General features: G+C 40.9%; 3 protein-coding genes across 21 annotated transcripts; 2 read left to right on the top strand and 1 right to left on the bottom strand.

Annotated features, from left to right (window-relative positions):
• Positions 1 to 29,628: 29,628 nt before the first annotated feature.
• Positions 29,629 to 178,825, top strand: ERG (ETS transcription factor ERG). Of its 6 annotated transcripts, none has more exons than XM_083826801.1 (11): positions 29,629 to 30,288; positions 68,045 to 68,132; positions 142,992 to 143,209; positions 156,708 to 156,859; positions 160,135 to 160,338; positions 161,358 to 161,438; positions 163,465 to 163,536; positions 170,510 to 170,578; positions 170,944 to 171,000; positions 172,874 to 172,921; positions 175,721 to 178,221. In XM_083826801.1, exons 2-11 carry the CDS (start codon positions 68,094 to 68,096, stop codon positions 176,239 to 176,241), a joined length of 1,461 nt encoding a protein of 486 aa, XP_083682927.1. In that variant the 5' UTR covers positions 29,629 to 30,288; positions 68,045 to 68,093; the 3' UTR covers positions 176,242 to 178,221. The 6 variants fall into 6 exon arrangements, with proteins under 6 accessions (XP_083682927.1, XP_083682928.1, XP_083682929.1 ...); XM_083826802.1 differs by lacking the exon at positions 29,629 to 30,288 and adding an exon at positions 30,323 to 31,299; XM_083826803.1 differs by lacking the exons at positions 29,629 to 30,288; positions 68,045 to 68,132 and adding an exon at positions 111,338 to 111,502.
• Positions 178,826 to 219,840: 41,015 nt separating this feature from the next.
• KCNJ15 (potassium inwardly rectifying channel subfamily J member 15) lies at positions 219,841 to 257,153 on the bottom strand. Of its 14 annotated transcripts, XM_083801234.1 has the most exons (3): positions 243,648 to 243,944; positions 243,391 to 243,541; positions 219,841 to 221,957 (listed from the first exon to the last, which is right to left on the bottom strand). In XM_083801234.1, the coding sequence occupies exons 2-3, from the start codon at positions 243,444 to 243,446 to the stop codon at positions 220,814 to 220,816; spliced, it is 1,200 nt and encodes a 399-aa protein (XP_083657360.1). In that variant the 5' UTR covers positions 243,447 to 243,541; positions 243,648 to 243,944; the 3' UTR covers positions 219,841 to 220,813. The 14 variants fall into 14 exon arrangements, with proteins under 14 accessions (XP_083657360.1, XP_083657354.1, XP_083657366.1 ...); XM_083801228.1 differs by lacking the exons at positions 243,391 to 243,541; positions 243,648 to 243,944 and adding an exon at positions 256,740 to 257,153; XM_083801240.1 differs by lacking the exons at positions 243,391 to 243,541; positions 243,648 to 243,944 and adding an exon at positions 256,824 to 257,153.
• Positions 227,434 to 261,244, top strand: LOC310897100 (uncharacterized protein; the record flags this gene model as incomplete). The annotated part of the gene is made up of 2 exons (XM_083830290.1): positions 227,434 to 227,579; positions 260,494 to 261,244. Exon 2 carries the CDS (start codon positions 260,552 to 260,554, stop codon positions 261,242 to 261,244), a length of 693 nt encoding a protein of 230 aa, XP_083686416.1. The 5' UTR covers positions 227,434 to 227,579; positions 260,494 to 260,551.
• Between the last annotated feature and the right edge of the window lie 8,663 nt (positions 261,245 to 269,907).

Here is a 269,907-nt window from a genome sequence, read left to right as displayed (position 1 = left end):
CAACTGCTCCTCGCCAAAGAAACCTTCACCCCTCCAAAACTTGTATATTAGCTCTTGGTCTTGAATGGAAGAACATAATTCCCATGGAAACATTGATAAACATCAAAAAAAAAAAAGGGCACAAGGGAGAGAGAAATTAAATGGATGAATTTGTCTTGTGACCATCTCATCAAATTGCATCTCGCTTTCAGGCTCTTTGAGTTACAAGGTATATGTTGTGTGGACACCACAGTGCAGACCAAGAGGAGGCAAAGGCAGGATGTGGAGCAGGAAGGGCTCTGACAACCTGAGTGCTGTAGGGCTGAAGGGTGAAGAAGTCAGGTGGTAAATGCTGCCAAGCACACCAGAAAATAAGCAGAGAAGCAGATGAGATGTGAGACATTGATATCTCATTCCACACTTAAGGTCTGTAAGCCCAGGGATCATGTGCATGATCTTCCTCACACAGAGCATGTGAGGAAGAGCAAACTTACTATGGGGGAAAGGAATATTACCACAAGAAGCACTTATAGCAGAAGACACGATTACTGGGTGGTCAATACAAACTCTGTAGCCTGCTCTCTGTAGAGCAAGTCAGCCCAGAAATACAAGAGAAGGTGCCTGTATTTAGCTGGAAAACTTTCTTCCGTGCTGTCATCTGGAACTGCTTGAAAGCAAAATACATAAAGATGAAGAAAGGATGAGAGACTTTGCTTCTGTTGGGTAATTAAAAGGGAAAAAATCTCAGTACCATAAAAAAGAATGAGATAAATCATGTCACAAAGAAATTTGTTGCTGTGGTAAAGTCTTCCCCTTTCATAAAAAAAAAAAGAAGCTAATATGGCTAGGATCAACTACGATTAGAGCTTAACTCCACAGAGAAAACACAAATACAAAAACTACAGCAATCATAGAGGAAGAGTGGAGGAAGAGATAAAGGAGAACACAGGAACAAGATGTGGGTAATTTGTAACTTAGACTCACATTCAAAAAGATTTAGAGAGCCTGTATCCTCCCAAAGGAGCATTGGCATGTCATTAAAACCTTTAATATTGTCTTGACAACTCTTCTGTTCTTTGCATGTAGCTGACTGATAAGGCAATATTCTTAACTTTAGCATGGCTGTCTTTTATTCCTCAGAAGTACAGCAGTTGATCTGACTCTGAGAAAAGAAATGGGAGGAATAAAAAATTCCAGGATCCCTTGAGATTTTTTTTTTTTTAAGAGTGGAGCCAGGAAGGCTAACAAAGCATTAAAGGAGCCTACAGCCTCTCTCCCTGCCCCTCCACCCCCTCCCCACTTGGCCGCTGGAAAACATTTCAGATTTGCTGTGTACCTTTGCTGCAAAACCTGACTGCACGTCTGTGGGTTCGTAGATTATCTGCACCGTGACAGCCAGACTGTGAAACCTTTGCTTGTGACTGCAGGTCTGGCAGTCTGCTGGCTTCAGTGGGGCTGCTGCCGCGGGATGCTGTTTTTCAGCATGAGTAATGGTGTCATGATCTGGCCCATAAATTCTGGGTAATTTGTAAAGTGCCTGTCACAAAGTTATCTAAATAGCAATGGCACATTGAAAACTGTTCTGAGCTGTTGCAGAGAGGAGTCTTCTCAATTTGCCTCTCCAATACATCTTTGTTCTTACATAGTTCGGTATGTTCCTTTCCAACCTCATTTAAGAGCATCTGAACTCTGTTCATATCGTGGTAAACCATGTACCAGCAAAACACAATTCCTGAAGGCGTTTTGATCCCTAATATAGTCAATAAACATACTTGAATGGAATAGTAGACATTGGAATATGTATTAGAGAGGGCAGCAATTGCCTCCTGTCTTCTTTTGTGGTTTCTGAATGAATTAATTTGGCTCTCTTTGGGCCTTTGTATTTTTTTCCTAGAGTTTCAAGAGACTGATTCTCACTGGCACAATTCCATGGAAGTCAGATTTCTAAGCTGCAAGTGTCGTTGTTTTTTCTGGTTGTGCCTATGGTGTCTGTGGTTGTACAGACTTAATAGAAAATGCTTCATTCCTCACTTCCCAGTATTCCATCCACACGAGAGCACTGAAGACAGAAATCTTCTTATGCTCCCCCAGGCTGGCGAGTACATGTGGGGAATTACCCACATCAAGTAAGTGATGGCACTCATGTGAACGGTGCACATGGAATATTCTTTGAAAATATTTTGTGATCAAAGCAGAGAGAGGAAATAAAAATGAATGTATTTGCTGAATACTGAATAAATTAAATGTGAGTGTACTGCAAATAAAAGGCAGAATGTTCTTTGAAAGAGGCTGTGTTCACTTCATATTCATAACAAAATATCTTCTGTTGTTCTGTTAACATTCCTTCCTGGTGTTCCTGGTAGAGGAACTAGAGGGTAAAAGAGTCTGATACATGGATTTCTTTTAAATTATTATTATTATTATTTTTTGGTAAACATCTCTTTATAAATAATTGTGCAATGTTTCAACACCTGGGTCAATGCCAAATTTCTTTTAGCTGCAGAGGAAGAAATACAACTTAGAGGGCTGCCAGAACATGAAGCTCTACAGTAGACTGCTGATGTAGGCACCAATGGCACCCCTGGGTGTTCAAATCAGCAAAATACTGGCAGGGCATGTGATGAAGTGGTCTGCAAGTTGCTTTTTTGACTGTTCCAAACGCTAAGTGAGAAGCCGGAACAGCACTGGGAAGTAGGACCTTGCTGGACAGTAAATCTTCTCCTTGGCTTTTGTCATGATACAATTACTTTCATAAATTCATCAAGCTTCAGTTTAAGAGCACACAAACTGTCATCTCACCACTGCAGCCAAAACAAAACAAAACAAAACAAAAAATGAACAAAACAAACCAAAACCAAAACAAACAAACAAACAAAAAAAAACGGCAGGCACAACTTAGTTTTCTGCAAAATCTCAGCTATGATAAATAACTCAACAACAAGACATTCCTTTGGGGGATGTTCTGCTGTCTTCTCAGGTGCCATTGCTCTGCATAGCTCATAAGAACCATTCAGCATGTACCACTTCTCTTTAAGATACCAGTGTAGTAGCAGAAGGGAGAAGTAAAAATCAAGCCAGGCCTGAAACTTTTGAAGGTTTAGTCTTTCACCCACAGAGTCACCACCAGTTTGCAACTCTCTGTAATTCACTTAATAAGTTTTCAGTGGACTGGAGATTGAGCTTTCATCTTTATACATCAGCTACAGAATTAGCAATAGTTCAGTTATTACTATTCAGTAGGTATTTATTGTGGAATAAAATACACAGTGGAATAATAATGCATAGACCTTCGGTCACAATTTCCATCTCTTGTGAAAAAAAAAAAGTCTCTTTTAGATGTGGGAAGATGATTTTGCCAGATTATAACTGGAAATACAGGGGACACAAAAAATAGTGAACTTCAGATCATACTTTCATCATCAGAAAGGGAAATAAAACTTGTGTCCCTTGATTCACTCTAGCATTCTGCCTAAGCATGATAAGGTGGTAGTCTTGTTTTAAGTACAACTGGGCAGGCAGCTATTCTTCACAGAAGTACAGTATTATTTGACATTTCTTAAAATATCCAATGGCAAGTTAGGTGAAGAATGTGATGCTTGACTGTGCATGGATATGAAATTATGTGCTCGCTCAATGATATGAGTAAAATATAGCAAAAGAAAAAAAAATCGTTTCTCTTTTTTCATAAAGTACTTTCTGAATTGGTGGGGATTCCCACCTTTTAATGTGACCCTGTTCAGTTCTCAATAAACTAGAGAATCCCCACAGTGCCAACACCACATGCTAAGAATTTTTCTGAACACGCATTTCAGTCACTTGCTCTGACTAATCAGGGAGTTTTCAGATTTTCTAGTGATTTCCCATTTACTTTGCTCCTTTGATTTCAATTAAGTTTCTCTTGAAGGTATACACTTGTAAATCCTTAATACTCGAAAACAGCTGCTTCTGCTCTTTATATGCTATATGGATAAAATAAAATACTTTGCATGGAGTTGTGCTCTACCTTTCATGGAACATAATATAGTACTGTGGGACCATCAACCAGGGTTGTCAGATCTGATGATTTGTGCACAGGTACTTGTTTGGCAGCAAAATACTCTTGAGGTAGAAATTCAACTTGATTTAAAACTGACTGATGTACTTGCCTCAAACCACCATGTGGGGCTGCTTTAGTGTGGCAGTAAACTGGAACAAGTAGGATAAGGGAGAGGAACAAGGTCAGATGGGATGTTTTCATAGAAGATCACACATCAGAAGGAAATTTGTAATCTTTCACAATAATGCTGCTGATCTTATTATGAATCTGAAAGTCAGGGTCCTCTATGCTAGTTCTCCCAAGCTCCCAGAATCTCCATGAGGCCTACCGGTGGCATGGAAACTAGCTGCCCACAATGGGACAGAGCTGGTAGGGAACTGCTGCAGGATATCTTCCAATTCCTTCCCACCATGCCTGCCAACTCTTTTTTTTTTTTTTTTTTTTAACCCTCCAAAATCAAATCCGTGCTGTGACTCACAAGGAGAGTTTCTTATGATCTGATCAATTTAAAGTAGGTTCTTGGTTTCTATGACTCAATTTTTTATTCTGGAGTGCTCAGATCTGGAATTCTAACCTATGGGAGACTGTGAGGGACTTGAGAGAAGTCTTGATCAAGTCTTCACTTCCACTTCTGCTACCCCAGTAGTACTGACTCTAACCGTGTCAATTAAATTTAGAGTTGTTATGCTGCAGTCTCACTAAATACAGGCTGATGTTTCAAATTATGCTATCTAAGGCTCATTATCCAAAACTAATATAATTTACAACCCACCTTTTACTTTTAAACTAACTTGCCTTTAATTGCTGTGGTCAGACTATACAAGTATCAGCTGTTCTCAGTGGTTATTTAGTATGTCTCAAAATCTGGTCATTTTGCTTTCTCAAAAACATTGCACTTCATAGTGTACAAATTTCCTTATACATTTGCAAAACCATACAGGAAATATGACAAGAGCAATCTTTGTCTCTTTTAATGTGCATTTCCACAGATGGCAGAAATCATAATGTATTCTATTCACAAATACATGAGTATATTTCTTTCTAAAAATATTGCATATTATCTGCAAACCCTGTGATGTCTGCACACTTGTTTTTAATGTTGTTCAAGTGACTTCAAAGAATGAGAGCAATTTTTCAGGATAGACTACATTTAGAAGAGATTTATTAACAACTTAATTGTAGACCCTGTTTTTCTTAGGAAAAAATGTCAATTGCACTAGATCGTGGAGGGACAACTTGCTCTGGAAAATAAGAGTATGAATATAGTAAACCTTTTTGGTTTGAATCATTCAAATGTCTATAAGAACATGTGTTTCTTCAGTGCTAATACTCAGAAAGTGTTAAATTATAAATATATGCTGCCTCTTCAAAACACAAAACCTGTTTGTAATCTCTAACAATAATCACAATGGAAAATGGATAAGAAGACATACCATTTGCCCTTTTAAATTAAAAATGGCAAATAGCATATATTATCCCATTTACAAAACTGCACTAAAGAGGTGAACAAATCTGTTCTCTAAGGACACTGAGATGGTTAAAGGCTTGGAGCATCTGGCATACAAGGAGAGGCTAAGACAGCTGGGTTTGTTCAGCCTTCAAAAGGGAAAGTTCAGGGGGATCTTTTCACCTGTATAAACACCTGATGGAGGGCAAGTAAAGAGGATGAAGTCTGACTCCTCGCAGTGGTGCCCAATGAGAGAGGGGACAAGAGTCAATGGGCACAATCTGACATGCAGGAAATTCAACTTAAACCTAAGAAAAGCTTTTTTTTGCTGTTAGGGTGATCTAACACTGGGAACACGTTGCACAGAGAGACTGTGGGGTCTCCATGCTTGGAGGTGCTCAAAACCAAATTGGACATAATCCTGAGCAAACTGCTCTGACTGACCCTGATTTGACCAGAGCTTTGGACTAGACAGTCTTCACAAGTGGTTCCCAGAATCACCCATCTAGCGGCTCTGTGCTTCACATTTTTAAGAGTACTGTGCCTGGAAGTCACAGAGGTTCTTCCAAGCAATTTCTGGAAGCACCACTGCTTCCTTCACTCAGGTACTAGGATTACTTCATCCACTTTTGCAAGGGACTCCTCTTCCTCCACGGTGTCCTCTTAAGAGAGGGGAAGGACTTTTTGGTTTTGACTCCTGTTTTTCTTATGCTGTTCCTGCAAGTAGATTCCCAGCACACAGCTGGGATCTTGTGCACTGTACCAGGACATGTTCTACACTTCAAGTGCTTTGGTCAGACATCAAGTAAATATTCACTAGTAAAACTTCACCAATCCTTACTACCTGTCACAGTGAACATACCTGCAGGAAACCATGGCTAACAGGGATCATCAGTCTTCGTGCATACACAGAAGTAGTCTGTTTCTTAATGCCCTTTCCCTCAGGATCCAGTTCATGCGATACATTGGATTCTATGTATTAGGGGTTCAGTGACCTTGCCTCCTCCCCTTCCCCTGCAGTCTAGTCTTCAGCCACTTGAGATCCAGTCTTTGCTAGAATGCTAAATGACGGGACAGTTATGTGTGCTTGGTATTTTCTGGCCCAGAATTTCCAGTCTCAGAGCAGCTACATTAAGCAGCTAATTCCCTTTTTCTTATTACCACCATCTATTAGTAATTGCGGTCTTCAAGAATGGGAACATTCAGTATTTTCCCTAATGCAACACTCTCATTCAATTCCGATTAGATCCCACCCCCACCTATTTATTTTAAGGTGCAGTAGAGAAGAAAAACATGCAGAAAATAAGAGTCTGTTTGTTTAACTGTGTGGCATATTTTGTGCAGAAATCTTAATTCATGTGGGAGAATTCTTAAAGACTTCTTTGTTATTAAGGTAGAACCTGAACAGTTACCAGACTCTAATCAATCTTGCTACTTTAGCCTGCTTCCTTTCCACAGTTAGGTACTGGGGAAACAAGATCTCACTGCAGAAAATAGAAACCTTTCTACTCATCCCACTTGTCAGTAGCATCCTTAGAATGCTTTACAGTGTTTTCTTTCTTTTTTTTTTTTTTTTAAATGTTTTGTTTTGACTTCAGTAAAATATCAAATCAAAATGTTTTGGGGTATCTAGTCTGCCCTGCAATATTTTTCTCCTTCTATTTACCTAGTTTAGGGGTGTATGAAATAGGTCTATATGGACTGCTTGAATGATGAAGTTTTGCCTGATGTTGCAGACAGTTGTTTCGTAGACATATTATGTGCCTAGAAGCTAAGTTTCTAGCCCACCTACCCACTTTGCTTCTGTTTGAAAGCTATTCAAGAACTCCATTCTTCTGATGGTTAGCAATCTCATTCCCTGTTTAAATTTACTCCTGACCAGTTTATATTTATTTGCTCTTTTGACAACTCTTTTCTTTGCTTCAGCAGCTCCAATACATCCCTAATTTGTTTGTAGAATGCACTTATGTCTTTCCCTCCCAGATTTAACTTTGTTTGACTAAACAAACCAAACTCTTAGGTTCCTTGTGTGAAAAGTCTCTCTGTTTGCCATCTTAGTAGCCATTCTTCACATCTGCTCTCATTTGAGTGTAAGAAGCCACAGTTGTACTGTAATATTTGCAATACAGAAGATGAAATCTTAATGCAAATATTGGAGCATTAATACTCCACTCTTTCTACTGGCAGGGCCTTCTGCTTGAATCCATCTTTTTCTGAGATGGATCACAATGTTGGCTTTTGTGAACTTAATACACGTGGGTCTTTGTACTTTCTCCTCTGTCATTTCCAGCTTTGAGCTGCTCAGAGTGAATGCTGTTTCTGTGGGTATTTCTTGGATATTTGAGAGGACTGGGGAAAAATGGGACTTCTGTTTTCCTCTGTTGTGATACTTCCTTGTAGTCAAGCTGAGTTAGGGGACATCTAACACTGAGAAAGCCAAGTGGCATGCAGTTTGAAGCCAACTTGTGAATCCTTTGCTCTTCATAGTCCTTTGGAGATATGGATTAGGTTAGATACTTCAAAACATCTCAGCAAATTATGTGCATATTTTGTATGAAGTACATTAGCATTCAAACAGTCATTCCAGTGACACTGCTCAAAACTGTTATTTTAAAAGTCCTCTTACATATTCTTGGCCACTTTATTTATCATGACTTTTTTTTTGGAATGCTTATTCTTAACAATCCAGTGCTTTGGCCGTTAAGTAATGCCTAAAAGTTCATGGTTCTTCCCAGAAGGAGCTGCTCTGATCTCAGCACAGTCCTATGTTGACTCCATAGCCCAAACAGGTCCTGTTATTTCTGAAGGCTGACATAAATCATATGGAGTCTGGATTGGGTGTGACATAGGACTGGAGAGTGCAGGAGCAATGGTGGAAAAAGAAAAGCTTACCTATCCCATCATAAACTGAGAAGAAAGGTTATCAGTAAGAAATGTAAGCAAAATAAATCATAGCCTCAGCATAAAAATGGATAAATAAATTGTTTAATCTCTTCACAAATGTGACAGAGGAGCACTTCAGACACAGAATCAGTATTCTGTGAGCTGTAGCACAGGCTCAGTAAATAATGCCATATAAAATAATCTGATTAACAAGGAATTTCTTAGCAGTTTAATGGTGTAAGAAGTAAAGAAAAAGAATGAACTGAAACAAGAAACAGCATGAGATAGATGTCTAACCTTGGAAGTGCTAGAAGTCTTCTACAGTTGCCAAATCTTCTAGTTAGCCAAGACAAGATGTAAACTAGATGTCACACGACTCAATTGAGTGTGGCTGTATAAATGACTGTGTAATGACCATGTAAAGTAGCACACAAAGGGCACATGCTGCGTAGCTACAACGCTGCATGGTGGATGGTGTCCATGCTGTACAGTAGAGCTAGTTTTCATGATTTCCACCTCAACCAACTGGCTGCTTCTTCTCTGTAGCAGCTCTGGAAGAATCATTCAGGGATTCCCAAGACGTGCAGAATGGCAGTTTTTCTGAGAAGTGGAGTTGTAGCAGCGATGAGTCATGTAACACTTCTCTAACAGCCAGAAATGGGGAAAAATACCTTCTGAAGGGCAGATAGGGGGAAGGGGTAGTTTGTGCATGTTCTTCCAGGTTTCGTTCTGTCCTCAATCCAGCAGAATGTAGTCTGAAAGATCTGCAGAACAGGAACTGGAGATTTGCCTTTTTTATTTGTACGTTGTGTTGGATATTTTCCAAAATAGAGTACTGTTATGGCAGTAAAGTCATCAGCACTGACTGGAGAAGATAATCATACATATGTTGTTTGCGTAGGATTTATTTTCAATCATGGACACATTAAAACAGTTATTCTCAGTTCAGCTTCAAGAATTTGAACACTGTAACTTAAAGAAATTAGAAAACACCTTCTGTTTATGCAAATCTTGACTGTCCATACAGCTGATAGGTTTGTTTTTAATTTATTCATTCAGAAGTATCATTGTAGTATTATGTGTTTAAAATACAGAAAATGCAGTTAAGAAATGAAAAATGAAAAGAGTATTTGCTGGTTTTGACAGGCAGACTCAGCCCAAACTGTTGTCAGTTTGGTAAGCATGTTGTGCTTATAATGGAACTGAAGCATAATTCAGGCCTTGCCAAACCAATAGCAGGAGGCCTCTTACGGGTCCGAGACAAAGAGAAAAAGTGGAGTCAAAGCTCAGCTTTCATTTTATCAATATGTTTCTTGCTCTGGTCTTAAGAACATGCCCCGGTATAAATCTATGTGATTTATGATCAAATAAGCCAGAGAAAATGGACATAGGAGTTAGACTCAATGATCCTTGTGGGTCTCTTCCAACTCAGGATATTTTGTGATTCTATATCTTGGCAGGGCAGGGTAGAGGTTGAAGTAGTTCTCATCATCCTTTATCTCATAAGTACTTCTCATGTAAATGGTCTCAGTTTGATCAAAACATGGCCTGGAAACTTCTCTGAGACCTGCTCCATTACACGTATTGTCCCTGTGGCAGCATAGTGTAAGTGTGACAGCAGATACGCTGGTATTTGGTAAATAAGGTGGATGAGTGCTGCAGCAGAGATTTAATAAAGCTCCTGGAATGGTGCTAAAGCTGAATCTGCCCATTTTTTTAGTCAGGGTGTTATCCGCTTAAGACTAGAAGGGAGCTAAAAAATGGCACAAATTCCTCAAGGAATGACAACAAAGTTTGATTCGGTTTGTCATTAAAATGACTACTCCAACCAGTACCTGTCTTGCAGACACATGGGAAGGGTCTTTCCAAGCCAACAATATTCTTGTGTTAAAGAAAAAAAAAGGGAAAAAAAAAAAGAAAAATACACCACACAACCACACAAGTAACTTGACTGTATTTGACTTGTCTTTCTGTTTCTCAAGACTCTCACTCATCAAAGCCCTTCAGTACATGTTAAATCCATCCCCGTTGACTTACAGCATGTGCTCAAAGGCTGTCCTTAATTCAAGCCAGGGACTGCTGCTGTCTGCACTTTCGGCATGATCACATCCATGAGCCATGAAGCCAAAGGAGAGAGGAGTGCAGTCAGAGGGACAGGGATTGTTTTCTGGAGGGCTTACTGCAGTCACCTCCATGTCAGTTGTGCGTGTTGTTTTTATCCTTCGAATCAACAAACACCGGGAGCCAAAGAAGAAGAAAGAAGCCGAACAGTGAAACACAGTGTGTGGCTCTTGCCCTTCCCTGAGAGGGGAGCAGCAGCCGTCCGAAGCCACGCGAACAAACGAGCTATTTGTGGGGCCGTGCGATCCTGAATGGGAGACGTGTCACACTGCAGATCTGTGGGACTTGGCAGGCACGCGTGAGACAGGAGCTGTGGGGCCTCCTGGGCTTTCCACCACCCTTCAGATCCCTGGCTGTCACATTAATCCTGGTTTAAATCCAACCTCCCCTTTTCCAGTGATTGACTCCTACATCTTTTTTTCATCTCCCGGAGCAGCCAAGCAGCATCCTGTGCAGCTGAAAGCTATTCAGCTCCAGGATCAGCCTACCAAGCACACACTGCAAGAGAAGCTCGTGGCCTTTGGTGGTGGTGATGGCCAAATATGTGTGTAATGTGCTTAGTCTTCACAAGCCCACACAGCAAGAGTCCCTGCGCCTCTCCTGAACTTGGGTGTAACGCTTTCCCTCTGCCATCAGGCAGGCCAGCTCTAGACTAATATTTTCTATAGAGTTAATTATGACAGGACAAGTGCTGTACCCCGGTGGAAATTTGCCATTTGAAAAATTGCCTAAAAATATATCCTACAGTAAATGTTTCTCTGCGTGATTAAGTGTGCATGTGGACTGTGCTGCGCAGAGGGTTTCCCAAAAACAAATGTCTCAACTAAGTCTTTTGGCAAGGCCTCCTTGTTTTTTTAGCAGTTTATCAGCTTTTACGTTATTTACTAATGGCAGGAATTACTCTGTAATTCCTTTTCTAACTGAAAATCCCCAAAGTCTGCAAGAACGGGAACTGCAAAGGTGAAAAGGGAAGGATGGTGAGAAGTACAGAGTTTCATTCTTGGGAATATAAATGCCCTCAGGGTTCAGATATGTTCTTCAGACTATGAAACTTGTGGTCAGCTCCTTGTTTTGCCTCAGCCTTCACACACTCTGTTGGTACATCATTTACCAGATCATGGGGCCTGGTGCACAAAGGACTGCGAATGAGCAAATTCCAGAGCAAAGGCAATGTGGCCACTGCGGCTGCCACCACTGAGTAGCAGGTCAAGTTATCGCGTATGTGCTGCCTTAGGGGTCTATGTGCCCTGCTTTTAAGACCAAGGAAGCTGCCCAGCCCTTCACTGTGCCATGTCAGCACGCCAGATGTTTGGGGTTAGCTGGGGAATCTTCACTGTCATCTTCAGATGGATGGCACAGACAAGGGCTTCCTTCTTCTCAGTGGGTCTGAATTCCCCCCGTTTCAAAAGCAAACCCTTCACCACTTTGTGGGGGAGCACACAGCGTCACCTGTGTTGTGATTGCAGTCTATTTAAGGCAATGTAAGCTTAGGCTACTACAGAACTAAGAAGCCCTGCCCTCTGCCTTCAGCAGTGTGCTCTCACTCCTCCCTTCTGCCCGCTTTGTATGTCTGTGCATGCCTCCGTGGTGAGCTGGCTGGAGAACTGAAGCCAAAAACTGACCTGACCAGAAGGAAAAGAAAAAAAAAAAAAAAAAGAGAGATGAAAAAAGTAGCACCCTTTCTCTCCTTCCCAGAGCCAAGGGGAATGGGTTGGAACAAATGGCTGGGGGTGACAGGGAGCAAGACCACCTGTGTAGCTGACAGCTCCTGCTCCTGCTGGCTTGAAGGGCCTGCAGACCTGCAGCCTCTGGAGATCTTTCACAAGGTGTCTGAGCTGATCTAGTGTCTCCCTGCTCTTGGAAGGAAAAGTCCTGTCCCAGTCCCTTCCCTGCTCCCCAGCCCGTGCCACCCTGCTGCTTGTCTGACCCCTGGGCGGGGTGGGCCAGATTGCTGCGCCCTAAAAAAAATAATAATTAAATCACTATTTGCTGAGGAAGAGGCAAGTATCAGAGTTCCCTGGAGAGGGTGTTGAGGCCCCAGTCCAAAGCAGGACTGAGATCAGGATCACCCCTTTTGACAGTCCTGAGCTGCAGGATTTGTCCAAGCTAACCTGCACTGGGAGGCAGAAGAGGAGCAGGAGGTTTCTGCATGTGCTGCTGTGAAATGGGGCCACACTCCAAGCTGGGAGGTGGGCTCCTGCTGAATATTTGGTTCAGTTTCTAGCAAACGCAGCCTGTGCTCAGATGTACTCGATGGCTTGCAGATTTCTCTGGGAATATATTTTGTAGCTGGCAAAAGGAAACACAAGAAAGGAAGGAAGAGTGCTGACTGTGTTTCAGACCTTTTCTGTTTGCCTCATCCCTTCCCAAAAAGTGCAAAGACATTGTGCCAAAGATCCAATGCAACATAGGGACAGAAATATCATTTGGAGCCATAGAGCAAATTTCAACATAGACCTTTGCCTTTCCTCTTCAGATGGACTGGTGGGATTTGATGGGCATAAGACAAGCTGTGTGAATGAGAGAGCACCTCCCTGCAGAAGCCTGTTCCCATAAAAGCTCTCCTGGTGTGCTCTGCCTCGGTGCTTCGAGCAGGATTTCTCTGAAGATGAGAAAGGACTATTGCAATTACATCCTCGGAGACAAATTAACACAATTCCACTCTGTGCTCATACAAGACTTGCAGTTCTGTGATCTGCCAGGGTTGCAGCACAGTTAATCTTAGAAGCGGAGTTTTATAAAGGTGCTAACTGGTGTTTCATGGAGCCCCTGTGGTGTTTCACTTTCATACAAGGCCTTATTTGGAGAAATGCTGCGTGAGCATTTAGAGCGGTTCCAGGGGCTGTTTGATCAGCCAGAATGGTTCCTTTGGGCAGTATTTTGGAAAAATAATATTTTAAAATTGCACTTTATAAAAATTCCGAGGACATACGCTCTGAATTGTTGAATGTCAGCATAATGCCGTTCTGAGAAACGTTCTTTTCCTGACTTTAAATTGTGACAAAAGAACACAGAAGTTAGACGGAAACCAAGCTGCACAACTTAATACAGTGACACTTTTTAACAGGGTTTCCACAGTTTTCTGTCTATGTTTTGAGGTGGAATTTTATTTTTCATTGAACCCAGGGACACCACCTTCCAGAAATAAATGTATTAGGCTTTCATAAGTAGCTACTACCAGGGGGAAATTGCATGTTCCTTCAGGTTATATTCACTTGGAGCTTTTGGAAAGGATTCATGAGAAAGACCCTGTTTGTGGTCAGTCCCCAGCCTGCCTCATACTTCAGTCCTGTCACCTCTCACAGTGGATGCACAAGTGTAATCCTGCAGGCGCCTATGTGTTTTAGGAAGCGTGCCACGGCGGTGCAGAGGACCGCAATCTTTCTTTTCCCTGGCTGTGGAGGTGCTATAGGTCCTGCAGAGAGGTACCCAGGAGAACAGGGAGAAAAGAGAAGGAGGGGGGCAGATGTGGGGGTATAGGAAGGGGAAACGACAGGGAGACTAAGTGTGTCTATAGCTCCTGACTGTCTGTATTCAGTAAAGCTCCAATAGCATTTTTTCTCAAGTTTTAAAGGTCTACCTTTGGTGTCCTGGCTGTACTCCAACTTGTGTGATCTTTCCTCCTGACCTACAGTCCCTCTTCAGTTTCAGCTAAATAAGCTATTTCTCATTTTCTGTCTGTTTACCTTTGCTGTATCCTGTTAGGACTCCATCTGTGAGGTGTGGAGCCCTCCTGCGATATCCCAAATAGAAAAAAGGTAGCAAAAGCCTTTCAGTTCCAGTAAATGTTTTCAAAAGGATATTCCCCATTCCACTGCTGGAAGAATAGCAAGACCAGAGTTTGCACAAGGGTCTCCCATGCCCACCTGAGCAACCAGACACGGTGCAATGGATGCTCCTCTGTGTGGGACTGGGAATTTCATCCCAAATTGTAGAGCACTTACTAAGGTGGTATTAATGAAACGAGATTTTTTCTTATGAGAAATTTTGGTGTCAACAGCTTGAAAAGATTTAAACAGGGTTTCCTGTCATCCAAAAATGCTGGTCACCTCAAGCACTGAACTTTCTTTTGACTTTGCTAGCAGCAAGCAGCTTTCTCAGCCAAATGGATTTGGGTCCTTAAACTGCTGCTGCTCTTCTTTTGACTGATGGTCTGCACACTTGGTTCAGTCGGCTGTGTGCCATGAGCAGTACAGCTCTCTGGTCTGGGCTGTCCATACACATGTATGTTGTTACTCCTTGTGCTTTGCAAAGGGTAATGTTTGCTTCTTAACCCTCAGTTCCCCTGAACTTGCACTTAGTTGGAGATGAATCTGGTTCTTCTGTTGAAACCTTCACCACCTTTCCCTTTTGCTTTGTTCTTGAAGGTCTGAATAGTGATATTTTTCTCTTTTTCTTTTTCTTTCTTTCTTTCTTTCTTTCTTTCTTTCTTTCTTTCTTTCTTTCTTTCTTTCTTTCTTTCTTTTTCTTTCTTTCTTTCTTTCTTTCTCTCTTTCTTTCTTTCTTTCTTTTTCTTTCTTCTTTCTTTCTTTCTTTCTTTCTTTCTTCTTTCTTTCTTTCTTTCTTTCTTTCTTTCTTTCTTTCTTTCTTTCTTTCTTTCTTTCTTTCTTTCTTTTTCTTTCTTTCTTTCTTTCTTTCTTTTTCTTTCTTTCTTTCTTTCTTTCTTTCTTTCTTTCTTTCTTTCTTTCTCTCTCTCTCTCTCTTTCTCTCTTTCTCTCTTTCTCTTTCTCTCTTTCTCTCTTTCTCTCTTTCTCTCCCTCTCCCCCCTCCCCCTCCCCCTCCCCCTCCCCCTCCCCCTCCCCCTCTTTCTCTTTCTCTTTCTCTTTCTCTTGCTCTTGCTCTTGCTCTTGCTCTTGCTCTTGCTCTTGCTCTTGCTCTTGCTCTTGCTCTTTCTCTCTCTCTCTCTCTCTCTTTCTCTTTCTCTTTCTCTTTCTCTTTCTCTTTCTCTTTCTCTTTCTCTTTCTCTTTCTCTTTCTCTTTCTCTTTCTCTTTCTTTCCTTTTCTTTTTTTTCCTTTCCTTTCTCTTCCTTTCTTCTTTTCCTTTCGATTTTATTTTAAATCTGCAGTTAGGTGAGCATCAGCACCGTATCCCAAGAAGTCTCAATTGCCCAAACCAGCCCCACCTGGGATCCCCACTCTCTGCTCACTGGCCAGGAGCTCCCACTGACATGTGCTCCTTTCCCGAGCTACTGTGTAGGTACAGCCTGGTATCCAGCCTTGTCTCTGGCCCCATCTCCTCCTGCTCCTGTCTGGGCTTCTTGGATGAGCCCTGAGCCCAGTTCATCACTTGCATTCTCAGGGACTGTTGATGGACCCAGTTATGAGGCTCTGCTTACCATGTTCTGATGCCATGGGATGGTGCCCTGTTGGTGAGGACACAGCCTCTACTGGGGGCAGCCTTGGCTTCTGGGCCATTCCCTCTTCCCATGGAGCATCTCCACTTTTTCTTGTCCCTGATGGTCAGTAGTGTGTCATTTCTCCTCACTACCTACTGATCTTTCACAAGACAGTGCTACTGTTATTATTAAGCTAGAAAGAGAAAACTGGAATAAAACTCTGAACCTAATATGACGTTGAGATTATCTGGATTCAAATATTTCCGTATTCTTCAGCTGGGTCTCTCCCTGCAGATGTTGGGCCCCTTACCATTAGAGCCTAAATGAATCTCAGATTGTAGGAAGTCTTCTTACAGGATCATTTTATTTCAAGACTTACTGGATTTCCTTCAGGATTAATCCATGGTGCTAGCCTGTGACCCAGGATCTTACAGTTTGCAGCACCTTCTCAGGGAATCACTGGACAACAATGCAGGATCCCTGCCTTACGGATCCTCCAAATCAAAGAGAGCACTGGGAAGTGAAGTGACATTTTGATGGCCAGAGCCTTTACCAAGAGATGCCTACAGAGAGATTGGCCTCTTTATACTACCCTCAGGACTACAAATGGTTTGTTGATGAAGTTGGAGCACGCCAGTGCACCTAGATAATAGCACAAGCCAGCAGTTCTTTTCTAAAGCTTGATAGCTACAGCTCAGTCTTACTTACAAGGGAAGCATCTTTGTTACATGGTCACTGGGAACACAGAAACGTGTCACTGATACCTGAGGTGCCAGGTACAGGGCTGCTCAGCTGCTTTCACAAATGTCAGATTGTCCATAGCTTGGTTCGTGGAAGAGGTAACCCTCTGAGAACCTGACCTGAAAGCTACAAGGACAATAATTTTCCAATAAACCATGCCTCTTCGTCTCTTCAAGTTACTGTAAATTGCAGACAGCTCTAAAGGAGAAAGAAACAGTTTCACCTTCAAATACAAATCTCCTGGAGTGATCTATGGCAGTCTGAAGGAAAGAAAAGCAGTGAAAAAGCATCCTGGAAAACTATATCATTGAATATCTAAGCTGTCTCCATCCTCTGATCACTAACAGAAAAAGAAATGAGCCCTACCAGTAAAAGTCATGAGACACATGATTCTCCTGGGGAGAGAAATATGGGATCAGTTGTACCTGACATTTGTTATGCATGGCTGAAAGATGTTCAGATATCATACTGAAGTTTCTGGGGTACATCTTCAGAGACGTGAGAGTATGTTCTAAATGTTTTATTTATCAGGAGATACAATGTACTTTAAGTTTCTTATAAGTGATAGTTGTCTAAAATCTTGAAAAATCTTAAAACATCTGTCTTAAGGCATTTGTATCAATGTGGGTCATAGAGTTAGCAAAATGAAGGTCAGACACCAGACAGGATTTGACCATTTTAGAGTCTTTATTGCTGTTTTTTTTCCCACTTGTTTTACTTCAGTCACAGAATTAGTCACCAATTGCAATGCACAGACCAAGAGCCAGGTTTCAGACTCTGTTCCCAGCCAAGCACTTGCAAGTCTTCAGAGAATATTTGACCATGATTGGCATCTTCTATAATAATTATTGCAATGACTTTAACAAATATCATTGATGATAAACTAATGTTTTTACACAAAAACACGTATATATACAATACAGGAGGAATACTGTGGCACATCAAGACCTATATTGGTGGATCTCAAGGACTGATAAATGAGCATAGAGTCCTTTATTTCTAACATTTTATCTGATCCAAATCAATAATAGATTAGATTGTTGACAAACTACTCTATTTTTTTAAGCCTAAACAAAATGAATGGGATCTTCAGTAGATTAGCTATCATTACAATGAACAATGCCTTTCTTATTGGTAGTAGTATCACATAAGAAGTGACATATATGCTAAATTCCCTGCTCCCCTCCCCTGCCAACTCTACAATGAGATTCCTCCAACCTAAGCTCACCTATTTAAACTCGCCTTGCTATTCTGTGAAGCTGGATTTGGGGCAATTCTCCAGAGATATTTTCCTTGAACATCTCGTAAGATGTAGGTTCATTCAAGTGTGATTTTGCAAATGGATACAAAATGTTTGTGGACAGGGAGAGCGACAATCCAAAGCACATCCTCTTTCGTGTGGCAAGGATATCTGTTCCTGGGAAATACTTGTTCTTTTCCAGTCTTGATACTACCTTGAAGTTTTACTTCAGATGCAGAGGAAGAGCTCCATCAAGGTCTTTAGGCACTCAATCCCCACTGAAATAATTTGGATGTAGGCACTTAAATCTTCAGGTTAGGGCCCAAATTTATGTTTTTATGTCTTTATTTGCAGCTCAGATGTGCTGTCCATTTGTACATAATCTCTCAGTATAAAATTCAGTCTTTGTATGTGTAGAGTCATACCTTGGCTCTAATCAAGTCAGCAGTAGCTGATAAAGAATAACGCTAATGTAATGATGGTGAAAGATACCTCAATGAACAGAAAGCTTACAGTCATATCAGACCATGTTCACCAGCCTTAACTCTTGACACCTAAATGGAAACAGCTTCAAGCAGAGATTTTTCAGATTTGGTCATAAGATTTCCAAATGTATAATTATGGATAGTAAATAAAGTGGTAATAGCAATTACAAAATTTGGGACCTTGACAAATATTTGTGTAAAGAGTCCATCAGTCCAATTCTTGTCCCAGCAGATCCCACCAGCAAGGGATCTACCATACCCAGATCTCTCAGGTCAGATTTAGCCCCTTCTGTAGAACACACACCCATGGATTTGACAACATTTTGAAAAGACACTGTTTAAAGCTGGCTGCAGCAAGAAATTAAACAAATAGCACTGATAATGGGAATAACCTCAGTGAGAGCATGCTTTTTGGTGACTAGAACACTTAGAATAATTTACTATTGTATGAAGTGAAACAGCTGGTTAACTTAAAATATTCCTCTCTTCCATGCAGAGAAAGGGATGACCGCAGGAAGCAGTTCTAGAAAGCCATTCTCATTCCTCTGTGACTTGTTTTGCTAAATTGGTTGCAGCAAAAGAGCTGCTCCAAATGGTGCATTTTTCCTGTCTTGGTTTATTTTGTACTTGTTCAGTAAAACAGATTCCAGAAAAGACAGCATTGTATAATTTTTAATCAGATTTGTTAAAAATAGCTTGGCTGTGGTTAAAGGGATGACCAAAGGAAGCGTTTTGTTTCCTGTGATCACTCCTCCTCCTTCACCAGCGGCTTTGCAGAAGGCGAGCAGAAGTGAAAACATTAACTTTACTTAAAATTCATGGCAAACACTGAGTGAGTAGCCGGCCTACCACAACTCTCATAAATTACATGCAAGCCTGACCCTACCAGAGGATGAGCCTGTAGCTTGCTGAAGGGCTTTCAGGGTTTGGTGCCGCCACCCCTGACCACAGCGGCATGCAAAATACACAGTGCAAAGATGCCCAGGGGAGGCAAGGGCTGAGCTCCTTGCTCAGTGACGAGGCCTGTCCATCTGCCCCAAACCCCTGCAGAGGCCAGCCTGGGGAGGAAGCCCTTGCCCGCAATGGTTCCTGCCTGCTTCAGAGGGGAACAGCGTGGGCCTTCATGTGGTTGTGGCTCCTGCTCTTCCCGGGAGAAGAAGAAGGTCTGGCCTGGCTGTGGTGCGATCCCCATTAGTGCAGGCTGTGTGAGCAGCAAAGCACCTTTTTATTATTTTTTTTTCAACTGTGCCATAAAAGGGAAAAAATGAGGAAGGTGCTGCGGAAAACTGTGGTAAAATAATCAGTGCAGTAAACCACACTGGGGGTGAAAGCAGCCATTTCAGTGCAATTCATCTCCCTGAACTGGGAAGCTTCCTCCTATATCCAGAACTTATCGTTTTTGTCCTGAAGGAGTTTTCTGCAGGTCAGTTTTGCCAGATAGCTTGGAGAGCTACTTCATGCTCTGTCCGATTTAATAATAACAACAGCAGTGAAACTTTACAAGATGTTCTTTCCTCTGTGTCTGGCAGGATCAGCAGTTCAGCCAAGGTCTGGCTGTCCACCCACTCCAGAGATGGAGCTGGGGAAGGCACATGGAGGGTGCAGGCAAGGGGAGAGCCTGGTGGCCACAGTGGGGCTTACTCGGGGCAGAGGTTAATTGGAGGTTCTGGCTGAGCACAAAGGGGTAGAAAACTGCCCCAGGCTGGGGGCATGTATCGACAGTGTCTCCATGCCCACTGGCATTTCTTTTTGAAAGTACTGAATTGACTGAAACATTCAAAATAGATACAGAGGCCACCACATTGGACAAAGCTCAGTATGTAAACACCCTTGGAAAAGTCAAAGTCTGACATTCATGTTTTCATATGGGAGAGGAGGAGAGAAGTGCCATCCTGTGCCTAGATTGCAGGATTTTTTGTTGTTGGTTGTTGTAGCTGTTGTTTTGATTTTTGACTTTCGAGGAACTTTCTCCTATGAAAAGCAAAGTCTTGGTGACAGAAAGACACACCAACATCTCCTCCAAGTCCACTCCTATATGTCTCATTAGCACCGAAAAACTGAAATAGCAAATCATTGGAAATAGCTTGGAAAACTTTTTTCTGCCTAGGAGTGGTTTTCTTCGAACATTTGTGTTTAAGCTAAAAAGAAGAGCATATGTAATTTGAGCTGACTGAAGCAAAATAACGACTCCATCAAACTTCTCTTGAACTATTTCAGCACACCACTGAAAGGGGCAAGTGCATAGCAGGAGTGGTGTAAAAACAGGACCCATTAATAGGGCCTGGGGAGAGGAAGTTGGGAGGAGGTGATGATGATGACAGAAGACTTTCATGCTCAAATGAGATTTTTTTCCTCTTTGTCCATTCTAAGTAAGAAACTTCTAAACATTTCATAGGCACAAGAATATAAACACATAATCTCTGGGCCACAGGTACTGCAAACACTCGGGCCTCTGCTTATCTTTACTCACGTGAGCAGCGCCAACTGAAGATATAAACCATAGGATTTGCTTACAGCAACAGAGGAAATGTTTGGGGCCATTTAAGTCAAGTTAAGCAGACGAGCAGGAGTTCGCTGGACCAAGGCCTGTGGGCCAAAGTACTTTCAAGCAAGTTGGGTCACATTTCCTTTTTGGCTGGCAAGGAAGCAGGATCAGGCCCTCACTCTTTCTACTTACATGTTGGGTTTTCACCTTTTCATATTCCCTCTCCGGGGCAAGTATCTGCTAAATTTAGAATACCTTTTTTAGAATTTGTTTCATGAACACACACACAAAAAAATAATTACATTGTAAAAAAAAAAAACAAAACCGCAGGCTTTTGAAATGCCATTTGTGAAGCGTTCCAACTATGCGCAACTGGCTCTGTTACTACGGCTCACAATTGCCATCTGAACATCTATTTTTCCAAGCATTTAAGAAAAGTGATGTGTACATTTTTCATGTGTAATTAGGCAGCGTAATGTGATCTCTTGCTGCAGTCAAGCTGCCATGTGCCGTAGCCTCACTGAATAGCTTCCAGATTTCAACCCAATCTCTTCTGTCTAGACTCTACGTTGCTATTTTTTTTTCTCCGAGCTTAAAGCAGACTCCAATATAGAATGCCAAAAACAGAAGGTTTTGTCCCTCTTTCTCATAAAGATGTGGGACAGATCTCGGAGGCCCAGACGAGAGCTGGGTCCCAGACTTTCATAAGACACGTGTCGTCTGAAGCTGACATTAAAGATTGTGCAGGCATTTCAACAGGTCATGCACACGCAGGGAAAAAAATGCTGAAAAATATGGTTTTCATTAAGAAAGTGAGTATTTTTAGAGAGGTGTGGTTCAGCGCAGATGAAAAGGAAAGAAAGAAAAATGAAAGCAGCACAAGAGATCCCAAACTGCAACATTATTTATATTGCTGTTGAAATGCAGTGTGTTCTCTTTATGAAGCTGCTTTTGGGAGTGAAATAATATAGACCCTGCCAGAACCAGGTGCATATCATGTAGATTGTTTATAATCCAAGTTAAAGGATAGCAGATTTATACCAGAAAGAACTCTCCAAGGAGACTTTGGAGTTTAAGTGTACTGTCTTAATCTATACATTACATCCTCAACAAAGCAGTTGCCTTTAACAAAAAATAAAATAGAGTTTCAGTGAATTCACAGATAATTCCAGGGAATTTTATCTAGTGTGATATAGCTTTAGACTGCTTATTGTGTTCCCAGCTTTTTATTTGACTCTAAGTTGTTTTCTTTCTATATCAAGAAAATGAAAAAGATCAAAAGGGAATCATTTCCACAGAAAGGAGTTTTTGCACAATTTAAGCAAAAGGCTAGGTTTTCTCTAACTTGCATTTCTGGTGACTTGTCCTGGGAATGTTGCTGCAGTTTGCATGCACTGCAGTGGCTATTTCTACCCAAAACAGAAAAGGCTCTTGCTTTAGCAAAGAAACACATTTGTAAAAAAAATCCCACTTTTTTTGTTTTGTTTCATGCTCTTCTTTTCTTAAAAAAAAAAAAGTTTATTTTCTTACCTGGACTCTTGTAACACCTAATTTCAAGTTTTCTGTTTGCTATCAGAAAAATGACTGTTGCCATTGAAAAGTGCCCTTCTGCCCACTTTTTGTATAAATGGCAGATCAGTTGGAAAAACAGAAGCATTTTCACTCATTTCTGAGGGAAAGCATGCAATGCCTGCTAAAAATTCCCATGCTTCTGGAGAACCAACTGTTCTTTTCATTAAAAGATCATCCACCTACTTTAGCAAACTTTTCAATATTTTCACCCATTTTTCCATCACGGTAAAATGTGAAATGCTTGAAATGTTTGAAATGATAGTGCGAATAGTTTCTCATCCATGCAATGGGAAACTAATGCCAAAATCTACTTGTTCAAAATGAAGATCCCTGTGAAATTGCTAATGATGACAGCAGTCTGCAAAATAACTCAATGTTTGTGAAACCTTTTCAATTACATTTAAAGTCAAGTGAAATATAACTGTGTTTTCTTCTCATATGTCTGATATCTAAAGTGATCACAGGAAGTGGTTTTCATCCTTTTGTTTCAAAGAGCTTTGCAGAAATAAGGCTAAGTTATAATACCACATTTGGCAAAAAGGGGAAAAAAAAAAAAAAAAAAAAGGCTTAGCACTGGGCAGCCCTTCCTTACAGATGCTGAAGGGGCCAGTAAGTATCTCCTGGGTTCCATGACATGGCTGCACAGTGACAGGGAGTGAAATACAAAGCAATTGCTAAGGCAGAGCCCTGTGCTGGTGTGTATGTATGGTATACACACTATAGATAGATATATGCTGCTGCTGAATCTGAATGCTGGGTTCCCTGTCAGCAACCATCTCTCAGCGTTTCCTTTTAATTTCAACATGGTACTGGCCTCGGGCTCGCCACAGTTCATAAAGTAAGGCCTCATTTCACTAAAACAGGGATTTTCTGAGCTGTAAATCAGGATAGAATATTGACACGTGGACTGAGGTGAGTCTCTGCAACATTTTTTTTTTCTTACAGAGCCTCTATCCTAGACTGTATCAATTTCATAAATCTTAAGGCCAGATGGGACCCATTATGATAATCTGATGAATGATAGTGAAAACCATAGGATTTCTTACAGTTGTTTTGTGTCCCTCTCTTGTTATCATCTATTGCATATTTCTGGACATTCCTCCTAATATTTTCAAGAGCATGGAGGGCCTTGTTCTGATCTTCATTCTGCTCATGAATGTCATCAAATACATACAGGTGAGAAGCAAAGCCTTTCTTCAGACTTCATGCAAAATCATAGCTGCCCTGGGAAATTGTCATCTCTCATGAGCCCCATTCTGACAGATCATTATGTCTAGCACACCTATGCTACGTGTGTCGTTTGACAAAATAAATCAGTTCTTGGTCTGAAGAGCCTATTCTCATACTTTGCTTTAAAACCAGTGTCAGAAGGATATTTCAGAAGTGAGATACACTTTTGAATAGTTTGCGTTTTGTAATAAGCAGCGCATGTGAGTCTGGTTCCCTCTTGACCCATAAGCATCTTTCAGTGTTCTCCATTTAATTTAAGGGCTCAGATACAAAACCAAGGAAAGTGTGTCCCTTTGCGGGATAATCCAAAGTTTTCTGAGACTGTAAGTCAAAAAGAAATGGGTCTTCAGCATGCCATTTTTTTCACCTGTGACAAGACAAATAGACTTCCCTTAATCCAGTCCACATGGCTAACCTGAATTAAACGTGTTCTTTGTGTTTCATTGCTTCAGAAGATCATGTAAGATAGAAATGTGGAACAAAAATTGTTCATACTGAAAAAACTTGGGGGCTGTGGGATACACAGGGCAAGTTCCACCAACCAGCCAGGCACAGAGACCTCCATGAAGGTGCTGCCTGAGAAGCATCTGTGACAGCATGCCCATCCCCACACACGGATGTACCACCCACATCTCCATGTACTGGACTTCAACCTGAAAATAAAGTGGCCCTGTCACCATCATCTACTTCAGACACATAATTCAGCATTGAAAGCAGGGGGTGGTTCTCTCCCTTCACTGCGGTCACCCAGAGAGTGATTCAGCGTCATGTCCAGAGCTGAGTCACTTTCTGCAGAGGCCTCTCCCTTCCTCTCCAGCGAGGCACCTGCACCGGCAGGGCAGCAGAGATGGACACTTAGATTGTCCTGCTGCAGTTTAGGTGTCCATCAGTTCTAGGGTGTATGGAACTTGTTTGCATTGATGCTACAAGGTAGGTGTGAAAATAAATGTGTGTATGCATATGTAGGCATACGTAATTGTAGCTGTGGAAAATCACAGATCTCCTATTTTCATATCCCTGAGATTTTTTTTTCCAGGGGAGGTTGTTTTCTGCCTCTGACTATAATTTCAGGTGTTAGTCTGTTTTATGGCACATCCAATGAAGAAACGGTGTCGAAACTTGTGCTAAATGCCTAAATAAAAGAATTGCATAGTAAAATGAGGGATATGGGGATGGCTGCACGGAGATAGGTGTAGAGGAAGAACTAAATCTGTATGCTAGAGCCACATTTCCTAGAGCTGTGTATGCAAGTCTACTAGCCAAAGCCATATGTCCAGCTGTATGGGCACATGTACATCAACACAGGATGGATTTTACACATCTGAAGGCAAAATTAAAGTTTTGCTGGGACCATGACAAATGCAGAAAACAGAAGAGCAGACTAATGTAAAGAAGAGAGACAATTCAATCAGTTCACAGATTTAGATCCTACAAACACGTGACTTATTTGGATATTGAATCTATGTTGAGTTACATGTGTAGCATGCTGTGGCCTCCTCAGAGACTGCTACATGCCAAATAATCAAAGGGAATGTAAAAATGTAAGGATGTGTAAATAATAAGCAAGTAACTTCATGGTATTCAAACTTATTAATCAATCTCTACTGAACAGTTCAAGTATTTTATTTTGGGTCAGGCTTTTCTTCATGCATTATTTATCTAGAGCCTTTTATATTTAAACAGACATTCTAACCAGAGGCTTTTCTGCATGCTGGCTGAATTCTACCCTGGTAAATAAATGCATACTTTGGAAATTATGGCATTTTGTCACCTACCCTAGATTTGTATTTCTGGCCTTTGAAAATGCTCCAACTTTTTGCTTTCTTATTTTTAATTTTCACCATGTGGTTGAAGAAGTTTGCAGTTCTTGCAGAGATGCACTGCTCAGCATTTCTGTGTTGATTCATCATATGAGTTATTCCTTCGATCCAGGCAGTGATGCAGAGAAATGCCCCTTTAGAGAGGGAAGGGGAAATGCTTTGGCTAAAATATTAAAAGGCACAAATTCTGCCCCTCACATTCCCACCCCAAACTGGGAATGAATCTGAAGTTCAGCTCTAGGTGCTGAAATGTGCACCAGAGAATTTATTTGATCATTTTTTTTTCTTTTCAGATTTTCTTGTTCTGATCTTCTGTTTTATCTAGGCTGGGACTTACCTGCCAAAAATACATGGAAGAGAGGTGACAGTTTCCTTTCATACTGGAGAGTTAAGGAGGGATTCAGGCAAACATCCAAGTTTTCCCATGGGCCAGATCAGACCTTTGACATTTTTGAATTTCTTCCACTATTACTTGTGGACTCATAAAAACTCCACTGAACTTCATGGGAGTCTCAAGTCTGGACCTTTCCTGCTAACACATTGCTTGTGTTTTAATCTCAGCTATCAGTTTAAACAGAAAAAAAAAAATAACAAAAATGAAAAATGCAAACAAAGAAGGAGTTTCCCATTCCTTTTAGCCAATTGTTTAGAAAATAGTGTGAATTGTTTTAAATTGATAGAGCAGTTCTGAATATGCTATTGGTGTTGAATATCCTGCTGACCAATATCCTATTAGTCTGAATACCTTATCTAACCACATACTTAATCAGGTAAGTTCCAGTTTCTCTCCTAACAAAGTAGTCTCTTTTGCCTCCTTAGAGCTTTTTACATGAAATGCTCTTTCTTTCCCTAATTAAAAGTGATTCTCACACTAGTGGGCTTTTCACAGACTGCCAAAATACTGTCAGGGTTCAGTTTGTGACTCAAAGAAATCCATGGCTTTTAGATCTAAAAGTCATCCTTTCTAATACTTGAAAAAAAGTTGCCTAGGCAATAGGATTTATCAATATAAATGTCTATCTCTCTTGATTTAAATGTCATTTTTGCATGAGAGAACCTTTATTAGTGAATGTCATCCACACCTGTGAGAGGTAATAGTTATAAATGTGTCCTCTTTATTTAATTTTTTTTTTTTTGCCAGACTAGTTCATCTTAATGGTATATCCATAGATAAAATGTTAATTCTCCTGGATTTTACTGAGCAAATCAGGTGCCAGAACTCCATTTTGTGAGGCAGGAATGTTACACAGTGCAAAAAAATAAAATAATCTGCCCTGCACTCATCTTGTTTCATATAAATAGAAAAAAAGTCATGTATTCTCTTTTATTGTTAATATCTATGATAATTATCGTTACTAGCTTTTCACTAATATCCTTCTTTCACGAGTTCTGTTTAACGATTTGGAGATGAAATGCCTATGAGATAGATAGGGCTTAGACACTTTCACGAGTGCTGGAGCAGCAGCAAACAGCGGGTGTGTGATTTGTCCAAACCCACATAATTTCATTACAAGCCCAGCCCCAGTTTCTCATGCTTTTTTTTTAACAGCCTGTCCTGCTGGCTTTTAAGCAGAGCAAATCTAGAAGCCTCTTCAGCTATTGGCATGGAGGTAACCCAGAAATTATGGGCTGGACAAAGAACTTTATTTATTTATTTATTTATTTATTTATTGTAATGCAGGAGAGCAGTGATAATTCCTCTTTTTCTGTTCTGAAACAAACAAACAAACAAACAAAAAACCCAGAAGCTTGAAACTTCTATGGAATTCCAAGCACTGCACAGTATTTGCCCATTGCTAAAAGAAATGGAGGCATGCTGATGAATGAGATGTAAGTGGGTCCCTGCTCCAGTTTTTAACTACTGTGAAACTTTTTCCTTCCCCACGGGGTGGGGCTCACCCTGGTAAGTTGTGCACCACTGAAGTGATCCAGTCCCAAGCGAGAAGGCACATGTGCTGACATTAGGGGACTGTGAGTTATCGTAGGCTGTTACGAGAGAAATGCATTTTTATAGGTCCGCTGCTTTGAAAGAAATAGAGGAAAAGAGCTGGCTATGTTTTTTCCATTTTCCAAATGTGAAAATTTGGTCTTTTTGATTGTTCATTTCAGATCTGCATTTTGAAAACTGTGTTTGAGGAGATGGAGAATGACATGAACACTTTTTCCTTTCCACAGGCCACTTCTTAACAAGAGGCTGTGCTGCAAGGCCTGGTCTTCATCTGCAAAAAACGCCTGGAAGCTTTCTTCTTCCTCGTGAGCGAAAGCTGCAGGGGGGAGGCTGCAGGGCAGGTCCTGTCCCCACACAGGGGACAGTCTTGGAGCCAGCTGCCATGGCAGAGCAAGCAGCTGAGTGGGCAGCTGCTGGGCCATGTGAGCTGGGGCTGGTGGCAGGGGGGGACATCCAGTGTCACCATGAGGGTTGGTGGCACAGATGGAGAGGCTCCAGTTGCCACCTGGCTGCCCCATCCTCTGCTCTTTTCCTAGGCTGTACCGAAGACTTTAGGTTGCACAAGTGAGGTGCTCCCAGGCAGGGGGCTGAGCACAGCATCACCCCACAACCCCACAAACCTGGTGCCACCAGCACAACGTGGGGACAAAACCACTGCCAGCCATAGTTTGTTCTGGGGACCGACTTGTTTCAGGGCTGTCTTCCTGCGAGATTTATGTTCTCTGAAGGGTTAAGTACATTAGTGCAGGTAATCTCACTCCATTACCTTCTATAAAACAGAATCTGTGATTTCCTCCCTGGTGAGCATTTACCATAGCAAAATAGGCTACTATTTTCATATTTAACTCATTGGTAAGTCATAAAAACAGCTCAAGTTGTCTGCCCCAAAGAGCAGGACCTGCTGGACGGGACGGTGGCTCCGAGCTTTTACCAGGCTTGGTGGTGTCAGCATGGCACGGGGCACTCGGCATCACCTCTCACAACCCTCACATCCCCATCGCATCCCCCTCCTCTGCTTTGAAATCGACAAAATTCAGAAATTTACAAGGCTTTTTAAAATCTGAGATGAAGCAATTAAATCTCCAGACTGAAGGATGTGAACCTTTAAAGGCCCTTTGCAGAATATCAAAAGAAAGAGAGGATTATATTTAGCAGGTGTGACAGCCCACGCAGGACATTTCATTGCAAAAGGGCCTGACATGAACCAGGAACCAATACTTAAATTAATACAAAACATCTTGGGGGAAAGGTGTTTTCTTTCTTTTTTTTTTTCTTTTTCTTTTTTCTTTTTTTTAAGCATTAGGAAATCATAACGCTTTCTGGCTTCTTCAAAAGCGAAAGGTCCAAATATGCAGGAGTCATCTGGCATGTAAAATAAAATGGGGGGGGGGGAAGAGAGGGGGGTACCTAAAAATGCTTGGGACAAGCTTGAGAGGCAAGTGTTGGGGGCGGGGGGGGGCATGGCTTCATGGCTGGCTGAGAAGCCTGGCTCTGTTTTTTCTGGCCCCACTGGAGGCTCTGTCTTGCTCCAGGGCAGGATGCTCAGGGCAGGGATGTGTGAGGCCTCCCCGGGGCCACAGCAGCCAGGTCCTTGCTGCTCCTGCAGCAGCATCCTCTGTCCTGCCACCTCTCCGTGTTTTTTCCCCGACTGGCTGAAGGCACAGCCCTTCATTACAGGGATGCTTTATTCTGATCGTTCTGTTTCTATTTATATAATAACCTAGCAAGCCTCTAAGTGGAAACCTCGACTTGGTAGTTTTGTGGGGAGGTGTCCGCGAGCTTCTTGCTTCATTCACCAGCTCATGTTCCTAATTTTAACCAAACTGCTCCGTTTTGATTTTCCTAAGCTGTGGACTTAATGCCTGAGAGCTCGGGATGTTTTCACACCCACTCTCTCAGGCCACAGGAGCGACGCCATCTATCTATAGCAGGGGCAGGTAAGGAGGGAAGCGAGATGTTCCCCATCCCTGCACCCTGACCCGCAGGGAAGGGACTGCGCGGGCTCTCTGGGAGATTGCCATAGGTGGGTGCTGCTCCAGCAGGTCCCACTTGTGGAGTGTTTTGGCTCTTTACTCTGCTTACCTTAGCTGAACGTGGACCAGGTTGTTGCTCAGGACCTTCACGTCATATTCTTAGACCCGAAGGCAGTGTGGTCCAAAGCCACTGTGCTCCCAGGGCAGTTCTCGGAAGTAAGGGAGCGTGTGGTCTGCTGTGATCGGCGCACTACCTGGTACCCTTTGGCATCGAGAGAGTTAAAGGTCCTCGGCACCCACCAGCCCTGGTCTAGGCAGTGTCTAAAATCAGTCCTAGACCCGCTTTATTTTTTCCTTAAAAACAGGAAATGGAGCCCTGAAGGCTTTTCGACTGGAGAGAGAGTGAGGAGGGGGTATGCTCACTCTGCCCATATCCAGCCCTGAGCCTGACCCAGACTTGGGGGTCTCTGTGTGTGTTTTTTTTTTTTTATTTCTTCTCTCTTTTTTTTTTTTTCTATTATTTTGGCAGACTTTTTGGAATGTCTGGGAGCTAAGGGCTTTGCTTCATGGAGCAGAATTCTGAAGCAAGAAAAAGAGAAAGTTATAGACTAAACCACAGAAATGTAAACATGTCTGCAGCTAAAATAACTCCACTTTCATTGAAAACACTCCTCGCTCACAATCAGACTTCTGTGTGCTATGCTCAATAAAACTGCATGCTAATAGCAACCAATTAATACATTATGTAGTTCTGCTTTAAAAACTGAGACGCTTTTAATTTTTTTTTATTTATTTTTATATCTTTTTTTTTTTTTTTTTTAATTAAGGGAGTACTCGGGTTCTCTGCATTGTACGCCGGCTCTCGGCGCTGACCGCTGGCTGAGAAGCGCCGGGGTGACCGGGCGGAGGGCGATGCCCGGAGGCCCGGCGGGGGTCGAGGCGTGCCCGAGGGAGGCCGGGGCAGCGCGGCGGCGGGCAGGAGCGGCGCCCCGGTAAGGAGCCCCGGGGCGGCGAGCGGGCGGGACGGGACGAGACGGGATGGGATGGGATGGGATGGGATGGGATGGGATGGGACGGGACGGGACGGGACGGGACGGGACGGGACGGGGCGCACCGCCGCGGTCCTGCCTCCTCCCGCCGGGCTTCCCGCTGGCGTGTGCGCTGCTTGTGTTGCGTGAGTGTGCGCTGTGTGTGTTGTGCGTGTGCCAGGTGAGCGCCCTGCCAGGGCCCAAGGCTGCTCCCCGCTCCGGGTGCGGCCCCTCTCCATCCATCCCCTCTCCAGAGCCCGGCTTGAGGCGCTGCCCGCACCCTGCGCTTGTCCTTCAATTTCCCTGCTCCCTCTTTATTTCTCTGCACCCCGGACCCATTTGGGCAGAGGCCAGGCGTAGGCTTCACGTCGGGTCCCCCCAGGACCCGCACTCTTGCTCTGCCCCGTCCAAACGGCCCCGGGAGGAGCAAGCCGCCGCGCCGAGCCCCTCTCGCCCCGTTCCCTCCCCTCGCCGGTCCCGCTCACCTCCAGCTCCGCCCGGCCCCTGCCGCCCCCCCCCTCCCCCCCCCCGTGAGGAGCGGGGGGCGCCCGGGGGAGGGCTCCGGAGGGCTGCGGAGGGAGGGTCAGGGGGGTCCCCGCCGCCTCCTCCCGCAGCCCGGGAGGTGCCGGTGCCCGGCGGGCAGCTCGGGGCCGCCCCGACGGCGGCGGGGGAGCCGGGGAGCGGCGGGGAGCGGCGGGGAGCAGCAGCTGCCCCGCTCGGCGATTGGAGAAACGAAGAGGCGCACCGAGCCCGGGGCCAGCGCTATGGGCTGAGCCCGGCCCGACTCCAGTGACTCACTGCTCTCCGCAGCTCCGCCAGCCCTAAGCTCGCTCACTCCCTCCTCGCTCACGCTGCCGCCGGCCGCTGCCTTCCTCCCCCCTCCCCTCCTCCTCCTCTTCACCCCCTGGCCGCCCCGTCCGGGCCCCGTCCCCTCCCGCCCCATCCCCGCCCGTCCCCCGACCCCTGCCCGGCCCGGTAAGTCCTTGCCCCCGGCCGCTCGGACGTGTCCCGGCGGTGGGGGGCCGCGACGGGGCGGGAATGGGGTCGGGGGATGAGGGGTGGCTGGGGGCAGATGGGTACGGGGGGCAGCGAGGGGCGGAGGGGGGCGAGGGGCTGCGGCACCCCGAGGCCGGGGGTCGGGGCGGCAGCGGGAGCCGAGCATCCTCCTGCGGGCGCCGGTTGCGCAAACTTGCCCTTCCCTTCCCCGCCGGCTTTATTTTAGTGCGGTGACACTTTCGTTTTAAGGCGTTTGCCTGCTGTCTCGTCGGGCGTCAGGCTCCGAAATACCCCTCCACACTTTTTTTTTTTTTTTTTTTCTTTTCCTGGTTTGTTATAGCGGCGTTGGTGCCTTTCTAATTCTTTCAGCAGTTCGTCATTCAATTAACTAACACCTAGACTGCCTTTTCTAAAAGCTGGCTGGTTCTTGGATGTAGGAGAACCTTCGGTTACCTGAGTTGGTCCGATGAGGGTCGGAGGTGGTTGTGGCACTTTTTAGAGCAAGCGCCTCGATACAATAAGCAGAGCTCTATTTTGGTGACCAGATGACTTTCCTGTAGACTTTGGAGTGTGCATAATCTTATTTGCAAAAGCTGAAGTTGCAAGTTCTGGCTAACATAAACTTCCATTCATTGTTGCCTTTACAGGGAACCCGCAGTATAAATAAACACTTTTTTTTTTTTTTAATTATTTGTATTCAAAGTGTCATTCTCCAAATTAACACTCTCCGCTTCAGCTCTAAAGTAATAGTTTGGAAATCACATTCTACTCGTGTAATTTTGAGTCCATTAGGAAAACCAGGACAGGTCTCTGAACTGCACATGGAGAAATGTCACATTCCTTTGGTTTAACCCTTTAACCGCTTCCCTGGTTTCATTGAAACAAGTGAGGTAGACAAAGACAGCTTCTCAATAGGGCATGAAATGTAACCTTTCATCAGGATATATGCATCAGGTGTGTGATTTCAAACACACCTGAGTGATATGGAAAGCAAGCAAGAAAAGGGTCTTTAGACATTGTCTGACAACTTCCTAATTAAATGGAAATAAATAAAGGCTAAACAAACTAAGCCATACTTATGTAGGACAAATATATTTTGATATTGATTATCTCACCTATTTTTAAAGGACGTTAAAAAAAGTGTGTATTGAAAGGGTAAAGTCGGCTCTTATTTTCTTTCGTGCATGTATGTAGGCAAACAATGGCTAACATGCTGTACAGTTCTTTGAAAAAAATTTGCAAGAAAAAAATCACTACCTCCAAAAGCATTTCAGGATTTAGAGCTTTGAATAGCATCTGTCCCCACCTCCCACAATTGAGTCCCCAAAGTTAAACAAATCCTATAGTGCTGGATAGAGTTACATGTTGCAGGAATTTTATAAATGATCTGTCAGTAAGAGTCCTAGATGTGATTAGTTGGACTTTTTGCTCCTGAGGTGTTACTCTGTTTGGCTTATAATTTATGTAGATTTGATTCCTGAAGATATGTTCTAATAGACATCTATTAGACTTATTTTTCTTCCAATGGTTTATAAGCAGCATGAACCACGGGGCTTTTCTCTCTATTTTAAACTAAGTTTGAGCTCTTTGTCAAACGCCAATGCAATTGGGGCGTATGAGTCCATTGAGCAGTTGTAGTGATACGAGCCATAAGCTTAAAATACAGATTGTTACAAATTCAGAAGTAGTGTCTCTGATCGCAAGTACAATCATTTGTACATTAACAGGCTAGCCCTTTTCTATCTGAAATTGCAGTTTGAATGCTAACACAACTGCTAGTGTTCGTTTTATGATTACACCCCCCAAAGAACAGTATTTTCGCCTTTGCAATGTGGATGTGTCTGTCCTACCTGCTCTTCTGGGGGAAGTTTGTTTTCTGTGCACGCATGGAGCTGTGTAAACAAACACAAAATCCCCTGATGGTTGTTTGTAGTCCAGTTGGTTTGAACAACATCACATGGGCAAAATACCTAGCTACCGATGAGGCAAATCCTCTCCCCTTGCACCCTCTACAGAGCACCAGTGCTTTTCTAGCCAAGTTTGAGGCTAATTGCATTGGTTCTCCTTCTGCAGAGCAGTTCATTTTGACTGCTTAATTGAGGTCCGTGTATGCAACGGTTTCTCCTCTTCATTATATGCCCTCCACAGAGGTTCAAAAACACATGAAAAGCTTTTGCAGTGCTATTGGCATCTGGTAGCTCTGAAATGTTACATTACATTTCCTTCCTTTCCTTGCCTCTGCATTACTAAACACTTGAGTTATTAGCAGGTAACAACAAAATCATTTAAAACTCTTGGGCAGAAGTGAACCCTTTCCCTTGAAATACCTATTGGCTTTCTTTCTTTCCTTCTTTCCTTCTTTCCTTCTTTCCTTCTTTCCTTCTTTCCTTCTTTCCTTCTTTCCTTCTTTCCTTCTTTCTTTCTTTCTTTCTTTCTTTCTTTTCTTTCTTTCTTTCTTTCTTTCTTTCTTTCTTTCTTTCTTTCTTTCTTTCTTTCTTTCTTTCTTTCTTTCTTTCCTCTTTTTCATTATCATGAGCCTTGTTATTTTCTTTTAAGTGAATATGTTATTTCTGGGGGAAAAGACAGCTGTAGGGTCAACAATATTTCTTTTAATCATGCAAACAGTTTTGTAAAAGTCTCTGGCCTGAACTCTAGGTGGAAGTTGCTGACATGGGGGTATGGTCAGAGAGGGCTCTTTGGGCCTGATCCTTACCAGCTATGGGCTCTGGTGCAGGCTTAGGCTTGAGCATCCAGTGCTGCATACTGTGTTGTCCTGCTGCACAGCAAAGGTAGGCCAGGGATTAGTTTATGCAGCTTTCCCATACAGTTGATTTTAAATGCGTTTGTTAAAAAAGTAAAAAAAAGGTTTTGTTGGTGATATTTTCAGCCTGTATTGCAATGATGTTTGCCTTGGGTTGCAAGAATTACCTTGTGTGCAATAATACCACACTGGTTTTCACTGTGCCCACAACAGGCCACTTTCACAGCCACTAGAATATTTTTGATTTCCCAGTGTGGCTCTGGTCATGCACTTTTAGTCAAGCAAGTTTCCCTGTAAAGTTGAGCATCACTTTGTCTTTCGCCCGGGCTGAAGGCTTGAGCCACAAGAATTTGTGTTACTTTAGCATTTTGAATGTAATGAAGTAAATGGAGAAGATCTAATGTATTTCCTTCACAGTGTTGTTAACTAGTTTAGGTAGAAAACTGGCAGTCTCAAATTACTTTGCTAAATTTAAATGTCACTAAAAAGCAGGCAAAAGAAAAAAAAATTGAAGGGTATATCTAAATATGGAGTTGCGGACATATCTGTTATATTTAAACTCCATTTTAACCTCTTCTATTTATATGTAGTGGTATGTGTATAATCTGGAGGGCTTGATTGAATATGAGAAACAGCAATTTCACAATGAAATGCAAAGAGTTTATTATGCTGTAGATGTAGTGCATGTCCATGTTAATTGGTGTATATACAAAAACTAAAATGTATGCAGTGAGAGGTTTTTATGTTGTTTAAGAGCTAAAATGATATTTGATCTAGAGAAAACATGCCGTTTGCACAGTCTGCTTCCCGCACTTCTGTTGTAAGTGTATCTCCTGTTAACCTCAGTGGCACTTTTTCTTTGACAGAGTGTGAGACTATGGTGTAGCATTTGTTTTCATGAGCTTACCTTTTCTGTGGCACATTCTGAAACACCGCTTTTTAATTTGGAAAGCTCTCATGGGAAGTGGATTGTTCTTGCATGCTGCTTGCATCAGATGAAATCCCTCCTTGGCACAACTTCATTCCAATGAGAAAAACTTATTCCAGGAACAAAATAGATAGTTATTTTTTTGTTTGATAAAGCATCATATAAATATTAATTGTCTGCCCAAAGAGAAAACAATAAACATGTGTTTTCATTTTAGCTGGAGATACAACACACTTTGATAGACAGGGGTTCGAGAGGAAGGGCCTCAGCTTGCAGCCACACAAGCTGTTCAGCTGAACTCCGTGTGACCACTCATGTCTGGGAGCTTGCTTTTGTGCACAACGGGTTGGAAAGCCAGGGCTTGCTGTTGAATTGTGATCTTTTGTTTTGATTTGTTTTAATGTGCACACTAAGTGATACGATATCCAGGTGCTTATTAAAATGTCTTGACAGTAGCATTGCTTTCAGCCTTCTTACTATCTGCTAAGCGATGCTGTGCTGCTGCTGATCCTTCCAGCAGAGAGAAGCCCTCAGACTGCCTGTTCGCTCAGACGCTGTGTAATATTGGTAGAGCATTAAAAAGCAGCTGCCCCTTTCAAAACGCTGCTCATGCAAATGAATCTCGACTTCTGTTGTGTTTCAGATCTTCTGAATTTGTCAGATAGTCTGTGGCTTTGAACTACACATACCTAATTAGCTGCTGACTTAAAAAAAGGGTTGGTTTGTAGGAAATGATCAGCACCGGCAGACTTTGCAGTACTGCATCGGGCAAGTTAAGCAAATACAAGCTCAAATGTGGTTTCAATCAATGTAGTTTAGACACCCAAGTTTTCGAGTTTCTGCAGGAGGTCTGTAATGAAACAGGCTTGTTTTCTTTTCACCTCACGAAGAAACAGGAACAGGAGAAAAAGTCTGTTGGACTTTGCCCTGGCTGAAGGGCCAGCCACTGCTTGAGAGCAACTCTTGGAACCAGACTGGATGGGGCAGCACGAAGGTCTTGGGGTGCATCGCTACCAAGTCAGGGAATGCTGTCAGTGGCTAACACACACACCTTCAACTCCAGTGAGGAGGTCAGGGCTGTTCCTGCAACACTTGGGCTGCTAGCTGGGATGCAGCCGGGTGGTAACAACAGTCCTGAACTAAGGCTGTGCAGGTGCAAGAGGGTCAGAAGAAGATACTCTTCTCCATTAACCTCCCCTCATCCCAAATATGCTGCCTGCTGAGCAAGCTTCTTATACTTCTGCATTATACCATGCTACAAGTGGTCTGTAAGGGTCTATTTTTCCTAACACTGGGCTGTTAGTAAATATGCATCGGAATGTTTCTTTTTCATTTTTCTACTGCTGAGTGTGGTGGGCTAGGACTAGCAAGAGGTTTGCAATATTCAGCAAAATATTTTGCAAAATCTGATCGATTTCTTCTAATTTGTAAGTCATGTAGGTTTACCAGTTTGCACTTTTCATAATGTCTTCTGACTTTGCATTGAGTTTATTACTTAGTTTTCAGCTTATTAAGCATGGATGTATGCAATATCTTTGATGTGATTTGTCAGAAGCACACTTTTCCAAGAAGTCACATACATTTTTTGACATTTAATAGTTGTACTGTATGCAGTTAGAGTGTGATTTGTTTTAGTATATTTGACTGTATGTGTAAAAATAATACAGATTTACTGAGCTGCACAAAGTACCTTTGCAAATTGCTGTTATGTAATGAGAGCACAAAAACCAAACAAACATGTCAATTGAAGAAAATATACTTTAGACAAATCATTTCTATCATTGATTATATTTTTATTTTCTGTGTAATTAAAACAATTAAAAGGTCTTTAAAAAGAAAAAAAGCTTAATAGCTATACAGAAGGGAAGTCTGAAGCAAAATTCAGTTTTCTAAGAAGTCTTTGTCAGTTCTGAATGAACTCTGTAATAAATTTTAAACCTGGTGTTTTAAAGTTCTGTTTATAAAATGGACTGTTCTCTATAGAGTTCACAAATTATACAGAAAAGATTTATAGTATAACTACAAAAGTAACATTAATACATTGCATAACAACTTGTGCTGAGACTAAACTGCAAACGTTACTTGAAAAAGAAGCTGATTTGCAGGACCCATGTGAAGCAGGTATGGGAAAAGTTACCAATCATTTCTCCAAAGAACTACTGTCGCACTGATTTTTCTGACTGTAGTTGGCTCTTCAAAGCTTTACAGAGTTTTAGACACAGGTCTGTGCCTGTGGCATTAAAAGCAGGTTTGAAAAAGAAAAAAAAAAAAGAGAATTTGAAATCAAATGAAGACTGGTAGGCATTTTTTGCCTTTTCCCCAGTTTCGTTATATTTGCTTAGAATGTGAAACTGGGAACTCGGATCAGTACTTTTCATTCCTTTGCAGTGTTTATAAGTTCTCTGGTATTTTTATGAATTTATAGCAAACAGTCTGTAACATGCTTGGTATCTCTAGCAATCAGGACAAGCCAAATCATCTGTCACCAATATGTATGTCAACATCCTGAAACCACAAAGAGCACCTCTTAGTAGGCACAACCAACGTTTCATGTCACTGAAGCAATTTATCATGCTCTTGAAATGAAGAGTGCAGAGAAATCTGAGATTTGGGTTCGTCCACCTTCTATGCAGAGAAGTCAAATTTGCTGTAGTGAACAAGAAAAACTGCTTTGTGAGTATAGGATTCACCTCACCTAGCTGTAGCCATCTAAAAACCTAGCAACTAGTGGACGGTAATTGTGTCAGCTCCCTCCCTAGCCGGAGGACAGGTTAATCTTGCCAATCTGAGACAATCATGTCAGTCTGGGAAAGTCCCTGGGAAGGCAGCCTCTGTCCATCAGCTGAGGTGGGACTGCTGCTGGTGTCACTAGGTGTCTTGGCCATCAGCTGTCTGCAGTTAACTGCACTGAGTTCTGCGTCCAGGGATTGAGCCAGGCTCCAGCAGCTGATCTTAGGGAGACAGAATGAAAAACATAAATAAAAGTACAGCAGAGAGACCAAATGAATGTTTTACAGTCTGACTGGGAATTAATCTTATTGCTATTTATTATTTTCATTTTAAAGTTGACCCGGTACATAACAGTTTCATTTTTACTGTCACACACTTTTTACTGTCCATTTTTATCACCAGTGATAGAAGCATTAGAAATAGCATTGGAAAGCCTTTTCATGCTTTCTGCATGGCTGTCTCTTTTTAACTCCATTTGAAAAAAATAGAAAAATAAACCCACCAAAACACAAAAACATTAACTGTATTTTTTTATCATTAGAATAAGTTAGGAATGAATACACCCTGCTTTCTATCAAGTGACCATTATGCTCATGAAGGAAAGTGAAGGAAAGGTGATACACCCATACAGGTGATACACCAGGGATACAAGGATGAAATCTCCAAGAGTCCAACTTTGGCCTTAGCTGCAGGAGCACAGAGCGGAGATGCTGCAGGGTCAGGTTTGCTGCTGGGCGTGGGGACAGAGGGAAGGGGAGTTCTCCTCCTCTCCCATCCCGTTTGGTTATCAACACCCTCTGTGATGAGCCGTGTGTGGCACAGGGCAGGAAAAATGATGGACCGCGGTGCTGCCCCTGCAGCCACCCTCGGAGGCACATCCAGCCCTCGCTCCTGCACCTCATGTGCTGCTCACAAGTTCCCGTGGGTTTTGGTCCAGTGTAGGATTTATATAACTCCCCACTTGCTGTGTTGGTTCTGCAGGGCTAAAGAGGAGTGAGAAGTAGTAAAAATCTATTTTGGTCACTAAAGTAAGCAGACATGAGTCAGAATACTCACTGGGAACAGATCTGCTGGATGAAAAGGTGCCATTTTTACATAGTCACTTCTCTGACCATGCCCTTTAAACTCTTACAAAAATAGAGTACTTTCTCTGGCACTTCTCTTGGAAAGCAGAAATGTGTGTTTGCTGCACTTCAGTCCTTGCTTCAAAACCGGACAAATTCTGTGCAAGTTTTGTAATGCATATGTAACATATGTTTAACACCAGGGAAAATAGAAAGAAGGCATTTGGATTTTGTGGGGAGGGGATTTGGGTTTGGATAGTTTTAACATTTGTAGTGGAAAAGTGTGATTCCCAGTTCCTGTCTGTGAACGGTTGGATGAATTCTGTTGAGCTTTCTGCCCTGATTTCTGGCATCCTCACTTCTCTGCAGAAGTACACTTCTGATCAGTAAACTTGTGCAGAGCACAGTGAGACTCCTTTTGACCATCGACTCTGGGTTCCTCTTGGACCATGCAAAGTGAGTGGTCTGAGCTAAAAATGAGCCTGAAACCACATTGACGTAAGCCGTCAATGTTTATGGACCTGCGAGGAAACAAATCATCACTGGCAACCAAGATCCTGAAGTGGTACTGTTGATGTGCATGTGAGATGATGATAATATCCTTGTGCCAGCAGGCTCACGGTGAAGTTAGTTGAGCTTGGCTCTTCTGTGCCGGCTGTGGACTTTGACTCCTCCTTATTTATTGCATTGTTCAGTGGGTAGTCAGGGGAAGGACTAGTGAGGCAAAAATCTTCACAAAAAGTCACTCACAGCTAAGTAGGTGATGCTGAATTTTTAAACTCCTGTCTCATAGCCTGGCCGGTCCAACAAAACTGAGAACGAGTGGTGTACTTCATCACATCTGCATGTTTGTCAGTCCTGTTGTTCTCTTTTGGACTAGTTAATCTCTTGAAAAAAAAATCAACAAGCATGTTTAAAATATTTACCATTTTCATTGTTTTTACATGGGGAAAAAAGAACAACAAAACAACACAACACCAACCCATACATGCCTCTTCCTCCTCCATTCCAGAATAACCCATGAAAGAATTTGAAAACTCTGAAATGGTGTTCAGTAGATGAAAGCTCGACCTTGCCAAAGTGGCTAAAGCTTCTTTGTTGGCTTCTGGGGGAAGTGCAGAACCGTTCAGCTCAACAGTTTCTCCCTGATGTTTCCACTGGGCCTGGGAGACAGTAGAAGTATTTTCCCTGTGGCGAGCTCCTAAAGCCTTAGTGTGTCATCATGTCCCCCCAGCTACTACAGAATTTAAAGGCACTGTCTTTTTTACCACAGGAAACAAGCACTGCTTTTCCTATTGGTAGAATTTCCCTTGAATGAACTCAGAGTGTTTCCACTTTCCCTGTGTGGATTCATCTTTCCTGAATGAGGAGACTTGGGTCATACACCTGCTTACCTCCTGCTCAGTCTCTGGCCTCCTTCCAGTCCCTTGGCAGCAAGGATTCAGGGAAGATTTGCTGTCAAGGTCTCCTAATTTAATTCCTCACAGGACCCTGTAGCTTCCTATCACAGGGGAATCTTATTTTTTCTGTTCTAAATTTGAAAGGTGTTTTCGATATGATGACATTTACAGCCAAAGCGCATCACCTTTCATGCATCAGCTCCTTTTCTTAGTGAGACAGACCATGTCAGCAGGCAAGAAGAGGGAGGAAAACCACCACAGGCCTGGGACATGCAAGACTGTCACTAGTCTGATACGGTAAATAGACATGAAGACAGACCTTCCTTCTCAGCCCTGCTCACATCGTGTGGTATGGAGCTGAAGGTGCCATGGGGAAACTTTAATCTGCAATTTTTGACTGGAGCTGGTACTGGCTAGAAGTTTTCCATGATCAGACAGCCAGTGTGCTGGCTCTCAGCAGCACGGTAACAGTTTCAAAAGATGAACTCACACAGGGAAGAAGCAGCACCTCAGTGCCCAGGATCCCTCTGTTTTTAGCATAGGGTAGAGCAGAGGGGTTCAGCTGGTGATGTGCCAGGTTTAGCTATGCCGCACCTGAGTGTTTTTCCACTGCTGTAAACTGAAGGTCTACCTAAAGTTTTTAAAACTTTACCCCCATCTTTTTGTGTGTATGTGCCTGGCTGTAATTTGCCTGGGGGAAGGAGGAATGAATGAAGAACTTGGCTTTTAGGTAAACAAAATGTTACTGTTGTAGTGTTATAATTACAAGCATTTTAAATTAGGTATTGACAGCCGTTGAGAGCCAGTTCTTGACTATGCCTGCTGGCAGGCAATGCAATGTCTACCAGCTCCTAAGGGGAGCCTTATTGCAGGCTGTGAGAGTAACTCATTAACCAGTTAGTCTATGGCAGTGTTACTCAACATATGGTCTGCGGGCTGCTGGTGGTCTGGAAGACATTAGAAAGTGGTCTGAGAAATGATTGCACGAGAAAGGCAGAAATAGCCCCACACAGACAGATTGACGTTCTCACACTGCTGGCAGGTACATGCCTGTGCCAGCCATCCGCCCTGTGCCAGCGGGCTGTGCTGCCCCTGGTGTGAGCTCAAACGCATGGACCTTCGGTAATTGCATAAGAGGGGAGGGACCCTTAGCTTGATCAAATCAGTGTGGAGCAAGTCTTCCTCCATTAAAGTGGATGAATGCTTTGCCTCTTCTTTCTTGTGTTTTCAAAGCACGGGATGGGCTAAGGGATGCTGCCTCTACGTCCATGTTGCTAGTGGTAATGAATGCTACAGGGAAATGGACGGCGGCAAGCCCATTTCCTTCACAGTGGGAGGAAAGTAGTAATTCAGGAGACCATTAAACTTTAGAAATACCTCTACAAGGTCCCTACAAAGATACACACCATTTGGATTAAAGTCCCATAGGGCCAATTACCTTGGAAGAACATAAGAACTTAAACAAAAGCTGAGTTAGGTATGCTGCCCACCAATGGGTTTGAACAAAAATGGATGCAGTGAGAAAACACTCGTGTGTATTATGAAAGTGAGAACATTTAGAGTAGCTCTGTGCAATAACCAACTTTTACTGTTCCCCCAGGATCAGTGTGTGCAGGAAATATCTGTGGCATGCTTGCTTTTCCTGGAGATGACAGCAACCCTTTGGCAACCACTTTATAATACATGCTCCATACTTTTCAAAATGTTGGGCTGTTGTTTTACGAATATGCTTTGATTTTCTGGTGCCGGAGTCTTTATGCTTTGTTTTCTACTCCTCCTAACTTGCCCATTTCCATTTCAACCTTGGACACTTCTCCCTGAGTGCCATTTGTTAGGTGCAACGGTGTCTCCATCTTTCTCAGCACTAGCATTGGGATGGGGTTTGAGGAAAAAGGGCAGTGAACAAAAGTCCCTTATGCTCCCGGCTTAAAAAAAAGCCAAACATCTATGGCCTGTTCTGGTCTATGCCTGGGTGGCTGTGGGCTGCTGGAAGTGGAGAGATGACTTAACACCATGTTGTGGCTGGAGGGTTAGGGCAAACAAATTTGAAACCCTTTGTTTCAGTTACTGTTTTCTAAGAGCAGGTTGAGTAATTTGCACAAGACAGCAAAGCAGAGCTCAGTACTAGCACTGGGGTTAAAGTCTGTCCTTTCTTCAGCTGATAGACCACAGTTTTAATTGATTATTTAGCTATTTTCAATCAGACCTGGGCACTGGAGTGTACTGAACTTTTGGGTAAAGAATCTGGAAAATAAGCCAGCCCTAAGACACTGTAGCAACAAGTTCCTGAAGGTGTTTACTGATGCAAATTACTGCATAGTTTTGAAAGTGCCTCTTCCATTTAACATAATGAAAGAACTTTCTTAAGAGGAGGCACAATAAACAGCCTGAGGTCTAACAACTGAACATGTAAGCCTAAATTGTTTTAAAATACTGCTTGCTTAAATAAGAATCATTAACATTGTAACTGATAATGAGAAAAATGCTCATGCCATTAGTGGTTTACCACTTAGGTTCCAAAAGGATAAAAACAATTTCATAAAAGAGACCACAGGCTGTCCATTTTCAGCCTCAGTGCAGGGCAAATGCTTCAGAGAATATGAAACCCATCATTTAAAATAATAATTTAGTATTTGTGTTTGGAAAGCATGGCCAAAATGCCCTTTGAACACACCAGAGCACAGTGATGTGGAGCTGGGTGGATACAGTCGCAGGGACAGCATTTTGGCTCACCCTGGTGTGATGCTGGGAGCCCTGGCCCTGTGTTGCCTTGTCTGGGTGCTGCAGTGGGTGCTCCCAGCTCATCCTCCAACCAGGAGCAGTGCAGGTCTTCCAGCGTGTCTCAGGGACCCTCACCTGGGTGAGGAAGTCCATCTGGCTCTCCTTCCCCTGCTGATGGTGCAGGGCTGGGCAGGTTCATGAGGACAGCCTGTGATCCTTTCTGTCTTGTCCCCAGAATTGCCTTCTGCAAGAGAAGTAGTTTTGTTTTCTGAAAGTTTGAATCTCAGACAGACTTCAGTGAGCTAGTGAGGGAAAGAAAAGTTTTTGTCTGTCCTAAGGCCTCAGTGAATTTGTTCACCTGGTCCATCTGCTTGCTCCTTTGAGGATGGCCTCTTCCCCTTCCTCTATGACCCTTCTTCCCCCCTGGGCAAACCAGGCTGGATCTTCACTCCTCCGCTCATGTTTGTGGAAGGATTTGCACTGGCTTCAGCCAGGACTGAATCAAACCCTGGAGAAGACCTGGTGTCTCCTCTCCTGAAAGCTAAATTTAGGACTCAATGTGCTGTGTTATAGCCTTGCCTTTAGCAAGGGAAGCTGGAGGTGGAAGTGTCCTCTCAGACTGTCTCTGACTGTGACTACAACTACATGAGTTTTTAGTGATGCTTCGTGCAGCCATATTATATTGAGCACGATGTTTGCTCTTTTGTAAGAAAGAAAATTTCCCCCTGCTCCCTTCATTAAAATGAGTGTTGTGCCTTATTCAAAACAAGAACCAATCAAAGAAGGAACACAGTTGGGCAAATGACAAGAGAAACAGAACTGTGCCATGGTGAATTTTTATGGAAATACTGTCTGAATAGTATTTCCATGAAAAGGCAACTTACAGATGTAGGCTGCACTTGTGTGAAGGAGAGTGTAATGCACCACACCCTGAATCTGACAAGATCTATAAACTTCTCATGTATTTTACGTTTAGGCAACAAAGAGGCCGTATTTAACACAGAAAAGTTTTCTTCTTCACTGCAATGTAATCGTGTTAGCCCCAGTGGTGAAAAAAATAATCCAAGGGGAAAAAATATGGAAGAAACAACATTTCAAATATAAAGTCAATTAACTAATCTACTGAAAAGGAAATTTTCAGTATCTTAAGAAATCTGACTTGACCTATCAACAGCATCCTAGTTAAGACAATGACTTGGAAGTCTGTGTAAATCTATCTGGTGGTCCTCTTCCTGAAGGAACATGAATGGCTTAATAACTGCAGAAGGTTGTTCCTGTTGATGGCTGTGGGGTTTTTCTCATTCACTTTAGTAGAAAAGGGATTAGGGGAGCAATATAAAAAGCAAGCAATGAAGGATGATTGATGTTAGTGTTCAAAAAATGGGAGAGGGGAAAAAGGTAAAAACATCAGCCTACACTTGAAATTGCCATACTTAGATCTACTTAGACATATTTTCTGGAGGTGTCGTAGCCTTTTCAATGGGCTGGTTTCCAAATGGCCTGACCAATTTTAGTGTAGACTTGCTGGCTATCAGCAGAGCTCTTGCAAAGGTTGGTTTTTGGAATCTGTTAGTTTTCCCTTGTTCCCTTGTTTCTGTGATTTTTCATTTCATACCAATCAAGTTTGGAATGTCCTGAGAGAAATTCTTGAGACAGCCTTGGAATTTTTCAGCTTATTCCTGCATGTCACTTTCTGAAATAAATGTGAATTTTTTTTTTTAAATCTACTATAGCTTATAACTTGATGTCATTGCTATTCTAAGAATAATAACCCATGGCTGTTTAACTGACTTGATTGTTTACATTTCCTTTTGACATTTCCAGAGATAAATTAGAAGTAATAGTAGTAAGCACATTCTCCTATCGTCCTTTCAAAACTTGTCACTGTCAAATAGAATATGACTGTGTAAGGGTTTTAAAGATAAAGGCAGTTTTCAAATGACATAGTGTATTCATAAGGGTCTGCAATGGAGCAGATCGTATTACAGAAAAACTTTGTTTCAGTTAGGTAGCCCTTGGCTCTGGAGTTGGGAGTAGAGGTGAGTGACTGTTATTTTTAAACAATATTAGGTTTGCCAAGAAAAGAAAAAGAAAAAAAAAAAAAGGAATCTCAGCAGGACTGAAATTATGAGCAGATTTGAAGATTTGGTCAAGGCATTAAAAAGAGTTAGAATATGTGCTTGACAAGGCGCTGTAGCTCTGGTGCTCCCCAATACAGGTTGTAACCCATGCAGGTTAGCTCCATGCTCTCAGTCAGTTTTGGAGCTGGGGATCCATGCTGATTGGGTGTCTCAAGACTGTGGGCAGCACCTTAATATGACAAGCCCTGGCAAAGTAACAGGGGATCACCTGCCAGCAGAGCACCCAGGAGCACATCCCTGCTCGCTGGGTGACAGTGGGCAATATCTCTGTGCTCCTCTCACCAAACCTCCCAAGCTGGCATGAAGCCCATATAAAAAATGTAATAAGCCATGGAAAATGCATCAGTAGCACGTGCTGACATCAGTGGAACCCACATGGGGATGGAGAAGGGATCCTGTTACCCCCTGCTCAGCTGCACAACCCTTTAATCCAGCCAGGAACTAAATGTTAACCCTTTCAAAGCTCTCCCGGCGAGGAGGGAGAGGGCAAGAAAATGTTTCTTATTTTATTAAGGTTTAACCTCAGGTCTGTATAAGCACAGATGTGCCAACAAAAGTGCAAATGGCTCAGCAAATATTGCAGATGGCAATGGCTGTTCTGGGGTGAGTGAATGCAAAGTTGAGTTCAATCTGCTGTAGTCAATAAACTGTTGTTCTGTGCTCTCATCCTCTGCAATGTCAGAAGAGCATTGGAGTGAATTAGAGCCTTCTGTTTACACTGGAACTGATTATTGTCCCGTGTGCAGTTGGAGACATGTTTCACTAAAGGGCAATTCATGGCACATTCTCCTGAAAAGAAGAAAAATCAGTTTATGCCATTGCAGGACTTGCTGCTACCTCTGCTTACCACACCCCCACTCCACACCCCCACCTGAGCATGCTCAGGCATCTCCTGCATAGCCCTAGAAAAGGGATATTACATCTCTGGATTATTACCCCAGTGCTTTTATTTTTCAGCCCACTACAGGAAGGGTTCATAGAGTATATCCAGAAAGATGTTTTTGTTCCCCACCTTGAGTTTCAGTCCCAAGACTGCCAATTAAATTATCCCATAAATCCTCCATTATAGGTAGTAAAACCTAATTTTAGATTTCCTGCCCACTCTAGTGTCCTGCCTGATTGCTACCAGTTGGATAAAGGCTCAACCTGTTAAGCAGACAATTGTACTGAACTGACTGTTTCTTTCTGTGCCACATGTGGAGAACTTTTTAATATGTGGCATTTGGTCATAATTCTCTCTGGCTATTTTCTACCTCTTAGTTGCTCATTTTTTTTTTTTTTTAAAGGCTGAAAAGTAGACATCTGTAATTTATTCTTTTGTCAAAAGGTTTTGTGAGAGAAAAGGTTGGTGCCGTGTAGATTGGGAAGAATGTTAACCTACCTGCCACCACTGAAACAATAATAGTTTAAAATTAGTTCTTGTATAATTCCCATTTAAAAGAAAATTCCTGCATTAATAGAGCTAACACATTTCTGTTTAAGTTGAAAATATGTCAGGTCATCTGAATATAAATACATTCTTTCCCTTCTTGTTCAAATGCAAACATATTATTTAGCTGCAAACAGAGCTAATTTTCTTGAGGGTAGATTCTGCCAACCACATTCTCACTGTGAATTTTATTTCACATGCAGCCTCACTAAAGATTCCAATTTTATTATGCCTTTAAACACCCCTAGACTGGTATTTTTCTTCATAAGCTGTACTGAGAACAAATAATAAATAAGGCTGCCACAAAAAGTGGTTTTGTCATGTGAACAAGGTGTCAGCATCTGTGCATTGCCCTGATCTTTGGGCAAAAGGGTACTTGCATTCAATGTGGAGCATTTCTCCCACTGAAACTTAGGTAGAAATCAAGAATCTGTCTGTGAGGAATACTTAAACCTAAAGTTCTCCAGGAAATTAACACTTTTCTTTGGCTGCCTGCTAGATTTTATTGTTAACCTGGTAAAATTTGTGACTCACCCAAATCAGGTATTTTAATATTGTGGTGATACCTGAGTACATCTTGCACCTCGATAAAGCACTGTCTTTTTGGATGTGACTGTATTTCCTGCCTGAATAAATTGGTGATGTTTTAACAACTCTGTGTCAAATCAGGAATGTCCGTGGCAGTCAACAAGGGGCTTTTTCACCTCCAGAATACCGTGCCAGGAAGTTACAGGGTTTAATTCAGATACCAAGTTCCTATAATCTTACGGGCATCTACAAAAGGGAAAAATGCTGCTGAGAGATGTCATGCTGAGGAGGGAAACTGCTTCTGAGATTAACGTTACACACATGCTGGACCAGGACTTTCCTCTGGGATCCAGATTTGGTGATCTATCAACCTACTGGTGATACGTCAACTCTATCTACTGGGGTAGGTAGAGTTCAGGTGAGCCTGCGGGTGACAACCCCAGCACATGCAGGTAGTGCTCGTGTGGCTGCACAATGTCGTGGCTTAGAAAGCGTACGTCCTAGCTGGCAGGAGGACTGTGAGTGCAGAAAGGGGTTGTCCTACTTAGAGGGACAAACTTTTTTTTTAGCCATCCGGATCAGCCACACCAGCAGCTGCCTCTGAGTGCAAAGCCAAGCAGCCCCCTTCGGCAGTGCTGCCCAGGGTGGGCTCTCTGGTGTCCAATGAAGGGTGCTCTTTTTTAGCTTTCCCTCACCTTTTAAGAAAGGCAGTATTTTCAAGTCTATTAAACCTTTGCAGAATTTGGGAAAAACTAGGAAATGATTCCTAAGCAGATGGAAGAAAAGGTCAGGAGACACTCACATATGCACACAAGTCTCTTTGCTTAAAGAAGTGGGCTAAAAATGGATCTGCAGCATTTTCCTTGCTAAACGAATCTTCTCCACCTAGCTGTGTTTATTGTACTGTGACTGTATGTGGGGAGATTATCATTTGTTAAGTGATGCCTGAAGCACTGTATAAAAAGTAAAACATACATAAAGACTAACAAAGAAAAGAAGAAAGGAATTTAGGCCTGCCGGTCACAGCGCTGTTCCTTTAATGATTGCCGAAATATAATGTGCATTTTCCATGACATATTATTTGTCCAGTGTAGAAACCTGTAAATATGAGAGTCTGTCCAGGCAAGAATGAATGGTCCCATCAGTGCTCAGGAATGGAGAATGGACAGACAGTTTGATGGAGAACGTGGAACATAGAAAACAATCACAGATTTTCTGTGCTAAAGTGCAAGGGTGACTGACTGTACTGTTCAGAGTGCATATCTCTGTGAGCTGCTGGATTTCTTGGCTGTGTAGTTTGCTCCAGAAATCAAACCTTGTATCAGAATTGTGCTGCTCGATCACAACTTTCCTAGACACAGCGCCTATAAAGAAAACTTTGAAATGTAATCCAAGTGACTGTAACCACTCAGCAACATCTCTATCTCTGTAGGCAGCATGGGAAAAAAAAATCTTTGAAGCAGGAAGTATTTGATTTATCTGTGGGGTATAATTATGAAACCTAATCATGGTGTCTAAAATGTCAATACTGTAAAATATTTCCTAGTTGAATGTTTGGTATCAAACTAGCAGCAACACCTTCACCTATGCCAGAGTTTCAGCTTTCATATCTAGTACCTTACGCACTTTGATACCTGTTTGTAGTTCTCCGAATTTTTAATTGGGAAGCAGCAAGAAATGAAGACAATTTAATACCAAGTCCAGTAACAGTAGGAATTCTACATTGACTGATTTTACTAGGCACTTTCAGACTTTCTTCATTTGCAAATACTGGCTTTTTCCGTTGAGCTTAGAGTTTTGCTGAATATCCAGCATCATGCAGGGGAATGCTCTTAATTCTAGGTATCTGGCTGCAGAATTTGAGCTAGGCATGTGTCAAGTCTATGCTGTCTTGAATATGCTACTGTTACTAGAGAAAAAAAAAGTCTCTCCGGTATGCTAAGAAGAAGGGACGTGCTGGGGTTTGCAATTTTAGCATTACAGATTCTTTATTATTAATAGATTAGTGGGGATTTTTCCAAAGACTCCTATGAGTCACAAGAGCTCCTGTTACTAAATTTCATATACTCATTTATTTATACAACTATACACGAGGTCTTACGGTCTTTTCAGCCCAGAAAGAGACAAGTAGTATAAGTGTAAATGCAGTTTATTGAGTTCTGGAGGTCATAAATATCTCCTTTAACATCTGATTTATCTTGAACTATGTGCATTGAAAGAGGTGTCTCAAAATGAGGAAAGAAGGGGCATATGCTGCTCCTTTGGACAACCTGTGTATTCATACCCAAAATGAAACTTTGGCAGAGAGTAGTTAGAATTAAACTGTCACCACCAAAGTAGTTTTACTTTATGTACTGAAAGGTTATATGAGTTTTATAGGTTCATTTATTTTGCTGATTAACAGTCCAGTCCTGCTCTTGACTGTCTCCTGTTTTCTTCATCCCTGTGGCTTTCTCAAGATGAGGAGAAGAGATAAAGTCTCAGGCAGATGGAAATGTGAGAACAGGAATGTAAAATGAGGAAATTAAGTATTCTTCATTTTCCCCTCCCAACATATATTTAGCTGGACTTCATGACAACATTTTGTTTTCATACCATGAAGAAACCATCCAGGCACATCACAGTAATGCAAGACCTCAGTATACCAGTGAGACTGCTATGTATCAAGGTGTTAGCTAGAAGAAATGTGTAGCAAAGAAATTGGGACCAGATAATGGTCTATATTCTGTCAATCTTTCAACTTCTTCGGGTTGTATACTATATTAGTAGGAAGCCTGCATCTTTAAGGTTGTATGTGTTAATCTCAATTTGTATATGTTGCTGCTGATTTTATTTCATGATCTGTTCCATGCCAAATACCAGAAAAATAACAGCTACATTCAAACTAAAGTTTATGTAAAGTAAGTGGGTAAGTGTTATGTATATCATAATAATGTAGGTTAGAGTAATTTTTCTTTAATGAAGTGTAAATAAGCTATTTAAAGTAACTAATGAGTTTGGGTGTTCCTTGTTGTCCATTCTGAGTCTTTTAGCAGATGGGTACTGAGCAGATGTTGAAAATCAGGCCTTATTCTTGCCTTGACTGGATGAACAAAACTACTCAGCCTCCTTAGAAAATGTTTACCTGTACTTCTTGCTGCCAAGAACGTTCTGAGAAAAAAAAAAAAAAAAGTTATCTTTGTCTCCTCTTGATATCTCACCACTACTGAAGTGTAATGACAAGTATACATTATTTTCTTGAAAACTAAAGATGAGTAGGGAATGTCCCTATCTCATTTCTTTTAGCTATATTAATAACAATAAGCAAGAATTAAGAGCATTCTGAATAGTTGACTGATAGTAACATGAGTGTTTTCAACAAAAGAAAACACTACTGTTTTATTTCCAACATGCAAACAAAGTTGATGCATCACAACATCAAGGCCATGGTGATAGATAAGGGGAATATTGGACAATATAAAAAATTCTGAAAAAAAATAAATTGTTTTGGGTTAAAATGATGAAACAACCTGACCATATACTATCTGTTGGCAAACATGAGGCAAGTTTGTCTTTTCTTTCAAAAGGTCTGCATGGGCACAGCTGGCTGTGCCTCCTCTTTTTAATGAGACAGAAAATGTCCTATGTGCAGGTAGTGCAGAGCTGCCTTTCTACTGTGCTGAGCTATATGGTAACTTCTGTCATGCCCTCTGCCGTGCTCCCTTCCTATATCCCTGCCATAACGTAAAAGCTGTTTTCCAAGATGAGAGAATTTAAAAGGTCATACTGGTTTTAATAACCTGTGCACACACTGGACAAATGAGACTGTATGCTAGTGTTATGCTATTCTAAAGGGTATAGTAAAGAGGAGACTGGCAGAAAGTAGGGTATTTGGTTATCTCCCTTTATTTTCTGACATGACAGCTCGCCAATGTGTTATTCTCCTTTTGCTTTGCCATTCTCTCTTCTTCTTCTCTCTGGTAAGGAACACCTTTTAAGAAACAAATTGTCTCCTTACTTGTCTCTACAGTGCCTCATACATGTTATGCTTTTGCCCCTTATTTGCGTTCTGCATGATGACTGCAAAGACAGGATGTATCCTGAGGGTGTGTTAGCTGAGGAGGGAATCTGCCTACGAAAATACTCTTAGGATGATTTTTCCTGTGATTATGGAAATTAATAGCTATGAGATGGGTGCACTATTTGCCTGTTAATTCACATGAGTGCATGCGGGAAGAGCATGCTGGATGGGAGGGTGTCATTTGTGTTAATTTGCAACAAGCTTGTAAATGGTATCCAAAGTGATTGTTTAAATCTGCAGTCCTATATAAGTGAAGGTTCAGTTAGCAGAAGAATCAAATTTTTCCACAGTTGAGATGAGAAAAGGGCACATTTATAGGGATAGGTAATTCTCTGTAAGGAGTTCTTTTTCTTAAACCCAAATTATTGCTTTTAATTATTTTAACAACCTCCTTTTCTTTATGGTAAAGAATTTGGGTAAATATATTTATGGGCAGTCCTTTTAGTTATGTTTATTTAGTGACCTTTCATTTGTTTCAGACGTCCAGAAAAATGAGTGGGTGTCCACAATTCTGTTTTAGAATATTTAGGATATGAAGTTTTTCTTCTGTATAGATCTTAAGCATTGTTGTGAATTTGACCATTAGAAGTGTTGTCCCTGAGCTCTTTCTGTGCTGTCCTCAAAAATTCATGAATTTGACTCCCTCACTGGTCCATGGAAACATATTTTCAAGGAACTCTAAACATCCAGACCTCAGTTCAAATTCTTGCCATCGTTTAAGTAGAGTGCAGATGTAAAATGGGATCTCTCTCCCCTGTTTAGGATATCCTTGGTATAACATTTAAAGATGCTGTCAGATGGGTCTCCCTGAATCCTTCTGTATGAGTGGGTCTTTTTGAGTAAAAAAATTTGGTCCTGGAGTGAAAAAGACTCTAGCCTATGTGGTTGAAACATGTGGAAAGCAGGACACATGCATACTGGTCTCTGCTATGCTGACTCTCTAATTATTTATGTATGACATAACATTGTCAAAAGGAGCAGTTAAAATACGCATTGTGCCTTTGCATATCCCATCAGATCTCAGAACGTGCTCCTAGGAGTCAGAAGCTGTGACTCCATCACAGGTTGGAGCAAAACGTGCCCCTGCCCTGTACCAAGTGAGAGCAGCATTTGACGAACCGCTGGGGCATGGAGAGGTTCACAAAACTGGGGAGAGGAGCTGTGATAGTGCTGCTTTTCTTTTTCTCTTGGTTCTCACAATGTCTTTCATAACCAAACTGTTGTGCAAAATTGGTTCAAATGTTGTGATGGTTAGGGATGGATGAAAGCTGCATTTTTTTCCCCCTGAAAAAAAAAATCCAAGAAGTCATCATCCCTAAATTTGAAAAAGAAGTGTCTTGCTTGGAGCAGTTCCCACCAAGAAATAAAAGTATTGGCAATATTCCTGTCATCAATACCACATTGTTCTGTATTCTGCTCTGCAGGGTTTCAACATGCTCTACTTGATTTTGACTTCAGAGGATGGAAATAGACTTGTATTTTTAGGTAAATATCTGTCATTGGATTGTCCTGCTTCAGAGCCAGTTCTTTGGACTCTACAGGAATACTTCCACTGTTCTCAGTGAAAGACTTGCTCTTTATTCCTGTGGAAGGATTTTTAAGCGAAGTCAATGAAAACTAAAGCTGCAGAACAGTTTCAGCTCCCAAGAAACTTCTGTGTTGAGACCAGTGCCCATTTTAAGCCCCAGAGTGAGTAACAGAAGGCATCAATTAAATTCAATTGACTTATTTTAATACAAGTTCGTATGCAGACCAGTCCTCTAGTTAATAGCTAAACAAAAGTATGACTGAGATGAAAGAGTATACTTTGTAGCTAGACATGAAGCATTTATCTCCTTACATGGCACTTCATGTTTCCTTTATATTCTGTGGTAAGAACTTCACAGTTAAAAAAAAGTTTCTAGATTAGGGCTAGAAGCTGCCCAAATATAGCGATGAAGACGCTTGAGCCAAGCTGAGGATTTGGTGGCTGTTTTAAAATTCTTTTTTTCCCCCTTTTTAGTAACTCTGATCCTAGCAGAGACATGGGGTTTTGTTGCAGATGGTTGTTATACATACTGAAAGGACTGTATACTCACAATATGCTCCATAAGCTATTAAATGCTGTAAAAGCCTGGCAGGCTTTATAGTTTGCATCCTGCCATTAGAGTTTCCTCTGAAGTCTGTCAAAGGGACATAATTCCACTCTAATTAAAGCTATTCCCCCTTTCCAAATGTGAAACTGGCCTAATTATGACTAATTGTTTCACAAATATAAAATAGGCCTAATTGTTCCTTACCCCTTGACCACTTTGCCCTGCTTACTCTGAGCTTAGCTGAACCCCTGTGGAGGGCTTTTTGTCTCCATTATACTCCGTCAGGACTATGATATGTAGCCAGAGGAAAAGAGAAGGTATCTGGAGCATGTTGTTATTTTTTCATTGAAGGTAAAAACAGGATCTGTGACATCACAGTATGTGGGTCCCTTACTGCCCCACAGATCTCAGAATTGGGGAGAAGACTCTCAAATCATTGCACTTTGTACCCTTCTGAAAATACAAGCTCTTTTCTTCTCCTGCCTTTCGGCAAGGAGAGTAAAAAAGATGTTGGCACCAGTTACTTGAGGAAAGATAGATTTATTTTTGTAGGATGTTTGGTGTTGTGATACTGTCTGGAGAAAATCCTGAGTCATTTTGAAGTCATTTGGCACTCAAAACACCAATTCTAATTACAGCTAATTCATATGTACCACTGAGTCCTTAGGAAATACATACAACTTCTGTATGCTATAAAGAATATCATACCAATGACTAACACCATCTTAGTTAGCTTTGCCTGTCACATGTCTTTCTAAGGTGATGGAATTTTATTTTATTTTTTATTTTTTCCCCTCCTTTTGGTGTATTGATCAATCTCAGAGTGCTATGTCTTCCAGACATACTAGTTTGAGGCAGATTTGAAACCCACTGATATGAATAGGATCTGAGCAGGATCTGAGGTTTTGATCTTTTGTAGTTCCTGCTAGAGATCGAGTCCATTAGCTACTCAGGGGTTTCCTTTGTTAGGTCTGAGGTACACGAATATGAAGCACACAAATATTATACAACCAGTCTTGCAAATATTCTAAAAGTAAAATTCCAAGTTCAAAAATTATGGCATACTACAACACCAAGCATCAAAGAACGTGGAAGTGACAATACAGCTTTGTTTCTTTTTCATCCTAACTATATTCATTAGCAGGTTGAACAACGATGAGTCAAAGCTTGGGGTGGAAAGAACAGTAATTTAATTTTTCAATTCTACTGAAAAAACAAAGTCATGGCTGTTCTAGACCTGGTATTTGACATTTATACACACCTGGCATATAAAAAAGTGGAAGGAATGGGATCTAGATTTAAAGGAAATATTTTGCATCACTCAGTTAAATTCTTTGAACTTCCAGATTTTTATTTTTTTTAATTATTTTTTTTTCTCTTAGGAGTACATTAATTTAAAGAAATGAAAGACTGACGTTTCAGAAAAAAAAAATAAATCTGAATCTACATGCTACCATGTTCAGAAAAAAAAAAGTTAATTCTGAAATATACAGCTTTTTCTAATGGCTAATGATTTCATAGAATACAAATTGGAAAAAAAAAAGAACATTTTTGGTACAAATTTTCAAGCTGTTATGGGGTTTAGAATTCTTACTAAAGCTATGATAATACATTTGTAGTGACACAGCAAGTCAGTGGCTATGCAGCACTGAGCAAAAGATAAAAAGATTGAATGAAAAAGGTCCAAAGTTTGCAGAATAGAAAAAAATATCATGGTGGTCTTCAGCTACCCAGTGGCGAAATGCCAAGAAGACACATACATACTCTTCTCAGAGGTATATAGCAAAGGCCAAGAGACAACAGTTGTAAGCTGCAATAGTGGAAATTGTGACCAGAAAAATGGAAAAAAATCACCCTGAGAGTTGCCACACACTGAAACAGATGGCTAGAGCAGTAGTGTAATTCGGGTTTGGGAGATATTCAGAGCTTGACAGGACAAGACCCTGAGCAACCTGCTGTAATTGGCTTTGAGCATGAATTTAGGCGAAATGTGTCACCTCCATCCAGCCTCATTTGTTCTGTGATTCTCCTGCCTCAGAGCTCATGCATGGTCCACCACATAAACATGGAGATGCTGCAGAAAGTATATGGTAGAGTCAGGAGGCATTGCTATGTACAGCATCTTGTCCCAACATGAGGTGGGATTACCTTGTGTGCTCTAGAGTTGGGAGATTAACTCTGTGTGGCAGCAACACAGATGTGATATCTTGTAGGGGTGCTTCCATGGGAAAGGAGAAGAAAGGATTTTTTTGAGGGGCAAATGAAGATCCAGAGGTAAAAGTTGGCCTACACTGTAACTAAGTTCCTGTCAACCAGGAAGCGGTTTAAGGGTCACAGTTCAACACCACAGCTGTTTTGCCATCTGGATTAGTTCTCCTTTGCTAGATCTCCGTGCTGGATCTGGAGTTCACCATGTGGGAGACCCCAGGACAATGCTGTGTTTGGTGTCCCAACAGATGGGCCAGTTAGATTGACAGCATCTTAGTAGCTGACACAAAAGCCATATGCTCAAATTGCCATCAGCACTGTTGATTGTTACTGGAATTGGTCAGAATCAGCACAGAATAGTCAGCAGCGTTTCGTAAGAAAAACTGCTGCTTTTCTTCCGAAAGTTTGAATAATTTCTAGACAAAACATTTGTCAATTCTTGTTGAGCATAGGAATGGGAATGAGACTTTGAAATGAGGAATATTTTGGACATAAACACTGCAAAAAAAAATGTAAGCAGTTGTTAGGCATAATGGGAGCTGAGGAAATTTGCAGCGCAGGAAAAAATGAAAGGGAATTATTTGTTGCATTAAAAAATGCTAATGGGTCTTGCTTAAGGCTGCACCCCTGAGGAAAAAAATGTGAAGAGGTACGTAAAAAGTGTATTCTAAACTTGGACTCTACAATTAGATTTGAATAATCAAAATCTCACTTTTTTTATGTGTCTATTTCTCATCATTATTTAGCAGGAGATTCTGAGATGGGATCAGTTGCTTTGAAAGGAGAGAACAAAGAAAAATTTTAGATTATAAAAATATTGAAGGAACGTTTTCTTGTGAGCTAAACAGTTTCGAGTTAGGTCTTTTGTTACAACAGGTCCTAACATATGTCTGAACCAAAAGAAAGAGTGGATGGCCAACGTGGGGTACACGCAGTCTGCGTTAAATTCCTGTGATGAAAGTCCTGTGAGACTTAGTAGGTCACCTGAGTTGTGTCTACAAGCAATTTGGTGTTGTGTGTTGACTACTAGTTTTAAAGAAATGAATTCAGGTAGCAGAAGCAGTTTGGCTACATCAATTTACTACACTTACATGAATTTACCTCTTAATTGCTTTCACCTAGCATTGAATTTCTACAGATCTCCATATTAACAAGGTAATCTGAATGCACAGCTTCCATGTCAGCTGCCAGTCCAGTGAGCCTGATCCCTGCAGGCTCAAGTACAACAGACACCATCCTCAACAGGTTTTTCACCAATGTAGAGCAGCCCAAGTACTTATTAATGCATTGGGACTATTTTATGTTAGACATATATCTCCCTACGTATATTTCCATTTTCTCCTTCAAGGACCATGAGCTGTTGAAATGCTAGAAGCACAAGAACCATATGACTACTTCAGCTGTACTGAGGATACCGGTATTGTCTGGGGGATTGTGAATGGGCCAGCTCTTAAATACCTGAGTATTACAGGTCCTGAACTTACCATTTACATAGGGGGAAGATATTATTCAGGCTTCCTGAGACAATCTGAATTTCTCCTTTATAATTGCAATGTGTTTCTGCCAGTTCTGGGAACAAACTACTTCTGCAGCCGTGTTCTCTATTCAAAGTTGGTACTTCCTTCAGGCACAAACCCCTTCAGAAGTGGGTGAAACGTGTGTGCCCACATAGCAGTTGGATTCTGATTCTACATGGCTGAAATCTGTGGTAGTTTTGCTGTTTACTTGAACATAAATGGGATTGGGTCCTGTGCTAGTTAAGTGCTTTTGTGAACCGTCTTGATGGAAGGCACAGCAATAAATGTAATAAGATAATAAACTTTGGCCGTATTTCTATAGCAATGTATAGGCCCATCTGTATGCCTTATGTCAATAAAAAACAACTAATTACAGAATAACTAAATATAAAGGGCCCCTCTGCTTAAGAAAACCCTCCTGTATTCCATTCCCAAACTTCCTATTACATCTACCGAAAGTCTGGACTGTAAGCCACATTTCTTCTATTAAGTTCTGATTTTGAATCAATCCTAAGCGAGAAGATAACTGTAGCCTTATCCTTCCAAAGGCATATTAATGTCTTTATACATTGAGAGCAGTCCCATTTGCTCTGGAAGAACTGCTTCCAAAGTGCAGAGGTGGTTGGTTGCATCTGTAACTCTTTGCCATGCTGGGGCCTTCCGAAGTTCTGCTGGAAAAGCACGCAGGAGTGAGCTAAACCTGCCTTAACCCTGTGATCACTTTTCTTCTCCAGCTGTAAGTAAAACATATTGTGATTTTTAACTTAGCCAAATGCAAAACCCCATGCACTGCTTCTGCTGTGCTTTTTGCCTGCTATGAAATCAGACTCAGTGAGCTAAATATATTCATCTTCACTCTGTTTTAAAATAGTGTATGAGGTGGGATATAAACATTTCCTGTGCAGTGTAGAGAAATAAACATACTAGGAGTTTTCAGCTGAGGTTAATGAATGTCTTTTCCATGTGAAATATCTTTCTTCACATTTCTGAGTCAAGCTTGTATCTTTGCTTGGTACAGGTTCCACATTGTGTTGTAAATTTCATGCTATAGCTTTACACGCACTATTAGGAAATACATTTAAATCCACAAAACATTATTTTTCTAAGCACTTAACTTTAGACATTACAGTTTTACAAGTGCCAAGTTGATGTTTCATCTAACAAAATACTTCAAAATCCAGATGCTGAAAAAATGAGACTAAATTTATACATTCAGTCAATATTAGCCATTTATAGACATTCTTCAAATAAATTTGAAATAAAAATAAAAACAAAGCTGTGAAGGCCATAAATCAAAGCATTATTAAAGATGACATACCCTTTGAAAGTACTTTCTTACTAAGGATATATAATATTTCCATTTTTATAGTGCATTAATATTTTTATTGATAAAGCAAGATTCAAATTCGAGCAGGAGTGCCAGTCTTTCTGATACATACTTTTGAAGCACTTCTTGCAAAGCAGGTCAACACTCATTGAAAGTCACTTTCTTTCTTAAATACTTCATGTTTATACAGCTGTTCCAATTTTTATTTTTACTTTCCAACATCTGAAATAAAAGTGCCACAAGTAAAAAGAGAAATTAAACCAATAGAAAAAAAAAAAGAAGAAAAAAAGAAAAAAAAAAGATTTTATGGCAAGGACGTATAAGAGGAGTAAAAAGCATTTAGAAACATAAAGAAAAATTGGTCTGAAGAATTTCAAACATTCTGCATAGTTTTGTTCTCTAGTCTAACGACCATTTCTTCTGGAAGCTGGCATAATTTACTAATATGCTAAAGAATCATCATGGCATGTATTTGCACTTTGTCTTCTTAAGAATAGTTTAAGAAAAAAATGGTGTTGCCAGTCATGTTATTTGGGTTAATGTTGTTCCCAGTGAAGCCACTTTTCCATTCTCAGGGTGGGGATTCAAAAATGTAGAAATCTTGCAGGGGATTATCAAGAGTCATCCACGCTTCTCCATCACCCTCTCTGTCATGTTTTGCTTATCCCTTCGCTGAGGATTTATCCATTCCCTCTGCTGCTGATATCCCATAAATTGATCCCCCTATTTTGCTTTTGCTGAGTATGTCTGTACATGGCTGTAGAAGTGAAACAGGCATGAATGTCTCTGAAAATAAAGCTGTGCTGGAGAAACATGCTTCAGACACCTCATCCTACTGCTTGGTCCAGTGTTGTTTCCCTTTCAGTCCATGGCTAGGTCTGAACTTCTTCTGGAAAATTTCCACATAGAGGGCCATTTTTCATTCTCCCTGGAACACCTTAAATCCATAAAACAATAAATTGCTTGCATGTGCCCAAATCTGTAACATTCCATGTTTCTATGATTCTATGTGAATGTTCTCCGTGATGGGGATTGACAATACTTCAGTGAGTGGCCTGCTCTTGGTTTGATTTGTCTCAGAAAAGTTCTGTCGAGCTTGATTTAGGGCTTGATACAATCTTTGCTGTCCCTCAAGGCCCATCACTCCTCTGAGGGAATCTGTCCGGGATTTATGGCTCCCACCCATGAATGGCACAAATTCAGCACAGAGAGCATTGCAGGGAGGTGCCACAGCAGGAGTGGGTAGTTAGGTCATGATTGGGATGTACAGGTAGGGACTGGGCAGCTACAGAAATTTCTTCCCACTGATGCTCTGTGAGAGCTTCAAAGAAGGTGTCCAGGGTAAATTCCCCAGCACACAAAAGTGCCTCTCCTGTTTGCATAACCCTGGACCAACAAAAGCGAGTGCATACACATAGGAAAGAACAGCAAAACAATACTGTTTATTAAAACAGTGGTACTACTCATTAGAACAAGAAGTATCCCCCAGAAATCTAAGGGAAGAAAAGGGAGGACAACTTTCCAGTGCAGATTACTGAAACATTTCTTGCATCCCCAAAGTGAATACTTTCATGCAAAGGATTCTGTGCCAGTACATTCTGTTCCTGAACAGCATATACATTTCTTGAATATGACAACCGAGGAAATTTATGGAAAACAGAGAAAGCATTAACTATTTTTTATTTCTCGCTCATATATTTCCAAGCTAAGTGGCATTACACTTTATTTCTCCCATATATCTTATTTTATATTCTTCAGATTTTAGATATTGTTTTTAACTGTAGCAATTCAGGGTGATTGTAGGTTTGGCAGAACTGTGTGAATAATGTGCAGCAAATAATGCACACCTTTAATATACTCTGTAATTATTGAAAGTGCATGGTGTATGTCATTTCTCATTATGCAAATTTAATCAAATAGCTATCCTCAAAAGGTCTGTGAGGTGTTCACAAAATTCCCTATGACTTTGAGAAATACTGTTGTTTTCTGCTTATTATGTATATGCCATCAGTTTGTACCAAATACCTAAGTATGGTTAAAAAATTAATGTCATCTGAACGCTGTGTGCAGTGCCAAACAGATTGATTCTTACCTAGCACTTTCCATGGGCTTATTAGAAATAGATCTGTGAACAAAAGGAAAATAGAGGCATAGGTATCTGACAACTAGAAGGCAGCTAGAGCATCCAGGCTAATCTCATGTACATCATCTGCCCTTCAGTTTCACACAGCCACTTCTGACCTGGAAAATCAAGGTACCAGAACTGTATGCGGAATGCCATCATGCTCAAATCTTTCCCAAACAAATACCCTTGAAATGCAAGAGGCAGAAGCCAAGGAAAGCTTTAAGGAACTGGTAACATGCACCACAGGGGATTGCTCTGTAATTTGTTCTTATTGAGCTGGATCTTGTCATTTCACTTTCTAAAGCACACTCATTTTGTTTTATCTTTTCACAGAAGATATTAGTTTTACTTAGCTTGTGACTCAGCCTCAAAATAATTTCTCATTAATTCATTTGATAACAGTGTGTATATCTTTCCACAGCTGTAATTTTAAGTGGAGCGTTGGTTGAGATGTTTGAAACAGACCTGGGTCCTAACAGTGGAATGAATGTAAATTAGAAGTTACTGTTTGTCACTATATATCTCTTCTGATGTCATCTGGCTTTTGTACAGTGCTCTATTTTTCGTTTGAAAGTCGTATTTCTGTAGAGCACTAAGGTCCATAATTATAACCTGCAGACAGAAATTGTGTGGTGGTTACTTTGTGGCTGTGGGTCTTGTTCTTGTGGAGGTGACTTGTGGACATCTTCAGCTAAGCATGGAGTTGTGTTGAGATTGAGTAGTTAAACACAGAAATCTGACAGGACAGCTCTAGCATGAAACTGAAAGGCAACAAAGTGTATCAAACAGGAATTTGACTTGATCTGGCAACTTTTCTGGTGAACTCTGTGGTTTTCCACTTGGAGAGTATAAAGTCTTGAATTCATTTGCTGCTGTCCCCATGGTATCCTGTGCATGTGTGTAAGTATCCTGTAACAGGATAAGCATCAGGGAGAAATCATTATCAAACACCCCTGCATGGTATTATGATAGACAGTCAAAACCTTGAGCTATGGAAAGTGGTTTATGCAGTTAAATGTGTCAGACGTGACTCAAAAGTCTCCTTCCTTTCTGAAGATATTACTTCATTCATGTTAACCACATTTGTAAGTGGCCTGGACTGAAGAGATAGTGTTTGGGGAATTCCAGACTCTTATACGCAGTTGGGAGTTTCAGGAATAGCTACTCTGCATTCCACTTTGATATATAATCCTCATTATGGCTTTGAATAAGAACATGGTAATTCGCCAAAAAATAAATAAAACAAGTTATTGGTCAGAGGCGTACTATATAGGGAGTGCTAATAAAAACAAATATTTTTGGCTGTAGTCTAAAGTTCCTACTGTAAATGAGCTAATTTAGGGCTGTATCCTCCCCTGAGATCATGCATTAAACTTAAGATAAGCAGTAGCAGTACAGATATATTTGGGTGGTAGTGTAGAAATGTGCCTTCTCCATAGGCTCCACATTCACAGCGAAGGAGTGGGGGACCATTCTCTGCCTTTTCCCCATAGGTGGACTGACCTCTCCAAGAAAAAGAGCACTGTTCATTCATTACGAGAAACTTAACTCCTTGTACTACCAATTCATGGTTTAACTCCTCAGGAATGTGTGCAGAAGAGCTTTGTATCCCAGAACAAAATCCATCTTCAGTTTCGATGAACTCCAGGAGAGGCAGACGTAGATATAGATGGCAAAGATATGCCTTCAGATAACGCATCCATTTCCACCCACAGATGCAAAGGACCTGGACTACAGCTATTAGTGCAGAGCTAACTGTAAACCCTGGCCATCTGGGCCCTCACAAACAGGTGGTGACACGTGGTTCATTCTTCAGTTACTGACTCGCTTACGGTAATATTCAGCTTGTGGTTTCATGGTCAGCTTAACTCACTCAGAGCCCACAGCTGCTGATGACAGGCGTGGGTCTCCCCTCCCTGCCACTTGCAACCCTGGGGTCTCTGGAGGTGCCATGATTCGCTGGACCAGGGAGCTGGTGATGTTGAAAGGAATCCCATTTGCTTTCAGGTCAACCAGTACCCTGACCTGTCTGAGGGAAATAACATTAGTACCGTGTGAGGGAGAGAACTTATCGGCATGAGCTAGTTGTAAACACAACTCTTAGGTGGCTTTTCAGGAGGAGAGCTGGGTGGAGGAGTTGTGTTTATTTTGAGGGGAAATAAAAAGTAGCATTTATTTATTTATTTATTAATATTTTAAGGTGTTTTTTAAACATGAAAAATTTTTTGGCTTTTAGCTGCCAGAATTGAAACCCAACAACCAACCAACCCCTTTGCCCCCTGCTTTTTTTTCCCTACTGACTTTTTAAACAAAGAATGCCATTTTATCTAAAAATCTAAAAAAAAAAATTAAGAAGATACAATTGGAAAATTATCTCTCAGAGAGATTACTATTTATTTAATGTACTCATAAGTACAGATATGCATTAGATTCACAGGTTAGGATCTATTAATCCTAACTTACTAATGGAACAGTAAATTCCAGGTAGCATCAGTTCACACTTGCAGCTAAGCACATCAGTGCACAAACACATCCATTGTGTGCAATCCTGCAAAGGCAGGATGAGTACAAAAAGTTTTAGTTAAGTATGGAAATTTGTAGAAATGCTGGCTGACGGGCTCATCTTTTCCTATTTTCATATTTTAGTTTTCTTGTCCTTTACTGCCCATATTTTTTTTTTTAATTTTTTTTTTTGGTTCATGGTATCCACCTGCAGTCATGAAGTCATATCCTAACAGAGAATATGTACTGTCTGCAGATGAATTGACTTGACAGTAGCGTTTCTTGAATGTGGCAGGATCTTTCCACGGGGTTTTATTGTTGAGGTTGTTAGAATGCAGAGAGATCGCAACAAACGAAGCAACAAAAATAAATTGAAGTGGTTATACTCAACCACAAGCTAAACACAAAAGCTTTAAGCCCATGTTATACAGCTCTGCTATGTAATAGAATAGTGTCAATATTGTCCCTGGGTTGGAAGAGTTGTATTTCACAGATTCTGCTCATCATAGCCCTGGTTTACAACTGCTGAATTGTAAACATCCTGTGATTTCAGTTCTGGGCTTTTCTTCAGTAGATATGACTGGGTTTTGCTCCTCATGCCATTTCCCTCCCCGCATGCTTGTATTAATCTTCTGCTCCTGAGTTTTGCATATATGAACTGAACTGGGTAAACTTCTGGCCTGTCTCAGACAGTCACAAAAGTACAGTTTATTTCAGTGGATGAGGATTTCACCTCTTCTCTTCATACTACTATTAAGAGTGACTTCACACTGGTTTTCAGTTTCTGGTCCTTGGAGCTCCTTGGATCTGTTCACTGTTCCTAAAGTGTAACAAGCCTAAATTTGCCTCAGATTTGCTCTACAAGAGTTCACAATATAACTGTGACAATTTTAGGTGTCCACAAAAGCTGAAAAGCACACGTATGTCAGTCACCTAACTAAGTAGGGAAGCTTTAACGTAAGGCAGTAGTAACTTGCACTATTTCTAAACACTATGAGGAGATATGCAAATTTACATGCCTTTTGGATATCCCAGTCTTTCTCTCTTTTACGCGCTATCTCACCAGTGCTGGTAGGACCCAGATGCCCAGAGAGAGATTTCCTGAAAAAACAATCCAGAAATGGATAGAGTTGCACATTGCAAAAATTCTCAAACAGCTGAAAAACATCAGTTCTTATAAAATATGTGACAAGCACAGCTTGCATGACAGTGGGAGGGAGGGTATGAAAGTCCTGCTGGCACTCACTCAGGACAGTCTGCATAGCTGTTGACGGATTCACCTCCTGTGAGTAATGGTAAACATCCTAAAGTCATGCCGGTAGAAATTCTCTGCAATGCCACTCAGTATTATTCATCATGCCGGCACGTGTGTGTGTGTGCGTGCAAATTTCCAGTGCTGTGCGCTGTGCATAGCCTTTCCCTCTGTCTTTTACTCACACAAGTGTGAATTGTAAAGTGCAGGTCCTTGCCACCTCAGAGACATGGGTACAGGGGTCTTGTCAGACAGACGTTGTCCTCCAAGCGGAGCTTTGCCTCTGCTCTCTCTTGTGCAGCCTGTGCCAGGGTAACCATTTAATATCATCCTTGCTTTCATGGCACCACAAATCTTGCTCAGCATTCTGGTTGTGCTGCTTGTTGTGGATGAAATGGTCCTTTGTTACCTGGTGCTGTACACAATCTGTGGCTTTACTTTTGAGCATTAAATCTTTTGCAGATAAATATTTTGGGCCAGGTTAACCTAACCTGCTCTTTTTTTTTTTTTTTTTTTTGAATATCATAAGGAAAAGGACCTATGTTCCCATCTGCAAGCAGGGAAGTACCTGGCAGGAGGTGGGGTAACCCCAACATGGAGAGCCAAGAGAGAAGGGTGTATGCCACTCCCCAGACAGAGAGGACATTCAGCCTCCCAGTACTTTGGCAGTATATTGTACATTAAAAAGTCTAATCCTTTCGATATGACTATAAAAAGGAAAAACAATGTAATCGCATCTGGCGAACTCTAGAGCCGTACGTAATTCTGCGCCCCTTTGATGTGTTAGCATCACTCCTAAACTACAAGTTGCATGCGCAGAAAGGCAACAGACCTGAGAGCCTCACTGTCCCCTCTTGCTTGGGGTGCAGTGCGAACACCAGCACACCGATCTCTGGTTCTTTCCTACCATACCATGGCTGATGCTGTGGGGCCTTCCTCCATTTCAGTCATGGGATGTACACGTCCAGAGGAGAGTAAATGACAGTGATTCGTGACGCCAGAGTCTTCAGGAAAACCTGCTCTTTGGCTATGAATATCCTTCCTAGGCTAAGCCCTAATGCAAGAAAGCACTCAAGCAAGTGCTTAGCTTTCAGTTTATGTTATGATTTCCCTGTTTCAGTCCGCTGGACAGAGGTGTCTCCCTAAAACTGGGTTTGGTGTCATTTGGACTCTTAAAATTAGAGCCATGCTAGTCAGGGGACGCAGAGCAAAATCTGCCGCCACGTGCAAGCCCTGTGACGGACGGTCAAGCACAAACATGACCAGCATGAAATTTGGGGTGGGGGTGGAGGAGGTTCTGGCAATAAATACCATCTGGTTCAGAAAGTTAGTACCAGATGTCTGGAAGCGTCCAATTCCAGCCAGTAAAGGTGGAGCTGAAGTAATTAAAACGATATTTCTGTTTGGAAAAAGGAAGAAATACTGTCACGGCTTTTTAAACAACGATTTGCAAAAGTAAGAAGGCAGAAGTCACGCCTTTTGCAAAATATGTCCCCCTATAGGGTAGGCATGAATGAATGTCCAGGAGAGAAACAAGAATACACTGCCAAAGATTGAGCTTAAAGCAGAATTCCCCCTTTTGGGATCGCTGCTGTGCAGCAGGATGGGGAAAAAAGTCGAATGGCCAGAGCAGTTGCATATGCATCTTTCCAACTCATGGTGGCTAACTTTTGCTTCTCTTTGATTCCCATACTGTGTGGTGCAGAGTTGGCGACTGTCTTGCAAATGCTCTCCATCATCTCCTCTCCTATAAAGAAGCCATCTTTTTGGGGGAAAGATGGGATATGCATAAACCTGGCATCATAGAAGCGACTTCTCCTAAACCCCAGGTCCTTCTAATAACTCCAAGCAAATCTGAGCTCTGAAAGAAAAGCTTGTTTCCCTCCCCAGAGTGCCACGGGGCATTTCTGGAAGAGAGTCCACACCTCTAAGCTCAGCACGTGCTAAGTGCAAAACACTGCTCTTGTCGGGCGAACCACCCAGGCAGCCAGAGCTGGGGAGAGGCAGAACTCCCTGTGGTATCTTCAGGTGTTTCCAGCCCAGCTGTGCTGGGAGCTGCAAGTGGGCTGGGAGAGGTGTGGTCTGGCATGTCCTGTCCTTGCCACCATGCTAGATGGCACCCAGTGGAGCAGGGGACAAGCCCAAGGGCAGGTGGTGCAGCGCTGCTGGGAGGTGGCACGCAGCCCACCATTCTTCAGAAACCTAGGTCAGCCAAGACATGGGGTAGGGGCAAGTGGCACAGTGCATCCTTGTAGGCTGAACAAAGTCACGAGGGACAGAAATAAACTGTGGCACAGTTCCTCAGAAGGCTTTGTCTTTATTCTTTGCTGGTGGTGAGGCACCTTTATGGCAATGCCACGGTGAAAGTACAGGAACTGTGAAAACATGATCAAGTGCTGGGTGCAAAATATTTTTCTGTTCAGTTTAAATGAAATGTAGGAGTTTCCACATTCCATGTATGATGTTTTGAAAGCTTAAAATATGAATCCCATAAATCCAATGAATAACATGACAGGCATGGATTTACTAGGGAAGGGAAAAAGGGACCTGAAAGGCATGTCACTGCTGATGTATATGACTTCAGTCTGAACAACATTGCTGGTGAAAGTTAGCTTTTACTAAAACAAGTGTCTATTGCTTTTGAAGACATTTAAGCTCTGTGGAAAGATATATCTCCGCTGAAAGTCGTGACATCAGTATCCCATTTGATCACCCATAAATAGCCGAAAAAAGTGTATGAAAGGTCAATCGAAATGGGAATTTGGCATGTGTTGGGGTTTCCCTAGTAGGCTGTAGAATTAAGTACTTGATTTTCATTGATTTGAAGGGGAAAAAACCTGGATCCTTTAAGCAGCGAGGGGGAAATTCATTAAGATCTAAATGGAGGTATCTCTAATTGCTATGTGTAATTCCATAGTTTATACATGGTTTCCTTAAATCATGAGGACACTTTCTGGAGCAAACTGCAACTCGGTGTCAGTCACTCTATCAACTTTTTGCCTGAAAAAATAGATAAAGCTTATCTGCAGTTTGATCTGCAAATTCGTGTAGATCTGAGAACAGATAATGAAATAAAAAAGATGATACTGATGAAGCAGAAGATTTTTTTTTCTGATCATGCCTTACCGCTTTAAAAGATGAAAGAAGTTCAAAGTCATGGGCAAAAAGAAGCCTCTTGCACGAGAAATGGGAATTTCCAGGCTTCTAGGGGAAACAGAGAAAAAGATTACTTTAAATGACATTCATGTTCCTACATTTTTCCATATTTTTTCTAGTTTCCTGACTTATTGATCCCAATTTATTAGCACTTAATTGGTGTTCTAGCTACCGAACAGTACTTTAGATTACTCAAACTATATATATTTATTATTTTAAATTGTTTTAGTGGTTCCTCACCCCCTGCACAAGTAGAGAAATGCCTCATGCCTGCCGTAATCCCTTTGTGCTTTATTACTGGACATGGATAAGGGATCCCAGAAGATCCATGCTCTGAAGTGCTGTTAATTGAGTGGCTGGACCAGATTTGCAGCTATTGTAAATGGGCACAACTTCAGTGAAACGATACTTGCTTATATCAGCCCCAGATCTGTCCCAGTCCTGCTGTATATGTTTCTAAATTGGGAAGAAGAGATTGTGAAAATCCCTGATATCTCTGATGATTAATAGGGCTGTGCAGTGCAGAGCACATCCCAGAGCTCTTATTTCAGGAAAATCCTCCGTTACAGATAAAGACCAATTTTCCATGAGTTTTTCAGGGCTGACTGTTTTCTCCTATCTGAAATACATCCTTGCAGACTACACAGAAATAGAACTGTCTTAGAGCTTCAGCTGTACTGATTTTCAAGGAAGTCTGGGGAAGGAAAGGTGCTTATATGTCTATAAAAAGATAAGAGATTTCTATTGAAAATAAACCTTTAAAATATAATCATATGACTTTTGTTTCTTTGGTTATGCAGCTGCCTTGGAATCTGAGCTTCTGGTAAACACGTTGGCCTGTTAAAGGACATGATTCAGACTGTCCCAGATCCAGCAGCTCACATCAAGGTTAGTTTCCTGTTTACTGTGAGTCCTCAGATGTTATGAGAGTGATAAAATTTAAGAATATGTATACGTAATGCAGGTCTTCTTGTATATTTATAAATTGTACTACTGTACAGCACTGGCTCTTTTATTTCCTGATATTTGTATGTTATTTGTATGAGTCAGTCATGCATTCTTTGTTGCTGACACCTGTTCTGATGTGTTCTGAAGTATGTGGATATTTTGAGGGTAAATCTTTCTATGACTAAAAGCCCTTGATCATCCTATAATATTTGTTATGCTTGATAAAAAACACCTACTTGCAAAATACTGAATTTGTGTCCCCAGTTCTGCTCCATGAAAACCAGTGGCAAACATTTGCTGAAGAAGAAAAATAAACATAATGCAAAAAGTCAAAGCCACACAAACAACCCTTTGAAAAGACTCAGTGCCTGGTTTTGTGTAAATCAAAGGACAAGGGATTGTGCTATAGTCTTAAAAACAGCATTGTTTTGCTACATTTCAGAAGGCATTGCATTGTTTTTCACTCCTTCATTAATATTATTAGTATTACTATTGTTCTATGTTCTTTTTATCCTTCTGTCATGGAAGAATAGGAACCTGCTAGACATAGCTGTCGATGTACTGCTATGAATAAGACATATCTGGGTATTGCCTGTAAACAGCACCTGAGCCTCACAAACTGGCTGGTTAGGGAGATGCTCTAGCTCTGCTTTACTATTTTATTGTCTAGAGGTTTTGTTTGGAAATGGTTGCCTGACTGCTTCTAGAGTTGAACAGCAATTCTTTTCCAGAAGGAAAAAGACACTCATATAGCGGTGTCTTAGGTGGGAAAATCCAGCTGACCCATATTTTTATACATATAAAATACATATAAATACATATACATACAAAAATATGATGAAACTGCACGTTTATCATTCACATGGCTCTGCTGCATCAAAGTACTGCTGGTGTAATGAGATTGCTGTAATCAAAGGGATAGATCAGACATTCTAAGCAAGCTGAGAATGAAAAGATTTCTTTTATTCTTTCTGTCTATCTGCCTTTCTGTTTCTCTGTCTGTCTTTCCTTGAAGCTACTTTTTCTGCAGCTTCTTTTATGGAGTTTCTTCTCATTTAGCCACTATCCACCAGTCAACAACTCTCTATAGAAAAGCTTCATTTTTTTCAACTTATTTTTAACTGAATAAAAATGAAATATTATTTTAAATAGCTCACTTTTCCTGTAGAAAGGTACTGAATGAAAGAGCCTCTCTATATAACTCCCTACAGCATTTTTGGATTGTGTTTAGATACTAGGGTGAAAGGCAGTGGTAGGAGAGCTCGTCTCTTCCCTCTCTCCAAATTTTCCAAAACCCAGCACATTCAGAGTCTTCTGGCACTCGACTGTCTTTATCGAAAGAGCAGGAAAACACCCCCACCACAAGCAGTCTCTCCCCTTAGCATGTCTTGTCACCTGGATTTCAGATTTTGACCGGTAAGAATTCAGAAATTTTATGGGGATTTAGTACCTCTTCATGCTTTCTAAGTTTCCACAATGCCAGAAATAACATTAAGAATAACTCAGTTTCTTGCTTTCTGCCAAAATCGGTATCTGAAGCATTTTTATTTTATTTTATTTTTTACCATGGGAGTTAGAATTTGAGAGAACAAGGCTGGATATGTATGCGTCTTTTTATGGCAAGTAAAAGAAAGCTGCACAGAAATCTCTGTAATAATTCTGTGTTCAAGGGAACCTGTAGGAGTCTATTTTCAGCAGAACAGCACACACAAGTTGTTGCTACACTAAGAAGGGGTGCAAGGAAGGCAGTTACTTTAATACAGTGTTTGGGAGAGGACATCTAGCCAAATAAATCTCAAATCCTTCACATTTCTGTTTATGTAATTAGGGTCTGCTTTGGTCTAAACACATTCTTCAGAAAGCTGCCATGGATGCTGTTCATTTAGACTTTAAAAGTGGATGTAAATACGTTGTTAAAAGTAAGCCATGAGAAAGTAATGTGCATGAGACATGGGAAAGACTATTTGCTGTGATGGTCTTTTCTACCATTAATTGCTGTAGTGTTGTAGAAGGGACACATTGGGTTCATTACAGTCATCCTTGATATGGTTTTGTTTAACTATACTCCATCAGGTAAGTCATATGGTATTCTTTTTTTTTTTTTTTTTTCTTCCTTGAATAAGCAGACGCAGCCTCAGTCATGCACATTTAGAGCTGTAACTTTAAAGATCGCTTTTTAGGAAATGTCAGAATTATTAAGATTTGACAGATTTTAATTTTTAATTTTTCTGCCTGAACATGTGCAGAAAATGAATGTGCAATATAAATGAATATGGCAATATGAATATTCAGACTTTTTTTTTTTTTTTCCAGCAAGGATGATTTCATTTGCATTATCTGAGTTCTCATGTGTGCTATTTTGAAAACAGCCTTTTGCTCTACCAGAAGGAAATGCAACCAGTCTCACAGCTCTTGTGCTCCGTTTCAGAATGAGAAATTATATGAACCTGATTCGAATGCCTAGGCAGAGCCTGTCCAATTTTGGGAATGTTTTGAAAATCTTAATGTGTGTCCTCATTTTGTTTGGGCAGCTTCATTCCATAGCTGCTAAAGATTAAGCTTTACATTTTTCAGCTTGAATGAATCATTCATAATTGATATGGTGAATCCGTGTTCCTGCTGCTTCCTAACATGTAGTATTGCCTGGGTCACAGGCTTGCGTTTACCCAGGCATAAGAGACAGAAACATTTAATGTGGACAGGAAAAAGGATGTATATGTTCAGACCCTTAGTTCTAGTTCAGCAAAATATGAGGAATTTTGACCCTGGTCTTCAATCACATGTCTATTGCTTCTGAGTGAGCTGAAATCAGTAATACTACTTGCATCAGTAAGTTGAGTATGTGTTCAGTGGTTTGTGGTACCAGCACCTTAGTTCAATAAGGTTTGCTACTCCTATTGCTAAAGGCTTAAAGTAGTACCCTTAGTATGGATTAATGGCAAACTGTTAAGAAAATAAGGTTTTATTTTATTTAAAGCAAGACAAATTCTTTCTGGTATCTGTAATCAGAATGAACAAATTGCTTTTGGAAAGTCATTTGTGCAGTTTTTCATAGTTGAGGGGGCTTGGCTACAAGGTGTGCAGGTTTACACCAAGGTTTGTGTATCATCTCACTCTTCCAGAATGGTTTTTCTCTAATGAGTCTGGAAATTGGAGAGGAGTCTGCAGAGAGGACTGTTTGCAACTAGCTCTGTCCTCACCTCTGAAAGGGGCTGTCATTTTAATTGGGAGTTATAAAATGTTTGATGTTAAGCATAATCTTAAGGAAGATTTTTGTCTGTGCTGTCAGGGGATCAAGGTCCTTCCATCACCAACAGAAATTTTCAAACACAGCAAAAATAGGTCTCCTATGTATGCTAAGTGTCACTTCTAGAAAACATGCAATTTTTGCTGTCTTTCTAAATGGGGTGCTGCATGGAAGTGCTGAATACAATTTTCACCAGGAAGTTGAGCCTTTGCTTGTCAGTCTGAACTATGTTGCTTTGGGTAGTCCCATGTTAGTCATTTGGAAGCTACATAAAGATCTAGCTGCTTACACTGGCATTAAATAAAACATCTTAACAAGAGTTATATCTCATCAAACTCAAAAGAAAGGTTAGATATGTTTTCAAGAAGTTAGCGGCTAGACTGTCTCTTTGAATGGGCAAGACTAATAGTCCTTTACACACACTTTTCAATGTGATTTTTTTTTCCTGCTATTCATTAAATTGTAATTCTTAGAACAGTAACCATAGAAACACTGTGCGAGTGCTACCTCGGATTTCATGTTTTGTTTTTAATGATGTAAGCTTTGTGAATGCTGACTGTTCGATAAAACTTTTATTTTTTTAAGGGTTAAGTTCTGCTTTCAGCAGCCTCATCTGCAAAGACCAAATGCTTATTTGGCTTTAGTTAGCTTCTGACATCACTGCTAGAGATTTTATTGAACTGGTCCTCACTGGGAGAGGAAGAGTCCAAGGTACTGCTAGGTAGGCAAGTAAAGTACTACATTTATCAGGAATGGAGTCAACATTGGGGCAAATGAGTGTAATTCACTGAAGCAGTGATGATTTATGCCAACAGAAGATATGGTCCGCCTATATTCATGTGATCCACTTTTTCCATTTCTTGCTTAACTGGGATTTTGATATTTGGGATAAAGGCAGAGACAGGTGAATGGCAACCTGAACAGAAGTGCTTGTGGATTGTATAGCCTGAATTTGCTTTGTAAAACTTGAGAAAAGGGGACTGTTTATGTCCTATATAGCTTAATCAAAGACAACATCAAACACTTGGAGCCAAATTCATCTAGACTGTATCTGCACAATCTCTCTCTTTTTTTTTTTTATGTATGTAATTAGAGGTTGTTGCCTCTGAATCTTTCAAATTGTGCTTACCAAGTCTGAAAGTTGTATGTAATACTACAATGAAAAAAAAATCTGATTTCTCGGAAGAAATAAAACAATTATTTCATAACTGTTTCTGAAAATTACTCCCGAGTTTAGCACTTATATGCCTGGGCTACAGATTAGGTGGCACATGCATATTTCCATGTACAGCATCCCATATTGTCATTGGAAGTATTACAAAACCTAGTCCCAGAACTCCTTTATTGGCCAAAGAACATGTTGGATTTCAACTTGTGGCAGTGTATAGATGCTACATGATGTGCCTAATTAGCTGTGTTATGGTTAAATCAAATTTGTTTCACAGGTATTATTAATTAAGGAGCATATTCTGGGTCTGATAAATTCTGTTATTTTTCCTGGAATTGTGGAGTCTTTAAATAGGATCCAAGATGTTGTTATGCTGGGAGTTTTTTATGCACAATACAATTGCTGACCAAATAGGCAATGGGGACAAGAATGGAAGGAGGATAGAATTACTATTATCCTTATTTACTGACTCGTAAAGGCCAGGCTTTTTCCTCCCACCTCTCTTTGACTAAGCTAAGAGTCTAGTCTTTGTGGATTCATTGCATTGCTCAAGAAAGTCTTTCTTTGATTATAAAATGATATCTGGGCAACTCAACTAAGAGTGAGAGCATGGAAGGCTGAGCCAAAGATACAAAAACATTTGCCCAAAGTCATGTGTAGTAAGCTAATGGCAGACATATTGCAACATAGTTGAGTAGCCAATGCATGTGGAATACGTCATACTACGGTATCATGGCATGTCACAAGTGGAGTCAATTTGATAACATACTCCCACTCTTTCCAAAAAAATATGGACTGATGGCTCTTGGCTAATAAGCCAGACCTCGTATAGGTATGGATCAGTGATGATCCCATGGACGAATTGCCTGCCATGGCCTCTAGCTGTAAGAAGGTTTGTTTAGCCCTAGTGTACAGAGGTGAATAGGCTACCGTGGCTTATCTGGGCTGCAAACTTGCTGCCTGACAGCTGCTTCAGGATAACTGCTGCATGCAGGCTCTCATTTTGTGGGTTACAAATGTCCCTCAGTGACAGATGTGAAAAAGCATCCCTATCAGCTGTCCATGAAGTTGCCATTGCTGAGTAGCTGTAAGTCCCACCCTCTTTGCTTATCCCTCACTGTGTACTTCATTCATTATTCTTGCAAAACTTTAAAAGCTCTTCCTATTTTTTTTTAATTATTATTATTTTTATATTTTATTGGCAGGATAACAACACTTTCTATTTCACTATGCTTCTTAATAATTATGCTAGCTGTATCATTCATAGTTGTTAAATCTTGCTTGAATGATAGCTATGGTTTAATCTGGGTTCTCATAAAATAAAGCAACTGAGTTTATCATGAATGTGGGTAACACTCCTCTGCACCAGCACTCATTCACTAAGTCCCCAAACTGCCAGGCTTAAAGTCTTGTATGTTGTTTCCATCCTCTGTCTGTGTACATCAGTTTCATGTAAGAATGCCAGAATCACTACTGTATTTGAACACTAAAATCTCCTTGTATGCAGAAATTGTGATTTAGTTCCCAGAAATTTTGTATTCTGAACTGTAAATGAATGATTGCCGTAAAGCTTGCATTGGTAAATTCTTTTTTCTTTTTCTCTTGAACTCTACCTCCTTCTTTCTGCCTGAGCAAATACCTCCTTGCTAAAGGAAAAGAGAGATAATGGCTTCTGTGTACTGTAATTGATGAACTTTCAGCAATTCAGAGCAAATCCAAAACTGCTGCCAACAGCCAGATGGAAAACCGTGTTAATGACATGTTCAAAGAAAAGTATGTTATTTTGATAGGGGATGGTCTAGAGACTTTAATCTCTATTGTTCTGGGGACTAATGGCATGGATAATTCCTTAAGTGAGGCCATTTTTAAACAAAATTTATCTTTTTCATAAGCAGGAAAGAGCAAACTAAAGAGTACCAAATGCATTTTCAATGCAGTGTTTTACACTAACCCTTTGGTATGTGGAATCAGATGTATTCAAATCTCACTTCTACAGTCTGCCAGCCAGTTAAAAGTTTGGACATTTCTACTGCAGATGGGTAGAAATAATAAAATGGATGGTCTTAGAAACTAGGGCTAGGATGACAAGCTGAGAGTGGGGAGAAGATATGAGAAGTGGGGAAGGATGGACCAGACAGTCTGAGGTAGGGACAAATAGGGATGGACTTGGGGGAAAATAAGAGGGAAGACTGAGGTCCTTTCTCCTCCTCTCCTCTAAAGCCTGAAGCAGGACTGAGGGCTCCCAAATCACAGGCTTGTTTTGCTGCCTGTAAATCTCTTTCAAGCCCACTGTGAAAGGAGGTGTCTCTTCCTCTCCTGGCCATCCCAGCAGATGGGGCCATCAGCTCCATTAGCTCAAGTGACTGTGCTGTGTTTCATAACTCTGCAGCTAGAGAACTGAAGGGAAGGGATGTGGGAAGGTCAGCCCTGGTGGGCTCTGCCAGCATCCTGCTTGGGCAGCCTGGGACTCCAAAAGGCTGCCACGACAGTCTTCTTCCTTGACAAGTGGTTACAGGAACCACCTGCCCAGGGCTATCCTTGCACAAATATACAGTGCAAATGCTGCATATGATTAGAGATTATCTCCCAGCGAGTCAGAAGTTACTATTTAATGTACATTGGATTTGTGTTTTGCCTTGACCTGGCCATAAATATCGCAAGCAATGGATCATCTTTAACTTTTCTTGAGATTATTCCACAAAGCTCATTATCATGAAGTATTTCCTCATATTTAGCCATGCTGCTCCCTTCTTCAAACAGCCTTTGTGTATCTGCTCTGTTCAGATCCCTACTCCTTTAATTTCACATTGCTTTGACTCCTCCTCACCTTCTTGAAGGGGGAGATTTAAAGGGGTGCTCAGGGGAGGTTACCAAGCATCACACAGCCTGTCCACATTAGTTCTGGTCACAGTCTGTTTTGGGTGACAGGGGCCAGGCAGCCTTCGCCCATCACCACTGCAGCTGCATCCAGCCCTGCTTCCAGCCCTACTTGTTGCTTGGTCATGAATCACCACGTTGTTATCCTTTTGGTAACACTTCCTAGAACTGATAGGCATCCCCCAAGGGCTGTTGCTCCAGCAGCCCATGGACAGGGAGAGCTGCTTCTGAGCTCAGAGATGTGCTTCCTCTGCACACACTACTCAGAAATGAACCTCTCTTCTCTCTCTTTTTCTCTCCCCCTCTTCTCTCTTTCTCTTTTTGTTTGTCTTTTTGGGGATCTTGTTTCAGACTTATACTGAAAAACATCCTCCTTATATCTGAAATCTCATTTCTTTATTTCCTATCCTCATTCTGATCTCAAGACCCTTTTGGATTATTTCATTAGTCTCGATGCTATCCCAGAGTTGACTTTAGTGTGCAATATCTTTCACTGATGTGTTGTTTAATCTCTTTCTTTAGATTATTAATACAGACATTACCTCATAAACAGTTATGGGTATTTGATTAGATACATTCCACCAACTTGCTATTTTATCGTTTGCCTTAATTCTTTGCCCATTATTCTGTATGACATTTTCAGACTCTCAGTGTTCTTTCCAAAGCCTGTTCAAAGTCTCATTGTGAAAAATATTTCTTCTCTGGCTCAAACCAGTAGCCAGTATTTGGGTACTTCCAGGCGTGTTTCCTTAGAAAGGGAAATTGATTCTCTACCTTTGCTGTATTCTTGGGGCAATTTTGTTTATTTATCAAAAATGTGAGTGCTGTCCTTGTTGCCCTAGAAGAACAGAAAGGTTGATAGGTCCAGTGCTGTCCCCCTAAATTCCCACATCCATCTTGCCAGTGAGCTCTGTACTCAAGAGGATCTACAGAGTGCTTCCTCTGCTACCAGATCCTACTGAGAAATACAGCCGTAACCTTTGTGCTGCCTCGTAGCCTGTAAAACCCAAATGTTGCCCTGCATATGTACAATACAGTAAACTGTACTGAGTACTACGTTACTCAGGTAATGTAGGTGAGTTTTACCTTACTACATCCCTTATATCCCTAGGCCAGTGCTTCTGTTATTTACAGTGTCTTTTTATTTATTTTTATTTATTTATTTATTTATTTTGACATAAAAGGGATCAACTTCTTCTGTTGCTGAGCCTTGGAAAGAGAGTTTGGCATGTGCATTGTACATTTCATATTGCCACTGGTTACCTTGGATCAAAGTTAAATTTGCTGGCAGTTGTTATCACCTCCTTGCATAGCAGTAATGTTTGGTAAGACACTATAATCTGATATTTCAAATAGAACGAAATAGTGCTCAAAAGAAGGCAGATAAATCAGCAGTGTGCTGAGAGCCTTCTCAGATGAGCTTACATAATTATTTGTCCATACTGCCTTGTTCACATATATAGATTTTCCAGGAACCCAGAAACCTGGCAGATGTCACAGTTGTGAATAACGTGTGAGGAATCCTGCAAACGTGAGAATTCTTGTGTCCAGCACAGCCACCTCTTGTGCTGAGCACTGCGTACACTTCTCTGATAGAAGTTATAAAGAGCAAACTGGGGTGCGCTGGCTTAAATCAGTGGTAACCTGACTGCAGGAGAAATCTGAACATGCACTAGGCTTTGTTGCTACAGCCCCTAGGGAAACAGCTGGGAATGGGAGAGGGTGCTTAGTTCCCAAACCTGTAACCCTCTTCACCCCTGTGTGTTGTGTTTACTGCTTAGTCAGAGAGCCTGGCCTTGCAAATGGTAACACTTGCCTCATGCCCTGTGGGGAGGAAAAATAGAATAAGATGGGAGAACTTTGAAATGGCAAATGAGCAGGGAGAACCCGGGGATGTGATGGACAAGATGCCAGCCTAACTTAACTGATTTTGCTTCGTGTTTAGTTTAAGCAGGTCCCCTCTTTAGAGAACAGGGACACACCTTTGTTAGGAAGGGGTGGATTGTCCTTGGGAAGTGCCTCTGTCTTTCCACTGTTTACACAGGGAGTAGTTACCTTAAGTGCAGGAGGTCTTTTAGGCAACTCATCATTAGAGGAATTGAATCTCACCTTAAGTGGCATATCCTTAATATATAACACAGAACTAGGGGTATGCTCAAACCTTTCTTAAACAGGCTAGCTCCAAATCCCAAAGCAATATAATGACATCCAGATGATATTTTACATAAATGTAGTAGCTTTTTGGAAAGCAGGGAGCAGATGACTGGCTGTGCAGGAGCAGCCACGTCCCAAACATCAATATCTTTGCACATCAGTGCAGGGCTGAGATTTGCATGGCAGGACTATGGGTGATGCCTGAAGACACTTGGGGTGTGGTCCTTGCTGCTTTGTCAGGAGGAGACAGGTTAAGCCTCCTTCCTCCCAGCCTCCAAGCTTCCTCTCAAAGGAACCTGTTCACCTGAGCACTCACTGAACCCTCCATAGAGAAAATCTGGGTTCAAGGGCTACAGAGCACAGCGTGCTGCACAGCTGGCACCTAGCAGGCACATGTGCCTTGGTCTGGGACAGCAGAGCTTTCCTGCCCAATGTTTAGACTTAGAGGCCCTCAAAATGACCTCACAACGAATAAAAAAAATAAAATTAAACTTGAAGTAGAGGCCAACTGAGAGTTCAAATTCATTCAATTACAGAAACTAAGGGAAGCCGCCTACTCCTTAGTTACAGCTTCAGAAAATCTTTCCAATTCCCTCTGAATTGTCCCAGAACTGCAGCCAGTCGGCTAACAGCATGTGAGCCATCGCAGCAGACATCATTAACTCAGACAGAGGAAAATATACTTTCAGTTATTACATGCTAATAAAGCACACACTAAACAAATTTAGGTAACAGAAGCAATTATATCATTAAACATTTAACTCCAAGAATGATTTTTAAATTGCTAATAATTCAAACCAAAGCACACACACAAAGAGGAAGGGGGAGTAAGGTAATTTGAACAATTGCATCTAATCAGTGCCTCAGTTTAAAATACATAGCTATAAATGTCAAGATATATAAGATCTGATGCAAGAACAGAAGTGGAACCAGAATGAATAAGCATTCCTCACTTGACCAGATTCCCCTAATTGGGAGGAAGTTAAACACATGGAGTGGGGAACTTTGTGAACAGGGTTATCTCCAGAGCTCTCTTTAGATACCAGGCTATGTGTCTGAACACCTTTTTGAAATTGTCGGGAAGCAGTGGACTGAGGCACAAGTATCAGGCTCAGCCTCATGCTTGTGTGAGCCCTTCCCCATTCTGCTGCCATCACCTGTAAAGCAATATAATCTGGATCATTACTGATTCAATGCAGGAATACTTCTCCATGAGAGGAATGGAGAATTTTCCCTCCTCAGCTGATAAAAAAATGTTTTCTCTTGCTCTTTGAATTCCACTGGAAGGAAGGAAGAGACTTTTGTGGGCTGCAGCAGAAGGTGGGTTTGATGAAGATCAGTTCTTTTGGGATGAAGCTGGGTGGGACGGTCTTTTGGAGGCAGAATTGTATTTGTTTTCATAGTTTATGGCAGGGTTGCTCCCTTTGAAAAAGTATAAATCTTAATCAAATAAAACTGATGTGCTGCCATATTTACCCATATCACTGGTTGTCCTACATCATGTTTTAGCATATAGGTTACATGACAGAGTTATCCGGGGGTTACCAGCTGACACAGAAGCAAACCCTCATGTTAAATTGCCTGCAGATGTCCTCTTCCAACTCCTGTAAGGAACTTTTACCATTTCTCTCTCTCCTTTTTTTTTTTTTTTTTTGTTAAATAAAAGCAGCAGAAGAGAGGGGGAAAAACAATCTCAGTCGAATCTCTGTGCTAGTGCCTCTGTTTGCAGGACAGGAAGCCTTAAGAAGACAACACAATTAATAAGCAAGCACAACGAAAATCCCTTTAAGGATTTCTATGAACTTTAGTGGAATAAATGAATCGTGGTTATTTTTAAAACTGGAGCTGACTGAATAATGCCAAATCTATTGCTGCCAAGGTGGGCTTTTCAGAAGATTCAGACCTGAGGAGGTGAGAAGATCTTTATATTCTGTTGGTTTTGATTTATATGATATTAGAATCTGTGGCATAGAGTTCTGACTAGGCATCCCTTTTGTTTTGATATTGATCTAAAGAAATCAGGATTTTATCTGAGGGACTGAGGATTTTATCTTCTTGTTCTGTTTGGCAGAAATCTCCAAGTAGATTGTGACATTCTTGAAAACATTCACTGTTTTCATCTACATAATTAGGAATTTTTGTTTTGTTTTCATTGTATGAATTTACTGAAGTTTGTGAACTTTTTGCCTGGCTGTCCCCCTTGGTTGGGGAAATCACAGAACGTTGTTTCTTTTTCCTGGCTAGAGGAGTACGGGCTATTTATGCACAGTTTTAAAATATGCTTTCTGTGAGTGTTACATGTTCCTCTTGCAATACGATATTTCTGGATGGTCAGTCTAGCCAAAAGCAATTGCAAAAGGTTAATGGAGAGCAGAGCTCCCATTTAGACACCTACATGAAGTACCAGCCCTTCAAAAGCTGTAAGTGCCAAACAACTCCCACTTGGAACAATGGAAGATGGTGACTGCTGACAGCTTCCAAAAATCTGGCCTCAAATAGCTTCGAAAGAAATTGATTAACAGTTCCAGCATTTTTTTTTTCCCGGTGCTTGCTTAGCTCTTTGTGGAGAATATTTTCTGCACTGGAAGTGTGCACACCAATTCCAGGTAACTTGCTAAAAGGGAAGCTTCTTCTGGAAATGTGGACTTCAGGGAAGCTTGGTAGGTAGGTAGGTAGGCAGGCAGCTTTTTCTCAGGTTTGCTTCAGGAGAGCTTTGGCTAGCAGTATTGGACTTTACTAGGCAGGTAGTAGGAAAGTGCTGGAGATCTACCTCTGTAACTCCCCCATGTGGATGCTTTTTTCAGTAAGAAGACAAAAGTAGTTTTTCCAGTTGCTTTAAACTGCTTCGGAAGTGACATAAACAAAACCAGAAAAGGCCACATTTACATTACTGAAATAGGGATGTCCAGATGGGAAATTATAGTAGTAGTATAACGCTTGCATTCTAGCTTCACGTCCTGTGTAACTTCCATGTGTGGGCAAAGTAGATAAATTTGCTCTTCGCAGCTACATACGCACTTCTTTCTTTTGATTAAACATGAAATACTTTTGTATTCCCTCTTGTGATGATGGACTGGGGTCCATGAGAAAAGTAGGATTAGACATTAATATTCCGGGAGCTGTAAGTTATCTTTGTGGCTTAGTGATTTTTATTTTTAATTCTATCTATTGCAACTTACCAGCCTTTTTTTTTTTTTTTTTTTTTTTCAGTCAGGCAGACCTTTCAAATACAAGAACAATAGGATTGTCCTAAAATGAAGGAAGATTAACTCTGAAAATCAAATAATGAGTTTTGGTTGCTGCTGCTTTTTAAACATGTTAAGCAGGTAGGGGACCAGTATGCTTGCAAATGACCAAAGTCTTCCTTTCCAGTGGTAATCCGTATTCTTTTGAAAAGCTAATAAAAATGGTGTATGAAAGAAATTCCTGGGGCACTGCAGAACTCACCCTCCTAGGGAGAGAGCCAGATGTGCTGGTTAATAACCTAGCAAGCATTCACAGCCAGGGCAGTAACCACTTGGTATCACCTAAGCCAGACATTCTGCTTAGATGCAATGGAATATCACATACTGGTCACATTCACAGCAAAGAGCTGGAAGACATGTGTAGTCTTATTAAAGGGAAAAAAAAAAAAAAAGGAAAAGAAAAGGAGGGGACACAGAGAAGGAAAAAGAGACTGTGTCTGTCCTGAGAGGCAGCGAAGTAGCAGACACACTCCTCCACATGTGCATTAGTCTGTCAGCGTGTATTCTGTTCTCCAGATGTTGGTGTGGATCCTATGGCAGGGACCATGAGGGGAAAGCTTTTAAAAGAAATCATATTTCAGTGGTGAAATTAACGTTACCAGATTTTTAAAATGCAATCACCAGTGTAATTTTTCAGAATGTTTTAGTAAAATAAGTACTTTTAGATTTAAAGCTTTTCACAGACTTCTTTGCCAGTGCCTCTTCTGAGCACAGGCGTACACGTCTGAAGCTCATCACTTGGAGCACCACTATGATTCCTTACAGTAAATAGCACATTCAAACTGTTCTCAAATTAGTCCTACTGGACTGAAAATCATTTGGGGAGTGGGTCTCTGAAGTCAGATGAGCCTTTTTCAAGGCCCCACCCCTCAGCATCAAACCCTTTGAGAGCTTTGGCCATCTCATCAAAATAATGCTTATGCATAGTAAAAGCACATATATTTGGAGGAACAATCAGAATACATCAGCATCAAATAAGATATATATTTTTTTTAATTCTCAAATTTACTCTCCAAGGCATGGCAGAAAAATAAATTACTTATGGCATTTATGGTATATTTGTAACTTGAAACTGATGGCTTCATGTTACTGGGCGCAACGTGCGCAGTGTATAAACAAACGCTGCACAAAAAGACGAGTCCCAGCTTTGTCTCTCTGACACTTTGCCTCCGTGACCGGGGTCCCACACCAAACGCCACACGTGTGTTTATGCTGAGCTGGTGTTTATATTGAGCTCAGCTCAGCCCAGCGCTGCGGCATTGGGCCCGCTCATGGTGTGAGCAGGGCGGCCGAGGGGAGAGCGGTGTGCTGGGATAGGAGACAGAGTGCGTGCCTGTCCAGCCATGGCCATCACACAGGAAAAAGGAGGGCATCTGCGAATAAACATTTATTCAGATGCATTAAACAGTGTGGTTGTTGTTCTGGTCTGTAAATTTTTCATGAGGCCTCAGGAATGCAACATTTACGTAAAAAAGACTGTGATGTTCAAATGTGACTAAACCTTAGGCTCATGACTGATAGATAAGGAATCACTGCTCTTCCAGCTATCGCAGAAAGCAGAAGATGTGGATATGTGAAAATGTGAAGAGTGGATTTATAATTCTGTTGCAAATAGAAACAAGGCAATTTTTATATCAATATTAGTACAGTGCACTTGGGAAGCAGTCTGGATGTTTTCATACATAATCACGACTTTGGTAAAATTGTAAATTTATAGAGACAGCTGGTGTATCTTTTCCCATGTTGGAATATTATCAATGGAGCAGGTCTTGTGAGAACTCTTAATTTGTAGTTTCACCAAAATCCAGACTTTCAGGTGTAGATTTCTTTGTGGCATTTCACCATTGCATCTGATCTCAGTTCTGTAATGAATCTCAAAAGTCAATGGATCTCTGCAGTTTGTTCTTGGTTCTGCTGCACAGAGCACATGAGAAGGTGCAGCAGCAACTAACAGAGCTGAAAAACAAAATGTACTCCTTTCTGATACAGCCAGGCTGTAGCTCTGAGTGCCCAGCAGAGATAACCAAGCTAGCAAATGTCCTGCACACAGCAGAGACACACTAGTGTGACATTAATGGCTCGGTACCCTGCTTGGTAGCCATGCAGTGACACTCCACAGGCAAGGAAGATGTCCTCCTGAAGAAGAAAAAGGGACCAAGCAAACATTCAGCTTCACTGAATGACTAGAGAGCGTCTGACCAAGTTGCTAGAAGACATTCCTCTGTGGCCAACAGCAAGGCTAGCATTTTGGATAACATTTCTGTTGCAGCAGCAGACCTGCTGGGCCCAGATTTGGGTTCAGCAGTCGAGGAGCTGAATGTTATCTCAGACACCCATTAACCTCGCAGTCTCCCCTTGGCGCTGCACGCACACGTTGGAGGGGGTTAGGCTGAGAGCTGTCAGGACGCTGTGGGCGAAAGCTTTCAAGGCAAAGCAGCCCATCATCACACACTGCAGTTTGTCAGAGTAAGAGCCTTGGAGCCGGCCGGGTGTGATTCATTCATCCCAGCAAGGTCTCTGAGGCAATTTGACATTATTCGGGCTGATATCATTAATTAATGAGGGCTGAATGTTATTCTTAGACACTGGGTTGAGTATTGGGTAGAGGAGCCTATGAAAGGGCTCTTTGATTTTGGAAAATTCCTATGACACTGTCAAATTTGCTAACAAAATTAAATCATCTGCCAACTTTCCAACTTAAGGAGCACATCCCTTCTGGAGGCCTGACTGAGTCTCGTCAGTGCCTTCTCTGGATCAAGGGATTATTTGATTCATAATAGTGCCAAATGAAAATGATAGATGGCCTCCAAAACCAGGTCATATTAAATCTTTCAGGCAGGCTTTGGAGAAAGTGTTTCTGTTTGTTTGCTTCAGCCCAGACTTGATCCACCCCCACCTTTGTTTTGCTGTTTTAGCTTAACGCGCCCAGGGTGGAAACGAGCCAAAAACACAGTTTTGCACAGCCTAGGTGTGGGTGGCTGGGTTTTGCCTGGCCTCTGTCCCTCCACCAGGGTCCTTTTCATGCACCCGTTGCTAGCTCAGAGCCTGGGCATGAAGCCAACCCAAATGTAGTGAGGTTTGGGTGCTGAGAAACGTCAGCGTTTGCTCCAAGGCAGGGGAGAAGAGCAGCTCCTCCTGTCCCGTCGCTGCCATCCTGAGGGCTGTGCCGCTCCGTTCCCTCCACCGCCCACCTCACAGCCCCCTCTGTGAGCTATAGTGGTAGATACATAAATACAACGCTGTCATGCCTTTACAGACCCATCCCTGGCAAGGCCGAGGGTTCAGAAAGCGCAGCACACATGGATCCTATTGTGGTGCTAATAGTGCTGTGAGAGGAGGAGGGCAAGGGGTCTGTCAGGAGGTCACCCCCCATCCATCTGCCTCCGGGATGCTCTTTGGGTAAAGCAGAAGATTCCCAAGTGCAGCTGGGTCCTGAGGCCATTTGCTCTTGTTGCCTTGGTTTTCAGGTGAGGAGGTGGTACATGTGCCCAGTTGGTCAGCCTGGGCCGCCAGACCTTGTTGGGTAGCTGCTGCACCAAGCCCAAGGCTTTGTGGTTGAACCAGCGTGCATGGTACTTGAGGTAGGAGCTTTTGGGAAGATACCTGGATGGTGATGGTAGCTATGCAACCAAGTGCTCATCTGAGGTGCAGGGCAGGTTCATCTTCCAGCTACATCACACTGTGCTCAGGGCAGCAGCTGCACACATGCATGTGCACAGGTAAAAGCAGACCACCACTCACCTTGCCCAAATACAACACATATAGGCTTACCACAGTGAAAAAAAAAAAAAAGTTATATTTTGTGGATCATTTTGATGATCCTTACGGGTCCCTTCCAACTCGGGATATTCTATGATTCTATGATTCTATGTGGTGATTACAAGAGGTTTGACGGGGTGCCATACATGGTGCTATACGTTCAACAACAGAAAGACCTCAGTTACTTGAATCCCCAGTTTGGTTTCATATGGCTTGTGTCCATGATCCTGTCTGTATCTGTAATTCTGGCTGAAGGAATGGGGATTTTTTTTTTCAGGGATATGCGTGTGACTTGTTTTAGATATCTATTCTAGAGGCGCCCTTAAAGCATTTTGTTTCCATTGCCAGAATCAACAGGCGAGGTGCTGGAACAAACTGATAAATTAAATAACAACCAGTTACCCAGACCTGATGGTATTAACCCAGGAGCTGTGGAAGGCCTGAAGAATGAACTGCCTAAGCTGCTAGCAACAAAAAAATGTAGGCACTCAAGGAAAGCAGAGAACTTGGGAGTGGCCGTCTTTGTATGCTCTTTTTAAAACAAACAATGAGGCAACTCTGGGAAGCACCTCTGAGCCTTATTGCAGGGCAAAAATAACACCTAAGCAGTTGCTATAATAAACAATGGTGAAGTTATAAATAGACCTCCTACATCAATGATAAGAAAGAACCCAAACTGGATGTATTTTCTAAAGGAAAATTGGAAGTCTTTGTTGTACCAGAATTTTTAGAATGCACACACACACACACACAATTGGACGAACAGTGGTTTTTTTTGTTTTGTTTGTTTTTGTTGTTGTTGTTTTTTAAGCTCAAGGTTCCTTGTCATAGAAAAAAAAAAGAGACATTCAGCCACCCATTCAAAATGGATAGGAAAAAGAAAATAACAAGATAATGGTAAACATTCAGTTTTCAGCTTGGCACCCAGGATCAGCAGCAGGATGTCTCAGATTTCATCCTAAATCTGGCATTGTTTAATACATATATTTATTAATGAGCTGGAAAACAGGAAGCAAGGCCCCCATAAGATTGAGGCTAATATACATGTTTATGTATTTTTTGGGATATTCAAAACAAGCTGAAGGAAACGCAATGTTTCACCAAGACAAGTAGAAAGCACTGTTCTATGACAAATGAGTATGAAAATGTTTATGAAAATATAATGTAGGTAGGAAAAAATGTGCCATTGAATAACTATCACTGGGATTAAATATACTGAATACTTTTGAGGCATGCTGCATTAATGCTGAAAACTGGTCTCCTATTCTTATCTTATCAGTTTCTAATTTATGACATAATGTAAACTTGCATCCCATGACAACTAATCTTCTTTAATAACTTAAAGTTATTCTGCAGAAAGTATTGAGCTTCAGGTCCACTTGTATTCCGTCTGGACCAACCAGTGATCTTCTTGGTGCAGTTGCTGACAAATGACAGTAATGGTAATTTCTACCACAATCTGCCGTTGTTGCTACTGTGATGGGACTCTGTGCTTGTGACTGAGCTTGGTGACTGAGACACATGTGTCTTCTCCAAAGAACCATTATTTAGTACTGCTACTTCTGTTGGTTTTGATACAGAGTTTAGTATCAGTGTATTTTTTGAGATACCTTTATAAAATATTTTTAGTTGGCTTACATTTACTATCTCTCACATTATAAAAATCATATAAAAATCATAGAATCCTAGAATCATTCAGATTGGAGAAGACCAATATCATCAAGTCCAACCATCAACGTAATTTACTGAGTCCCATAACTAAATCATGTGCCTTGGGGCTACAAATGTTCATCTCTTATGTAAAGAATTGAGGGAAGTTCAGTGTTTTCAGGAGTAGGGAAACAGAACATGAAAAAAGATTTGTTGCTCAGTGACATACAGAAATCCACTCTAAAACTGATCTAGTCAAGGAAATCTCAGTTTTTCCGAAACTATCGCACATAAGGTATCTGACCGCATTGTCAAGAGGTGTGAAAAATGATTTTAGTGAACTTTAGGGTTATCTCTAGCCCCTGCAATGTGCTGTATTATCCCGCAAAGTTTCTACTTGGGCTTCACATCTGTATTCACATATGGATTGGGAAGGGGAAGAAACTGCAGGCCCTGAGGACTGTCAATACCTTTTGCCGAGGACAATGATACTAAACAGGAGGAAGTTGGGTGAACATCCTTCTTGACAGACCAGCACCATCAGGCGTGGCCTTGAAAACTCACTTGCAAGATGAGAGAATAGCTTGGTCACTGTCCCTCTAGGAAGCCATCTCCTTCCAGAGGAGACTGCCAACATCTTGTGTGGGTGTTACCTGAGGTGTGGTCAATGTGTTTTTTTTGGGACATGAACTAAAACCATCACTAAATAACCACCTGTCTGCTGGGCACAGATTCTAGTTGTTCCCCAGCTGAGCTGGATTTAAAATGGTAATGTGGATGAGCCAATTCCTATTTACAGTTTCCTCAGCTCTTCCATGCTCCCAGATATATCTTTAATTGGAAAACTACAGAAGGCAGTTGCCACACATTTCTTTCAGTTTCCATTAGTATCAGTTCATGCAGATGGTGCCAAGTCCAGTTCTCACTTATGTCAGTGAAATCCCTGTGCTCTTTGAATTCACTCAAATCAGGGAGCTCGTGTGGCCAGCACTCACTGCCCAGCAGCATTCATTTTGTAGGAAGCGTTTTATGCCTTACCATCTCCCATGACATCTGACTGCCTGATGTCCCGTAGATAAGGTCAATGAAACCCTCTCCAACTTAAATGCCATTTCTTCATTACTTTATGTCACTGAGGTTTAAATTCATCTCACCCAACTTTAGTTGTCTGAAAGCTAAGCCTATCTTTAGACTTTATGGAAAGAGAGGCATACCCAGAAGGTTTTTAATCCCACTTTAAAGTAGATTTCAAATGAACCTAGGAGAGAATTTTAGCCTAGATATCTAACTTTCAGGCAGCTAAATTAAGGTAAGGATAATCTCACGAAAGGATTTACATACATTGCTGCTTCTTGATTGTGTAGTAAAAAGATGCACTCAGGGGCTTGAAAAGTCTCTTTAAAAAAGAAAAATTGCATGCCAACTTCATAACACTGGGTCAGATGGAAAACAAAAACAAAAACAAAAACAAAAACAAATATGTTTCAAACTGCTGTGTTGGGTAGTTTTAGCACCCAGCTAAAGGTATGAGAGATCCAGGGATTGTATCCCTGTAATCCACAGCAATGTGGATTTACAAATTAGCAAATTAATTTTTTATGGTTTATGGAAGTGTGGGAGGGAAAAAAACAGTTTATGGCCTCATGGGACTGTGAGTTTTTAAAGTTTCATGACTCAGTTTTGTATGCTACTTTTCTTTCATCAACACTTGTAGGACTACAGGTAATTTAAAAAGTATTTTTAAACCCATATGTTTGGGGATTTGTTGTAATATTTTGCTTTAATGCTTGGTCTCTCTTTGGCTTTGTCTAAAAATTAAATACACACTAATCTTTATTCTTTCTCTGCCCCAGAATGAGGTCCTTGTAAATGTGTTCAAATTTACAGCCCTATTACCTAAGTTGATGGTATCATTCCTAGCTAGGATTCATGTGCCCCTTGCAGATTTTGCTTTTTGCTGACAAAGAGGCATAACAGTCTTGGCTATTTGCACCATATGGTGAATAACTTAAACTTATACTGCAGCTTTTATCATGAAGGAATCCCTGAGTGCTTTTCAAACTATTTTTATAGGAGTCACTTCACTCATCACTGAAATGGAGCCAGTTCTAGGGTAAATCATGGCAACCATTCAGTGGTAACTGGAGCCTGCAGCACTTCTGAAAAACTGGGACAGTTTTGAAAAATGACAATATTTTTGATGACATTGGTCATGGGAGGCAAGGTCCTCAGTATGAATAAATTAACATTTTGGCTTTGCTGGTGTCTATAGAGTTGCTTTTTTCTCTGCCCATAGTAAAATGTGCCCTGTCTGGGTATTTTTCACTCTCTGAAGCTTTACTGATATGCAAAAGCCTCTTTCATCTGATTTCCCACTTGTAAATCTTGAAGCAGCTGTCAGAGGAAGTGTCTGACGTTGTCTGGAGGGAACACCAGCGCTGTCCCTCCATGGTCCTTGTCCCAGCTGCTCACTGATCTCCCCAAACCTTCTGCAAAGCAACAAGCCGTACTTGGTGCAGGTCCTGCACCCTTCTCTCTTCAAGATGACAGGAAGAAAAACAGTCTTGTCCTTGGCTTATCCTTATATTCAAGACTGGGCAGAGGTAACAACCCAGGTGGTCTCTGTTTATTTATCTTCAAATAGGTGCAGCAGCTTATGCTAGGTGCCAGGACATAGGATATTGCCTTAGAGAGCAGGCAGCCTGCACGTAGCTGCCTGCCTCGTGACCAAGTGCTTGTGCCTGTGGGCATGGCATCAAGTTCCCAGCTGTGAAGTGGGGAAATAGCATCTCGCTGGCAACAAGAGGAGCAACACTATTTTCCTACTTCATGTGAATGTGATGAGGGTAAACTCATGAAGTAATACAGACAAAGAGCTGCAAGGTAGATGAATAAATTAAACATATGCTGGGTAAAAATTGAGGGGTGAAGAATCCAAGGCCATCTTGGATGCCTAAAGCTAGAAATCACAGCTTTCTTCCATTGCTTAAAGACAGATAAAATTAGAGATTACTCCTGTGTTTTTTAAAGGAAACACCCTTCTCATGCAATCAAATGTCCCTCTAAAAATCTTGGAGTGTTTGCTTAAGTCAGAACGATAGGATCTGGCCCACTGTGCATCACTGTTGCAAACACAGCTCTCTTTGTCAGAGGGAAATCTCACACTGAAGAAATGGAGCAGCAGCTCCAAAGTAACAATTTTTGTCTTTAAGACATGCAAATTTTCATTATCTTGTAAGTACATGGTTTAACTAGAAGATTTCTAAGACAGGTTTAATGTGAACTCTGGGACCTGCTAATGCAGAACTTCTCACAGCATCAACTGGGCTTTTCTGAGAATGTGTGCTGAAAAATACACTAAAAATGAGGACCATGACATAATGGGTGGAGTTGTGTGGAAGAGAGTGTGTGTCTGACAGCATTTTTTCCAGGAAACTGGACAGTGAGCTTGTGATTTTAGTTGCTTTATTAGATATTTCTGGTGATTTTGATGAGCAAAGCAGGCTGCCTTTCTGGTGGGTGAGGTTCAGATAATGTCTAGCCCCTCTGTTACGTAATTTCATGTGGTTTATATATATAATATTCATATTGTTTTGAATGAGATTGATTTTAATGAGAAGTCAATTCTGAAAGTGCTGGCTGTAACAGCAGCACAGTTAAAATTACTGGTTTTGGCATGGTAGACACAGGAAAAGTCTATCTAGAGCCAGAAATCTGTCAGACTTGACTGGGGGTAGCATCTCTTCTCTGTCTCACTCTGTATGTGACTTTTAACTTCAAACCATTATTTCCTCTCTGACAGACAAACGATTTTGGCTCACAGTTTACTTGGATTTGGAGACAAAGATCAGCTTCACACACGTGCATGTTTAAACCTATTGCATATCTTCCTCCTCCCGCCTATAGAGAAAAGTTCTGAGAGGGTTTCCTGGAATATTTCACTGATATGAGCATGAGGGAAAAAAAATGTGAAGAGTGAGGCTTAAAAAGAGGAAGAGAGTCTGTAATTATATAACTTTCATTTATGCCAGCATCCATTTTTATTGATTTTCATTTTCAGGTAGCAAACGAGCAATCCATTTTCAAATATTCTGTTGGCTGCAGTACTCTGACTTTCAGCAGTGTGAAAAGCATGACATTGCTTCTGTAAGCAATCTATATATTTACATTTGAAAACAAAACTCCATAACAGGTATTTGTGGTCATTTTCAACTTCACAATTATTAATATCCACTTGGTTATGCATCACAGGAAAAGATGGTCAAATGCAATCTGCTTAAATACTTCCAGTCTGCTTTTTCATGCACTAGCTAATCTTCATGCTTTTTGGATGCAACCACAAAATGGCAAAAAGACAGAGTAGGCAGTCTACCGGAGAGGTTGTCAAGCCTCTGCCTGTCCTAAATGAGAAGCAGCAGAGATCAGGTATGTCCCAAATCATCCATGCACCAGCAAAGGATCTCAGCACCAGTGCAGCACAGGGCCCAGTGTATAAGCAGTCTTGGGGGAAAATCCCAAGGCTGCCTCTGACTGACACTTTTAACTCTAACAGTCACGTTCCTGAATGCAAACACCTGATGTGAGGATGTGGGGTTGGGCAGGTAATGGTCCCTTTGCAGGGGAGTAGGGGAACACTGAGCAGTGCTGGGGTAGCCCCACACCAGAGCATAGGCTCCATGGCCCAGGCTGGTGACAAGCAAAAATGTTTCTTCTGGGAGAAATGGCCTAACTTCAAACAACTCCTCATCTCTCATATCATGTAAGGGTGAGAAAAACACTCTCCCAGCAAATCTGGATTGCTCGCCCTTCTTTTACGTCAGGGTATTTAAACATATATCTGACTCTTCCCAGGAAATTGTTCAAATGACAGGGTCACAGAAAATCTTAGGATATGGTGGAGAGCAAGGCGGGGTGGAAGGAAAGACTTTCCCTCCTGTTGAGATTGATCTACTATCTCATACAAGGTTTATGGAGCCAGAAGGCTGGATTTAATGACTCTTAGTATATCTTTCAGAAATCATCAGCATCAATAGGTACTGAGTCCCAAAGATGAAATTTTGCAGCCATTTCTACACAAACAGATCATTGCGGATGTAACTGCAATACCAGAATTTTGCAATAAAGTTTCAGCCACTAAGAAATGAGGAAAAAGTTTGTATTTCATTGTGTAAATTTTTCTTCAGTGTAATGTAAGACTTTTGGTCTTTTTTTTTTTTTTTTCTATGTGAAACTATATCTTAAGCCCATATATAGTCATATAAATGGAAATAACCATTTTCAGAGTGAAAGTCGGTGAGGTAGGCTGGTGGCTTCTGTCCTTTTTTGAAATTAGGCAGCCTGAATTTTGCATCTTAGCAGATGACTCCAGAGGGAGAAGAGGGTAGCAGAGGGAGCATTGTCTTCAGGGGGAGCCAATGTGATTAGCTTACTTTCAGATGGCTAACATAAACAGAGATGTATCCCCTGCTTAAAGTCAGATTTAACCTTGTAGGCCAAAAATTTCAAAACTGCCAAAATAAGTTTGCTTTCAACATTCAGGATGCTTTTCAAATCTTTCCCCCTCACACACACTTGCATTTGCCATAATTTTATGTCAGTGACTTCAAAATGTGTCAAATGGAAACCTAAAAATATGCACATTTTTTTTTAAAAAAAAAAAAAAACAAAACATAAAATGTGTTGATTAACAGTAATTATTTCTGAAGGGTGATGTAACACACAGCTTTTACTGGTAATTCCTTTTCTGTACTGAGTTGCAATTACAGTAACTAATGGTGCAACTTTTTAAGGCAGTTTGTGGAACATCCTACTGAATTTTAACTAGCAGTGGGTATTGAAAATAATGACCTTCATAAGTGATTAAAAATGAGTTTGTGGAGTGTCAGAATGCTGAGCAGTTAACATTATTTAAAGTATGCAAATATTTGCATCAATGCCTGCATTAATCTAGGTATTTTGACACATAATGAAACAGCCTTAACTTGAGGCATACATTATACAACTGCAATAGTCACTGAGATTCTATAACATCTTGATGACCTTCCAAAATCCAGCCGATGTAAACTTTGTTAAGCTTGTAGTAGCAATGATGTAATTTGCCTTGTAAACAGCTTGAGAGATTTGGATGAAAAACTTCAACCTTGGCACTTGAGGTTTTTTAAACAAGACACCAAAAAATGTATACACAGAAAAGTCACATATCTCAGCTTTTTTTTTTTTTTTTTTTTTTGGTAGGATTGATTTCACCTAACTTCAGACATCTGTAATGTCTGCATTCAAGCTACTTATCTGAAGCTCCCTTTGTATGAGCATTCCTCTCTAATGGGAGTGAAATGGTTATTTCAAAAAGCAAAAAAAAATCTGAGCTGGGAATAGTCATTGGAAATTAACCAGAAAAATGCTTCATACAGAATGCAGTCCTTCTAATTTCCCCCAGAAGCTGCTTTGGAAATAGTGGCCCACTGAAAAGGAGACATCTGGAAAAGGCGCGGAGGCTTTTGGGAAGAGACGGAGGGGAGGGAAGGTTTCTCCTCCTTCTCTGTTGCTGTAGAAGCGGAGCTGTCCAGCAGCCCAGGCACAGGAAACCGAATTGTCTTTGGGGTATGGAAGCAGCACTGCCTGGCTGAGAGTAGAAACGCAGATGTTGGGAAACTCTTACCTTTTCCATCCACCAGCAAGGAAACACTGTGCTTGCATGCTCTGCAGCTGCAGCTAATATCACTTTTGAAGCCTCCTTGTTTGTAGGAGCTAAGAAAGTACTGAATGTGTCTGACATCATCCACAAATGTTAAACACAAGGGGAGCTGGGTCGACCGAAGTTCTTCTTTGAAACATGTTTTTTAAACACGGCAGTCTTCAAAGCTGGCTTGCACACCCTGTGCTGTGATACACAGCCTTTTGTTTTGCATAAGTGTTTGTTTTAATGAGGTAGTGCAATGCAGCTCATCAGAATCAAAAACATATGATGCACCCTAGGCAAGAGAAAGGCAATAACTACACAGATTTTTGAAGAGGGCTAGTCATACCACAGGCTACCATTATAGCAGAAAAAACAACAAGAATTTTAATATAGCTGTCTGGCCAAATATATTAATTTAAATTGAATGGCTTTTTCTGATATTATAGCTGTGAGGCACAATGTTCTACTGGCAAGCATCTTCAAAACCTCTTTTAGAAGATTTGCTTCAAATTATTTCTGTGCACCAGATCTTGATGGTATGTACATTTGGGAGTCTAACCAAAGGAAAAGCTTTTGATTAAATCAATGACCTTTCTTAGAGGTTGAATGAAATGAAGACTGTAATACGAAAAGCTACCTCCTCCAAATAGTGTTTTATTCAAAATATTTACTCTAAGCTCTCTCCCATTAAGTTTGCTGTAACTTTTTCACAAATGTTCATATCCTTGTGTCAGCACAGAAATACACTGTCTCATTAGCCAATCCATTTAAATAAATTCTAGTTGTTTCCATGATCACTTCCCCAAATATCTTGCTAACCACCAATTTCCATTCTTTGCCAGAGAAGACTGCTGGGTGCTGTTTATTCTTGGAAACTTGGTCTTTAAAGTGCTCATACTTTGTTGTGCTTCTTCAAAACTTGGGAATGCTTGTTTCCCTCAACTAATTGCATCTCTTCCCACTTGGCAAATTTGGGAAATTTTCCTGCTGATGTGGGAGAAGAATGAGTGTGATCATTTCTTACAAAATATTTTCTGTACTGATTTCATTTGATAAAAAATGATGTCATCTTATCCTGGCAAATAGATTTACACTTTTTTTTTTTTATTATTATTATTATTATTCCCATGAAGCAGAGGTCTGGGAAGCCACCAAAGCTGAGAACAATGTGTAACATCCTCCCTAGCAGTCAATGTTGGTGAAAGTCAAGTCCCACAGGGAGATCAACAGCTCCTGTGATATTAGGCTGCATATTATTAGATTAGGCCTGCTACATATCCATCAGAAATTTCACCAAAAGGCACAGGCTCAATAACAATTACTATGCAAAGCTAGTAGAGGAAAAAGATCACTTTTCTACTTACCTGGACTGCCTCATCTTCAGGTGAATGTGGGGCAACCTACAGGACAGCCTTTACACAGCTTGAACTGGTCTCTTTGAAATTCTTCTGGTTCTGTCTGGGGTGAACATTGTTTCCTTGCAACCCAAATTGTCTTCTAAATCAAAATAAATAAAGAAATAAAATATTCAATGACCTGTTTAGGGAGAGATTTTTTTTTGGACTGTGCATGTCTCATGCACCATGAATGACTTGACCAGGATTTGACAGTCTGGCTCTATGACACTAACACAAAATGTATTTTAGAACAGAAAACAGGACTTTGCTATGCACTTTTTAGAAATGCATTCTGATGTTTTTAGTTCCCAGAAGACCACTGCTTTTCCCAATGTGCTTTCCATAATTCTGGAACCATAAAAGTTATTTAAAACAATTCTGATAAAACCATAAAAACATGATCAGTCCTCCTGATAAATGTGCCCTTCTCCCACCAATAACCTGTAATACCTTATCTGAAATATCTCTGTGCTACCATTCTATGCAGCTGACAGTGCGTGAGTTACAGGGAAATAATTTGGGCCAGAGAGCTTAGTAGTTACATCTTGGTTTCCAGGTTGCATCAGTTGTCTCACCAGGAGGGTCAGGGTGGAAATGTTGCTTGTGAAGGACCACTCCTGACAGCAGCATGTCACCACCAGGTGTGGAGGTAGGCTAGGGATAGTGCTACTGGACTGATAAGTGTGTACTGTAGATCCCAGCGTGTAGTTGGACTTGAGGAACACTTGTACTGTTGCAGCAGACAGGACACTGCCCACACCCCCTAAAATGGACAATGTAATTGTTTTTTCAGTTAAGTCCATGCTGGTTTTTGAGAGAACATAGTTTCACATTGCTTAATAATAGTGCAAATTCAGTTTGCTGGGTTTGTTTGTTTGTTTTGGAGGGGAGGGGTGCGTTATTTACTTCCTTTGCTTTGAGCTTTCTCCTGGACACAGGTTGCTGTTCATATTTATTTGTTCTGCACTCAGACCAAATTTCAAGATCTGTAAAGTACAAATAGGCTTTGTAACCCGTGGGATAGACTACAGAATTGTGGTCAGTCCCCACAAAGACATAACTGCCCACTCCAATTTAATGGACTAAAAAGTCTTAATCTAGAACTAAATTATAATGTTCAGGACTAGTGCTGTTAGCTGCTCTTGCACATGGGTAGCACAGGGCCCTAATCACTTACATTCAATCATGCTTAGCTAAAAGTGTTTCAAACAGGAGCTTTTCTTCTCAAGAAGTAGAGCTGTGCTTTAGCATGATCAGTATTGTTTCTTTAGCACAACTAGCTAAACAGTGATTTCCTAAAATGAAAAGTTTATTTCTTTATGATGCCAAAGTAACTTGCTGCAGGTCTAAAGACTGCTTCCACACCCAGACAAATTTTGGTGAATTTGTTCACTTATCTGAATGTTTCTCTGAGTTTATGACTCTGTTGTTGGTCACCAGATCTGGTATGGTTGGAGTTTGGCAAAGATATTTTTCTCTTACATGTGTTTGTTTACCTGATTTGCTGTTACGTAAGTACTGGACAATGTCCAAGCCTGTGTCAGATTTTGCTGTTTTCCAGCAAAACATTCTCATTTATAAGCCACACTGTTATGAAGTAGAGATGTATTTTTATTTTTCTTTTACCAAGGCCTCCAGTTGTAACTCTCCCAGGGCCAGATCTGGAGAGGGGCTGGTGCCTCAGAGCAGCCATTCTCAGCACAGCCTGGGACTGAGCCCACAGCGTGATAGCCCTTTTATCTCTGCTTAGAGGTGAAGGAGGCAATAAACTAAGCTGATTGATGGGTGTGATCTGAAATCTCCCGCAAATCACCTACTGGTAGCACAGTGCATCTGTTTTGTTCAGCTGATCCTTTAATGTACACATGATGTTTATGACTTTGGAGAGGAGGATAGTTTCCTTCTAGTCCTATTCCCTCAGGTTTTTATCCTTATTTTCTAGAAACTTCCTTAATCACATTTAACATTCCACTAGCTCCCAGTTGTCTTTTCTTCTAGTTTTTGCATTTACCAGTAGCAACTTATGTTTCTACCTGCACTTGGCTACTGACCTTGGATTCAGGAAATTAAGTACATGCTTAACTTTGAGGATATGTTTAAATTTTACTAATTTTAAAGGGATTTCAGCATGTGCTTAAGGTGAAATCTAAAATTAACTGTCCTTCCTGAATAAGGATGTTCTCTTGAGTCAGACCCTGCATGCAGTGCCTTAGAATAGATCTTGGCTGTCCCTTGACTATGTTAGACATGCCGGATGCTTTCAGAAGTGGTTAATCTGATGAAAGAATTCATCTCAGAGTCATAAAGAAACCACAAGTTTCCTCCACTTTCAGCCTCTTTGGTCTGCTTCTTTGATATCCTTGGTCAGCTTCTTGTGCTGCAAGAGCATTTGCCTGGCAAGTTTTGTAGTCTTACAGTCGTACAGGCAAGATGCTCACTTGTAAGAATCTGCTGTGACTTTAATTTCTTAACTCTGTGCAGATAACCCCCTTTGTGAATACAGATTCAGCTTGTGTACTAACATTTCGAAAGTGGAAGTTGTCAGATGAAGACCAAAACCTCCAAGACTCAGGAAACAGACACATGATAGTAAAACACAAATACTGAAAATATAAAGAAGGCAAAAACTGCAGGGGCACCTAGACTCCCATGACTTTCTTCTTCCTTGGACAGACAACACATTGAAAACTCTGAAAAAGGAAAAAATATAGTATCAATGCACAGCACACTACCATGTACATGTAATATAAGAGATACTATGCTTATGGCACATTGTTGTAAATGCTACACAGCTCTCTGAATATATAGAAATATTTTGGTTTTAAAATGTTGCTGTAGAATGTTTCGAAATTTCCTAATTTTCTTACTTTTTATTTTTTATTTTTTTTTAATAATCCAAAACAGTTCATGGAATTCAAATCAAATTTACAAATAACTCAGAGGTATCCAAATTGTATTTTATAAGGAATGTTCTATTCACTTCTCCCCAAAATGGGGAAACAGTATTCCCATGATGATATGTTTACAATTTTCCTCAAAAAAAGTTATTTCAATAAAGTCTTGGAAATCTGGAGAGGTCCCAGTTGACTGGAACCTGGCAAATGTTGTCCCAGTTTTCAAGAAAAGCAAGAAAACAGACCCTGGTATTTACAGACTTGTAAGTTTCACTTCACTGCCTGATAAAAATTATGAAGAAGATTTTTCTGGGAGTTATTGGAAAGCACTTGAAAGTACAATGAAGTCATTGGTCATAACCAACACAGTTTCACAAGGTGAAAGTCCTGCTTAAGGAACTTAATTTCTCTTTACAACAAGGTTAGCCATCTAGTTGGTCAAGGGAAGCCAGTAGATGTGATTTTTTATTTTTTATTTTTTTGATTTTTGCAAAGCTTTCGGTACTGTCTCTCACAATATCATAGTGGACAAAATGTCCAGCATACAGCTAGATGAGTACATAATGTGATGGATAAGCAATTGGCTGATGGGTCAGGCTTCAATGGTTATAGTAGATAGGTTTATGTCAAGCTGGTGAGTAGTCACTAGTGCTCCCCAGAGCTCCATTTTAGGGCCAGCTCTCTTCAATGTTTTCACTAATGATGTGGATGCAGGATTTGAATGCAAACTAAGTAAGTTTGCAGATGATACTAAATTAGGAAGAACTGTTGACTCCCTCAAGGATGGAGAAGCCTTGCAGACACATCCTGATAGTTTAGACTGTTGGGCAATCACTAACCTTATGAAGTTTAACAAGAGCAAGTGACAGATTCTGCACCTGTAGAAGGGCAACCCTGGGTAAATGTACAGACACAGGGACAGGAGGCTGGAGAGCAGTCCTGCAGTAAGGGATCTGGGGTTCTGGTTGATGGCAAGTTGAATATGCGTCCACAGTGTGCCCTAAGAGGCAACAGTGCCAACTGTATGTTGGGGTGCATCAGGCGCGGCATTTCTAGCCAGTCAAGGGAAGTGATTGTCTCACCCTGCTCTGCACTGGTGCAGCCTCACCTCGAGTACTGTGTGCAGTTCTGTGTGCCACCATATTAGAGAGCATCCAAAGCAAGGCTATGAAGATGGCGAAGGGTCTAAAGGGCAAGATGTGTGAGGAGTGGCTGAGGTCCCTTGGTTTGCTCAGCCCAGAGCAGAGCAGGCTGAGGGGAGGCCTCATGGCGGCCTGCAGCTCCCTCACGAGGGGAGCGGAGGGGCAGGCGCTGAGCTCTGCTCTCTGGGGACAGCGACAGGACCCGAGGGGATGGCATGGAGCTGGGACAGGGGCGGGTCAGGCTGGGTGTTAGGTAAAGGTTGTGCACCCAGAGGGTGGTCGGGCACTGGGACAGGCTCCCCAGGGCAGTGGTCACGGCACCGAGCTGCTGGAGTTCAAGAAGCTTTTGGACAATGCTCTCAGACATAGGGGTTGAGTTTTGGGTGGTCCTGTGTGAAGCCAGGAGTTGAACTTGATGATTCTTGTGGGTCCCTTCCCATAATGTATGTTAATGTGGGAGATCTATTTTAATCTGTAGGTGTTCAGGCTTGAAAATGGCAGGGCAACTTAAACTAATAAATAAATAAAATAGAATAAAATTAGCCCAAAGGAGAAAATCCTTCAAAAGAAAATTCCCCTGCAGCAGCTGAATATTTTGTTAAGAGCTGAAAACACTAAAATCTTCATCCAAATTGAAGAGTCAATAGTTTTGACTTCTTTTGTACAGTCTTTGAAATTAACAACATGAATTACCATGTATGAATCTGGCTATTCATAGTGCACAAAGTTATGCTGTTTGGTACAGGAAGACTGCAAAGGTAAATCATTTGTTTTCCAACCTTGCTTGAACTAACACATATAGTTTTATGTTATCCTCTTCAATTTTATTTCAAAGGACAACTTCTAGAATGGCAGCTTAGTAACATCAGACTTGCTGTAACTTTTACATTTTCTATTTTTCTAATAGACGCTCAAGCCAGAAAAATATCCCACGTCTTGGCAGTTGATTAGAATCATTTACTATAATTTTTGACACAGCAATTGTATGGTTTTGTGTCAAATAATTCATTCCAAAGCATTCCAAATTCTTTCCTCATGGAGAGAACTATGGGGCTGGCAATATCTATCTGGACTTGTTTGGATCATACTTGTGATATTGGCAGATAAATAGCTTTAGTTCTGCATATGCTTGGCTTGAACAAAGCCTACACAAACATAACTTACAGAGAAATGCATTCTTTTACAACATTATTCTTGTGTTTTATTTGTCCTCCAGTGGCAAACAAAGCTTTCCCAACCCCCAGATCTGGGGCCACGATTGTCCGGGTATGCAGCAAACATATCAGACCCTGGAGGAACTTATGGTTGAAGGTATTAGTCTAGAAAAACATCTGATTGGATATTATATTACAGTTCAGTTGCTTTTAATTCTTTCTGTGGCACTTAATAAGGACACAAATAGCAAATGAGAGGCTGAGCTGAGGATCAATTGACTTAATGATGAAGCTACTGTCTGGCAGGTGGCAAGTCCTGCTGGTGGTGGAGAGATGTGAACTGAAGTGCTGTGCCTGAGCACATGCTGGGCTACTGTGTAAAAAGGGGGGCCTTTTCCCTCCTTGCGAAACTTCAAGAATCTTACTTTTTCCTTCACTTTCATGACAAGTGTCCTGAAAACAAAGTGTTGAAACCGCTTTAAATATCTGCTTGAGGGAACGTTCAGTGTTTACAAAACCTGCTGTCATTTTTTTTCCAGCCAAAGCTATTTGCCAAGTTTGACCTGAACAACCACATGGCTTCAGCTGTCCCAAAACCACATTCTTTGGCAAATGACTGCATTGCCAATAAATAAACACAGTTTCACTGAACTGTAATGGGAACATTCCATATGGTAAGACGTCTTTGCAAGACTGAAACTTCAGTTTGGCCTTGGAAGGGAACAAATACTGTGCTTGAGTGCTACAATATTAAACCACATGGTTATCTTAAATACCTGTGGCTAATTGGTGAAGCTGATATACAGCTTAACTCCTTATGAAGTACTGGCACTAATAGTAGTGTCAGCAGCTCAGTGTAGGAAGATCAATCAATCTAAACAAGACAGTTTTTAAAATGGCTTTCTTTTTTTCTTTTTTTTTTTTTTTTTGGTTATCCCTTAATCAAAATTGTCTCTAAAAAGAAGTATTATTAACACAGAAATGAATAGTCCACTTAATAAAATCAATTATTTCTACTCTGATTGCATCACTTCTATGCACAAGAGAGCTAATAATTAAGTCTGTTGAAGACTCTTTTCCATGTCAGACAGGAAAGTCTAGTTTTTCTGGAAATTACCTACAATTTTTCATCTGCAACTTAGATCTCCTAATATTCTGAATATCTGTTTATCATAGTAAATCACTCAGTTGGCTGCCCTACATTGGTCATGTAAACTGGTGGCTTCAAGCATTTGTGCTTGAACTATGTGAAGGCATGAAAGGCTTAGTTCCAGCCAGAATGACAATTTTCAAAGAAAGTAGAAATTAAAAAAAAAACAACATTTCCAAGCCTGCAAAACTACATCCATTATTTTTATTTTATTTTTTATTTTTTTAATTTTTATTTTTATTTTCTGTAGTCTTCACTGAATTCAGTGAGAATATAGTATTCAATTGTAGATCAATGGGACCACTCTTTGAAGGACTTAAGTTAGTGTCTGTTTTTGCCAAAGAAAAAAACAGACCATTAAAAAGAAACCCAACAGTTACAGTTGCTAAGGGGCAACAATTCAGGTACCAGTAGTATCCTTTATTTAACCTAATTACTAAAAAGCTATGAAATATTAACAAAGAAAACATAAATCTTTGTTAATTTACAGTCTAAGGTGAATTTGTTACTTTACCTCTTCCTTTTCCCTCCTTTTCTCCTTCCCCTTTCCCTTTTGCCTTTTCTTCTTTCCTTTTCCTTAATGCCAGATTATTAAGAAAGTGACACTGGTACAAATAACATTTCTTAACCCCTCTCCTAATAACACATTTTGCCAATCAGAAGCCAAACAAAATTTTCAGCTTGACTCTTGAGCCTCAGTTAATAAAATAGAACTGTGTTTGGGACATTGTTTACAACTGCATGGGTGAATAGAAGGTTATCCCTCCATCAAGACAACCATTCAGCGTAGGGACAGATTTGACTGGAGGAATAGTCTGGGACAGGTTTGCCTCAAGCAGATCCTGTCCAGATTTTATAAGGAAACAGAGCTCTCTGCCTATCTAGAGAAAGGGTAGAGAGCTCACAGATAAATGAGCTTTATATGAGATTGTGTAGCTCAGCAGAGAGGTGAGGAAGAGAGTGCTGAAGTCCTGTGGCCACCAAGGAAGAGTCAAGAGGATCATTTTGTGTTGCATTGGGTGGATTTTGCATTGCGTCTGGTTGCAGCTGCCTGGCACATGGGTGCCTGCATGGACCCAGACTGGCTGTAACATCCTGACTACTGCACAGCATCCATGGGTGATGGAAGGGAGTGGAGTCCTTTGCAGTAGGGAAGAAGGGCAAGGGGGCAAAGATGCAAAGGAAACCAAACTGCCTTAATGTCACAACTCCTTTCTGAGAAATGCAATATGGTAATTTATATGGCCTTATTTTAACAAGGAACTAATTCTATAAATCAGTCATGGTATGTTTTGGGAAATACTGGCCTAATTCTAGCTTAAACTTTAATCTTTCAGTTGATACAATTTTCTGATAAGATGGAGATAAAGAAGTAGGCAAACCATGGATTTGAATGCCATAAATTGGAAAAGTTTGGTGTCTTCTAGGGCTGGGCCCAAAATACAGATCCTTTTAGACTAAGTGGCCCATTCTGTTGGACTAATGCTACATACAAAATTTCATTTCAGTTTTACTGGATCCCAGATAATTGGGAATGGTTGTTGGGAAAGTCACAGGCCACCAAGGTAATGTAACACACATGTTTTTAGCAAGTTTTTCACACATGTCTGGCAAGCCTTTCAGAGTAGAAGAAGGCTTTAGGGATTCTTTTGTGGGCCTTAAATTGTGCATTAAATCCTATCAGCTATTGATTCCTTCCCCGTTATGACTTCTGCTCAGTTTGGTTTATTGGACAGTACTTTTTGTGTTTTGTAATAAGACCTAATTAGAGCCCTTTGACACTCAGAATTTCTAGTTTGCAGGGAACTGTAATAATGTGTAATTTTGTTTAATCCTCAGTGGGTTGAAACCTTTGTGCTACTGAGGGAAAGGGAGTTTTGCCATACATGTCAGTGGAAGCAGGACGTTTTCTTTATTTTTCATAAAACACTGGGTAACCAACAAAGTGCTTTAGACATGGGGAGTAAGATTGTGATGATGATTACAAATCCCAGATCTGTAAAAACTCTGAGTTAAAATTATCTTGGGAATTAACTATATACATTGTTTTTTTTTTTTTTAGTGTTGTTGGTTTTTCTTTCAAAGTGGCAAGCATTTTATGCTCACGGTTTTTATCCATTGAAATAATTGAGAACACTTTTTCACTCTTTCTTGTCAATGTATTTAGTCCCCAAGAGAAAACACGTTGTTTTATCATTACCAAGTCCTTCAATTTCACTGTAGTACTTTTAAGATAATCATCTACTTTTCTTGTGGGTTGCTGTAAATGTCTTTTTCTTAATGCACTGAGCTTTAGAAATGTGGTCATACAGAAATCAGATCAAGTAGGACTTTATCAGCATGGTATTTCTCGGCTATTAGAAATACTTGGTGTTTGTCATCAAGCTTTACAGACCCAAGGTACACTGCTACTCTGTAAAAGAGGCACATTTCCTTCTGGTAGTAAAAAGTTTTTTTTTTTTTTTGTAAACTGCTTGAATAATGCCAAAGGTAGAGAGTTGCCAATAGGCCATTCCTGGAATCACCCAGTTTCCAAACAAAAGTCTTTTCTACCACCCAAGCAATCTTGCAGGATCATCACCACAGACACAGGGTAAAACTCCAACACATGGGGTCTAACAGAAGAGAGGAGTGAGGGTTTTCAATGCTAGAGAAATGAGTGAGCTGTTTGTAGCATATAATCATAACGTGCTCTGAGGCCTATCTTCTGCTCCTAAGAAAACCACATGAAACTAGTTTCCACAGGCAATTTTGATTGTTATTTCCTCTCAACATATTTGCTCTGCTCTTCAAAAAGGTGATAAATATTTTTAGTATAATTGTATAGTTGAGATTCAAAATAGACAGTGACTTTTTTTTTTTTTTCTCATGAGGCATATGGTATTACTGAGAGATAGAGAGAGGCAGAAATATCAGGCAATTATAGAAATGTGTGCATTTTATCTTTTTTGGACCACACATCCTAGCCTTGGGAGTATTCCTGGAAGATGTGCTGTCAGATTTACCAAGTGCTTAATTTCTATTTATTTTTTTAAATCTAATTGCAAAATAATTGCTCAATGATTATTGTGTTAATGCTCCCAATATTTAAAAGGGCCAGCTAATGTATCTTGCTGTTCTGGACAGCAAGGGGGAAAAAATAAAAAAAACAAGTTACCAATGCAGTGGAAGTAGTTTCCTTTTACTGTACATGTATGCAGCATACGTCTAGTGTTTGGAAACAGTAACAGGAATGATATCTCCTGCTACTTCAATTTCAAATTTGTCCTTCATGATTTTAACAAAAGAAGAGTGCTCTTGGAGAACTGTAATTAGTGCATTCCTTCATCAGCCCCAACCCCATTGCTCTTCAATCTGTGGAACCAGGCTAGGGATTCTTTCTTCAGACAGGGCAGTTCTTTCTTTCTTAGCATGAGATATTATTGTGAGATGCCTGGTATGGGCAAGATTAGCATGAAGATCTATAAAAGGCCTGAGGTTTCTATTTGTATCTGTCTGTCTGTTGGGGATGGGGAATATTTCTGGGTGCATGCATGTATCTCAAGGTGGTCAAAGGGTGGCAGTTTTCAGTTATTAAGAATGATCTGGATTAGCCCCAGTCTTTCTGGGTCACTAAGTTTCAAATGCAGATATTTCACATCTGTTTCTTGTTCACAGCCACTAACAAAGAAGTACAATACCGAAAGAGTCCCAGTTTCAGAAGTGTGTCCGGTCCTTAAAGGAATTTGACTGGTTACATAGAGAGAGGGAAAAAAAAATAAAAAAATGCACAGCTATACCTCTTATTCAAATCTGCAGATTAGGCAAAAACCCAGAGGTGAAAGGTCAAATAAAACAGTTGAAAGCATTTTCTATAGACTTCCTGGTTGAGGAGGGAAAAAAGAGCACACAGTCCTCCAAAGCACGCTATAAACGCCAGAACAGTGTGAGAGACACTTTAATAGGTTCCATTCTTGATGAAAATCTCAAAACAGCCTCACTAATACGGTGTAGAAATCCAATATGCCAGACATATTTGCTGCGTGCAACGCCCATCAATCTGGGGATAGTAAGACCTTGAAGGACAGTGTTCAGTAATAACCAGCTCAAACTATTGTGTAGTTCAGTTAAAATTATCTAAAACAGTTGGAAAAAAGTAATGAAAAATGTTGCACTTTGCCCTAACATTTATTTCTTTTTTTCCTAGCAGAGACTTTTGTTGTTGTTGTTGTTGTTGTTGTTGTTTTGTTTTGTTTTGTTTTGAAGTGTTTTCTTTGTCCTGTGGTAACATTGCCACTTAACCAGCTTTAAATTAACATCCGATATAAAACAAATAGCCTTCATATTGGTGGAAGCTTTCAGACAAAAGTTTCAGCACACTTTGATTGTTAATCCATACAGCACACCTTTGGCATTCAGTGGTATGATTCCTAACATTTCAGAGATGGGAAAATGAAGGGAGAATCAAAGGAAAGCTGGGATGAGGTTCATCTCCCGTAAGCAGAATTTTCCAAAAGCTGGGTGTCTTATGCAGGTTCCCATTGTAGGCAATGGGTTCTTTAGGGGTGTGATTCATCTCACTTTTTTAAGTAGCTGTTGTAGGTGAGACTGAATGACTTGATGAATAAAATTGTATCGGGGGCTGCAGAAGATGTCTTGGAGAACTAGTCTGGACACCTACATTTAAGATGGCTGAAGCCTGCTGAAAGGAATCCCACTGCAGCAGACAGTGGTTCAATTCTCTGCCTGCAAATGAGTATGTCAGCACTTCCCTCTCCCACTAGGCTGTTATGAACTACATATGTTGAATATTACAGATAACTCCAGTGTTTTAATAATAGTGACCGTGCCAATGTAATTCAGGCAAACAGAGCTCCCATTTCTTTCATCTCCCACTCCCGTGGTATTTGTTATGTAGAGAGTAGAGCTGGTCTCCAAAGATAATCAGAATGGACAAGGTGGTCAAAAAGTGGTGAAGTTATCAAAAATATTTAGGGTACTGCAAGATTAAATAGCTTGAGTCAGAGTTGCAGACTCAGAATCGGTAAGTGTACTACTTTGACTTGAAAACTTCCAGCATTTGATTTCTGTAAAAATGTGTCAATTGGAAGACTTTGCTACTATCGTTCCATGAAGTACAGTTAAAAAAATAAAAATAAAGACTCTCCAAATCAGGCTTTCTCCCAGCTTTTCACCTCAGACAGCAAACGAGGACAATTCATTGCTCTGGCAGTGGTGGAGGTGTCATAGTAGGGAGGGTGAGGAGGGGGTTAAAATGTGAAGAGACTACTTGGCTGAGTGGGTTGGAGCAGCTGGAGATAACACATGGGGTGACTGAAAGGACGTAAAAATGGGAGAGTGCGAAGAAATTCAGTAGTGACCAGTCCTGAGGGCAAACCCTGTGATGGGTGCCACGGCAGCAGGAAGGGACCTGTTTTACCTGCCTCCGTTAAAGCATTCCTGCTGTAACAAGAAGTCAGTTCAGAGCCTGGCAAGAGCTGTTCGTGCATCCTGTCGCTTTGGAGGAGCCGCTGCTCTCCTTTGCGGGGCACGGAGCACCCTCTAGTGACCGCAGCGGCAGGAGCCGGCCCGGGCTGGGATGCCCGGGGCTCGCTGCCCAAGGGCACGGTCGGGTGCTAAAACTGGCGAGGAGCTGTCTCTCCTCCTCCACCGTGGTGCCGAGGCTGATCGGAAGGCAAACAAGAGGCATGAAAGCTTGGAAATGATGCTGAAGGAAAGGATGCTTTTTCTGTAGGACTCGTGCCTCGTGACCCCAGTGGCCAGGTAGTGATAGTATTAATAATGCAGCTTTACGTGGGCTGCTTGCTTTGACATATAGTGACTGGAGTTTGGCAGAAGTGCTCAGAGTAGCATCATCCTCCTGGAGTTACCCTCACAGCCGTGGGTCACCCTGGAATCAGACCCCATTTTTTTCCAGGAAGGAGCTTGTCCTGCACCCTCAGTCCTGGGTGCCGCATCAAACCCCCTCAGATGTGGAAGGAAGAAGTCCCCATAGCATCCCTGGAGCTCCAGCAGCCCTGAGGATGGGGGATGACAGTCAGTAACCCCCCAGAGCATTGCCCAGGCTTCTGGTCCTCAGCACCTGGGGGCAGGTTGTGAAACTCTGTTCTTCTCCTGGGCACCCCTGTGTGTTCCCCTGCTGGAAGACCATTTATGAGAGCTTTCTTTGTGGGGAGGGGAGAGTTTCCCCCTCTGTGAACAGATTTGCTGACATTTTCTTCAGAACCAGCTGAAAGCCATGAATTAAAGGGAGGAAGTCCCGTTGAAGCGTGTGGTGAAAACTTGATAAGAGCTTATTTGGCCCTCACACACCAAGCGGAGCATGGCCAAGCTGAACAAAACATTCAGAGCTACATTTAAGCAAAATGCTACGTCTTTTTAGAGGATTAAGACCTTTACAGTACCATGAAGTAGCACTAATTTCCCTAAGTTTCTTAAAATCTACTTAAAAAAATAAAAGCAATGCAAAGTCCTTTATTGAAGTCAATTTTTTTGACTTGTAACCAGGTTCTGCCTAAAGTGGAACATCTTTTTTTTTTTACCTGGAATACTGATAAAAGGAACAGAGTTGGCTTTTATCCTTTCCTTTCCTTTCCTTTCCTTGCCTTGCCTTGCCTTGCCTTGCTTACCCACAAATGCTGTATATACACACACTAAGTGTAACAGATGAGACAAATGTGTCCTCAGATCACCCAGATGAATTTAAAGAGAGGTATTTATAATGTAAAGAAGTATGTACAGTTAAAGGGACAAAGGCCATGTTATTAGCAGTGCTATAGCAGTTGAGAGACTGAAAAGGAAAGAAGCTCTCTGGGCAGACTGCTGAACTAGGGTTGTGAAAGTAAAAGACCTAGTGGCTTCAGTGAGGATATTAGAAGTTGCCTCTAACCTCTTGGTCAGCCAGGGCTGGGAGCAACATTCTTGGTTTACCTCCCAGACAGCAAGATGGATTGCAGAGCTGTTTACATAGGGAATACTGTAATATATTTCCCACATCCTAACACTCCAGCACATATGATATAAAAAATATGAGAATTGATTGTTTTGTAAAGTTGTAGGATCATTTCTAATAGCATGAAGAATGGTTGCTTCAGAAATATTTTACTTGTCGTTAGGTGAGTACACACATACAGGACATACCTCTGCTACATTCCATAAAGGCTTCAACGAGCACAATTTTTTTCTTTGGATATTCATCTTCTTATTTTAGGACCCAATCTAATCGCCTCTTTTGCATGGTCAGACTAAATCTGTCTTTGGTCTTCAGTGCAGAAAAACTCTTCTTTAAAGAGGGAACTCTTTAGTCCTAAAGATGGAAGGCACACAAAGCAATGTTTTACCCTGTCTGTATCCAGGAAAGAACAAGTGCACAGCTGTAACTTTAAAGCATGTGTAAAAATCTTGTTTTGATCAAGAAACTTAAGCACATATGTAGTGTTAAGCAGATAAGGCAGTGTTTTGTTGCTGTGGTTTCTAGATGCAGGCTTGAATGTAAAAAAAAAATAAAAAATTCAACAAAAAGTAGCCCAGACAAATTGAGATGACAAGCTTGAGGGAGAAATTATGGAGAAAAGCAGTGTTGGGTTGCTTGTATGCCTTTCTAATGCTCTTTAATACTTTTTTATGTTTTCATTCTGTTTGTTGACAAAGACACATTTTTTCAAACTCATACACCATTATTACAGACAATAGCGCATAGTTGCCTAACATAACAAAAACATATTTTCTTTCTATTTAATCTTAACAAAATGCAGAAAAGAGAATAATAGTAGAAGTGTTTGTACTATTTTTCTTTTGCAACTGGATGATGGTGATTTGATAACCCAATATTTTCCTTTCTTTACTATGCCAAAGCTCTGCCTCACAATTGGATCAACATAAGCGTAAGCACTCAGAAATCTGCCTGTGGGTATTGGCTTGAAAGTCAAATAAACTTCATTGAATTCTTTGGCACAGAATGTGTGCCAGTTTAAAATGGCAAAATCCTTACCAGGCTGTGGGCTCTGTAAAATTCATGTAATAATAATAATAGAGCTCAGCAGAGTCTGATATTGCCTGATTTATGCTTCCAAAAGCCCTACAGAAATCAACAAGAGATTTGTATATATGGAGACAGGCTGGAGAAGAATCGTTACTAAATCCTGCTTGTGAATGAATTTGTTAGATCCCACCCACTGGAGAGCTGGATACTTCAAGCGTCTCAATATATTTAAGAAAAAAAAAGTAAAGTATTATGGGCTTAACTAGAGTGGAAGTCACCCAACTGAAACATTGTACAACACTGAAATTTCAAGAAAAAGGTTCTAATCTTTTGGCTGACTTATTCATTGTTTGGAGATGAAAAGGGAGGAAATCAACATCCCCATGAAATACAATTACTGTAAATTGCTTTCTTTTCTTACTGCTCATAATGAGAATAGGAAAGTTACCAGAAGTTACCTACTCTGCAGAAGCACAGTAAGTTGATGAATGTAGGCCTCAAGAAGACATTCAGCAGTGTAACTCTGAATTTATATATGAATAAATGAATATATATGAATAAACTCATAGAGGACATAAATTATTGCACAGCAGTGCTGACACTGGATTGCTCTGAAGGGACCAGAAATCATCTTTGCAATGGAAGAAACCAGAGCTCCTTGAAGTGAGCTATAAAATCAAGCTAAACTTGTACAGGGGGATAGATCCTGTGACATCTCAGAGCCCAGTTGAGGGTGTAAAAGCAGGGCACCTGCTGCCCTCAGTCTCTCCATTAGCATCTGAAGGGTGCTGAGGCTTTCCTCAGCCCTGTGGGCTGGCTGAGGAGGCCCCAAGGCTTCAAGGCAGCTGGAGATGAGCAGGGAGAGAGGCCCAGCTAGGTGACACACTATAACTCTGCCAGCTCCCTATTGCACTGGTCCTGTGCTTTTTGTGCAAGCACAAACGCTGTGTCCTGGGATTTCCCAATACGTGGTCCTCAGGGGACCATTTCCATCAGCGGGGGTGGATGGAGCTTTTTCTCTGCCCTGCCTCGTGTGAGGTGGACCAGTGCCTGAAGGACAAATGCCTTCGGGCCAGGCAGGTAGTACTTCATGTCCTCCAGATGCTGCTCCGGAGGAGTACATGGCCACCTCTCACCTCCTTTGGGTCAGGATAGGAGGAAAAGAGTGAACTGGGACTTATGGTACTGCCACCTCTGTCAGCGTGTACTGTTTGGAAAAAGTGCATACCAATTGCTAGCAGTCAAAAGCAGGTTTCCTTTTCTTTTCATAAAGAGCAAGAAAGGAAGGCACTGGGAAAAGATGAGGTCATCTACCTCTACTAAATACTGCTACTACAAGCCATCACTATTTCTTACACTTTTTTTTTTTACCCCATCAGAGTTCCTGGTCAGAGGGCAGGACCCTGCTACAGTGGGAATTGTTTACCCAGTGCTGCAGTGCTTTCAAATAAAATGTCCAATGGTTTGATGTTGCTATAGCAGGTACTGAAAAATCAAAAGCTGGTTACAGTCAGAGCAGCTTTTAAAAATTACAAGACTAGTTAAGAAGTAATACATTCTGACCTTTTTTTTCTTTACATTTTTGAGAGTCCTCTTCTCGAGCTTTGTCCCTCAGCTGAAAGCTTGCAATCTTTACATTCTCTTGTCTTTGACAAAAACAGAAAATATTGCAAGACTTAAAAGAGCAAGAGGGTTGTGCCAGTACTGGATCTTTGTGTGTGTGTTTTTGCACTGCCTGACACTGCCAAAACACTTTGCCTTTCTCATTCCCAAACTCTTTCTTCTTCTTTCTTTCTTCTTTTCCTTTATTTTTTTTCTTTATTTTTTTTCCTCTTTTTTTTTGGAGTTCAGCACTCCTAAGCAAGGGCCTAGGGTAGGGACAGTATTTTTTTTTGCACAGCTTGGAGTTTTGGGGTGCCCTGTAATGGCCAACTGTTACAAAAGGACAAATAAATATATAACAGTATAAAAAACGGCTATCGTGTTCAAACCAGGAAGGGAATCGCCAGTGAAACCATCTGATTTTCATGCATGGATAGAGCAAGAAAAGCTGTGAACTAACTAATCTAAGAGCATGGACAATGTAAGACTGTTTAAGGTATTCAGACATTTGTTTAAGAAATGCATGTCTTTCTGTGGCTTCCTTTCCTCAGTGAGAAAGAGGTATCGAGAAGAAATTACTGTCACCAATCTACTCACGTCTTGTCTAAGAACAAACGTGCTAGATCTGGTAGGCTAGAAAGTGTCAATAGGCTAAGGATCCAGTTATGAGTGTAATGGACAAATATAGATGCAGTGTAAGCCGGCTAGACTGCATTAACATATTTGGAGATACACCCGCTTATACCCAGTCTGGCTGTGGCCCTGAATCAGCAATTCCCCAGTGAGCAGACTGCTTGAAACCCGTGCCGAATGTGGCCCATTTCAGCTGACATCTGCATCCTGCCTCAGAGTGGCATGTAACACTTACTGCACATCAGATCACACCTGCCTAGGCAGTCACAGGCAGTAGACTTTTTTTGTTAGGAAAAAAAAAAAAAAGATTTTAGTCACATATCATCAAGAAAAACAACATTGTTTTAGGACTCTTATCTCTTCACTCCCAAATATCCTGTTTCTTCGAGATGCAGTGGCCAGGACCAATAGAAACCTCTTCCTGCCATTGGCTGACTTCATTTCCCAGAGTTAGCACAATCTCATCCGCTCTAAACAACCTCATCAAAACTTCTTTCTGGTCAGAGCGAAGCAATAATTATTATTAGCAATTATTAGCAATCAATAATCTTGATCACATTATGGCAAGCACTATTAAGGTAAGAAAGGCGTACCTTTTTGTTGGAATTTTTTTCAGTAGCGTGTTCTTTGGTTTCCTTTATCAACCTAGATAAGTTAGAATTGGGCAACACCCCCACTGCCACAATAGAGGACAACAAGATTTCCTTTGTACTGCCTAGTAAATTTCCTTTTTCCTACTCCAACCATCCGCAAGGCTTAAAAACTTCAAACTCGGAAAAAAAATTGGTTTTTTTAAATTCACTGTTCAGTGCTGTGGATTGCATATGCGAAGCCCTTTTATGAGAGCTTCTGAAATTTCTTGTAGGTATCATTCTGACAACTTGGATGTGTTTGCGGACTGCCAGAAGGGGAGAGGGTGTGCACCGAAAGGAAAAAAAGGGTTCCTAAGAGTACTAGCCTTTTGGATACTTTTAAATGTTTCTCGTGTTGATGGGGACACAAATACTAGCAAGCGGGAATGAGAGGCACCAGCTCTTCTTTCCATGTCCTGCAGAAGTTAATGATGTGCTTTTCTAGAAACTCTAGACTGATACTCAAGACTTTTCGTAAGGTCATTTTAATAGTGGTGGCAAGATCTTGTGTGTGTGTTCTTTTTCTTTTAATTTTTTGGACAATAAAATTCTCTTGTAGGCTTATAAATTTATCTCGGTGCATGTTTTGTGGCTTTTTTGTTGGTTTTTGTTTGTTTGTTTGTTTGTTTTGTTTTAAGAATGGCTTTGCTGAGTTTTTCAGGTTGTGTCACTTAGAAACTGGAGTAAATCTAAATGTCTATCTATTGAGCTTTTGCTTCTTTCTGTTTTGCAACAGATAGCAGTTATAGATATAACAATAGCTGTGATTAATTGCAGAAGTGTAACTTCAACTAAATGTTTTGCGATAGTGAAACTAATTTTGCGTAAAGAGCAAAACAGCATGTGAGGTACAGTGAGGACTCAGCAGCACTGTATTATCAGATTTGGGATCAAGGTATTTGTTCTCTTCATGGTATTGTGTATTTTTATACTTTTCTGATTATGCCAGAGATTTAGTAAGAGATATGGAATGGCAGCGGTGCTGGCCATTAGCTAAGTGGAGCTGAAGTTTGATTTCTCAGTAACTTCTGCGTAGTTGTTGACATTTTAAAGATCATAGGATGCTATTTGTTATAGTTTTTAAATTCTGAAAGTCTTGCCTGAAGACAATGTGGTTAAGAAGAATAATGAACCTTCTATTTTTGTAATCGCTGATGCTTCTGAGAGGCTATCTATAGAAACACAGATCTGAATCTACTCTGCATTGCTGTCCAGTATCTGTTTTGCTAAATAGCTCCTGAAACAGCTGAATTCCCTTTGGTTTCACTGTGTATTTCAGAGCACACAAGACAGGACAGGATCAGGCTCTATATGAAAATTTCAAGGCTCAGGGAGGCAAGTATTACATTGCTGAAAAAAAGCTATGTACTGAGAGAGTAATGTGGATTTTGGTGTCTATTAAACAGAATGCACTCTCAATGCTGATGGGAATTTTTTCTTCAAAATAAAGGCACAATGAGATTTGATACTACGTATACTTTGAGGAGCATATATATATATATGACATTTTCTATTTGTTTAATTGTAATAGGTAAGTGATTATAAACAATATCTCATCATTGCTATTTCACCTCCACCTAACAGTGTGATGAGAAGATATTGTGTGCAGTTGTGTATTGTGCAACCTGTTAATGCAATGCAGGCAGCAAAGCCTCCTGAGTGGAAAAATGTACATTTTTGTCTCCTCATCTGGGAGTGTGAACCCTGCGGAGTGAAATCTGCACCCCAAATTGTTGTGGATTTCAGCACCCAAAGGGTTGGGAAGGCCTAGTATTCTGAAGCAAGTATTTTATTTATGCGAGTGTAAAGTGTAAAATGACTGGAAAGAAATGACAGGTGCTTTGCACTCTAGGTGCAGGAAATGTACTTTGACATGAGGCTAAGCCAGTCCAAAGAGATTCAATTCCTCTTCTATACTGAGTACATAAAGAAGTAATTTAACTGAGAGGTTTCTGAAATAAAGAATTTCCATCTGAAGGCCAAGAGGGTGCTTGTGCTTTTGCTAAACAGTTATGTAGTATGATTTCGCTGACGTTTCTGAAATTTCAAAATAATGGCCTGTGCTGCTTGCCAGCAAGGGGCAGCCCAGCCACCAGGCTGTGGCCAGGGGAGGTGGGAAGCCGTCTGTGGGAGCTCTGCACCAGGAACCCACTCTTGCCTTTAGGGAAGCCATGGAGTCATTACTTGTGAAAATTGGGTTGTGGTTGTTCATAACCAGGTAGAAATTGTGCCAGATTTATACACATGCAAAGGTGGCCTCCAGTAATGCTGCTTAGTTCTTTCTTCTCCTATCACAAACCTGCATTCAGACCCACAGGACCAATGAGAAACTGGACTGGCTTAACTGGGGCTGGTTGCTGAAGCCAAACATCCCTGTAAATTTTGGGGCCCCTCCTGCTCTCCCATGATGTGAGCCGGCAGGTGAGCAGATCACCTCCCAGATAGCTTGCCACAAGTCGGGAGGCCACCTCACTCAGCCAGGGACCCCACTGTGTCACTGGAGCACAGTTGGCTCCCCAGGGAACAGCTTAAGAAATTGCAGAGAGAAAACGGGGGGTTGCGCCTCTGCAGGCAGTGTTTGAGTTTCTGCACACAGTTAGGAGGCTTGTATTTCTAATGTATTCACTTCCGTCTACCTGATGTAGTAGAGTTAATCTCACTGTGACATTTTTCTGGCATTCGAAGGCTTAAAAAAGGGCTTTTTCAAAAGGGGGAAGCCTAGCAGTCAGGATTTCAGTGCTAAGGTGACGTGTTTTCTTCTGGCACAAGCAGCACCTGGCAGATGTGTGCGGTAACACAAAGGTGCAGAGCCCTGAAGCTGAAGACTATTGAATCAATACAGCACTGCTAATTATAAGCATCCCACTAGTTATAGTAAACAGAATTTTAGAAAACATCAAGAGCTTCTGAATAAGGCATCTGTCTTTGTTTCTCTGTTTTGTTTTGTTTTGTTTGTTGTTGTTGTTGTTGTTTTATAATGAAGCAAAAATTACTTAAGCTTTACCTTGGAATGAAGTAAAAATACTTATCCTGAAGGTCGTTTTGGTTTTTGCCATTATCCAATAGTGAAGGAAAAAACATGAAATAGAAAAATACAACTGGAATTATATTTCCTTGCCATGTAGCAGACCTTGTTATATTTCTTTTCCCTGCTTGCCAGTACAATTACACTTATTTTTAGAAAAGCTATTTAGTACATTATCTTGACTTTACAAAGACTAATTGATTACACATGGAAATATTTCTTTAATTTACTACTAAATATGTGCATGTTACCCTTTCATTATTGATTTCTAATGTAATGTTTGTGTGGAAGCTGTGCTTTCTGGGAGAAAAAGTCTGTGTCCTTGATAAAGGGCAGGAGAATCATTGTGGTTTCTAAAGCTTGAAAGTGTATGGAAATACTGATTAAAGGAATATATATGTATAGTGGCAAATTTTTTTTGTGAGAAATCTTAGTCTGTGTTTCTCTCTATACCATTACTTTTCTCTCACTTTCTTTTTAAAGGTTAAGTACTCATTCAAATATTTCCAAATCAAGGGAAGCTGAAAGCACTTAAAAAACCCTGTTCTTGGCATATGGAAATGTTCAAGTCTTTGTTTAGAGGACTGCATCTGCACTGAGGTTAATAGAACTAATACAGCAATTTGTACTTATGTTCCTTGCATTAAAAATAATAAAAATAAAAAATTGAAGATTTTTCTGTTTTGTTCTCATCTCAGTTAGGAAATGATTCAATGGTGTACTTTAAGACTGTAAATACTTCAATTGGCTTTGGTGTTATAGCACTACCTTCTTAAAGCCAAGCACACATCTAAGAGCTCCGATGAATCAAAAACAAGAGTAGAAAGAGTGCCTTAAACCACTTAGCCTGATCTTCTTAATTCAAAGTTTCCACCAATTTCAGGAAGATTTTGTTCCAATAAAGGCGGTAGAGTCAGACTGTAGTTATTTCCAGGTAAAACATTATTTCTGACTTAAACATAAATGTAAAATTTTGAGTAAAAAATAGTCATACAAGAACAGACGATATTTGGGGGATTTTTGTTTTCTTTTGCTTTTAATCATCAGTCATTTAACTCAAGCTGGTTTGTGGCTATATATGCCAAAACTAACTCCAATATAAGGATCTTGCTTTCCAGAAGTAAGTCCCCAGGCAAGGAACAACAGCTGGAATATGTGTATGTTTGACTGTCTGGATTGGTTGGCTTGTTTGTTTGTTTCTGAACAAGAACTATATTATCTCTTAACAAAATGTTTTTCAGTAAGGTCCGTGAGTTAAAAAAGGTTTTCAGAAATAACATTTAAAGAATCTAGTGCTCTTGGAGAATGAGTTGCTGAAAGATAAATAAAAAAGTATTTCTAACAAATGTTAATGCCAAAAGAAGATATTTATTTTCCATGTGACTGTTTATAATCCAGTAAAAATATATAATGCTGTTCACTCACAAGAAAGTAGGCTTCATAACGTAAGCTTCTACATCAAGCCAGCAGAATTATTTTGAAAATCAATAAAGTGGAGAAAAGAAATAGAACAATCAGGTTTGTATTACTTGTATTACCAATTTAAGCAAAGTAAAAGTGATACAGTAGGGAGTATCACATGCTGTTCCAAACCTTGTCAAATTAACAAAAATAAATAAATAAATCCATTGACTGCAACATGAATTCTATCAGATTCATTATTAACTAGTTAAAAATTAATTTCCTTTGTTAGATAATTCTACAGTAGAGAAATGCCAACATTTTTTCGCATTGCCAGTCATAAAGCGCCAAGAGTCTGACAAAATATGCATGTGTTCTGCTTGTCATCCTGCTGTCCTGTTTGTGTACTATAGAATAAATTTTCCTGTGTTCAAAACAGACAATACAGAAACTCCAAAGCACTTATTAGAAAAAGGAATCAATTATTTCCTTAAAGGATGTATCTGTCTTTATGGTTGCAGGGTTTATTTAAAATATTGCTAACAAGCCTGACTGAGGTTGGATAGTGCCGTGTCCCTCAGTTTATTCCCTGACTCCCCTAATCCCCCTCACCCCACCCTTAAAAGAGGGACTGTATAAACAGCTCACCTCACTGAACAGAGGGAGAAGTTGTTTCAGGAACCCTGGTTCAAATCCCAGTCTGAATCAGGAGATTCAGGCTGCAATCCTGTATCACAAGGAAGTTCTTTCTTTCCTTGCCGTGCATGCTTAGGTACCAGGTTGATGATTTTTACTGTGCAGATAGTAACATTATTAGAGCCATTAGACATTGGTTAATCGTTGATAATAACCAGGAAATATTAGTAATTTAAAAAACAAAAAAACAAAACAAACAAGCAAACAACAGCAACAACAAAATACTACTGTGTTCAAATAAGTGATTACCAGCTCTGGTAATTATCATGTCATAAATCTAATTTGTTTCAAAATAAAATTAATAAAATGACAATCAAAACATTAAAAAGAAAAAAAGAATGATGAGGTATAGCAATTTTTCTAAAACTGGTCTGAAGGACACACCAAGTGATCATCTCTGTACAATGGACCAGACAAACTGTCTTTCAATTAGATTTTGGAAATTAATAAATGCAAGGGAGGCATATGATTCAATGTCTCCCTTCACTTGCATGGTATGTTTATTTGGAGTGTGTATTGCAACTGATGGTGTCACTAGGCTGATGTTAACCCTTTCACACTAGGAAAAGATCCAACTTGCTGAGTGAAATGCATATTTTGTCTGTTAAAGCAGTGCCTGAAAGATGGGAAGGAAATAGAATAACAAATTACAAGGACTAGGTATATGCAAATACCTGAAGGAAGGAGTGGTGAGTAGCTTTTTACAGGAAGTGGAAGAACTACCTGACTTAATAGAGATCAGAGAGCAAGATACAGAGAAACAGTGTTATAACTGGGGAAAAAAGCTACAAGCGTGTGGACTTGCACTCCTCTTCCTTAGGTTATAGGAGCTGTAATGACACTTGGAAAGGGAAATGTTTCATGCAACAAATCCCTAATTACAGCTGTGTGGAGAGAAACAAGTGGCAGCATATAAATTCTACATGGAAGATTTTGCATAAAGAAAATGCTAGCCCATAAGATTTTTTTTTAAACTTCATTCTTTAAAGTTGAAAAACATCTTTTTTTAGACTATATGTTTATTACCTCGATAAACAGTAAAATGCTGCCACAGCAATTAGCTTGATGATAAAGAGTCTGTAGACAGATACTTCCTGCATTCATTTCCTACTAAGATAAGTTGCCAAAATCAGGGACTACCAATACAGGAAATGCTTTCAATAGGAACTTCCTATCTGTTAATGTCTAATTCACTGAAAAGATCTAAGCCCTTCTTGCTTAATATAAAGGTAATGTCCTACCTGTTACTATTTAAATATTTAAGCTACAGTACAATAGATCTGTTTGTGTAAAAGTTTAGAACCAATACATTGGACTATGAAATACCTTTTTTCTCTTTTATTCTGCAATGGTATTACAGGTGGCCCTGCATTTTATGATACTGCAAATTGAGATGGTTCAACATAGTGTTATTTTGTCAGATTAAGAGCAAGCAACCTTCCCCCATATTCAAGCTTGTTGCCTGCATCCTTCCCTTACTTGTATGCATAATCAAATAAAATATATGTTTCACTAGCACTTGAGGTGTACTTCTCCAACAAATAACATGTTCTGGATATTAAAGAGTCACGGCCATCTCTTGCAATTCACACTGACATATATATTCAACCAAAATAACTGAAATGGAAATTTTGCTTCACTGCACACAGAAATAAAACCATGACTAAGCTGTACATTTAAACTTCTGGTAAGAACAAGAGAAACCTAGAACAAAAGAAAAGTAAACGACGACAGAAAACCTCCACTGTTAATCGTAACTTCAGAGTAATTGCTTTCAGGCATGTGAATAGAATGAATGAGGATTTAGGAAACCTGAAGTGAAACTGGCTAAAATGAAGTCAAAAATATTTGGCCAATGGCTTGACTAGGGACAGGCTTTCACCCAAGTGATTCATGAGCTCAGCCCAAATATCGTTCATTGTTCTGCCAATGACTCCCATGGTTTCACTCCAGGTCTCTGCCGCTGTGACTGTGATCAGTATCTCGGCCTTTCCCTGTAGAGTTGAGTAGTACTTAGCTATTGTGGCTTCTCATAGATCATTCCTTTTCATCTCTGAAGAACAGATCCATGTTCAGTTATTCCCTTAGGCTACTGTGGGAGGGGCAGATGTTTAACTTTGTGTTTTGGTCTATCAGGCTGGGAATCAGGGTGGATTTAATGACTCTTTAAAGAATGAAGTGAACACATTGCTTGGAACACTGGCTGTCAGACAGGAGATTTGGTCCTGTGGGGGCCTGACCCAAAAGCCCAGTTCCTGAAGATGGGTTCTTCCAGTTGAATCTAGTTGTGATAAGTAACTTCCACGAGGCCATGGGTGAAGAAGCTCTAGGATGTTGCCCCTTGGCTTTGTGTTCACAGCAGTGTTGGGGAAGTACATACTCCATCCTGAAAGGAATGTCCCTGGGACGTGATTAGCCAGCTCTTATCTACTTGCATACATTTTTATTATTGTTAGTCTTTGGCATATTCACTTCAGCTTTCCTCATGCGTAAGGTATTCCCTTGGAAATGCTCGATTTTTACTAATCAGAGCAACTCACTAAAGTGGTAACCAGACAGTTGTTTTTTTTTTTTCATGATTTCCATGCAGCCATTACCTTTTAAAAAATTTTCCTGTGATTTGTCATCAAGGCACAGTTGCATGTACCGTTTTCATGGAATTCATAATCTGATTGTTTAGTCTACATAAAGAGGGAAAAAGAGGGGGATCCTGTGCCTTTAATGTTGTTTATAACGGTTGGACAGAGCTTGTCAGGTGAAGGTTAATTGCTCTCCAGTTAAAGCAGTTCTCTGCACAGATGGGTTATCAGGGCTGAACATTCGTTACAAGATTAATCTCATTTCCGACAAGACTTCCCTTTCCTTCAACTGATTTTTGCTCAGCCATTGGACCTGTCACCAGCCGTTAAAAGAAGGGTGGGTTACCTCTGGGATATTAATGCTTGTGTGCAGTGAAACAATGCAAAGTGTGTGTCATATCGGTAGGGAACATCTTTAGGAGACAGCACATTTCAGCACTGTTCTGAAGGTCGAGATTCATAAACAACAGAAACAATCAGGAACATTTGTATTAACCCTCCTAATGAACACAAACTCCAGCCGAATCATCTGTAGGCTCCTTTTTTCATGTCTACTCTACCCAAAATGTGATGTGTTTTGATTTTCAGAAGTGTGTTTTTATTGAAACTTTCAGTCAGCATAATAGCCGCTTCTGAGTATGGAACACAAGACTATGCTTCTATCTGGTTGGTTAACTAATGGATGTTGCCACCTCAGTTAATTCTTGTTTCGGTGATAGGAAATATAGCATGGTGGCCACTTGAAGAAATTCAAATTTCATGGGGTTTCTGTTGGACTCTACATTTAGTCTGTTGAGTTTTCCTCTTTTCCTAAGTTGGAGTAAATCAGAACTGTATCAACTATATCCAATGGGCTACAGAGGTAGAAGATGGATGTAAACTGAGAGAAGAACTGGACACATCATGTTCTAAACAAAATTTTTGCCTTACTAAACAGAACTGCAGCAGGTCTGACAGTCCAGGTTGATCCTGAGCAGTTGGGTAGAGTGAGTTCAAGGAGGCTATGACATGAACACAAAAGTCTCACTGGAGTTCTCGGTTTATTTCAGGAGTTCTGATACAACCAAAATAACACAACTTGGCAAATGTCTCTGGCTGCCAAGTTTCTTCCATGCAGCTTTAGTCAGTAAATTCCAAAACACTAAACAAATACTCAAGGCAACAAACAGGGTAGCTCTTATGTTTCCGCAGAGTTTCCTGTCCTGGCTTTGGATCAGCACAGTTCCATCTGTTTAAGGTGCTGAGTCTCTCCATTGACTTCACTGCACTTTGGATCAGGCTGGGTTGCCCCAGCCATAAAAGCAAGCTCTGTGAAGGGTCACAGGCAGCACAGTATCCATCTAATGGTCATTATAGATGTGATCCAGTAGACCATACAAACGCATGCCAGACTGAAAGTGTTGGAGCTGTTCCACTAATGTTTTATATTAAGAATGTGCCTACCCTCTTCATCATCCTGGGCTCTGCAATGGTGAGGTGACAGCCCCCACTTTCTTTTTATTAAACTTATAAGATGAATTCAGCATATTTTATACACCTGTAAGGACAGAGGTACCTGCAGCAAGTATAGCATTAGAGGGCTTAAATAGTAAGAAGCCTTATGTCTAGGTAGATGTCAAAAAATCTTGTTTTTTCTACTATTTTGGAGGGAAAATATAGGAAAAGGATAGAGACAGATCCTGTCCTTGTCTGATAGATACACAGCAAAAAGTCATTCTTATTCCCATGCATAAGGGGCTGCTACACAGTGAGAAGAATGAATGTATGTATTGTTAGTAGTATTAGTCAATTAAGTTATTCTCTTGAAAATGTTTCAATGAAAGTCTTTAATGAAACTGTTTGTTTTATAAACATTTAGCAGAACTAAAAAATTACACAAAAATAGGTTTTTTGTTTTTTTTTTTTTGTTTTTTTTTAGAAAGGCACATTCTATCTACAAACCCAATATTTTCTTAATTTTCTTTTAATCATCAAAGTAGTCTAATAACTTTACTGTTGAATTCCTAGTGTGTGGCTTTTGGTTTTGTTTTTAATATCGGTGAGATTAAAAATATTTTTTCCGTGATTTAGAATCCACAAGTTTTAAGGAAATATACTTGCTACAGTTATAAAGCTGAAATGAAAGGTAGACAGAAATTTAACCTCTGGATGTCAACTTCATAAACTATTCAACAGTATGTATTCAGAGCCAAAGAAATTCAAGTAAGTGGATTCCATTCCTGGCTCTAATAAGATAGGAAAAGTGCATAGTAAATCTTTACAATCCCAACTAAATCACTGGTGCTTTCTGCCAGAGGAGTCTTTAAATGGGCCAGGTTGAAATTTTCCAAAAAAAAAAAAAAAAATGGGTTCCTCAGGTTAGATTGTTAAATCTCTGCTTAGAGCTCTGAATAAGGTTCTTGATTTTCTAAAGTGCTGAACCACTCAAGAGTTCCCACTGCTTCTGCCCAGTGAGGCTTTGGATGGATTTTTGAAGATGAATTTACTCACAATTGAAAAGTAACATTATGCCAGTTATCTGCTTTCAGTGATGTGGAAAATAAATAAATAAATAAATATAAATATATATATACACATAAATAAATAAAAACTATTAGTCAATAGTACCTTTCCAGAAAAAATAAAAAAAATAAAAAATAAAAAAATTAATTGTTTAGAACTTCTTTCTTACAAAAAGACTTTAGTTACTAAAATAATATAATTGTAAGTTGAAGAAAGACAGTCACTCAAGAGATTAATTTGGATAAAGAAGCTTTGCTGTACTCTTCTTTCCTATATCTTTCTCCCAATCTGTAGACTTAATCAGCCTAAATGCTCGAAAGCTGCAGTTTTCCAATTCCTCTCTCATATTTTCCCTCCTTCCTTTACAACACTGAAACAAAGGCTGTTTTTGTTTTGCAGATTAATAACTCTTCTCTCTTTAAAAGTCTTCAGACCTTTTTTTTGATGGTTTTACATTAGATTTTTATTCACGTGGGTATCAATGATACACTTCAGATAAAATATTGCCGGTAACATACTGCAAGTCTGTTGCAGATTTGATAATGATGACTGTTTTTAATGCATTTGAATAGACATTTATAATATTTTGAAGTATAGCACAATCTTTAAAATTATGTGCAAATCACTGGCCATCATTCTGCACTATTTTTTTCTCCATAACAGTGCCAGATCCTTTCAAATTAGCATGTATGTTACATCCCAGTGGTCCCCAGATTCACTTTTTTTCACACCTGCATCACATACTTAATCTAAGCTTTTAGAATCTAGACCACAGCAAATTCAGTCCCAAGTATGTTTCTCTTCTGAGCATTCATAGGGCTGTTTTCCTCTTTCCTAGAGGTTTTGTTTGGCCTCAATCTCTGTAAGTCTCAGATGCCTCTCAGAGGATGCAAGTCTTGCCAGCTCTCACAATTTTTATCAGGAGTCTTGTCATACTTAGTGGTTTTTTAAATATCAGTTTCTTAAATTTTATGAATGCCTGAAGACCTCAGTTTCCATTTACAAAAGACTCTCTGGTACTAAAGATTTTACACCAAAGGCTTAAAAGCCAGGAGGCAGATTCAAAGTACATTGCTATTAAATACTGTGTTTCTAATGCCTGACTTTAAAACTTCAAATGCTTTTGTGTGACAGGGCTGAACTCATTATAGGGCAGAGGCCCTGCAGAAGAACTACATACACCACTTGGACATGGCTTACCCACTTCTTAAGGGGGCTATACGTGGTGTTACTACTGCACAGGTCTTGACCTGTTAGGTGTGGAGGTAGATCTCATGCAAAGTGAGAACCTTGTCTAAAGATTGAATGCAAATGAACCCTCACTAGGCTGGAATTTTATAGCATACTTTTTAATTAATAAAAATAATGACCCAAACACATTTCTGATCATGTTTCTAGTTTGTAAACTGGTATTCAGATGGATTCTTGCCATCAGATGTCTGATACTAAGGCTTGCTCCTGAAGCTGTAATTACTTAAAGCTATTCATCTAACCTATTGGATAAATATAATTTGTGTTATAATTCACATAACCTTCATCTTAGTGTTTTTTTTTTGTTTGTTTCTTTGTTTTCTATCAGAAAATATTTGATGTTTGTAATCATCACAAGTATATCACAGGTAAATACAATGGACCTCTATATACTAGTGGCAATTTTCCCTCCAAATATTGCAATTTATGGAGCTTGAATGCTTTAATGACACTGTAGAGGATTGATTGAAAGGTCTGGTAGACCTTTCAAGAATGGTCAGTATTAAGTGTAGTGTCTGTTAGCCCCAAGGCATTGTTTTCCTAATTTTTTTCTGGCTGCTCTGCTCTTCCCTTCCCTAATGAAAAGATAAGGATTCCAAGAAATTCAGAAGGTCCAATAAGAAGGTCAGGAAAAATGTTACAGAAAGGTTCTACAGAACAGCTTCAAAACACAGGTTGTGAGTAGTGGGACACAATATTCAAATTAAGGTGACAGGAAGGAATTTCATTATTTTTGTCAGTAAAAGATATTCAGAATTCAGAACGCAAGAGGTGATGACATCAGCTTAAAAATAATGAAATTCAGGAAATAACGTGTTGTATTTTTCACTTTCTTATCTGCTTTTTAAACATAGAAATTCACATTTTAAAGGCTTTTTCTTGTTCTCATTACGTCAGGCTATGATTTTATTTTATTATTTTATTGTATTTTATTTTATGAATTGAATTGAATTCAATTGAATTGAATTGGAAACTAACAAGTCTTAGGTTTTCATTTGAGTCTAGAATTTAGGTGCAAAGGAACCTAAGGTTCAGTAAGGACATGAAATTTGTCAACTACTGCTGTTAAAAAGCAAGTTTGATGAATCCTCACAATTAACTCTTATAAAATCTCGGTTAGATAAGATAAACCAAATAAGTTTAGGATGATGCTGGAAAAGAAACTTCTAAGTTTATTAATGGCACTAAATTAGATGCTGAGCAGAAGCCTGAACAATGCACTTTCATCCAAAATAATTTACAATCTACTGCATAAGCAATTGCGGTGATGATAGCGAGTGGAGGTCAATGCTGATAAAAACAATAATGGAAAGAGGGAAAAGAAAATCTGCAAAGGAAATACTTTCAGTCATGAAGTATCCCAAGGAGGACAAACTCTGAGATTTTTTGAAACTGTCAGTAAGCGTAGCATACTGAGGACACTAGGAGGAAAGAAAAACAAAAACTTTGTACTCTGAATTTTCATAACAATGAGCATAAACTCTAAACCTCAGTACTCTGGAGACCAATTACAATCACCATACTTGTGTAAATAAATAAGAATGTGGCCAAGCAAGGGAGGACAGAAGCCCAGACTTCCAAAGAGCTATAGCTTTGCCAGCAAAGAGGTCCTAGGCAAAACAGCAACAATGACCCCTGATTATTCCAGTGATTTAGAGAAATGCACGGAGCACCAAAGCTCAAAGTATGAACAAAATTTTTCATTTGCTTTACAGAACAGTGGGCAGTTGTCAAAATCCTTTTTGTGTGCAAAGACCAAGAACATCTTTTATTAATTATGATTGGGCCTAAACCATGGGCATTATTGTACCCTTCAGCTGCAGCCTGGCAAAGATTCTGTGCAAAGGCCACTGCAATACCTGGGAGCTCACTACCACCAAGGAAGTGGATGTGCTGCCCTCTGCAAAGAGAAAATGCTATTCTTTCCAGGAAAGTTGTGTCTAGGTAAAGATGAGAACTTTCCTACTTGTTCTAGAGTGTCTGGTGCCTAGCAAATGGCAGAACAAGTCACCTCTCTGTTCTAAAGGATGCAATGCCTCTGCTGGTCTTAGCACAGCTGTGGAAGTAATACACAAGAAGAAGTCCTCGGTTTAAACATGCAAATGCATTCTCCTTATTACACGTCATTTAGAAAAAGGCTTAGCATAGCATGTCAGGAATTCACATAAGACTACTTGGAAACTCAGCCGGCCCAACATGCTGATTCTATCCTCTTTGGGTGATGGAATAAATTCAGTGCAGAAGCTTGCAATTGAAGCATCCATTCCTCTGAGCTTCAGTGTCCTATTTTTTTTCTTTTTTCTCTTTTTGTATTCCTTTCTAATTCACTTTCTAAGCTTTCTACAGCCTGTCAATTCGCTTATCCATTGTCGAAAGGCATCTCAAGGCGAAAATGAATACTGTTTTAAAGTTAGATTTATATTCTGCTCAAAAAAAATTGACCATTATTTCTCTCCATACACTGAGATTTACCAAGGTTAACCAATGGCCTCTCATATAAATTGCAGTCACTCTGGATATCTCCTTCACACCAAAGTCCTCATGAACATTACCTAGTTTTCAGTTTCTCTGGTTGACTTTGTTGCAGTCCATACCTTCCCAGTGCTCTAGCCACCAACAGTATTCTCCAGTCTCACAGACTTCAGCCTATTCCTTGGTCATCCACCTTCTTTCCTTATCTAAATTTCTTTATCTCCTTTAGGACTGCTTCATCTCTTCCTCTGTTTCCTTCCTTCCTTCCTTTCTTCCTTTCCTTCTTTCTTTCTTTTTCTTTCTTTCTTTCTTTCTTTCTTTCTTTCTTTCTTTCTTTCTTTCTTTCTTTCTTTCTTTCTTTCTTTCTTTCTTTTTCTTTCTTTTTCTTTCCTTCCTTCCTTCCTTCTTTCTTTCCTTCCTTCTTCCCTTCCTTCTTTCCTTCCTTCTTTCCTTCCTTCTTTCTTTCCTTCCTTCCTTCCTTCCTTCTTTCTTTCTTTCTTTCTTTCTTTCTTTCTTTCTTTCTTTCCTTCCTTCCTTCCTTCCTTCCTTCCTTCCTTCCTTCCTTCCTTCCTTCCTTCCTTCCTTCCTTCCTTCCTTCTTTCTTTCCTTCCTTCTTCCCTTCCTTCTTTCCTTCCTTCTTTCCTTCCTTCTTTCTTTCCTTCCTTCTTTCTTTCTTTCTTTCTTTCTTTCTTTCTTTCTTTCTTTCTTTCTTTCTTTCTTTCTTTCTTTCTTTCTTTCTTTCTTTCTCTTTCCTTCCTTCCTTCCTTCCTTCCTTCCTTCCTTCCTTCCTTCCTTCCTTCCTTCCTTCCTTCCTTCCTTCCTTCCTTCCTTTCAATGAGATTGCCTTTTCTCTGCTTTATATAACACTGAGTCACCTTCAACTTCTAAGCATGTGTCCAAAGGATAGAACTAGTTTCAGTCTGTCTCCTACAACCATCCTACACCCCTTTCCACCAGAAATACAATTTGTCTCACTTGATGAAATAATGTTGAGTGACCTGCTTATATGGAAAGAAAAAAAAAATCCATCAGAATGACAAAAATATAGGAGAAAAATAACCAACCAGCCAAAAAAAATCATAGCCCAAAAACTTTCTGTTTGTGTGATCAGTAGCATGCTAATCATTCTCGTAGTTGCTGGCTAGGTACAGTTTTTCTTTCTTTCTTTTTTTTTTCCCTGTTTTAATTACCATATTGTAAGGCCAATGGGAACGGAGAGTTATGTAGCAGGAATGAATCAGAGCAAGTTCTGTACACACATGGTCTGGTGGCTAATGATTAGGGCAGAAGACTAGAAGGCAGTCTTTTTCAGTTATATCCACACATCTTTGAGAAATTTAGTGTGACTTGAAAAAATCACTGCATATTTAGAAAAAAAAAAAAAGGGGGAAAAAAAAAAGCTGATCTTTAAGGTCCCTTCCAACCCAGGCCATTCTATGATTCTATGATTCTATGAAAACAGCTGCTTTTTATTTCCAGGTTCCCATCCTGAGACACTTTCATTGTGATTTTCAGAGTTTTTCTATTTTCCACTGAATTGGTGTCATTACTAACCTCTCAGCACTTCTAATCTGGCATGAAATGGGACATTGTAATACTCAGCTGCTAAATTTGCTAGGCTGTTACATAGCTCAGTTAATACTGAAGTTGTTCTGGTGCTTTCAAAAATATCTATAGATTTAGGGCTGCTAGCTCTTATTTACAAATAGTTCCATTTATATCAATAAGAATGGTCATATAAAAAAATCAGTGTGAAATGCAAAATTTTTAGCTATTAAGTTTTGAAGTGATTAACATAGTTTGCTTTGCAAGAATTGATGACCTCACTAACACCTAATAAGTATCATGAGAGTTAGGAAAATATCCCCAAGGATTGTACTAGAAATACAGAATCAGGAACTCTGAACTTTGAAAACGGCATATATAAAAACTGAATTTTCAATTAACTGTTTTTAAAGATTATTTGTGTGTGTGACAAATGTAATAATTAGTGTACTGAAAATACAAACCCTAATTATACAGAAAGTAGAATACAAGATGTGGCAGGAATTTAAAATATTTCTAGCAAATGCTTTCCCCACAGTTGTGACTGAATACCGAAGCATCAGAGGGTAATAAACAGCCTTAAAACATGCCTGGTCAGTGATGAAATACTTAACATGAGGAAACAAAAATATTCCTGAAGCCTTAGATCTGTTTTCCATATTCTTACAAAAGAGTTGGTTTCTAAAGATGTGTTTTAGATTACAGTCTTACTGGGAGTATCTCATAAGAAAACAGTTTGGAAAACTTTCATATATTTAAAAAATATTCGGAAGAGATACTGTTCTCTTAGTAAAATCAATTACAAGTTTCTATTAACTGTGATGAAGCAAAATTAGTTCCCATTGAGTGATTTAAAATCAATTTTTTTTGGTAAAGGTAATGTTGGAAATCCTCAGCAATCAGTTTATATTCATCTAGCTGCAGAATTATGGTCTGGAGAAATTCATGCTTTGGACAGATGTGTAGTTCAAGCCTGGATAACTGAGGCTAGGTACCTACATGTATGTGAGAATCATAATTAGTAAGTTGACTTGCAAATGTACCAAGCACCCACAACTACAAAAACCTCATTAGCTGGATATGTTCAAGTGAATTGAATGATATATTAAAAAAAAAAAAAAACACTAAGAATTTTCCTTGGTCAAAATCCAGTCTTCAGTCTGTCAGGATCTCATAAGGAAAACAAAGCATAAAAAGCCCACCTTCCTGCTCTCATGCCAAGTGTTCTTATCAACTTACTGCTGTTTCAGCTCACCTCAGCTGTTGGCATCTGCTGACATTATCAAAAGCCAAGCCCCAACATTACAGAAGAGCAGGAAGGTTCTGCATATGATGAGTGAGAGCTCTCCTCCCATCAGTGGAATATGTTGCATTAGGGAGTTTGCCCAGCAGGATCATGGAGGGATATTGCATGGACATCTATAGCTGGAAGGGTTTGGGGCTGAAAGGGGAATAAAGGAGATTGCTGTTGGCACTGAACATGGCATTCGCTCTGGCATGTTCTCCCCACCATGAGGTCCAGGGATTGTCCTGGCCAGCTCAAGGGCATCAAAATGTGTAGGGGTCAGTCCTGTTCCCCCCTTGCCACCTTGATGTTGACAAGAGAGGGAGACAAGTAGAGCCAGTGAAAGCAACTGCAGAAGGAGAGAGGGCAGAGATGAGTCACATTTATAGTTTCAGCTGGGTTTGCTCCAGTTTGTGCTGAAGTGCTCTTTGCTCTGCCTTCCCCCTTTCTCAGTCTTTTCTCCTCACTGCCACTCCATTTTTTGCTGGTCTTGCATAGTATTTATTTATTTATTTAGTTATCTTCTGCATAGCTCATTCAAATTGAAGAATAACCCTTGGCACAACCACGACGTTCACTTTGGTCACACTATGCTCTTAAATTGTGCTATGTATCCATTTCCCTCGGCTTGTGTCACTCCTGTGTTAGTTGCAAGCATTTTGTAACGAGGTCTAGCTACTCCTTTGCCCTAGTTCAGTACACAAGATAGCAGAGTCTGGGGTTGCATCTAGCACTGTATAACACTCACAGTTAGTAAATACTATTGAGGCAGTTGAAATACCCTTTTTGCTGCAGTGCCATTGAGTCCACAGTAGGAAATCAGCACATCATGGCATACATTTTGGCCTGTATCTCCTTTGTCGAGTACTTCTTCCATGGTAATGACAGGTCTTGGTGACATGAGGTAGAATTTGGACTGTAGGTGATTGGAAACTCTATGTTTTTTCATATTTTATCAACAGAAGGAAACCACATTTTTTCCCTGCAAAAGCAATATATCCCTACCCAAAAATTTGAAAGCCAGTCAGATTCATGATTTGGGAAAATGTGATCCAATTGTTCTGTTGCTTCTACAAATGTTTCTTTCTTGCATAATCATCATGGACAGCAAGACTAAAACAGTTTGTTCCTTGCTTATTTTTATTCCTTCTTTCTGCTTTTATATCCTTGACAACCCAAATACCGAAACAAGATTTAAAAATGGCACAGTGACATTTATCATTGACTTTTATCATATGTGTCTCAACAAGTGATATGTATTGTACCTGTGGGAGTTTAGTGTATGGGTTTTCTTGGTTTACTGAATAGCAGGAACTTTGAAGATTGCTCAGGTCAGCCACGAAATAAATCAACAAGATCTTCTTGTTTTCCCTTCTTATAGAACAACATGTATCATTTTGCTTTATTTAGTCCATGCTTTCTTTTTTATTAGATTGCAGAGAAACATAAATGGTGTCTGTTTACATTCCTTACTGATTCAGCTTGAAATTATGACCAAGTATGGCTTGAGTAGTCTATAAAAAGATATGGTAGTTTCTGGCTGTCAGACATATAAAGGTGTTCCTGGAAGCTCAAAACCCAGAGTGCAAATCAGTTAGCCTTCTGGATGATTTTGAAACCTCAAATCCTTTGAAATAGTTGGCAACCTGCCTATTGCATATTTACAGTTACACAACTCTTCCTCTCTGAGACTTTTAAAAGTTCCTCCTTCCTTTTTTCTTTAAGTCCCTTGGCAGCATCAAAACAGCTTCTTTCTCTCTCTCTCTCCCCCCTCTCTCCAGCCCTTCCCCCTCCAGCTCTCACTCTCCTTGGTATGGCATATTGTTCTGTGGAAATGGGTTGTTTTGAGTTCACACTTTGTTTTCCTGATGTTTTTCTGGGAAGCTGGACATGACACAAAAGATATGGGAGCAGCTTGTAGGAAATGGGTTTGTTTGGGGAAACAATAAAAGAGAAACAGCCCGCATACCTCTCTTGTATGTACATTTGAAGGCATAGCATACAGTATATAAAGATATTCTGGGGGCCATTTTTCAGTAAAGTCCAAAGAAAAGTAAATCCAAATCTTTTCTTTTAACATATCTTAAGTCTTCATCCAACCAGCTTAATTTCTTATAGTATAACCTGTTAGTCACCTGGTCTTATTAGCAAGGTATGGGGAAAAGCATCTTGATGTTTTCTTTTGGTGTAGTAAATGCAAATCTCAGTGTTCTGGTCTTGAGATTGTCTTCACTTCAGTTGACTTTCTTAGTTCTCTTCTCATCATTGGCAGCAGGAAGATTTTTTGGTTCTCCTGGAGTTGATGGTGTCACAGAAAACTCAGATATGAGTCAATATTAGAATTGCAGGGAATGTCTTTAGTAAGAATGATAATGATGGTAATCACTAGCTTAGAAGAGATACTTCTACAAGGATAAAATGCAGAATTTCTCTTGTTCCCATCTCAAAAATATTGCTACACACAGTTTCCTTTTCATCTTCACATGTACAATTAAACATAACTGGATTCAGCAGAAAACATAGTCACAGAGCCATGACTGGTGCAGTGAAGGTAGAGGTTGACTAAAAAAAGGAAAATTAATGAAAAAAAAAAGTTTAAAATTTGTAATTTTGAATTGGTGTTATTCTTTAGAATGACATTGTTTAACATCTGTAATAAGTTCAATTAAAAAGTAAAACCAAAGGTGCCATTGGTAGTAATATTTATTTATTTATTTATTAATGACAGCATTTTTTGTGTGTGTGTATGTGAGTATTTCTTATTTTTGTTTGTTTGATTGATTGATTGTTTTGTTTGGCAACAAAGAATATTCATCTCAACTTTGTCATCAATGTTAAACAACATTTTTCTTCTGATCCATTCTGACTACAGTATATCAAAAAACATACCAGTCTATTTGATTGATCTTACAGTTAATGCTCAAGCTAAAATGATGATTTCCTTACTTTACGGTGGTCCAAGAGAGCAGGTTGAATATGCTTAAAGCTAAGCACATGCTTAACTTTGTCATTATTTTACTAAGTACTTTCCTGTCTTAATCTTAGCACATGCAGAAATGTCTTAATGCTATGACATACAACCCCATATTAATTTCATTAGTCATGTTTTGTAGCAAATGACTAAAATAGCATGTGCTGAATTATGAATCAAGATATTCATTATAAACAATTATAGGAAAGTATGTTAGGCTATACACTATAAAGGTTATCATGACAGGAAGTTAGATTTTATATACATAGTCAGCATTCTTGGAAAGTTAATTTTGAATTCAGAAAGATTACTCATCTAAGCAATATTCCATATGCTTGTAAAATGGGGAATACCATGGGACACGTATATATTCATTGCATGCATGGAAGATCCAGAATAAAAGGTGGCTGTGGAAAAGGAAGGGAAACTAATGTAAACAAAGGACTTCTCTGTTACAATGTTGTGCAAAAATGGAGAGAGCTCTTGATGTAGTGATTTTTACTTTATTTTCTTTTTTAAAAAAAAGTAATAGCAATTTGCATTTTAATTCCAATTATCTAATGGAGAAAATTCAGTCAAAAATATCAAGATAAATACATTTGGAAGTAAATGAAAACATTCTTATAAATAAAGATCGCTTAAGCAGTGTTTGTTTGCAAAAGTTATCAAGCAGAGAAATTAATAAATGTTGAATGTGATAAATGTTGTTTAAATAGGAATGTGGGAATTTAAAATATGTATGAAGGGGAACACATGTGAGCATCAAAAACCTTTGCATCCTGATGTAGCAGGCAGGAGGACCTCCAGCTCCAGTGTTCCCTGAGGGGGAAGCTGAGCTGCAGGAAGGCGGCTCTACAGATACTGATGAATGGTTCCTCTTTCCCCTCTCCAGGCTGATCCCTGTGTATTTCTCTGCTGCTTTTTTTTCAGTTTTATCCCTACTGTTTAATTCTTTCATCAATACCTTGGTTATAAAGGTTTCTTCATTCCTTCACATACATCTCTCATCAATTCTCGGGGCTTGGACTGGCGTACGCTTCGCTGGGTTAGAAACTGGCTGGATGGCCGGGCCCAGAGAGTTGTGGTGAATGGAGTCAAATCTGGTTGGAGGCCGGTCACTAGTGGAGTCCCCCAGGGCTCGGTACTGGGGCCGGTCCTCTTTAATATCTTTATTGATGATCTGGATGAGGGCGTCCAGTGCACCCTCAGTAAGTTTGCAGATGACACCAAGCTAAGTGCGTGTGTCGATCTGCTCGAGGGCAGGAAGGCTCTGCAGGAGGATCTGGATAGGCTGGAGCGATGGGCTGGGGTCAACTGCATGAAGTTCAACAAGGCCAAGTGCCGGGTCCTGCACCTGGGCTGCAACAACCCCAAGCAGAGCTACAGGCTGGGAGATGAGTGGCTGGAAAGCTGCCTGGCCGAGAAGGACCTGGGAGTATTGGTGGATAGTCGGCTGAATATGAGCCAGCAGTGTGCTCAGGTGGCCAAGAAGGCCAACGGCATCCTGGCCTGTATAAGAAGCAGTGTGGCCAGCAGGTCGAGGGAAGTGATTGTGCCCCTGTACTCGGCTCTGGTGAGGCCGCACCTCGAGTACTGTGTTCAGTTTTGGGCCCCTCGCTACAGGAAGGACATGGACGTGCTCGAGCGAGTCCAGAGAAGGGCAACCAAGCTGGTGAGGGGTCTGGAGAACAAGTCTTACGAGGAGCGGCTGAGGGAGCTGGGCTTGTTCAGCCTGGAGAAGAGGAGGCTCAGGGGAGACCTCATCGCTCTCTACAGTTACCTGAAAGGAGGCTGTAGAGAGGTGGGGGTTGGTCTATTCTCCCACGTGCCTGGTGACAGGACGAGGGGGAATGGGCTAAAGTTGCGACAGGGGAGTTTTAGGTTGGATGTTAGGAAGTACTTCTTTACCGAAAGGGTTATTAAGCATTGGAACGGGCTGCCCAGGGAGGTGGTGGAGTCACCATCCCTGGAGGTCTTTAAAAGACGTTTAGATGTAGAGCTTAGGGATATGGTTTAGTGGAGGACTTAGTGTTAGGTCGGAGGTTGGACTCGATGATCTTGAGGTCTCTTCCAACCTAGAGAAATCTGTGAATCTGTGAATCTGTGAATTTGCTGTTGAATTTGTCTATGGTATATAGTACACATTGGAGAAAACTATTTTAAAGACTGAATTATTTTTACTTTAAAATTTTTGTTCTGAGATTGATGATGGGATTCTCTAAAAATTGTCTTTACATATACTTGTGTGTACATATATAATGGACATATATAATTATATGCGCAAATATATATATGATGTGTCAACCCACCACAGTGAACAAATATGAAACAGTATAAAGGCAATATATAATTCTGTAATTTAGGGTAAGCAATAGGAAAAATAGCTTCAAATGTTACCATCTTGTTATAACACTGGAGAAATCTTTTGAATAAGGCAAAAAAAATTGTGTGGCATTATTTTGCTAAGATTTTTCTCAGTAAAGTTGCCAAAACCAAGGGCCAGTTATGTATTCAAGGCAAAACATTTAGTTCTAGACAGATGACTGAATCTGATAAACACATAGTAGTTCTTAAAGACTTTGCATTCAGATTGCGGCCGCTACCTGTGAAGCCAAAGATGCTAATGGGAAACACAGAAAGGATAGGACAGGATAGCATGTCTGGAACGGGATTGCTGTCTTATTTTGGGCAGCTGTTTTGGCCCTAAGACTCTTCCTCTAAGTCATTCTGGTCAATTAGCAAAAGTTCATAGCAGGTGTGGCATGAAACCTCAGTTCACTTCCGATTAGGCTGTAGGCCATTTTACAAATCTGCCACCTGTTTTGCCACACAAATAATACTTAAAAGATTGCTGAAAGAAAACCAAAATAGATTTTTTTTTTATTTTTATAACAAAGTAGAAAGTTGCCTGCTCCTTCAGACTGAGAAGGTCTCAAACCAGAAAAGCAGGGTAGAGGCAAGAGACTAGCTGTCTACCAAAGCAGAAATGGAGTTTTATATCCAAGTTTTCCAAAATTTACTGCCATTTTGGAGCCCTATAAGTTAACAAACAAGATTAAAGGAGGAAAAAACCTCAGGTTTTCAGAATTCATAATTGACAATACTATCAAGATGAAAAGAAAGAAAAGTCTATTGTATTGACTGAAAAATAGTCATTCAAACTTCAGTGTAACAGCTCTGTGCCTGGATGGAAGTGCTAAAATAAGCATACAAAGCTACAGTTTCTTTAAAAATGTATATACAATATACAATCTGCAGGATACAATTGTATTCTTTTTAGCACTGATGAATTGTTTGACATAATCATTGAGGAATACATATTCTGAGCCCAGCTGATCATTGTGCTGCTTGAGCACTGCTGTCCTGTAAGGTCTGTGGGCTGCGCTGGAGCAGGTTCTGTAGTAGACCTGGCCTGTCCAAGTAACCATGATGGTGCCTAGACAGTATATAAGCCACTGGTGAAAGAGCACTTGTCTTTTTCTCTGAAATACTTCAAATCTGAAGTGTCAACCCATTTGGGCTGAGAGTTACATTTGGACTCTGGCCACTATTCAGCACTTGCTTTTTGCATGGACAACGTGTTTGTCCTCATTGCATCAGAGCCATGGATGTCTGACCACCTAAGAGATCTTACAATGTTAACATGAGCCCAAGCATGTGCAGGCTGCAGCCCCAGCTGCCTGAATAGCAAAGCTACCAGTGTAATAAATAAAAAGTAGCATTGCCTCAGTCTTTAAGTAGTTTAACAGCACTCTGCTCATGCAGAAGGAAAAAAGGAATGGGGTTCATTGCTGTATAGCATCAGATTGCTTTATTACCTAGGCTTCTAGATACAGTTTTGTGAATTTCAAGGTCAGCTTTCATTTAGAGGCCAGGCGCAGTTCTTTGTTGTTAGCACTGCTCTTGCATAGGCAGAGCCACTTCAAGACTTACCCTTCAGAGGCATTGTTTTGAAGTCACTCGGGCATTGCATGTGCACTGAACCAGTTGCAGGATGAAGGCTTTCATCATTACATTTGAATAAGCCAACTGCGCTGCTTTAATGATATCTAGGGCATGTGACATATATGAAATAGTTTCCTATTTCCATTTATTTACTCTTTTTTGGGGGGGTTGAACTATGCATTTGCTCTTTACTATGAGATAAAGATGTCAGGTGAAATAATTGATTGTGAAATGGCAATTCTTTCAATCAGATGTTCATGTATACTTTGTGATCTCTGAAAGTTAATGGTTCGTCAACTCTATTTGGTGTGATAATTCTGTGTGGGGTGCAGGGTAGTCCCAAATATGGCACTGAACTTGGCATGAAAGAGACATGTTTTCTAAAGCGAGACATATTTTTGTCATTTTTACCAAAATTTCCCCATTTGCAACAGTGGAGCAGTAATTTTTCCTTTTTTTATGAAGCACTTGAGGACCTGGAGGTGAATGTTTCATGCTACAAATATTGCCCTATGATGAAAGGAAGTGACAAAAATAGCCTGGGTAAAAATAGGGTTGACTGACCTTTCAAGAATGACAGCCTATATATTAAATATGATGATAAAGTACTGCACCCTGCATTTGAATTTATAATGTCTCAGAATTTGTTCACTACAAGACAGAAAGTTAAACCTTTGGGCTTAGCCATGAGGGCTCCATTCACATCATTAGTGCTAGTGAAGTCAGGAGAATGATTTACACAAAGAGGGCTGCAGGATTGCTCCTTACACATCTGTGATTTTTTCCCAGAAATAAATCTAGCCTGTAATTTCATAACATCATTTTGATGGATGCTTGATTATTCTTTTTTTCAAGTGGGACCACAGCAGTGGCTTTCCTTTGCTTCCAAGCATCCTTTGTATTTGTCTCAGCAAGAGGTGAAGATACCAGATTAGTGGTAGCACCCTGCCTGTGTTTGGATTACCCTAGACTATCCAAGTGTTCATTGCAAATAGGTGGAGGATGTTAGCTGAGCTAGCAATAAGATTCTCGTGGGTGGAGGTGAGGACAACATCTGTCTTTCCTATCTTGTACTTGCCAAGGCTTTTTGTTGTTCCTGAACTCTCTCATGAATATAATATGTGGATTTTTGTCTGATCTAATGAATCCAAGACTTAGAGATTTAGAAGGAAAACATTTTCCAGATGTGTGCTGCAATTTCTGACTCAGGTGACTGCATTTTAAGTAGTAACCTTTTCCAGTATGTTCCACACACCATATTGAATGTCTTGAAAACCTCTTCTTTTGCAAATGTTCAGAATAGAGATGTAAGAGCATCATGATTAATAAGCTATAGCAGGGCTAAAACATTAACCACAACCACTTGTCTTTTGTTTCACTGATTATTGCTTGGTGCAGTGAATCCAAGGCTCAAAGACTTGGCCTTAAAGCAGGGCTGCAAATTTAGGCTAGGAGCCCTTTAGCAGTTCAGCCACAGCTTGCTTTATTGTGCAGCGATGCCTGCTTCAGATGTGAGCAGAGTGGAGTTTCAGACTGGAAGACTGCCCATTGCTCTGTGAGGTTCTGGTGTCCAGCCTCTCATGTGCTGTGTTTTCCAACATGGAAATGACATTCCTGGCCTGTTTGAAATTAGCCTTTCACTCCAGATAAACTGCATCAGAAGAGCATCAGAAAGTGTAGTTCGGGGAAGAATAGAAAACCATCAAACAAGAGTGAAAGTCTGGAATGGATATACCAAGGTGCATACTATGTCCTTTCTTGGACACTTTCATCTGTTCTTTCTTTCAGTTGCAATTGTTTTACAATTAAATTGTATGCAATTTCAATAACGAATGCTATCAAGTTGCAAGGGATACAGTGTACAACAAAGCATGGAAACACTTAACAGATCTAATTGCATGGTCTTAATCAGAACAGTCTTCCCTCAGAAAATACAGGTCCTCTCCGAATGTAAATGTTTATCAGGAACTTGATGGAAAATTTGTGGGAAAGTGGTGAAACTAATAATTTCAATAATGCTGAAATATTATTTTCTGATAAATAATTTGATAAACTTCCATTCCAATAAGTTCATTCAAGTGTACAACTATTATATGAATATAATCCATAAAAAGAATGTTGTATTTACAATTTTAGAATAGAATGTTTTAACACCTGCAAAACACACACCCCTGCTTTAGAATCCATCCTTCTAATAAATGTTTTGGTGAAAGTTTTCATATAACAGCTTCTTTATCTAATTTAAAATGAAAATAAGTCCCAGTATGTCAAAATTCCTCATTGAACGGAGAATTGATTTTTCTGACCAACTGTAGATATCCAACAAGCACTAGGAAACAGCCTGTGTCTGAATGAATTGTAGCTGTGTTTACACATGCATTATTATGAAATCAGATTAAAGATGAAATAGAAGTTTACATTAATTAGGAGAAATAGCATAAAATCAGTATCAAAAAAAGAGATTATATACATGCACAGCCATATGGCAAAGCTAATTAAAAATTTTTGATTGCAGTGTCTCTGCATGTGCCTCACAGTCAGGGGTAACAATTTCATTTTGAAGTGTGGGAGTGATGACTGTACAAGCAAGAAATGCCTTTTGCTATCTGAAGCACCTCTCAATGTACAAAATGGGTTGTTGCTATATTTGTGACTCCTTATGCATCCTTCTCTTCACATGTACTTTTTGCCCATGGTCCTACTGTTTTGTAGCCAATGTTCTTGATTGTACTAGTGTGCTATTTTCTGCTATAATTTTTACATTGCTGGGTAGTAAGTTCTTGATTTTAAACATTCTTGAAGCATTTTTTGACCACCAAGACACTTCATAGATTTTTTTGATAGACAATGAGGATAAAGAAAATCTACTAAACCTTTTTCTGTTACAGGGAATAAGCAATAAGCAATGGAAATATTCAAAGAAATTAAAAAAGAAAAAAAGAAAAGAAAAAAAAAAGAGCTGAATATTCTTAGATATACATACATACACATGTGTATATAGATATACACACACTATACATACACATACAGTGAGTGTACTACCTGAACTCGTGACTGAATTTTATTGCCATAGAAATAAATGAAAATGCTAATGTCTAAAGTAGAGGTTGGCTTGATGGCATGCAGGGAGAGTACAAAAATGTATTTCATGCACAAGCAAGCATGTTTCCTAATTAGAATTAACTTGAGAAAAAGCATCACCAGGTTAGAATGGCCTAAAAATTCTTTTTAAAATCCTACTGAAGTATTTTTTCCACAACAACCCTAATAACAAACAAATTATGCTAGACAACTGCACACCTCATTATCTCCGTTAATGATTCCTTAATGTTGATCAAACTCAAGAAAAAAAAAAAAAGTCTTTGTCCTTAGTTCCTGACATTGCATATAAAGGACAATCAAGCTTGCATATACTTCTCATGATGGGAACTACTTCAATCACATTTCCTGTAACTTCGTGTTTCTGGGCCAAGTAATCTTGTATTTGATTAAGTAAACACCTTTGTCCTAATGACTTCATGCGTACTTTAAAGGCGTTGCTCTACCTATTGTTCTACAAATTTGTCAGTCTGTTAGTCTATTTTTTTTAACTTAGTGAAGTATAAGTCAAAACTAAATAGAGAAAGACATTTTGTTCTTTTATCATTTGTACAGAAAGTTCAGCTGAGAAGGTTTTTCATAGTACAGAGGATAAAAAATAGAAAACTCTTAATGAAGGAACAGATTTTCATGTTTTGCTTGTGACATCGTGAAAGTAAGTATGTGGAGAAAGAAGGAAAATCCGCGTCCAATATTGACCTCATATAATATTAGAAGTGGTTCGACTTCACAGGCTTGCATGAAAGCCTTTCCCACCTGCCACTGCAAGCATTCTGTGTGGGTTTCTTCATATTACATTACCCCAGACACTGGTTACTAGAAATTAAAGATTTCATTTCTGAGGTGTCATGAGAATATGCTATTGTCATGAGAAATCCACAATGATGACCCATTCAATACTAAAATTATTCCCCCAAAGGTGCAGAACTTTGCAAGATGGAAAAGAGCCTTGTTATACAACTATTTTATAATATTTATTAATGTTTACTTTGCTTTATCCCACTTACTGCTTGATGTTGCCAAACTGCTTCAGTAATAGCGTTAATATGGATGAGAAAAAAAGATTAACATGTAAATGAGTAATGAAGAGAATTTACTAGAAATAGAACTGACATCCATATGTAAAAATCCCTTGCCAAACATTGTCAGGATTAATGTCTTTGTCTATGTTTTTAAGTGGCCAGACCATGCAGCTATTCTTCATGATGGTTAATGCTAACAAATTGATATTACATTTGGTCGAAGAGATAGCATTTAGAATTACAGCAGAAAGCACATTTCTATGTTCCTGTATTTAAGAAAGAAAGACCCATTCTGCCTTCTGTCAGCTATTCGGTACAGCTGTTAGAGCTTTCCTTTTACAGCTTATGTAGGGTTAAGACTTGAAGGCTTTAATCAGTAATGAGAAATCAAGGATGGACAAGATGAAACGATGCATACAAGAAGCAGCTGGAGGACATTTTCTGTTGTTTTTTTTTTTTTTTTTAATACAAAATTATGTCAGTTATCAGGCATTCTTGTGTAGCTGAGAAATGTTTCAAATTTCTTGATGCTATTTCTATGCTTTCCCACACTACGTGTTTCACAAGAGGTTATATCAGGTTGCACTAGCCTCTCATTGTTCAGCATCACTGTGTCTTGCAAGATCAGTGGATTCAGAAATACCCAGGACAGAAATCCTCAATTTTTAAGATCACTAGGCCAAAAATTCAGCAGTTACCATTTCTCGACACACAGCTCCATCCCATGTATTGCAGACAACTTCTCCATGTGCGTAATGATATGCAAGGACCACATATATCATCACCTTGTAGTGCTTCCTGGTAAATTGAATTCAATGGTCCTGACTGCATTTGCAAGAGAGGACATTAGGTATGACTTTCTGCACCCTGCCTGACAGGAGAAGCAGCAAAACTGATGCTAAACATAGTTTCCACGTTTCCCACATACAACCTCAACCTTACTTAATGTATGAGAAGAGAGAAAAGATAGTTAAGGAGGAAGTAAGGCTAATTATAGTTTAGACCATACTCTCTAGTTATGCTGACTCCTCAAAATTATGCAAAATCTTACTTAGTTGATTAGTTCAGCTTGTGTAATGTGCGCAAGGGAGGGATGACACATGACCGAGTGTCCTTCAAGACAGGCCAGCAAAGATCAGTGAGGACTTGGAGTAAAACATCAGAGACCTTCACTATCATAAAGTACACAATAATAAGACTTCTGGACAAGGACAAACCCAATGGCACCAAAAGTTGGCAGAAACCCAGTTATTCCTACAGAGACTTTACAGAGCTGTCAGCATGCACTAACTGAAGGCTAACAGGATGGATTTCAGATGACTAAATCAGAACAAAACTCTAGCTAGCAAATTGCAATTTTATTGTCCGAGAATAACAAGTCATTTTTTCCTGAAATACAAGGTCTAAATCCTTCTCCTGGGTTCATTTATGTTTGCCTTGTTTTTGCTGTAGCCTTTCAGATATTTGCACAACCCTTATTAATTGGGTTCATATTTCTGATGTTCCCTGTCCAGCCTCAGTAAGTTAAAATGTGTACTTTCCCTCTTTGTGCAACATAATGTGCATCCATAGTACAGACAATATTTACTGTCACTAGTGATACCAACAAATAGAAACACCATATTTTTTGGTTTGCATTCATGATCCTACTAAATATTCTTATATTACTTTATATTAGGTTGAGTCAAGTTTAATAGAAACAAGAATAAAATTGCTTTGCATCTCTTGTGTGTGGGAGGATAAGAAATACATTCATTATGTAGCATTTAATGCCTGTTTTGAAAACGTTTTTACAGAGTGAAAGATTTCTGCAGAGTGAAATAATATTCTTCCTGTTGTATTTGCAATCTTGTTCCTGCTTTCCCCCATATATTTCACACTTACATGTATTTACTGTGGCTAACTTTTCCAAAATTAGCAACTCATTACCTAATTTTTGGTTCGTTTATTAGCTTTTCAGTGGGACAGAATAGAGGGAACTATGCAGTAATTAGTCTTAGGTGCAGGTAATGTTGTGATCACTTGGCCAGACTATATGTGTGTGTATATACAATATGATATGAGCGTATATATATATATATATCTTCGTGAAAAACTCACACAGACTGTTTAGAAAGATTTTTTTTTCCATCCAACATAACATTTTGTTTTTCTAGCTTATGTGATGCGACCCCTGCTACTTTAACATTCAAGTGCATTAAGTCCTCCTGCTGTTGTTCATTACAGTGTAGCCAGGGGAGCAACCTTTAGGGCGCAAGGGACCAGCAGCCATCTCACCTCCCACCTCCTTGAAAAGCAGGAGCTTTCTGCAGGCTTTCCCAGGAATGTCTCATCAGAAATCTTAAGACCACCAGCAGTAGGAGTTTTTAGCATGTCTGGGCAGGCCAAAGACCTCCCTGTCAGGGAGGCAGGACAGATGCGGTGTTATTGTGGCACCTATCCTGCCTCACAGATGCCCTTTCACACTACCACCAGAGGCAACAATCTGGGAGCTGGGCACAGGCTATGGAAGGAATGTGCAGGGCAGGTGTAATAACCGGGGAGTTAAAACTAAAGGTGACAGGTGAGGACCCACAAACCAGGCAAATAAAAGGAATAATAAGTGTAAGCTGCCCTTAAAACAAAGAAATGTGACTGCTGATTTTAGGATACCATGTGGCTGCTGCCACTCATGCAAAGTCCTCTTCCAGCAGCTGGGGAGGGCCTGAGCATGTCAGCAGAAGGACACCCATTGCTCTACCTCTTCTCTCTCTGCCCTCTCCTCTTTGTCCTCCTCTGCTGATGGATCTGTGCTGTTTTATTGCTCTCATCCCAGCTGAGGTGTGGGCCTGCACGTGCAGTGCCCTGGTGAGTGTATGGCGGTGCACCTGGCTCCTACATGCCCCCAGCCTCTGCACCCATGGTGCAGAGAAGGGACCATGGCCAGCTGGTCCCTTCTACCATGACGGGGGGCTGGGGTCCATATGCTGGGGCCTTCAAGTTCTGCAAGCTACAAGGAAGTGTTTCTGTGAGAGGTGGAGATGCTGTCAGTGGGCATGGCGTCCTACAGGAGCTTGGGGCCTGTTGGTTAGTGGCAAAGCCTGGGACGATCTGCCTTTTGCTGCAGCTGAGGGAAAGAGCAGGATCCCTGGTTCAGGGGTGACAACCGGCTGTGTCTTGGCACCCTGTCCAGGAACAAATTGGCCCTGGTCCCAGAGGAAGGAAGAGAAGCTCCCTGTGAGTCAGCAAGGTCTAGCTCCTGGTCACGTCCTGACAGCTAGCACCTGTGACAGAGCTGTCCCTCCATGTCCACACCTGGAACACGAGGGGCCTGAGATACCTTCCCTCCCTGCCCTCTCCTTTCTCCTGTCACCATGGTATGCTTCCTTGGCTTTTGTCTGAGCATGTGTGTGCCTCTGTTCCACTGCTTGCAGGAGGTGTCTCACCAGGCACGGAATGTGTTGTCCCTCCCTGATGTGCATCTGGCATGGTGAGTCCTCACCTCTGCCAGCAGGAGAGACATGCCCAAAAAGCAGTAGACATTTAAGCAAACAAACAGCTACTTGTCTTCTCATAAGATGGATGATCACCTTTTTTCTTGGGGGATATTACAACATCTGCTCTGAAACACTGTCACGTTGACTTCTCTTCTCTGGTTTGCAGGAAGCGTTATCAGTGGTGAGTGAAGACCAGTCCTTGTTCGAGTGCGCCTACGGATCACCCCACCTTGGAAAGACAGAGATGACGGCCTCCTCCTCCAGTGAATATGGGCAGACGTCAAAGATGAGTCCGCGTGTTCCCCAACAAGACTGGTTATCACAGCCCCCAGCCAGAGTCACCATCAAGATGGAGTGTAATCCAAACCAGGTTAATGGGTCAAGGTAATAAGGCCAGTGTTACCACAGCTGATGTACTCTTTTCTTGTGATGGGCGCAGTTCACTTGTCTAAACTTACAAACTGAGCACCATTTTAAGTGCCCCAAGACACCAGGCCACCAGCTGCTGTCCCAGTAAACCTACAGGTCTCCTGTGTGTTGCAATTCACACCTGTCAACCCCTTTAAGATGGTGGTGCTACAGGCACAGCCTTCTTGAGAGCTTGTGCAATACCTTTCTTTGTTTCTTCTGACTGTGGATAATTTGCAGTATAAACTTGCATTGCAACCTGGGTGAAAGAGCATATATTAAAGTTTGGAAAATATATCTGTGGTGTGGTTTTGAGCTGTTATATTGATCCATCTAGGGCTGTGGAGTATGTGATTAATACTCAACTGAAGTTGTCAAATACAGTAATCAGGTCTGATGCTTTTGCTTTAAATATAACCAAATAGATAACCATAGGAAGTAAATTCTTGTAATGTCAGAGGGAGCAAACTATTGATTTTTACTTTTAAATTTGCCATAAGCATTGTGCTGAAGAACATAATCATGGAGTTGGATTTTAGAAGAGTTTACGATGAAGAAACCCCACCTGTATGGAGGAAAGCAAGGGAGTAGAGAGGAACAAGGAAATAAATTACTCGGCTCAACAGGCAATAGCCATACCCACAGCATGTCAGTGTTTTCTCAGGACTTTTTTTTTGTGGATGTCTCTGTGAAGGACAATTGTATGGATTCGGCTTAAAGAGTAATGTGATGGCTTTTGTGGATATTGACCGGTGTCTCCCCAAAGCATAGGAACCCTCTGTATGATTTTTGCCATCTGAAAAATCACAATGATGCTTGCTTTTTTTTTTTTTTTGATTTTTTTTTTTTTAATTCAAGGAAACTATCCAAGCAAGTGCTTTCCTGTTTAAAGTGCCTGACTGTCAGAACAGTTTTCCTTCAGTGTTGCTGAAGGGCAGAGGTTCAGAAGGAGTCAGTTACTCACAATAGTTGGCGATGTGCCAGTGAAGACCATGCTTCACATCGTTCTGTCCCAAACACCTGCCTACTAATCTCATCTCCCAGCATCAGATGTTTAGATAAACCTCAGCCATGGGCACTGTGGTTATTGTTCACACTTGCTGTGCTAATGTGATGAGCACCACAAGCAGGACAAAGCTGGTTTGACAGCTTATCACACCTACATTTTTCATAAGAATGAAAATTGGATTTTCATAAGGATGGAAAAGGATTTTTAATAAGGATGGGAATTGTTCAGAAGTCAAATCAGACTTTCCAGTGAATAGGCAAAGATTTGAGATATGTAGAAATAAATGGTGAGCTGAAGTTACAAAAAATCAGGGAAAATCTTTTAAGCCTGCTTATTCAGAACCACTTTTAGTGATTTTGTTTGTTCTTTTTTGTGCTAATCAATTACATCAATATAATCATAAATGATGTACTGATCCAAAACTAGTTTCAACTCTTTCTCAAACTACCACTAAATATTTGTTCTGGCATTTTTGCAAGATTACTGGTCACAATTTTTCTTAGTGTAAATTCCACAAAGTGCATTAGGGTAGATAATTAGCGTTAATCATTAGGGGTAATAATTTTTAATATTATGCAGAACTAAAGCCAGTTAGACACAAACTCGTAGTTTCACATACTCACAGATCTTAAGGAAGGGTCTAGATCATACAGATTCCCTTGAAATTTTTGGTCAATCACATTTTATAAATAATCAGCAACAAATTCTGCATTTGTTGTGCTGGAACCCTGAAATACGTAACTAGTCTGAATATTGGAGGAACTAGCCTGAGTCACAAGTTTGTCGCTGTTGTGGTAGTTTAAGTAGAAAGCTGTAGGCAGCAGTGCTGTCTTTTATTAGCCTGGGGAGATACCCGAGCCCAGAGAGGCCCAAAAGTGTCGTTGTGTAGGGACGTGCTGTTGAACATGCAGATGGAAGAACTTTTCTGTTCAGAGCCTCTGCCTCCCTCCCAGGGGCCATGCCTTCGTTGGATAAAAATAGAAGTAACCAAGGCAGGGGGGAACCACAGTGCAGCCACCAGAGCAGAGCACCCCAGCAGCAGGGCTGGAGCCAGGCTCCCCATCCCTCACCTGAACTCTCAGCTCACGTGTTGCTGCCTGCCCAGCGGCATGGCTTTAGCAGGGGAAACAGTAGCTGCATGAAATATTTGTGCATGTGCTCTGCACCGTTACTAGTGAAAGCAATGTCTACCTTTGCAAGGCTGAATGTTGAGGGAATTGTCTTTAAATCATCCTTTTTATACCTGCTACCAGGTCCCATATGGAATAATCATGAAGCACGATTTTGAATCGTACTTTTCCAGCAGAATTGTTATTTGTTATAGTTACGGTGGCACCCAGAAATTGTCATGGCATCTGAAACCCAGTGAAACACTTTTGCACCATACCAACTGCCTTTGCAGCCTGTGACAAATGAAAAGAAGCAATTTTTTGTACTTTCTCTCTCTCTTTCTCCCTCTCTCTCAAAAAAGAAAAGTATTAGGGCTACATATTTCATCATTAGGACTTGCAGTTTAGTGCAAATCAGCTGATCAATGCATGAAGACTAAGTTCCTCATTTTTGTTCAGGCAGCATCACTCATTGCTGCTTCATGTGGCTGTCATTAGAAAGTGAACTACTCAGTGGTGACCATTGTTCCCCAACATGAACCAGCGTGTGAACTGGCATAAGGGTTCTATTGCCATAAGAGTCCATGCAAGCTACTGCTCTGAACTACAGAATGTTCTTGATCAGAACACTGGTTTTCTAAAGGGCACATTCTGGTTGAACATATAATGGCAAGAAATTTAATTATTTCTATGTTGAATTAAAAATAACCTGCAGCATTTGAAGCAGGTTTTCATTCATTAATCTTGGATTTGACAGCCTGACCTTTGACAGAGCAATGCAGAGTTGGTAACTGTAGAAAACCAGGAAAACTCATGCTTCACAAGACATCATGCTAAAAAAAGGCATTTATAGACTACCAAATATAAGAATAGATTAACAGAAGAAAAAAATAATTATGTGTGTATTACTTGATTAACACACAAATAAAAATTAAATTACTCTATTTCATCAGAAATATATTATTTCATAAGGCCTAATACATAATGAAAAAAAAAGTTAATATTATGTTTTTAATATAGAAATAATTTTACCAAATAAAAGTTATAAATACATTTTGACAGTTTAAAAAGTCATATACATATGTGTATATAATGTGCATAATGCTATTACGCTTTGGGAATCGTAATGTTTCTTGGTATGTGATATTCCTGCCAGTTGTAGGAAAAAAAAAAAAAAAAAAAGAAAGTGTATAACTCAAGCCTTGCATAAGATGAAAACATTTACCAGCAGTATATTATTCCTAAATAATTATACCAAATATTCTGATATAATATTGCTTAGGACTACCAACATTGAAAATGCTCAATGTTCAATGCAATATATAAATATTACAAATATATAAATATTACAAAATATATAAATCTTACAAATCTGAAAACCATTTGTTCCTTCTTCAAGTCCCTCTGGGCTTATGCCATGTGTATGTTGGTCTTTCATTGGTTTCCTGGCAGATTATCTGCTGTTTGTCACATACATAATATTGGACACAGTTTATATGTGCAGATTAGCAGTGCCCTTCCACTTGCATTTACTTTTCTGAATAAGCCTTCCCCACCCTGCCCATTTGCAGTCCCTATATTGCTTTCCCTAAATTAAATTCTAATTTCTTAAAAAAAAATGTTTTATAAAAATATTAAAAATGAACACAGGTAGTGGCTAGAGAGCTTGGAGCATCTTCTCATTTTTAATAAAACTGTAGCTGCTCACTTTACACCCATTTTTAAAATCTGGGTTGTCCAAAAGGTGTCTAAAATACCATGGCCATATTGCAGAGCCCCAGAGGTGCTACCTCTAGAATCTGCAGAATACCCTCCCTAATTCTCTTTCTATTTAGGAGCTTGTCTGAACAATACCATGCACAGAAGGTGCAAACCAGGGTACCAGACCCCACAAAATGGCAACTAGAGAATAGTTACCTTCATGATTATTTTTTTTGCCACCCCCCTCTTACTCCTCTCTGTGTTGGGCTGCTTCCTGGCCATATATTCTGTCATCTGGAACAGGGTATAAAATTTTAGGAATGTGTTGGACCTCTTACACACCAACAATTTACACTTAACAATTTCTCACTCAAATGAGAAATGTACTCACCCTGATAGGACTCTCCCCAGATACACTTTGGCTGCAATTGCCCTACGTTAAATCTCAAACCATAATGGTCTAAAAACTGGTATCCCTATGAATTCTGAAGAAATAACTTCAGAAAGAAATTAAAGGGTTATTTTCAGTGTGCTGCAGAGGGATTAACTACACAGTTTTCTTTAACAATAACAGTATTTTTCAAACTAAACTCTGCTGCACAGCACCAGAAAGTATAGCCTAAGGGCCTACCTTAAATTAAAGCAAAAAAAGTTGAAATTAAAGATGTCATTACCTTGCGTATACAATATAGATTGTCACACATAGTATTAAATTCAGTTCCTTCAAATCTGCTATGTTGGTTCAGCCATTATATTTCTTCCAGGCACATAAATCTAATGAGAACTTTTGTGCCACCATATAGTCAGTCTTTCACCTGAATGTAATAATATTGTTTCCTGCTATTTAGTGTTCTTTAGTCAGACCAAAAGATTCACCCTGATATAGTAAGGCACTATAATATAGATCTGGAGATTGCCTGTATCATGCTGTTACTAACTTTTCTGTTTATTTTTCTTTATATATTTTATCAAATTAAATATAAGCAATTCTATTGCAATGTCTGAATGCAACTCATGCATTTAGCATGAAATTCACCTCTGTGGAAATGCTCTAATGAGGCCTAGGGTAGAGCATTTAAGTCTGTGAATTATTCAGTGTGCTGTGATCACCCTCACCCATATATTCCCACTCATGGACATGGACATGCGTGGGAATATACAAAGGTAGCTTGGAAGATCTACATTTACTGGTAGGTAATCTTTCTTTTTAAGGGAGGCTGAGGTGGAACATACGGTCTTATTCAGGCCTCAGATAAATTTTACTTGCCAGGAGCAGTGTGATAATTTAACTGAAAATGCATTATGAATGTTAGCTGCAGTGAAAGCGCAGCAAAAGTTCTCTAACATCAGCTTAGCTGATACAGAAGTTTTAAAGAAATGCCAGAAATAATCAGTTGTCATTAAGATTTAATCATATGAAAAATGCTTTTTTAAGTGCTACCAACTGTACCTTAAAAACCATTTGAAAATGAAATTATCATTTAGTATATCTTTTATGCTGGATCTTTTGGGAAATACCATTTTTCTTTGCGTGTTTCTGTTCTATATTTTCATCAAAGAGCCTCTGTGCTGGCTGGATTGAGTGCATATGACATGCAGGAGGACTTTCAGAGTCCAGAGGAGCCTCTTGTTTTTTTGTTCCCCTCCTGCTCCCCTTGATGTAAGCTCTAATCAATGTAGCTATTTTATGCTTTACAAACAAGCAAATTAGAATGGGTTGCACTTGAGGTACCTTGTGTAGTCTAGCCATGTGCCAGCTAATTTGCCCAGGCACGAAACAGGTTGCATTTATCCATATGGAGCTCTGTACTGCCACCACGACAGGACCATCCTGCTCCCAGGATGCAGGCTGGCGTGCTTTAAGCTAGGTGAGGCACCTCTGTATTATGCTCCAGTCTGTGGGATGATGCTGGTGGATCTAGTTAGAGCATTTCCACACCTTCTGCACATCCAACACATTGAGAAACTGGGCTGATCTGCAGCAGTTACTCTGACATCACTTGCTTTTCAAGGGCATGGCTTTTTCCATCACTGGATCACAACCTAGCTGAGGCTTAGTATCATCCCTCCTACATCTGGTGGCATACCACCGGCATGCAGCCCTGGTATTCTTGGTAAACCTCAGCTCAGACTAAACAACAAGCGTGGTCTAAGACTCGTGGCAGTCAATGGGATTCTCTCCTCTGACTCCAACAGGGCTTGAGTCAGCCCCTACGTCAGTCCACAGCAAAGCTGGGAGATCTGTCTTAAGAGGATGATTTTCCTCTTGCACTTATTGGAGCTGCCTATATAAAGTAGCATTAATCTTGGATAACAATCTTTTTTTCCCACTGATTGGGTGGTTGGTGGAGTGGCTGCCCACCAGGCTGGAAAAACTACAAATTTAGGATCTCCTTCATGCAGGGCTTTATGTGTGATTACTTCCAAGAAGTACCTCTTCACTCTGAAAATCCACCAGTTTAACATTGGTGTGCGTGTGTGTGTTTGTGTGTGCAGGGTTTGGCTCTGTTCTGGAAACAAACGTTGCCAAGGAGAAAAATAAACCATCTCTCCAACTCACCCCTACTGTAGCTACTTTTTAGCAGCTTTTTTGGTACTGGCAGGTGCTGGCTAAAAGCTTTCCACCCTGGGGTGATGTGCTCATTCTTAATTGGCATGGTTACATTTTGGATTAACCACTGATGCTTAAATTGTGTGCTCAAACTTAGGAGGTTAAGACAGAGATGAGGATAACCAAAATTTCAAAAGTGCTAAGCAACCAAATGCTCTCATCTGGGTAGTGAAATAAAAAATTAATCTTCAAACATTGACATCAGACCCCACAAGAGTTAAAAATCACCATCATTATTTCTGACTGTTCCTATCATTATACTGCTTTATTTCAAGTACAGTATTTGCTGCATTTAGAGCATTTAGAAATGGTGGTTGTGGTGCTCCCCCATGCTGGCATAGCACAGGCGCTGACAGTAAGTAGGACATCTCTAAACCAGTGCATTTGGAAATAAGTCTCCTCCTCACCCCCTTCATTTGTAAGTGTTTTATTTTGATCAGGGTAGGATCGATGAGGGTGCTCAGTATTTGAAGCTTGGGAACAACATTTTAAAAACAAAACAGAATGTGAGTAAGAAGAAGAGAGGTGGCTAATCTTCTTTGGCTTTACATTTCGCACCCATCAGCCTCACAGCCCAATAATACTAATCATGAAAATCAGCAGACATTCCACAGACACAGGGGATTATGGTTTCTGTGCAAGATGTCACTTCTGTTTATGCCTGGTGTGCTTTACTTCGCTAACTTTCTATACGATCCCTGCCCACAAAAGAAGGCACATGCGGTTTGGGAAGGGCCTTGTCTCCCAGTATTTCATATTTTATGAAACCACAAATACAACAGTCTTACAAGCTCTTGAAATGAAATACAATTTGAGAAATGTAATCCATTACCATTATAATAGAATTTCTATAAAAATAATAAAAGAAAAACAAGAGAAAATAGGTCCTGAAAGTTATAGGCCAACTGGGAAGTCATTGTGGCTTTGGCCGAGCTATCACCATATCAGACTTCAGCATTCTCCCAGGCAGCAATCTAATTGTAAATTATGTATATACAGAACATCATTTCTTAGCTTTGACTTTTAGTGACCCCATTCCCTTCTTTCCCTTTCTTCACTCCAACCTCACACATAAGAAATATTGAAGTGTTTGCACTAATGGAGAAATGACAACGTGCAGTCAAACTTAAACCAGCTGTTTCCCCGCACTGTGAACACAAAGAGCCAGGCTGGTAATATTTATAGCTTGACTGGCCTCTAGTGAGCCAGACGCTGACTGCCTTAATTTGCCATGATGGCCTAAAGGCTTGAAGCAGCTGTGGATTGCAAGATAGCCGGGAAAGTTAAGCAAGAAATAAATAAATAAATAAATAGAAAAGATTGCTTCAATTAGCAAAAGTTGTTATTTGATTGAAAATGAACTGCTGTTGCATATACAGCTCAATAAACAAGCATCTTTTGTTTTGCTTACAGAAAGCCAACGAAATGCATGTGTTGGCATGTGGCGTTTACTTTCTCCTTTTGTTGAAGGAAGTAACGAGGCACTCTATGTGTCACATTGTGACATCCTTTAGCGACCCCTGGCCTTGCCCTGTGCAAGACAAAGCTCCTACAGAGCCTGGGCAGCCCCCACCACAATGCTATCAACCCTCCTTTGGATGCTGCAGTGGGATGTTAGTGTGGGGCCGCCCCAAGTCCAGGTTTGTTGGGACTATTGAAGACCAGTTTGGCTGCCCCTGCACAGCCCCACATGGAGCAGTTCACCTCTATGTTTGTGTTGCCCCATGAGGACTTCAGTTTTTATTTATTTCTTTTGTCTTCTCGGGCTTGCTTTTGACACTCACCTTCTAGCAAAGTTGAGCAGACTGTCACTGTGGCTTCATCTTCAGCTTTAGCCAACTTTAGGCAGCAGTGTTGATCCTGAGGGGCTTGCTTCCCTTCCACCCTGGCCTTTGCTCTGGGTGAGCATCGCCTATTACACAGCCACCCCAGGTGGGTGGGGGAGTGACTCAGGACATAGCTAGGCACTGAGTTACTTATCCACCCACCCTCCTACCCACCCATTTATTTACTTATTTGTGTATTTGCTGGGGAAGCAGCTCCCCAGCCAGGTTTGCTAAACATTTGCATGAGGGCTTGTGTGTGCACCCCAGGGATGCTTTGGCCTACGTGCATTTTTTGGCATTTTAATATCTCTGTTATGCCATAGTCCTCTGTAGGGAATTTTGGGCTGCTTTCACATGAAGATTTGGCAGAGAAAATAAAAAACTATGCTTTCCTTTCAGCAGGGTGGCTGTGGTGGTGCACACGTAGCAAGTTTAAGGGCAGGTGCCTGCAGACTGCCTGCTATGCTTGCAGGGTTTGGCAGTGTGTACATGGCCAGGCAGCTGCATCAAGATGCAGCAGTTGATTGGGCATGGTGGAAGCCAAAAGCAAGCACTGGGGCCTCTGATATTACCGCTGACAGCACTTTTCAGTCTCACTTTGCATCCATGGGGTTGGTGTCAGAGAAGCAGCCCCTGGAGCTCTGCAGAGCTGCTGGTGCAGCCACCCTCCTGCTTCAGCAGCTGAGGAGTGCAGGGTCCTCCTCACTCTTGGATTGTCCATAGTGATTGCTGCCAAAGGAGAATCCGAAGAGGAATCCAAAGAGGGGTCCCCTTTGTATGTTGCTGTGATGGCAGGTCTCAGCAGATGTGAATTCCCCTGCTTCACAAAGGGGAAGTGGGTGCGTAGAAGGGCAGGGAGGAGAGTCTAGGGCTGCAGATATGTAACTCTTTGATTTGATAGTGTGAACTAAAGTGTGACAGGTGGGCTTTAAGAAGCAATGATTTACTTCAAAATTAGAAGTCTCAGGGAAGTTTTGTTTTTCTTTTTGTGGGCCATTTTTTCAGTGATAACCCACTTTTGGGGAAAACACTTACCAATTTCACTACAACTTGAGCAGTTGCAGTGAGTGGAGGTGAGCCTGAGCTTGCTTTGCAATATGTTTAATACGAGCTGACATTCATGTAATACCATTTTGGCTGAGTATAAATTTACATATGTAGGCCTTAATTCTGCGAGGGAGCTGGCTCTGTACAGCTCTCCCTGTTGTATGTAAGGATGGGGTGGGGACACCTCAGCCCTGCTGGGGCCGTTCCCCTCTTTCTCAGGTTGTTGGCATTACAAAATGGGAGAGGAGAGGCAAGGAGAGGGATCTGTATCCTGCAGGACAGTGTCAGGGTTTGTCTGCCAGAGCCTCGCAGAAGAAAAGTTCATGGTAGTTCAGCATCTCCCCTGTCCTGACCAGCAACAGGCTGGTAGGAGGACCACCCATGGAAATCTCTTTGAAGGTATTCTGTTACATCTCTACTGTCCTGAGACCACTTTTCTGTAAGTAACTCTGTAAGGAAGTTATCCAAACTGTGGTTCTTAAATTAACTTAGAAAGACACTGTACAGATATTTAGAGAACACAAATTTTCTCTTTTATTTTCCTCTGAAATTCAGAAGTACTAAACTACAGGGATTTACATTATAGGAATGTCACCGTGATCAGGTAAAATTTTGCTGGTTCCTAATCTCTGTTTTTCTTACACCTTGCATTTTAACACAACACAGGTGTTCTATATCACATGGGGAAAATAGTAGCAAAGTGAAGAGGAAAAAAAGTGTTTCATACACTTATTTATGAACTCACATCTGCTTTCATCAGAGTCAATGGTTGGCAAAACTCCAGTCGGCTTCAGTGGGAGTGGGTGCTAAATTTAAACATCTTGATTCTAAGTAACACTGAATAAGGACAAGGCTTCCAGTTCCAAGGACCCATGGAGAAATACTTTCTTCATCAGACATTTATCACCCATCAGAGCTGAATCAGCTCAAGACTGGACAAAATGCTTTTGGGTAGCATGACTGTAGTCTTTCCACTTTTTATTTATTTATTTATTTGGGTAATTTCCAGGTGTAACTCAGTATATTTACAAAGGGTAAAAATAACTTGCAGCTGAGAAGAAAAATATCTCAGGTTTCATTTCAGACGTGGAGACAAGGATGAATCACTGCAGAGCTGCACCTTTTGCACAGGGCACATGTTCTGAAAGCTGCTTTTCCACTGCCCCTGCTCCCCTGGTGGTTCAGAAATAAGGCAGGTTCACAGAATATTTAAAAAAAACACTTTTGAATACAATCATTCTCTTGTTGTTCTGGGCACTAAAAATACCATTTTCTGGTGTCTGCTTGCATTTTCACTTTTGCTTTCTATGTCATAGAAGTCAGTTCCAGCCATCTGACTTAAGCTTTGGCTCAGTGGTACACATAAGCACACACTCAATTTGAAGTACTCAAGTAGTCCTGTTAGCTCCTACGGAGCTGCTTACATGCTTGAATTAAGCATGATCTTAGAAGATTTGCTGGACTGAGGATTTGCTTGTCCACCCAGTACACTAACACGACAAAACTCTTGACTGTCTCCTTCTGGATTTTAATGAAAAGTTATGACCTATTTATGATCTTCTTTCCCACCCTCTCTCTGTTTATATTCAAATCAGAGAATCAGCTCAGCAGCCTTGTCAGGTTGCCAAAAGCTGTGTGCTACTAGTGGATCTTTCACATCATTTACTGTTCCATGTTTACAATAGTTTTTTTTAATGCATGATTGTCTGTGGAAGTGGTTTAGGCCAATACTGATGTTGTATTTCATGTCAGCATCAAGATTTTGATATTGCTGTATCCTGAGTTACTTTTCACGGAAAAACAAACTAAAGTAACTGGCAGTTAGGCCAAAGGATGCTGCTAGCTCTCTGTTTCCCCAAAACATACAAAAAAAAAAAGTCAGTGAATGAGCCAAATTGCCCTTTCTTTTGTCTTGGTAACATAACATAACCTTGGCAGTCAGGGTGGGCATCTGCACTGGTACAAATGAGGGCCATGGATCCAAATATACATGTTTAGTATGTAGACTCGCTTACGCATAGATGCCATTTCTATTTGTTAAAGGTAAACAGAAAAAGCCAACGTTTTATTCACAAGCAATCATCTCAAAAGCTCACTTTCAACATGTTTATGTCTGAAAGAAAAGTTATTTTGTTTTGCTTAGCTCCATTTAGACAGAAATAAGCTGCCTCCCAGAACTATATTTATAGGTATGTACTGGGATAGAAAAATTAAACCTTAGAGAATAATGCCCAAGTATTCTGATTCTGTTGGAAAGGCTAAATTTACCACCACTCAATGACAGGCAAGACTACATGCTGACTGTATCTTCCCTTGTGGCTATTATTCACTTCTGTGGCTGACAAGTACTTATAGGACCCTTACACAAGCCAGATTTCATATGAACTGTGTTAAGCAGCACCCAAAATACTTTATACCTGAAAAAGGTATGTGCAGCCAACATATCCCAGGCAACATTCAGGATGCTGTTCCTTCTCCTAAAGAAGATGACAGTACCTCTGGAATGATTTCTGTGATATATTTTCTTTTTAAACTGAACACCATCAGTAGTTTTTTGTTTGTTTGTTTAATATGTATGTTAACATAACATGATAAAATACACAGTAACAAGGCACAGAGAAAACTGATATGCTTAAAATGTATTTGTAGTATTTAAGATATATATTAAATCTTTTCAGCTTTCAAAAAGTTAGTTATTTTTAAAAACACACATATGAAACAATAGCTGCATTAGTTCCTGACCCATGTGCTGAGCAGACAACACAAGTGAGTCACTTAGGCATTGGATAAAATATCTGCAACATCCTTTTGCTATATGTTGAGCAGACAGTTGGCCAAACTGTATATTATTTTTCTTCTTTTGTCTTCAAACAGTAGTTTAACACTTCTGGGAGAGTGCCTGTAGTCTGACCGTCAGTGGCCTTACAGTGACATTACTGCCCAATGTTTGCATCAAGAGCTGGGGTTTCCAAGCTGGGGAGAGCAAGAGGCTCTTGGTAAAACCCATTCGGAGCCAGGGGATGACGGCAGATCCTGAAACACCCTTCCCAGAGTCTAAGTCCTTGGAGGGTCTCTCGGTCCTCTGGACTGCAAATTAGTTAGTTTTCTAGGAACCGAAATGAAGCATAACAACCTGACTTACTGCTGGTGTAGTAAGACCATAGTGCAATTTCAGCAGTTAAATGGCAGAACTGAAATAAATGTTGTTAGCAATGTAGTATCACCGAAGAAACCCAAACTCAAGTAACACCCTCCTTCCCTTACCAAACAGCCTCTTTGCATTTAAAGGTATTCCCTATGGCTCTGTCTTTCTTTTGATTTTTGTAACAATTTTTCTCTCTCTGATGAAACACATTGTAGACATTAAATTAAGGGACAAATATGTCTGTGTCTGCCAGGAAGAAAACTGTGATGCAATTAAAATGCCATTAGGGAACCCACTGTGGGATGTTAAACCTAAAGACTCTATTCAGAAAGTAAAGCCAAAATTAAAGAGGTGTCTGGTTGCAGATCCTCTGCAGATTTCCATTTCTTGACTATAGTACCATGGAGACTGCGTTAGTCAGGAGCTGAAAGGTTTTTCCAGTCATGCGTGTGGTATTTTGAATCTCGGATTTGGCAAATGTTACTTTTCTGTAGGCCATATGCAGAAATAGGTCTACATTGCATAACACAAAGTGCAACTGAGTGTGGTTCACATGAAACAATGGCAGTAGTGGAGGTGGAAAGCTGTCCAAGCCTAATGAGAACTATTTATACTTTTTTCCTCTGATACCTTACGAGCATCACTATGTTTTCCTGAATTGTCTGTGAGATGCTTGGAGAGAGAAACATAGCTACTTGCAGCCATCAAGCTCAGCAAGCTCATGAAAAAGCCTCCATTCTAGCCCAGTTTCCAGAAATAAGACATTAGCATTTATAGGTTTGGAGACAAGGAGACCAATACCCCCAAAAGAAATATGCTGTTCATAAAGGCTAGTAATTTTTTTCTGAAGCAACTGAAGGATTCAGCAGAGTCATTGGGTAGTAGTCATTGGGTGGAGTTTACCAATGACAGCCACTCCTGATGCTCCAGTCTCATTTTTTTCCATCTTGTTCAGCATGATTCTTTGCTGAGGATATTAGTAGGGACTGAAATAATAATCAAAGCACACCTCTCTTCTTTGTCTAGGAACTCACCTGATGACTGCAGCGTGGCAAAAGGAGGGAAAATGGTTAGCGGCTCAGACAATGTTGGGATGAACTATGGAAGCTACATGGAAGAGAAGCACATTCCACCCCCAAATATGACTACCAATGAACGAAGAGTTATTGTGCCAGCAGGTTAGAACCTCTACACAAAAATTTCATGCAAATGAATGCATTTTCCCTCAAAAAATCTACTAACTTCATTTAAGTAGATCTGAAGACAAGTGGCAATGTGATCAGGAAGAGCAGTAATTTCCCAGAGCTATTAAGAGAATGAGCTGAAAAATATCACAATGAAGCCATCTCGTCAACCTGTTCTTCCTGTTTCGGAGGCAGAACTGGCTAGTGACAGGCACTCAGATCCTATCGGACTTATCTCACTTCTTTTTGGAGTATTTCACCCTCACCTGAAGTGAGCAAAATAAACAGCAACTTCCATTTCCTAACCCCATGGACTGGCTGGTGTGGAGTGTGTGGGAAGAAGTTGATCAGAGGGCTGGAGCACCTCTCCTGTGAAGACAGATTGAGAGAGTTGGGATTGTTCAGCCTGGAGAAGAGAAGGCTCCCGGAGGACCTTATAATGGCCTTCCAGTACCTGAAGGGGGCCTACAGGAAAGCTGGGGCAGGACTCTTTGTCAGGGGATGTAGTGATAGGACAAGGGATAATGGCTTTAAACTAAAAAATGGTAGATTTAGATTAGATATAAGGAAGAAATTCTTCACTGTGGGGGTGATGAGGCACTGGAAGAGGTTGTCCAGAGAAGATGTGCATGCCCCATCCCTGGAAGTGTTTAAGGCCAGGCTGGATGGGGCTCTGAGCAACCCGGTCTAGTGGGAGGTGTCCCTGCCCATGGAAGGGGGTTAGCATTAGATGACATTTAAGGTCCCTTCCAACCCAAATCATTCTATGATTCTGTGAAGGAGAATGGATCACTGTACCACATAATTTCCCTGAAAATACCAAATGCAGTGTGGTCCTCAGCATACTAAAAACAGAATAGCTTCTGTGAAATCAGACAGCGCATGAAAAACATTTATCTAGGTTACTCCCTCAGTTTGGGCAGTGTAATACATTTTAATGAGCAAACTGACAACTCCACTGCAATTTAAGAGCATAATTGAGAAATTCTTGTTTCTGGTGGAAGCTTGGTTATGGGATTCAGCAGTTAGCTGAACTCCTGTGCACCTCATCTTCCACACAAAACTCTGCTGGAAGGTTTGTTGCCTAGGTTTGCAAAATACCGTAACTATTTCTGAAGTCCAAGCATTAGACCATCTTGAAATATATAGGTGGTCATACACCACTGGATACACACATGACAAACACCTGCAACCTGCAAACAGAAGGGAATGTTTTGCTACTAGTTCCTCTCCAACATAGATGTGCCTCTCAGAAACATTTCTGCTACTACTATGTTGCTTAATATTCTTACAGTTTTTCAGTTGCTAATATATGCAAGAGTCCTAACTGTGGCCAATTTTGCAAGCTGTGATTATTTCAGTTATTTGTCAAGATATGTGTGGACAAATATGTTGCAGTATCCTCTGTAATGGTGTTGACAGTTCTTCTCTGAAGCACAGCAGAGTGATGCACTGAATAATGAGGTGTCCAGCCTAGCTGGAAGCAGACCACACTGAAACTCATGGCGTATGAATGTTGTTCTAAAACAAACATTTGTCTTCTTGCTGGCTGTCACTTCTTTCAGTCTTTTACTAACTCTCAGCATGGTTAGCTCAGCAAGATCTTTTTTTCTCAGTGTATTTCTGGAGCTGTGTTTTGAGGTGAATTAGAGTGACATTCAATGTACAAGAGAGTCACAGTCACAGCCTTGCTATTTTGAGAAATATATAGGTAAAAATCAGTAGTTTTGTTTGGCTACCACATAGGCAGTGTGCTACTCATGTGACAACGCTTAGCAATAAAAAAGCAAAATTCACATTTCCAACTGCGGTAACTCATTAGTTATGATAAATAAGATACATTTAAAAATAGGCATAATGAAAATATTTTGGTAAGCTTCCTGATGTTTGGTTGTTTACTTCAACCCGTACTGAATGCAGTTGCTGGAATTCTCTGCTGTAGGTGTGGGCGATCTCAACCAGACCCCAAGGGATCAGACTTTAATCCCTGTAGTTTGCTACATATTTCACACCAGATGGAGGGGTTATTTTAAGTGATTTCTGGTGTGCTTGTGAGAATGGAGAAACACCCTGAAGCTCCAGAGGATCAAGTACTCTGACTTTCACTTCTGACAAAATTCCAAGAGAAGCTTCAGAAAAGGGGAAGAACTGAGGAGTAAAGGATTGGGAATGAACAGTATGACAGACTCCGAATAGTGTCTAGTCAATGGAAAGAGGTCCCCACCTCCTTCAGATCAACCTGAATAATGGTAAGAAGAGATAATATGGCACAGAAGTCAATACACAGAAAATATATTTAGGCTGTCTTTCAAGTTCCAGCCCTTTTGCAGACTTTTGTGTAATGGATTACAGCCATTTGACCTCTCTGTGCTGAAAGGCAGAAACTCTTGAGGAATATGTGTCTCCTTGGCTCTTACCTTTTCTCTGCAAAAAGTATAAAGTCTTCATGCCAGGAGGTCTGTCTTCCGTTATGAGGATGTGCAGAGGTAGAAATGAGTAGTTTAGAGGGAAAAAAAAAAAAAGAACAACAACAAAAAAAAAGAACTTCAAGTTAGAATCGGAGATTCAAATATGGCTCTTGAAGATTCAAGGTATTTGGGCTTGTTCTTGTTTTGTTCCCCTGGTGGCTTTGCCAATACTTCTGGTAGTAAGTAAAAACCCATGCAAGTGTAGGAACATATAGCAAAACAACACAGAAATCTAGGAAAGGAAGTGCAGAATATTTTAATATGACCCACTCTGGTTTATGAAATAACACTCTAGCGTATGAAATAAATAGCCAAATCTGAGTGCTTGCTTAGCCTATGGTAGGAAATAGTAATATTGATTTGAGTGGAAATTTCTCTTGAATAAGGGTACAGATTCAGCTGAGAGCTTTGAATTTTTTTCAGATGCAGGTTGTAGTGTTGTTAATAGACTGTCTTAAATGATTTTCTGAATAGTGTTCTTTGCATGAGGACAGGAGCCTGTGTTAATTTGTGGATAGAAATTCAGAAAAATGGCAAGATGAAAATATTAAATGGAAGAAGGAGCCCAACAGTAGAGGGCTTGCTGTTAATAATCAGGGTTTACAGCTCTTCACTGGTATTTTTCAAAGGACAGTTATTCTCCTTTCCACCCAGTAGAACAAAGTAATTCCTCATGTATCTCCGCCAGTCAGTATGCAGGGGATTAAGGTCTCTCCAATTTGGTTTACATTCTTTTTGCACTGATCTAGCACATCAACGCTGCCTCCTTCCAACTAATTTTATGCTTTGTAATAACACTAGATCCTACGTTATGGAGTACAGACCACGTACGCCAGTGGCTGGAGTGGGCAGTGAAGGAGTATGGTCTCCCAGACGTGGACATCTTGTTGTTCCAGAACATTGATGGGAAGGAGTTGTGTAAAATGACCAAAGACGACTTCCAGAGACTCACCCCAAGCTATAATGCAGATATCCTCCTGTCACATCTACACTACCTCAGAGAGAGTAAGCCAGTTTTCTGTCATTGTGCATATGTGCTTATGTGTATAGTTGATACCAGCCTTTATTTTTATTGATTTTAATGGTATGAATACATCCTGATGGGTTTTCAGATGTCTCTGTTGCTAATATTGCTGATCCTAGGAACATAACAAGAAGCCTGATCCAAAGCCTCTTGATTCTGAAGGAAAGATTCCCATTATTTTCTGTTGGCTTTCGCTCATGTTTGTTGAAGATAAGAGTTAGGCAATATTTCTACGTGTCCATCTCAGACAAAATTCAATTGAACCCCAGCATATTTATCAGTACGCTCTAGGAAGAAAATCAGATGGGACTCAGTGCTAATGTTTTTTCTGGTCACATACTTGTTTCTTTCCATTTTAACAATGAGAACACTAAATAATAGTGCAAACATTGATTTATAAAGCAAATTCCAGGCATGATTTTAAGAACTAGCAGTAGTTTGCTCTACTCTGAATAGGATAAGAAAGATTTCATTGAATTGAATAAAAGTTCTGTAAATTTGTGGGGAAAATATATATATATATAAAATAACAAAAAAAAAAAAAAAAAAAACAAAAAAACAGTCCCTGGTGTCCAAATGCAAATTACTTCTAGTGTATGGCTAGCATTTCAAAGGAAAAGAAGGGACTAGCGAATTCCTGACTTGAGCACTTTTATCTAAGCTTGAGGAAATTTTGCAGGTGTGCCTCAGTTTAAAGAAGTTTAAAGCCATTAACATGGTTTTAAAAGGAAAAAACAACAAGCATTGCAACACCAGTGCGGTGCAGTCTTCTCCACACGCACACTATCAATAATCAGCCAGAAATATTCTGCATTCATAATTTTAAATAAATGAATGCTGTTGTTTAAGCTATAACACACATACCTCCCTGCAAACTGCAGACTGAAACTCACTGTTGGTAGATTCACATTCAAACAATCCTCTATGGGAAAATATGGTTTTAAAAGATAATTCTCATTTTTTTTTTCATTTTGGTGTTGCTTTTTGTTTTGTTTTGTAGCTCCTCTTCCACATTTGACTTCAGATGATGTTGATAAGGCCTTACAAAACTCTCCACGGTTAATGCATGCTAGAAACACAGGTAATGCTGGCACTGCTCCCGTTGCTATAGGTCATCTTCTAAAAGCACAGGATTCCTGTTTATGGGTTGCTTGCTCAAGGTGGAAATAGTAAACAAGGAGAGAGATGAGCGTATCCTCTCCTTGCTGTGTGTGTGTTTTATGCACATACACATAGAAAAAAGGTGGGGTCACTTAGGGCCAGATGGTGCAAAATGGTTTCCCCACTGATAATTTCTTGTGTTCTACAAGCTAATGGGGTCCCTAACACATGGTAAACTGCAGGCTTGGGGCCTTTGTCTCTGAAAGTTTTTTTCTCGTTCTGTCTCATTTTACTGTCAGATCTATACCATGAATCCCAAAAACTTTGCTGGAGCTCAAAAGTGCTTCAGCGCTTGCCTAAATGCTGTGGTATATGGTGACCATTTCCCCTCCCATGCAGTATATATCGCATACTTAATAAAATTGTTATTTAGGCAGCTACCCCATCTCATTTATCAGCTATAATATGTGTCTTGTGTTGGGATCTCCACTAAATTCGATGTTAGAATCTCCACTAAGTCTGATCTGAATGTAAAATGATTTTTGTTAGTACTCACCCTCTGTTAAGTTGGCACAGGCAAGTATAGAATGTAGGTAGGAAAACAATACAACAAAAGCCTCAAAAGCATGTCTTTCAAGCTTTGACTTAAAATATTTACAAAAATAATTCAGAATAAATTTTATCTTTCTCTAACGGTTGTGCAACAGAGGATGGCATGGAATTGTACATATAATATAGTATGCATATTGATTAAAGTTGTTTGGAATATTGCATGATCATGCCTGAGGGTATTAGCTGCCTACAGTGACCAGAAATAACAATTATTTATGACAAATGAAAAAGATAATACAAAGGATAACACAAATGAAAAGTAAAGTGAAATAAAAATCAAATAAAAAATAAAGGCAATATTTCATATTTCACTTTGTTTTCACTGTGGTAAATAGCAGTGAGTTTCACAGAGAAATGAACTAGATCAGAAGATTTCTCACTGAGATTAGATGAATGCTATTTGACATAAAGTCCTAGTGTGGGCTGTAGGCCTCCAACAAATCCCACCAAAAGCAACAGAAATTTTTTCCATTGACTCTGATGGGGTTTGGAATAAGCCCTAAGCCCTTTTTAAAAATAGATGGCCTCTATAGTCTTTTCCATCTTTGGCTTCCAAAATCCTAATTTGCCAAGCAGTTTCTACATACAGTCATCCAAGTGTTGTTCAGCAGTTCCGTGTGTTATCTTTTTCTATATGTGCACTGACAACGCTGTTTTAAAATACAGTTCACCAAAACGAGATTGTCTGCATTTATGCCATTGATCATTGCCATAGGAAAAATTGCATTGTTCCGTTGGCATAAGAGCTTTGGAGTGGGGTTTTCAAAAGACCACAAAAGGGTTAGGAACAAGTTCCTCATGAAGTCAGGAGTAACTACACAGACAGTTCCTAATGATCCTTTTCACATTCCTAGAAATGGCAATTAGAAGTCTGTTGATGTAAAGCAATTTCAGTTCCTGAGATGTGAGATACCATTTTCTATTATCAAGCTCAATATTTTTAGTGGAGTTTCTGAGGGTCTGACCCAAAGCCCACCAAGGTCTGTGAGAAGATGCCACTGACATGAATAGGCTTTTGCCCAGGTTTGCAGTCTCTGTGGGAAATATGAACTTGTTTGGGAAGTGCATGTTCTTCCAAGCATGAAGAGAAGGCAAAGAAGTCTTATTTCAGAAGATATGAAACAACCTGCCCATGTGGTGGGGATGTGTCAGGAGGGCAGAAGGGATTTCTTGAACTTGATTCTCGTCCCCCTTAACATTGATTTTGCATGGACATGTATCCAGTCATGAGAGGATTTACACAGGTTAAAAGGCTATCAGTATTCATATAACATTCCTAAGGTACAAAATATTCATAGTCTTCATTTAGACACACTAGAAGAGGGAAAGTATCAATGGAATTAGGGACTGTGAAAATGAATCTTTAGGTGTTATGTCTTCTTCTTTCTCTTTAGGAGGTGCCACTTTTATTTTTCCAAATACATCAGTTTATCCAGAAGCAACACAAAGAATTACAACCAGGACAGGTACGAACAATGACAACCTTTTGTACTATTCATTTGATCCCTTGAAACATCTCTGTCTTTTACTCCTTCTATTTTCTCTTGATAAATGATAGGTTATATTATGTATGCACACATATTATGTACACATTTATATATATGTCTGCATATATAACACTGTGTAGAGTAAGATGATTAAATAGAAAAGTTAAAATCTGTGTCATCCACTTATCTCTGCCTTTAAAGCAATGCAGTCTAGAGTTCTAGACACCAGAGAATCAGAAGACTAGAGCTGTGTTCACTGGTTTTGTTGCGTGATTCCAGTGCAGTCACTTTTCAATGTGCTTTAGCTCCCTGTCTGTGAAATGAGTCAGGAATATCCTCCTTTGTAAGCTGAAATATATTGGGAAAAAGTACTCTAAAATATTTCTCTTGCTCTCTGTTTTTTATTTTATACATCTGATCATGAATTTAAGAGATTGAATAAGTAAAAACAAACCACAAGGAAGTTCTTATTGTTGAGAAGTGTGAGGTTCATGGAAGTATTGTGGGTGTGCTGTTTTGTGAAAGGCTAGAGGGAATAATTACAAAGATGAGGACATTGCTATGAAGTAAAAAACTTTCTTTGCATCACCCTTCACAACTAATGATGTTGGAAAACTGCCTTATCTGGACATTTGCTTTTTCAGTAATAAGCATAAAGTATTGTAATACATTGAGGGGAGTTGGAACAAAATACTGAATTTAAAGGAAACCCATAACTGAGCCAGAGGCATACATCCAAGTGGTCTGAAGGGACATACACTTGAGTTGACTGAGCTCTTTTGAAAAGATACTTTCTCACATTAAAAACTTTGCTTTTCTTTTTAATAAGACATGTTTTATTTATGTTTTATCAATGCTGTAGGGCATAATCCAGGAGAGTATATGCAACTAACTATTTTGTGTACATTTATATACAGGTATATATGCCTGTCTGTAGATTTGTTAATGCATAAACAAAAAAAGATAGATAGGGAAACATTTACCAGACCAACACATGAATAAATCCACCCTGCCCAATTTATAGGTAAAGAAACTCTTCTGCTAGAATTATTCATCTGTAGCAATGCTGTAGTGAATAAAAAGGAAACCACAGATCCAATTTATATATTTGGCATTTGAATTTCATAGGGAATTTACCAAGGTTCCCCACAACTATTTACAATAAAACTTACATTAGCGTATTGTAAGAAACAAAATATTTTAACAGATCAAGAACTGGCCAATTAACCTGCTACCAAGTCTAAAAAGTAAACAGCTTAAATCATGGGTGTTTTAGCATTGCCTGCATTATAAATATTTAATAGTAATGGGAAAAAAGACATAATAAAATTTGGTATAGACCTTGGAGCTAGCATGAGATTTTGACATTAGTCAGAACCAAATATTCCTCCAAAGGATCCCTGTGAAGTAGCCCAGAGGTCTTAGTTGAGATAAATGAACTGGCAATATGCTAACAGCTGAAAATACAAATTGACAAATTCAGTATAAAGCACAAGTTTTTTGTATATCTTACTGATCTGAAATTAACCTTCTTCAATCATAAAAGAAGAGCTAAACATAGGCAACTTTATTTATGGCACAATGAAAGCCACTGCTCTAGTTGCTGGCTGAAGTGAAAAAAGTAAACAAATGAAGGAGCATAGTGGAGGGTTGCATGGGAAATCTGATTGTACCATTAAATAAATCAACAGTGTGGCCTTGTACAGAAAACCGTATGAATCATCCCTTATCAAAAAGGTTATTTGCAGAATTGGTGTTTAGAGCAAGCCATGGGAATATGGAGAATCTTTTGAACCTATTGAAAAACATAAAAGTTTGAGATTGTTCAACTCATGGTCTGGAGATGAAAAATCATGATATAATTATCAAATAAAGAGTGTCACAGAGTACCTGCTTTGTCTGTTTCCCACTATTAGAATAAAAGAATATTCAGAAGAAGTTAAAAGTTATTTTCATGAAACATTAAAGCAGATTGTGTCTCTCGTGATCACAAGTTATTGTAGCACCCAAGAGCTTTGAATGGCTTAGAGGAATCTGGACATGAATATGAATGAGAAGACACATCGTAGATGTAGAAACAACTACTAACTATGCAATGTTATACTAGATGCCCAAAGCTGTCAGTAGTTTCCAATGAAAAGGAGCATGTGGCATCAGAGCAGAGGTACCTGGGTGTCTGATAGCAAATAACCATACCAATTGAGAGGATTTCAGGTGGAGGCTAGAATGAGTCTGTTATGAAAGAATACAATTTTTTGGATATATTTCCAGTGGTGTTCAACAAAAATTGGCTTTTCTATCCCATGAGAAATTCTATGTTTTCAATATTTTTTTCATCCTGACTTGTCATGGAAAAATAAAGTACTAGTTTTCTCTAAAGTAAAAGATTTTTTTAAAATATTTTAAAAATTTGTTATTGTGAAACCCCTTCTTTCAGCATTTTTATCCAAATAAGACATCCTGACATCTACAAAACAAAACACTTTATGTTAACATTAAAAGCATCTTTCTGTATTGATGCAATTCCTTGTGAGAATTGTAGTTTGGATATAGCATGCCTCTATTCTTCTGTGAGAACTGGTGTATCCTAACTAAGCATTTCCTGCAACAAAATATCACATGATTTTTGAAAGAATTATTTTATCTTTTACAATAGAGAGCTGGCAAACATCTTCAAGGTCGGAATGTTCATTCAGAAAGAAAGATTTTTTTCAGAAATTCAGTTTTCTGTCAAGAAACTATTTTCACAGAATCACAGAATCACAGAATCATCTAGGTTGGAAGAGACCTCCAAGATCACCGAGTCCAACCTCTGACCTAACACTAACAAGTCCTCCACTAGTTTACTGAATTATTCCTTGGCTTTCCTTTCTGTTAAACATTACATGTCAACTAGACTGCAAAGAAGTTTTTCCATAACAAATCACATTTCATCAAAGAGCAATAGCAGACTCTCGGGACAATCATTTGATGACATGAAAAAGGTCAAAAAAGAGGGTGGGGGGAGGAATAAACAAGTTTAAATGGAATTAACCAAATCCTGGGATGCAATTTTGGAGAAAGTAATTAAGCATTGCCATTGTTAATGTACTACAATAGCAAATAGGAAATGAGCAATGTTTATAGTGAATTACAATAACAAAGGCATATTACTTCAGTCACCTTTACAACAGAACACAAGGTTTCAGCAAGCTCAAAGTTAACACAGTGAAGCTATCAGGAGCTCAGGAAGACCTAATATGGGTTTGTCTACGTCTCATCGAACAGAAGCATTCCCATCAAAGATTTGTCCAAGATAAGAACATGTACTAATATCCCATGAACAAGAACAGATCTGCTTATCTAGGATAGCAACATGTTTATCAAGGTGCAATACTGAACTAAGAATGAAGTTGGAATTTTATGCTGTTTCAAGCAAGGCTGATAAGTGGATTTTTCTATTAATGGAGAGGGTGTAGTCAGAAAACCATCTTATGATGTGTTAAAAGGCAAAGGTTTTCTCACAGTACTAAATTTGTACCACATGTATTTCAGCGCTGTAAGTGCCACTGAGTACAAGCAGACAGCACCACACAGCCCTCTCAGTGTACATACGTCTAAATACTTAGGAGAGGAGAGGAGAGGAGAGGAGAGGAGAGGAGAGGAGAGGAGAGGAGAGGAGAGGAGAGGAGAGGAGAGGAGAGGAGAGGAGAGGAGAGGAGAGGAGAGGAGAGGAGAGGAGAGGAGAGGAGAGGAGAGGAGAGGAGAGGAGAGGAGAGGAGAGGAGAGGAGAGGAGAGGAGAGGAGAGGACACAATACCCACAAGTATGGAAGTATTAGAATGAGTCCAGAGAAGGGCCACAAATATGATCAAGGGGTTGGAGCTCCTCTCCTCTGAAGCTAGGCTGAGGGAGTTGGGGTTGTTCAGCCTGGAGAAGGGAAGGCTCCAGGAAGACCTTATAGTGGCTTTCCAGTATTTAAAGGGGGCCTACGGGAAAGCTGGGGATGGATTCTTTGTCAGGGGTGTAGTGATAGGACAAGGAGTAATGGCTTTAAACTGAAAAAGGGTAGATTTAGATTAGATATAAGGAAGAAATTCTTCACGGTGGGGGTGATGAGACACTGGAACAGGTTTCCCGGAGAAGTTGAGGATGCCCCATCCCTGGAAGTGTTTAAGGTCAGGTAGGACGGGGCTTTGATCAGCTTGGTCTCGTGGGAGTGTACCTGCCCGTGGAAGGGAGGATGGAATTAGATGATCTTTAAGGTCCCTTCCAACCCAAACCATTCTGTGATTCTATTATTCTGTAAGTACCTAGTCTTGTTTAGAAGATCCTGGACCTGTTTGAAACTCCAAACACTGTCCTGCAATTGGCACCATGGCTGAGCTGTTCCCTTCTGTACAAACAGAACTTGGAAAATCCTGGAAAGGTAACTAGAGTTCTTCTGAATTTCTGAGAGTTTTCAGGCGATAAGGTTTCTCCAACTGCATCAATTGATAGCAGGTGTTGATCTCAACCTGTCCAGGACATCAACATGATTCAGTTCCACACCCATTTTCTGCTAAGAGATGAATGCTTTTACAATTTTTTTCTTCTCCAAGTATCTGAAAAATGAGACTCTGGAATAGTTCTCAAGAAACCAGGGAGAAAAGGGCACTAGTTATTTAAATGCAATACAAAGATAAAATGCATATGTCAGCAAAAGCAAAGTTTTTGAAGTGTAAGATTCCAGGAAACGACAGGGCTGGGTAGTGCCAGTCTGTTCCTCAGGCCAAACAGACTAAATAAATTACAAGCAATTTGGTTCTGAATTTCATATTACACTTTATTTCCATTTTGATATTCCTGCTTATAGTGCTTGGAAATGGACAGAGAGGTACATCTGGTGTGCACAGAGCCAGTCTGTGACTGTTTCTTTACTTCCCAATTGCTTTCATTTCCAATATTTTCTAAAATAAAGCACAAGCAATGTTAACAATCATTATTTGCACCACTTTAGTTCTATGAGGAGGGTATTGCTACCTTGCTGGAATCCTGGGCCGGCTACATAAGTCAATGATCTTGTCAACAATTTCAGCTAATGTGTTTAAGCCAGCCATAGAAAAGCACAAGCAACTGCAAAAGATTTCAAAAGCCTAAAAGAACGTCTGAATTTCCTTCATATACTTTACCAAGAAAGCTTTTATGTTTTACTTTTAGTTCTTTATGAATAAAGCTTTTATAGTTTAGTCTCTTCGTTTTATATACTAAACCATTTAACTGAAATAAAAGTTATGCCTATGTGGGAAAAAAAAAAAAAAGAAAAATGAGAATTTAGTTTAGACACATAAAATTAAGCAGCTTGTTCCAAGAAGCAGAAAGGTATATTTAAATAGATGAAGCAGGGAAAAAAAAATCAAACAAACAAACAAAAACATTTTTTGAAAGAAATAGAGAATATGTGGAATATGTGTATATAGCTGTTCTTAACATTTAAGCATGTTCACTGTTTTCACATTCTAAGGTTTTAGAGATCTGTGAGGATACTGGGATGTGGGAGGAACTGTGGAAGAAAAGGAATTATTAAATTTGAAATGACTAGTAAAAGAGAAATGAGTGGAAATGGTAAAGTGCAACAATCTCCAAAAGTGCTAGATGATGAGAATTAGACCAGAGGGTGCATCTGGGGAAAAGAGGACTTGCAAGCTTGAGGAATAATATCAAGGAGAGAGCATGATAAAGTACATGACAGCAGTGAGAGCCACTAAGAACACAAAGATATAACAATAGTTTAGGAGAATCTCCAAAAGACAAAAACAAGACTTGGTTGCCTCCCATGTCCCTGCAGAAAAGGAACTCTTAAATTCAACCTATAAACTTTGATTAATCTCAAGGGATAACAGGAACAGACTAGTAAAGAATTGCAAAGTAAATCAACTGAAGTCTATCTTCTTATAATAAAATACTGTTACATACACAGTCTGGAAGGGAATGTCACACAGTTTATTCTTAATCTGAGCTCTGACCTCTTGGGAGACTTTTCCCACAAGGCTCTAGTATAAATTGTCCACAGTGCACACTGTGTGTCATTCCTTGGTGCCTTTGGCTGAGGAAGGTGTTGCAGGAGCTATCCAATACAAAGTTTTAGCAGCAGTTTAGTTTATTATACTAAGTAGATTGATATAGTTAATTGATTATGATGACAAGAGTCACAATGACTAATCTACTGCATATTTAAGTTGCTAAATCTTAACATAAATCAGGTTCCCTTAAAGACTAATGTTTCACTCACCAATAAATGTAGTTAGTAGGCATCTCTTGACCTCAAGGAGTAACCTTGAGAGGTGTCCCAGCCCAAAGGGAGATCACTGCTGTGCAGCCTGCTGTTCCAGCACGGAATGCTTAGATTAGGCTTTCTCTGACTGCTATATGTATAAGATAAAGTGATTGGCTTGCAGTCAGGCTTAGAATCTTACCATGTTGCTTTCAACCTCTTGATATAATTTGTCATTTATCCATGAGGGATTTCAGTGAGTCACCTGTTCTAGGGCTCTTTGTTCATGGTCATGGCCATGACCACCCACTTGGTGTTCTATTATTAACGAGCTGTCCAGTTCAGGGAACAGTCACATCGAGGCCTACTGTGGTTCATAAGCCTGACCAATGCTTATGTCAAGTGCAGGAATTGAGCATATCCACCAGACAAGGTGACCAAAGGGAGTATGCTGAGCATTTGGAAATGTTGGACTCTGTAGAGTATTTGTGCCAGATATTTCAGGCATCTAACAAGAATAGGTACCTCCGAAGAGCACTACAGAAGACAATGTGATACTCTTATTTTTAGAAATCATACAGACAATATAGGGTTTAACAAGGAGTATTCTTCCTACTTCAGTGATTTTTCTAGTCCAATGAATCACATAGAAATGTGCCTCTTATGGACAGGTAACACTTTATACCATATCTGCATGAAGGACTGTATTTTTCCTTTGCAGATTTGCCTTATGAGCAAGCCAGGAGATCAGCATGGACGAGTCACACCCACCCCACTCCTCAGTCAAAAGGTAAGAAACATCTGCATATGTCCAGTTTGTGGTCCCAATGCACATCTGTTGCAATCTGGGTAGACCCTGAGGTGAACTGATAGCAGCTACCTCAGCTCTCAGCTCGGAAGGACTTATACCTGTGCCTTGTCTGGAAAGCCTGTTAGCTGTGTATAGGCAACACTGGGTGGAGTTACTGGGGCAGCCTCATGTTCCTTGAATGCAGGCTTCATCAAGTCTGTGACCATATAGTCTCACAAACCTAAATCCTACTGTGACCATCATTGAGTGGTGAACAGCAGGAGTCCCAGGCATGTGGTCTGTCACATGTTTGTTGAACAACTTCCAGACTGGAAAAATAACTACATGGATTTCTCCATTTTCAGCTACTCAGCCATCATCCTCAACAGTGCCCAAAACAGAAGACCAGCGTCCTCAGTTAGGTGGGTGTCATTTTGTTTGAATTATGCTTGGGTGTGACAGAGTTTGTTGAACATGATCAGAAGGTCATCTCTCTCCTACCAACCAGAAGCCAATTGCAAGATCTAATTCAGTGCACTAATGAGGTTTCCAGCTGGTGACAAGTAATTCCCTAGACCTGTGTATGAGCTGGCTGTACAGCTGGATCTTAGATGGAGCCTCCCATGGCTATTAAAACTTGCTTTTAGTAATGTTTAGTGGCAATGACAATCTTTCAGAGTGAAAAAGCTGTTAAACAAAGTACCTATGTTCAGTTTAGATACACAGCTGGAAGGTAAAGATGTCAAAAGAAGATATATTCCACAGTAATTGAAATGCTAGCAGTTGGAAAATATGCATAAACAAAGAGATGAAAATGGATTATAACACATAGAAAACTATTTGAATTTTACATCCTAAACTCCTGAAATTAAACAGGAAAAAGAGAAGGATTCCCAACCTATTGAGAAACTGTGGGGAGAAAATAGGGGTTTATTGAATTGTAGGCTAGTATTTCTGCAGGATGGGTGCATTTTGTGGTTTCAAAGCAGCTAATCCTTGGGGTAGGACTTAAGCCCTTACTGTGAAACTAGACTGTAGAACTGTCTTAGACAGGTAGCTAAAAAGCAGTGCAGTCTGAGTCAGTGGTGGCTTTTGCTAACAACAAAAGGGTAGAAGTAGGAAATACAGGAGATTTGGAGGATATTCTTAGCTCAGAAGACTCTGAGCCTGTTTTTATCACATGGATTTCAAATCATTATTCTGGTTTTTGTTATAGCTGAATAAGACTGTGCACATGACTACGTCTCGTTAACTTACATGCATGCTGCCTGGGAAGTATTAAACTGCTTTTTGCCCAGATAGCATTTTATCTAATCTGGCCTCCCAACCATGAGAATCTTTCCAGAAATATATTGATGATTTATGTAAGTCCTTGGGACCACTAAATGGCTGTGTGTGAGCTGCACAGATTATTTAAATGTATAAGAAATGTAACCTGATTATATGCTTGGCTGTAAAACTGACGGCCGTTTGAGAGCAGCTGTTCAGAGATGAGACAGCCCAGCAACATGGTTGTTACACAGGGGCCTACAGGCTGTGCTTACTGACCATTGCTTTGTCTTTCCTACAGACCTACTTCTGTCACAGTCTTTCCTTTTTCCTGTTGTATTTCAGTTCAGGTCAAAATCAGTTTTCATTTCCACAAGGGATCCTCATTTCCACATGAGGAAGTCATTGAGATGTTATGGGATTTGGAAAACCCCAATTGCAAAGTTGATTCAGGAGATCCCTCGCTGGACTGTGATGTTAAAGAAACAACCCAGTCACATTGCCTGGGTTCAGCCATGCCCTCTCTGCCCTCTTTTGGAGGCTGTTTTGGCACAGAAAGGAGTAGTAGTGACAAGGGGAAGACAAATGTAGCCCCTCAAGATGAGAGATCTTTGTCCTTTCCTCACCCCATCCATGCCATGGTTAGCAGTGGGACTCCGGCCTGTGGGCCTTAGCATATTGCAAGAGTAAATAGTTCCAAAGGGTGTCTGTGTATTTGTGTACTTTGTTTAAATGGGAAACAGAATACTTCTAGACCAGATTTACAGTGTGTCTGAACATGTGTTTGTGCACACTAATACAGGGAAAAAAAAAAAAAAAAGTGTATACTTGCAACTGTTCACTTGCACACCTAATTTTAAGGGAAAACATGCAAATATTGTGATGCAGGGAAAGGAACAACTTTTGTCAGTGTTGGACCTGCTGTGTCATCAGGTGGCATTCAATGACCTCTACAGAGTTAAAAATAGCACCTAAAATACGTGACATTGTTACATGATTTAAAATCTTTCTTTCACAATTTTTTAGATCCTTATCAGATTCTTGGACCGACCAGCAGCCGTCTTGCAAATCCAGGTGAGAGTGGGTTTTGCTGATTTAGGAGCATTTTTCTTCTCTGATAGTGCCCCCACTCCCTTTTTAAGGCCAGAGTCGGAAGGTGATGTGACAGACTTTGCCGTTCTTCAATATGGCTCAGTGGGAGCTGATGATACCCAACATGTCGCAGGATTGGATTTCTAAATTACTTAAAGGTGGGACTGAGCTCACAGATGTCAGTCCCACCCTTAAGACACAAACTCAGGTGTCTTAGTGTATGTGTCTAGATATGAGTTAGGTGTCTTACTTACCATGATAATCATTGGAGATGTAGTTAATATAGATGTTTATCTCATCCTAGAGTAGGTGGTTATATTCAGTCAAATGCCTCAGTAGATTCCAGTAACTATATCAATAGGGGTTCACTTCTGTTGCCTAGACATTAGGAGTTTTCTTAGGTGCTGTAAGATATCCCTTCTGGCCTCCAGGTACTCCTCCAGAAGGGCACGAGTCTCTTACTGATTTGTGTCATATGTGCCATAGATTCTGTTAATCCACATTTCAATGACACACTGACCTTGCAAATAAAATATCTTTTGGATGAATAACCCAAACCAACAAATATATATAGGGAAAATGGGAAAGCAGAATCTATTTGCAAAGAATAATTGGATTAGACACCTCAGAAATGTTAGCCCACTCTAAGAAGAAGGTAACTGGGCGCATTATGGACAGGGCCTTGTAGTGTATTTTAGCTGAAGATGAAGATCCTTCCTAGTGAGTTAACACTGATTGTGAACTGTGCAGATTTCGCTGTTGCTTCCCTGAGTCCACAGGACACACTGTGGCCATATACCACTGTAATCAAGAACATGATCTGCCACAATAGATTGACATTATTTATGCCACTTCCTACTTCCCTTTCTTTAACAGCCGAAGGATGCAGTGCTCCTTTTTCCACACTGTAGGTCTCCTCAACCCCCAGTAATCTTACAACAACAATCTTACAGCCTCTCCAAGCACAAATTTGCCAAAATACTGCTCCATTTCCTTTCACTTTATCCCAAGTGACATCAGGCACTTCTAGATTAGATTACTTTTTAGACAGCTTTTGCATTGCATAGGAAAGTAGTTAAATAAGTATTAAGAATGGGGCTTTCCAAATGGCCTCAAGTGCTGGGTTTCCAGGTGACACAGATCTTAATTGGGTTGGGGGGGGGGGGGGGGGCGGTGGCTACTTCCCTTTAATCTGTTTGTAAGTCCCAGGCTTTTATAATTTTGTCAAGTGTGTATTTGGTAGCCTTCATTACTGTGGAAGACACTAAAGTGATCTGGATTGGGATACTTTTTTAACATGTGGGTATGGAATTTCTACACACCATCATTCCTGTGCTTTAACATGTTTTGTGTGTTTATAAATTGGTGGAATTAATCTCTCATTAAAAGGAAATTGACAGCAACCATTTATTTTCATAGGACCATATATTACATTTGGAAGGCAAGTGTTTATGTTAGAACATATGTTGGATTGCTTATTCAAAAATTTGTGTTTTGTCCAGTGCTGAACTGTTTATTGATTTTCAAAGGCTAATCCCCTTGTTATGTTTCGTGTATTAAAACTTGCATGCCTTGCTCATACCATGGATTCTTTTGTTTGTTTGTTTATTTAATGCATGTTAATGGAACAGAAGAAATTCATTAAGGACAGTTTGGATAAATATCATTTAAATGAATATGGGTTTCAGTTGCACTGAAGTATAAACTGCTAATGGATTTCAGATGCTACTCTAGCTTGATATTATAATTTACCGCTATAAGCTTTCTAAAGAAAAGCTTGTTTATTATACCCACATATCTGGTTTGGGGAAAAAAAAAAAAAAGAAACCCAACCAAATCCTGGTCAGAGATGTACTTAGAAGTTAGCACATGCAAGCTGGTTGGCAAATTCTGCTGACATTGTGCTTGTGAAACAGATTGCCTTGCAAGCTGCTTCAGCTGTATTTTGCATCATTTAAGTGCTGCTTTATTAAGAAATGCTAAGCTTTTAACATGAATATCAGTGTCAAGGCCCTTCATGATCTACTTTCAATTGCCTAAAATGGTCAAATTTTGTTCCTATAACTGGGCAACACGCTTCTGCAAAGTTGACAGCAGACTAATTATTTTCCTTTTAAAATGAAATTGGCAGAGGAGGGAGAAAAAAAAAAGTTTTATGTCTTAACTTCAGTAATCATTTAAACTCTTGTTTGACACAGAACAATGATGAGAATGAATTTTATGGACCTTTTCACTGTTTTTGCAAATGTTTTGCCCTATGGTTGTATGCAGTGCAACAGCAAGCTAATAAGTTTCCGTTCTGCATTTCCCCAAATGCTGCAAATGGGTGATATGGTTTGGCACAAGTCCAGCTTTCTCTAAACTTCTCTATTTTGTGTAGGCTTATTCCATAGCAGAGAACATTTAGTTGCAACATAATGCTGTGAGAACAAGCAAATGTTACGCAAGTAAAAGCTGTTTGTCCTGAGCTTTAGAGATTAGTTTCCTAAATGAGCACGGTATGATTTCCCCATCAATTGTCTACACTGAATGACATTAGCTAACTATTAAATCTCCATGTAATGGCATTCTGCCACCCAGATGAGAGAAAACATGACACACAAACATTATCTTTAGGATTTCATGAGATAGGGCTAGGAGAAAGGGGACTAGTTAGGGTAAGAAGTAGGAACTGACATTGCAACATTTCCTAATAGGGTCCTATGTGAGAGCCTGAAAGAACTGGTGTCTTAACTTTATTATTCACTAGTCCTGACAATTCCATTCTTTTTTCCCCAACAGGGAGTGGGCAGATACAGCTGTGGCAGTTCCTGCTGGAGCTCCTCTCAGACAGCTCCAACTCCAACTGCATCACCTGGGAGGGCACCAACGGGGAGTTCAAGATGACCGACCCTGATGAAGTGGCTCGGCGCTGGGGGGAGAGGAAAAGCAAGCCTAACATGAACTATGACAAACTCAGCCGTGCACTCCGCTACTATTATGATAAAAATATTATGACTAAGGTTCATGGTAAGCGCTATGCCTACAAATTTGATTTCCATGGAATCGCTCAGGCCCTCCAGCCTCACCCCCCGGAGTCATCCATGTACAAATACCCGTCAGACCTCCCCTACATGAGCTCCTACCATGCGCACCCCCAGAAGATGAACTTTGTAGCTCCCCACCCCCCTGCTTTGCCTGTAACCTCATCCAGCTTTTTCGCTGCCCCTAATCCATACTGGAATTCACCAACTGGAGGTATCTACCCGAATACCAGGCTGCCAGCTGCTCATATGCCTTCTCATCTTGGCACCTACTACTAAGTGGGGAAAAAAAGAAACACCAGAAAAAGGAAACAAAGACACTGCTCACTGGGACACAGTCCCTGATGAGCTGCAATGAACTCTATTGGAGTACATGAATTAAAAGTGCCTAAAGAGACAAGTGAAGGTTTGGCTGGGGAAAAAAAACAAACAAAACAAAAAAAAACATTTAAAAATAGATGTCAAAAAGACTCTTTGTAGTAGGGTTTTAAAGGAGATACTCATGAAGTATTAAGATACTAAAATGTAATGTATATGGGCATCGACTCTGTGGACCAAACAACAGTAGACTATTGTAGGTAAAAGCATGAAATGATAAGGAAAACCTACAAAAGCTAGTGGTCTTAAAAAGTTGATAAGCTTAAGTGTAAAGTTTGATATCTTGCTAATGCAAAACTGGGACTATACTACAGCAATATAAGGATAAGTCTATAGTGACCTAACACAATATATGAATCATTACAAAAGAGGGGGGGAAAGGGGAAAAAAGGAAAAAAAAAAAAAAGAAAAAAGAAAACTACCTGTATTTAAAAACTAGAGACATATCAACAAAAGAGACTGGTTTAGTGTGGAAGGTGATTTGGAATATAAAGGCATCGTTTTGGTTAAAATCACATGCGTTCCATTCATCAGAGTGTTATCAGCTACTCAAACTGTGAAGACAACCCAAACTTTAGGATTCCTTGACAGTATTACAAGAACCCTGAGCCAAACATTGGAAATGAGAAAGTGCTGAAGGGCAAGTGTATGATTGTAGATCAGAGGCCTACACCTGACAGAGGAAGAGGAAAGGAGAAAGAGGAGGACAAAGGCGGTGAGAATGGGAGAAAAGAAACTTCTTTACCAGTAGAGACTGAAGAGACTGAAAACTTAGTAGTGTTGGGACTATGAAGAAATACTTGTTTGGACTTGCAAAACGTTTTACTCAGTATCATACCATTCCCAGTATTACAGGAGGAACAGACTTGTTTTTATAGTAATAAAAAAGTGAAAAAGGGAAAAGCAGAAGAAATCAGAAATCAGAATATGCATCTCTTTTTTTTAAAAAAAAAGTAAAACTGGAATTGTGTTTGATATTTAAAAGTTACCAGTTAGAACCTCATCATTATTAAGGGGGTTTCTTTTCTATTGGTTAAAGCAAGAGACAACCCTTGACTGCCAAAATTAAAAATCATCTAAGTATTTTTGTTAGGCGGGCGCCAGTTTTTCTTTATTGAGTCGCGAACGCTGTGCGTTTGTCAGAATGAAGTATACAAGTCAATGTTATTTTTTCCTTTTTATATAATTATTATATAACTTATGCATTTATACACTACGAGTTGATCTCGGCCAACCAAAGACACAAAAAGGGACAATCAAAAATTGTGGCCTTGAATTTTAACTCTGTATGCTTAATGTTTACATTATGAACATATTAGTACTTAGAATGCAGAATGTATGTAATAAAATAAGCTTGGCCTAGCATGGCAATTCAGATTGACACAGTAGTTTGTATTTGCATTTTCAGTTCCTGACACGCTTATCAGAACTTCTTCTCACCAAATTAAATTATGTTAGGCATTTTGTTTTAAAATTTTGTTTTGTGAAATCTGGCAATCATGAAAATGTAGGAAAAATTAGCAATGCTTAGCATAAACTAAATGTGGATAGGTGCTATGTATATTCTTTTCCAGACTATTGTGCAAAAATGTTTGCAAACCTTTGTAACAGCGTCTTGCCATTCCTGTCCTAAACTTCTTTTGCCCAGAGATTGCATGCCCAGTTCTTTGACAACTTCATGGCCAAGATTGAAAATGAAGTCTAAAGGAGTCCTTTAAGGAAGAATCCTGTTACCCAGAAATTATCTTTCATTGGCATCAGATTATGTAGCATAATCTCAGCCTGAGATGTATCATACTGACACATATGTTGAATTACCATGCCCCCTTCCTATTAATACATACTGTATCATTATTAGTAAATAAAGTGAATAATGAATAATTTCCATTATTCCTCACTTTAGAATGGAGTGTATAGTAGCTTGTTAATTTGTCATTGCAATCCATCTTGGCTGTTTACAAAGGGCAGGATGTTTTCTTTCTGTTCTAGATTTAGAGGCTTCCCACACTGTACCCTGGGCCCCAAAACTACATCTGGTGCCTAATGGCATTATTCCTTTTTTTTGTTTTGTTTTGTTTTTCCCCAACACCAGCTGAAGAACTGGTCTGGAAAATTAACACTGACATTTATGAGTGGTTTTCCACAGCAGGCAGTGTTTACTGCAGACACCCCAGTCAGCTTAAACCTCCAACTATATCCCTTTCTTTTGCTGTTGTTTTGTCTCTTTTTAAGACAAAATGGGTGTGGTTTCAGGTTTTATAGCAAATGTTCTGCATATCCATTTTGTGGAGCATTAATCGGTGCTCTGCAGTGGGAGCCTACTTGCCAGATTCCTGTGTTATGGATGTCTTGGTGGCAGTTTACAAGCACAGGATTATATTACTAATATTTGAGACCTGAGCAGTGGCATCGTAAGCCTTGTGATCGTTTGGGAAATAAGCATTGTAAGTCTGTATCTCTTAAAAAATAAAAACTTACGGAAAGGTTAGAAAAACTGAACTCTTGGAAAAGGTTAGTCACTACTAAAGGTTAGTCACTCACTATTTTAGAAAGGCACACCTCTATGCTGGCTATAAGAATAATAGTTTGCCTTTCAATGGAAATACATCTACAGATGCTTGCTATCTACTTTGTGTGTACTTCTAACTCAAAAAATGGTAAGTGCATTGTTGAACCACCTCTAAATTAAACACTTAAAAATCCAGATAAAACAACCATTTTTGTTTAGATTGGCCAGAATATGCCTGGAGGCCTTCAAAGTATCCCCAGAGCTCACAGAGCTGCCCACAGGATTTCCAGATGGTATTGCTCAGCGGCTGTCATGTACAATGGCAGTAACATCCTGACATGGAAAGGTAGGGTCCAAGTCTTCACTGGGACAGGGATGGAGTCACAGCAGGTGGGTGTGATGAAGACCTCTCACAATTGAAGAGCAAGATCCTACAGCAGGCCCCAGGTAGCTCACTGGCAAATTAGTCCAGGGTGTGGATCTTAGTGCTATACTTACAGCTTGCAGCTTTATAGGGGCTTTGGAATACCTGGATTTTACAGCTCTCAGGGAGAAGATGGAGAGCCCCCACTGCTGCTAGGGAACTGGGTTAGGGTAGGTGGCCCTGCTGCTGGTGGGGTCTCCCTACAACCCTACAGCAGCTGCCTCACAGGATCTGCTTGCTGTGGGGCAAGCACCAGCCCAGTGTCCAAAGGTATTGGCCGAGGCAAAACAACAGGCAGTGGATCCATGGCAGTGTCTCTGCTCTCTGCTGCTCACTGCCTGCTACCTGATCTGGTCTTGCTAGACCATGACCCTCTTTCATGGCTAAAAAAAAAAAACAACAAACAAACAAACAAACAAAAAAACCAGCACAACCAAAACCAGAGTCAGGATGGCTGAACAAGTCTGTCTTCATATCACAAAAGACATTCACATGAGTCTCAGGTAGATTCTAAAACCTCAGTTGAAAGTGCTGTATCTTTGCCCTTTAAGCACCTGGATGCATGAACAAAATGACCCTGATCAGTCCCCATTTGTACAAGCTGGTCATGCTGATGCCTTTGTTTAAATTAGGACTCCTTTAAAAGTTAGTTATCAGTCAAGTCTTATTCCTTATTACTGCACTCTGTGGACTGCTCTGAAAGCAGCAACTTTGTTTTTGCTGAACTTTAGTGGTTAATGTATGCTTATCTTTCACCAAGAAATATCCTTCTGTCCGAGAAGCTGCACTGTTACATGGAAAGTGATAGCGAAACAAGGTTTAAAAGTAAAACCAAGAAGTTCTTATATTGCTGTTCTTGACCAAGATGTTTTCCCTGATATTAAATCGGATTTAGTGAATACACCAAAAATACATTTGAAGGATGTATTTTATAACACTTGTACTGGGACTCTGATCAACACTGATTTTCTCAAAGTTTACAACAGCACAGCACCAGCCATACTGAACACCTTAATTCCCCTCACTTTCCACCTTCAGAAGACTCCATGCTGGGTATCTCAAATGCTACATGCTTTATAAACTGTCCACAGCAAAATAGAGATCGTCAATGATTTAGACTTTCTTCTGCAAACTCATGTTTCTTAGACTAGCTAAGAACTAATTTTTTTTTTTTAACTGTATGTGCATTGAGGAAAAAATAGCAATACAGCTTGTATTTGTTATATTTAATATATTATATTATATTCTTAGTGATCCCATTATCTTTTTCCATGGCATCTTCTCAAGTTTGGTCACATGAGGGAAATGATTACTGGTAAATTGGAATGACACCACATCTGTCCAAAGGACTTGGTTAATTCATGCCTGAATTTTAACTGTCTCTTGAAGCGATCCTGATGCAACACAAGCACTTAGCTCCCTATCTGCTCTGTTGAGGGAGCCTTAGGATATTTTTACAGCGGATCCTGCCTATATTTGGGACCTATGTTAAGAAGACTAAACACCACCATGGAGGCTCAAACTGGACTGCGACTATTCTTGGGTTTTTCTGAGACCTTGCTTAGCATCAGCAAGAGGAGTCCTTTCATGAGCAACAGGTAAACCAGTTACTTGGCAGCAACACCTTGGGGGGGGGGGGGGGGGAGTTGAAAGGGAGCACAAACCAACAGAGCTGCCCTTTCTCCCCTTTGTTTTCTTGACAAAGGGTATTTCTTCTTATTTCACCTCACTGGAATTGTCACCAGATTGGATTGTTTGGAGAACCTGTCTCACTTGAACTCAGCTGAGAACTCACAGCCCACAAGGCTTTGAGGAAGCCATCCTTCAGCACTTGCCATTGCAGTGAGAGAAGCAAGGGCTAAGGAGGCCGTGAAACCTTCTTCTTGGTTAATCAACACTGTTCCCCTCCCTCCTTAATGAGCACTGCCTATACACACACCTGGTCAGGTTATGCTGCTCCCAGCTACACATTTCATCATGCTTCTAATCTTCTGGTCATGTCTTGACTTCTGTGCAGACCATATCAGTGAGGTCACACCTTGGTATCAGCAAGAGAAAAAAGGAAAATGAGGTCTGAGTAAGTCACATCATCTTCAGGAAACATGTGAGGTTGCTCAAAACACTGTACTGTCTCCCTGCTTGTTTCCAGGCTCCAGCTACAACCTCCGAAGCTGCTTGGCTCCACTGCTGCCCCTTGGCCATTCATTCAAGGCACTAGCAACTGAGACTACATCAGATGCATGACCCAGTGAAAGCCTTGCTTGAAGAACAGGACCACTTCACCAAGGTGGTGTCTCTTCAGGCTGCTGGCCTCTAAGAACTATATGCCTTTACTCTTCTGCACCTCTGCTGCCAATGGAACACAGATAATGGGGTGTCTATGGGATGAGTGTTGGCCCACCAAATGGTGAGCTAGTTGATGAGGATATTAGGCCAAGTGTTATGTGGAAATTGTTTCAAAACTTAATGTCCTCCATTGTTTAAAAGGGCACATATTTTCAGGAAAACTAAATATAGCATCCAGGTTGGTTTTATGAGATGTACTTTTAAATCACTGGAATGAGGATTTCTCAAAACCAGACTCAGAAAATTTCTTGGGTTGTGCACCAGAACCTTGGGCTGTATATATTTTATAAAAGAATAATGGGCAGAATAGTTTTCAATGAACAATCTTAGAAGAAATAATGAGAAAGTTTACTCAGGTAACCCTATCTGTCTCCTTCACTATTACAGAACTATTTTCTATTGTACATTTATTGATGTTTCCTTAACCCTCTACTCATTTGAAAAGGTCTCAGCTCTAGGGTATTTCCACCCACTCCCTTAACACAAAGGCTAATACATCTCATTGTCAAAGAGTTTTTATATTTTCCTGCTATTTTTCCCTTTTGCAGTTTCTTGTGGTTATGCTCCCCATGCATCACACTCCAGAGCTCCTAGCCTGCCTCAATGTTTACAGCTTTGCAAATGTTTGTAGTTTTTTATCACACTCCCTTTGACTGGATGCTAGCCAAGCTTAGACACATTTCACTTCACAAACCTATCCCTCTTCTCCTCTGATAATTGCTAATGGACCATTTTTTATTCCTTTTTTTTTTTTCTTTTTTTATTTTTCCCTGCCTATATCCATGAGCAAGCCTGATATGTTCTGTCTAAGTGATTTCCATCTATGATTTCTCTGACTGCCACCTCTCTCCTACTGGACTCTTGGCCCAGTTAAGCAGCTAATGTGCTGAAAGATCTTCCTTGAACAGCTAAAAGACCATTCACCTCTTTAGCTCTGAATGGACTTACATACTTTTCCCTGTTTGGAGCCATTTTATCTCCTGGACCAAAACCTTCTCTTCTTCAGATATCTCCACCAACACATCACTAGGAAGGTTTTTCCAAACTATTGTTGTGAACTGGCTGCAGTTATTCCACCACCTCATTTTGTCCATCTGTGCAGTGTTTATTTTGGCCCTATTCTTTTGTGTCCTGGTGAGGCTTTAAGCTGTTTCAGGCAGAAAATACACATCCACAGAACACCCAGCAGCGTGTTGCTTAAGACTACATGATCATGTGTAAGGTTTCCAAAACAAGTTCCTATACATTTCCAATTTTCCTCATAATAAAGGTGTCATTCTACTCTGTTAGAAACTTCAAAGCTGCTCTGTAAACAATGAATGTAGGGTTTTTAAAGCAGGCACAAGCACTTAGGCTAAAAGATTGCCAAGGTCCTTTTAAACTTCAAAGCAGCCCTAGCAGAATATGAAAGATAATTTTAAACTTTCAGACAAGTCTTTCACTCAATTCTTCTGTATAGTTTTGTACAATTAATTACCAATTTATACCAGTAAACTGGCTGTGTAGACTTCTTGGCCAACTGAGACATCAGCACAGGACTGCCAGGAATGATGTAGGACTTCAAAGAGACCTGCACCTTTCTGGAAAAGAGATGGGGAGCTTGTGAAGCTCTCCAATATATCTGCAACAACACTGGCTGCTGAAATGTTCACTTTTTGAAATAATGTCCCCTTGTGGGAGGGGGAGAGATATGTTTGAAAGCATTACAGTAGCCACAATACAAGGGGAAGAAAAAACAGGGGAAAGTGAAATTATTCATTAATTTTATGGATGATCCGCCCTCCCCTCCCCCCCCCCCCCCCCCCAGCTGTATAGTTCTCAGAAATACTAGTGTGATACATCAATATGTTTTGGTTTTCTGAGATGGGAATGGCATTCAGATGACCCAGCCATAAGCCGAATCCTATTGTGCTGGAAATGGTAAATATATATCGTGACTAGTAGATGCTGCTTTGAAGTGCTCTTTTCTTTAAATACACAAGGCTAACAAATGCTGAAAGAGAGGCTGCATTTTTTACTAAGACTAGCAGAACAATTTCCATTTCAGTTCTTCCTTGAAGGAGGGAGGGATTGTTTTTTTCTTCTAAAGCACTCTAAGGATAAATCCAGAAAATGTGTAGAAGGTGCCCAGATATTGTGATGGGCTCATATTCTCATAGTTATAGACAGCTCACAGCCTGGATCTCCAAGGGACTGAAATGTCTGCTGTTGCCCTGAATGACTGCTAGTTATGACCACAGAAAAGTTATATCTGCCTCTGTACGGCAAGTAAGTTGTAAACCTCCCACCATGAGTTTACAAGAAAAAACAACAGAAAATTAAGACTAAAGCAAGTGACACACAGCCTTTGGAACAGAGCAGCACCAAGGAAGGGCTTCAATTTTAAAACAGGTGTGAAAATAAAGGTCTTTCCCTCAGCTGTTTCTAGAAGATTAAAGTGAAGGAGGCAGGAAAGTGGGCATACAAAAGTGGCAGGAAAGAGGGCATACAACCAAGGATGAATGGGAATGACAGTTGGAGCTATTATTGTTTTGGAATGGGTGAGGAAAAATAGGAGTGGGAGACTGAAATAAAGAGAGAAAGAAGAAAGAGTGTTATGAAGTGCAGTCAGAGTGGGTAGCAAAGTGCCACGGCATTACGGTCTGTATTAGCAATTTATGAAGTGGGTATACGTAGACGTTTTAGATGTTCTTGCAAGGATTACTTGGTGCTAAGCGTTAGACCCAATTTGATGATGGTGGCATAAGATAAGAACTGAGTTGTCAGTAAATGAGTAGCCCACCAGGTGATCAAAATTTGGGCTGACAGCATGAAGGCAGCAATCCAGGAGGCTCTACCATGTACAGCCTGGGAGAAGAGGGAATTGCATATAGTCAGGGGATGCGAGGAATGCTTCAATGCCTGGGGAAGACCAAGAAAGTTATTTTCCTGCATAGGAGTGGGAATTGAATGACGGATGTGAGGAATACGGAGAAAGAAACTGAAATTGGATATCAAGAGGTTAACAGAAAGGGAGATCAAAATGAAAGAAAAGGAGACCACAGATCCTGGTGATTTTAGTGGCTCAAGAAAACAACAACAAAAAAGTCTTAAAGAGAAGATAAGGCCAGGCGTAATTTCAAGTGCTGAGCCCAAAGGAGATGCTGGAGAGGCACTGCAATGTCTGATATGGTAGGAGGAGGCAGGTTAGCACATCTGCAGTAAAGTAACAGCTGAAGCCAACTGAGCTGAAGAGTCAATGGAATTTGTAAATGTTCATTTCTCTTTCTACTCTTACCACTTTCGTATAGTTTCAGCTAACTTTTCATTATAATTTCCACAAACATTTCATGTCACGGCTTCATTACAATGTGGACTGCACACTGAACAGTTGTAAAATAGCCTTGCCAATGCTGGTAATTTACACTGGGAATGTAATATCCAGTTCCAATCACTGACGAGTGCTATGCAAAATGAGCTAACCAGCATTTTTCATTTCTTTAATAACTTACCTCAACAATTAAATGTATTGCAATGCTAAATTTACGGTACATAATAAATCATTCCAGACTGTATAAAAGCATCAGACAATACATTTCTGTTGTTTTGTCATAAGCTGTACAAAATGCTGGCTTAGCACTCTGTAAATTGGTTTGTTCACACTTGTTATTTTAATTGTATACCGAAAAACAGTAGAGTTTTATGCATTCAGTGTTGGGTCTCACACTGTGTGCCAGATCCAATATGCTCTCCTTTCCTACTAGATGCAGATCACAGTGAAAGCTTTTAGCATAGTAGCCTATGAAGTGTGTAACTAGTGACTACTTTAACATTTTCGCCCTTCTATTGTAACTGTTGGAATAGCTTTATACAGAGTTTAGATGTGGCAGGTGGTCCTAGCTAGAATTGCGTTTCCATATCCATATGATTCCTTTCCCTATCTTGGCTAAAAGCTAAGATGTTTGGTTTGTGGTTCAGCCCTCTATTTCCGGAAAATCTCTGGTGGGCCTAACAGTAATAATAATTATGGTATAGAGAGTCATTGGGCTCTAGCACTCCTTTTGTCTTCAGTTTTGGCACGATACAACATAAAAGTAGAGAAATGGTAGGAGGAAGGACAGCTTTATTCAGTCAGAATACCTGGCAAAAAGTAGTTAGTTGACTGATGATGGGGTTTCCAAAAGACACGAAGTAGTTTAGGGCCTCAAATCTGATAGACCTATGATGGGATTTGTGTCCCTCAGTCTCTCAGGTGTTGCAGAAGTCCTTTTCTGGTTCATTGCTTAACATAGCCATGTTCATCCTGGCAGACTTGGATTTGAGTGTATAGCCCTGAGGGTGCTCACAATTTCAGATACAAAGACACCCTCCAGCAAATGCAACCACCAGAGGGTAAAATGCCACCATACAAAATGATCACTGATAAAGAAAAAATTGTTCACCAGAACATCTTTCAAAGCTGTTGTTGATAACTTTTTGTTCCCATGGCAGGGTCTTGGAGTAGTGCTGAAAAGAAAAAAAGCTGGGCAGTGATGTAGATTTGGGACTGTGTTTGAATGCCCTTGATAATGAAGCCTACCGTATTGGTCTGACACCTGTCTGTCAATGTGCAAATGTAAACTTCTCTCACCAGTATGTCCACCTACACAGACAGAAATACAGGTCTTATGGCTCTTGGATGTCAACAAAAAATGCTATGCCTCTTCTAATGCATTCTGTGAGGCTGCTGGGCCCTCCTACGGCCTTCAAGGCAGTAGCAGCCAACAGGCACCTGGGCAGTCCCTTATTTCCAGGCAGCAACACTCTTGCAGACTGTGAAGGTGCTAATGAGTTTCCTGAACAATAATGTAATGACACACTAAGAAAGGCCTGGGTGCTTGCTGCATTGTCTGACTGCCAAGTGATCTGGGTAGGGATGTGATTCCTGGTAGTCCACACAGAGAACTGACAGGTCTCCAGGGAAGGGGCAATGCTCCCACACACCTGCCTGGTCTCGCTTGGTTTGTGCAATTAGACATATAATGAGGCTCCTAGAGACTCACAGGCTTAGCTCCGTGCACCTTCTAGAGAAAAACGTGACAAACTTTTTCTAGGAGTGATACACTGTGTTTGACTGTTGAAATATGTACAAGTGTGCATGCTGAGTTTAACCTGTAACTACATGCCTCCACTTTGACCCTCTCCTGTGATGCAAAGTGATTGAATCAGCTCCTGCAACTCCTCCTGTTCCTTAGCTCCTGCTTTGAGATCCAGAAACCATGGCTCCAGTGGCAGCTGGACACCCCTGACTGATCAATCCCTACAGGTAAGGTGGGAGTGCAAAGAACCACACATTTTTCTCTTCAGCAAAGGCAAGTTTTCAACACATTATCAGCGTCATTCTCTGTATCTTATGTCAGTTGGTGGTATTCAAGGACAAGGAAAGCTTCATAGACTGCCAGTGGTCAACAGGTCACATCTGCCTCAGCCTCCCACCTAAACCTATAGTAACACCATCTCCCGGATTGCTCTGCAGCTTTCTCTTCTCTGAGCTTGGTTGCTGTTTGTCTTGCACCTTTTGTCTGGAGAGGACGGGGCTTTGGGTTGTCCCCAAAGTCACAACAGGTTTGTATCTTCAGCAGCAGCTGCTCCTCGTGCTGACCAGAGGCCAGCTCAGGTGGCTGTGCAGGGAAGAGGAGCCCTCGACAGCCTGGCTCCCAACTCGCACAGTGCCTATACATGCGGCACTGGGGAAAGGCCACTCTCCTGGGCTTTGGCCCCTTCTTGGTGTCTGACTGTAGTGCAGTCCAGAAAGCATCCTGAGAAATGAAGCAAAGATGGAGAGAGGGAGAAGGTGCTTCACACCTCACTCTCTGGTCCACCCTGCTCCTGCCAAGGTTAGCCTGGGGCTGGCAGGGCACAGTAGGTGGGGCACCAAGTCAAAAACTCCTGTTTTCTATCCTGTGAACCAAAACCTAGGGTTTTTCATCCTCACAGTCACCAGACACCATCAGTACCTTGTTCCTGGTATCCCCACAGAGGTTGTCATGGGTGGGACAGGCCTGGCACCCTGGCATGGTCCGTGTTGCCTGCTGACATCCAGCAGCCATTGTGCTCCTCCTGTGGTGGGCCTCATCCCCTCCTCTTCTTCATCATAAGACCTTTCATAGAATCATAGAATCATTTCCCACAACGAGCCATTTCTTTGTGTGTGAAGTTTCCATGCCCCCTGGTAAAACTGCTCAAAAGCTTTCACCACAACCTTGTATTTCCCACAGTAGTGCTCTCCTGTACTGCACTGTAATACTGAAAGATCTGAAGGGTTTTGCCAAGTGGTTTGTAACCGGCTTCTTGAGGGCTGGTTTTGCAACACAGGTCACATTCAGCCTCTTTGCACTCTCCCCTCACTACACTCCTCCTGGGCTACACCTGGGTTGCAGAGGAGATCTGAAGAGACAGGACCTCTTTTAGAAGCCCTCTGTACTTCAGGTGCTCCCTGAAGTTTCTGTGTAAAGATCTGGGCCGTGGTCCTCAACACAGCATGGGGTGAGCTTCAGTGTTGTGTCTGGTCCTCACAGGCAGCCAAAGGACAAACAGATCTGTGTGAGAGAGGAGACAAAGGCAGCGTGGGCTGGGAAGGCACCACAGCATGAGTTCTGCCTGTTCCACTTCCCCGGCGTGACTTCATGCTGCTGCCCTATTGCAATATGGGTGCTATCCTGCTGCTCTTACTGGGAAGAGCCTGCAGCTTTCCTGCCCCTTTGCAGGTCCCTGGAGTAAAGGTGACGACGTGCTTGCCCTGCAAAGGTCAGGTGGCTCCTGACCCAGCATTCACTTCCTGCTGCAGCATTTTGTCCCCAGAGCCCTGCGTAGTGGGTGGTGAATGCCACACTGTCCCATGTGGCCTCGGACATCTTCCTGCTCATGAAATCCAGCCCTGGTTTGTCTCCTCAAGCTGCTGCAATGGCGAGGCACACAGGAAACCAAGCACCTCTGACTTTGCTCTACATGTGCCTCAGCTCCAGGGACAGCCTTTTCTTTTGGGGATGAGACCCTGGTAGCAAAATAACAACTCTGCTCAAGTGTGTCAAGGCATATTCTGTCAAGGCATATCCCTCTTTCCCCCAAAAGATGGCACTAGGATTCACCAAAAGTGAGCAACTCAGCACCCTAAATACTTTTATCTCTGTGAAAAATGCCACTGAGGCCCTCCACTGTGGTGCCCATCTCTCTCCCACATAACTGAGGGACACCTCCAGAGTGTGCTACCACCACATTCCCAGGGCACACCCAAAGGGCCTTAGGTTACTGGCAACAGCAACAGGGTGAAAAACGAGTTGCCACCTGCTAAGAGTACTTTGCAGGAGGGAATGTCTTCTAGTAGGAAAAAAATGCCATCACATTACATCTACCCTGTAGTTTATTTCTAAGGCAATGAGGAAACATATACAATATTGGAATTAATCTTCTTGTATAGTGGCATTATCTGCTGTTGTAAAATTAACATCATTTGGATTTTTACTGAAAAGTTAATTATTTTTTCATTCTGGTAACACAGCCCATAAACCTATGAATAGAGAGTTTGTCTGGTAATTTAGGCACATTTTTAAGTTTTTTTGAATGCAAATGTTTGTACATAATGATAATTAAAGAAGTATTTTCATGATTAAAAGAATAAAACTAATGAAGAGAGATTATTTTTCCTTGTAATTCTTATCATATATTGAAAAAAACTTTTTATCTGTCAGTGAAGCAATAGTTTTTTTTTTTTTCCTCAAAAACAATCTCCATTCCAAGATAATGGACTTCTTGTATTCATTAACATCTCCAATAGAGCTATCACCTGAATAGCTGGGATTTTTCTTTTCGTTAAAGAAAATTATAAGATCATAGCTCTACAAATGAAAATAAGTTAAAGTGGGCAGATAAAGGGTTTCTGAAGAAGGCAGAACTCCAAGGCTGAAAACGCTGTCTCAGTATGTTTAAATATGAAGAGAGTGCCTCACCAAGGAGGCTTACCTCCTTGGGCAGGTCAGCATCCTCCAAGGACTACTGGGTCCAACAATTGCCTAAATAAATATTTTTCATTAGCAGTAGCAAGTTCAGTAGTGACACTTCCTGAAAGAAGGTTGTCTGGTTTTGGTTTCTTTTGCAAATGCTGGTGTCTCATGAAAGACAGACATCTGATTCCCTTGTGCCTCCATTTTTTTTGGACCAGAGGCTAGCATGCACTTATTCCTACTGCTAGCAGAAAGTTACCTTTGTTTTCTGCATGTTACTGCCCCTAAAGCATGATTAAAAAGCAAAGTGTGAAAGACAGTTACACTGCTGAACACCCCATGTGACCATCCTGGGAAAGGTGAGATCCTCACAATGCAGTTGTTTTTCTAAGTACATAAGCTTGGAGGTGTCCATTGAGCATGCCAGCAGCCCTGAGCATTAGACTATGATCTGTATGTCCTGCTCATTGCATTGCCTGCTCCTTTTGTTACGTGTAGCAATACGCTTTTGCTACTCATATCTTTGCGTAGGAGGCTGGCCTGTTCACGGGTCTACAAATGGCCAGGCACTGTTGTAGCACAGCTGCTTATGAAATACTGAAGTGGGAACGCAGCCTCGGAGAGGACTGCTCTGGGCTGGGTTGCCCACTGTTCCCCCTGTCCTTCTGAAGGACAGCAGCTTGCTGCCTTTAGTATACTCAGGAGACCCCAAGACTAAATATAACATAGCAACATAACATAAAACATAATATGGCATAGCATAGCATAACATAACACAAAACAATACAGCATAACATGGCATAACATAGCATAACATGGCATAACATAATATGGCATAACATATAACAACATAACATAACATGACATGACATAACATAACACAAACATAACATAACATAAAACATTGCAAATGGAGCCTGAGCGTGGAAAAGAGCTGTGTAAAGAGAAAGTATTTAGGATGTTTTGGAACAAAATGCATGGGTGTGGGGGATTTAAGTGTTTTTAAATGTCCTGACACTAGATGGTGCGGTGGGTTAGAATAATCTCCTCTCTGCAAGAGACCCTGTTTTAAGTGCGTTTCAGGCCTGTCCTGGGTTTTGGCAGGACTGAGCGTGTTTGTCAGCCCCGCTCAAGAGGCGCCACGGTCTGAAGGAGCAGTGTGGTTTTGGGGTCAGGATGGAGGTGCTGTGCGGAGGCGTGTTCAGCTGTGTGCAGCTCTGACTGCAGCTCCACTTCTCCTTCTCTTGCTTTCATTAACAGCAGCATTGCCGAGAAACTACAGAAAAGAACATAAAAATTAAAGAAAAAAGGAAAAGCTAATTATACAAATTAATCATCCTAAAGAGAGCAGGAGCTAACCTATAGTGCCAAAATAGGCACCGAGCTGAGTTGAGCTCTGCTGCAGGGACTTTCTCCCTATAGACTGTATGCATGTGTCCAGGTCCCACTGACCAATGGGGCTGGTCGTGGGTACAGAAGTCAGCACATGTGCATGTGCATTGACATACTGGGGCACCGACGCTTCCTCTGGCAAGCACTGAGATGTCACTGTGGGTGCCTGCCATGCTTGCTGATGTCAACGGTAGCAAATGGGATTCAGAGCTGTGCAGGATGGCTTGGCACCTTGCAGGCAAAGGGCTTTAATGTGGTTTCTTGGGTGTAACTGAAAGCAGCTTTTGGCCCAGGGGAATGAATATTTTTTGCCTTCGTATATGCCCTGATTTTTGCAATTGTGCCATTAAAAGTGTCTTCTAGAGAGCAGTAATTAACAGAGTATATGTTTTAGTTACTTCTTCTGAAGCTGTTTACTATGGTTATTCCAGGCATGATTTTTCCCTCTTCTGAAAAGATGTAAAGATTTTTTTTTTTTTTTTTTTTTTTTGCATCAATACGTGCCAGCAGCATTTTGGGGGTCAGAACAAAGAATCTTGGTAGGATTTCCTACATGGCACCATGGACTGGGCACACCAAGTCCTACCAACTTGCACTGAACTCCCTGCTATTGAGTCACTTCAGCAGTTTTGATCACTCTCCCACTACTCCAAGAAATATTTTGAGTGCAATTTAAACCTGCCCCGGTGTTTGATACTTACATGCTTATTAGGCACTTCTTCAGCTATGTGCATTTGTGGTCAAAACTGGGAAATCAGGAGAAAGCAAAAGGTGCCTACAAGGGCTCCAGCTGAAGTGTTGCCTTATAACTCATGAAGAAATGAAAAGAAAGAAAAGGGAAGCATTACAATAACTGAAAAAGTCCTTCAGCACGATTCTACCATGACTATTTTTCCTTAAATGTGTCCCTTGCAGTGTAAACATTAGCTTCCCAGAAAAGTAAACTTTCTTTTAGCACAAGAAGTAGGTTTTAAAAGCTAGAGCTTCAAAAGTCTGTGAATATATAGGCACTGAAATGATGTATGATGTATGGAAAAAAAAAAAAAAACCTTGGGGAGGGAAAGAGGTATAAGATAATGATCACTAAAATGGTTATGAGCATGATTTCACCTTCAGGAATGCTTCAGCAGGAATTTGAGATTTTTTATCGTTCATGGAGAGGGACAAAACCTAAACAATTGGCTCAGAAATATATTTATGAAGAAACAAAATGTTTGTTTTGCTGTGGCTCCTGGATTCACAGTTTTGAGACCAGTAGGGACGAGTTGCTCATCTCGTTTGGCCTCCTGCATTAGCAGAAGCCCCATCCAGCTACTCCTATAATGAACTTGACACCAAGGGGGACAAGTTCTTCATTTTTCATGAATATGCAAACCAAACTAGAAGAATTCTCTCACCTTCATCAGCTTTAGCACAAATGTGTGGTTCTGCTGGATTGTCAGCCACTATTGTGTTTGTTGCTCTTTACTTCCTTTATTTGTTTCTTGCCTGTAGCAAATATTATGTTTTCCCCTTTATAAGTGTCCATCTTTCAGTCAGGGAGTAGGAAACAGTCCCATCACTGAGGTGACTCATGCACCTTGTGGATAGTGAATCACCATTAGAATGAGGTGAACATGTGGCATGTAAAGCAAAGGCTGGAACGCTTTCAGACAAAAACATTCAGAAAATATTGGTATACATTAAGGAAATCAAGGGAGGGGAAGAGAAGCAGCTTGTGAATGATTATTCACAAATTAAAGGACTAAACTAGCAATTCCCAAATGCTTGTGGCCAGCACCCTCATTACAGGCCACTCATTCTGTGTGACCCCCAAACCAGTTAGAAATACAGAAAATTCAGCTGATCTTTGTCTAGCTTTAGTCCACAACCCCTTCTCAGCAGAACACACTCCAAGTTCGGGCACCAATTGGCTAAACTTTTATTTGCTGTAGCATTACAAGTGCCATTAACAGTGGTACACTGCTACACACTGCCCAAAATTCACTTTGTGCCCTGAAGATGAAGCTCTGCTGCCCTTTCTGTCCCCAGGGGTGGGCTGGTGCCAGTAACACTGGCTCTCCAGCAGAAGATGCTGCCGAGCTCTAATGGGGGTTCCTGCTTCTGCTTTGCTGCCCATCCATGTCCAGGCTGAGAAGGAACAAGGCTGATCCTCAGTAGCTCTCAGGCAGACTCATCCCCTGACTGGAAACAGGGCAGTGAGATGCCTTGTGTGCATGATTAGTGTGGTGGCAAACAAATCCAGCTACTCAACAGGACCTGAGCATGTGAGCTTGGAGGCAGCATCATGTTGTGACTACTGCTGGGCACTCAGCAGTGCTGAGTACAAGCAAAGCTCACTTTTGGAGGTAGGACAAAAATCAGATACCCCACAGGGGCTTTTGAAACTCCATTCTTAAGCAACCTGGTAAAAACCATGTGGGAAGCACTCTGAAATCATAGGAGCTATATCACAGATCCCAGAACAAGCATTCATGTTGGATGTTTTATAGGTTAGAGGTAAATCCTCTTCAAGAAATTTTTTTCCTTTTTTTTTTTTTTTTTCTCCTCATGTGAAGGTAATGTGGGGTGGTTGTTTTGTTCAGAGTTGGATGCATGATGTTATTTTGTTGTTGCTTAAGCTAAGAAGTTCATGTGTTAAACACTGTTCCAGAGCTGTACCCAATTGTGTCCAGGTTAATAGACGAGCCTTTGTCAAGGACATTGTGCAAACACATTTCCACAAGACATTATTGTCTGGACACATGAGCAAATATTTGCCTAAAAATTGTAATTGACTATTGTTCAAGAACTGCCACCTGCCCCCTGGTTTTCTGGCACTCTTGTAGAAGGAATTATGCTTTGCAGCATTGACTTCAGACAACATTTTTATGGGAGCCAACTCTTGACCAACAATTAAGTAAACATTCAGATTGCCTATTTTTTTTTTTTTTTATCTTTTCCCCAAGGCTGCAGGATAAAGGAAGTGTTACGAAGAAAAGGAGAAAAAGCAACCAGCCTTGCCTTAGCAATAGCACTGTGGAGAAATGATATATGTGGAGAACTATAGCCTAATATGATGGACACGCTGGCATAGTCATGGACAAGACCAGGCAGCAACACAAAGGATAAGTTCATCTGTGTTGTAAAATTCATTGTGTCAGCTGAAGCTAGGAGAAGTGATGACAGTCATGATGCCAGGGGATGGTCAGACAAAAGAAGACTGTGCAGCTGTCCAGTTACATGAGGCACACAACGTGCCAGGTGGCTTGAGCAGGAGTTTTGCATCTTCAGCAAAGCTGCCCCAAAATGTACAAATAAATGACTTCAAAGACAAATACTTGCCCACTCACTTTAATCTTAAAAATATGATTATCCAGAGATATATTTTGGAAAGCTGCACTATGTTTCAAAGTGGAAAATTAAATATTTCTGTCTACAAATCCTGAAGCTGAATATTTTGATGGCTAACTGTTGTCATCTCAGCCCTTTTTTGTTGAAGTTCCATGAACGTAATAGGAATTCACCAAAATATTTGGTCTATTTAAATTGATATTTTTCTGGCTTAAACACTTCTGTCAAAATGGTTTCCTCCAGTTCCACTCATGAAAACTGTCTAATTATCCAGGCTGACATTTTTTTTTCATGTTTATATCATCTTTATTTCAAATTTTTTCTCTAAAAAGAAGCAATGTCACTGCCAGTTCTAGTTGTACCACTAGTGTTTTGGAGGTAGTGGCTAGCTAGGAATATGTGATTACACTAGATGTATTCGTTTTTGTTTTGCTCAGTGTAAAAAAAAAAAAAAGCTTTTCTGTCAATTATCAGAAATTAGGATTTCTTTTTACATCTCTCAGGTTTCCCAGCTGACTGGCCCCTGTGATCCTGGCTGTTGCAATTCAGCTGACCTCAGAGCTCAGCAGACAAGTTTCTTGGATACCCTTCGGTTGTTTCTTCCTCTCAGACCTCCACTACCTGCTGAAATTCTCCTGTCTTTCCAAAACTTTACCAAAAATAATCCTAATCTTGACCCCTTTGCTTTCATTTCTCTTTATCTCATTTCAGAAAATAGGCCCCATGAAATGTCTGCTTTGTTAAGGCCTGACTGTACCACCAAAATAGTTTTTCTTCACCCTTGTACTTTCTTCTGTGTTATGTCACAGCAATCAGCTATCGCAGCTCTACAGAGACTTAGCCTGTGCATGAGATTATATACATGAGATGTTGTGGCATCTCTGTGGCCATCCTTCCCTTCTCCATCTTTGCTAAGAAAACATGGTTATAATGTAAGGGACAGCTGGCTCTATCTGAGGATGACAAGGGTGAGAGAAGATACCTGTACTTGCACTGTGGGACAGATTCTGACCTGAGGCCCTTAACTTCCTTCATCTTTTCCCTTTGATCTATCTCTGTACTTGTGTTGTGGTAACCATCAATGCTGTTGACAAGAAGAGTAAAATAATGTTACCAAACCTTCCCCAAAATAGCCTCCTCTCCACCACTCGAGAAGCCCTGTTTCAACACCAGCTGTCAACTGCCCACAGCAGGAAATGCTTCCTCCGGTGTGTTTTCCTCCTGAGGGACTGTTAACTCTGAAACATGCCATTGTGCAGAGCATGGATTCAATACACAAAAGGCTAAAAACTGCACAGCATCCTGTCCTTGCTATTCATAAAGTGAAGTCCTTCTCCCACTCTGTGTCATGGTGAGGGGCCAAATAGAAAAATGCTGGTGCCTAACCAGTAGTACCATAGTTGTAGCAGCCTAACATTCCCAAAAGCTGAGTCCTATTCCAAAGGTGAGCTTGCCTGAAAACAGAGCAATGGTTAGAGAGCTGATGGGCCAGTCCCTGCCTGGGAACAGGAGGAAATGAGATGACGAGCTATTTCCTTGCAGGAGTGCTGCTACATATCCAAAGCTGAAGGGAAGAGAGGTACCGAAGAGTTACAGTGACTTCTGCTAGCAGATTGTTTGTGCCACCAACACATTTCCATTTCCTACCTTAGAAAAAATGTCATGGCTGTCTGTTGGCTTTACTGATGTTGGTAATGTCTCTGCTGTCCTGCTCTTCTGGAGAAGGAAGCAGAGGTTAGTGAAGGTGGGCCACAAGGAGCTGCTTTCAAGCTGCCAAGGGTGTGAATGGGGTAAACACCAAGAAATGTCCTCCTGCTGCTTTTAGGGGTAAATACCAAGAAATGTCCTCCTGCTGCTTTTAGACAGAAGCTTACCCTTAGTCATCAATGAGGCACAGGTGCATAGCTTCCCAGCAGTCTGTGCCCTCTCTCGAGCCAAGGTAAATCCAAGAGAGTCTTTTCTGCCAGCTCAGGAGCCAGGGGATGTTTGAGCAAAGGTCTAGCTGATGAAAGAGGAAATCATTTCTCGATGCATGCCAAGGTTATAATTGGGGGGATATGCGCAACTGGGAAAAACCTAGACTTTTCTTCATTTCTCATGAGGAAATTGAGAAGCTCAGTAGCCAAATATCTGTTGGGAGAATCAAGAGGAAGCTGAGGTGTTTATTCGCCGAAGGAAATGGGAGGGCTCGGCTGCCGCAGTGGTGTCATTATCTGAGCGCAGGACAAGCACGGGACCGATAGGCCTGCGGTGACTCTCATCCTGTTGCCCTTACAGAGCAGGAAGTTATCATACAGCCCATGCTTGGCCCGCAGACATGGCCCGACCCTCGGTCCTGCCAGTGCCCATGCTGTGCTTAGAGGGTCACAGTCCCTGTGGGATTTTTTCATTTTATTTTTTTTTTCTGAGCCACTGTTACTGCATCAAAGATCATGCATTTCTCATTGTGTGTGTGAGAATTGCTTCTCATCCATGCCCTCTGCAGCTGTCTTATTTAGCTTTTCCTGTTGACTGGAGGTTTGATTCCACTCTAGAGAAAAAATAAAAACACCAGAAATGCCTCTGTGTGAATCTCACCTATCCTCTTCTTCAGGTTAGTGGAAATAGTTCTGTGAATTTAGCAAACAGTGCTGTCCAGGGTGTTCTACTACCCAGAGTTTTTGTTTGTTTGTTTGTTTTTATACAGCTTTTGTCCTCCCAGAAGTTGCACATGATTCCAGGAGTATATTAAATCACATGATTATTATATGGTGCATGTGGTTTGTTCTTTCTTTCCCAGAAGAAAAAAATTACTTCTGTAATTTTGTGCTTTGATTTAGTGCTTTCAGCATTTTTAGGATGAACTTTTTCTGAGTATCCTTATTCCCACATGCTTATATTAGGGCTGCCAAGGATTGAGATAGTCCACCATTACATTGGGCAGATCATTTCATGGTCTAGGACAAGCTTCCAAAGTGACCTTTTCTCTCATACAGGAGAACATTAAATTTCTAGGGGGACATTACTGGCAGCAGAGAAGCTGTCCTCCACCTCAAAGCTGGAGACAGTCTTTCAGAAATGCTGGGCTCAGGCCTGTGACATGTCTTTGGCAGCTGGTATGGCCAAGCAGAGTGCAAATGGCCATGTCACAAAAGAATGGAAACTCCTAGACAACTGACGTGGAACAAAAATGCTATTTATTGGTACCATCTCACAATGCGTTACACACACAGAGGACCCAGGAGCTTCCTGAAGTTATGAGTTAAATGAGTCTGCTGCAGTTCTTCAGCTTTAATCCCAAGCAGCTGGCAAATAGTTGCAAACTCTTCTACATTCTGCCCTTGGCCAACCAGCCAACTTTGCCCTTCAGTTTGGCATTGGGTCAGATATTGTGCTCTTCCCTGGTTATACCTGCCTGCCTGGTCTGAAGAACAACAATGCTTATCCATCTCTGGGACACTTCAAAGATTTGTTAAGTCAAATGTAAATGTTAAAGAAAAGACAGACAGCTATCTGGTGTCTTTTGTGTTGGGTTAATGCTCCTCTGAGAAATAACAGTGCTCTTGTGAGTATAGAAGGGAAAAGGGCGAGCATATGTGGTGTGATTGCCCTCCTTTGAATGGGGACTTGGAATGACAAAGCACCTGTGATACTGGGCCTAGGGCACATTACTGAATTGCTGCACTCATTTTTCTGTCCTTATTTTTTTTTTTTTTTCCCCAAGACAGCTCAGCCTTCAAAACCCGTGAGACAATGCAGAGATGGTGCCCACAGAGCTGAGCCCAGTGTGGTGTGTGCTCTTCATCAGGTCTTCCAGGAGACGTTCCTGTCAGACCTGCCAGCTGAGCAATGCCACCTTCAGCACAGGAAAACAAACAAAGAAAAGCAGACCATGTTTTTACAGCCCTGTATGTAGCTGTACCACTGCCCAGTGCAGTAAGCCTGTGGCTTACCAGTGAGCTGTGTGCATTTCGGACAAGGATCAATGCCCAGGGTCACAGACCTTGTTCTTTATGCATGCATGAAAGATGTGTTGCCCTTCATCAGCTGATATATGCCCAGTGCTACAGAGCCTTTCTAGGACAATCAAATCATGCTTTTAAAGGATCTGCCTATTTACGCAGTAAAACCAGATCACATTATCGTAGCTCCTATCAAAGTCCAGGGAATATGTCCATAGAGCAGCATGGCTTGGCCTTTAAACAGGAGACTTCTTACAAAATCAAACAATGCCGCAAAGCCAGTCGCTTGTAAATAATTTATTTTACTTTGGTAACCATGGGAAAGGAGAGAGCAGAGCAGGAAAAGAAAGGGTACCTGTGTTTGCAGCCAGCAGCTTAGCAGCCACCAAGATTGGTATCAGCCCTGGAAAAATACCTGAGTAGGGATCAGAGAAAAAGTTGACAGCGACTGTACTTTGTGTGCAATCTGCCATAACAAAATGGGGTGCAAATGCCTTCCAAAGCAAACAGCAAACCTTCTCTCTTTAGAGACACAGAGCCATGAGATGGGTGATGGCAGCAGCTCATAGGAAGCCTACCCGGGAGGATGCCTGAGGTGAGGAAGTTGACTCCACGCCTCAGGACTGCCTCCACCAAGAAAGAAAGAAGGGTGATTGTTGTGGGCGACTCCCTCCTCAGGGGAACGGAGGGCCCTATTTGTCGGCCTGACCCCACACATAGGGAAGTCTGCTGCCTCCCTGGGGCCAGGGTCAGAGACGTTACCAGGAAGCTTCCAAACCTGGTTCGCCCCTCTGACTATTACCCGCTTTTGATAGTCCAGGCTGGCAGCGATGATGTTGAAAAGAGAAGCCTCAGGGCCATCAAACAGGACTATAGGGGGCTGGGACGATTGGTGGAGGGAGCGGGAGTGCAGGTGGTGTTCTCGTCCATCCCTACGGGGGAAGGGAGAGGCACGGAGAGGACATGGAAAGCTCATGTGGTTAATAGGTGGCTCAGAGGCTGGTGCCAGCATAGAAATTTTGGGTTTTTTCACCATGGGGAGCTTTACTCGGCACCCGGCCTGATGGCCCCAGATGGGTCTCTATCTCCAAGGGGAAAACGGATCCTAGGCCAGGAGCTGGCGGGGCTCATAGAGAGAGCTTTAAACTAGGTAAGAAGGGGGACGGGGCTCAAACAAGGCTTGTCGGAGCTGTGCCGGGGGAAACAATGGCTAGGCCGGGGAAGAAGGCGATGGCCCAGCTGAAGTGCATCTACACTAATGCACGCAGCATGGGTAACAAACAGGAGGAGCTGGAAGCCATTGTGCAGCAGGCAGGCTACGACTTGGTTGCCATCACGGAGACGTGGTGGGACCGCTCCCACGACTGGAGTGCTGCAATGCCTGGCTATCGGCTCTTCAGGAGGGACAGGCAGCACAGAAGGGGAGGTGGCGTGGCTCTCTACATTAGAGAATCTTTCGATGTTGTAGAACTCCAGGCTGGGAATGATAAGGTTGAATCCCTGTGGGTTAGGATCCGCGGGAAGGCCGGCAAGGCTAGCATCCTGGTGGGGGTCTGTTATAGACCGCCGAACCAGGATGAGGAGACGGATGAGGAGTTTTATAGGCAACTGACAGAAGTTGCAAAATCGTCGGCGCTTGTCCTCGTGGGGGACTTCAACTTCCCGGACATATCCTGGAAACACAACACGGCACAGAGAAAGCAGTCTAGGAGGTTTCTGGAGAGCGTGGGAGATAGCTTCCTGACGCAGCTGGTCAGTGAACCTACCAGGGGTGGTGCCCCGCTAGACCTTCTCTTCACAAACAGAGAAGGACTGGTGGGAGATGTGGTGGTCGGAAGCTGTCTGGGGCAGAGTGACCACGAAATGGTAGAGTTCTCTATTCTTGGCGAGGCCAGGAAGGGGACCAGTAAAACTGCTGTCTTGGACTTCCGGAGGGCCGACTTTGAGCTGCTCAGGACGCTGGTTGGCCGAGTCCCTTGGGAGGCGGTTCTGAAGGGCAGAGGAGTCCAGGAAGGCTGGGCGCTCCTCAAGAAGGAAATCGTGATGGCACAGGAGCGGTCCGTCCCCACGTGCCCAAAGATGAGCCGGCGTGGAAGAAGACCGGCCTGGCTCAACAGAGAGTTGCGGCTGGAGCTTAGCAGAAAAAAGAGGGTTTATAATCTTTGGAAAAAAGGGCGGGCCACTGAGGAGGACTACAAGGATGTAGCGAGGCTGTGCAGGGAGAAAATTAGAAAGGCCAAAGCTCATCTGGAGCTCAACCTGGCTACTGCCGTTAAAGACAACAAAAAATCCTTTTACAAATACATCAACGCGAAACGGAGGACTAGGGAGAATCTCCATCCTTTACTGGATGCGAGGGGAAACCTAGTTACTAAGGATGAGGAAAAGGCTGAGGTGCTTAATGCCGCCTTTGCCTCAGTCTTTAGCGGCAATACCGGTTGTTCTCCGGACACCCAGTGCCCTGAGCTGGTGGAAGGGGATGGGGAGCTGGATGTGGCCTTCGCTATCCATGAGGAAATGGTTGGCGACCTGCTACGGACCTTGGATGTGCGCAAGTCGATGGGGCCGGATGGGATCCACCCGAGGGTACTGAGAGAACTGGCGGAGGAGCTGGCCGAGCCGCTTTCCATCATTTATCGGCAGTCCTGGCTATCGGGGGAGGTCCCGGTTGACTGGCGGCTAGCCAATGTGACGCCTATCTATAAGAAGGGCCGCAGGGCAGACCCGGGGAACTATAGGCCTGTCAGTTTGACCTCAGTGCCGGGGAAGCTCATGGAGCAGATTATCTTGAGGGTCATCACGCAGCACTTGCAGGGCAAGCAGGCGATCAGGCCCAGTCAGCATGGGTTTATGAAAGGCAGGTCCTGCTTGACGAACCTGATCTCCTTCTATGACCAAGTGACGCGCTTGGTGGATGAGGGAAAGGCTGTGGACGTGGTCTACCTTGACCTCAGTAAGGCTTTTGACACCGTTCCCCACAACATTCTCCTCAAGAAACTGGCTGCTCGGGGCTTGGACTGGCGTACGCTTCGCTGGGTTAGAAACTGGCTGGATGGCCGGGCCCAGAGAGTTGTGGTGAATGGAGTCAAATCTGGCTGGAGGCCGGTCACTAGTGGAGTCCCCCAGGGCTCGGTACTGGGGCCGGTCCTCTTTAATATCTTTATTGATGATCTGGATGAGGGCGTCCAGTGCACCCTCAGTAAGTTTGCAGATGACACCAAGTTAGGTGCGTGTGTCGATCTGCTCGAGGGCAGGAAGGCTCTGCAGGAGGATCTGCATAGGCTGGAGCGATGGGCTGAGGTCAACTGCATGAAGTTCAACAAGGCCAAGTGCCGGGTCCTGCACCTGGGCTGCAACAACCCCAAGCAGAGCTACAGGCTGGGAGATGAGTGGCTGGAAAGCTGCCTGGCCGAGAAGGACCTGGGAGTATTGGTGGATAGTCGGCTGAATATGAGCCAGCAGTGTGCCCAGGTGGCCAAGAAGGCCAACGGCATCCTGGCCTGTATAAGAAGCAGTGTGGCCAGCAGGTCGAGGGAAGTGATTGTGCCCCTGTACTCGGCTCTGGTGAGGCCGCACCTCGAGTACTGTGTTCAGTTTTGGGCCCCTCGCTACAGGAAGGACATGGACGTGCTCGAGCGAGTCCAGAGAAGGGCGACCAAGCTTGTGAGGGGTCTGGAGAACAAGTCTTACGAGGAGCGGCTGAGGGAGCTGGGCTTGTTCAGCCTGGAGAAGAGGAGGCTCAGGGGCGACCTCATCGCTCTCTACAGTTACCTGAAAGGAGGCTGTAGAGAGGTGGGGGTTGGTCTATTCTCCCACGTGCCTGGTGACAGGACGAGGGGGAATGGGCTAAAGTTGCGACAGGGGAGTTTTAGGTTGGATGTTAGGAAGTACTTCTTTACCGAAAGGGTTATTAAGCATTGGAACGGGCTGCCCAGGGAGGTGGTGGAGTCACCATCCCTGGAGGTCTTTAAAAGACGTTTAGATGTAGAGCTTAGGGATATGGTTTAGTGGAGTACTTAGTGTTAGGTCGGAGGTTGGACTCGATGATCTTGAGGTCTCTTCCAACCTAGAAAAAATCTGTGAATCTGTGAATGGCTGGGGTGGGTGGTGAGGAGCGCAGGGCAGTGGGAAAAGCTGTGCTCCTGCTGAGGAGCAGCTGCAGCCAACATCTTCACCCACACTCTCCAAACCTCTCTCACCTGTCCTGACCTCCAGCTCTCCCTGTGCTGGGGAAGGGGGACCCCTGGTCCTGCTGGATGCAGTTTGATGTGCTTTCTGTATTGCCCATATTGCTCTGGTCAGCCACCCTGACTTCAGTCCCGCTGGAGCAATGCGGTACTCCTCAACAACAGGCACAGCCGATCCAAAGCCAATGACTTGTACTTAAATTAATTCCACTGCAAAGAAGAGAAGAAACAAAAAACTTGAATCTAGACCCTTCTTAAGGTTTAACTGTTCCCTGTTCCTGGGAGGGTCCGTGTCCCATCGTGGTTCCTTAATAAAAACAAACCTGCTGCTTACATGTTTTTACCCAACCTCTTATGTCCCACCAGAAAGGCCTTTGAGTTCTGTAATCTCCTTTAGATCCTAAATTCTGCTGAAATATAGTTTTCAATGCACTGGAGACAAGACCTCTGAACCTAGTTGCTGATTATATTTTTGTGCAACCTTTAATTGTCTCATCCAGAAAACTGGTGGGTTGCTTCCTTGTTTTCCACAGATCCCTTAAAATTAAAATATATAATATTTGTTCCTGAACCCTGATACAGTTTATGTAGTCCTTCTTAACAACCGTCATAAAGTCATTAAGTTTGTTAGCTAATAATACATAGTTGGGAGTCATAAAATTTATTTAGATTAGATAGTTTAACCAAGTATGTGGAAAGTGATTAAGCACCCCCAGCCTGGATTCTGATAAGGTCATAGGAATTCCTTAAAATACAGGAAGTTTACTGGCAAATCATTTTTGTTTTTAATCAAAGTAATATTCCTGCCAGCTCTGAGATATTTTGCCATAATGTGTTGACTTTCAAGAACAGCATACTTTGTTCCTTTGTTCCCGTCAAGCTGCAGTAGGCAAAGCTGTTCACGTTTTTTGTTCCTCCTGAACCAAAACAAGTCACTCAAGAGCCACAACCGGCTGATGTCCCAGGCATTGCAGAGAGACCTTTGGAGGCAGAGGGCTACTGAGCCCTGCAGTTTGTTCTGCTCATCGGCACTGGTGGTACGTCCCTGTGTTGTGTGTCAGGACAAGCCCTGAAGTCACCGTCAGGTCACAACTCACCTGCTGGGGTCTGTGCTGCTGAAGTGTGCCCAGGTGAGAGACAGATCAGAGCCACCTGGCAGCTCACCTGGTGTCAGGTTGCTTTGGGTGACTCTCTGAGTGCCACTGCTCTCATTTTTTGGCTCTTGGTTGAAAGGAAGGTTTTGCGATTAAAGCAGTTGCCTGGAAATCAGTGTCCTGGTTCAGTGTTGAGCTCTGCCACAGACTTCCTGAGATAGCGTGGGAAAGTCACTTCATCTCGCTGTGCTGCACAGTGTCTGGCTGTGCATGGGGGAGGGAAAGATAATCTCTCATTTCTTCCTCCCTTTGTTCATCTTGTCCTTTAAGACTGTAGCTTCTGAGGATAATGACTGTTTCTTATAGTCTGAATGAGTATCTAGGGTTTGGTCAGGGCCTGTAGATGATACTCTCATACAGACAATAAATAGTAATAAAGGTAGCCATGAAATTGATGTCTCCAGTTACAAACTAAAAGGATGTGAAGTAAATGTCATGTAGCTGAACTCCTGTGTCTGTGGAAACTGCTAGTTTGCTTGGTAATCTGAGCTCCTATGGTAGGTCAACGTGGTAAGTTCTTTTAACACTAAAAATGTCCCAGTATCTGAGCTCTTCTGAAAACCTCACGTCCTACAGTCAAGTGATTATAGTGAAGTCTCAGCTTTCACTGAAAAACAAGTTTCTCTACGTCCAGTGGTCCAAAGAAAAGCTTTAAAATATTAATTCTGAAGAGAGATGGAGAGATGTGGGGGAGTGAGAGTGAGAGTAAGAACAAGAGCAAGCAACCAAGAAAGCAAGGAAGAAGAAAAAGAAATAAAATACATAATTTCCCCCCCTTTTATTGATTTATTTTTTAAATGTCTCGTGATGTTTATGCCACTCTTAAGATCTCTAGTGGCCTGATTCATGGTTTCTGAATGGATATCTTTGGCAGCACAGGAATCTCATTTAAGACTTTAAACAATTATATACTCGGCCTCCAAAAAAAATGCTTGTGCTTTAACAAATACTGGAGAAGTGAAAGTTTTGGCTTATTTCCCTTTTGGATCAGCAATGGAATGAATGGAAAACTGGTGTGGTGTGCTGCACAGATAAAAGAGCAAACAAAATTGTTTCTAGCAATACTGGAGCACATCAGCAAGAAGGATCTGACGCATATTTCATCTGACGCTGCTGGTCTGTGGGCAGGTCTTATTGTTCCTGCCAAAAAGTGCATTTCTTCTATATGAGAGTTGCCACCCCAGGTAGTTTTCAAGACCCCATCTTCTTTTTGAGTGTGCTGTCAGATGTAGTGTTGTAGGTTGCTAGAGAAGGAGGTCTCCCAGTATTGAATAAAAAACCCTGAGACGTGATAAGCATCACCTATTTAGCCTGCTAGTGCAAAATCAAGCTCTAAGAGTAAGCAGCAATGAGGATTTATGATACCAATCTGCCAGCTGGCACAAGTCCCTTAGCCCAATTCCAGTACTGGGCATTGTCTAGACATTGCATGGAGGCGAGAAATCACAGTATCTTTTGAATATCAAGGGCTTTGATCCCCACAAGCAAACCTGTTACAGTGGATACTGTTCAGCATCAGAATAAGAAAATCATAAGGCTTGCGAAGGCTGGATTTAGGGCTTGACTTCAAGGTCTTCTGGTCATACCATAGAAATCAGTGGATATAAAGGGGATACTCTGAGTCCTGCAGGATCTGTGTTCTGCTTCACGTATGCCCCAAATCCCAGGACAGCAGCTGTATGGGCAAGAATCATCAGACATCTCCATGAGTTTTCTGCTTCTCATGTATGAACATGAACTCTGTTTCGGGGTCAGCTTTGAGCCACAAACCAAATCTAAACTTAATCTGGACACAGACTCAGCCCCCTCACCCGTTCAAAACACTCAGGAATTCTAAAGGCAAATTTTGGAATTTTCCATGGTTTGTGATAGTCTCTGTGGAGCTGAGTGTGGGCAAAACAAGCACGAAACAAGGCTATTGAGGGCCAGATGAGTGGAAATAGTTATTTTCTTTGCGGGTAATACCTTGGAAGCCAATGAGGCTGCTCTCTAGGGAAAACATGGGAAATCAATGGCAGAATCTGGCTCTGTGTCTCTAACCTCCTGAAACTACAGGGTTCAGCAAATGTGCAAGAGGCAGAGCTAGCAGAGAGCACTAGGTGGGCTGCTGCTAGGCCATTGAAGACCTGTTTTCTCCAGACCTCAAAGATTATGGGGGAAAAAAGAAAGGGACTATTAGAAATTTCTGTTTGAGATTCCCATCCTTTGTATTGTCCTCCTCTAGAAGAATTTGCCCTGTGAGCATCCGCCAAAGTGCAACAAACTATCCAAAGTGGATAAAAGCTCTGGTTTATTCAGAGGTCCCACACAAAAAGCTTAGCCAACACCCTAAAATCAGCAAGTATAGTCGATCCCTACTTGGTGGGCTGTGTGACTGGTTACGTGGGCACAGGGCTGCCTCCCTGCCCAGGAATGCCTGTTACCCCATGAATCCTCAGCTGTTTGCAACTCAAATGCCACTTAGACTGTTTTTTCCTGAACCTATTTTCCAAAATTGTCAAACTTCAGACACGAAAAAAACCAGCAGTGGAACTGGTTTGCAAAGCACCAGGCAAGTTTGCCTAGCAACTGCTTCAGATATATATTGTACTTAGAGAGCACAAATGTTAGAATTCCTTGGCTGCTTTCTGGAGTCCTGGGTTTTTACCTTGGCTTCAGATCTGGATCAGACCAGAACTGCTTGGGAGTGATTTTCCTTTATCAGCTACTTTACAGATAATTTACTAGCAGTCCAAGCTGCATATTTACTTTGAAGAGCAGAAACTTCATCTTACAGATAAGATTACTCCTCTTCAAGTAAATACTGGGCAGAACACAAGGAAGGCATGAAAACTGAAAAAGAAACAGGAAAAAGAGAAAGAAAAGCAAAAGAAAAAGGAAATGGTTGATCAGGTTATTAGATAGTTAGCTCAGGTTGAAGTACCTTCAAAATTGGTTGGAAAGGAGATTAGAGAAGGAAAAAGTTCATGACTTTATAAGACCAAGTGCAATACTCTACGCTGGCTTGGGATCCTTGCTGCATTCACCTGCCAAGCTCAGTAGTTTTAGGGACACTAAACGCTGAAAGGTAATTCAGAAGGAGTCAGGAGAGCTAGTGTAAACACTATTCAGCTAAATGGCTGAGTAAGTACCACTAAGTGGCTCTTCAGAGTAGCATCAGAAGTCTGTAGCCAAAACTCTAGATCAGAAAACTTAAAGCCCTGTCTATAAGCCTCCTCTCTGGAGGGGATGCTGCAGTACAGGGCAAGTGCCAGGCATATGCACGGATCCTGTTAAGAAGTTTTTGGAGGAATGAGCTTTTCTAACAAGCTATGTTGGAGAAGATGCCGTGGGAGGCATGCCAGGGTTGGGAACCTGGAAGAGAAACAGAGCAATGACGAGCTGCATCAGCTGCAAACCTGGGTGCCGTGTTTCCATGCGGCGCTTGGCTACCCTGGTGACAGACACGTTATAAATACCTCAAGACAGACCCATTTTGGAGGGGTGTCTGCAGCTGTGGGGAAGCTGCAGATCAGAAATTCCAACTGACTGGTCACAGGCACGAAAGATATTTCCCAATGCCACTCCACGCTTGGGGGGGGTTTCTTAAACAGATGAGACTTCACTGGTCTCATTAAATCACTGTTAGCAAGGCTTGTGAGGGCTGTATTGAGCCTGAAAACTGATTGCTGATGTTGTCAAAGCCTATATGATGTAATGCTTGCCCTTGGAGCAAAATAACAAGGCTAGGAGAAAGCTGATTGTGGTTGAAGAGGTAAAGGCTTGAACTGGCTGTTTAATGGAATCACTGGGTTGTGAAATGGAGGGCCAGCAGCAAGAGCTCACACGTGCACCTAGCCAGCAGGCCACACAGGCTAAAATGTGCTTGGAGGGCTTATGTCACCCATGGACATTACTCAGCAGAAGACTGCAGAGAGGATTAAGTCACTACTACAACCTCAACTTATATTTGGGGAGATTAAACATCCACGTTGAATAGCACACTTTAAAATTACATTTAACGTTCAGTACAATGTCTGAACAATCCCCACCCATTTGTTCTTGTGCTTTGTGCTCCTGAACAAGGGACCATCACACAACCTACAGTGCCCACCTCACGGGGCTCAGAGATATTAACAGGACTCTTCAGCACACAGGTGAGCCAGATTTTATCGTGATTTATAAGTCTCCCAGATCCAAAACCTTTTCAGGATAAACTGATATTATGATAAATGTAATCATGAATACCTTTATAGTCCGAAATCATTTCTATTTTTGAAAGGTAAGCATTTATAGCTCTGACATTTTATCTAACTCTGTTCCAAGCACTACAATACGCAGAACAAAATCAAGGCTTTGTTCCTGTTCAAACAATGGGAAGTACAGGAAATGATGCAAAACCACACTGGAGCATACATATTCCCCTTCATGAAGGCATGAATGAGAAATCACCAGGCTGAATCATTTCTGTCTGATAAATGACTGTGTTAATTAAACTTAATCACTCTAGCATAGCTCCTTATACAGCTGTTAAATTGTTACCAGTATGCTAATGATCACATTTACAAAAAGTAATTGGGCTACCTTTTTATTAACATTATTAGAGATTTCCACCCATCACTAACTTGTTCCTTCCACCACCACAGATCTCTCAGATTTGCCAAATGCCAGATTAACTATTTACGGGGCTGCTGTCTGCCTAAAGGGGAAGAAATATCCAGACTGAACTGGGGAGCAGGTGTAATAGTCATTTTTAATAGGGTTTTTCCTCCTCGTTGGTCACTGGTTGTGTTTATAATTAACAAACAAGAATGAAATAGTGAAATATTCATTTGCTTCCCCATAAATGCCTTTTTTCTCCACTATCAAAAAATTCCTTCTGCCCAGACTGATATTAACAAAAGGCCTATAAGTGCTTTTGGGGCTCTGAATCCCCTCACTACCTCCCTTTTCCAACAAGTAATGTATATTTTTTTCATATATGTTTTATGCATTCATAAAAAGCTCTAACCCACTTGACATCTGTTATCTGGATTAAGGCTTTTCATTCCGCTGGCCAAAAAGGGATGGAAATCTGTGGAGCATTTCATTTGCCACAATCCACACATGATGGCTATTTGTCAGGTTGCTAGTATGAACAAATCCAGAAAAATAAAATAAAATAAAATAAAATAAAATAATCAGTCATTCTAGGAACTTAAATACAAATCCAAAAAAAAATAAATAAAAAAAAATAAAAGTCCTTCTATATAATGCTCTCCCTATATATTATTTTTGTCTGTGCGATCTTGCAATTATAAATGTTGTCATTACAGCCCACGTCTTGCTTGCTTGAATAACTGAGCAAGGGATTTATCACCAAGCCTTCTAGAAGGTAGAAGACAAAATGTAATGCTTCGTAGGTCTCTGAATTCAAATGTCTGAACTGAAACTGGTCAGTATTGAGCCAGCTCAAAATCACTGCTACATTTACTAGAAGTAGTAATGTCCAAAGTTGTTTCCGTCCTGCTCTTTTACAAGTCATGTGATTTCATTTCTCCTCTATCAGCACTGTAGTAAATGAGAACCAGACTCGTAATCATACAATCAATTTTATTATATTGCTACTGTGTGAAAAGGAAGGCTTCAAAGATTAAGCAGCATTTTAGATAAGGAGGCTGAACATGTAAGCAAACCATGACTGCTTCAACAGCGGCAAAGAGGGAACATTTAAATAAATGATTGTGGAAAAGAACAATCTTACATAGTCAAAATGTAATTGGAGGCATAACATGGCCGATATGCTGATGGCCATGAAAATTTAATTTACATTCTGAACCACTGAATGAATTATGCAGCCTCTGATCATTGCAGAACAAAGTTTATAGGCCAGATTCACTGTTGGCACAAGCAAACAGAGTTGCATTGGCTTCCATGGTGTTGTCATCATTTGTTCCAGCAGTGAGCTTGGCTTGCCATCCCTTCAGTGCAGATCCAGAGTCCTTTCAAGTCAATGGAAAGGGCCCTTGACTTCAAGGGACTTTGGATCATGCCTGATGTACCATGTGTTTTGCCAACTGGATTAGTTATACTGCAGAGCACCATGTACATACACATTCAGTGTCGTGACACGTACTGACCCAGGAGTAGGACTGGCAATGAATCCCTAGCAGTGAGTACTCTATTTCTGTATCCCAGGGCTGCATTCGGCACTGGTCTCTTCACATTTAGAATATTTCCACATAGTGTCCAGCCCCTCTGTTTGCTTGCAATTTAATTCCTTCCAGCATTTTATCCCATCACCTCGGCACATTGCTCTGTAGTAGCTGCCTGAAAATTGAGGCTGTTTTAGATGAAGCTTCACTGGAAAAGATGTGGTTATAGGCTTACATATCCTTGCCCTGCACCAGCTGTCTCTTCTCTAACCCTAGCTGTGAACATAATTTTCCTAAGAAAGCTCTCTGGCAGAAGTTAGGCAGGAGAAGAATGACAGAGAGCATGATTGTGCATTTTAACCATGGGTTAGTAGTGTTTAGTTGCAGAGCTTGCTCTTGTCAAATACTGTCAAACCTGGGTGGGGAAGGTACATGTGAGCCATGCAATGACTCCAAATATCACATAACTGAAGAAATGCAGAGGGAGTCCAATGAAGCACAAAGTGCTTCACAGGTTCTGCTTCCTAGTGACTTGGTGGGGCACCTCAAATCACATCTCTGGACAAGTTCAGGATACATCACTGGGTGGCTCGTTCTAGTCCTGGAGACCGAGCCACAAGCCTCAGTACCTGCAGTCCACCTGCGCTATTGGCAGGCTGAGGGAGAAGATGGTTTTTATTTGTCCATCTCAGCACAACAAATATGTGTGAGAGAAGTAAGCGAAGGAGAGAGAGAGACTGAGTAGACATATAGAAAAATGAGAAGAAAGAGTATGCTAACAGGCATGAGTGGCAGCACAGTCTGATCAAAAGAACTGAGGAGAATAAAAAAATTGCTGGTGACAGTGGTGTTTATCTTGATGGATGAACATCAGTGTGAACTTCAACTGTCTCCTGGGTGATAAGAGGATATGATAGAAAATCTGACATATGCTATGTCTCAGGGAGCATCAAATGTATTAAAAAGATTTACATACTTAATGTGACCTAATTGCAGCCTGAACTGCGATTGAAACTGATTTTCAGCCTGAACTAACTAAAACTCAAATCTCCATCTTCCACACCTGGCACTGACATTCTGGGTTACCCTTTCAATTTTGCTATTCTGCACCTCAGTTTCCCAGCTACAGAGAAGAATGACAGTAGATCATGCTGGATGTTTTAATAAGGAACTAAACAACCTCCTTCTCTACAGCAGAGCAAAAGCAAAATAGGTAGCCACTACTATTCAGCAACTGTATTCAGGTATGAGATGGATACTTGGTAATGGGATGTTGATATCAGATTGCAGGTTTAAAATAGACCCTTTCAGAATATGAAAACCCACAGATGGACTTGTGAAACACCAGTTCTATAACTGATCATGGATTAGCAATGAAATCTAAGTTCAAATTCCAGTTAAAAATCTAAATTTACGGTTATAAAGTATAATGTTTAAACAAACCTGAATCTGACACCAACTTATCATTGCAAAACAGAATTAGAGCTGGCCAGAGTTCTTGTGGGTTAGCATGAAACTACTGGAAGTTTAAAGCTTTTTCATGTTTTGTCACAATCTCGATACTGGGCTTATTATGGGGGTTGTAAAATTTCATTACAGCACATTCATTTCTTGAACAAAATGAGACTCATTTTTCCAGTGGAAATAGCCTGGTCTTCATGATGCTCCTCTCTGTGCCAGAGAAGAGGTTCAGCTGGTTTCTTGGATCAGCTCTATGGCCTCTTTGCAACGCCAGAATGCTGCAGAAAGGGAAACTATGGAGCCAAGAATTTGGCCTCTGGATTTCAGTGACATTAACACCCAGAAAGAATTCCTGGGAAGGACTACTTCCATGAGTGAAACTGGAGCCATTCCTCACAGTCTGGGACTTGTCTGCACATGAGAATAAATGCATCTGGAATAAGAGAAGCTGTAAATTTAAAATGGGAGTGTGGTAAAATGGAGTAAGTCATGTGGCAATGCGATTATTTCTTATTGCTTTCTGGTGGAAGCAGTCATGAAAGTCAGTTAAGTTGATGCAGGGAAAGACACATTTCGGTCTCCCAGCATCCATGTGTACTATCGTTCTGGACTGAGTTACTCGGAGCTGTTAAATGACTGTGCTGGAATAACTCCTCCATGCGTAGACAAGCCCTCTTTTTCTGTAGAACTGAGAGAAGTCTATCCGGAAATAAATTCAGCTAGCTTTTCTTCACAGAACTAAAGATCTGCCTGGGTCTGCAAGTTGAGTATAAATATAATTGCCAGGATGAAGCAATCAGTGCTTCATAACTAGATGCTTTGCAGCCTGCTAAACTTTGTCAAAGTATCAGCTGAAAGATTCAACCATTTTTGCCTGGATCACTGCTTGTAAATGTCTTATTACCCCAAATAAATTTTGAGCCGCTGTTCTACCTTTTAAGCAATAGGCTTGAAGGAGAAAAGATCAGCTGTTTTATTTATCCAGGTATAGGTCAAAATATGGTTTAGGGCAATTTTCTAGGGGAAAGAAGGAAAGAAGGAAAGAAGGAAAGAAGGAAAGAAGGAAAGTGAGAAGGGAAGAAGGAAAGAGAAGGAAGAAAGGAGGAAAGGAAGGAAGGAAGGAAGGGAGGGAGGGAGGGAGGGAGGGAGGAAGGAAGGAAGGAAGGAAGGAAGGAAGGAAGGAAGGAAGGAAGGAAGGAAGGAAGGAAGAGAAAGAAAGAGAGAAAGAAAGAGAGAAAGAAAGAGAGAAAGAAAGCAAGAAAGCAAGCAAGAAAGCAAGCAAGAGGAAAGAAAGCGAGAAAGAAAGTGAGAAAGCGAAAGAGACCGAGAAAGCGAAAGAGACAGAGACAGAGAGAAAGAGACAGAGAGAAAGAGACAGAGAAAGAGACAGAGAGACAGAGACAGAAAGAGAAAAAGAGAAAGAGAAAGAGAAAGAGAAAGAGAAAGAGAAAGAGAAAGAGAAAGAGAAAGAGAAAGAGAAAGAGAAAGAGAAAGAGAAAGAGAAAGAGAAAGAGAAAGAGAAAGAGAAAGAGAAAGAGAAAGAGAAAGAGAAAGAGAAAGAGAAAGAGAAAGAGAAAGAGAAAGAGAAAGAGAAAGAGAAAGAGAAAGAGAAAGAAAGAGAAAGAGTGAGAGAACGAGAGAATGAGAGAAAGAAAGAAAGAAAGAAAGAAAGAAAGAAAGAGAGAAAGAAAGAGAGAGAGAGAGAGAGAAGAAAGAGAGAAAGAGAGAGAGAAAAAGAAAGAGAAAGAAAGAAAGAAAGAAAGAGAGAAAGAAAGAGAGAAAGAGAGAAAGAGAGAAGGAGAGAGAGAAAGAGAGAAGAAAGAGAGAAAGAGAGAAAGAAAGAGAGAGAGAAAAAGAAAGAAAAAGAAAGAAAGGAAGAAAGGAAGAAAGGAAGAAAGGAAGAAAGGAAGGAAGGAAGGAAGGAAGGAAGGAAGGAAGGAAGGAAGGAAGGAAGGAAGGAAGGAAGAAAGAGAAAGAAAGAAAGAAAGAAAGAAAGAAAGAAAGAAAGAAAGAAAGAAAGAAAGAGAGAAAGAAAGAGAGAAAGAGAGAAAAGAGAGAAGGAGAGAGAGAAAGAGAGAAGAAAGAGAGAAAGAGAGAAAGAAAGAGAGAGAGAAAAAGAAAGAAAAAGAAAGAAAGGAAGAAAGGAAGAAAGGAAGAAAGGAAGAAAGGAAGGAAGGAAGGAAGGAAGGAAGGAAGGAAGGAAGGAAGGAAGGAAGGAAGGAAGGAAGGAAGGAAGGAAGGAAGGAAGGAAGGAAGAAAGAAAGAAAGAAAGAAAGAAAGAAAGAAAGAAAGAAAGAAAGAAAGAAAGAAAGAAAGAAAGAAAGAAAGAAAGAAAGAAAGGAAAGAAGGAAGGAAGAGAAGGAAGGAAGGAAGGAAGGAAGGAAGGAAGGAAGGAAGGAAGGAAAAGAAAAAGAGAGAGAGAAAATGTGCTTTACATTTAGATGCAGTTAATTTGAAGAGGAAAGTGAGTCTCAGTTCTGAAGCATTAAATGTTTAGGGAAGGTGTTTATCTGTTTCTCTCTTTCTTGCCTGTCATTTGGTAAACGTTTCCCTATTTTTTTTGCCAGCCATAAGCTGTCACAATATGCATGCAATTCTTCAGTTTTATAGATGCTTTGTGTTCGTACAGAGCTGGTAGGGATGTAGTTTATTATTCACTGCTGTTTCTGGGCACTAGGTTTGCAGAATAGATCCTCTCAAAATGAATTCACAGAATAGAGGAAAGGAGAGAGAGAGAGAGGGGGAGAAACATGGGGACCTCACTTAAAACAACGCTTAACCATTCTGACCTTCCCTGAGTGCCTAGCAGTCCTGTTTCAGGGCTGAAGTGAGATAATGATTCTGTCACAAGAATATTAGTCAGACGCACTTTGGAAATGAACATTGCCTAAAACTTTGTTTTGCACAGGAAAACAGCTATATATCTAAAGCTTTACATGAAAACCTACTCTGACTTGCAACAAGAATCTTTCATAGGCTATGAATATATGAAAATATATTCTTTCCAAACTTTGCCTACCATCAGGGTAGCATTTACAATACTTTCTTCTGAAAATAACAATCTGTTTTTTTCCAATAAATAGCAAGATTGGCCATTTAGCATGATTCACCTAATTCATTCCAGATCTTGGACTTTGGTATTTATTTTGAGATATTTCTTATTTTGGAGCAGAGCGAAGGGTACATTTCACAGACCATTTTACCAATTTCATTGGGTAAGGAATGAATAACAATTCCATAACTTGAAAATTGTTGTTTAACCACAGCTGTTAAGTGAAATCTTACTCTGCTGATGATTCAAGTACATATCTTTGTTGTAAAGGAAAAATAAATAATTGTAATCCTAACAAGCACCAGATAATTAGATGCTTAATATGAGCAGAAGAAGGGAGAAGACATTGAAATAGATCTATGGGAGGTGAACAATTTGTAGTGCAAAAGCAATTAATGAGTACTGGAGTCATTTGACCCCATTAAATCTTTTCCTCAAATACCTCGTCCCTTTTTAACAAAGAGTAAATCAGACTACTGTGTTTTACTTCAAGACTAGTGTTTTCCCAAGAAAGACTAGGTATACAGTGATGGTGTCTGAAGACAGCTTTGAGTTGATGCCCCCATCAGACACTTTTGGTGTGCATGAAAGTCAGCAAAACAGAGCACAAATCTTGTACCCCCACAGTCCAGTATCTTAACACCAGCTTAAGTCCATGTGCTGGTTTTGGTGTCATCAGAGCCTGCCACACATTTGAATCTCAGCTGGAGCCACGGTAGTGCCACACACTGCTCTGTTCTGCTGTTGGTTCTGAGGATGCTGATCCTGAGCAAAGAAGCAGAGCAGGCAGGTAGAGCAGCACAGTCTTAGTCCCGTGCAAAAGATTCATGACAATGTGGCTGTCAGAGTCATAAATCTCATGTCCTAAAGAGTTTTCCTCTCCTCAATACCATTAATGTCAGCTATCATGTCATATTTTGTGTGGATAAACATTTACAGGGGATAGTAAAGAAGGAATGAATTTAATAGTTGTGTGGTATTGCGAGGTGCACAGCGATCAGTGTACAATTTACTGTTATGAGGAGATGCAAAATGCATACATGTACTGTGCTACTTGTGGAATTACATTGTTTTGCTGTGTGTACTGTATGCTAACAGGACAGGACAGCTCTGAACAGTCTTTGCTGAGAGAATATATGACATCCTGGAAGGGCTCCGAAAGCCCTTTCAAACCATTTAGATACAGGATGTTCAACCAGTACCTATTGCATTGAAAGGGCTCTGCTCTGGTAACCTAATATTTGCAGAGAGTATCTGCTGGAGGCTGAGCAGCCAAGTTAGGGAAACATTCCATTATTTACGTAATCCCAGCAACACAGGGGTGACTGGGACATGACCGTTTTGCAGCCAGTGTATGTAAGCAAGAGCTAGAGCATACACTATGCCTTTTCAAGCTTCCCTCCACTATGGATTTCATAGAGTCATCACAGAGTCTTACCTGATCTCTTGCAAGATCAGGCTGTCATCAGACTAACACTGAGCACATTCAGAAGTCATCAGGAACGTTTGTTCAAATACAAAACGCGCATTCACTTTTCCCAGTCCCTTGTGTCACCTCAGCAAATTGGAGAGGTGGGTTTTTTGTTGGTTTGGTTTGGGTTGGGTTGGTTTGGTTTGGGTTGGGTTGGGTTTTTTTGACCTGCTATCCTATAGAAGTGGCAAATATTCGGTTGTACTGGTGAGTGTGACTGTGCATAGGTGTTTGGTGTTTCTTTTCTTTCTGTTTTTTCATTCTGCACTCCCCTACTTATATCTTTAAGACCTAATAGTTATTTGCCCTGCTACCTCTATTCAGAAAATTGGAGAACCACATTTTTCCAGAGACCTTTATTCCAAACCTCCTCCTGCTGTCATATTTTTGGCTTTCCACAAACACTGGCATCATTTTGGAAGATGAAAAGAAACACTTATGAAGAATGGTGGATCTGACTCTGGCATAGCCAGCCTGCAGTCTCTAGGGGTTCATTTCTTCCCTTTCTAAGTCATTGCAAGGAAGCAGCAGAATTGAAATTATGTGTCCTCAATCACCTACTTCCACAGAAAGAAAGAAAGAAAAAAAAAAAAAAAAGGAACAATGAAGTATTGAAGCCACAGCCAAAGCAAACAGTTCAGAAACAGTCCATGAGCTGAAATATGTTCCCATTCAGATGTGGTCTGTACAAGTTCAAATAATTAAAGTGACTCTAAAAATGATGTTCTCTTCACTGATAACACACGAGCAAAAGAAATATAAACATATCATATTCCTCAGTAAATTAATATATGTATATATTTAACTTACCATGGTTATTTTATTCTAAATGATACAATGCCTGGAATGAAGGATTTACTTTAAGGGTGTGCCCATGCTCTTAGGGCACACAGAGCATAGGCCTCTACCACTTTCTTTGGGTCCTGAAAGTTTAGATTTCAGGTTTAATTTGGACTTGTTTATAGAGTTAGTACGTTTGAGAAACCAGCATAATCATCCAACTCAGCAGATCCCAAAGCAATATCTTCAGTTTGTGAGACAGGGAGAGTAAGGAGAAGATGCTACTGCTGGCTCTGTAAGGATCTGCCCTACTGGAACTGTGGGTGCTCTACCCACGAAGACATAGAAACAAGCAGCCAGAAGACATGAAGGCTCTCATGCACTCAGTCACCAAGTGGGCAGAACAGTCTCTATATATGTGTAAGGTAACTTTATGATGACCACGGTAGCTTTGCTTTTTGGTTCTCCATCCTTTCAGTCCTCAGCTGAGTTAAATCACAACAGTGGTGTTTACACAACTGGAAGAACTGACCACAGGCAGTGAGAGGTGGTGGTTTTGCTGGTGATTTATATCAGATCCACGTTATGACATTTCTCTATGGCAGTTCAGTACTCTGCAGCTAAACATGTTGTGCCAGGGTACTTTCTGCTCTGTCCTTAAATTTAGATAGGGCAATGGGAATTAAGCTTACATGAAAGCAGGAAGGAGAAGTACAGCTCACTGCAGAGTAAGACTCTGTTCTGGAGTTGGAGTGAATGACAGTGCATTATATAGTATACTACTGTATACATGTGATACTATCGCACAGTCTCTCACTACCTGATGAAGGCTGGATTCACTTTATCAAAGATTTCTGGTGTGTAGTTTTATTTTATTTTATTATGTTTTTTTTTTTTTTAATTACAATTTTGTAGGACTGAAAGTTCAGAGAGAATCACTTCTGTGATGTAATACTTCTTTCCAACACTTTTGCTTATGATGACTATTCCCTTCAGGATAACTTAATGACTGGATCGGATTAGTGATCCCAACAACTGTACTCTGGGATTGGTGTACACAAGTACATAAGTCCCTGCCTGCTTCCTTAGGTCAAAAAGTTCAAATCCTAAAAAATTACTGCTTCGTATCTGTTTAAGCCTAGAGCAGCCAGGTCTTTAGGTTTCTAATTGGCTGCCCCAGAAGTTCCCACACAACTGCATTGCTACAGCTGGATAGCCACAGGACTTCCTGGATATGACAATCCAGAAATATACAGGCTTTTTGGGACTTGACAAATGTGTCCACTGCAGGGTTCAAGACATTAGTTTTTTTTAAGGTATAACCAAGAAAGTGCAATTACAAAAAAAAAAAAAAAAAAAAAAAAAGTTATTGAAATGGATAGAATGCTCTAATGCTCTCCTGGAAGACACAAATTGCCAGGTCTATTTCCATGGATGGGGATAGGATAGGATAGGAGGGAGGGGATCAGTTCAGTTCATCACGTACTCCTGGAGAAGAGCCAGCTCACTTGTCGTTGGTGAAATCTGTTCTAAAGTCATTATACTGTTTAGAGAATGACTTTTGGAGTGACTGTGTAACTGTGATATGATCTTACCTAGATAAGAAAGAACTAGAGTAGATATTTGATTGTTGAACTATGGAGTCTAAGATTTGGCAGAAGAAGAGTTAAGACGCCTGCACACTTTCACCTCAGAACATCCCAGAGCAGTGTTCTTTGAGTTGTAGGACATGAACCTGAGGTCTACAAAGTGACTACAAAACTTCACTGAACAATCACAATTCCTGCCAACAAAACAAGCAATCAGATAAAATGAAAGAAAATTGAAAATGAACAATCAATAATTTAAATGTTATCATCCTCTATAGGTCGTTGCAAATGAAAACTTGTATGACAACACTGCATAGTATCACCTGGAAATTCCAAAAATGCTAGGCAGGCCCTGCAATTACAATGATTTGAGAAACCTTACTTGAATGGTAGTAGGTAGGGAACCTTTTTGATTATGGGTTAAGTCTCTCTCTTCAGGCAAGTACCTGGATCTCTGACTTCTCACAAGTGTACTGGGTCTGGCTGGGATGTTAACTTTCCCTGCAGCAGCCCATACAGTGCTGTGCTCTGCACTTGTAGCTAGAAGAGCAGTGGTATCACACCAGTGTTGTGTCTGCTGCTGAGCAGTGCTGGCACAGCATCAGGACTCTCTCTAACCCTCCTAGGGGGTGGGCAAAAAAGCGAGAAAGAAACATCACCAGGGCAGCTGACCTAAACCAACCAAAGGGATATTCCATACCATATGATGTCACACTCAGCAATAAAAGGTGGAAAAAGGAAGAAGAGGGGTGGGGTGGGTTCTCGTTGCGAAAACTTCTGTCCTCCCGAACACCGGCTACGTGCATTGAGGCCCTGCTTCAAGGACGTGGTCAAGCATCGCTCATTTGTGGGAAGTAGAGAGTAATTTCTTTCCTCTGCACTTCCACATAGCCTTTACTTGTTTTGTTTTGTTTTCTCCTTCCCCCCCCCCCCTTCCCCTTTCCCTTTTTTCTCTTTAGTTAAATTGTTTGATTAATAATAATCTTTCTTTAATAATTATTATTTTTTTCCTTTAATTAAATTATACTTATCTCAACCCATGAGTTGTTCTTTACTTTACTTCTTCCCCTCCTCATCTAAGGAGCGGGAGTGAGAGAGCAGTTGTGGTGTTCAGCTGCCTAGCACGGTAAAACCACCACAACAAAACAGCTAACAATTTAGGTACAGGAGAGTTTTAAGCCTCTTATTCAGCCTCACCTCTTCCCACCACCTCCCCGCACCCCCAACACCCCCACAGTCTACATTCCCTCCTTGACATTCACTTTTGGTGCCACTGGTAGGTCTGCACTCAACTTGCCGAGTGCTTCTTTCGTAATCAAACTAAATTCACTTATAGTTTACGATATTGTATTGTAGATTCCACCAGGCCATACAGGGCTGCAAAGCTAGGCCCAATAAGTATGATGATACCAAAAGTCCTTTCATCACTGCAGGCCTTGGTGGCTCTCAGGTCAAGACATGGACCTCAGACCCCAAAATTGTGCTTAATACAGCTTTTCTTTGCCAGAGCTTTAGAGAAGTAAATCCTCTAGAACTCGTGAGGTTGACAAAGTGGTACAAATCAGAAAAAAAAAAATATCTAAGTCTCATTAAGAAGCCGACCTACACATAACTGGTATGTTATATGGACACCACTGCTACCTGGTTTGCTCCCCTTTATCTGACCACTGTAGTGATGTGCTGAGTTCCTTGTTTGTGTGCTGAATGTAGCTGCATATGCCAAGCATTCAGCTCTTTCAACATCTCCAAGGTACCACACCCTCTCCCTGTGCCACAAAGAGATCAGGAGCTGCTCAAATTAAATTCCTTTATTAATGGAATGGTTTTAATAGACCAAAAATGAAATGGATGAAAGGAATGCTTGTCCTTTATGGTTGCCAGAAAAAGTAAATATTGTCTACAGACATTATACAGATTTCTTTTAACCAAATTAAATAAGGTCTACAGCAAAGCAAGCGATCTATAGAAATGTATTGTTATGCTGCTGTTACAAACTATCTACATTGAATAAAAAAATGGTGTCTCAAAGTCAGTTTTAACCTCAGTTGATTACTGTCATGATTTTGTGTAGCTTGCCCTCATCTCCCCTTTTTTTGCTATTATACATAAATCAGCCATTAACAAGGTTTTAAAAAGTGAGCGATCAAAAAACAGGTTGTGTGTAGCAGAAACAGAGAGCTCCCTTCCCCACCACCCAGCACAACTACTCTGTCACCTTCCTTTAAGATTTAAGAAGGAGTTTATCACTTCCCTGCAGGCTTTTCCCACAGTTAAAGGTTTGTCTCTCCAATCAACTTATTTTCCATGCCAGAAATTCCCACAAAGGTAATAACTGGTATGAGAATATACATACTTTAAATATACATATTTTAACAGAGCATATTTTCTTTTAGCAGTACGGTGTGCTGTCTCTGTGAATGCGTTCACAGTAAAACCAAGTCAAATAAATATTTGAAGGAATCAGCACAGTGCATCCAGTTTCACTTTCCAAACAGAAAGTGATGTGTCTGCTTTTAGTGGTGGTATAAAGCAGAGATTTAATACAAATCCAACTTTGCTAAGTCAAGATCATGAACAAAGAAATCCCAACTAATTACAAAATATTTGATTAACAACTCATCCAAACAAAGGGATAGGTTTACTCTACACCAAAGCTATTTTCTGAAAAGGACTTCACTGCTGGCTTTATAACAGACATAAAGCACAGAAAGAATGTTTTCTCAGTTTGCAGAAAGGATTAATCAGGATAGTTTGTCCACTCAATCAAACATTACTCTGCTGTAACAACATTGTTCTCAGTTCCCTCTCTCTTTGATCCTCCTGCCTGTATTTCTCCTCTAATTTTTGTTTTTCAGAGTCCATACTATAAAAAGAAGAATCTGTGCTTCTCCTAATCTTCTCAAACTGACTGAAATCTGCAACATACTTTCCATTTGGAGAGAGGGAAACCACAGGCACGAATTCGTAACCCCAGTGGATCTCCTCAGGGATGTAGGAAGTCCTGCTTTGACAGACGGCACTGGTGGACTCCACTGTGGCGTTCAGGAGCACCACAAGCTCAAAGTCCTTCTCCTTGAGATTTTGAGGTGTGAGATCTCTTAAAGGACTGCTTTCATCCAAAATATGGTAGAACGTTAAAGGCAGAATGAGAAATGGACTTTCTGAAGAGGAGTCAACATTGAACTTGACACTGGCTTGATTCAGCAGGATTCTCTCCCCTTCTTTGGTTTCGTATGTCTGAAGAAGCTTCCCAGACAGCTGACACTGTATCAGAAGGCTCTTCCTCATATTTGCTACTCTGATCACCAGGCAAAGTTCTCCGTTGTGTTTAGTAATGACAGCACAGTGGCTGAACTTAATAGTCTCTGCCCTTTTTTTAGGTCTTGCAATTTTGGCCAGAAAGGTACCTGTGATGAAGATTTCAATCAAGGTGGTGATGACCAGTTGGGCCACAAGCAAGAAAATGGCATGCGGACACTCCTCTGTAATGAAACGAAATCCATAGCCAATGGTCGTCTGTGACTCCAGAGAGAAGAGGAATGCCCCCGTAAGAGAGTCTACATTCTTGACGCATGGCTCCCTCTTTGGGGTGAACTTGTTTATTTCTAAATCGCCATGAAGGAATGCAATGGCATAGTAGATAACTCCAAAAAGGAACCAGGTCATAACAAAAGTAGCAGCAAATAAGGTGAGTTTGTACCTCCACTTCATGTCTATAACTGTAGTCCACAAATCTTGAAGGTAGAGTAGATAAATGCCATCAACTTTGTCTATCCGCACGTTGCTGTGACCGCTTTTGGACATCACACGGGGTTTGTGTGCTTTGAGTGCAGTGTCGATGCCTCCATTAACCAGTGGGATGCGGGACATATTAATCTGTGTGGCTTCCATTCTCACGGCTTCAGTCCTAAGGAGAGAAGAAAAGAAGACTGTTACTTAAAGAAATCAAAACACATAACTGTTTCTGAAAAGCATTTATAAATGTTGATGATACAAACATAATTTAAACACAGCAGTAGTGAATAAAAACAGCTGGAATATAAAGTTACCATCATACAATATCTGACATTAAAAATAATTTGATATTATTTTTTTTTCCAGAAAACAAAAGAAAACAAAACATTCTTTGATTCTGGTGACTGCCAAATATGGAGAAGTAGGTTTACTTTATGATAGCCTGCAAAAGAAATTTGACCAAGCTGAAATTTTATATTAGTACTTTATTTCTGTAAAATACTTTTTTTTTTTTTTTCCTTACGTTTCTCTAGAGAAGAGGCTCTTTTTGACTACTGCAAAGGTTTTCTTTAGTGCCCTGAAGAGAGACATCTGATCAAAATTAAAGTCGCGTCAGTGCTTGGTTTAGAACGCAGATCCAGTACACCACCTCTGTCTCTTCCTGTGACAAAGGCAAAATGAGCCAGACCAGCTTTCACTGTGAACAATTAACTTCCACAAGTGATTTACTCAATCGGATCTGGCTCTTTGTTGCAAACCTACAACTGATCTACAGGGAAACAAAGCAGACCTGAACACATCAAAGTTGAGTTTCGGAACGGAATATTTACACCTAAAAATGCTTCGAAGCTGTTTGTATTCTATAGTACTCTGACTTTAAGCAGTCTAAGGAAAAAAAAAGGAGGCGATTCACAAAGTCAGCATTCTTAGCTGTGGGCCCTGACCTGCGCGAACCCAGCAATCATTGGACCACCCGACTCCTGAAGTTTGTTTACTGTTCATCGGTCCGGATGGAGAGTAAGTGTGCGGACACTCAGGACTGAACAAAGCCCACAGAGTGAAGCAGAACGGTGCTTGTGCCAGCTTGATGAGGCAAGTAACAAGACCCGGCTTGCAGGACTAGACAGTGGTTACATAGAGCAAGGACAGTGCATGTTATAGTCGTTTCCAACAACAAAACTTCCTGCTGAAAAAAAAAAAAAAAAGTAACAAAGAAAAAAAACATCCCATGCATCCTTTGTGCTTTGGCAGGTCATACAAAAAGCATTGTTTTGTTCCATTGTTTTCCTCAAAAAGCTCCTTAAGTAAGTGATTCGTTTTTTTGAACCACCAAAAAAATTAAAAAGTAAAAAAGAACATCTTCCTTATAGCTACTTAAAAGAAATTTGCAGGAAATACAAGATATATTTGTGTTACACACATGTGCCAGCCCAGGACATCAGTGTGATTGCTCACTGAAGTACCTTTCCTGTTATGTTAATTAAAGAGAATTTTTGTTTATGACTATACCCATTACAGTGTTGCAGGTTTTCTGGGAAAGGGTAATAAAACTTAACCCCCATTAACACCTGCAGCTCATTCCAGTTTTGGTTTAACCACCACCATTTCTCTTTTGTCATCTAAGTGCCATTGCCATGTATATATATATCTGTATCTATAAGAAAGGAATTTATCAATGATCCCAGTAGGAGATTCCTTATGTGACAGTCAAATCAACACGCAGTGCACAGCATGTCCGGATAATAAACAGGAAAAAACCTTCAAGTGATCTGAAAAAGAACAACAGGAGGAAATGGGAGGGGGGGGGGGGCGGTAAGAGTAGGAAGGAGCATACAAGCAACTGCTCTTTAGGCAAACTCAAAATCAAGCACTACTGTCAGTGTGCGGTAAATACATGTAACCTCCGATGGGAAGCTTTTTAGTAAAATGCATGCTATTTTGTGAAGAGGCCCCATTCTCCACACTGAGCCTTACCCTCAGTAAGCCATAGATATCAAACATATGCAAAAATCTGTCTTAAAATAAGTTCGCCTCTTCCTCCCAAGAACACTTTACCTTAGCCATTACCTCCAGACCTAAACATTACATTGTCAGTCTAAATTTCCATGCCGCAGATTGCTAGGGCAGGGGATGGCTGGCCTCTCCAATATAGTGCTGGGAACACACATCCCTTCTCAGCCTACCTGGACGCCTGCTCTTTGGAGCATACTCCCCAGGGCCGCCAGATCCTCCTTCTCTGGTGACCACCAGGATGGAGACAGCCAAGGCTCCACCTTCGCTCCTCAGTGCTCTAGCTGGTGGGCTTGAGCTGATGTTGCAGGAATAGTGTTCACGGTCTTGGCAGAAAGCAGAGATCCCTGGTTAGGGTCAAGGGTGGCCAAAGACAAGGGGCACGTGGGCACTTGGCACTTGCCTTGGCTCTATCATGTCCTGGAAACCTGGGCTTGCATATGTAAGATGTGTTGGGCATGCTGAGCAGATCAGGTCCGCCCCACATGTGTTGTGGCACTGAAACTTCCTTGGTGTGCCAGACTTGGTGCGAATACACTGCACTATTCATCTGCAGCATCAGCAAGATCTATGGTTTCAATCCATATGATGGCCTGGTAAGATTTCTTGCCTCTTCCTCTTGTTTTCCCTGAAATGAGTTGCTCCTCGTCTGGGAGCCCTGACTAGAGAAAAACCTGACATTGCACACTGCCACGTTTCCAGGCCTGGTGAAGGGTACCTAACATCACAGATGTACCAAAGTGTTGTAGTAAAACAGTTCCTCCCAAAAGACGGGAGGTAGAAAGGTAATTGCAAGGCACAACATCTTCCCTGGGCTACCTCAACAAAAGGACAGCTGCAGAATTTACCAGGACAGGCTTAACCCAAGAAGGGTGTCTTTGCTGCAGCCCAAGGCAATGTCTGGCATGTACCGGACTGTTTCAACTCATAACCAAAGACATTTCTCACGGTGCATCTCTAGTGCATCCATGTGCAAAATCAGTCTCCACATATAGGGACATCATGGCTGAGCTGTTAGAGTATGGCTGTATCAGAGCTTCTCTGTCATCTTCTATACCCTCCCCAATCTGTATTTCTGTATGTGACAAAGCTACTTGGCTTTGCAGTGATTTCCTGAAATGGATCCCAGCCAATTTCTGGTGCTTTTTTTGGTTGTAGGTATTTTTTGTTGTTTTTACTTCCCATTTTTTCTCTTACATCACTTTTTCCTGTGTGATCCTAAATTCTTCTAGTGCTCTTTTCCTCCCCTGGGAAATTCATGTTGGTTTCCTTTCCCTGCAGAAATACTTCCCTTCTTTGCCACGCTGATACGGGAAAAGAAGATCTGTCACACTGCCTCACAGCAGCACTGCCCCTGCTCCCTGCCCTTACCACTGCAGACAGCAGGAATTACCTGGGGGAAGAAATTCTGATGCAACCACCTGTGGAATAAAACCAGGCTTCCAAGGAGATTTCTCCCCTGCCCTCCACTTCCCCACTGCTTCCTGAGTGAATTCACCAGTGCAGTATCCAAGAATAAACTGTTAATGGGTGTTTGTATGTATAAAACATATATTATAACACCTGCATTACTATTTACGATCCCGTACCTTCCATAGGCACCTCAGATATTCTATTACTAAACAATCCCCAGCAGAAAGATTTTATTTTTTTTCTTCTTTTTTTTTTTTCCCTAGTTTTCCCTCTAAATCAGAAAGCGTATCTACTGTGGTAAGTTAATATAAACAAACAAGCCTGAATAATAATAGTAGTACATATTTTTACATCAAGAGAACATCTTCTGTCTGATATTTAACTGATTTTCTGCTGATAAAGTATTTTTTGTTACTTAAAATAAAAAACTACACAAACTGTAACTGCAAATAAAAGTGAACTGAAGTACAGCAAAGGAAACATACTTCAAGAGGGAAGAGAATAAAGTAGTCTCAGGTTTGTCTAGCACTCTAATATCCTATGAATTACCTCCTTTCCTCGCGAGCCCTTTGGAACAGTCAAAGGAGACTCCCCATCGGAGCACATGCTGGTAAACGAGTTTAGCACAGACAAAATCAATAAAACGTAGAGCTACATACCAAACCACCAACTCTGAATACCTTGATCTTAAGGTAATTCCAGCAGCCAGGGATATAACAAGTACATTAACACTGCTTCCAGAGACCACATTATCAAGAATTTGAAGCCAGCTTGCATACACGCAAAAATGTTCCTATTGCATGAAGCCAGATTTGCTTGTGCAAGATCTCTTCTGGCAGACACAATTGATTAAAAGTGTACGGGAGCATGACTTGTTCGAATGGCCTCAGATGTTTTCTTGTTTTCAAATCAGATATGCTTTGCCACTTGAGCAACCCCTTCACACCCCTATACACTTCACTGCCACTTTGACACAGGGGCAAAACTTGAACTGTTTTTTCAACCAGCATAAACCATTAACAGGCTTCGAATAAAATAAAATTAAATATATATATATAATAAAAAAGCAAACAAACAAAAAAAACAAAGCTCAGGAAAGAAAACATTGAAAAGAACTACACAGTTTTACAGTCTTTAGATCTTTCCTAAGTTTGATGTGGTTCAGTAGGTTATAAAAGTCCTTCCTGAATTCTCAGTGCTCTGCCTAGCATGAACACCTTCCTTTGGGCTATCCAGGCTCTTGGAGGCAACCAGGCTCTGCTGTGTGCTTACCAACCATCAGAATCCTCCTCTGTGTCTTACTTATGGAATACAAAATTAGAGGACAAAAGGACAGGGACAGAAGAAATGGTTGCAAAAGGAATCTTCATCTCCACTACCAGCTGCTGCATGCAGTCATACAGCTGGACACTGCTAGCTTGGATCCTTCAACAAAGAGTCCTTCAGCTCTTGGACTGACCAACATTTATTTGTGTAGTAGAGAGTTAGTGGTGTTAGGCCAGGATTTGGTCACACTGTGAATGATGCTGCCTTTAAAAACAAATTAACACCTTTTCATTTTCTTTCAAGAGAGGACCAAGCCCAGAGAACTGTAAATACACCCTCAAGTCCAAATCAGCTCCTCAAACTGTATATTTAGCTCCCCACCTCTCCTCACAACCACCCATCAGTGTAGGGCAACCCTGCGAATGGTGACACTCAGGAGCAGGTGACAGTGGTGGCACAGCAGAGCCTGCCCGGGGGCCAGAGGGCTGCAGACCTGATCGCTCTGGAGGTCAGGGTGAGCAGTGTTGTGTGGGAGCTAGCAGCATGCTTTTCATTGCTCACAGCACGGCCAGGGCAGCCATTGACAGACCAATATTTAAGAAAGTGAAAACCCAAATCCATCTTTGTTTCTCCTAGGCTGCCTGCCTGACATCTGGCCATGGAAGATGAATTAAAGCTGGAGAAGTATCATGGTACATTGTTTCTGAGAGAGATTTGTACAGGAATCTTGTTCTTTCCAAGGGCAGGATGTAAGGCTTTGCAGTAACTATTGATTTACGCAGATGAGCCTTGGAAACTAGGCTGATGCAAGCAAATAGGAAAACAACCAAGTAGGGAGTGAGAAGGCAAGAGATGACTCAAATCTTATTGAGGTTAATAGAGAAACTCCCCGTGATTTCACAGGTCTCTGGATCAGGCCTCCAAGTGGAGAAAAAGCACATACCGCTAGCTTCTGAACAGCTAGCACACTGCTAGTGAGCCGTCTGTCCATCCTTCCTAAAATCCAGCCTCTGCCATGGGTTCTGCAGATAAACAGGGGACTTGGCTGTGCACCGCCTTCTGTCTGGAAACCTTCATGTGCACCAAAGTCTTCTTTCAGAAAGAAGTAAGTAAACTGATCCATTTCTGAAACTCTTATTTATTTTTTTTTCCTCTTTGGTAATACGGTTTATACAATGCTGTTGGAAAAGAGAGACACCAGAAACCTGTTCTGCTCTTTTATTTTTAAGAATGCCTTTTCAATTCTTTTGAATGTCTCCCTTGCTGTATACTTCCACTTCAAACTCTCCTTTTTCAAATACTTCATTAGCACAGCTTAGCATTCAAAACCTGCCTCCAATATGATGCTTTTCCCACCCACTAACCCTTTCCCCGTTCTCGCTGTGCAAATCTTACCTGGCTCTTTCTACACGGACAAGTCTAAACAGACTCTGGGAGCCTGTCCTTTCCATTTCTGAGGAGCTGAGTGCCAGAACTACCCTGCAAGGCTGACAGGAGCGTTATTGTTGCATTATACTTATCGTACTCATACTCTGTAATTCCATGCTATATCACTGACCTCTTTCATCAGCTGTAAAAACATTAGTTACTCCTCACATTAGGCCTCTGACACAGGTAAGCATCTCAGCAACACCACACTGGAGAAGATGAACTAAAGAGATGATGGGAGTGATGTCTTATCCCACTCAGCAGTAACAGTCAATACTAGGACCAGGACTAGAAGAGACCCTAATAACTACAGCTGTCCTGTTTTCTATGATGCTTTCAGGGCCTTTTAGTAGCTAGGTCCTGTCCTACTTTCTCCCTGAAGTATTTCTCTTTTCCATGAAGTTATGTCTCATTATGCTATTTTCCTCCATTTTGAGAAATAGCCCATTCCTCTCCTCTTTCCTGCTCTCTGTGAATCAAAAGATTCAAAGTAGTTATGCTTACCACAACACCAGAGATGTGTGTAGATGGTCAGCAGAGTTGTTTCTCACAAGACTGCACACTGGTTTATGTGCTACAGATATCTTACTTCAGGTTCACAGCACCTATTCTTGACCTCTCTATTACATGGTTCCATTTTCAAGGGCTTCAGTTTTTGCAAGGCCTCAGCTGTTTGGGCTGAGGCTTTTGTCAAGACTGGTCACAAGCAAACACACGTTCTTATTAATTTGTTTACTTCATGTGTCAGTCAAGACAAAATAGCCATTTCCAAAGTTAATGCCGAGACTATATGCTTTGGGGTGTTTCTACACCTATGTTAAAACAGTTTGGGTGTCTTTTTCTTTGGGAGTCCAGAAGCAACATAAACATTCTTTGGTGCAGACACTGAAGCTCACACTGTCCATGGCCAGCTGAGCACCCTAACAGCTTGATCACAGAGTAACCTTGATGCCTTCTTGCTTTCTGTCCTTATAAATCCTCATCCATGCAGTGGTGTAGCTTAATTAGGAAGAGTAGTCTACCCATCTCCCTAGTTCCCTATTAGCAAACTCCCCTACAAGGGTGGAAATGTGGGAATGATTCGCCCCAGGCATGGGGATGAGTCTCAACTCCACCTCCTTCAATGGTCAGATTTTGGAACACAAATGGCAGCAGCCATGCAGTGCAGGGAGCCTTCCTGCGCAGGAGGGAATGGGAAGAAGAAGAGGAGGGGACATGCTGGGAGGAGGTTGAAGTCAAGCCAAGGAATGCCTCATTTCTGGCTCATCTTGCTTAGACACAAGATAAACACTGAGACATTTGGTGTCCTACAGGGCACTTTGTGACATGCCTGAACTCATAACTGTTGGGCGCCCTTCAAAATGAGTGCCAGAAACGGAGGCACCTGCACACTTCAAGCACTTCCAGCTCAAGACAGAAGCTGGGCAGGGATTTTCTGCAAAATACTTCTTCACTTAGTCAACTAAGGCCTACCTAAGTCCTACTTAAGTACTTAATTCATTTTTTGGGAACCGGCTTGTCCAAAGCCAACTGCTTTGGCTCCTATGAGAATGTGCTCTCTGACAGCTCCTGCTGCCTTTCTCCTCCTGACAGGCCACCTGGCTACAGCATGCTCCCATGCGCTTGGTGGCCAGGGAAATCAGCACAGAAAAGGCACCCAGAGAGACTGCTCTGCTCCTCTCTCAGATTTCAGGTAGTTTAGCTGCTTGCCCTGAGGCATATTTTACCTTTCTTTATGCGTATCTATGTACTACTTGGTATCAGTCACCTAGGTGTAATCTCTCTGCATAAGCTCATGTGCCAAGACTGTTTCATGTTTCTGTACACAACCAAGAGTGGCTCTGTTTCCTTGTAGTATTTTAGTCACATGGTGGTGACTTTTATAACTGTATAGAAAATTATGAGCCTGAACCCATCTACTATTCACATTGTAAAGTCTGACCAAGCTTACAGGGAAGGGAGTCCCCTTTCAGGTCAATGCAGAGCACAAAAGTACAGGACTGGGCTACCACCTAAGTTTGCCAGGACTGTTATTCCCTGCCCACTATTTGCTGGTTATGTCCTAGTTTTCTCCTCTTTCACAGCACCACAGCAGGTAAAGGGCAACACCTTGATTTTAACCTCACCAGTACTCACCCACTGCTTCACAAGTTGACAAATGCCTACTCAGCCATGGATTAATAGTAATATTTGTAAAGTTAAACTCACAGCAACTGACCTGCCAACCTGCAGGTGTTTTGAAATTTGCTGGTTTTGTTTCAGACCTGAGAAAGGGTTTGTGGGACAGAAAGCTTTTCTAGTTTATTTATTTTTTTTTGTGTGTGTGTGTTTGTTTGTTTGTTTTTCTCCCAATTCATTTCTTAATCTAATAAAAATCTGGTCTCACAAACAAACAAGCAACCAAAACCAAAAGCACACAATTACTGTAGATTTTTAATTTAATTGTCAGCAGGTGGCTGAAAGCAAGTAGCAATGTGCCTAGTCATGGTTATGCAAGAAGCAGGGGGGAAAGTCAACATTCTTCTGATTGTTCACAAAAGCTAGCTAAAATGTCTTCAGTCTGCCTTTCACCAGAGCCACTTCTATCGGTTTCTCATCTACCACGGCTGGTACATTAAAGGTATTTATCAGGCAGCAGGGGGATATTTCAAATCATTTAGAGTGGTTTGTGCCTCTGGTCCCTTTCTTGGACTACAGATATTGGAGCCTCAAATGCAACTTGGGGCACCAAGTCCCAGCACCAGCCTTGTCTCACTCTGATGAGCAGGGACATCAGCTCCTACCTCTATGTCAACTGTACAGTATGAATTCATCCAGCAGCTCAGCAGCTCTCTTTTTAATTACCATCTGTAATGCCAGTTCATTGCACAGTATCCCAGTCAAGTTGGGCTTTGTTTTTCAATTAGTCATTGCACACCACGGCTCTCATAGCTCAGTGTAGGTGTGGCAGGGAGGTGAGGCTCCCTGCAGTGTGTCAGGCTATCTGCTATGGCAGATTTTTTTCATGTGACCTCTACATATGAAAGCTGCATTTCTTGTAAACCACAGCACTCCTTTAGCCCATACAATGAGAGATTACGTTGTTGGAGGAACAACCTTAGTACCTCATAAACATCTCACTGTATGTACACAATTGCAGACACTCGTGAAATAAATGCTTGTAATTTTCCATCTCTATACAATCATTAAATTTCAAAATTTAAATATCAGTCTATGCAAATAATTTTCCACTAAAAATAAAAAAAAAAAATCTGCTTCTTTTAAATATATAAAAATACACATGCTATTGAAAACCTTGGTAGGGCTGCCTGCAAAAGGCAAGGAAACCAGCAAGGGAAAAAAACATAGCACCCACAGGTCAGCATTTTGGATAAATTTCTCTAATCTTGTGCCTTATGTGGACAGAATCAAATCTAATTGGAGAAATAGCCCACCTTGACCCAGCAGGAGGATGGACCCTGTTATAGCAAAGCTTTTCCTCTGTGACCATTTCTGTGTTTCTCTTCCTGTACTGTGTAGCTGCTTTGTCCTGCTTCATCTATGCAGAGCAGTAATAAATACAGAGTAACCTGTTAATTAAGCCAGATTTATGTCTGGTCTCTGCAGGACCAGGACATACCAATGAATTTGGCCTTGTGATTTTTGTAATAGTCTAAAAGCACATTTCCAAGAAAGAGGGATGGGTTTGTCATGGTTTCATCTTTAAACTTGTTACAAGCTGATTTTCTTAAGAAGCTATTTGGTTAAGAAGAATTGCCCTACCTGTGTGAACAAGTTCATACAGTAGAAAAAGTTTTCAAAAAAGTGACGCTTCTTTCACGCTAGCAAAATACAGCCTGTGAAACAAAGTATCTACCTCTCTCAACCTAACCTAATGATTTTTAAGTTGGATGTCTTTCTCTCGTAGGCAAAGCACAAATGATGATGCTGGCACAGCAGACACACATACAGACTACTTGATTATTTTTTGATAATGAATTACTTTGTTGTGAATTACAAAGTCTGTCCTGCTTTCTCTTTGAGGTACACAACAGCTTCAAAATTGTTCATTTCTACTCCATTCTTTCTGCACTACAAAGATTTTATATTGCACCAAGTACCCATTTCCCCTGATTGTTTATACCTGATATAAGGAGAACAAGTTTTACTTGATTTCAAATGATTTTTTTGATAGATAATTAACAAAAAACCAAAACATTACAACTTTTAAATGTTGAAAAGAAAAATCAGTTCTGTCCAATAAAATCAGGACATATACTATTTCACAGGAAAATATATATGTGCACTTACATAGAAATCACAGGGTCATATCTACTGTTTAAAATAATACTTTATGGTATGTATATTTTCATAAATGTGGTGGTTATTCTGTAAATCACAAGCAGTTGCAAAAGTGAAGTATTAATGTGGGAGATTTTGATGTATTTAGAGTCAGTATTGAATGCCTCTTCATTAGCATATGTTTCTCTTAGTGTTACTCTTTCCTTTAATAAAGTTTCTAGATTGTGACACAGAAGAATGTCACGTCACAATGTGACATCCACAATGACCAGTAACCACAACCTGTGGATATGGTCTTGGAGTAAAGTCTTTGCTCAATCAAGTTTCCCTTGAGCTTTGCCAATGCAATGCCCAAGAGGACATACCACTGTCCCTGGAAGACCACTGGTGTTGCCCAGGGGCTCACACACCCCATCCCCATTCCTGGCCACATTCCCATCCTGACTTTGCAGCTGCCCCTGGCCAAGCGCTGCCTCCTCACCTGCCTTGCTGACTGTGGTCTCAGAGCCCAGGGCTGATAGAAATGGTCACAGGGGTCCCAAACATCCTCAAAACACTGCATGGGTGTATAAACAAGGGGCTTTCACCTGCTGCTTTGAAGTGGTCTAGGCCAAATTAAAAACAATAATGACACTTTCACATTGGTGGAAGGCTGCTTATTTTCAGTAATGTCTAAGAGCTTCATTTCATGGCATTTTTTTCTCACTTTTTATTTTTTTTCCCTGACCAGTCCACGGATGTGGTTAATTTAAGGTTTAAAGGCTTTTTCTCATACACACACACACACACATACATACACACACCCATATATGTTTTCCATTGAAGTCTGTGCTTTTTCCTAGACCCACCCAAATTCCAGTACATAGCTCACTTGTGTGCCAAGCTTTCATACTCTCCATGCACTGAATGGAAAAATACCCTTTTTTCCACTTCTGCACATTTTGGGGGGAGGAGGGGGAGGGCGGGTAAAGGAGATGGAGGAAAGGCCTCTAGAGGAATTTAGTTATACCTGTTATTTCAGAGCAAAGACATGAGATTCCCAGCATCCTTGGAAATACTGTTTCCACACTTGGATGGAGGTACATGGGGTCTGATCCCCACTGCTTCCTTGGACCTCTGTGCTAAGGAGATTTAAGTATTAACAGTGATAAGGTAAAAGTAGTATAAACTGCTGGCTGGCTGGTGTCTCTGTTCTGTTTATATGAAGTGTTCCAGTAGCGCTCTTCAATGCATTGATATTTTATGAGAGTGATGAAAAAAAATCAAAGTTTTATAGTGAGAAACGTTAGGGAGTTTTATATGGAAATGACAGTGTTCAGCTGTATCATTCTACACTCCATTTAGTAGGGTATTTCAGGCCTTGAGTATCTTGGTGAAAGGTGGTATGCTGAGACCAAAGGGCTCCTCTTCTCACCAGTAATATCCTGGTAGAGAGAAGACTGTAGGACCCTCACCTTTCTACTCCTGACTCTGTTTTCCATCCTACAAGGGCCACAGTTGTAGCTCATGGGGTGGTGAGAGCTACCAGGCCATGGGGAAGGGGCCAGCAAAGCCCTGTTCCCTCCCTCTGTTGCATCTGCAGGGTGAGCCCCAGGGCCGTAATAACATGCAAGCACTATGCAAAGACTTTTGTATGGCACTGTCCTCCATGTATATTCTCTGATGTCCAATTACTGTTGGTCCCCCTTGATTTCTTCTCACTAAAGGCATTAATAAAGTCTCTCTGGCTTACAGACCCACCTAGTTTCATAAAGCCTGTTGGAACATCATTTCTGAAGCCTCTGCTCGTCTACCAAATTAAGCTGAAATTAGCCTGTGGATTTAAATATATGGACTGTTTGTATCCCTTAGTCGTGAGGGAACTGAACTGAAATTAAACTAGGTTAAGTATTTAGCATTTCTGCCAAGAAAATGTTATCATTGTACAGAACATTATTGTCACTGTTATACTGAAAATAAATAAATAAATAACAACTATATTTTTTTTTAAAGAAAAAGATATTTCCTAAGCCAGTAGACTAGGAGGTTACTTAGTCCTAGATTGTATGCCATGCAGATAAACTCAAAAGTAATCAGAGGGAAAAAAATATTTGTTTTCCTCATTGCTTTCCCAAATTACTCAGTCCCTGCCAATTTCCATGACACAGACCCCTCAGTCTGCAGCAGAGACTGTGGCTTCTGAAAGAGAGGAAATAGCATGAAAGTACTGGTGCACATCAATGTTTTGCAATTTTCCCGCCAAACCAAAAAAAATCAAAACAAACAAAAAATGCACTGAGATTGAACAAAAAGAAAAGTTTTTCTGGCCAAATAAATAACAATAATAATGATAATAATAATAATAATAACAATGCTATTCTGGACTGAAGACACTATTTGTTCAAACCAAAACAAAACCTGTTACTCTGATTTTATGTTTGTATAGATATGTGTGTATGTCCAATTTAAATCAGGTGAGGAACAAGACTTTGCTTGAAACGAAAGATCATAATATCTATCTTCTACAAAGTCAAAATAAAATTTTATACTTTTCAAAATTGTTTTCAGACTTCTTTCAGCTTAGGCTGCTTTATCTTGTTAACATGAATGCACTAAATCTTACATCTGACCTAAATCTGCATTTTCAGCTCATAAGACTTTTGGCTGAAAAATCCCACTCTTCTGTAACTGGAAAGGCCAGCTGGGTTTCCTGGCTGCTTCAGTGACAAGTGAAACTTGTGCAGTGAACTACAGTCCATCCTAGCCGAAGACAGCAGAAGCAATACCAGCCTGTACTGCTGAGCTCTGAGGATTTAACTGTGTAATTCACAAGTCATTTTCCTTTGTCTGATAGCTTCTTGGGAATCTCCATGAAACCTCTGTGGTGCTACATTACAACATGCTGAAAAAAAAAAAACAAACAGTGATAATGTGCACAAACAAGAGAAAAAGCTCATGCTGGTTTTCAAAGTCACTATATTTCCTTATTCTGAAAGGAGGTTATTTTGCTTGTTTATTTACACATACCTTATCTTTATGACTGTTCCTTTACGATCCCTTGTCATCTCAAAAGCTCAACAATCTTTTACAGTTGGAAACCTGGGAAAGTCTAACTTTGATCACTGAAGTAATTAGACTGAATAGGACATTGTTCATGTTCTGTTGGGAACAGTTTCCTAAGACGTTCAGAATACCGCAAACTTATTTTTAAAAGTCTACAATATTCAGCAACTTCTACCTTGTGTTTTTGTAGGTTTTCCAGATGCTATGAATTTCAGAAATTGCTTTGATGTTTTCCAAGCAGCCTGATTTATGGGAACAAAAATACTACCATTCCCCAGTTTCTTTCTGTCACCCTGTTACAAGGCTTGATACATCAATGGAAATATAGTCTGGCTGAAGAGTCCAGGCATAAAGAACAACCGGGGTATGAGGAAATCAACTGCATTTCCCATAAGAGATCATTCATTCAGTGGAAAAATCAAACTTTTTGATCTCTAACCTCCTGTACTTTTCCTGTAATATTTAATTTTAAAAAGACACAATTTTCTTTGTAAAACACTGTGTAACCAGACCCAGCAGACACTTATGTGTCATTTTAGTACTATTGACTAGAATTCATATTTAGTAGATAATTGTTGAAGATAAGTGATTGCAAAAAGTAGCTACTTAAGATTATGAATATATCAAATTGCAGCAGCATGTTTCAAATGAAGTTAGGATATGGCATTGCTAGAAAGTCTCAGAGACTGTTATTCCACTAGGCAGCTGACAGCTTAATCGCAATACTGAAAACTCCTTTGACTGCCCCGGTGAAACCCTGTCACACCCGTTCTTTCCCAAAGCCCATGTTCTGCCTGAGAGTGCTTCTTCTACTCCACTCACAGTACAGTTCAGACACCTTGTCCGCAGGCAGCTTGATGCCATAGCATCTCCAAAATCCACCTTTTCTTCATATCAGTCAACCAGAATTTCAGTTCTTTGATTAGCCATTTCCCAATGAGCCTCTTGTTCATAGTCTTTCTCATCTGTCTCAGGAACAAGTCACTCAAACTTCTAGAGTAAAAATTGTATTTCCTTTCTAATATTTCTACTGTAATTTTCCACTTCATTCATGGAAACATCTCTTTACTTCATACCCATAAAGCTCATGCCCTAACATTTCCACAACTACTGCCCTACTATTCATAACTTTGTTTTCTTCTGTTCTTTCTTGATAGCTCACTGCTGTGTCTTATGAATGCTTGTTCCTTGGGATTTTTTGTTCCCTTCATGTTTTAGGCACTTCTTATTACATGCCAGACCAGCTTCCCATTTGACATATATGAAATTCCACCACCACCACCTTCCAAACAAGTCCAGAAAATACACCTGCTTTGAGACACATTTCAACTTTAACAAACATCTGCTAGTCATCATGTTCACCTAGCAAGTAATATATCTGTGTTGCGTCATGCCTCACTTGCTGTTAGATTCGAAATCATTTTAAGCAGATCTAAAGTTTTCCTGTTCTTTGTTCAGCTCACTGCAAAGCATATTGTCGACCTACAGCATGATGATAAATAACATGATCAGATTATAAGATATGTTCTGCATCAGTATTGATAACAAGCGATTTGTTTTCTTGGAGGCACCCCTTCTTCAGGAAGGCTCTGACTACCACGCTTGTGAGGCCTTGGATGTTTCTTCTTTATCTACCAGTAAGTTTTGTCTGAAAGAAATTTGGATATTTGTTTTTCTTAAAATTTGCCTGGGAATTTGAGATAACTAGAAACCTCAATGTGAGACACTAGTTCTGATTTGGCTGCCAAACATGTACAAAACTGAACCACTGGAAAAGGTACATACACTGTAAGATCAGTTATTGGACTCCCTAGGCTGAATTCCTCTCTGTTCACTTTAGAAATCTAAAAGATTTCTGTCTAGTTAGTCCTCTAAATTACTAGAATCAATGGAGAAAGCTTGACACCTCCACCCAGCGAGTCTATCCCTTCTTTCTCTATTCCTGGACATGCCCATCTCCCTGCAGTGCCTGAAGATCTGAGACCAGATCTCTAACTTTTAGACAGCTGAGATTTACCTTGTCCTTGCACCTGCATAGCAAGTCCAGTGCTTCTGAGAGGTGGCAATTTTATTGCTTGTATGGAAATCAACTGTTCCAGCATACGTGAAGGTACACCCACACTTCCTGGTAGCACCAGGCTTACGTATGTAAATTGTATCACATATGTGTATACCTCAACAAGGAATATCCTAAAGAAATATATGTTAATCTGACCCATACTGATGAAAACTTGAGGGTTAAATCCTATGACAGATGTGTGGTGTGGAATCCAGTGTAAGATTAAATAACTTGGTGTACTTTTCCATCATACATATAGTTTAGTTATCATAAAAGAATGTATGTTATGTACTGAAATAGATGAACAAGGTTCTTCTGTAAAAAGCAAACTATCCAGGACACTGAAACAAGGCACAGGGATATGTCAGCTCTGTTTTACAGGTTCTTGCCAATGACATTCTGCACCATATGTCAAGTTGCTTGTCCATGTCATCAACATATACACTGTCACCACAACCCTTACCAAAGTAAAGAATCATCCTGCTTGTGCTTCAAAGGGCTTCCTCATGTGTAATGTTTTTACATACGCACCTCCAAAAATGATTTCTGGGTCTCCCTGCAAACAATCTATATCCCACATCTATTTCAGCTCTGCTTTTTCACACCCACTAATGTCCTGCATCTTTTTCACCACTGCTTCTTTCAAAGGTTCCTCTTTTCACAGTGCTGATCAAATCTGCCCCTGCTTTTCACCATGCCTAAACACCCGTTCAGCAAGATAGAACTAGTAATCAGCTGAAGAAGAAAAGAAGACTAAGCCAGAGCCATTCAGTGACATGTCATGTCTTCAGGTGAGCAAAGCTGAAGAATAGGGCTAATTTATTTCTGTTAATAGCATCTGTAGTTTTGGGAACACAGCAAATTCTGAAACTTTGACCATTGTTTTCTTCTGAAGCTGGGGAATGGGAAGCTGATCCTCATCCAAAGAATTTTGTGGATTCCAGTGTTAATGTTTAAGTTCACATAGTATTATTAGTAACATGCTTAAATCAGTTTCTAGTGAGAACACAAAGGTCATTGACTTCTGTGACACTTTCAGTCTTTATTCAGCAGCATGGGTGGTTCAAAAGTTTCTTAAGATCATTTAGATTAATCAGAAGCAAAAGCTTTTCCTTGATTGTCTAATCATTATTTACAAGATCTAAACAAGTAATGTAGCATTTAAAGACCCCCCCCACACACACACACTCACACACTCCTATGTTTTAACTATTTGCAAACCAGAAATGCATCTGCAAAGGCAGAACCCTGCACCTAGATGCAGTAGGAGGATACGCCACTGGGATCATTCTGCTGGACTGTTTTCTTGGACCTTGGCACATAAACATTATAAAATAGTCTTAAAATATTATATGTTCCTTATCACCTGAGACCTTACCTAGGGGAGGGAGATTTACTACCAATAAATACTATTCTGAGTCATGGTCAAAGCCCAGCTATGATCATTTCATTCTGACAGAAAAAGAAATCAACACTAAATTTTAGATATTCTTCTTCCAAATATATATATAGCATAAATATATAGCAGCTACATATATATACATATACACATATATTATATGTAGCTGCTACAATAGAACAGACCAGGATTGAACTGGACCAGGTACTTGTTAAAACCTGGGGTGAACCACCCATAATGTTGTGGCCTGTACTGAGGAAAGGGGGTGAGGTTTGTGGTCTTAAACTTGTTGACAGAATTAACTCAAGAAGACCAAAGGTAGGAGGTACATTAATAAGATTCCTGGCAGTATGACAGACCCTTAAACCTGTAAAAATCTAACTGAAATACAACATAATCCTCTGAATTTTGCTTGTTGAAATCTGTCTCACAAATGAAACCAAACAAATCTTAACTTGGAGCTCATGGTGAGATGCCACCAGCTGAAGAACCTCTACAGTTCTCATAGCAGTATTAAAAGGCACAGTGCAAACAAGAACCAGACCTGAAACCTTTTGTTTGCCCATTATACTTAGATATAAATTGCACTGTTAGTTTTCCCACACCTGCCTTAGTCGTGTTCATTCACCTCTAGTCTTCTGGAAGCATTTTACACTGCAGGTTATTTCAGTCTTTGACTCTTTTTTATGCCTTGACAAAAGATTTTCGCACCTTTTACTTAGCATATTTCACAACATGTAGTCCACATATTGAAGGCCAGCACCCATGAGCTGATGTTCACTATGTTAATTTATAACTCATAAATGGAGTCTCTTATGACAGATGCCTTTCTACCTAGTCTTAGATAAAGAGGGGTTATAATTTAAAAACAGAAAACCAGGAACAGGCAAGAGACCAACCACCATGTACCACAGAGGCCACTGAGTGTGCCTGTTAATGAGGCCCAATGCAGTAATAAAATAAAATGCAGCCTTAAAAGACTCTATTTTTTTTTTCATCTTAGGCTTTTGCATGTTCAAGAATGTTTTGTCATTTGCCTAATAAAATGAATCATATTTGCAAGTGGTCTGTGTCACCCAAACACCTCCTCAAATGTGCTGATTACCTTCAGTGTTTGAAATAAGCCCAGCCTTGCTCAAATGCTGTGAAAGTTGCAGAAAGCACACCTTTTACCCATTGCTGCACTAGCTGTAGTTTGGCTGTTTATTGTGGAGAGAGGGGACTGTTGATTGGTTTGGTGTTTAAGTGTTTGAGGAAGGAAACTTTCAGGAAACGTTATTGCTGGATAAGGCAGCAGGAAACTGAAGCCTGTTTGCTTGGGTGAGAGGCAGGAGGGGGGTTCAGAAGAGGACAGCTGGCATGAAAGTTAGCAAGAGTAAGGGCAGGAACAAGGGCAGGAAGCTTTGAGTAGGATAATCACTCGGCACAAGACAAAGGGGCATTTAGGGAGAATGTTACAGATGATCAGAAATATACAGAAACATTTTTTGGTTGAAATTTTCCTTGGAAAATTTACTTAATGATCAAAATTTTTCAAACAAATATTTATTTGTTTGTTTGTTTGTTTATTGTCAGACTGTGCAATCCAAGTAAGGAAAAGGGGACATTTTCATCATACTAAATTTTCTGCTCTTCATCATTTTATGCTAATAATGTGCCTGTTAAGTCATCTAAATATGCGTACCATTTCCTATATTGCTTCATTACTGATTACAGTAATTTATTCAACAGACAAATGTATTTATCATATAGCCTCAATTCAAAAGTGCTAATTTTAGATAAGGAAAAGTTCAAAGTGTAGAACTAGAGAGGTATCCTGTAAGCTATGGTCTAACTAAGAGTGAATCACCTCAGTTAAAGAAATGGAGATTAAATTAATCTAATCAGGCCATACTGTTGTTCCAGTTAAAACTTATTTTACTTTATCACTTTTGATTTACAAAAGAAAGGTGGCATACCTAGTATCTCTAAGCATGGACAAATCTAGCTGACAATCTCCATGAGAAAAACAAACCAGAAAGGAGTCAAATGAGGTTTTAAAAGCTACTAAGCTTCAGTTCCCAAGCTTTAGACTTCTCCACCTTAAGAGCTAGCTAAAATGCAGTATGCCCTCAAGGTCAAATTTCAGGGGCTAGTTTGAACCTAGTGGAATAAAGACATCTCTTAAGCAAAAAGCTCTCCTGGGAAGCAACAGAAAGGCAGCCCTCTCCTATACCTTGGCAGACACAACACAGGGAGGGCAGGGGATTTGTGAATATCAAAATGTATAGATCAAAATGAATCACTGTAAAATGGAAGGATGGTGTCACCGGCCACTGACACCTGCAAAGTGGGACAGATCTCCTGAGTGTGGAGGCCAAGGGACTTCTCAAGCCTTGGTGACTAAAAACTTGCAAGGCTTTTCAGTATCACCAAGGGTGTCCAGCAGACAGACAAATTCTGCATAACACCATGATATTTCCCTGAGATACATGATGGGTCCAACCTGTGTCCCAGCAGTCTGGTTTCAGCCTTTCACCATAGACAGCCCAAGGACTGCAAAGGGCTCTGTTAGAAGATGGGATTTGCCAAAAACTTTTCTCCACTCAGGTAAAAATGACTGCAGATATATTTTCCCAAAAGCGTGATAATACTTAGAGCACTCATGTTGATTCTTGTTCCCTTTCTGCCTAATCATGACCCCTAACTTCCCATGAACCTCAGAGATTGCTAGTCATACAAAGACGATTTCATACTCTTAGGAGGTGAGAAATATGTTGTGGTTACTACTTGCCATTTTTCTTCCTTCCTCCAGTCCAATTAGTAATGTATCCACTGATTTTGGCTGCTATCCATGTGCATTTCACACCATTCAGGATAAATAAACTTAGAATGAGCAGGCAGTTCAATTAATTTACAGCCAATACAAGAGAGCTGCCTGTTTGAACTGTGCCCTGTTTATTCCAAGAGCATGTACATGCTTAATGCCAAGCTATTTACCATGTTAATGAAACAAATACATTGAGTGCTAAAGAGAGCCTCAAGCCTGTAGTAACTCATTCAGGTAAGTCATTTCCAAGGAGTTAGGGACAGCTTAGCAGGAAGGTAGCTTTCAAACATTTTACATTCAACATTTAATGAATCTGTTTGGACTGAAATGTTTGATTTTAACTGTTTGATGTTCCAGCCAACGTTTTTTTTTTTTTTTTTTTTTTTTTCTAATGTTTATATACACAGGAGATCCAACGAAGTAAAGAGTTTTTAGCTTCATAAATTGGAAAAAAAAAAAAAAAAAAAAAAAAAAGTCACCCTATAATCAGTTTTGGTTTTCCTGGAAGCAAAGAGAATCAAAATTTATTTCAAAACTTTCTGAGGTTGAGCATGCAAAACAGTTAAGCTTCTGTTTTTCTTGGCCCCTCACAAGAGTACCATCTGGTACTTCACAGCTTTGGTCTCTACCTGTTCCCAAAGAACACAGCCTGTCCGTGTGAACTGTGCGTCTTAGGAGAAAGAAACAGGAGAGGAGGAGAGAATAATATTCCAGACTGCTTTAATGAAATCTGGACAAACAGAAATTTCAGCTCCAATCAGGGCTGTGGGTTGATGACTTGTTTGTTTCATTGCATGAGGAGCCAGGATAAAAAAGAACTATTTGTTTTCATTTGAAACTCTATAAAAAGTAACAGAACTGAAGTATTGTATGTACACTGGAAGACTGAAGCCCAAGTCATCTGCTGCTGTTTTTGTCTCTAGGCCATGCCTCATTTACCAGGGTGAAATTCTTGGGGAAGTTTTTGGTCTCGTCTACACTCCACTCTACAAAAGCAATGCCAGTTTGTACTGTACAACCAGCTGCACTAAGTTACTTTTCAGGCTTGTTTCCCCCCTTCTATAAACTGATTATTAGAGAGTGCAGAGAGCATAGTGACATTTTACAACAAAGCAAATAAAAAAGACATTTCTGTAATAGCAAGTTGCCCCCTTTCCCTCTCAGTTTTGAAAGAAGAAATCACAGCTAACAATAACACAGGAGAATACAGACAAAAGGTTTGGCAGTTAGGTACTCAGGCACTGTGATCAGAAAGACCCTAGCAATGCTTCTATCTGCAATACAGCTAAAGGCAAGTGAGGAAACAAGGCTAGCTGAAAAGTAATGTAGACACTCCTGGTTTACAAAGGAAAGATAGCTTTGTTGCTTTTTGCAGTCAGCAAGTCATGGAGGAAAAAAAAAAAAAAAGGAACTTATCTGTAAATTTCTTTAAAGCATGATCTCTATGAGAAAATAAAAAGGGAGGCAAAAACAAGCTACACTGAAGGAGAAGGGAATTTGCACCACAGCTCGGACTCTGATTACTGAGGATAAGCCAAACCTGTTGTAAACAAGTAATGTGAATACACATGCAAAAGTTGGAAGAAAATGCATAATGTTCTCCAACTCAGACGTTTACATTCCTTATACCTACCACAGAAAACTTACATAATCTTTTCTTATACAGATAGGTAACAGGGACTGGATAAAGTTCTAAGAAAATTTTCCCAGTATGTCAAGTAAAACTGATTTCTGCATTGAAAAATGAACAGTGACTGAAAGACATGTCTTTAAGAGCCCCCAAAGTGCTATATGTTTCTTTAAGAAAAAGTCTCTGACAAGCAAACATTTACAAAGATAGATCCAGGATCTGTCCCCCTCCCCAGCACACAAAAATATCAGCCACACACATTACAAACCTCACATTCAGTAGTTTGCACCAGTGGAAAGACCAAACCATGACAGCTTTTGCCATATCATCGCTAAACTGCTGTATCTCAAAGTTCACAAGAAGGAATAAGCTTATAAACAGATTTTTCTTTTACAGCCAGTTTCTAAATCCTTAAATTACTAAAATAAGAAAGAAATAGGAAAATAACCTACTCATTAGCTTTCAGTTCCTCAGTTTCCAAAAAACATGTAAAGCATGTATGTATTTTTGACAAATACCTCTTACCTGTAAAAGAGCAATGTTCAGATTCCTTACTAGATGTTATCGTCATGACAAGTCAAACAATCTTTTTTATAAAAGGTTGGCTGTCTTTTCAATAAAGCACATGTACACGGTTAAAAAAAAAAAAAAAAAAAAACACCCTCAGAGAGTCTCCCTTCCCTCACTGTCAGTCAAAAACAAGTTGGAATAAGTCTGAGTTGGAATTACCTGAATAAAGAGACTGGAGAGAGAGAGGGAGGAGAGGGAGGGAGGGGGAAAGAGAGAGAGGAAAAAAAAAAGTCTGAGAGGAGACTCAGTGATGTCAGCAGTATGTCTTAAGGAAATCTACAGCTGAGCCCGGCAAACCTTATAACTACATAGCACTCGACACCCAGTTACGTGGTAAGCAAATACCTGCTTAAGAGGAAACTGATGTACTTTTACAGAACGTCAGTTAATCTTTGAAGAAACTTTAGCCAAGCTGATCAAAGTCCCTTAAAGGCCTTATTGCCTAAATAAATAAGGTTACAAGTGGTTGTATAACATTAAGAAAAGAGTAAGAAAAATTAAAAGTCAACATTATTGATTACCCCTTTCCTGCTGGCAAAAGCGAGTTTGAAACTCATCTGAAACACGTTTGTACCATGGTTGTAACACACAGAGCTGTAGCAGCCACGGATGCAGTTGAAATCCCTGACCACCAAAGTTTCCAGTCTGTTTAGCCACTACGCTCTTCCTCTTTGATGACTTATTCTGGGTTGGCTTCAGTGTCTTTCTGCTCATATAAGATCAGATTCTAAAAACACAGATAGTGCAGATTGATTTGGGGGAAAGCTCTTACATCCTAGATATAGAAAACACAGGTAGTTCTGATAGGATTGGGGGAAAGCTGGACACCTTTAACACAGAGAGGAAGAGATGTGAGGGTTTTCCAGTCACAAAGCCTGTACGCTACCTTTGGTACCATGCCAGTATTCAACGGGATCCCCAGAGCTGAATGCAAACAGCAACAGTGAAAGGGGAGACACTACAGCACTAGAAAGACTAACATGGTTGTCCTTGGATACTATTCTGTGCCCATATTCCCAGAGATACTGCTTCCAGGAATTAGATATTTCAACAAGCTAGTCCAGCACAGCTGTAGTTCCGCATCACCCGCAAAGACATCCCATGGCCCAGCCATTGCTGGGTTGCCTTCACTTCTTTTTGCTCAGGGGAAAGGAGATCAGCACAAGGTGAGTGGATTACAAACAAAATCCTTCCCATCTCAGATTCATAGAGAAGACATTAACAAAAGTAAAATCTCTCCTTTCCTCAACAGAATAGGTAAACAGACATTTAAATGTCATTAACAGCCATGAATAATGTCATGATATGCAACCATAGGAAACTGGAGGCTGGAATCCTGCTGTCATGTGGTAAAGTATGTAGGCATTCAGGCAGTGCCAGTAGGCAGCAGCTGTTTTGCATTTAAAAAGACAACAGTTAGATGTGATTTTTTTTTCTTTGCCAGAGACTAAAGAATTTCACACGACTTGGATTGTTCCCCAAATCCATGAACCTGTTGCACTGGTATCTCTTTCTCTATATTTACTATGAGGGAGATGGCAACAGCTCCTATCAGTTTTCATTACAAAATAAATGCTTGTGAATATCTTTTTCTGCTTTCAGATAGGCTCTTCTATTTGCAGAGCCCTCTAAAATGTCATGGATGAAGCACCTATACTAGAAATTCTTTTTCACCATCCAATTACATTATGTTTAGCTGTAACTGAATTTGCATTATTAAAACTCCCCAACTGCAACTTTCTTTTTCTTTCTTCTGGCAAAGTTTGAGAACCTGCCCAAATCATAACTGATTATGGATACTCTAATGTGCTAGTCCCCTAGTCCCACACATCTCCCAAATCAGCATCCACAGCAACACAGCACGTGTGAAATCAGCTGTAGTGTAAGGGATCATTAGGAGAGGTTAATACTGGGATATGCTCAGAATGAAGCTTTTCACATTTTGTGCAAACACACCACAGTTCAGGTTTTAATTACTGTGCTGTTTTGCTAATACCCTATGGATCCCTATCACATTCCAGAAGACAGAGCAGTGGGACAAAGGGATGAAATTTAAGTTGTATATGCATTTCTCAGTTTTGCACATTTGACTTGAAAATGGCAATACCTTTCTTTGAACATAATTTTCCATTCATTTAGCAGAGAGCCCATGAGAGACTGGGGGTCTTAACAGGACATGACAAATACAAAACCTCTCTCTGAGGAAGCTATGGTGAAGCTTCAGGAGATGACTGAGTTGATCTCACTGCTAATGGGCATAAGAAGTAGTCTTCCAACTTCTCATTCCCCACTTTCCTTCTGCTTTAACTGTGCTGTTCCTTACCAGTAAGCATCCAGAAGGGGAGAGGAAGAACAGGACACAGGTTGCCATAACCTAGCTGCCTGGCAATAGCTGCCTGTGCTCAGCCCTTACTTGCCCTTTGTTACAAGCAAAATATCTTAAACAAGCTTCATTTCTCCTTGGGTGACCACAGGCTCCTGGGTTGTTCCCACACCGCTGCTTAGGCAAGCTAAACCCCTGGAGAAGTTAGTTTGTTAGTTCATGCCCTCCAAAATGTGTAAACTCACATGTTGTTTCTTCAGCTTTACCTCAGTGCTAAAGTCCATAAGCCTGGGCCTTACAGTAAGAGGTAAGTGTTCAAAAGTTTGGACTAGATAAGTTGAAATACTTATCCAAACTTACTCGATCAATAAAGCTGAGAAGGATGTCCCAAGATGACAAGAGGTTTGCTTGGGGCATTTTCAGCTCTTATGTTGGCTTTGTGTAGAGTGAAGTTAGGAAAAGAGACAATAAAACTAGAATCCCTGGTAGAAAAAGTTAGTCCTATGCATCAGACCTGTTACTCCAACTTATCTTGAATCCAAAAGTCAATTCTTTTACTGAAAAAGTGCTCTGGACTTCTCAATTGTTCAGTGCCCTCAGGACATAAGCATGTGCCCACCAGGCATGAGGAAAACCACAGTGACACTTCAAGTCTTACCTATTTTTCTCAGGATCAAGAAAATAAAAAAAATTTGCAGTTGCTGTGAACTCCAAATTCATGAGATAAAAAAAAAAATCATGTGCATCATATAAATAAAGAAACATAGAATCAATGTGTTGGGTTGGAAGGGATCTTAAAGATCAACTAGTTCCAACTCCCTGCTGTGGGCAGGGATGCCACCCACTAGACCAGGTTGCCCAAAGCCCCATCCAAAATGGCTTTGAACACCTCCAGGGATGGGGCATCCTCCAGGGATGGGGCAACCTGTTCCAGTGCCTCACCATCCCCACAGCAAAGAATTTCTTCCTAACATCTAGCATAAATCTCCCCTCATTTACTTTAAAACCATTCCACCTTGTCCTATCACTGTCTGCCTGAGCAAAAGTTGCTGTACAGAAAAACGTGTTGTTATATAAAACCAGACACCAGACTAGAAATGAACCTTGCACAAAATAAATTCAAGATGTCCTGAGCAAACATGTCACCTAAGAACAACTAAACACCTCTTTGTACTTTTATGCACCTAAATATCTGTGTAAAGCTAATACTTGTCTCCCTAGCCCAGATCTTCAGAAGCACCAAGGAGCACAGCTCCCAGAGAAATCACACTGGTGCCTAACATTATGGCATATGTGGTCCCCTCAGGACTCAGACTCCCACTGTAATATTGATATAATAGAACAGGCAAACCTTATAGCCATTTCATGACAATTAAAGTAAAGATAGGGAGGAAAAGCACAAAAATTTACCTCTTATAATAGTGCGTTTATTTTTAACGCACCTTCTAAATCAAAACAATTTGGTAAAATGTTCAATTCTGCCGGCTCAAGGCCAGAAGCATTCTGCCATGATTCATGGCACTCCTCATTCTGCAGCAATTTCAGTTCTGAAGCCCAAACACTGCTTTTATGTTTCAGTACTAAACTATTGGAACTTAATGTTTTCTGCATGTATCAGCTGGCTTTCCACCTTAATCTACACAAGCTATTTTTTCTATTTTTATTACAGGCTTTTGAAAAATTACATCAATAATACCAAGGCCTTCATTTAATAGAAGTGTTAACAAAAAGCTGGTTGGAATGCTGCCTAAATTGTCTATGGGCTCATTACTTCAAAATCTGTCTTGATTTGAAAGCAGATACTATAAAACCTATGCAGCAGAAACTATTCACATCATGCTAACAAAATGTAATACACAATGCAGAACTAAGCCCAAATACCATTTTCTCAAACATTATTTGAATTATACCTAGTCATTCAGTATGACACGCCTCCAGGACTAAAACTACCTCTGCTAAAAACTGGTAAAAAAATATACATTGCTGTGCACATGAAAGAGTTTAATTAAAAAAGTAAGACAGTAACACAAAATTTATTTTCTTATAACCTTATTAGAAGATCCCCTACAGCTAAAATTTTACTGACTTTCTTGCATGGAAATAGAAATCTATACTTTCCAAACCACAACACTTGAATACATGAAATCAAAAATATTTAATCTAAAACGAGATCTTGTTAAACACAGAGAAACCCTCTGTGTGAGAACTTTGCACTTTCTTTACTGTATGTTTAATTGTTTTAAAATAGTCTCCTTTTTTGGGCTATTTTTCTGGTGTGCGTTAGAGTATTTACTTGTAACTAACTCTAAACTGTGAATCAAACCTTTCGTCTGCTTCTTATTGACAGAGTTCTTGATAAAACAGACTTCACTACACATATTCCTCCAAATTAGTTAAAATTTTGGACCTGAAGGTGCTTTAGGAAATGCAGTTCTCCAAGCATGTAGATGCAAACAGGCACATGAAACTTCCCACTCCAAAGAAATCATTACCCATGTTCTCTCACTGCACGTGTGCATTGGTAGGACCCTTGATCGATATCTTTCTGTGTTCTTTCTTTTGTCACCCCTTTGTTGACATTGCAAGAGTGGCTGTACCAAGGAATTCGCAGCACATTACCTAGCCTGCCACAGTTTAAAGCAGTGGTGTGTGTACAAGCCCTCCACCATATGTTCTTTGCATTATGAAAGGTTGTGGCTGACAGTGTTGTTCCTAAGGGAAATTTATGCACATGAAAAGCATATAATTGGAACGGGATTTTATTCCACTTGACGAGTTTCACACGGAAGGATCTGGCTGAGAAGAGCCCAGCTCTGTTCTCAATGAAGCAAGCGGTGATCTTCTTGGAAACCGTGTTGCCGCAGCAGTTAGTGCTTTCAAAAGCTTCAACTTCAGCTCAAATAGCTTGGCTTTGTAAACAGAGCAATTGCTGAGATGTGGCTTATCTATTCACATTAGGGAAGGTGTTCTTTATCTGACTGGCTCAGGATTTCAGAGCCTCAGCAAGGCTGCTGTCAGGGTACAGAGAGAATTTTGATGGTGAACCTGATCTTCAACATTTAAGCTCCTGCTCAGAGGTGTTGCTTCTTGATGACAGAAGTACAGACATACTACTTTACCGCCCAAGATGTCAAAAGAATGACCAGGTGGTAGAAAGTTCTGGAGAAAAAAACACCCCCTGAGAAAAGCCACTCATTCCCATGCACTTTTGGCTGCATTCTCCCTGACTCTGGAAATGAGCCTCCTCTGGTTTTGGTTCTAGCCCAGAGACGGGACAGATTCATAAGCAGGAATTCAAATTCAAACTGACTTTCCACACACCAGAGTGAAAATGAAAACGGGCTTCAGAGCCAAGAGGGATCTATTTATTTATTTATTTATTTTAAATTCTCAATCTGGTCAAGATGTTAGGAGCAGCCAAAATTCACCTCAGATTCCTGGAACCCAGCCACATGTCTTTGCTTTCTGATACTCTGTGGTGGGTGCATGTTTGGTTTGTTGCATTGTGAGCCAGCAGGACACTTAAATCTCTCTGTGGGAATAATCTGCTCATATTGCTGGTAGCACCCCAGCAGGCAACTATGCTTTCTGTACCACTTCCATACTCCTTCTTATAAGAGCAAGAGCAGACAGCTCTACAGGTCACTCTAATATAACACTGGTTTTGTTGCAATAGGAACAAATCCATAGTTGTGGAGAAGAATGCTCTGCAGCACTCAATTCTGGAAATTGTCCTCAGCTACAAGCAGGATTTCTGGCGTAAGAAATGACCAAGGGTTATGGTCCAGAATAGTTGCTCCAGGGAATTCTGGGAGAAGCAGGGCTGGAAGCAGTCAGTGGCAAGAACCATTGACCACTAGAAAAGGAAGATACTTCCTCTGATCTAACATTTTCCTCCACATCATCCAGGATGGTCAGTCCCCCTGGTGTTCCTGTGGCTTCTCCTCAAGCCATGATTCTGGGGTGTATGAATTTTAGTAGTTACAGTTAGAGCCACTCTGATGACCAGAAATCCTTCTGGGAAATGTTGGAAAGCCCCAGCTTTTCAGCCATTGGATCCCTTCCTTCTATTGATGTGTTTTCTATGGCATGAAGAACATTCCTCAGCCAAAGAAAAACTCACATGTTCGACATATCATTGCTATGTCCCATCACATATCTTCAAGATCACATCTCAGACAACAGAAAGGGGAAGAGACATCTCTCCCAGTCAGGTTTCAGTTACTTAGGGTCACTGAATCTAGAAAGTCCACTGTGAATTCTCCTCCATGAAGACACAATCTCTAATTGTCAAACACATTTCTTAGCACTGACAGTCTGGGTTAGAATCCAGCAGCTGGGTTAGTTTTTTCCTCACCTTTGAAACTCAGCAATGTTTTAATGGAACTCCCCTTTGGAGCAACTTAAGTTTTTTTGTTTGTTTGTTTTTTTAATTGGAATTTTATTTTCATGAGCAGCAATAAGGGCTGTGTGAGAATACCCATTTTGGACTTCCTCTTACTGAAATTCTTTGAGCTGTATAAACCTGGAACTATGTGGGACAAAAATATGGCAGTACTATTACCAGCTTCGGATGCCCAGGCTAGATGACCTCTCAGGAAACAGTATGAAAAAGGCAGGCCAAATTAAAAGAGTGTTTTTGTGCATTTAAATGAGTCTTCCTGGAAAATAACTTTTGGCTGACTGAAAAGAACTGAAATGTGTGGTTTGCCAGACTTTATCAAAGGGGATTATGAGTTGAGCCTACAGACAACTATTGAGGTTGACAGAACCTACAACACTACTGGAAGTGCACAAAAGAGGGTAATAAAGGGAAGGGTACAGAGTTTGAGGTACAGAGTTGTATGTACAAAGACTATCCCCAGGCTTATTCTGTCCAACATAGATCATGGCATTTCTACTACAAAAAAGATTAGGGAAATCATTTTCCAAGAGCAAAGTGCAAACATTTGTCCAGACAGTGCTAAACAGACTCAATTTTAAGATCAAATTTTGTAGAAAGCAGAGTAGTCATTATTTATCTACTGAATGCAGCTTTGAGAGCAAGACATATAATTCCATGATATTGCACTGGAAGAAAATGATTGCTTCAAGACAAGAAGATGGCACGGGAGTGCTGGCCACACCCATTGTCGCTGTGATTTCACCATAGTTTCCATTGTAACCTCCTATTTTCATATACCATAAGCATTGCAAAATGCTGACCTTTGGGGCTGCATTTTTCCATTCTTGCTACCTGCCCCAAAGGTGCATTCTTTTGTAAAGTCTAAGCAAAATCTTTTCAGGGACCACGGCTATTACTTTTTGGCTGTTGTCACGACAGCTTGCCTGGGGCAGATTGTATAGCAACTGCTTTGTTCCTCTGAGCTACAATAAATCCTACCATCCATCATGTAAAGCAGAAAATTAGAAGCACAGAAAACAATTCAGAGCTCTCCTGATTTTAGTGTTTGCAAGTTTTGGCTGTTTAGGCTTGCAAATGGCAACAGATAAAGAGAAGAGAGATTGAATGGGGAGATACTGACCTGAGCAGAAGCTTCTTTTAATGAGAACTGTTGACACTATCATATTCATATCGGAAAGTTATAGTCTTGAGGAACTCTTGTGTTACAGAGACAACTATTGACTAGTGTTAGGTAAGGCCTTCAAAACATGGCAACATAACAGGAAACAATCTATTTTGTCACTTTGAGTATCTCCTGCTTGGCATACTTGCTTTTCTCAAGCTAATTGTTAAGAAGTAAAAGGACGTATATTTCCACCCACTGCCATAAGTTAGCTGGTTTCCTAAAAGGTTAAGTAAGTCGGCACCAAGTGCATTAGATTCTCTACATTTCTCAAAAGCAGACTATTTGTAGGAGTGTTAAAATGTGGATATTGATACTGAACTGCAGGCATCAGTGCTTGAAAATGCTCTCTCAGGGCTTTAAAGACCACAGAGTGTGCATGAGAACAGAGATGATTAACAGCACCGAAAGCCAAAGACAATTCTGAAACAAAAGCCCATGTCTGCTATTAAGACAGCACCCAGGTGGCCTTATATAGCCCCACACATTCTCCTGATTTTATCATTCACGGAAAATATGTCTGAAAGATGCTGTACCAACAGGAAAAGCCAGTCTCCCTATAGGCCACAAAAAAGACTAGAGCTGTCCAAAGGTCTCTGGGAGTGCAAATATATCTGTTTCAGTAGTCCTAGTCCATGAGGATGCACACTCCACAGCCTGCAGCTTTATTTGGTGCCAAGTGGCAGGCAGAGAAAATTTGGTCGCAATATGATCTTTTAACACTGCTGAGTAGTTCATTAATATTCAGATCTCAGTTCATCTCCTATGGACTGGTCTTACAGGGATTTCAACCACAGATTTCAAGACACAAACTGCATGAAAATCTGAAATAGGCTTTCTAGAAGCAAATAGGATGGCTTCAGTAAAACATAGACATGACCAAAGACAAGTTATGCTGAAGCTTTAATTTATGCATCAGCATTTTTGCAGGGAACCTGTCAAAATTTCTTTATATGCCTTCTTTTCCTACATCTTCCAGGATCTCAGCAGACACCAGGAACTGAACAGCATTGCTGCTAGTTCCTCCATGGAATCCAGTTTAACTACTTCCCTGCACAAGGCACCAGCCCACTTTACTGAACCTATTCAGACCAGCCAGTTCAGTCCGTTTCTTGTTGAACTGACCTTGGCTGCATTTGCATGACTGTCTCTGACATTCTGTTATCTGTTTGATTTCTGCACTATTCCCACCGTCATAATCTTTTCAGGTTTAGCTGTTCCCATGCCTTGATTTCACCTTCTGCCCTCCTTCCAGTTTCTTCATTTGTCTTCAAATGATTTCACTTCACATCTGCTCTTGTTCCAGTTTCAGCCCTTTTGTGTCTGTTTATCTACTTTTGTTGACTATGTTATTCCGCCTATAAAGTCATACTGTTCATGCGCTGTCTGGATACATGTTACTTGACACTAAATGTTACTCTTTAAGGCAATACTTTAAAATCTCAAGCACAACGAAATGGCTAGCAAAAAAATGAAACTTACAAGTTATGCAAAATAATCTGCTTGTTCTATAACCTTCTTTTCCAAGCTGCAAATAATTTATCTACATGACAATCACTGACAAATAATTTCTCTAGTTTGGTATAGTATATGAGAATATCTGTCAGATATGCAATTGCACCTGCATATAGACCTTAATGCCAGGCAAACAATGGCTTTGTTCTCTAATACATCTGCTATATGTAATACCTGATTAAAAACAAAAAGAGGGATGTTGAATTCACACTGTTTTGTCATTCACTATTTTTTTTATCTGAAGTAATTTCTTAACCCCCATAAATCCTTTTGGCACTGTTGTGCAATATTTCAAGAACAGTTTTTATCAGTGCCTTTATGTAGAACTCTCTGTGACTCTTCTACTTCTCATAACATACCTCAGTTGAATGCCATGATAAATCCAGAAGAAACAATGACACTCTTTCGCCTCCACTCTCCATAATTTTCCCATTACTGCTGGAGTAGATATCTGGAACACTGCAACATACCCTGATTTGAAATTATGCTGTATCTTCCACCTACTCTGCAGTTATCTGCAGCCTGTTGACGTTTTCATCAGGCCAATGAACTTATACCTCTGGATTGCTTGGAATGAAAGTAACTCTTTTCCTCAGGGTTCACACAGCAATTTTCTTTATTCAGCTACCTCATACCTCCACTTACTCCAGTATACTTTTCAGATTTTTTTTGCTGCCTTGGTAGAATTTGTTCTTCCAGATTCTAAAAGGCCAGTTGCGCTATTTATCTCTTCTTGCAAGGCATCTGCTTTTAACTCTTTCTTGGAGCAGAGTTTCCTGATGAAGGAACTGAGCTAATGCCCATTCAAGCATGTCTACTGTGTTTGCATTTCAGGATGGACTGCAAGCTTCTAAACCTCAGTACAGCAGGCTTCAAAATATTCCCTCCATATTATTTCACCCCACACTTTTGTGGTATATGGTTCGCTTTTTTTTTTTTTTTAAACTAATTTCTGGTATCATTGACCCAAATGTATTTCCACAGAAATTCACCTTTAGCATACTGCTCTTGTGCCTCATTTTCTGGATCCTCCTTTAGATTTTTCTCTGCCTGTCCAGCCTTGGGGTGATTTGCTAATTTTCTGCAAGATACTTTCACTTCTTTTGTTTTCCTTTAGAATTTGATTGTTTACATTTTCCCAACATTGCCCTGGTTTATTGCTTGTCTATACTGCTTTTAACTATGTGTACTGTCCAATAATTTCCTTTATTTTTTTTTTGTATTGCTTCCTCAAATATTTCCCAGATGATCTGTAGTGAGATTTCTTCACCACTGCAAATCAGTAACCTGCAATGTCACCCAAAAATGCCCTAGAGGACTGCCTCCAAGAGCTATCCTTTAGCATAGTCCTGTACTTGTTGGACACAGGAAGTTGGAGGTGCTTTCCACAGGAGAACAGAAGCAGAAAAGCACTCTGTACTGATTGAATCTATAAGGTTTCCACTGAATAACGTCAACATGTTGCTACTGAGCCAGGTGTAGATGAGGGACACAGACTGCAGGCAGGCAGCTCAAAGAGCCACACAGGTGAGTCTGCTTCTGAGGACAGCTTTGATTTCCCATCTGATTGCTGAAGACTTGCTCACTTTGGACAGCAAAAGGACAACACTCGACAGTCAACATCTGGTCCTGGCCATTCAGTGGGCCCTGACGTGGCTTTCCATCTTGCTGGACAAAACAGGCTGGCCAAAAAGGCACCCACTCTGTCCAGAAGAACACTGTGAGCCACTCTGATTTTTATGGAGCTTGGCCATCAGGCCTAACCCATGGAAATCGCTCTGGATTTCCAATAAGTTGAATCTCCAGGAATCTGGAGCTATCAAAATGGAGCGAGACAATTTAATTCCAGCATTGGCAAAACAGTATTTGGACTCAGCACATTACAAGATGTCCTGCCAATTCTGGTTTTGGGCACACACTCTAAAGCAGGTGAATCCTTCCTGATTTGTAGTTCCACAGCAAATAAAGCATTTCACAGAGCTCCAGCAAAGATGAAACTAGCTGGCTGCTAGAAAAAGAGGGCCAAGAGAAGTGGTCCATTTCAGAAGAACTACCGTACTTGCTGCCAGTGGTTTCTGAAATGAAAGCCAATTAAGTTAACTGTAGTCTATATCTATATCTGCATTGAGATATGCACCTGTGTGTAAAACATAAATTTGTATGTACACACTCATGCTAGATAATATATGTATTTTGTGTGTATGTGTGCACATGGAAGCAGAGGTGCTTTCTACAAATGAACTGGTCACACTTGCCATGGTAGACCAGACACATCTTCAACTCCTGTGACCCCAGATACCATGGTGCTGGAGAAGGAAGGGGTCCTTTGTTCCTCCCAGGTTTCTGGAGCTAATTCACTTCAGACTCTCTCATTTTTATGTCTCTGCTTCTGACTCATTTGCCAATCAAAGTATATCTCTATCTCCCTCACTTTTTTACCATCATGTTAAGAGTAGGACAAGTTTTGTGGACTTTGGCAACTGAGTCATAAAAAATGAACCTCAAGAGCTTTGTTATACAATAAAGAGGGTTGGGCTGGATGGTGTTGCCAAACTTTAAAAAGCTTCTGTAAAAATGTACATTTTTTTGTAGTGCTACAAAGCCCATATTTACCTAATAAACTGTGGAAAGTCTAAAGGAGCTTCTACAAAATTTCTTGTAAATAATATTTGTTTTAAGAATTGATATGCATGCCAAAAAAAAATATACTGCATTTATCAGCTTGGAACTATTACAATCTTTTTGGTAAATAATATCCTGTTTTCTGAAAAGCCTAAAATGTGTATCTAATCCAATTGTGTCACCTCTCATTTCCTTCAAAGACGGGGAAAAAGGCAAAGCTAAGTCTGAAATTCTGTTTTGAATTAACTGCCACTTTATCTCTAAGCGACTTCTTTGTGCGAAGCTGTTACTGCAAATACTGTTTCAGAGATCATTCAGTCATCTCCGACCCCTGCAATGCATAACTACAAGGTAGTGAATGCTATCAGCACTATCATCTTGCACTTATGCAGGGCTTCTCATCCAAAGTGTTCCAGCTTCTTGCAGAGGGATCCTCTTGCTGGGGACCAGCTGCACCCTTCAGGGACTGGTTCATAGTGTGGATGTGACAGGTAGAGTAACTGGGTTGTAGGAAGTCAGACACTTTGACTCCACTTTAATGTGACGTGACTAAAGCAAATAACACTCTCTAAGGTGAAAACCAGTAGCAAGTGCTCCATAGTGTCATACAGCCATTGAAAGCAGGAAATGAAGAATATCTTGGGTGTTATTCTCTATTCCATTCATCTCTTTTTACATCTCTCTAGCAGTATGAAGAGACCTAAGTGTAAGAAGGGTTCAGACCCTCTAATAGAGAATGCTAGACTACAAAGGATACTTGCATAGAGAGACTTGGTTATCCCAGTCGTAATAGCACCAATTCTAGTCAGGACAATCCAGTGTGGTAAAAGCTTGAATACTTAAATTGGGTTGATTAAAAACACAATTAATTTTCTTCATTAGACTAAAGTCAATTTAAACTCATTACACTATTCCTTGTTGTCAGTCATTCCAGCCCCTCTCTCTCTCCACTCAGCCATGCACCCACAAATACCTTTCCATACCAGTCCATTTACTCCTGGTCCCTCCTCCTTTTCTTACTCAGCAAACAGGATCTCCTCTTCTTGAAGGCATCTCTTGATTGCACTGGCAGTCAGCTGCTGAGGGCTGAGAAGCTCATCTCACCTTTGTTCTGCCCAGCTCTGTCATTTCTTCTAGTCAGACTTGTTCCCTACTGGTCCTGTAGCTTTTTTGCTCTCAGCTGCTGGAGAAGGTTGAGGTGGTGAATCGGAGAGCAAAGAAGAAAGAAGAGAATTTATACTTTGGTATTTTGGAAGCTGGAATCCAGGGAGAAGCTTAAGAACGTGACTTGAGGCCAAAATGCTTGGCTCTCCAGTTACAGAGCAGAGCTAGGCAGGTTTATTCCTATCGTAACATTGTGGCCCATGTCTTGTCGAGAGCTGCCAGCATTGGTGAAGTGCAGAGGGTTCAGAGGAACCTCTCCTTCACTCGTCTCCTCTGCAGCACTGTGGGAGGGAAGGGATAACAGAAGAATTAGCAGCACAGTGAGAAATTTGTCAGAGATAGAGCAGTCTACTGTGGAACATAATACATAACACATTACGAGACCGTATGCCTGGAAGTTATTATGGGGACATCTGGAGGTTACGATTCCTCCTGTCACTGTCCTCCTCAACTGTCCTCCCTTTCCCTCATTCCAGCAGACTTGTGGCCCTGAAATTGTTAAATTGGTCTTTGACTACTATTTCATTTATCCCAGCTGCTGAGTTAGGAAAAAAAAAAAAGAAAAAAAAAAGCGGCAACTCACTGAAAACAGATGCTGCCTCTGTACTAAGCAGATAAATTAAATACATAAAGAATGGGTTGTGTATAATGTTGATTCTTTGTAAAGTTTTAGTGTTTTTATCCTTGATATTAAAATTCCAAGAACATTGTATAACTTTAGTTTTGATCCGTCTGGATTAGTGAAGTATATCATTGGCATTACTTATGAGTACTGTAAATTAAATGGACTAACAATTTACCACAGAAATTATAGTAAAGAGAACAACAACAACAACAACAAAAAAAAACAACACATCCATACAACATCCATAACTTTAATACATTGGAGTAAACCCCCCGCTCCCTCACCTGTGCACAGACCTGCATACACACAGATGCACAGGAACGTGGTTCCTCAAAAGGATGCTGGACTAAAGCCCTTCCAGTACACTCTCTCAGAGCTTGCTGGCTGTCCAACAGAGATGTATCCTACTATCTAGTTAGCTGAACTGAGACAAACACTCACCTTTCTTTCAGTACACTGCAATAGTCAAAACTGATCCTAAAAATGAATAGTCATTCATTTTTTTGTTGGAAACACCTTATCAGTGTTTACAGTTCTATGGAAATGCAATGGTGTGCGTAACACAATAATATTGAAAACTCAAATGTGAAATGTCTGTGTTTTTCAGGTGTCAAATTTAACCAAATTATGATCTTTGAAACTGAGTCTACTTTTAGGAAAGACAGGCGGGGAGCTTGCGGTCTGCCAGGGCCAGCAGAATTTGGAATTTGGTTAAGTTTCAAGATTTTGTGCCTCAAGTTACATTAAGCAGAATATCTGTATGAAAGCATATTAGTGTCTGCATTGATGTATGCTGATTTTCATCTCAGCAGTAGGAAAAAAAATAAAAATTAAAAAAGAGGATTTGGCAGCAAAACCACTTTCAGACATAGTTAGGGAGATGTGAGTGGAATGAAAAGGAGCTAAGGTCAAAGTCAAAACATGACAAGTGCAGAATTTCATGCAGTACATGTTTATATAGGTTTCCATCCCCTTCTGTCTCCTTTGGCACTTGTGATAATCTTCCCCAGGCAGAAGCAAGCAATATGCCACAGACATCCTGGCAATCACTCCTTCTGGGCATCCAGGTTAGAGTAGCTGTTGGGTATGAGGGCAAGGGGTGGTGGGAGATTATCACTCCACAAGGCAACCACAGATACTGCTTAAGGATAATCTATCTTTGTGATCTTTCTGTTGTATCTTCTGCATAGGACTTAGATGGCTCAGTTATTGTTTTGCCCAGTCTCTGTGAGGAAAAAAATATCTAAATGTGCAGATGGGGAAAATGAAGTCTCTCACACTTGCCTCTCACAACAAAATTTGGGTAAGATCTGCCTTTGCACTGTTTTCCTCAGAAAAGAAAGCCCCATGCTAAAAGTCAGTCATTCAACTAGCTTTAATTTGCAGATAGGCACCTATTTTTCCATCTCAGCCAAAACACTGTTGTGCTTGTTGCTGATGTCAGAGACTTCAGAAAAGCCCCAATGAGCACCCTGTTGCACAGTCTGTAGTAAACCAGGGGTAAAGCAATAAGACAAAAACAGGAAACCTTGATCTCCAGATGAGCTGCAGCGATTTCTGAGATGTTGGAGTTCAAGATCCTGTGAGGAGGAAGCAGGGCAAAAAGTAGGACTGCACCCCTGGATTTCAAGAGATCTAACTTTGACCTATTCAGGAATCTAATTGGAGGAATCCCCTGGGACAGGGCCCTAGAGGGAAAGGGGGCACAGGAGACCTGTCTAATATTCATGTACTACTTCCGCCAAGCTCAGAGAAAGAAGCTGAGCAAGGAGGGCAGGAGACCTGCGTGCATGGGCAAGGAGCTCTTGGGAAAACTTAAACAGAAGAGGAAAGCATACATGATGTGGAAGAAGGGACAGACCACTTGTGTGGAATATTGGAATACTGTCAGAGAGTGCAGGGATGCAATGAGGAAGGCTAAGGCCTGTTTAGAATTAAATTTAGAAAGAGACATCAAGGACAGCAAGAAAGGCTTCTTCAGATTCATCAGCAGAAAAAGGAAGACTAGCAAAAATGTGGGTGTGCTGCTAAATGAGGTGGGTGCCTTGGTGACAGCAGATACAGAGAGGGCAGAGTTACTGGATGCCTTCTTTGCTTCAGTCTTCACTGCTAAGGTTAGCCCCCACTCAATGCCAAGCCAAAAAACAAGAGAAAAAATCTGGAGAGAGGAAGACTTTCCCCTATTTGAAGAGGATTGGGTTAGAGATTATTTAGGCAAGCTAGACACTCACAAATCTGTGGGCCCTGATGGGATGCACCCAGGGGTACTAAGGGAGAGGGCGGTTTTGATTCCTAGACCATCTTGAAGGTCTTTTACAACCTTAATGATTCTATGATGATTCAAAATAGTAGTATGGAAGCGATTACAGATGGCTAATTTCTTATATTAGTACTGAGTTTCTGTATCTTAGTAATTTTCTGTTATTACACGTAGCATTGTGTGGTAGGTACCATCCTATTCTTTATTATTATTATTTTTATTGCAACACAGTCATTTTGGTACATGGTAACTTCCATGTGCACCAGCCTGCTTACACCAGAAAGCACATGCGCAAAGCGCACATGGGAATTAGAGCTGAAGATGCAACTTGCTTCTGTTCTTTCCATAAAGGATAGAATGAAATTACCTCAAAACCAGTGTTAAAAATAAACCCAGGGCACAGGATGGGAGGTGGAGGGCAGTCCCTGTGGCCGAGGGACAGCCTTTCTCTCTGGCAAGCCAAATGGCCCAGGGGAGCCAGCCCCAAAAAAGAGGCCCTCAGCCCCCGCAACCCTCCTCCTCCTTCCATGTGAGGGCATCTTCCAGGCCACTCCCAAGACAGCCACCTTTGGCTGTGCATGGGCCACTCCATCACAGAGGCTTCCTGAGGTCACAGTGGCCACCACTGCCCCACCTTTGCTGCCGGGCCTATCAAACAGGACCCCTGCAGGTGACCCACCATTCGCTGAGCTTCTAGGCACTCTGACAGCCAACTTGTGTGGCAGGAAGAAGAGCCGAAGCAGCAAGGCGAGCAGCAGGCCTCCTTGGTGTGCGAGAACAGCAATGCAGTCCAAGGAAGCACTGAGAAGGAATGCACCTAACATGAAGGAGAAGTGTCATCGGCAGAGGGGTAGTGCCTGCGGCACAACAGACACCAGTGCCCAAGGGACCTCTGGCGCGCAGCCCACAGACACTTACAGGCGGTACCATTGGCACCGCAACGACGCGGGGAACAGGCCGCCCCCTCAGCCCTACAGCAACAGGGGGCCTGGGCCTTCCCAGTGGCACAATGGTGGCATTGGGCAAAGGCAGGAGCGTCAGCCGGACAGCCGATGGGAGCAGAGGAGTGCCTGTTGTCCAGAACACAGTGTGGGACCCAGCCATGGCCGTAAAACAGACAGCAGCATCGAACCCAGGCACAGAAATGAACTGGACAGTGGCATGGGATCTAGGCATGGAACTGGACGACCCCCTGGTTCAGCACCCTGGCCTGAAAGCATTCCGGATGGAAGGCATCCTTTTTGGGCAGTCCCTGGCAAGGACTGGCTTGTCCTTCTGCCAAACACTGTGGAGCCCATGGAGCCAGATCCACCAGAAGATGTGGAGGAACCAATGGAATTGGATCCACCTCGGCCAGACCAGACCTCTGACTACCGCGGCATGTCTTTGCTCTCTGCCATGCGAGCACACCAACTGCATCGCAGGAGTGCCCGGCAAGCTCCCTACTCGTCGCACAGGCTCCATCCCAAGCATTAGCTTGGGGCCGCCAAACACCATGGACATCCTGCAGGCTCACCTGCAAGGTGTCCCAGCAATAAAGAACTCTGTTGCCAATTCTCAGGGGTTGCATGAGTGCCTCTACAACTACCTGAATGGAAGGTGTGGGGAGCTAGGAGTCGGCACAGATAACTGATGATAGAACTAGAAGGAATGGCCTCAAGTTGCGCCAGGGGAGGTTTAGGTTAGAAATTAGGATACATTTCTTCTCAGCAAGAGTAGTGAGGCATTGGAACAGGTTGCCCAGTTAGGTGGTGGCATCACAGTCCCTGGGAGTGTTCAAGGAAATGTTGGACGTGGTGCTTAGGGACATGGTTTAGTGGGTGATGGTCGTGGTAGGGGGATGGTTGGACCAGATGATCTTGAAGGTCTCTTCCAACCTTAATGATTCTATGATTCTACTCAGGTGTGACTCCAGTAAGGGACTTGGATGGCACCAGACTGCCAGATTTTAGGTGCTTGGCTCAAGTGGAATCCAAAAGTGTAATCTGTGACCTCGTGTACAGTGTGTTTTAGGTGTCCAAAACATCTTCCACTTAGATCTAGCTAATAGGAAACTATGAAAGCAAGCCTGTATCCAAAATTTAACCCTTGGGAACACAGACACTCAAAAGAACCTTTTTGCAGACTTCTTCTGAGCACAGACATATGCTTTCTTTGTGGGAACTAGGCCAGCCTTTTGCACTGATTGGAGATGGTGCCTATAGTTTTACCAACTATCAGCTGATACATTCTCTCCACCAACAGGTGGGACACCTGAATGGATATCCTCAGTACAGCAAGGCTCTCATTGGGGTTAGGCCCAGACCATGCAAAAGCAGTCTGCCTGGGGGAGCACCAAACCTGGGCTTCCACTCTCCTGCACAAGCTGGCTGTTGAAAAGAAAATTACCGTATGATAAATTAAGGCATCACAAGCTCATCTTATGAGGAAGTCTGATTTTGTCAGTGTGTAATAAGCATCCCCAATACACACTGACATTAATATTAACCTTGAGGTGGCATAGGTACAGAAATTATCTATTCCATGATTAGTCTAGGCAGGAACTCACAGTTTGGTTGTTTACCACAGGAATACATTAGCCAGGTGTACAAGCAGAGCTGTCAATCAAATGAGTTGATCCAAACAGATCAGAATTACATGCACAGCTGAAATTATGGACCACCAAATCAGTTTGCTCCCCAGTCACTTCAAAAATTACCCATTTCTTATGTAAAACTTATTATTTGCTTGTATTCTCCTTGTAGCTGTCACTGGGCATTTTTTTATTATTATTTTATTTTTTTCTGCCAAAAATATATGTAATGAGACTATAGCTACATTGTGAAGACATTCTGACAAAACCATTAACTGCAGTGGCTGATACAAAATCCCTTCCTTTTGTCTAGCAAGCAAACTCAAGAAGATGAAAGAGGCTTCAACAGACAACTGAAGTCTTACAGTATTGTTGCTGACAAAACCACAACATGTTTTGAAAAGAGCAAAAACTATGTCAGTCTTTTGGAAGACATTAATCCAATAGTAAAACCTATGAGTGAAAGCATGTGAACAGTCAATTCTGTTATCACAAGGACAAAGATGCAATCCTTATTTGTCAGATAACCTACAGTGTGCTAACACAAAATCTGTCCATGATGCAGTGGAAGCCACCGTGGTATCATATTCTTTGACTCAAGAACAATGTTTAACACATCAGTTAGTTTCCCATTACATATGAACTATATTCTGGCTATTTTTTAACTGTTCTTGGTGAGCAAAATCCTGAAAAGGCACATTGAGGGAGTCGTTAAGCTAGGATGAATTCCTACCCTTAGGTAATAATTGCCCTCACAGTTCTGACATCCATCTTCGGGTCCAGAGGTTAACTGAGGATCTGACTAGCTTCTTATAAATCTGTGGGGACAAATCCTCTCCGGTGGCTCATTCACTGGCATGCCTCCATGAATCAAGCCACCAGGATCTTCCCATTATCATAGGGACTGAATGGAAGGTCATTCAATTCAGTGGTGAGCGAGCACCACTGTGGCAGAAGGTGCTGGAGCAGTCCTTTATCTCAGAATGAATTAGCACTAGGCAAGGGAGTTAGGGATTGCAATTGTCAGTTTAAACTGTAGCATAATTTTCATTTAATTTGACAGCTTTCAAACTATACATCCTGTAGCCTTTTGTAAAAAAGCAAGACCTGACTGTCATACTGGGTGCACGGATATGTCTCTCAGCAATACCAGAAATTATTAGAAAGTGTGAAAGAACAGCTTGAGCTAAGAAAAAATGTATTAGGGTAGAGTGATCAGATTTTCGTAGCATCAACATGAAGATCAAGGTCAGAATACTGAGCCAAACATCCTCAGCTATCTTTTAACACAAGTATTTTTTTTATTTTTTTTTTTACTTGTAGCACTGCCATAGCAAAACAGATGCTAGAAATTCTCACTCCAAAACTCTTTGCTTTTCATCCAGTTTTAAAGCCGTGGTGACATTCCAAGTTAAACTCACAATGGAGAAAGAAATATGCTGGTGTTTTCATTGTAATATGAATTTTCCATTGAAGATGTGGTTGAATTAGCAGTTCATTTTTTAACTATTACTTTAATTTGTTCTTTGTGGTCAATTGTTTTTTTTCTTCCTATAAAAATCATGCCTCAGTCCTATGCCTTTTGAGACATCTCCACAGAAAATGTCTTACAGGGTAGGGAACTGTCTAATTATATGTCTGTAAAGTAGCTAGAGATCTTCATTTGTGTGGAGTAAAACAAACAAGAGAAAATGTGGAGGAATGTGCTGCTGAATTAATGTGGGCATACCAATCTTGTTCCCATAAATGGGCAATAATAGTAAGGTGTTGGGAATGATTCTGAGTCTAGACATCCATTAAAGGTTTTGTATTTTCAACCCCTCTTTTAACTTGTGCCTGGAGCAACTGATGTATGTGTTCACACACTGGGACATAAAAAAAACAAGGCAGGAAGAGACTTTTTTTTCTTTTTACCCTTTTTAGCACATGGAAAGTAAAGAGGATTTTGAGATCTTTAGTTTAAAAATTTCAATGCTTTATTTACCTCCCATGTGCAATGCCTAAGGGATTCTCCTGTCCGGATCAGTGGTGGGGTTTCAGAACCTGAGATACAGAAAACCCTTAGGATGATTTTAAATTGTGTAACATTTTCCAGGAGGTAATTTGTAAGGAATTCAAGGCTGGTAGGTCTTCTTTAGCTGGACAATCAATGCAGAGTTGTAACCTCATTGCCAGTATCAGCCACTATGCGAGAAGGATAAATGCAGCTCATGATCCCTGACAAATTTTGACTGTTCCTGTCTTTTACGCACAGTAGAAGCTAAGAGTGTTAAGCCATGGCATGCCAGAGGGAGAGGCAGCTGGCTGTAGGAAACACAGAGAGGCCTAGCTCCCCATCTAGAAGCTAAATAGGAAAGCAGTGAATCTGTCTCACTGAAAAGCTGTGGACTGTGAAAAGGAGGAGGAAGGGCTCTGGGTAGTAAAATGGCTTTTCTCTCTGCTCACATTAATAGTCACCTATCTCCAACGAAGGAGTATTGGACAGAAGCTGCACTTTAGCTCCTTCCAACCTGCCATATCTCAAGATATGGCTACTATACGCACATTCTATGCCAAGGCAATACGAAGAAATCTCAGGTGCCATGTGAAGACCTGATAAAATAAAAATTTCTGTTACATTTCATGAAGTGGAGGCTACTCAGGATCATCATCAGCTGTTTGATGCTCAGAGTGAAAGCACAGGCCAGCAAACCTTAAAAGAGCCCAATGTTCTTTCCTCAGGAGATGCTTTCCCCAGGGTGTGGAACTTTGTGCTCTTTGACGAGGCCCAAGGTCACTAATGAAACAAGACATTTTAGTGATGGCTGCATAAAGTTGCCTGGCTTTTCTACTTTCCTGCCTAAGGCAGCACCAGAGGAGTCCCAGATAAAGTCACCTGGGTGGTTTGACTGGCCATTTTCACAGGTTTGGTCCTTTTTCTCTTCCACTTACCATCTATTTCACAGACGGCTAAAGTTCCCTGCAGTCTACAGTACTGCTTTGGGAGCTTTCTTCTTTCAAGTTATACTTGTGCACACTCCGTAAGCTTTCCTTAACGTGATTATACTGGAGTTTTTAAAGTATTCTTAAATTCAATTTGTGCTTGAAAGCTATTTCCCCTTTCTTAGTGTGCAATTGCCAAAGAGGAGTGTGAAGGAAGAACCCTCTAAGGGCCTGACTACACTTGTACCATACCTGAGCACAGAAGCTGATTGTTAGAAGCCTGGCACTAATAATTTACTGTATAGGTACAGAAAAGTTTTTCAGCCAGACCTGATACATCATGTAAACTGGAAAAAAAATAATTAAAAAAAAATAAAAATAAAAATAAAAACAGAACAGTGTTCTAACATGATAAGAAAGTACAATAATTCACGAAGTAAAAAACGTCATTGCCAGGTTAAAAATAAACTTAGTGAGACAGACATCTGCTACCTCTTCTACCATCCATTCTAAGGGGTGAGTTTCTGTATTTATAACTGTATATATAGATATACATGGCACCAACAAAATACAGTCTATTTTGCCTTTAGAAACATAATCCATCTTCCATTCTAATACATTTTAACATGCCCTAAGTCCATTGCATCTTAATCTAAATTCCATCTGTATCAAAATATGCCTTGATATCAACAATGTCAAATCACCTTGACTTGTGACATGCTGTGTTTATTATTTTTGACTCCTGAATGCCAATCAGAAGTACTTCTGTACTCAGGAGTCTCTGATCCTTTTAATTTTCTTTTAGTTTCTGCCAGTTCCTTCTTAACAGTAAGATTTTCATGACTTTTCTTCTGAAGGGAATCATTAATTTCTGGGCCTGTTCATCTGTATTTCCTACCCAGGAATCCTCCTCTGGCCCCTGTAGTCCATAGCTTCATCTCTCAGCCCTCTCTTTTAGTTTTCCCCCAAGGAAGCTGAATTTAATACAGGTTCTTTTCTATTTTAGTGTAACTCACTCAGTATGAATGATCATTTATACTGTGCCCTTTTGACTGGTGATTTTTACATTCTTTGACTGCAAATAAGCACAATTGCATTCAGGGAGCAGTGACTCAACCCAGTCCAGCCAAAGGGGTTTCCTGTATAAAAAAAAAAAAAAAAAAAAGGCTCCAAGCAGAGCTGTAGATTTTCAACCAATTGAAATACTGATTCAGCATCAACAGCATCAAACTTGAGCAAGTGCTTCGTGTGCACTGACATATCACCTTGTTCAACCAGGCACAGAAGCATACAATCCTCTCCCACTGAGGTTAAGTTCATAGAAATATACGCTTAAATGCTTTGCTAAATAGGTGGATTTAAATACATCCTTACACATTTATCCCTATCTGGGCTTCCCAATTTGTAGAAAACAACTAAATTTGAATTTGTCAGAGGTGCATGTGGGAGGTTCAGAAAAGTCTGTGGGCAGTAGCTATAGTACTCAGATCCCACTGGTAGGAAAGGTAAATAAAAGGTACAGCTGGCAGGTGGCAGATCACATTGGAGAACACACTTTATAGCAGGAGTGATCAGAGACCTTTTATCTCACTTGCAATGGCAGCAGCAGGGAGGTGCTGAGCCAATTGCAAGGTTCTCAAGGTTCCAGAGTGTGTATGAGGGAGTTCCTGAGCTGGGATGCATGCCATTTGGGATGTGTGCATGGAAGTGCTGGTCAGCAGGCCACCAGTGTCATGAGAGGTCCTGGTGAGAGCTGGGCACAGATGGCTGGAGGCGTGGTCAGTTCAAATGGCAGGTGGGCAAGAAAGCCCAAGGCATCTTGGCTTGTATAAGGAATAGTGTAGCCAGCAGGACCTGGGATGTGATTGTCCCCTTGTGAGGTGAGGCTGTACCTAGAGTACTGTGTTCAGCTTTGGGCCCCTCACTACAAGAAGGACATCAAGGCCCTGGAGCATGTCCAGAGAAGGGCTATAAAGCTGGTGAAGGGCCTGGAACACAAGTCCTGTGAGAAGCGGCTGAGGGGACTGGGGTTGTTTAGCCTGGGGAAGAGAAAGCTCAGGGGAGACCTTATTGCTCTCTACGACTGCCTGAAAGGAAGCTGTGGGGAGCTGGGGGTCAGCCTCTTCTCACAGATAACTAGTGATAGGACTAGAGGGAATGGCCTCAAGTTGTGCCAGGGGAGGTTTAGGTTGGAAATGAGGAGACATTTCTTCTCAGAAAGAGTAGTCAGGCATTGGAACGAGTTGCACAGGGAAGTGGTAGAGTCACCATCCCTGAGAGCGTTTAAGGAAAGGTTGGATGTGGTGCTTAGGGACATGGTTTAGTGGGTGATGGTCGTGGTAGGGGGATGGTTGGGCCAGATGATCTTGAAGGTCTCTTCCAACCTTAATGATTCTATGATTCTACTCAGGTGTGACTCCAGTAAGGGATTCAGATGGCACTAGACTGCCAGACTGCCACAAACGTGGTGACCACTTGTGGAGAACAGTTAGACTTATTAGTGTCACTGATAAGAACTGGCCTTGGGCAAAGGGGAGTTGAGGAGCTTGCTACTGCTTCTCTCTTATACGAACTTTTTGAATGGAAGTCTGCAAACTTGGTATGAGAGGCTGCTTAAGGATGGAGCTTTGCAGTGGCGGCACAGCCCTATTTTGGCAGCAGAACAGAATCATCATAGAAATGTAGTCATGGAGAAGATTGTCTTGGGGGATATCAAAAGGCACTTAAAGAACAGAGCTATTATCAGGTGTAGTCAACATAGGTTCATCAAGAGAAAGTCCTGCCTTAGCAATTTGGTCTCCTTCCATGGTAAGGACATTCACTTGGTGGATGATCCAGAGAGATGCATGCAATCTCTCTGGATTTCAGTAAGGCCTTTGACACAATCTCTCATGGCACTCTTCTGGACAAATCGTCCAGCTGTGAGATAAACAAGTTCACACTACACCGGCTGGTGAATTGGCTCAATGGTAAAGCTCAAAGGGTTGTAATAAATGGGGCTACAGCTGGCAGGTGGCTGGTCACCAGTGGTGTTTCCCAGGGCTCACTTCTAGTCCTGTTTAACATTTTTACCAGTGATCTGGATGCAGGAGTGAAGTGCATCTTCAGCAAGCTTGAAAATGATACTGAACTGGGAGGTGCTGTTGACTCCCTGGAGGGATGAGAAGCCTTGCAGAGGAATCTAGATGGATCAGAGCACTCGGCAATTAGCAACCACATAAAGTTCAACAAAGGAAAATGCCAGGATCTATACACCTGGGACAGAATAATGCTGGACAAGGTACAGACTGGGAGACAAGTGGCTAGAGATCAGCTCAGTAGAAATGAAATTGGGGGTGCTGGTTGTCAACAGGCTCAGCATGAGCCAGCAGAGTGCCTTGGTAGCCAAGAAAGTAAAATGCATTTTAGGATGCATTAAACGCAGCATAGCCAGCTGGTCAAAAGAGTTGATTCTCCTACTATATTTAGCATAGGTGTGGTCTCACCTTGTATACTGCCTGAAGTTGTGCTCTCCACAGTATAAAAAGGATGTTAAGGTCCTATAAAGCATCCAGAGGAGGGTAACAAAGCTGGTAAAAGGGCTGGAAGGCATGGCCTATTAGGAGAAGCTTAAGGACACCTAGGTTGTCCAGTCTGGAGAAGAGGAGGCTGAGAGGTGACCTCATTGCTCTGCAAGTCCCTGAGGAGGGGAAGTGGAGAGGGAGGTGCTAGTCTTTGCTCCCTGGTCACTAATGACAGGACATACGGGAATGGCACAAAGATGCACCAGGGGAGGTTCAGACTGGACATTAGGAAACATATCTTTATTGTGAGGTGGAAATATTTCTTTTCTGTGAGTGCACTAGGAAGCACTGGAACAAGCTTCCTAGAGAGGTTGTTGATGCCCCATGTCTGTCAATGTTCAAGAGACATTTGGACAATAACCTCAATAACATGCTTAGACTTTAGGTTAGCCCTGACATGGTTAGGCAATTGGACTCGATGATCTTTGAAGGTCCCTTTCAACTGAACTATTCTATTTCTATTGCTATTTCTGTGTGCTGGCTCTAAAGACTTGAGGCTGCTCAGTACAAATCCTGTGTACTCTCAGTGATCCTTGTATGAGAAAAGATATCAGGGTTTAAAGAGAGGCTGTTGAAGCCCTTCTTCCCCTGGTTTTAGCAAGCTGCTCCAATAATCTTCAAAAACCCTTTATTTTCTTTATGTTGAAAAAAAAAAAAAACAAAAAACCACCACCTTGACATGCCAGTGAATTAACATATCCTGCTTCTTCTCATTGCTGCATCTGAGAAAGATGGCCATGTATCCACTACCACTGGGGATATTTTCCTTTCCCAACTTTTAGCATGGATAGTGCTGAGCACTTCCAAGAGGCTAGCTCACCTGACTCTTCTGTAGTCCTGTATGACAGTATTGCCATTACTAGTCACAGGCTGTACGCTGTATTGAGTATCTCCTTCTGTAAAAAATAGATATGGGCTAGTAATGATTAGTTTCTTAGACCTTCAATAAATTTGTGGTTTTACTTCTACATAAATTATGCTTTCCTTTTGCCATTAGCAAGATTTTGAGGGTAGCTTTGTCAGTTTGGCAGGTCTGAGTCTTTTACTTCCAGCAAAGACTTCAAGTCAAAGTGGAATGAGAG

This window comes from Anser anser, assembly GCF_964211835.1.
Source record: "Anser anser genome assembly, chromosome: 1".
Taxonomy (NCBI): domain Eukaryota; kingdom Metazoa; phylum Chordata; class Aves; order Anseriformes; family Anatidae; genus Anser; species Anser anser.
This window is presented reverse-complemented; position numbering and strand designations above follow the sequence as displayed.

Coding starts and splice junctions, on each gene's coding strand:
- ERG (XM_083826800.1), top strand. CDS start 120,675: ATGTTTTATATTAAGAATGTGCCTACCCTCTTCATCATCCTGGGCTCT. Junction 161,439..163,464: donor AATGCATGCTAGAAACACAG/GTAATGCTGGCA, acceptor CTTTCTCTTTAG/GAGGTGCCACTTTTATTTTT. Junction 172,922..175,720: donor CAGCCGTCTTGCAAATCCAG/GTGAGAGTGGGT, acceptor TTTCCCCAACAG/GGAGTGGGCAGATACAGCTG.
- KCNJ15 (XM_083801227.1), bottom strand. CDS start 253,530: ATGGGAAAATTATGGAGAGTGGAGGCGAAAGAGTGTCATTGTTTCTTC. Junction 221,958..253,456: donor TATCATGGCATTCAACTGAG/GTATGTTATGAG, acceptor TTCTCTCCTTAG/GACTGAAGCCGTGAGAATGG.